General features: G+C 39.2%; 2 protein-coding genes across 2 annotated transcripts; one reads left to right on the forward strand and one right to left on the reverse strand.

Moving 5' to 3' along the window:
• Positions 1-75633: 75633 nt before the first annotated feature.
• Positions 75634-198312, reverse strand: LOC140243389 (uncharacterized). The gene is made up of 65 exons (XM_072323070.1): positions 198181-198312; positions 194705-194828; positions 192140-192232; positions 191176-191360; positions 188057-188221; positions 183767-184095; positions 165284-165370; positions 163351-164626; positions 161996-162133; positions 160767-160879; positions 144460-144725; positions 143841-143979; positions 142805-143364; positions 140395-140551; positions 139310-139511; positions 137393-137620; positions 136622-136741; positions 135856-136027; positions 135169-135414; positions 133772-133904; positions 131953-132159; positions 130294-130472; positions 129530-129772; positions 128919-129073; positions 127731-128156; positions 125745-126719; positions 122121-122345; positions 121431-121576; positions 120273-120402; positions 119485-119599; positions 111962-112115; positions 108720-108848; positions 107289-107525; positions 105376-105651; positions 104704-104829; positions 103666-103814; positions 102766-102866; positions 102174-102308; positions 101472-101619; positions 100259-100411; positions 98737-98898; positions 97407-97623; positions 96192-96365; positions 95339-95455; positions 94706-94775; positions 94082-94158; positions 93496-93602; positions 92521-92727; positions 91675-91759; positions 90888-91031; positions 89231-89349; positions 88459-88569; positions 87525-87648; positions 86685-86962; positions 86108-86221; positions 85115-85235; positions 84389-84490; positions 83366-83506; positions 82739-82873; positions 81812-82036; positions 79958-80119; positions 79122-79286; positions 78235-78374; positions 77295-77587; positions 75634-76668 (listed from the first exon to the last, which is right to left on the reverse strand). The coding sequence occupies exons 1-65, from the start codon at positions 198257-198259 to the stop codon at positions 75638-75640; spliced, it is 13842 nt and encodes a 4613-aa protein (XP_072179171.1). The 5' UTR covers positions 198260-198312; the 3' UTR covers positions 75634-75637.
• Positions 198313-225690: 27378 nt separating this feature from the next.
• LOC140244121 (cullin-2-like) lies at positions 225691-254633 on the forward strand. Its single transcript, XM_072323766.1, has 22 exons — positions 225691-225824; positions 227959-228123; positions 229352-229454; positions 229866-229960; positions 230904-231009; positions 231782-231864; positions 232852-232948; positions 233553-233663; positions 235505-235667; positions 237736-237825; positions 238739-238773; positions 240187-240294; positions 241864-241929; positions 243083-243211; positions 244492-244578; positions 245120-245266; positions 246440-246517; positions 247173-247239; positions 247734-247933; positions 249062-249163; positions 251660-251779; positions 253782-254633. The coding sequence occupies exons 2-22, from the start codon at positions 228005-228007 to the stop codon at positions 253908-253910; spliced, it is 2235 nt and encodes a 744-aa protein (XP_072179867.1). The 5' UTR covers positions 225691-225824; positions 227959-228004; the 3' UTR covers positions 253911-254633.
• The last annotated feature ends 688 nt before the right edge of the window (positions 254634-255321 follow it).

Here is a 255321-nt window from a genome sequence, read left to right on the forward strand (position 1 = left end):
CACTATGATTTATGATTCAAACAATTATTTAAAACAGAATCATGTGATGGAGTGGCTGGGATAAATTTACTCTGGTTTAGAAATGGAGTTCCTTTATTGGATGATTTACAGAATATATCACTAGTAATATCCTTTATTTTGTTTTTCTGTTTTCAGGTTTTGTGTATTCAATATACAGCTTGTTTTGTCAAAAATTATCTTTTCAATAGTTAATATGTGGTGATTTGTGTTTTTATATCTACCTTTTCATAATAGTTTACATTATTATATTCACACAAGGTGCCACAGCAGAACTTCTCTATTGCTGTATACAATAAGACAAGTTGGGCTTCTTGATACATCCCCTGTAAGGACCATACTAAACGGCAATGTACTTGAGAGAGTTAAGCTCATTGGGAAATTTGATATCGTTTTTATTCAGATGTATCCAAAAATCAGTCGAAGAAGTTAAGACGTACAGTATATATCCTTTTTTTTTCTTTTTCTTTTTTTGATAACTGATGATCATTGATTAGCCCACATATTTATCATACATATGAGATAGGTGAAACAGTTAAGGTGTACAATTTTAGATATTTGTCCTATTCTCGATTATAGCGAGTGAAACCATTTTCTGGGGAATTTGAATTTGAAAGAGGTGAAGCGTGCACTTCTCGAAGTGGAAAGTCGAGTCTGAAGAGTATTGATTAATGAACTTGATGGGATGGCAGGTGTTTCTGTTATTGTAGTTTTATCATACACCAAAGATACTCTCAGCCAAATTGATGTCATATCCTCCAACTTCTCACATTCTGATATAGTTGTGGTCCTTTCTGTTTTTTATTTGGAAGTACAAAATTATCAGACAGAGAGAGCTGGTGAAAAAAAATGTAGCATGCTCACCGATCGTCCTCGTTTTGTATACTCGGTGACCGCGGGAACCTGGTCGGTCTTGTAAAAATTCTCTTTGGAGATTTTTTTTTAACTGGTAGGGAACAGGCTCAGTATGGTGAAGAGATCTGAGAATTTTTTTAGAGTGTGCATGATTTCCTAGTTTCTGTTCCCCACTCTTCTTACAATTTGTGAGTAAAGAAAGTTACTTTCTCCATTGCATATTTTCATCGTCTTCGTCCTTCATCTTCTCTTCCACCCCCTCCTCTTCCTCCTCTTCTTCTTTTGACTTCTGATAGACAGAAGAGTCTTCGTTCTCTTCTCTTCCCGCTTGATATTACACAGACAAATATGCAAAATACTAGTAGAGAAGAGTCAGGATGTTGTTGGACTTTTAGATATTGCTTGAAGTGACTGAAGAATCTCATTCAAAATAAGTAATTCTTGCGTCAATTTGCTGTCATTGCAACTGATTGACAAATTGCCCTTTATCAACGTAAATAAGCTTCTATTGTCCAGCATTTAGGGTAATAGCCATGGTGTAAAAATAATGATAATAATTGACATACATCCCGTAGTATATATGCCCATGATTTTTATCATTTTTTTAATCATGGCTATGCCTAACACTGAATAATTGGTACTCATTTACATTGATGAAAGACAAGTTGTCAATCAGTTGCAAGAGTATCACTGTTGGCAATTGTTGCTATGGCGATGGCACAAATGAACTAAGCAAAGAGGCACATGTTTCCCTGTATCCAGTCCCCTCTCTCTGTTCACTTTCCCTGTGTTGCACATGGTACAGCTAAGTTCTCATTATGACAGTGTTTAGTCTCCTTCTCAGTCTCTAGCAAAAAACTGTGTAAGTATTTGAAATGTACATCAGTGATGATTACAATGTACTGTGTTTTGATGTTGATTGTTGAATGTCTTGTGTTTAATCCATTTGGTGCTGAAGTTTTATTTGTATTCACAAAGACTCATTTATGTCATATTTATGTATGTAAACAATATATTGGAAGAATGTGGCCATCCGGAGAGCAGAACTGTTATGATAGATTTTCTAGATGGTACAGAAAGATAAATTATCTTTATTATTATATTTTGCATCCTCAGTTGATAGAAAGACTGAAAGTACACAGTATTCTTATGGATCATTTAGCCCTTGGTAACATATTTTGTCCAATAAAGTACCTTCAACCACGTGTGGTTGTTGTTATTGACATTGTGCATTTTATTTGCGGTGTATTGCATCACCGCAGCACCAGTTGAACAGTACTTTCTGATAAATTCTTCTTGTATTTTAATACATATATATTGAGTTTATCGATGCAAATGGCATGTATTATGCTGTATGTAGACACAAGCCCTTTTTCTATCATCACTCAGATGTCACAAACTTTATAATGTCTGGAGTACGTAAGACGTGACTGTGCTGATGTTTATCTACAGTGACGGTTTCTTTTTATGTGTATGATTTTTCCTTCTTTTTCCTGCATATCTATATGCTGCATAATGTATTTTCGTGACGTCCTAGAGACTGAACAATAAGTATGTTTTGCGTGTCTCTATTAAAATGGAGATTGAAATGTTGAAAAAGACATTTAATAGGTAAACCAAACTAATAGGAGAGTACTTTGTTGGGGGGGGGGGGGAGGGGGGCAAAATGCTCTATGTGATCAGCACACTGAACTGTTAAAGTCCTTGACATACACTTCTCATGCTCCTAAATTTGTTTTCCTCCTCCAAATAATAGGCAAATAAAGATATATATATTATGTATTTTTTAATGGTGCAAATCCAATTAATGATGAAGGTGGAATAATGTGTTTGTACCAATTCCTTTATAACACTTTTCCCTCTTAACCACTTCAGTAGATTCTGTTTCATGTGAGTATTATTTGCACTACTCTTTTCACAATATAAAGAACATGCGGTATACATGTATACTTCATTGTCATTATAGCTAGACATAGTTGGCCTATTTATTTCCTTTTGGTAGACATGACCCATCGTGCAAAGATGATGACTCGTTACATGCCAAGTGACAAATTATTTGCCGGTCTGGAGCTCTTCCAACGAGGCAAAGATGAAACCTTCTGAGGCATGATTGATGGAGGAGAGTGATTATGTCGAAAGAGTCTGGCAGGTTTTGAAACTCATGAGTTGCCCGAATAACATAGTGATACCTGTCATGGAGAAAGATTCTTGGAAACGAACATGTACAATGTGATTACGCGGGAGATATGGGCGTGAGAAATTATGGCTTTGTTATAGTAGTCCTTGATGAAAAAGTCAACCATCTCTCGTACGACAGAGTCAGCGTCAAGTATGAGCACGCTTCAATCATTTTTTTTTTAAATGTTGCAATATATATCGTGCGGAACATGCAAGACGGTGGTGTCGGTAGGGTGTTTGAAAACTTTCCCCATTTCCATGGTAACGTATGTTTACTGAAGTGCACTTGTTTTTTGAGAGATGCGTTGGTGTTATGTTGTGTTGTCGTTTTGTTTTTGATGCAGGAAATGCACACAGGTTGTGTATTAGAGCTGGAGGTCTCTACTGTTCTTTTTCTGTATGTCTCTGTGTATTTTTTTTTCTCCAAGACTAAGTGTAGTGTGTTCCTGGAGTAATTCGTCTTCAACATCTTCCCCCTCTATATAATCACACAATACAATGTATTATGTTCTGTTGTTTACTGCATAACAAGTTTTTACGATTGATGACTGATGCTAATATTCCAATTGAATTCTGTCTTGCATTCTGGCTGTATTGAATTCCAACCAAAGTCTCAATACAGTGAATGAGAGGGTCGTACCTTTCTCATTTTGAGAATTGTAATGTGAATTCATATGTTGAAGCAATTTATAAACAATTATGTTTTGAAATCTGATTTCTAGCTCTTTGTATAAAAAAAAAAGACATAAAGATATATTTATCGTCTACTTTTCCATGCTATTCTGTTTATTCCGTATTTCATTTTAGATTCCTTGTTTTATATTATGTGTATAATTGCCACAGCATAGTTGGTCGGGAAAAAGAACGGTGTATGTCTACGAAAACAATTGTGTATTCAATTGGCCATCCATGTACCCTGTATTATATATGACGTACTCATGAAATAAAACTATTAATTGATGTATAACTGAATATCACTCTGGTGTGCGGTGTTTTCAGAATGTTGCTGTACTTATTATAATTAATCTATAATAGTAGCTTCATCGTAAAATCTTGCCAAAGTTTAGCAGCTACTTGTATTTATTTTGACTGATGGGGGGAGGGGAGGGCTGCGTGTATATAGTGAGGAATAATTATATTAGTCAACCTTCGTGTGTTTGTGTGCATGTGTGTTTGTGCGTGTGTGTGTGTGTGTATTTATGTAATTAGTGCCTGTGCAAGTTATCCGTAATATCTCACCAAGTCTAAAAAAAACTACTAGAAATTCCCGAGCATCAAACACAATCTCATGCAAAAGGCAAAAACATGTAGTTTATCATGTTACAACTTGAGTCGATGTTTCGTACGTGTGATGTTCGTTATTCCAAAAATGAAATAAGGTTCGTTTTTTCAAAGGTACGCTATTCCAAAACACAAAAATTCCCTATGCCTATAACGTTCGTTAATCCGAAAGTGAAATAGGGCTCTTTAATCCGAACAATATAGTGCGTGACAATCACGGTATTCTGAAGGTTTCTTTGTCCGAAAATGAACCGAGGCTTGTCATTCCAGAGGTTCATGATAGTCCGAAAATGAAATATGGTTTGTTTTTCCAAAGGTAAATCAAAAGAATGTGCGTGCTGACGAAGCTTCAAAATTACGAATCTTACTTCGTTTTCCGATTAGCGAACCTTCGGAATAACGACTATAGGGAGAAACATATCAGACATGGCTATCTTACATCAATTAATTCCCTCATTTTATCAAATTAAAAATCAAATACGTTATTTTTTAAACTAAAAACAACAATAAAATAAACAAAAAATGCAACCAAAAAAAAAACAAAACAAAAAAAGAACCCAAAAGACATGAAATATGGGGTACGTGTGAATATCTCTAAAATACCCAGAACATTCTTGCTGACAAAAACGACGTGGGTTGGGAATTGCTTGCTGCCAAGACATAAGACAATTCTGACGGAACTCCAGACTATGCTAAGGATTAGTGATGTCTATGCAGACTGATCTCTTTAACCCATTTGATTGTAACTGAACTGCCCGAAACTTTTTTTTTTTTTGGAATAGTTTTATGCTTTAGGCGCTACTACTGTGTAGTCATTTCTTTTCATATAGAATAATTGCGTAATTTAAGACGTCAAAGGTTAACGAAAGTATGTAAGAATAATTTCTGTGACACACAGGTCTCTTGATATGGTCTTAATAGGCTTTTAAATAAACATAACTTATAGACAAAACTGAACAGCCCGAAAACGCCCTTCGTTTTTTTGTTTTTTTTTAAATAGTTTTATGCTTTACTGTCTTGTCATGTAGAATATATAATTACGTAAATTGAAAGAGGTCAAAGGTCAGCAAAAGTATGTCATAATTATTCCTGTGACACACAAGTCTCTTGATAAAGTCTTAATAGGCTTTTAGTTAAACATAACTTTATCATACAAAAATAAGCATGTAGTGATCTATTTTACATAATTCAGAAAGTTGTCGAAATGAGTGTGATATTAAAATTAAAGAGGGCGCTATTCCATGGCGTGATGATCGCCACCAACTTCAGTACGAAAACTACCGATGATTATACGGCTAGTTTACCGCAAATGAAATTAAATCGAGGGCTCATACATCGTGCGCTCAAGTAGTATACTAGTACACTGTACTTGCATATTAGACTAGACCGATCATGTCGACCTCACTGGATCGACATCTACTCTTACCCTTATGCGGCAAGCCGTAAAGTACATGTACCTGTAACGCGTATTTTGCCCGGACGTTTCCCCGGCCATTAACTACCAGTCAATCGTTGTTGAATCCATATTTGGTAGGCGGAACCAGCAAGGAATAAAGACCAAAACAAGAGACGAGCTGCCATGATTTCGACCATTTTCGACATAAACGTATCGATTCTGATTCGGACTTTCGGAACATGTCAGATGCGTGAGCGTGGGTCCATGCAATAGTTCCCTTTTTAATCCTGGCTTTGTTTCTCTTTAATCTACTCCTTCAATTAGCTATTATTACAAATTTTGGATTGCCGAGAATGCGCGTGACAGATCACACACGGCAAAGATAAGAATAATAATGATAATAGAAGACAGAAGAAAATACTGTATAACCTTCTGTTAATGACCTTGTAAGAATAAGGCAATACCTTCGATTTTATTTGTTTTTTTATTTTTTTATTTTTTATTTTTATTATTATTATTTGTTTGTTTGTTTTGTTTTTTTTTGTTTTTTTTTGTTTGTTTGTTTTTTTTTTTGGGGGGGGGGCTTGGCAGGGGTGCAGAAATTTAAGTTCCAACAACAGCTAAGAAAATGCAATGAGGTGTGTAACTCGTGAATGCACAAGGAAATAGGCATTCCACAGGCCTAACTTGACCGTAAATGGTACATGTATTTTGTCAGCAGGCTAGGGGTCTTTGACAAGCTGATGTTTACGACACGGAACCCTGATGATCAACCTAGATGCTCATGAAACAACAAAATCTTTATGATGATTATGGCACATGATGTAAGATTTACAACTAATAGAAACCTGTCTGAGCCATCTGTTATTCGAAACTTGGTGATTTATGAGGTAATGATTAGCTATACATCAATGACCAAAAAGGAATTGTGTCTTGCTGACACTCATTTCAGGTGAAAGGAACCTGTAAGTCCAGTAACGATGCTACCAATGATATAAGGTATGCTGATTCCCATGTTTCCTTTCTGCGTATCTCAGAGAAAGTTATTTGGATTGTATACATAGCTAATCAACGTGAATCACCAGAGACTGATATGACGGGGGGGGGGGGGGGGGGGTAGGTTGAGAACTGACAGAAACCAAAAACCCCTGAAGATATATATATATATATATATATATATATATATATATATATATGTATATATATATATATATATATATATATATATATATATATAAATGTATATATATATATATATATATATAGCGAAAACTTTGAGCAAAGAAAATGGGTTTTCATCGGGATTCGAACCCGAGACCTCCGGATTACTAGACCGGTGCTCTACCGACTGAGCTATTGAAAGCCCTAGATCGGTGTTCGTCCCAAACCCTTAATTCTCTTTGCTCGTGTGGTCAGAAGCTATAGTGTGTGCATGTGTGCCACACACACACACATTAACCTGACATAAACCCAAATGATGTAACTCAACTTTGGAATAAATGTGAGGGATCGCCGAAGCGATGCAGCTTTTTGTAATATATTTTGAAACAAGGAAGGAAAAACTGACCAGAAACAATTGTAATAATAAATAGCGAAAACTTTGAGCAAAGAAAATGGGTTTTCATCAGAATTCGAACCCGAGACCTCCGGATTACTAGACCGGTGCTCTACCGACTGAGCTATTGAAAGCCCTAGATCGGTGTTCGTCCCAAACCCTTAATTCTCTTTGCTCGTGTGGTCAGAAGCTATAGTGTGTGCATGTGTGCCACACACACACACATTAACCTGACATAAACCCAAATGATGTAAATCAACTTTGGAATAAATATATATACATATATATATATTAATTTGTCGACAGATTTTTTTTCCTCCTTTTCCTTGTTGGTATGACATAGCATCATTTGTTGTTGTTGTTCTTTTTTTCAATGATATTGAGTACAATTTTTTGGGCCGCCTGTAGCACAATCCCATTTTCACAATGGTCACACTGGCTAGGCAGTTTGTAAATGTTTGTTGTGGGGTGTGGTCCTATCGCCGCTTTGAAGTGAAGACTAAAAAAAAGTCATTAGATGTCATGTATGTGACGATCATTGGTAACACAATGGACTCCCGTTATAACGAAGTCCTCGAGACCTGCATTTTTTTTTTCGTTATATCGATTTTTTTAAAACCAAACAAATAAACAGCAAAAAAATATAAAATGGTTTATGCTGCGGCCTGAATATTTAATCCCTTGTAACCGGAAATTTCGTTTTAACCGTGTTCGTTATAACGGGAATGCACTGGTACAGTATTCGTTTCCGTCGTGAGCGCTTTGGAGATGAGAACAATCAAGGTAAATCACGAATTACTAACGCCGAGGTGCGACTACGTGATGTGACCATTTCGGTATACCTAATCCTAAATTTGGTTACTTTCGAAAAAGGCGTTCATATCCTTGTTATCGAGGCTAGCAATAACGTTTTTCGTTATATCGATTTTTTTAAAACCAAACAAATAAACAGTAAAAAATATAAAATGGTTTATGCTGCGGCCTGAATATTTACTCCCTTGTAACCGGAAATTTCGTTTTAACCGTGTTCGTTATAACGGGAATGCACTGAAATAGAAAGAGGTATCCTAAAACATACTGAATGCATTTATACATTCATTGGCTACATTAGTGATGTTGATAGTGGCATGGATCAACACAAGCCACCCTATATCTGCGTTATATAATCCCTTTAAGTGTTCCCACCCTATATCTGCGTTATATAATCCCTTTAAGTTTTCCGTATCAGTATTGGCCGGCAGAGTATCGATCAGTGACTAAGGACTAAATAGCCGTCATCTCTGTCGAGAGACACCGATTTTGCCCGATGAAAAATAGCTTGATAGAGACCGCAGGGTAATATCTAAACACACCGAAACCTAATTTACTTCGAAGATATATCATCAGCGGCGTAACCAGCCGAAGATGGAGTGTCAATCTTCCCTCAACTCCTCAAACCCAGAGACTCCTTCTCAAACCCCGCACCATGTTCGCCGCCCACGAAATGACGCATCGACAGATCCGCCGGGCATTATCGTTATATAAGAGATGTTGCGCGCATTACGCCTCGCATTTGCCGTGACTAGATATTGCTCCGGAAGTATTAACAACAACGCACTCGAGTGTATCCTCCTAGCCCCTTCCATAATATTCCCGACACCCCTCTCTGCATGATGGCAATGATGCTGTCATTATAATATTTTGCATACCATTATACTTGTCGCGTGTTGAGTCAGCCGCTTGTACATATTGTTGGTAAAAACCGACCAAGAGATTACTTGTCAGAAGAAATTTAGTTTCCTCACCTTATCTGACTGTTGAATGTGCCCAAAGATCTGTGTCACTATTTATCTCTTGTACAACATTCTTTGAGATAAAGTTATGTGGTGCAATTGATGTCGTGTTGACCACTCTTGGAGAAAGAAACATTCTTCCGGAATAAGAGGGTACCAGCAAAACGTGTGTCGGCATTGCTGTTCCTGAAGAACTTGATATCTTTCTGTTCCTGGGATGCCTGCATTGTACATCAAGACAGAATTGAATAAATACAACTGAAATTACACCAACGCAAGTATTAATTATCAAACTGTTTCGGAAATAGGGTGAACGGCTAGCATTAGCACAGAAAGAATAAATACTTTGCAATTAGCTCCAGAACATTCGACGATGCAGACAACATTTGCAATGACTAGTATAGGCCTACCCTCGACACGCCCAATTGTCGATCCGTCATCGCCTGGTGCCGAAACTTCTACGGTATTGTTTATCGTCACAATTCTAATGATAGTTATCTTTGGCATCGGCGTCCTTTTGTATATGTGGCGAAATCGCAGAGGCAACGACAACGGTAGCCGACGATCGTCGATGAGAATCGAACTCACCCACCGCGTGGACGATGTGGACGCCGTGTTGTCGTTTCTCGAGCGGAATTCTCTCCATCGAGGCGATGGTGCGGAGACAGCCGAGTTCGACTCGTCGATTCGCTCTCCGTTGGCTAGGGCGATGACCAGGCTGTCGCGCCGTTCGATGTCCGAGAGAAATCTACGCGCGTCATGCCAGGAAGATGACGACCTGACAGATCGACATCCACAATGCGACAGAATCAGGCGCTCGGCGGGTTGGCAGATGAAGATCGATCGACGAATGTCGAGGTCGCTGGACGACATATTCACGCAGGTAGGCTCCACCGACGACAGGCGCCTTAATCGATTTTATTTCCATGACGGACTCAGAGCCAACACCGTGCAACAGGTCCAGAACCCGCTTCGGGTGATTCGGACGAGCTGTGTGGAAGTCGGACGGAGTTCCTCACAGATGAGTCAGTTCCGTCGCCACAGATGGAGCGAGGTGATAGAAGCACACTACGAGGATATGACAAGCCCTCTACTCGCAGCAGCGGCGCAGCCTGCGGTGTCTATTACTGAAGAACCTCCGCTGACGACAAGACCACATTCTACAATGCCCCATGGACAAGAAATGCTCAGCATCGTACACGAGGACTGTGAAATGGCGGAAACATCTTGCTCCGGCACAGGTCTAGACGCGGTAGTAGAGCAGGAGATTTCTCGTGGTGTGGCCCGGAGTTCAAGTCTGAACATGGACAACAGACCCCTGCCTCCCATTCCTCGGAGCTGTGAGGCAACGTATAGCTTAGTCACCGAACGGCGACGGGACAGAAGGAGCATTCTAGAAACTGACGGCTCGAAAACTTTCCCGCCGCGCCTATCGCAGCGGCGTGTCACCTTTGATGATGATTTTTAACGCAGCTTTTCGACCGCTGCTCTTGTTCCCGGAGCTCAGGTGCTAAGATGTGTTACGAGAACAGACAGCCGAGTGGATAGGGATTTTCTATTTACTCCGTCTCTCCCTTTCTCCACTTTTTAAGGATATCTATATACCTGGGAATCTACCAATAAGATCATTAATTTTGTCTCTTTTTATAAATTATGTGCATCTAACTTCTCTATCTCTGCGATTTCTTTATTCATCTCTCATTTATTTGCTTTTGTCACAGGCTGTCAATTGACTTCGCCATTTGTGTAGTAAACATGAAGGTGACGAAGTTGTGGGATGTTTCAATGCTGCAAAGTGTTACAAAGTAGTACCTGGAGGTAGTTGAATAGTCGTTTTAATTTACGTACTGTATGATACAAATTCAAACCTCCTAACCATTCTGAATTTGGAAGAAAGAATCTGAATGTTAACCATTCCCGGCTCTTGTTTATGTAGGGATTTCTTACTCTTTTTTTTTTAAAAGTATTTCACTACACACTCCTATAGGTAATGCTCTTTCTTTCATACTTTCGAGCCAAGAAATCCCCATTTCAATCAGAAAGGTTGGGAAGTCTGCAAGTTGCAGGGCCGGCGCACTGTTTTCAAAAGCGTGGGGGCCCACTTCCGGGCTTCCGGGTTTCATGAGCTAACAAGCAAAAAAAAAAAAAAAAAAAAAAAAGGTCCTCAGCTCATTCTCTCCCCTCCCATTGTACTTCCGGGTTGAAAAAAGTGTGGGGGCCCAAAGTGACGACCCCCACGGCCCCCACGGCTGCGTCGCCCCTGAGTTGTACCAACGAATTTCCATGTTTAATGATATTCGTTGTTGTTAGGTCCGAATGTGAAATTAAATGTTTTACGACCCACACACAGCCATATTTCTCATATTCATCAATATTGCAAAGAGGAATATGAATCCGTGCATAACATCAAAACATGAAGACAGATACAAACAGACAGAGAAAAAAACAAAGCACGAAGACACTGTACGTATATCAGAGTCATTGTCAAAATGAAGAAACCATAATTTGACAATACAAGTGAAAGTGTGGATATTTTTAGAAGTGTTTATCTCACGTCTAATTTTCACGAGAAGTGTATCTTCGAAGTAAAATGTTATGCATACTGCATTTTTATGATCTATCTAATGTTAACAATATCTGAAAGGGAAATAATTTTATGAGTGTCTTCGGAGTATGGGTTTTATTTCTGCATACTTTTCTTCATTTAATGGCATTTTCAGGCACCTGTGCAGAAAGTCTTACGGTCATACATGACCAGGATTAGGTGGTGAAACACTGTCTAATCTTTGCAATAAAACTTAATCAGTAATGGATGTGGTTCGAAATCATCGTCATGCATAAACTCAGTCTACTTTTCCACGTTGGTTGTCTTCGTAGTACCTACGCGTTTAGATTACCCATACTTTTCTACAATCAGAGATGAAGGTATCATAAAGACGTGTATCGTGCACACGTCTTTTTAATCTCATGAATAGATACTCATTCGATATTTTCTTGGGGAAAAAAAAAACAAACCTCACGCAATATCTACTTATAAAGGCAGGTCCCTCCGGTAAAGTAATGGTAACACTTAAGAGGTTCACATGGATAAATAAGATTATAGAATATTATTATCATTATAATTGTCATTACATAATTAAAGTAGTCATATCCAAATCAGAACCGTTTCTTCTAACGCTTTTAGTGATAAGAAGCCTGATGCTGATGAGTGGGGGGAAACGTTTAAATAGCCTACATGTACCTCTTACCTCGTGCCCACACAAACAATAATGAAGTCTAGCAGTCCTGAGTGTTGATAGTAAGATTCATCTTCCTTATACGTAAAGAAGTTCACGTTACATGACACATATTCAAAGATGTCTACCAATAAAGAAATCGTATTACTTGCCTTTATGCTGTTTTCCATTGTACGGTATGAACTTCGAGGACTAGTAATCCGTATAGGGACAACAAGTGTCCAAGGAATTTGTTGTTACGATGACACTGAAGATCTTAATGTCCACTAGTTTTGTTTAATGAATCAGCTTTGATAAAATCTCTACAAATGAATATGACCATTATCTTCAAACGAATTCATGATTACTCTTTTTCTTTCTCTCACTTCGTTGCTCTCTCTCCGCCACCGTTCATCTTTGTCTACACATTGATGCTTTGCCGTCATTTTTTACCTGTGAATTTTGCAAGATTTGCATCAACAGAATATTTTGTCCGCTGCCTTCTACTGCTTGACAAGTTAGTTACACTATTGGTTAGTTGTACTATCTCACGTTTGCGTTTCTACTGGAAGCCTGTCCCTTCCCATATCTTCCCGACCGTTCTCCATCTCACTACGTCCTATCTCTCTCTCTCTTTATTAATTAATTAATTAATTTATTTATTTCTTCATCTATGTATCTATCTACCTATCTACATGTACCTATCTACCTATTTATCTATTTATCTATCTATATATCCACCTATCTATCTACATGTACCTATCTATCTATCTATCTATTTACCTATCTATCTACCTATTATCTATCTATCTATCTATCTACCTATCTATTTATATATTTATCTATATATCTATCTATCTACCTATTTATCTCTCTATGTATTTATTCACCCATTCATCTATCTATCTATCTATCTCCCCTCTCTTCCGATTGCCACACATTCCCCTTTTACCCACTTTCACGCACTTGTCTGCGCCGCGCAAGGCAAAAAAAAAAAAAAAAAAAAGAAAGAAAGAAATGTGTACACTTAGGACATTGTCTTAATTTAACATCGTGGTTTTATAGGGTTCACATCTTATCTATCATGTGGCATACTTAAACATTGCTCAAACACGCTTCAACAACACAAATTCTCAGCAATAATTAGAACATTCAAAAAGAAATCAGGAACACTGAGAAATTTCTTTTTCAATACATTTTATTCACAAAATAGGTATTTATAAACAACATGATAAAAAAGTAAAATCATTAATTATATTACGGACTTTTGTCTTCATTATGGACACCCACACCGTTATCTAAATATCTTATTATACATTATGTCAAGTCATTAGGTTGTTTCAAATCACGTTTCGTTGCAGTACATCTGACATTACCATCTTTATAACAAAGTGATGACAATTAAAAAAAAAAATGCACGTACATAGATAAATACATTCAGGATGATGAAAACACCATAATATTCCCCGCATTTACTTATGATTGACCGAAAGGTTAATCGTCCTAATTTGTTCAAGAGTAACGTCATTTCTGGAGATAATCATCATTCCTGTTTTTTTCCTTAATTTTTGCTTCTTTCAGATCTTTTTTTTTTCTTATTCTATATAGTCCGTCTTATCTTTTATCTGTGTGTGTGGCAAATATCATTTCAAATTGTATGGGAGTAGATTCAAAAACATGTTTTGATTAAAACTGACATTGTGTTACAGGAAGGTGTCTTTTTGTCGATGTAGTTTTTTTCTTCTGTTTGTTTTTCTTACTTTCTTTTTGGGTGGGGGATAACTCCTGAAATACTAACGTATTGCGTGCTTGATTTTGGGGCACAAGAAAGCTTCTCTGTTGACTTAGTGGTGTATACTGTCCGTCCATGCCTGTGCGAGTCGAAGACACAGAGATTGTTCCCACAAAGTTGACAGGGGGGCTCTTCTCTGAATTTTGTAAAACTTTTGTCATGCTTACTGTCTTTGCGCCTGTTGTGTTGGCACTGCAGTTTGAGTATATAAACATGCCTTGTAGTACTAGTCACAGCAGGAAGTTATTGCGATAGGCCACAATTTGGTCACTGCTGGTTTCTGCCAGAACAGATTAGTTATTGTTATTGTTGTTGTCCCATGGTATTCGGCAATGCCTTCTTCTTCTTTGTAAGTTCTTAATATCTGCATTTATGATAGATTTCTTTTTTCCTTTTTTTTTTTTTTGCAGAAGTCTTTAGTCTGCAGTACACCATGCACTTATCGAGAGTTTCCGCTGGTCGTTGGTTGTTAGCTCATTTTCGCTCGCTCTCACTTCTTGTTGCGAGTCGAATCTTTATGGCACGGTAGTTATTTCTGCTTCCATTTAGTGTTTGCAGGTTTTTGCACCCACCGTGTCCAGAACTTTTACCTGCAATTTGTTGTAGGTGATGGCGTGCTCATTATTCTCCAAGATTTTATTGCTAAATTCATCCATTCTTTCTTCAATTGTTTATGTTCAGTTTGTTGCTTGCGCGAGCACGCTGATTTCTTCTCACACCATAAACTTAGTCCTGTACTGATGACTTCTGCTGATTTTCGTTCCTGCATAACGTGTACACAATTTTTGTCTATATTGCACTTGGCGTCACAATTTCATGATAGCGTCGTGTTCTCGTTTTCTTTGCAGCTTTGTTGTTGTTGTTGTTTGCTTCTATCGCGTACTTATAGTTCTACCTCCTTCTGATATACGTGCAATGATGTTCCTTTTCGCAAGACCGCTGTTTCTGCTGATCTAATTTCTTGTTGATCTCGTTTTTATGGCTTATCTTTTTATTGTGCAACCACCTATAAGTAACGTTGCTGGGTTCGCCAATTCATAGGCTTGTTACTTTTGCATCAGTATGACGCTCTCGTTGCTTCTGCCGTCACGCCCATTACGTGCCGCCAGTTGGTGTTGGCTAGTTTCTGCTGCTGGCTTTATCATTGTTTGAGCTGGTTTTGGCGCTGCATTTCGTTTTCGGCATTTACATTCTTCATTTCTTCGATCAAGCAGTCGTAGGTGGAAGCAACTATTGTGGCATGGTAAGTATTTCTGCCCAGATATTTATGGCCGCCGCTGCTAGCTTCTTCTCTCCGCTGCACGGCCTCTTTCCATTCGTTGCTGGTATTTTGTTTCGTTTGCTGTTTGTTTCTCACTCCGTGTAGACTCTTCTGATTTTGCCCATTCCGTAATGCATCAGTGTTAACGCTTTTAAATATACCTTTCAGGACTGTTCTTCCAGGAACTTCACAATGATTTGGCTCCGATTTTCGATGTCCTTTACTTTCCGTTCAACATCACGTGATTGTTGAGGGTTCCTGATTGTGGCTTGCTGGTTACTTCTGACCCCGGCCTCCATTTTCGTATTGGATCTGCTTTCGGCATGCTTCATATTTCAGTAGTTACTGCTAACAGCATGCATGTACATGCTTTGTTAATTTTGTTTATTTCCGGAGCTGATTTTCCGAGTTTTTTTTTTTTTAGGGAATCTCTGCTGGTTTGTGCTTGTTGTAAGATAGTCCCACTTTTTTGCCTCCATTTGATGAATGCCGGTTGCTGCATTATTTTCCCTTGGTTTTGGCTTCCATTCATTATTCTCATGTACATTATTCTCTAGGTTGTCGTTGTTGGCACGTCGTGATCATTCCTGTAGTCATTGTGTCCTTGCCGGTGCCAGCTTCTGGTATTCATGATCATTGTTGAAAAGCTTATTTGGTATATAGTGGATTTCATTTTCATCATGTCCCGTATTTCTGCAGTCATCTAGTCCTTCATGCCTGCTTCTTGTGTCAGTTGTGCTGATTTCGGCGCTGAATTTCGTTTTCGGCATATTCTTTGTTTCTTCGATCACACAGTCGTGGCTGGAAGAAATTATTGCGGCATGGTAGATTTTTCTACCCCTACTTTCGAACTCCGCTGCTGTAACTTCTTATCCCCGCTGGCCTCTTGTCATTATTTCGCTGGTATTTTGCATCGTTGTTTGAGTCCACGTTGTTTGTTTCTTTCTCAGTGAAGACGCTTCTGATTTTGCCCACTCCATATCTGCATCCGTTTTCAAACGCCTTTAAAACGGCTATCAGGATTTCTCTTGCAGCAACCTCAGAATGATTTGCCTACGATTTCCAATTTTACTTATGAAATTTTCGTCAACGGCCTCTAATCATATCTGCGTGGTTTCCACATACTATATTATTTGAGTCTTCGCTATTGTCAACATGTCCAAATGTTTATTATTTCTCATGATTTCGTGGCTGAGTATCCGGGATTTTCTTTCAGCATGCCCACTGCCTTCAATATTGTCTCCACTGAATTGTTGCTGGTTGCCGCATGTGGCACGCTGAACATTTCTGCCTCTGGCTCTGCGTCTGCTCATGGCGTGTCCATTTTCTCCAGACTGTTCTTTGACACGTCGTAATTATTCCTGCAGTCATTAGGTCCTTGAATTGCAGGTGCCAGTTTCTGGTATGATCGATTTAAAGCTTATCATCAGCATAGCGGATATCATTTACATCATGGCCAATATTTCTGCAGTAATTATTTTAGTCCTTCATGCCTGCCTCTTGTGTGTGGACGGATGTTAATTCTGCTTCTTCTTTTTTTTTTTCTTTTGCTTACGGCATGTCCTCCTAATTTTGTCCAATTTCGTAGTAGAATTCCGTTTTCAACAGGTGCAACATTGCTACAATCGGTAATTTGTTGCTTGCTCCTACTTTTGGCATGTTGTTTTGTTACCAATGACTTGTTAATGACTATCGCTTGTGGTACACGTACGTTCATGATAATCTTGCCTCAAGTATGTCTCTTCTGGTTTCTATGGGCATGTTCGTTACGCCTGCCCCAGCTTTGTTCTGCGTTTGGCAGATTTCAGTTTGCAACTCGCTCATTTCTTTCGCCTCCTTTGCTTTGTTTGGGGCAGGCTCAGCATTTCTGCTCCAATTCAGTGTTGCTGGTTTGTATTCATGGGATTTCCCTCGTCAATGCCACGATGAATTCTTTGTCATCTATGGAGGTGACATGCTCATCGTTCATGTTGTGTAGTTTCTGCTGGGTTTCTTTGTGTGACAGTTCACTTCTCCTCCCTCAATAAGTTCAGATGGCTGCTGTTTAGGGCCAATGGCTTCTTGATTATATTTCATCTGTTTTTGCTTCTGTCCGAGGCATGCCCCTTTTAGTTCTGGATCTGTTTAGTCTCTATACTGTTTTGTTGTTGTCTTGTTTTGCACATGGTAGGCCTATGCCAAATGTTGTCTTGCCTCCATTACGTCATTTCTGTGGTTTGTAGGTTGCATACTCATTATTTCTGCTTCCAGTTGTTCCGGTTCTTATATCTGTTTTCTTGTGTGAGCTTGTGCCAAGTTTACGACACCTGTGTTTCCATGTTTCGTTGAAACCAAATCTCTCAATTCAGTCCCAGACAGTGTACAGTAGACGTATAGCCTCGGATTTGTATTCTCTGGACTGAAAGACGGTCCTCCCTTATTTGCGGCCATAGAATTCCAATTATTGTCTAATGTTGGTCTCATTAGATCTGCTGAAGACTGGCCGAACCATCCGGCTGTTGTTGGATTGATAGTCTAGACCAAGTCAGATCACAGTGATAATGGGGGACGGTGAATTCCGATAGCTTTCCTCCAGATCTGCATTGCATTCCTCACCTCGGCTCATTATTTCAGGATGGCAACCATCACTGTCCGATTTAATTGGTTTTCCCGCCAGAGGAATATCACTGATGAAGTCGATGAAATAATAGTGCCTGCACTCTCCTCATAATAAAAGTTTGATGTTATAGACTTTGGTCATCGGCTCAGGGAGGGGGAGGAGAATTATATGCATGCTGCTGACACGTTGATTTCAATGGCACCTGTAATACCTAGCAGCATGCTTTACCCCTCCCAAGCCGGCGCCGATCAGATCGAAGACCGGACGTTTTCGATCTTCGTTATCACCTCATCCATGGTGTGTGGTCTCTTCAGCGGGTCTTCCTCCATGCACGCCCGGGCAACCTCCATGAGGTCCTGAGGACCCCTCCTTTCTGCGATGGTCTCGAACAGGATGCCCAGTGAGAAGATGTCGGAGAGGACGGAGTAACGCTTGCCGTCGAGCACGACCTCGGGGGCGAGGAAGAAAAGGCCGCGTCCTGCCTTGTACTCGCTCTTGGTGCGAGACTTGAAGTCTTTCTGACGCGAGTAGGACGTGGTGCTGCAAAGACCGAAGTCGATGAGGACACCGTGCCAGCGCTGGGCGCGCTTCTCCAGCAGAACGTTGTTGCACTTGATGTCGTTGTGCAGCAGTCCGTGTTGGTGGAGTTCCATGAGTCCCCTGGTGATGTCCTCACACACATGAAGCATGGTCTTCGAGGTTAGCTTGGGTTTCGGTCTTTTCCTGGAGAGGGCCGAGTAAAGGGGAAACGCCTTTCCGGTCCGCTTGTTGCCAACGAACTCGGACACAGTGCAGGGGATGCCTTCCAAGGTGACAACTCCAATCATCTTAGGGAAGAAAGGTGAACCTGACACCAACTGCTGCACCAAAGACTCCTTAAGAGCCACGCCCTTAATCCAGCGCTTCTCTGCGATTCCGTTGCACTTCACAGTGGGGAGTTCGAGCTGGAGCTGTTTGATGGCGACGGGCTCATCAGTCGGTTTGTAGCGGCCGAGGAACACCTTTCCGTAGCTTCCCTTGCCGAGTAAGCTCATTTTGCGGAGCTCGCCAGCCCGCCCGCGGCCCTTGAAAGGAAGGATGTCCTTGGCCGAGATCTTCTGGCACTTAACGTTGGGCATAGAGGCGATGGTCACGTGATCCACGATGTTTGTGACGGGGAACGAGGCGATGGCCTTTTGGTCCACGCAGTTGGTCTGCAGGCTGAACAAGTATAAGCCAAAAATACAAACAATGTTATTTCACCTTTTCCGGAGGAAATACTCATCGTCAATACATTAGGATTTATTATTGTTGCTAATCATTTGTATTAAGTTGATTTCATATTCATGTATTCTGGTTATTTTTAAATGAATGGCTAAACCAAATCACCAACGTTCGACTCTTACGCTCTACGTAACCAATCATGATTCATTACAATAACTATCTCTCTCCTGAAGAGCATTTAATACCATTATAAACGTTAAACACAATCTATGGTTCTACATTGTTGGCACATACACACATAATTTGTTATATATATATGTATATATATATATAAATATATACATATATATATATATGTATATATATATATAAATAAATACATATATATATATACATATATATATATATATATAAATATATACATATATATAGATATATATATATATATTTCGAATATATTCTGTATATTACATGATAATGATATTTGAAAAGTCCGGGAATTAATGTGTGCGTGCTAACAATGTAACATAGACATAATGACATAGATTATGTTTGATATACACAAATATAGATTTACATACATCCATACACCCACAAACCGAAATAATTTCTAATAGATCGTGCACACTTTTTTTTTTTTTTTTTTTTGCGTATTAGTATAAATCCCTTACACATTGACGAGGTTCCTAAGGTCATGGATCAGGTGCTCCTTCCTCGAGTTGTCGAACCCAAGGAGCGTGACCTCCTCCCGAAGTTCAGTCCTGGATTTCTGAACTCTCTCCAGCCGCTCCTGGACTTTCTTTCCTGCCTTCTCCATCACCCTGATGTCATCGGCCAGACCGGTCATCTGTCCCTCGAGAAGACTGGGATGCGACATTGACAATGATCACGATGATGATTCATGGTGATTAATGTAAGTGAGGATAGATAGTGGTCGTTGTGTTGGTGACAAAGATGTGATGATGTTATAGTAATAGTGGTAATGGTGGTGGTGGAGTGGTAAACAATGATGTTAATAATGCTGAAAAGTGTGATGATGATTATCATGATGTCATGTGATGGGGATGTAAGTGTGTCCATGAATTTTGATGTCGACAGTAAAGGTTGATAATCTGTCATGACTGCCATTAATTTTTGCAGCTGGTTCTTTAACTAAGTTCCTGAATGGATTTGACAGCTATTTAAACGCAAACGGTTATAAGCACCAGAAGAAGCATCATGTACTATCTTATCGTGCAATTTCCATCATCAAATCCCCTATACCCTAGAGTATAGAACCAAAACAAACTGGTCATCAAAATGATCACATTCTATGAAATAAACATGTGAATCAACGTACATCTTACTCAAAATTAGATAGATAGTTGTGTAAGTGGCAAGGTTATCATATTACTAGAAACTGTAATAATGGCATGAAAAGACATGAAAATCAATTACAATCACCTGATCTTGGCGTTCTTCTCGATGATTTCATCCTGGAGCTTACAGAGATCAAGGGGCTGAATTGAGACGAAAAGGAATAGAAACAACTTTACTTTTTTGGCCGTCTAGGGATCATTGATATAATGTTGTCTGCACTAATTAATCTAAACAAGTTAAAGCACAGCAATAGCAATGTGATAACGCAAGTGGTTCTCTTCCGTTGATAAGATGATAAACGTGCCCCCTAAAGAAACCTGCTAAAGATTCTCTCACAGTCGGTTTTAGCGGTCAGAGTTCTTCCATCATCAACTTTAAAAAGTGAATTCTACACACACACAAAAAAAATAATAATCACAAGTAATAAAAAAACAGTGATTTTATAACTACACTTTCTTCTATTCAAGCTTCATATCAGAGTGAATGTGTAGTTTTGAGATAAAATCAGTCGTACTTTCTTGGAGTCGGAGGTCTTCCGTCGCCACCGGAAGCGCATCCTTCGACCCTTCTTGGCCCGATTCTTCTCTGAAAGGGCATGCATCTCTTCCAAAGAGTTTGTCAGGTCTTGGACCTTCCTCTTGAGGTCCTGGATAGTGGTAAAGAAACAACGAAAAGTTATTTCCATTGTTAAGTTACAGGAGTTGACTGTTACACTAAGGACGCATGCAGTTTTTTTTTTTTTTTTTTTGTTTCAGATTCAAAGAGTGCAGTATACTGATACCGAAATTTTGTGGAAATTCATAGATAATAAAGAAACGTGAGAATTTAAAGTTATCATTAATGCCGATAATTCCAGTTATTTTGATTGTGTGTGTGTGTGTGTGTGTGTGCATTTCAAACTACTATGATTTATTTTTATGTAGGTCTGATGTGTGCAAGCAATGAATTAAATGAAATAAACTTTCGGAAGGATTCGCTTTGATTTTAGTTTGTTAAATACATAACATGGTTCAAAGTGTTCACTATTTGTGAAGCGTGCGTAAATTTTCATTTCGTTAGGCCCTATAAAGACTAGTTGCCAGTTTTTAAATGCAATTGAAATTCAGGCATGATGGAGGCCCTACAGTGCACTCCCGTTATAATGAACATGGTTATAACAAAGTTCCGGTTACAGCGAAGTAAAAATTCATACCGCAACATTATCCGCCATATTGTTTATTCATTCGGTTTATAACAAAATTTCGATACAACGAAAGAAAACTGCCGCTCCCGAAGATTTATTGCAAATGAATATGTATGAATGTGTCTATGCTATACCTGGATTTCTGCCTCATTCGACGCGACCATGTCGAAAGCCTCAATCCGCTGTTGTTCACGGGTATCGGCGACTTTCCGAAGGTCGTCGAAGGAGGTGTTGAGCACGCCGACTATGGCTGAAGGCGTGATGTCGGGAGCGAGGCTGACGCCGATATCAGTAGCCAGAGTCTAGAACATTGCAATTGAGAAAGAGAGATTTACAACGTTCAGATTCATTTGCATGACAACATTGGTAATACTATACTGGGTACTACTGACAATGACTGATGGCAATGGCAGTACTAATAACGATAAGAATTACTTAATACACAGCAGGGTAGGTGCATGATAGGTTAGTGCACCTATTTCCAGTCCGAATCCCTCCTTTGGTATTACGTTCAATACTTGAAATCATAATAATATCAAGCCAATAAGTATAGGGTCAGCGAAACATCTTTCACGCTTTTCGTAGCCCATGGAGGGCGCTTAAAGTAAAACGTCCAGTGAATTCTTGAAACCTCGAATCTTTATTAAAGCCTATATGGACCATTCCTTCTATGTACCTCTATATAGATGCAGAATGATTAATTTGAATAACATCGAGGGTAATGATATAAATTTGAAACTTTGTTTTTGTGCATTCCTGCTTGGCACTGACAATACAATGTACTTAATCAATGGTAACATCCTACTTTTGGCTTGTCAGTTTAAGTGCAGTAGACCTATATACCATGATCTACGTTAGATGTGGACATGGACCTCAGAGAGATATACGAAGCTTTGTATAATATTATCTCCATGACCCAAACTCATTAGAGGCCCGATCAGCTGAATTTTTATCTAAGATGATAAATGATGGTCTGTCACTGAAAATCTGCATTGAATATACCTTCAGCTCCCGGGTGTGTGCGTCAAAGTCCAGCTGCAGGCGAGCCGTTTTCTCACGAGCTCCCTACAAACGGTAGGCGGGAAAATTAGATATTACTCGGTTGATGACATCAATTCAGTGTATGAAAAGGTCAAAAAGAAATGTATAGATGACTAGAATAGGATAATAAATGATGTGATTGAATGGATGACTCAATCGCTGAAGGCATGGAAATGTGTGAGGGAATAGGAACTAAAAAGATGTGATAACAAATAATTGAAGGAATGAATTACTCAATGAGTGGAAAGATTAAATTATTCATTTCGTTGATAGATAGACGTATTGTAATGGAAGGGAAGAACGAATTGATAGGTTTTCACCATCACGCTCAAAATAACACTGATATGTTAAAAACTACTCCGAGGGGCAATGGCTGAAGAAAATTTATAGCGGTTTAGACATTGGTTGGCCAAGTTCAAAACGTCATGAAATGATGACAAATGTCTTTTACTATGCTCCACAAAATAAACAGGCATTCTCCCCTCCTCCCCTTCTCTTTCTAGACTCCAAATTAGATCGATGCTAGTGTAAAAGCAAGGTCTGATTATAGTACCTGCACGGCCAGTTCCAGGTCGTCATTCTGGTTCTGAACTTTGTCCCAGGCCTGCTTGAGGTCATCACCAAGCTCACACCACTTTCGGTCCTCCCCGCCCCCGGTTATCAGCCTGATGGGATCAGCCAGGGTCTGGCCACCACGCAAGGTGAAGAAAGAAAGAGAGGGAGAGAGGGATATTAGTAGATGATTACTAATTAATTCATATAGGAACGAAAAGGGTCTACTCATTAAGAATAGATTTAGAGTAGACATGAATATAGATGGATAAACTGGTATTTAGGTGTGTAGATAAATGTACAGATAGACACACACAGACAAAAACAACAGCAACAATACAGAAAGATGGATAAGTGGGTGGGAATACTCAGTAATCATATTTAAGGTGAATAGAATTACTGAATTATCATTGATATAATTTATGCATCACTACAATAACTTATTATGTCATGCTACTGCCACTGCTGCAGATACTTCTACAATCACTACAGCACTTTTCAAAGTAGTAGTAGTAGAAGTGCTTTTGTGGTGGTGGTGGTAGTAGCAGTAGTAATATAGTAGTAGTAGTAGTAGTAGTAGTAGTAGTATAGAAGTAGTAGCAGTAGTAGTTCTAGGGCAATTACCTGGAAAATTGCCACAGACCCTTCCTCTGACCCCTCCTCTTATCCTGATCATGAACCTAATCCTAATCCTAATCAGGAACCTAATCCTAATCCTATTAATCCTAATCGTAACACTAATCTTAACTCTAACCTTATCAGTAACATGTATTTAGCTTTGGGTGATTGTCCTCGGGGGGTAATTACCCTGATACGGTAGCAGTAGTAGTCCTATAAAGGAACAGATAATCATAACATTTCGGTCCGTCTCACCTTCAACCTTCCTTGGAGCTCGGTCTTCAGCCCCCGAAACCTTGCGCGCCACGTGTCCCTACACTTGGTGCGCCAGGTGTCGATCTCGGAGCGAGCCTCCCGCAGTTTCTCCGCCGCCTCCTCCGGGGTAGACTCCTCCGTCGCACCGCTGATGGTGCTAGCTGCGCTGATCATGGCCTGGAGACATAGTGAATAGTAATAAGACAAAGATAGTTTTGAAAATAGCAAGAGCAATCCTCTAATCATAGATATACTAACATTAGTTTTACTGACGGTAAAATAAAATAGTGTTTAAAAAAAATGAAAAACTTATATCTTGTAGCAATCACAAAAAAAAAGAGTAGCCCAGGTGCTGATGGTTATGACAACAGTATAATGATAGTAATAGGTAAGATAAAGATATGTTGTTGTTGTTGTTGTTGTTAAAGGTGGTGGTGTTTTTTTTTTTTTAAACGACCTTGCGTGAAAACAGCTTACAGTTGGTAGCAAGCTGTTTTACCCTGGTTAAAAAAAAAATGAATTTCACTCAATCCAATATCTGTTACAAACTCAAAAGAAAATACACAAGATGAGGAGATTATAAAAAAAATAACGTGTAAACAAATATATATATATATGAAAAAAACAGAAACACTTGTGGTTTAAAGGGATGGTATAGTAATGGTGGAGGCGAGGATTTCGTTTTAAAATTTTTGTGAGATATCGAGAAACCACTTATGAAATAGTATAAAACATATAATTCTTAGAGGACTTCAAAATTCATTTGATGGAAGATGGTTCTAAAATGGCTGAAACATCCAAAAACAAAGTTAAAAAAGCGAACATAATAAAAGGCGGATCGCTCTTTTTGGATATCTCAGCCATTTCAAAACTGATTTTCATCAAACAAACGCTGAATTCCTCTTAAAATTACATGCTCTTTCATATTTCTGTAAGAGGTTTCTCATCATCGCACCGAAAAATGACAAAAACCTGAAATTAGATTTCAACCAAAACTGTGCGATCTTTTCTTTCTTTCTTTTTTTAAAATCCACACGAGATCTGGACGGCTCGTTACATGAATACATCCCCAGGCAATAAATTCAAACCAAACGATGTTGCCATGGTTACCTTGATCTGCGCCTCGCTGTTGTTCTTCTCCTCGGAGAGTCGGCTGATCTCAGCACGGAGTTTTTCCATCTCCTCCTCCTTCGCCTGCCAGGAGTCGCTGAGCGCCTTCGCCAGATCCTCGGGGGAGCTGTTATCCGACGCCCCGGTAATAGATCTAGCTGTCTCGACGAGGATTTTAGAGGGCTGCAGGTCGATACATGTTGGTGGAGCAGTGAAACATTTAGACAAACACATAATCAATTTTGTTTCAAATCTCTTAACTTAACTCTTCAACTTAACCAGCATGTAGGCCCCTAATCAATTATTTCTGAAAACTGTTTGACCATTATTATTGAAAAGTTTGATCCCAAAATGAGTGAACTCCATTCTTGTTAAGTTGTGAATTTACTATGAAAGCTGCTAAAAAAAACAAAAAAAAAACCCGATGAAATGATGAGGAAAAATTATTAAGAACGGCACTTTCTACCATATCTTCCAAAGTGTTCCTTGTAATGCTACAAGTCAGAATTCACTAGAAAAGGTTTTATTTTGCTCTCTCTGATGATGGAATTACTTTTAATGTTGAAAATGGCGCTTAGCCTATTTTACAAGCAAACTTATTTTTGTACACTCAGACTCGTTTTATATTAAGCTTAGTTGTTTCCTCCTACATTTACAATTAAAATTATTTTGTAATTAAAGTGGACTATTCTATAATCAAATTTATTTCATCCATCGAACAACTGCGGCTGATCAGTCATGTTAACATGCGTTCATTCAATTACTTATTCTTCCGTTATCTTATTCACTTATTCCTCCATTCATTTACCTCATCATTCATCAAATTATTCGTATAGACGCCATCAAATTACTCAACCATCTATTCATCCATTCATTCGTTCAGTCATTCACTCATAAACTCATGCATTTATTAGTCTCTTTGTCTATCAATCCGGTGACAAGACATATATTTGCTCCTGCGATAATTATTGCTCCGGTCTTATTTTTCCAAGTACTTAGAGTTATAGGGTAAAGGCTGTGATAGGCTTTTAGATTTAGTTTGATGTAAGGATTAGAATTTGGGTTAGGGTTATATGTTTTTGGGTAGAATTCATGTTTGGCTTGGCATGCGGATATTTCATGGGAGCAAATTATTTTCACAGGAGTAAAATGTCATGAAACCATCAATCCATCCATTTCTCTTTTCACCATCCTCCGTCCTACCTCCTGGTGGTCGGTGCCCTGGGGTCACCGTCAAATCACTCATCCATTTATTCATCCATTCATTCGTTCAGTCACTCACTCATTTAACTCATGCATGTATCAATCACTCTATCTATCAGTTCATCCTCTATTCCTCTATTCACCATCCTATGTCTTACCTCCTGGTGGTCGGTGCCCTGGGGTCCGGCTGGATGTTCGATCTCCGCATCGCCGGATTGCCTCGGAACCTCTGTCGCCTCTTGGTCGGCAGAGGCCGGTGTCACTGTCTCAGCATCACTTTCTAGTCTGTGTATGATCAGATGAATAGATAGATAAAATGATTAATGAATAAATGAATAAACAAATAAAAAGAATAGAAAAATAACTCAAAGGGAAGGGGAGAATTTGCTACTCCTAACGAGTCTTTTGGTAATAAATTAACTTCTTTTTCTTTTGATGAAAACATGATCAAACTATTTCCACACAAAAATTGTATTTATTTTCAGGTTTCAGAGGCACGTGGTTTTATTGTCATGTATTCTGTTAAAGGCTTATTTTTTTTATGCGTAACATGTAGTCGTTTCTCCCTGTCTGCAACAGAAATAAAAACAACTTTTAAGGATGTCTGTGGTTGTAGTCAGAGTAGATGTAAGATGCACTTGTTTGTTTCAAAACCCAGGTGTTTAAAAACCTATCAACAGATTTCATGAAGGCTGATTATCACTGTTTAACACTGCTATAATGATGTCCTAAATTGTTTGAATCATGTTCGCATTTTTGGCTTAAATCTGAACGAAAGAGTGTAAACCGTCGGGGGGGGGGGGTGGTAAATCATAATGGCAGGACAGCGCGAGCTAGTATATTCACGCACATACATTGATACCACATCTCTTCAGGCGCCACATAATGAAGTTCTAACAGAATTCACCAAAACTCAAAATAACAAAGCTCCTTTTTTTTTCAGTTCCTTTTTTTTTATAACTATTAATGCGTAAGAGCAAACAATACGCTTGAATTTGTATCTACAACTATACGCTCACACACATTGTCTGTTGTTGATACTGCGTTTCTAGTGTTAGTCCAAGGCACGAATGCGTACTGATTTTTTGTTATCATACACGTAACTCTGATAAAATATTTGTTCAAACATTGATGGATTTTTCGCCACTTACCGAGCCAAAGATGACATGATTAGATCTACTTCAAGTCAATGGTACAAGAAAAGTGATGCCAGCTGTAAACACTTGGATTTCAATCCGAAAGCTTCCAAAATAGCGAAAATAGCCAGAGACTATTCGTAGCAAGTTACCCTGCCAAACGCTAAGATAAAAGTGAGTTTGTTTACGTAACTCATGTGTGTACGTCTACCTATGTATAAGAAGTACACGTATCCACCTGTGCGTGACGTCATACTGGAACTTTTGGCCAATCGCGCATCTTCATTCGTGACGTATTCAATAGGTACTTTACACTCGCGCTTCGTAGTAAGGCATGACAATGACAATGACAATGACAATGACAATGACAATGGTTTGACAATGACAATGGTTTTTTTATTTTCTCATGTCACCCAACGTCAGGGTATTGAAGAAAATCAAAAATAAACACCGTAACAGATAAAATCAGTTAATTAACACATTAATACATTGTAAATTATATATATATACAGAAAATTGCATATTTACAAAATATACAAAATATACAGAATGGTGCAGGACCCAGAAGAGAGAAAGAGAGTGAGAGAGAGAGAGAGAGAGAGAAGGAAAGAGAGAAGGAAGACAAACAAAACAGTTAAAAAAAGCAGGGCAACAATAACGCAGATAAAAGCAATTTCAATAATATAAAACTAAACATTGTAAAAAGCTATATTTACATGAAAAAAAAATACAAATAATGATATTAATAATTATTATTTCTTATGGAGCTTCATTATTTCCTTACAAAATTTAGCTAAATTTATCAACTCACTACGATTTTGAGAATTAAATAACTGAGACATCTTTAAAGTGTTTGGTCTTATTTTATAATAGGATTTAATGAATTTATTCCTGGCATTATTCAATGTATGACACTCAAATAAATAGTGAAATTCATCCCCTAGTCTATTAGAATTACATAAATTACACAATCGATCACAATGTTCAATACCAGCATACCTACCCGTTACAATTGGCAATCTGTGGTTGGCGCAGCGAAATTTGGAAAGAAGTTGTCTGAAAATGTAAGGGATTTTTAACAAATATGGATCTAAACATAAATTCGTTTTATAGATTCTGTAATTCGTACAACATGAACTGTTACTTATCTTAGACTGCCAATCCTGTACAAATTCGTCTCTTAATCTAAGTTTTATCAAACACCTAAACCACGAAGAACTTACGTTTTCAAAGTTATTCCTAACAAAAGACATTCCTAACTCATTTAGTGTATCATAAACTTTCAACAACCATGGTGATGAATATATCTTATGATTATGCAAAAGTGATATGATATTACATACAATAGATGAATATTTTCTTTCTTTTCCTGTAATAATCTTTAACCAAAAATTAAGCATTCTTTCTTTAACAGTACAGGCTATTTCAAGCATGTACCGGTATTCAGACTTCTAGCGACGTCATGTTGGAACTTTTGCCAATCGCGCAGTTTCATTCGTGACGTATTCAATAGGTACTCTAAAAATTAACACACTTGATTGCGCATTGCGTTTCCCACCGTTACTGTACTCAGTCATCAGGCACGCAGACTAGTTCAACGAACTCTGCGTGACGTCATATTGGAACTTTTGCCCAATCGCGCAGTTTCATCCGCACCGTATTTGATAGACACTCTACACACTCTAATCTTCCAAAAACATTTGCGTCTCGATTTCATAATGTACGGAAGAATGCAAGATCTGTGCGCGCGCTCAATGTCGGGCATATCCATTTTCACTACGACTAAATAAATACTCCCACATCGTGCCTTAGATTACAAAAAACAACAAACAAACAAACAAACAAACAATTAACTGCGCGTAATACGATACCAGTCACTAATGTCACTTTTTTCTTCTTCAATCTCACTTAAGTCATAGCTAAAAAGTTTTAAAAATTACGAAGCTGGTGTATAAACACTATTCCAACTCGTGTCATTGTCAGTGTTGGATGTGCCATTCACTCTTTTAACAAACAGAGCAAACGAAACAAGGCATCACATTTCGACACAATTGCCTTAAAGCTAGTCATGTAAACGACTTCGATGATTACGATGACTTTTGCTGACAAAACTCTTTTCAATCCACTCTTTCATACTTGTCTTGCTATAGTATAGTCTACGTACCTGTAACGTCTCTATTAATACTATGCAATTATTCTTCAAATTGATGATATTCTTTGATGATAGTTGAGTCACTTTTATTGCAACCGATTGGAATACTAGCATATTATCGATGTTGACGCGAGGCAATTTGCCAATGAGTTCCAATATGCGATTCCTTTTTCTATCTCTCAGTCATTATCTGTCTTTGTTACAGCTCTAAATTGACTTGGACGTTTGTTTATCTATAACAACAATTTCGACTAATGCTATAACACACGCACTGAAAGAATTCTTTGAAAAATATTGAGAAAAATAAGGATGCACAATATGATATAGCCTTCAAAAGATACACATCAACACCTGAAGGTAACGAATTCTATGGTTATGGTGATATATCTACGAATTTCCACATTATTCATTACTGCTAACGCACAGTTGTGTCTTACATTCAGCATTTGGTAAAGAGCAATGTGATTTTTCTATGACATCAAAACAGAAAGACAAGACATTGAAAGAGATTTCAGAGAGAGGGAAGAGGAAAATGACATAATGTAAAATGACACAGTTGCCTTCTTGATTTCATGATATAATCATGATGATAGAAAAAACATGGATATTTTGCGTATGTGTTCACCTCACTTGTTGTTCGAACGGGAAATGTGTCTTCGAAGTAAAAATGTAACGCACACCACATTTTGGGTTCTGTTTATGGTTGATTTCATCTGCAGCAGGTGGAAGAATTTGCCGGAATTTCTGAGGATAGCATGAATTTCCTACCCTTCACATTAAGGGGCACATAATTATTCGAAGATGTCCACCAATAAAGAAATCAATTACATAGCGTATACTGTTCGCCTACTTGTATTGTAGTATGAAATCATAAGATTAGTGATTCTTATCAATGTTTATGTAGATGAGGTAAGTCATGCTTTATGGAGAACAAGAAAGTAAGGAATGTGCATCAGTCGAATAAAAATGGCCACTAGTTGTTTTGTGTGATGAATAAGCATTGATTTTGTTTGTTTGTTTGTTTGTTTTTTGTTCATTTCCATCTGAGAAGATGGCGGGATAGCCCATATTCAGCTACGCTAAGCTGGTCTTCCATGAGGTCCAGTTGGATGTGAGGTGGGACCACTTCACCGGGTTAAACACCCTGCTCTTTGCGATTAATGAATGAAGCGGGATTTTTTATGTGCACGAGTTGTGACTCTTTTATTCATACACGGGACCTCCATTTTATGTCCTATCCGAGGGACAGAGTGTTTTGCCTCTAGCTAGAGGACACGCTATGATTACACATAGCATTGTTCAGTCCAGACTCGGGTTCGAACCCGGGTCCTTAGGATCGTGAGGCAGACGTGCTACCGACTGAGCCAATTCACCGCCCTCAAAACGCTACAAATGAATATCTTTATCACCTAAGACAGATTTACAGTCTCTTCCTCTCCCCCCCCCCTCTCTCTCTCTCTCTTTGTCAGCCGCCCTCTCCCCATCCTTTATTTTGTCTGTAGAATCTATACTGTATGCTTCGCCATCTACGTAGGATTTTGTGTGTTACATAATTCACACCACAAATAAAATATAATTCTGTCCACTAGTACCGACTTATTCTCAACTGTTGTCTTCTCTCTTTCCGTGCGCCAGTTCATGTATGCCATTGGTGTGTACTAGGACATAATATTCTTTCATTCACTCATTCATCCATTCATTCATTCATTCATTCATTCATTCATTCATTCATTCATTCATTCATTCATTCAATTTTCCCTTTTCCAGCAGAAACATATAATATTTTACAGACGTTGAATGCATAAACTACGTCACAATATGAAATAAAGGGAAAGTATAAGTTTGCAAATATTGCATTCTGTCAGCATTTAGACTGAAATTCTGTCCCTTTCCCATTCTTTTCATCAATTATCCCTGTCTTTCTTCTTCATCATATCCTTTGTCAGTCTGTATGTTTGTCCGTCTCTCTTTCTCTCTCTCTATCTATAATATTGTATCTTCTCATGCATTCCCGTTTACCTGCTGTCACCCGCTATACGCCAGGCAGTGTCTTGTCTGCGCCGAGGGCATGATTTAGAAACTTACAGCAATTATCCTGGTGTAACATCGTGGTGTTATTACGACTACATTATCTGTGAAGTGGTGTATCCAGACATTACTCAAACATACTCTCAACAACCCAGATTCGCATTCACTATATGTAAAAGAAAAATCTCCGAAATAAGAAATACGGATGAACATCTGTATAATTTCAGTACATTTTATTCACAAAATAGGCATAATCGACAAAATGAAATTTACAAGCATTGATTATATACAGACTTTTGTCATCACGATAAACAGTTTTCTAAATATCTTATCAAACATTATGTCAAATGATTAGGTTACTTAAATTCACGCTTTATCGCTCTACGCCTCAAATTTACATTTTTCAATTTAACATACAATGATAACGAATATTGCAGGCATAAATAAATACATTCGAAATGATGAAACAAAAAAAAAATTTCTCGCAATGACATTAAAAATATAATAATAATTCCTTAAGGTGTTAGATATTTCTAAAGACAGTCATCATTCCTGTCAACATTTTTTGTCCTTTCAGATTTTTTTTTTCTTCTGGCCCTCCTGACTGTATAAGCCTGCGGCAAATAAAGCAAGACAGCGTTGACAGTGATATAACGTCTTTTCCATGATTTCCGCGTCCATTTTGGGGACAGTTTTTCTTATAGTTTGTTTGCTTGTATGTTTTTCGGGGCATTTCTTCTTTGTTGTTGTTACATTATAGTCAACGTTTCTGCCATACTCAATACTAAATTCTCATGCTCCATACAATCGTTGCTGGTTTCAACTCGTTGTTCGTTGCTCGTTGTTCTGCTCACTCTCACTTGTAGTTGCGAGTTCTTTCTTAGGGCACGTTCACTGCTTCCATTTAGCATTGCAGGTTGCTGCTCCAATCGTAACTTTGACCTGCATTTCGCTGTCATTGAAGGCACACTGATTCTTACCACTGACTTTCTTGCTGAATTTCTCTTTTCTTTCTTCAATATCTCATGTTCAGTTTGTTGCTGGTGGTAGTATGTTGGTTACCTCTGCCACCGGTAGTCATTTTCTGAAGTCTGCAGCTGATTTTCGTTCCTGACGTGTACACAATTTTTGTCTCCACTTGGCGTAAGTATCACGTAATAGCAACATGCTTATGTTTTCTATCCCGTCTGTGTTTGTTTTAAGTTTGTAGCGTACTTATAGTTCTGTCTCAACCTTTGACGATTGCCATAATATTGCTTTCCGCAAGTCAACTTTGTGGCTTGTGCTTTTATCGAGCAACTACCTATAAGTTGCCAGGTTCGTCATATTATAAGCGCGTTAATTTTTAGTCGTCAGTAGGCCTAATAACGTCCTCGCCGTTTCTGCTGACATGTTTCATCATTAATATGCCGCTTCATTGACTGGGGGCTGATTTTTGTTTTTAGCATATACTTCGAATCTTCGATCTTGCAGTCGTGGCTGGAAGCAACTATTTTTGGCACTGAAAGTTTTTCTGCCCCCATTTTCTGTCCCCACTGCTGGTTTTTACTTTTGATCCGCTATCCTTTTTCTATTCGTTGCTGTTTTGTTTAGTTATACTTTGTTTTTCTCTTCGTTTTTGTGTCCACGTTGGACTTGCTGTGTTTTCTGTCTGCTTGTAAACTCTTCTGACTATGCCCGTTCCATAATGCATCTGTGTCTAAATGAAAATGCCTATCAGGCCTTTCTTCCAGCAACCTCACAATGATTTGGTTCCGATTTTCGATATCCTTTACTTTCCGTTTGACATCACATGATTGCTGAGGATTCCTGATTGTGGCTTGCTGGTTACTTCTGACCCCGGCCTCCATTTTCGTATTGCATCTGCTTTCGTCATGCTCCATATTTCAGTCGTTACTGCTAACAGTATGGGCACATAGTATGTTAATTTCACTTAATGCCGCTGATTCTCAGAGGGGCTTTTTTTTTTCAAGCAGTCTCTGCTAGTTTGTGCTTGTTGTAAGATACTCCCACGATACTACTGCCGCCATATGACGTTTATTGGTTGCTGCATTACTCTGCCTCTGTTTCTACTTCTATTATTATTCTCATTAATGCCCATTAGTCTATAGTTCTCATTGTTGCACGTCGTGATCATTCCTGCAGTCATTGTGTCCTTTGTAGGTGCCAGCTTCTGGTATGATCATTGTTCAAAAGCTTATTTGGTATCAAATGGATTTCACTTCCATCATGATCCGTATTTCTGCAGTCATTTAGTCATTCATGACTGCCTCCCGTGCCGCCGTTGTGCTGATTTCGACGGTGAATTTCGTTGTCGACATATCCCTTGTTTCATCGATCACGAAGTCGTGGCTGGAAGAAACTATTGTGGCATGGTACATTTTTCTACCCCTACTTTCGAACTCCGCTTTTCATTCGCCTCTTTTCATTCCTTTGCTGGCATTTTGCATCGTTGTTTGAGTCCTCGTAAAGGACGCTGAGTTCGTTTCTTGCCGATCTCGTTTTTATTTTTTTTTTGTCTTTTTATTGTGCAACCACCTACGTATAGTTGATGGATTCGGCACTCTGCAGGCCCGTTACTTTTGCTTCAGGACGACGTTCTCGTTGCTTCTGCTCTCACCAGGTCATGTCCTTTATGTGCCGCCACTTGGTGTATGATAGTTTCTGCTGCTGGCTTTCTAATATTGTTTGAGCTGATTTCGGCACTGTGGCTGGAATCAACTATTGAGGCAAGGTAAGCTTTTCTGCCTCAACTTTCTGCCTCCGTTGCCGCTGCCTCCGTCTCTTTCCATTTGTTGCTCTTTTTTTTCTCGGGTGCCTCGTTTTCGAGACCACGTTGGGCTTGCTGTTTATTTCTATCTCCGTGAATACTCTTCTGGTTTTTTTCCAGCAATCTCGCATTGATTTGGCTCCGATTTTCGATGTCCTTTACTTTCCGTTCGACACCACATGATTGTTGAGGATTCCTGATTGTGGCTTGCCGGTTACTTCTGACCCCGGCCTCCATTTTCGTATTGGATCTGCTTTCGGCATGCTTCATATTTCAGTCGTGACTGCTGACAGCCTGTGCACATTTTAATAGTTTTCCTTATTTTCGGAGCTAATTTTCCGAGGTGTTTTTGCAGGCAATTTCTGCTGATTTGTGCTTGTTGTAAGTTACTCCCACTTCCTTTGCCTCCATTTGATGAATGCTGGTTGCTGCATTATTCTGCCTCGGTTTTTGCTTCTATTCATTATTCTCATGCACATTATTCTCTAGGTTGTCATCGTTGGCACGTCGTGATCATTCCTGCAGTCATCGTGTTCTTGCAGGTGCCATCTTCTGGTAAGATTATTGTTCAAAAACTTATTCAGTATTTTAATGGATTTCATTTTCATCATGATCCGTATTTCTGCAGGCATTAAGCCTTTCATGCCTGCTTCTTGTGCCATTGTGCTGATTTCGACGATGAATTTCGTTTTCGGCATACATGTATTCCTCGTTTCTTCGATCACGCAGTCGTGGCTGGAAGAAACTATTTTCTACCCCTACATTCGAACTCCGCTGATAGCTTCTTATCCCCGCTGGCCTCTTTTCATTCTTTTGCTGGTATTTTTCATAGTTGTTTGAGTCCTCGTAAAGGACGCTGAGTTAGTTTCTTGCCGATCTCGTTTTTATTTTTTTTTTTGTCTTTTTATTGTGCAACCACCTACGTATAGTTGATGGATTCGGCACTCTGCAGGCCCGTTACTTTTGCTTCAGGACGACGTTCTCGTTGCTTCTGCTCTCACCAGGTCATGTCCTTTATGTGCCGCCACTTGGTGTATGATAGTTTCTGCTGCTGGCTTTCTAATATTGTTTGAGCTGATTTCGGCACTGTGGCTGGAATCAACTATTGAGGCAAGGTAAGCTTTTCTGCCTCAACTTTCTGCCTCCGTTGCCGCTGCCTCCGTCTCTTTCCATTTGTTGCTCTTTTTTTTCTCGGGTGCCTCGTTTTCGAGACCACGTTGGGCTTGCTGTTTATTTCTATCTCCGTGAATACTCTTCTGGTTTTTTTCCAGCAATCTCGCATTGATTTGGCTCCGATTTTCGATGTCCTTTACTTTCCGTTCGACACCACATGATTGTTGAGGATTCCTGATTGTGGCTTGCCGGTTACTTCTGACCCCGGCCTCCATTTTCGTATTGGATCTGCTTTCGGCATGCTTCATATTTCAGTCGTGACTGCTGACAGCCTGTGCACATTTTAATAGTTTTCCTTATTTTCGGAGCTAATTTTCCGAGGTGTTTTTGCAGGCAATTTCTGCTGATTTGTGCTTGTTGTAAGTTACTCCCACTTCCTTTGCCTCCATTTGATGAATGCTGGTTGCTGCATTATTCTGCCTCGGTTTTTGCTTCTATTCATTATTCTCATGCACATTATTCTCTAGGTTGTCATCGTTGGCACGTCGTGATCATTCCTGCAGTCATCGTGTTCTTGCAGGTGCCATCTTCTGGTAAGATTATTGTTCAAAAACTTATTCAGTATTTTAATGGATTTCATTTTCATCATGATCCGTATTTCTGCAGGCATTAAGCCTTTCATGCCTGCTTCTTGTGCCATTGTGCTGATTTCGACGATGAATTTCGTTTTCGGCATACATGTATTCCTCGTTTCTTCGATCACGCAGTCGTGGCTGGAAGAAACTATTTTCTACCCCTACATTCGAACTCCGCTGCTAGCTTCTTATCCCCGCTGGCCTCTTTTCATTCTTTTGCTGGTATTTTTCATAGTTGTTTGAGTCCTCGTAAAGGACGCTGAGTTAGTTTCTTGCCGATGTCGTTTTTGTTGTGCAACCACATACGTATAGTTACGGATTCGGCACTCTGCAGGCTCGTTACTTTTGCTTCAGCATGACGTTCTCGTTGCTTCTGCTGTCGCCCGGTCATGTCCTTTATGTGCCGCCACTTGGTGTTTGATACTTTCTGCTTCTGGCTTTGTAATATTGTTTGAGCTGATTTCGGCACTGAATTTCGTTTTCGGAATTCATGGATTGTCCATCGTTTCTTTGATCACGTATTAGTGGCTGGAATTAACTATTGAGGTATGGTAAGCTTTTCAAATCTCCGCTGGCCTCTTTTCACCTGTTGCTTTTTCTTATTTTTTTTTCGGAGGGGTGGGGGAGAGACTTCGTTTTCGTGTCCACGTTGGGTTTTCTGTTTATTCCTATCTCCGTGTAGACTCTTCTGGTTTAGCCAGTTCCGTAATCATGGTAATGTATCCGTGTAAAAAGCTCTGTCAAAATGCATAAAGGACTTCTCTTGCAGCAAAATCTATCCCAGAGTTTCGATATCCTATATTTCACTTTCGATACCACGTAATTTGGGGGGATTCCTGGTTGTGGCTTCGTCGTTGCTTATGACCCGCCCTCCATTTTCCTATCTGGCTTCATAATTAAAGTCGTCGCTACTCACCATGTGCACATGTTTATCAATTTTGCTTATTTCCGCGGCTTTACTCCCGGAGTTTAAATTTCATGCTATGTTATTTCAAACAGTCTCTGCTGGTTTGTACTTGTATGATACTCTCACTTTACTGCTGCCTCTATTTATTGTTGCCGGTTGCTGCATGTTGCTGCATGTTGCTGCATGTTGCACATTATTCTGTCTCTGTTTGTGCTTAAGGCATGTCCATTATCCTCCATGCGTAATATGTCGTCATTGAATCCTCACAGGTGCTTGTTTCTAATATGATCATTGTTCAAAAGCTTATTCAGTATTTTAGTGGATTTCATTTTCATCATGACCCGTATTTCTGCAGTCATTTAGTTCTTCATGCCTGCTTCTTGTGTCTCTGTGCTGATTTCGGCGCTGAGTTTCGTTTTCGGTACATTCCTCGTTTCTTCGATCACGCAGTCGTGGCTGGAAGAAACTATTGGGGCATGGTAAATTTTTCTACCTCTACTGCTAGCTTCTAATCCCCGCCGGCCTCTTTTCATTTTCCCGTTATATTGCTTCGTTGTTTTTTAGTCCACGTTGCCTTGCTGTTTGCTTCTATCTCCGTGTAGACTCTTCGGGTTTGCCGATTTCACTTCTGCATCCGTTTTCAAACACCTTTAAAATGGCTATCAGCGCTTCCTCAAAATGATTTGCCTACGATTGCCAATTTGACTTTTGAAATTTTCACCAACGCCTCCATTCATATCTGCATGGGTTTCGCACTCTTCATTATATGAGTTGTCGCTACTGTCTCCAATCTCCCCATGTTTACTGTTTTGCATGATTTCGAGGCTGATTCTCTGGGATTTTCTATTTTCATCATGCCAATACATTTCAGTCACATGCTGTCTCTGCTGGTTTGTGCTTGTATCGTTTGATACGGCCGTTAATATTGTATATACCGAATTGTTGCTGGTTGCTGCCTGTGGCACCCTGAACATTGCTGCCTCTGTCTGTGCTTCTGCTTATGGTGTGTCATTTTGATATTCTCTGTATAGGTTGTCATTTTTGGCAGGTCGTACTGATTCCTGCCGTCACTGAGTCCTTGCAGGTGCTTGCTTCTGGTTTGATCATTTTTCAAAGTCTCATTCAGCAGGGGATTTAATTTTCATCGTAACCCGTATTTCTGTAGTCATTCAGTCTTTCCTGTCTGCCTTTTTCGTCTAGATGGCTGTTGATTCTGCCTCAGTCTATTTTTCTTTTCCTTGAGGCATTTGCTCATTTTTTTTTCAAATTTTGTTGCACAATTCCGCTGTCGACAAGTGCAACATTTTTGTAGTCAATAAGTTGTTGCTTGCTCCTGCTTTTGACATTTTTTTTTCTTGCCACCGTGACTTGTTGATAACTTTTGCTTGTAGTACGCTCATGATAACCTTGTCTCGGTTCTGTGTTTTTTGTCTCTGCTAGCATGATCATTATGTCTAGCCCATTAGTCCTTAGTTTTGTTCCGCTTTTGGCAGATTTTGGCTTGTGGCTCGCTCATTACTTCTGTTTCTTTTGTTTTCTTGGGGCATGGTCACTAGTTGTACTGTAATTCAGTGTTGCTGGCTTGTATTCGTGGCATTTCCCTCATCAATGTCACGATGAATTCGTTGTCATCGATGGAGGTGACATGATTATCATTCCTGTTGTGTAGTTTCTGCTGCGGGTTCCATAGTGTGACAGTTCACTTCTTCTCCCTCAATATCATTAGTCCAGCTGGTTGGTGTGTAGGTCCACTGGCATGTTTATTGCGCTCTCATCTGTCGTTTGTTTCTGGTCGGATCGTGTCCATTAGTTCTAGGACTGTATTAGTCTCTGCTCTTTTGTTCTTTATTTGTTTACACATGGTAGACATGTGCTAAATTTTGTCTTGCCTCCATTTCGTTTGCATACTGATCATTTTCGTTTTCAGTTGTTCCCTTCTTAAATCTGCTTTTTTTGTGTGAGCTTGTGCCATGTTTATGAGAACTGGCAATCCATGTTTCGTTGCAACGAAATTTCCCAATTCAGTCCCTAGCAGTGTACATAAAACGTGTAGCCTCGGATTCGTAGTCTCTGGCGTACATGATGGCCTCTCCTTTCTACGGTCACATTATTCAAATACTGTCTAATGTTGGTCTGTCATTACATCTGCTGAAGACTGGCCGAAACATCCGGTTGTTGTTGAATTGGTTGTCCAGACCAAGTCATATCACAGGATTAATTGAGGATAATGAAGTCTGATAGCTCTCCTCGAAATTTTTACATTGCATTACTCGCTGTATGAACGTTGACTCTATTTCAGGATGGCAACCACCACTGTCCGATTAAATTGGGTTTCCCACCAGAGGAATATCACTGATGAATTCGATGAACTGATGGTGCCTGGACTCCTCATATAAAAAGTCTGATGTTAAAGACTTTGGTGATCGGCTCAGGGAGGGGGAGGAGAAATGTATCAATGCTGCGATGTTGATTTCAATGGCACCTATAATACCGCAGCATGCTTTACCCCTCCTAAGCCGGCGCCGATCAGATCGAAGACCGGACGTTTTCGATCTTCGTTAAAACCTCATCCATAGTGTGTGGCCTCTTCAGCGGGTCTTCCTCCATGCACGCCCGGGCGACCTCCATGAGGTCCTGAGGACCTCTGCTTTCCACGATGGTCTCGAACAGGATGCCCAGTGAGAAGATGTCGGAGAGGACAGAGTAACGCTTGCCGTCGAGCACGACCTCGGGGGCGAGGAAGAAAAGGCCGCGTCCAGCTTTGTACTCGCTCTTGGCCCGAGACTTGAAGTCTTTCTGACGCGAGTAGGACGTGGTGCTGCAAAGACCGAAGTCGATGAGGACACCGTGCCAGCGTTGGGCGCGCTTCTCCAGCAGAACGTTGTTGCACTTGATGTCGTTGTGTAGCAGTCCATGCTGGTGGAGTTCCATGAGTCCCCTGGTGATGTCCTCACACACATGAAGCATGGTCTTCGAGGTCAGCTTGGGTTTCGGTCTTCTCCTCGAGAGAGCCGAGTAAAGGGGAAACGCCTTTCCAGTCCGCTTGTTGCCAACGAACTCGGACACGGTGCAGGGGATGCCTTCCAAGGTGACAACTCCAATCATCTTAGGGAAGAAAGGTGAACCTGACACCAGCTGCTGCACCAAAGACTCCTTAAGAGCCACGCCCTTAATCCAGCGCTTCTCTGCGATTCGGTTGCACTTCACAGTGGGGAGTTCGAGCTGGAGCTGTTTGATGGCGACAGGCTCGTCAGTCGGTTTGTAGCGGCCGAGGAACACCTTTCCGTAGCTTCCCTTTCCGATTAGCTTCATCTCGCGGAGCTCGCCAGCCCGCCTGCGTCCCTTGAAAGGCAGGATGTCCTTAGCCGAGATCTTCTGGCACTGAACGTTGGGCATGGAGGCGATGGTCACGTGATCCACGACGTTTGTGACGGGAAACGAGGCGATGGCCTTTTGGTCCACGCAGTTGGTCTGCAGTCTGAATACGTGAAAGCAACAGCAAAGACAATACATGATAGCGTGAGGCCCTTAGTGGTCTAGCATTGATATAACATACCATTATTATGATATACTGCATATCTATTAGGGTAATCATACAGCTTAGTAGGTGGATGGTCTGTACATAGAATCCATATTATGTCCATACATTAACAAGACACACTTTGAAAACAGCTACCAATCGTCGTCTTATTGAATGATGGCACTGACTCGTTCATATTAATGTGAAACTTCGGTCAGAGGCTCATGGTCAATGATTATCGGTGTTAATTTCATGGGAGATAAATTTTCTTTCTGACTATATAAAATCTGTCACTACTGCACATCAAATCTCTTCGTACCCCCCCCCCCCCTAAAAAAGAGAAAGATTCAGGTTTATCAACAGTCTCTTTTAAACTTTCAAAAGAGATGATTAATATTATTGTAAACGTGAAAGTCACTCTACTTTTCATTGTTGACATCTATACAAATTTATTTATCGAATTGGGAAAAGTTTGCAAATGCACACACACACACACACACACACACACACACACACACACCATGTTTTATGGATGTACCCACTTTCCTTTTTCTTCCTTTTTTTTTTTTTGCTGTATACATGAATACAAAATAAATGCAAATCCCTTACACATTGACGAGGTTCCTGAGGTCTTGAATTAGCTGCTCCTTCCTCGAGTTGTCGAACTCAAGGAGCGTGACCTCCTCCCGAAGTTCAGTCCTGGATTTCTGAACTCTCTCCAGCCGCTCCTGGACTTTCTTTCCTGCCTTCTCCATCACCCTGAGGTCCTCGGCCATACCGGTCATCTGTCCCTCGAGAAGACTGGAACGCGACATCGACAATGATCACGGTGATGATTAATTTAAGTGAGGATGGATAATGGTCGTAATACATATTGTTGGTGACAAAGATGTGATGATGTTATTACAGTAGTGATAATGGTGGTGGTGTGGTTACAATGATGCTAATAATGCTGATAATGCTGACAAGTGTGATGATGATTATAATGATCTAATGTGGTGATGGTGGTGGCAGTGTGTTAATGAATTTTGATGATAGTAAGAGTTGACAATCTGTCATACCTGCCATATAGGTTTTGCAGCAGGTTCTTTAAGTTCTTCAACTACTTCGATATCCATTGTACACACTAACGGTCATAAGCACCATACGAGGCACTGAGTACTATGATATCGTATCATATCGTCCCATTTCCATCATTATATCGTCTGATACCTTGCAGTAAAGAGTCAAAACGAGCTGGTCATGAAATGATCACACTCTATGAAATAAATAGGTGAATTAACGTACAGTATATATCATTAATAAAAACTAGATAGATGATAGTGTAAGTGGGAAGTTTATCATGTTAATAGAAATTGTAATAATTACACAAATAAACATGAAAGTCAATTACAATCACCTGATCTTGGCGTTCTTCTCGATGATATCATCCTGGAGCTTGCAGAGATCAAGGGGCTGAATTGAGACGAAAAGGAATAGAAATAACATTACTTTTTGTGCTCGTTTTGAGATCATTATCATTGATGTTATCTGCACTAATCTTCCTCATGTAGATTATGAACAACAATTCATACAGCGATCTATATAACCAAAGATAGAGCCATTTGTCATGTAACAAACAGGCGCAGCATTATCTGCGCTGTAGACAAGAGCAATGCTAAACAACAATGTTCTCCAGGAGCGGACCCAGGAATTCCGTAAAGAGGAGGCGCCTTTACAAAATAGTATTGGGGGGGGGGGGGCGCACGTTCCCATTTTTTTATTTCTTTTGTTTTAACATAAATTAAAGGGGACACATATTTCTTTTGTTTTAACATAAAGGGGGCGCGTGCCCGGTGCGCCCCCGCCTGGATCCGCCACTGTTCTGTCTACAGGGGATGATGTACTTTGTATCCAATACTTGCATCTCAGTGACTTTACTCAGTGACGAGTTTATATACAGCTTAGCGTACGACAACAGCCAGCAATATGATAACACCTCTGGTTCTCTTGCGTTTTTGATGATAAAGATGTCTCCTTAAGCTGAACCCATAGTTGTTGTTTTTTTGTTCAGTCAGAGTTCTTCCATCATAAATTAAAGTGCACACAAATGCTTAACAAGCAGCAAGGAATTGATTTTTTTTTTTTATAGTTTATCTACTTCTGTTGTACCAAGTTTTATACTAAAGTAAAATTGTATTATATTAGATAAAATCAGTCGTACTTTCTTGGAGTCGGAGATCTTCCGTCGCCACAGGAAGCGCATCCTTCGACTCTTCTTGGCCCGATTCTTCTCTGAAAGGGCATGCAACTCTTCCAAAGAGTTTGTCAGGTCCTGTACTTTCCTCTTGAGGTCCTAGATAATGGCAAAGAAACAAGGGAATATTATTTTTGGAATAATAGGAGCTGACTATTATACTATCTGAAGGAAGCATGCGTTTTTGTTTTAGATTAAAGAGTAAAGGGTACTGATACCAAAATTTTGTGGAAATTTAAGAATAAAAAAGAAAAATAATAATCACTGATGTCCATAGTTCCAGTTATCGTATTTATGTGTGTGTGTGTGTGTGTTTGTTTGTGACTTTCAAACTATTGTAATTTATTTTTATGCAGGTGCGATATAAATATGCACGCGTGAAGGCATGAAAAAATGAAATAACTTTTGAAAGGAATCGCTAGAATCTTAATCAGGTAAATTCATAGCATGGTTCAAAGTGTTCACCATTCGTGATGCGTGCGTAAATTTTCATTTCGTTAGGTCCTATAAAGACTAATTGTCAGTTTTTAAATGCATTTTAAAATCAGGCATGATGTACATGGATACCACTCTTTTTTTTCTGTGTGTGTGTGCGTGTGTGTGTGTGTACGTGTGCATGTGTCTGTGCTATACCTGAATTTCCGCCTCATTCGACATGATCATGTCGAAAGCCTCGATCCGCTGTTGTTCACGGGTATCAGCGACTTTCCGAAGGTCGTCGAAGGCGGTGTTGAGCACGCCGACTATGGCTGAAGGCGTGATGTCGGGTGCGAGGCTGACGCCGATATCAGTAGCCAGAGTCTAGAACATTGCAATTGAGAAAGAGAGATTAACAACGCTCATATTCATTTGCATGACAACATTGGTAATACTACTGGGTACTACTGACAATGACTGATGGTAATGGCAGTACTAATAACGATAAGAATTACTTAATACACAGCAGGGTAGGTGCATGATAGGTTAGGGCACCTATTTCCAGTCCGAATCCCTCCTTTGGTATTACGTTCAATACTTGAAATCATAATAATATCAAGCCAATAAGTATAGGGTCAGCGAAACATCTTTCATGCTTTTCGTAGCCCATGGAGGGCGCTAAAAGTCATACGTCCAGTGAATTCTCGAAACATTATTAAAGATTATATGGACCATTCCTTCTATGTACCTCTATATAGATGCAGAATGATTAATTTGAATAACATCGAGGGTAATGATATAAATTTCAAACTTTGTTTTCATGCATTCCTGCTTGGCAATGACAATACAATATACTTAATCAATGGTAACATGCTGCTTTTGGCTTTTCACTTTAAGTGTAGTAGACCTATATACCATGATCTACGTTAGATGTGGACATAGACCTCAGAGAGATATACGAAGTTATAGTATAATATTACATGTATCTACATGACCCAAACTCATTAGAGGCCTGACCAGCTGAGTTTTTATCTAAGATGATAAATGATGGTCTGTCACTGAAAATCTGCATTGAATATACCTTCAGCTCCCGGGTGTGTGCGTCAAAGTCCAGCTGCAGGCGAGCCGTTTTCTCACGAGCTCCCTACAATCGGTAGGCGGGGAAAATGAGATATTACTCGGTTAATGACATCAATTTAGTGTATGAAAAGGTCAAAAATGTATAGATGACTAGAATAGGATAATAGATGATGTGATTGAATGGATGACTCAATCGCTGAAGGCATGGAAATGTGTGAGGGAATAGGAACTAAAAAATGTCATAACAAATAATTGAAGGAATGAACTATTACTCAATGAGTGGAAAGATTAAATTATTCATTTCGTTGATAGATAGACGTATTATAATGGAAGAGAAGAACGAATTGATAGGTTTTCACCATCACGCTCAAAATAACACTGATATGTTAAAAACTACTCAGAGGGACAATGGCTGAAGAAAATTTATAGCGGTTTAGACATTGGTTGGCCAAGTTCAAAACGTCATGAAATGATGACAAATGTCTATGCTCCACAAAATAAACAGGCATTCTCCCCTCCTCCCCAACTCTTTCTAGTCTCCAAATTAGATCGATGCTAGTGTAAAAGCAAGGTCCGATTGTAGTACCTGCACGGCCAGTTCCAGGTCGTCGTTCTGGTTCTGAACTTTGTCCCAGGCCTGCTTGAGGTCATCACCAAGCTCACACCACTTTCGGTCCTCCCCGCCCCCGGTTATCAGCCTGATGGGATCAGCTAGGGTCTGGTCACCACGCAAGGTGAAGAAAGAAAGAAAGAAAGAGAGAAAGAGAGAGAGAGAGAGAGAGAGGTTACTCAGTAGATGATTATTAATGAATATATATAATTACGAACGAATACTAATATTGTAGATAGATAAATAGATAGATAAAATAGATAAATAGTATAGATGGATTAGACAGGAAAGTAGAAGGATAAGACTGGTATATACACTAGCTGAATATACGGATAGACAAACAAACACGGATAGATGGATAAGTAATACATGTAAGAATGATTATATTTAAGTAAATAGAATTACCGGATTATTATTGATATAATGATTCATCCACCACTACAATAAGTAGAAATAGTAGTTGTGGTATATAGTGGTGGTAGTAGTATTAGTATTAGGGCCTCGTAGTAGTAGTAGTAGTAGTAGTAGTAGTAGTAGTAGTAGTAGTCGTTGTTGTTGTGGTGGTGGTGGTGGTGGTAGTCGTACAAGGAGTAGTAGCAGCAGAAGTCCTATAAAGAAGAGATTTTTATAACATTCCGGTCTATCTCACCTTCAACCTTCCTTGGAGCTCGGTCTTTAGCCCCCGAAACCTTGAGCGCCACGTGTCCCTACACTTGGTGCGCCAGGTGTCGATCTTGGAGCGAGCCTCCCGCAGTTTCTCCGCCGCCTCCTCTGGGGTAGACTCCTCCGTCGCACCGCTGATGGTGCTAGCTGCGCCGATCATGGCCTGGAGCCATAGCGAATTAAAACAAAGATAGTTTTGAAAACAGCGAGAGCAATCCTCTCATGTTAGTTATATTAACTTTAATATTACTGATAGTAAAATATGACAGTGTTAAAAAACACTCTGATATCTTGTAGCAATCACACACACACACACACACACACACACACACACACACACACACAAAGAGTAACCCACTTGCTGATGCTCATGACAACAGTATAAAGATACTAGCAGTGAAGGTAAGATAAAGATATGCTGTTATTGTCAGTTGGTGGTGGTGGGTTTTTTTTTCAAGAAACACGGCTTTGCTTGAAAACAGCTTACAGCTGGTTGCAAATTGTTTTACCGTGGTTAAACAAATAAACTCCACTCAACCCACTATCTGTTACAAACTCATAAGAAATAGTTAAGATGAGGAGATTCCAAAAAATAAGGTGTAGACACACACACACACAAGGCCAAACAAGAAACATGTATGCTTTACTTTTTTCTTAATCCACCACGAAATCTGACTGCTCATTACATGAATGCATCCCCTAACAAATTCAAACCAACCGATGTTGCCATTGTTTACCTTGATCTGCGCCTGGTTGTTGTTCTTCTCCTCGGAGAGTCGGCTGATCTCAGCGCGGAGTTTTTCCATCTCCTCCTCCTTCGCCTGCCAGGAGTCGCTGAGCGCCTTCGCCAGATCCTCGGGGGAGCTGTCAGCCGACGCTCCGGTAATGGATCTGGCTGTCTCGACGAGGGTTTTAGAGGGCTGCAGGTCGATTAAATGTTGGTTGAGGTAATAAAACATTTACATACACACATGACGAATTTTGTTTCAAATCTCCTTAATTCATTTATTCACCAATCACTATTTCAAGAAACAGTCTATCCATTCGTTAAAAGTTTGATCCCAAAACGAGTAAACTCCATTCTTATTAAGACGAGAATTTGCGACTGAAGCTGCTAAACAAAGCTGAAATAATAAGAAAATAATTAAAACATTATTTTCAATCATAACTTCAAGAATGTTCCGTGCTATGTTAGAAGTGAGGATTTATTGGAAAAGTTTTATTTTGCTCTATCTGATGATGGACTTGCTTTGAAATTTTTAAAATGGCGCTTGGCATATTTTGCGATCAAAATCTACAATTTCATCCATCAAACAATTGCAGCCGATCAGTCATGTTTACATGAGTTCATTTAATTACTCATTTTTCCGATATCTTATCTACTTATTCCTCTATTCATTTACCTCATCATTCATCATTTCATTCATCAAATTATTCATATAGACGCCATCAAATCACTCATCCATCTATTCATCCATTCATTCGTTCAGTCATTCACTGATAAACTCATGCATTTATCGTCTCTTTATCTATCAATCCGGTGACATGACATCTGCTCCTGCCACAATTGCTCTGGTCTTATTTTCTCCAAGTACTAGAAGTTATAGGGTAAGGGTTGTGATAGGTTTTTCGGTTTAGTTAGATGTAAGGATTAGGATTAAGTGTTAGGGTCATGTTTGTGGGTAGAATTTATATTTGGCTTAGCGTGCAGATATTACATGGGAGCAATTTTCACAGGAGTAAAATGTCATGGAACCACCAATCCATCCACTCCTCTATTCACCATCCTCCGTCCTACCTCCTGGTGGTCGGTGCCCTGGGGTCCGGCTGGATGCTCGATCTCCGCATCGCCGGATTGCCTCGGCACCTCTGTCGCCTCTTGGTCGGCAGAGGGCAGTGTCACTGTCTCAGCATCACTTTCTAGTCTGTGACAAGATGAATAAATATATAAAATGATTAGTAAATAAATGAATAAACAAAAGAAGAGAGAAATATAACTCAAAGGGAAAAGGAGAATTCCCTGCTCGTAACGAGTCTTCTGGTAACAGACGGACTACATTTTCTTTTAATGAAAACATGGTCAAACTATTTCCACACAAAATCGCATTTATTTTCAGGTTGCTGAGTCACGTGGTTTTATTGTCATGTATTTTATCATAGACCTATTACTCCGTATGTAATGCGTAACATGTAGTTCTCTCTCCCTGTCTGCAACAGAAAAAAAAATCCTGTACAGATGTCTGTGGTGGTAGCCAGAGTAGATGTAACATGTTCCTGTTTAATTCAAAACCCAGGGGTTTAAAAACCTATCAACAGATTTCATGAAGGGTTATTTTCACTGTTTAACTCTGCTGCAATGATATCCCGAATGGTTTGAATCATGTTCGCATTTTTGGCTTAAATCTGAACGAAAGCATGTAAACCGTCGTGGGGGGAGGGGGGGGGGGTAAATTAGAATGGCAGGAGAGCGGTAGCTAGTATATTCACGCACATACATGTACATTGAAAGTACATCTCAGACGCCACATAATAAAGTTCTCACTGAATTCACCAAAACTCAAAAGAACAAAGCTCCTTTTCAGAAGGATTAGCAATAACTATCAATGAGTACGAGTAAATAATACACATGAGTTTGTATCTACAACTATACCCTCACACACATTGTCTGCTGTTGATATTGCGTTTCATGTAGTGCCAGTACAAGGCGCGAATGCGTACTGAGTTTTTGTTATCATACACGTAACTCTGATAAAATATTTGTTCAAACATTGCTAGATTTTTCGCCACTTACCGCACCAAAGATGGCATGATTAGATCTACTTCAAGTCAATGGTACAAGAAAAGTGATGCCAGCTGTAAACACTTGGATTTCAATCCGAAAACTTCCAAAATAGCGAAAATAGCCAGAGACTATTCGTAGCAAGTTACCCTGCCAAACGCTAAGATAAAAGTGAGTTTGTTTACGTAACTCATGTGTGTACGTCTACCTATGTATAAGAAGTACACGTATCCACCTGTGCGTGACGTCATACTGGAACTTTTGGCCAATCGCGCATCTTCATTCGTGACGTATTCAATAGGTACTTTACACTCGCGCTTCGTAGTAAGACTATGTACCGGTATTCAAAGACTTCTAGTTCTTCTCTAGTGTCGCTACATTTTTCCCAGCCACTGCAGAACACAGGCTCTGGCACATGGGGTGTAATCGTGGAGATCATGTGATGTACAGGGTTGTGGTAGCAGGGTGCAGTTTAGTAGGTGTTCCATTGTCTGGGGAGCCTCCCCGCAGTCGCATTCTGTGGATCCATCATCTAGTGAGGTCATGTTGGAACTTTTGCCATTCGTGACGTATTCAATAGGTACTCTAAAATCAACACACTTGCGCATTACGTTTCCCACCGTTACTGTACTCAGTCATCAGGCACGCAGACTAGTTCAACGAACTCTGCGTGACGTCATATTGGAACTTTTGCCCAATCGCGCAGTTTCATCCGCAACGTATTTGATAGACTCTCTACGCACTCTAATCTTCCAAAAACATTTGCGTCTCGATTTCATAATGTACGGAAAAATGCAAGATCTGTGCGCGCGCTCAATGTCGGGCATATCCATTTTCACTACGACTGAATATATACTCCCACATCGTACCTTAGATTACAAAAAACAACAAACAAACAAACAAACAAACAAACAATTAACTGCGCGTAATACGATACCAGTCACTAATGTCACTTTTTTTTTCTTCTTCAATCTCACTTAAGTCATAGCTAAAAAGTTTTAAAAATTACGAAGCTGGTGTAAAAACACTATTCCAACTCGTGTCATTGTCAGTGTTGGATGAGCCATTCACTCTTTTAACAAACAGAGCAAACGAAACAAGGCATCACATTTCGACACAATTGCCTTAAAGCTAGTCATGCAAACGACTTCGATGATTACGATGACTTTTGCTGACAAAACTCTTTTCAATCCACTCTTTTATACTTGTCTTGCTATAGTAGTCTACGTACCTGTAACGTCTCTATTAATACTATGCGATTATTCTTCAAATTGGTGATATTCTTTGATGATAGTTGAGTCACTTTTATTGCAACCGATTGGAATATTGGCCTATATCGATGTCGACGCGAGGCAATTTGCCAGTGAGTTCCAATATGCGATTGCTTTTTTTTTTTTATCTCTCAATCATTATCTGTCTTTGTCACAGGCTCTAAATTGACTTTGACGTTTGTTTATCTATAACAACAATTTCGACTAATGCTGTTACACACGTGCGGAAAGAATTCTTTGTAAATATTGAGGAAAAAGAAAGTAGGTGATACATGTACAATATAATATAACCTTCACAAGATACAAATTAACACCTGACTACACACAACTGGGTTCTTATATTCAGCATTTGGTAAAGAGCAATGTGATTTCTTTTTTTTTTGTATGACAGCTAAACAAAAGAGAAGTCAGTGAGAGAGATCGAGAGAGGGGAAGAGGAAAATGACAAAATGTTTGATGACACAGTTGCTTTAATTTCACGATATGACCATGATGATAGAGAAAGTATGGATATTTTGCGTATGTGTTCACCTCACTACTTGTTGTTCCAACGGGAAATGTGTCTTTGAAGTAAAAATGTAACGCACACCACATTTTGGGTTCTATTTATGGTTGATTTCATCTACAGGTTGAAGAATTTACCGGAATTTCTGAGGATAGCATGAATTTCCTTCCCTTCACATTAAGCGGCACATATTCAGAGATGTTTACCACTAAAGAAATCAATTACGTAACGTATACTGTTCGCCTACTTGTATTGTAGTATGAAATCATAAGATTAGTGATTCTTATCAATGCTTATGTACAGATGAGATAAGTCATGCTTTATGGAGAACACGAAAGTGAGGAACGTGCATCAGTCGAATAAAAATGGCCACTAGTTATTTTGTGTGATGAATAAGCTTTGATTTTGTTTGTTTGTTTGTTTGTTTGTTTGTTTGTTTGTTCATTTCCATCTGAGAAGATGGCGGGATAGCCCATAATATTCAGCTACGCTAAGCTGGTCTTCCATGGGGTCCAGTTGGATGTGAGGTGGGACCACTTCACCGGGTTAAACACTCTGCTCTTTGCGATGAATGAATGAAGCGGGATCCTTTATGTGCACGAGCTGTGACTCTCTCATATTCGGGACCTCCATTTTATGTCCTATCCGAGGGACAGAGTGTTTTGCCTCTTGCTAGAGGGGACGGTATGATTACACACAACATTATTCAGTCCAGACTCGGGTTCGAACCCGGGTCCTTAGGATCGTGAGGCAGACGTGCTACCGACTGAGCTAACTCACCGCTTTCAAAACACTACAAATGAATATCTGTATCACCTAAGACAGATTTACAGTCTCTTCCTCCCCCCCCCCCCTCTTTCTTTTTTCCGTCGCCCTCTCCCCATCCTTTATTTTGTCTCTAGAATCTTTACTGTATGCTTCGCCATCTACCTGGGATTTTGTGTGTTACATAATTCACACCGCAAATAAAATATAGTTCTGTCCACTAGTACCGACTTATTCTCAAATGCTGTTTTCTCTCTTTCCGTGCGCCAGTTCATGTATGCCATTGGTGTGTAATAGCACAAAATATTCATTCATTCATTCATTCATTCATTCATTTATTCATTTAATTTTTAATTTTTCCATTTCCAGCAGAAACATATGATATCTTGCAGAAGTTGAATGCATAAACTACATCATAATATGAAATAAAGGAAAAGTATAAGTTTGCAAATATTTGCATTCTGTCAGCCTTTAGATTGAAATTCTGTCCCTTTCCCATTCTTCTCATCAATTATCCCTGTCTTTCTTCATTATCATATCCTTTGTCAGTCTGTCTGTTTGTCTGTCTCTCTTTCTCTGTCTGTCTCTATCTATCTAAAATATTTATATCTCTCTCTCTTCTCATGCATCATGAAACTTACAGTAATTATCTTTGTGTAACCCCGTGGTGTAACTCCGTGGTGTTATAAGGACTACATTATCTGTGAAATGGCGTATTCAGACATTACTCAAATATACTTTCTACAACCCAGATTCTCATACACTATATAAAGGAAAAATCTCCAAAATAAGCAATACGGGTGAACATCTGTATAATTTCAGTATGTTTTATTCACAAAATAGGCATAATCAACAAAATGAAATAGTAAAAGCATTAATTATATACGGACTTTTGTCACCACGATAAACACAGTTTTATAAAACACTATGTCATTAGGTTACTACAAATCATGTTTCATTGCGCTCTTAAATCTATATATATCTTTTTAAACATAAAGTGGTGACAATGATAATTGCAGGCATAGATAAATACATTCAAAATGATGAAACAAAAAATAAAATAATAATAATAATGATAATAATAATATAATAATAATAGCAATAATGATAATTTGTTATAACAAATAGAAATATCAAATAACAAATAGAAATAACAAATAGAAATAACAAATAGAAATATCTAACACCCCATAGGGTGTTAGATATTTCTACAGACACTTGTCATTCCTGTATACTTTTTTTCTATCAAATACTTCTTAGTTTTTCTTCTGCCCCTTATGACTGTCTAAGCCTGCGGCAAATAATGCGAGACAGTGGTGTCAGTTTTATAATGCCTTGTTCATTATTTCCGCCTCCATTTTGGGGTAGTTTTTCTTACGGGTGTCTTATGATTTGTTTATTTCTTTGTTTTTCGGGTTATTTCTTCTGTGCTGTTGTTGCAAAGTCAACGTTTTTGACATAGCACTCAACACTTATGTTGCTGGTGTCTGCGCATTCTTTGCTCATGTTTGCTCGGTATCACTTGTTGTTGCGAATTCATCATTATCATAGCAGGTTACTGTGCCTATCGTAACTTTGCCTGCATTTCGATGGCACACTGATTCTTTCTAGTGATTTTCTTGCTGAATTTCTCTTTTCTTTCTTCAATATCTCATGTTCAGTTTGTTGCTGGTGGTAGTATGTTGGTTACCTCTGCCACCGGTAGTCATTTTCTGAAGTCTGCAGCTGATTTTCGTTCCTGACGTGTACACAATTTTTGTCTCCACTTGGCGTAAGTATCACGTAAAAGCAACATGCTTATGTTTTCTATCCCATCTGTGTTTGTTTTAAGTTTGTAGCATACTTCTAGTTCTGTCTCATCCTTTGACGATTGCCATAATACTGTTTTCCGCAAGTCCACTGTTTCTGCTGATTCTGTCGATCTCACCTTTGTGGCTTGTGCTTTTATCGAGCAACTACCCATAAGTAAAGTTGCCAGGTTCGTCATGTTTTGGGCGCGTTAATTTTGAGTCGTCAGTAGGCCTAATAACGTCCTCGCCGCTTCTGCTGACATGGGTCATCATTTGTGCCGCCACTTTGTGTCTGCTGAATTCTGCATGCTGTGCTGGCTTCATCGCTTGGGGGATGATTTTTGTTTTGGCATATCATTCGATTCTTCGATCTCGCAGTCGTGGCTGGAAGCAACTATTTTTGCACTGAAGGTTTTTCTGCTCCCATTTTTCTGTCCCCACAGCTGGTTTTTACTTTTGATCCACTATCCTTTTTCTATTCGTTGCTGTTTTGTTTAGTTTTACTTTGTTTTTCTCTTCGTTTTGTGTCCACGTTGGGCTTGTTTTCTGTCTGCTTGTAAACTCTTCTGACTTTGCCCGTTCCATAATGCATCTGTGTCTAAATGAAAATGACTATCAGGCCTTTCTTCCAGCAACCTCACAATGATTTGGCTCCGATTTTCGATATCCTTTACTTTCCGTTTGACATCACATGATTGCTGAGGATTCCTGATTGTGGCTTGCTGGTTACTTCTGACCCCGGCCTCCATTTTCGTATTGCATCTGCTTTCGGGGTGCTCCATATTTCAGTCGTTACTGCTAACAGTATGGGCACATGGTATGTTAATTTCACTTATTTATGCCGCTGATTCTCAGAGGGGCTTTTTTTTTTTTTCAAGTAGTCTCTGCTAGTTTGTGCTTGTTGTAAGATCCTCCCAAGATACTACTGAATCCATTTGGCGTTTACTGGTTGCTGCATTACTCCGCCAGGTGCCAGCTTCTGGTATGATCATTGTTCAAAAGCTTAGTTGCTAATCAGTGGATTCATTTTCATCATGATCCGTATTTCTACAGTCATTAAGTCATTCATGACTGCCTCCCGTGCCGTTGTGCTGATTTCGACGGTGAATTTCGTTGTCGACACATTCCTTGTTTCATCGATCAGGAAGTCGTGGCTGGAAGAAACTATTGTGGCATGGTTAATTTTTCTATTCCTACTTTCGAACGCTGCTGCTAGCTTCTTATCCCCGCTGGCCTCTTTTCATTCTTTCGCTGGTATTTTGCATCGTCGTTTGAGTCCTCGTAAAGGACGTTGAGTTAGTTTCTTGCCGATGTCGTTTTTGTTGTGCAACCACCTACGTATAGTTGATGGATTCGGCACTCATGCAGGCTCGTTACTTTTGCTTCAGGATGACGTTTTCGTTGCTTCTGCTGTCGCCCGGTCATGTCCTTTATGTCCCGTGACTTGGTGTTTGATACTTTCTGCTGCTGGCTTTGTAATATTGTTTGAGCTGATTTCGGCACTAAATTTCGTTTTCGGAATTCATAGATTCTCCCTCGTTTCTTCGATCACGCATTTGTGACAGGAATCAACTATTGAGGCATGGTAAGCTTTTTTACCTCAACTTCCCGCCTCCTTTGCTATAGCTTATACGTTTCCGCTGGTCTCTTTCCACTTGTTGCCATTATCCCCCTTTTTTCGGGGGAGGGGGAGGGGGCTTCGTTTTCGAGTCCATGTTGGGCTTGCTTATTTCTAGCTCCGTGTATACTCTTCTGGTTTAGCCAATTCCATGATGCATCCTTGTGCAAATGGTTTTGAAATGCCTTTCAAGACTTCTTCCCCAGCAATCTCGCAATGATTTGGCTCCGATTGTGGCTTGCCGGTTACTTCTGATCCCTGCCTCCATTTTCTTATCCGCTTTGGGCATGCTTCATATTTCAGTCGTTGGGCCTATTGCTAACAGCCTGTGCACATTATAATAGTTTTGATTATTTCTGGAGCTTATTTTCCACGGTGTTTTTGCAAGCAATTTCTGCTGGTTTGTGCGTGTTGTAAGATACTTCCACTTCCTTTGCCTCCATTTGATGATTGTTGCTTCATTATTCTGCCTCGGTTTCTGCTTCAGTGTTCATTATCCTCGTGCCCATTATTCTCTAGGTTGTAATTATTGGCACGTCGCAATTAGCCCAGCCGCCATTGAGTCCTCAGTCCTTGCAGGTGCCTGCTTCTAGTATGATCATTGTTTAAAAGCTTATTTGGTAGATAGTGGATTTCATTTTTATTTTGACTCGTATTTCTGCACTCATTTAGTCTTTCATGTCTGCATCTTGTGTCAATTGTGCCGATTTCGGCGCTGAATTTGGTTTTCGGCACATTCCTCGTTTCTTTGATCACGCAGTCGTGGCTGGAAGAAACTATTATGGCATGGTAAATATTTGTAACTCCGCTGCTACCTTCTAATCCCCGCCGGCCTCTTTTCATTTTCCCGTTACTAGTATATTGCTTCGTTGTTTTTTAGTGCACGTTGCCTTGCTGTTTGCTTCTATTTCCGTGTAGACTCTTCGGGCTTGCCGATTTCATTTCTGCATCCATTTTCAAACACCTTTAAAATGGCTATCAGGGCTTCCTTTGCAGCAACCTCAAAATGATTTGCCTGCGATTTCCAATTTGACTTTTGAAATTTTCACCAACGGCCTCCATTCATATCTGCATGGGTTTCGCACTCTTCATTATATGAGTTGTCGCTACTGTCTCCCATCTCCCCATGTTTATTGTTTTGCATGATTTCGTGGCTGATTTTCTGGGGTTTCTATTTTCATCATGCCAATACATTTCGGTCACATGCTGTCTCTGCTGGTTTGTGCTTGTATCGTTTGATACGGCCGTTAATATGGCATATACCGAATTGTTGTTGGTTGCTGCCTGTGGCACTCTGAACATTGCTGCCTCTGTCTCTGCTTCTGTTTATGGTGTGTCATTTTGATATTCTCTGTGTAAGTTGTCATTGTTGACAGGTCGTACTGATTCCTGCCGTCACTGAGTCCTTGCAGGTGCTTGCTTCTGGTTTGATCATTTTTCAAAGTCTCATTCAGCAGGAGATTTAATTTTCATCGTAACCCGTATTTCTGTAGTCATCAGTCTTTCCTGTCTGCCTTTTTCGTCTAGATGGCTGTTGATTCTTCCTCAGTCTATTTTTCTTTTCCTTGAGGCATTTGCTCATTTTTTTTTCAAATTTCGTTGCAGAATTCCGCTTTCAACAAGTGCAACATTTTTGTAGTCAATAAGTTGTTGCTTGCTCCTGCTTTTGACATTTTTTTTTTCTTGCCACCGTGACTTGTTGATGACTCTTGCTTGTAGTTCGCTCATGATAATCTTGTCTCGGTTCTGTTTTTTTTTTTTGTTTTTTTTTTTTGTCTCTGCTAGCACGATCATTATGTCTGGCCCATTAGTCCTTAGTTTTGTTCCGCTTTTGGCAGATTTTGGCTTGTGGCTCGCTCATTACTTCTGCCTCCTTTGTTTTGCTTGGGACATGCTCACTAGTTGTACTGTAATTCAGTGTTGCTGGCTTGTACTCGTGGCATTTCCCTCATCAATGTCACGATGAATTCGTTGTCATCGATGGAGGTGACATGATTATCATTCATGTTGTGTAGTTTCTGCTGCGGGTTCCTTAGTGTGACAGTTCACTTCTTCTCCCTCAATATCATTAGTCCAGCTGGTTGATGTCTAGGTCCACTGGCATGTTTATTGCGCTCTCATCTGTCGTTTATTTCTGCTTGAATCGTGTCCATTAGTTCTAGGACTGTATTAGTCTCTGCTCTTTTGTTCTTTATTTGTTTTCCACATGGTAAACATGTGCTAAATTTTGTCTTGCATCCATTTCGTTTTCCTGTTGTTTGTAGGATGCATACTGATCATTTTTCGTTTTCATTTGTTCCCTTTATCTGCTTTTTTTTTTTTTGTGTGAGCTTGTGCCATGTTTATGAGAACTGCCAATCCATGTTTCGTTGCAACGAAATTTCCCAATTCAGTCCCTAGCAGTGTACATTAGACATGTAGCCTTGGATTCGTAGTCTCTGGTGGGCATGATGGTCCTCTCCTTTCTACGGTCACATTATTCAAATACTGTCTAATGTTGGTGTGCCATTACATCTGCTGAAGACTGGCCGAAACATCCGGTTGTTGTTGAATTGGTTGTCCAGACCAAGTCATATCACAGGATTGATTGAGGATAATGAAGTCCGATAGCTCTCCTCGAAATTTTTACATTGCATTACTCGGTGTATGAACGTTGACTCTATTTCAGCATGGCAACCACCACTGTCCGATTATATTGGGTTTCCCACCAGAGGAATATCACTGATGAAGTCGATGAACTGATGGTGCCTGGACTCCTCATATAAAAAGTCTGATGTTAAAGACTTTGGTGATCGGCTCAGGGAGGAGGAGGAGAACTGTATGCATGCTTCGATGTTGATTTCAATGGCACCTGTAATACCTAGCAGCATGCTTTACCCCTCCCAAGCCGGCGCCGATCAGATCGAAGACCGGACGTTTTCGATCTTCGTTAAAACCTCATCCATGGTGTGTGGCCTCTTTAGCGGGTCTTCCTCCATGCACGCCAGGGCGACCTCCATGAGGTCCTGAGGACCTCTGCTTTCCACGATGATCTCGAACAGGATGCCCAGTGAGAAGATGTCGGAGAGAACGGAGTAACGCTTGCCGTCGAGCACGACCTCGGGGGCGAGGAAGAAAAGGCCGCGTCCAGCTTTGTACTCGCTCTTGGCCCGAGACTTGAAGTCTTTCTGACGCGAGTAGGACGTGGTGCTGCAAAGACCGAAGTCGATGAGGACACCGTGCCAGCGCTGGGCGCGCTTCTCCAGCAGCACGTTGTTGCACTTGATGTCGTTGTGCAGCAGTCCATGCTGGTGGAGTTCCATGAGTCCCCTGGTGATGTCCTCACACACATGAAGCATGGTCTTCGAGGTCAGCTTGGGTTTCGGTCTTCTCCTCGAGAGAGCCGAGTAAAGGGGAAACGCCTTTCCGGTCCGCTTGTTGCCAACGAACTCGGACACGGTGCAGGGGATGCCTTCCAAGGTGACAACTCCAATCATCTTAGGGAAGAAAGGTGAACCTGACACCAACTGCTGCACCAAAGACTCCTTAAGAGCCACGCCCTTAATCCAGCGCTTCTCTGCGATTCGGTTGCACTTGACAGTGGGGAGTTCGAGCTGGAGCTGTTTGATGGCGACAGGCTCGTCAGTCGGTTTGTAGCGGCCGAGGAACACCTTTCCGTAACTTCCCTTTCCGATTAGCTTCATCTTGCGGAGCTCGCCAGCCCCCTTGCGTCCCTTGAAAGGCAGAATGTCCTTGGCAGAGATCTTCTGGCACTGAACGTTGGGCATGGAGGCGATGGTCACGTGATCCACGACGTTTGTGACGGGGAACGAGGCGATGGCCTTTTGGTCCACGCAGTTGGTCTGCAGTCTGAATACGTGAAAGCAACAGCAAAGACAATACATGATAGCGTGAGGCCCTTCGTGGTCTAGCATTGATATAACATACCATTACTATGATATACTGCATATTTATTAGGGTAATCATACAGCTTAGTAGGTGGATGGTCTGTACATAGAATCTTTATTATGTCTATACATTAACAAGACACACTTTGAAAACAGTTGACCAATCGTCGTCTTATTGAATGATGGCATTGACTCGTTCATATTTTCAATGTGAAACTTCAGTCAGAGGCTAATGGACAATGATTGTCGGTGTTAATTTCATGGGAGATAATTTTTCACTCCGACTGTCTAAAACCTGTCACTACTACACATCAAATCTCTTCGTAACCCCCCCCCCCCTAAAAAAAAAAGAGAAAGATTCAGGTTTATCAACAGTCTCTTTTAAATGTTCAAAAGAGATGATTGATATTATTGTAAACGTGAAAGTCACTCCACTTTTCATTGCTGACATCTTTACAAATGTATTTATCGAATTGGGAGAAGTTTGCAAATGCACACACACACACACACACACACACACACCATGTTTTATGGATGTACCCACTTTTCTTTTTTTTTTTCTTTCTTTTTTTCCGGTATACATGAATACAAAATAAATGCAAATCCCTTACACATTGACGAGGTTCCTCAGGTCTTTAATTAGCTGCTCCTTCCTCGAGTTGTCGAACTCAAGGAGAGTGACCTCCTCCCGAAGTTCAGTCCTGGATTTCTGTACTCTCTCCAGCCGCTCCTGGACTTTCTTTCCTGCCTTCTCCATCACCCTGAGGTCATCGGCCATACCGGTCATCTGTCCCTCGAGAAGACTGGAAGGCGACATCGGCAATGATCACGGTGATGATTAATTCAAGTGAGGATGGATAATGGTCGTAATACATATTGTTGGTGACAAAGATGTGATGATGTTATTACAGTAGTGATAATGGTGGTGGTGTGGTTACAATGATGTTAATAATGCTGACAATGCTGACAAGTGTGATGATGATTATAATGATCTAATGTGGTGATGGTGATGGCAGTGTGTTCGTGAATTTTGATGATAGTAAGAGTTGACAATCTGTCATACCTGCCATATTGGTTTTGCAGCCGGTTCTTTAAGTTCTTCAACTGCTTCGATATTCATTGTAAACACAAACGGTCATAAGCACCATACGACGTGTTGTACGAGGCACCGAGTACTATGATATCATATCTTATCGTCCCATTTCCATCATTATATCGTCTGATATCATGCAGTACAGAGTCAAAACGAACTGGTCATGAAATGATCTCATTCTATGAAATAAATAGGTGAATTAACATACAGTATAATGATATTATTAATAAAAAAAACTAGATAGGTGATAGTGTAAGTGGGAAGTTTATCATGTTAATAGAAACTGTAATAATGACATGAATAAACACGAAAATCAATGATATTCACCTGATCTTGGCGTTCTTTTCGACAATATCATCCTGGAGCTTACAGAGATCAAGGGGCTGAATTGAAACGAAAAGAAATAGAAATAACATTGATTTTTTTTACTAGTTTCGATATCATTGTCATCGATGTTATCTGCACTAATCTTCATCATAAATGTAGATTATGAACAACAATTCATACAGCGATCTATATAACCAAAGATAGAGCCATTTGTCATGTAATAAACAGGCGCATACAAGAGTATATTATCTTCCATTGCATCATTATCTGCGCTGTAGACAAAAGCAATATTAAACAACAATGTTCTCCAGGAGCGGATCCAGGAATTCCGTAAAGAGGAGGCGCCTTTACAAAGTAGTATCGGGGGGGGGGGGGGAGGGTGCACGCTCTAATTTTTTTCTTTCGTTTTAACATAAATTAAAGGGGACACATATTTCTTTTGTTTTAACATAAAGGGGCGGGGTACCCGGTGCGTCCCCGCCTGGATCTGCCACTGTTCTCTCAACAGAGGATAATGTACTTTGTATCCAATACTTGCATCTCGGTGACTTTACTCAGTGACGAGTTTATATACAGCTAAGAGTACGACAACAGCAATATGATAACACCTCTGGTTCTCTTGCGTTGATAATTGATGATAAAGGTGTTCCCTTAAGCTGAACCCATAGTTGTTGGTTGTTGTTGTTTTTTTTTTTTTGTTCAGTCGGAGTTCTTCCATCATAAATTACAGTGCACACAAAAACTTAACAAGCAGCAAGGAATCAATATTTTTATGGTTTATCTGCTTCTATTGTACCAAGTTTTATATTAAAGCAAAATTGTATTATATTAGATAAAATCAGTCGTACTTTCTTGGAGTCGGAGATCTTCCGTCGCCACCGGAAGCGCATCCTTCGACTCTTCTTGGCCCGATTCTTCTCTGAAAGGGCATGCAACTCTTCCAAAGAGTTTGTCAGGTCCTGTACTTTCCTCTTGAGGTCCTAGATAATGGCAAAGAAACAATGGAATGTTATTTTTGGAATAAAAGGAGCTGACTATTATACTATCTGAAGGAAGCATGCGTTTTTGTTTAAGATTAAAGAGTAAAGGGTACTGATACCAAAATGTTGTGGAAATTTAAGAATAACAAAGAAACACGATAATCATTGATGTCCATAGTTCCAGTTATCGTAATCATGTGTATGTGTGTGTGTGTTTGTGACTTTTAAACTATTGTAATTTATTTTTATGCAGGTCCGATATAAGTATGCACGCGTGAAGGCATGAAAAAATGAAATAACTTTCGAAAGGAATCGCTAGAATCTTAATCAGGTAAATTCATAGCATGGTTCAAAGTGTTCACCATTTGTGATGCGTGCGTAAATTTTCATTTCGTTAGGTCCTATAAAGACTAATATTCAGTTGTTTCTAGATAATAATGTCAGTTTTTAAATGCATTTTATAATCAGGCATGATGTACATGGATACCACTCTTTTTTTTTTCTGTGTGTGTATGTGTGTGTGTGTGTACGTGTGCATGTGTCTGTGCTATACCTGAATTTCCGCCTCATTCGACGTGACCATGTCGCAAGCTTCGATCCGCTGTTGTTCTCGGGTATCGGCGACTTTCCGAAGGTCGTCGAAGGCGGTGTTAAGCTCGTCGACTATGGCTGACGGTGTGATGTCGGGAGCGAGGCCGACGCCGATGTTGGAAGCCAGAGTCTAGAACATTCCAATTAAGAAAGAGAGATTAACAACACAGAAATTCATAGCATGACAACAATGAATAATACTACTAGTACTACTGACAAATGGTTGATAGTAGGAATACTATGGTAACGATGAATATAATGACTTTTATCATGATAACAGCCGATAGGCGCATGATTGGTTAGTGCATCTTATTCCAGTCTGAATCTCTCCTTTGGTAATACGTTCAATACACCAAATTATGATTATTTCAAGCCAATAAGTATAGCGTCAGAGAAACATTTTTCAAGTTTTTCGGAGCCTATGGAGGCACTAAAAGTTATAAGTCCAGTGAATTCTTGAAAACCCCAAATCATTATTAAAGATATATGGGTCATTCCTTCCATTTACCTCTATAGATGCACGTGAGTCAATTAAGTAACATCGAGATTAATGTCAACCATTTGCAAATATACGTTATTTTGTTTCTATGCTTGACAATGATAACACAAATTACAATGACCACTTACTGCTGTGTTGCCCTGTCTGTTCATGTGTTGTATACCATGATCTACGTTAGATGTGGACCTACACCGTTGAGATTATTATATACTAAGATATGATATATATTTGATGTTATATAATACAATATGACCTAAACTCATTAGAGGCCCATACTAGATGGGTCTTTATCTACATTGTAAGATGGTAAAATGATGATCTGTCACTGAAAATTGACGTTATAATACCAATGTACCTTCAGCTCCCGGGTGTGAGCGTCAAAGTCCAGCTGTAGGCGCGCCGTTTTCTCACGAGCGTCCTGCAATATAAGCGGGGAAAATTAAATAACCGATTGGTTGATGACATAAATAGAGTGAATGAAAAGGTCAATATGACTGTACAGATGAATCGAGTGGAATAACAAATGATGTGATTGAATGGATGACTGAGTAGCAGCTTTAGGCAAGGAATGTGGGTGGTGGAATAGGAACTGAAATGATATTATACCGAATTACTGACCGAATCAATAATATTACTCAGTGAATGGAAAGACTGAATAATTAAATTAGTTGATAGATAAATGTATAGATAATGGAGGGAGGAACGAATTGATTGTGCACCATCACGCTCAAAATTAGACTGATATTAAATTAAAAAGATAATGGCTGAAGAAAATGGCGGAAAAAAAAGTAACAAACACTCTACATGTTGTCAATTGAATATACAGAGGGGTGTGTAAGATTATAATGTTGATCAAACGAAGTAGAGTCTCTTTTTTTTTCTTTTGCAATCAACATAATAAACATTTTATAATAGCTTAGAAATGTGGACGAACATAAAAAGTCATAAGATATAAATGACGAATGTCTTCTACTCCACGAAATAAATACGCACGCATTCTCCCCTCTACTCCCTATCCGTTTGTGGAGGCCAAACTTAGATCGATGCTAGTATAAAATCAAGGTGTGGTCATATACCCGCAGGGCCAGATCTAGGTCGTCGTTCTGGCTCTGCACTCTGTCCCAGGCCTGCTTAAGGTCATCAGGAAGTTCACACCACTTTCGGTCCTCCCCGCCCCCGGTTATCAGCCTGATGGGATCAGCTAGGGTCTGGCCACCACACAAGGTGAAGGGAGAAAAAGAGAAAGAGAGGTATAATAGATTGATTAATGAATTTACACATGAACGAATTGTAAAACATTTACGTACAGGGATACATAGATAGAGATAAGCCTATAGATAGATATAGAGATACATAGATAGACAAATAGATACATAGATAGAAAGATAGATGAATAGGTAGATGGATAGATAGATATATAGATAGATAAGAAAGACAGGAAAATGTAACAGATGGATAGACTGGTATGTAAGTGTTATACATGCAGCTATACGGTGTACGAATAGGTAAACAAATACTGATAGATGGATAAGTAGGTAGGAAGTTTAGGTGAATATATAGGTGAAATATCATTAATATGATAACAATCCACCACTGCAATAACCCAAACCTGCTATTACTATACTGGCTGTGTTGCAGCTACGCGTACTATCTCTGCAACTACTCTAAGTAGGCCTAGTTGTAAAAGCAGTCGTAGCTGTAGAAGTAGTAGTAGTAGTAGTAGTAGTAGTAGGAGTAGTAGAAGTAGCAGTTTGGGGTAGCAGTAGTAGAAGTACTGGTAGTAGTAGACGTAGTAAGCCTAGTAGTAGTAGTAGTAGTAGTAGTAGTAGTAGTAGTAGTAATATTAGTAGTAGTAGTTCTATAAAGGAATAGAATGCTTATAACATTCCGGTCTGTCTCACCTTCAACTTTCCTTGGAGCTCGGTCTTGAGCCCCCGGAACCTTGCGCGCCACGTGTCTCTACACTTGGCGCGCCAGGTGTCGATCTCGGAGCGAGCCTCCCGCAGTTTCTCCGCCGCCTCCTCCGGGGTAGACTCCTCCGTCGCACCGCTGATGGTGCTAGCTGCGCTGATCATGGCCTGGGGACACAGCGAATAGTATAATAAGACAATGAGAGTTTGGAAAACAGCAAGAGCAATATAGTTATACTAACTTTAATTCTAACTATACTGATGGTAAAATACTAGTATGACAGTGTTAAAAAAAAACACTTTTATATCTTGTAGCAATCAAAAAAAAAAAAAAAAAAAGAAAAAGAGTAACCCACGTGCTGATTGATACTAGTAGTGAAGGTTAGATAAAAATATGTTGTTGTTGTTGTTGTTTTTTTTTTTTAAAGAAACACGGCCTTGCTTGAAAAACAGCTTACAGCTGGTAGCAATCTGTTTTACACTGGTTGAATAAATAAACTTCATTCAACCAAATATGTGTTACAAACTCATAAGAAAATGGTTACGATGAGGAGATTACCAAAAAAAAAAAAAAAATAACGTGTACATACACAAAAAAAAAATGAACAAACCAGAAGCACGTATGCTTTTATTCTTTTTAACCGCACGAATATGACTGCTCGTTACATGAATGCATCCCATATCCTAGCATATTTAAACCAACCGATGTTGCCATGGTTACCTTGATCTGCGCCTGGTTGTTGTTCTTCTCCTCGGAGAGTCGGCTGATCTCAGCACGGAGTTTTTCCATCTCCTCCTCCTTCGCCTGCCAGGAGTCGCTGAGCGCCTTCGCCAGATCCTCGGGGGAGCTGTCAGCCGACGCTCCGCTAATGGATCTGGCTGTCTCGACGAGGGTTTTGAAGGGCTAGAGGGTGAGAAATGTAAGTTCAGCAAATGAACAGTTTACTGAAACATATGCCGAACTTTGTTTCGAATCCCAGTCATTCATTTACTGTATATTCCAATATTTCATTTCATAACACTGTCTATCCATTCATTTTTGAAATATTTGATGATAATGATAAGAAATTAATAAAAAAAAAATATGATAAAAAGTTAATTTTTAATCATAACTCAGAGACTCCAACTTTCCCGTTTTCGACGGGAGATCTCCCGCCGAAAACCCATTTTTGCAAAATCTCCCGTTCTCCCGTTGGAGATTTGATTTCTCCCGCCCTGGCTCTGTGTCTCCCGGTGGAAAGGATTTCTTACTTATTGCTATCGTATATTGATAAATAAGCCTTAGATAGCACCAGAGAACATATAGAACCCTAGGAATTTCGCGCTTCGCACACATCAACTTGGAGTCTCCCGTTTGCTAGGGGTTTCGGGCGGGAGAATCTCCAGATCAGAAGGTGATTGGGGTTGGAGTCTCTGATAACTTGAAGAATGATCCTTGTACAAGTCCGGGTTCAGTGGAAATGTTTTATTTTGCTCCCTGTGATGACGGAATTGCTCAGAAATGTTTGAAAATGGCCCTTGGTCTATTTTACAATCAAACTCTTTATTTCATCCATCAAACAATCGCAGCTGATCAGTTATGTTACATCCGTTCATCCTTTCATTCAGTTATTGTTTCTTCCATTATCTTATTTATTAATCCCTCCATTCATTCATCCCATCCTTCTTCACTCATCATATCATTCATATAGACACCGTCAATAGAGGATTATATTATTAATCAGTGCATCTGTCCTTCTCTTTCAACCTGCAGATACCGTGTTCATTGTTGGCTATAGCACCTGAAGGTACGCAGCTTTGAAACAAAGAGACAGAGTTCTTATTTAGTCAAATCACTCATCCATTTATTCATCCATTTATTCGTTCAGTCACTCACTCATATTAACTCATGCATTTATCAATCACTCTATCTATCAGTTCATCCGCTATTCCTCTATTCACCATCTTATGTCTTACCTCCTGATGGTCGGTGCCCTGGGGTCCGGCTGGATGCTCGATCTCCGCATCGCCGGATTGCCTTGGCACCTCTGTCGCCTCTTGGTCGGCAGAGGGCAGTGTCACTGTCTCAGCATCACTTTCTAGTCTGTGACCAGATAAATGAATAGATAAAATGATTAATGAATAAACAAATAAAAGGAATAGAAACATAACTCAAAGGGAAGGGGAGGATTCACTACTCCTAAAGTGTCTTCTGGTATAGAAATTGACTTTTCTTTCTTTTAAAGGGATCTTATAGTTTCGGTCGAGACCTAACGACAGGTTTATAACATTTTTTTTTTTTTTTGTGAGATAATGAGAAGCCTCTTATGAAATGTGAAAGAGAATGTAATTTCAAAAAGCTTTCAATGTTTTTCTGATGAAAATTGGTCTTGAAATGGCTGAGATATCCAAAAAGCGATCCTAATAGAGTTGACAGGCCATGACTTTTATTAGAATTTCTTTGTTTTACCTTGATTTTAGATATCTCAGTCGTTTCAAAACCGATTTACATCAAATAAACTTTTGATTCTCCTTAGAATTGTATGCTCTTTAACATTCATAGGGTGGTTTCTAAATATCTCGCAAAACGTTACAAACTCAGTCTTCACCTCAACCAGTACTGTACAGTCCCCTTTGATAAAAACATGATCCCCTTCTACACAAAAATTGCATTTGTTTTCAGGTTGCTGAATCACGTGGTTTTATTGTCATGTATTATGTTATAGGCCTATTTTTATGCGTAATATTAGAAGTCGTTTGTCCATGTCTGCAACAGAACAAACCCTTTAAGGATGTCTCTCGTGGTAGTCAGAGTACATGTAAGATGCACTTGTTTGTTTCAAAACCCAGGGGTTTAAAAACCTATCAACAGATTTTATGAAGTCTTATTTTCACTGTTTACCACTGCTGCTGTAATGATGTCCCTAATGATTTGAATCATGTTCTCATTTCTGGCTTAAATCTGAAAGAAAGCGTGAAAATTGTCGGGGGGGGGGATGGGGTTGTAAATCATAATGGCAGGATAGCGGGAGCTAGTATATTCAAACATATACACTCAAAACATATCTCTTCAGGCGCCACATAATGAAGTTCTCAGAGAGTACACCAAAAACCCAAAAGAACAAAGCTCTTTTTTTTTCTTTTTTAGTAGGAATAGCTTTAACTATCAATGGTACGAGCAACCAATGCACATGAGTTAGTATCTACAACTTAATCCTCACACACATTGTCTGCTGTTGATATTGCGTTTCATGTAGTGTTAGTCCAAGGCTCGGATGCGTACGGAGTTTTTGTTATCAGACACGTAACTCTGATAAAGTATTTGTTCAAAAATTGCCAGATTTTTTCGCCACTTACCGAACCAAAGATGACATGATTAGATCTACTTCAAGTCAATGGTACCAGAATGGTGATGTCAACTGTAAACACTTGGATTTCAATCCGAATACTCCCAAATTAGCGATAATAGCCAAAGACTATTCGTATCAAGTTACCCTGCCAAATGCTAAGATAAAAGTGAGTTTGTTTACACAACTCATGATTGTATGTAGACCTATACACGTACGTGCAGGTATCAAACTCTGCGTGACGTCATATTGAAACTTTTGGCCAATCGCGCAGCTTTATTCATGACGTATGCACTCTACACACTCCCGCTCCCCACAATGTCAGGCATACTGGTTCAACGACCTCTGCGTGACGTCATATTGGAACTTTTGGCAAATCGCGCAATTTCATTCGTGACTTATTCAATAGGCATTCTATACACTCGCGCATCTCAAAACACTAGTACATGTACATATCTACATATTTATTTCACTCTCAATGCAAGATCCTTGCGCTCGCACAATGTCCGCCATGACTCATGCATGTTCATATCACTGCGACAAAAGAAATGCACCCCCAACACACACAATGCCCAGAAATAAAACTACTTGTACCATGGTGCGACCATTAATATTATTATTTTTGCAATATTTCTCGTTCCCCTTTTTAAAAGTGAATTTATCCCACGTAAGGAGTATTTTCGCCCTCTTTAACTCTTGCATTCTCTCGTCCCAACTATAGTTTTGAGCTTGTATATTCACAGAATTCACAAAGTCTCAAATCAAAAGAACAAAGCTCTCATTAGGAATTGAATACCATAACTATCTATATAGTACGAGCAACTAATACACACGAGTGCGTATCTATACAATAGTATACTCTCACACACTGAGACATTTATCATAATTATTGTCTAGCTGTTGTTGATATTGTGCGTTTCCTGTAGTGTTACTGTCAGTGTCAGTCCAAAGCGCGGATGCGCACTGAATTTCCGTCATCAGACACGTAACTCTGATAAAATGTTTGTTCAAACATTGCTAGATTTTTCGCCACTTACCGAACCAAAGATGACATGATTGGATCTACTTCAAGTCAATGTTCCCAGAAAAGTAATGCCAACTGTAAACACTTGGATTTCACTCCGAATGCTTCCAAAATAGCCAAAATAGCCAGAGACTATTCGTAGCAAGTTATCCTGCCAAACGGTAAGATAACAGTGAGTTTGTTTACACAACTCATGATTGTATGCATATCATACACGTACAGGTATCCACCTCTGCGTGACGTCATATTGGAACTTTTGACCAATCGCGCGCTTTCATTTATGACGTATTCAATAGGCACCGTCCACACTCGCGCATCTCAAAAACGCTTAGTACACGTTGTACATTATTCACATTCAATGCAAAATACTTGCGCGCGCACAATGTCCGCCATGAATCATGCATATTCATATCACTGCGACGAATGAAATGCCCCCCCCCCCCCCCACACCTACACAATGTATCCCAAATTAGAAGTAGAACCACGACGGAACTCTTCTAGTAGAGGTCAGTGTTTTCGTCGTTTCCACTAATGTTAAAATTTATCTGAAAACCAAAACAAAAGCAAACAAAACAAATAATAGCTGGCGTGCAAACAGATTTTCAATGCGTATCATCGTTAAAATGTTAGATATGCCTCCAAATTCCGTAAACACACAAAACACACATAACAAGACATCACATTACATCGTTGCCTTAGTCAGTCACGTTGAAAGACTACGATATTGACAATGACAGTTGAAAAAAACGAATCCGTCCACTCTTTGTACTTACATTTTAAAGTGCAACTCGCTACACCTTCCACGAAGACTTCAATTCCACTATGCCGCTTTGAGGCCATTTTCGCAAAATTTCTTGTTCTCCTGCCATGAGTTTGAATTTCTCTCGCGTAAGCTGTATTTATTTCCCGGCTTTAAATCTTGCGCTATCCCGCCAAACCTTAGTTTTATCATATGCATATATGTAAAAAAAAAAAAACCAAAAAAAAAAAACCAAAAAAAAAACAAAAAACAAACAAACAAAAACAAAGCAAGAAGGCTATGGGAGCCTCATATATCATAGAGCAAGTATAACCTAGAACAAAATTTCATGAAACTTGTATGCATTTATGCCAGTGTTTAGATATTCAATAACCTCCCGGAAAATGTAAGAATAATAAGTAATTTGAAAGTTTTTCAAAGAATGTTAGAGTGATACTAAAAACTTTCATCGGTTGGGGATGACAGTAAATTTAAAAGTTTTAGCTTCTTCCAACCTCAGGAGTAGGACGAAAGCAATTAAAGGTTGGTGGAAGCTAAAACTTTAAAATTTAGTGTTAGAGTGCGTGTGTTAGTGTGGATTTTATAACTATGTTTGAGCTGATTTGTCTGAATTTACGTGAACCGGTTTGTGTCACCCTCTTTCGAAGCGTTTGTGTTCAGTGGTAATGTCTATATTCCTTTTTTTTCTCCTTGGTACAATGTATCTAGTTTCTGCTATGTTGTAATGTATTTTATTATGTTATGCTTGTTTTTACTGTAAATTTGCTTTGACTGATTTGTTAACTGATGTGTTGTTTTTGTTGTTGTTGCAACACTGTATTCACGGCGTCTCTGAAAAAAAAACAGCCTTACGTGGTTGATCGAGGGCATTTTATCCCGTGATTAAGTAAAATAAAACAAACAAACAAACAAACAGACAAACAAACAAACAAACAAACAAACAAACAAACCGCAAGGCTTCCAGGGCCATAAAAGTACCCGGAACACGACAGCAAGGGATGTCGCGCTTTGCGCGCGTGATGCGCACTGCCATGGTGCGCATCGTCACCGTACTTTCTTCCCCCCCCCCTCCCACCATCTATCTCTTTACTCTCTCTCTATCTCACGTGATTTTAATCTCCTGCGGAGGATTCAACGGTTCAGCATATGTTGATTACGTGTATTCATGACGTAACATTAACCACCAACTTCAAATTTTCACAAGGATCGGTTGAGACACGGCAAAGAGCAGCAGCAGCAGCAGCAGCAGCAGCAGCTGCAGCAGCAACAACAACAACAACAACAACAACCCCACCCATACAGATATGCACAACATGACCATGAATTAAAGAAAAGAAATGTCCCAAACATACTCTTGAATCTAGATATTCTCAACATGTTGTGAAACCGGATTTTTATAAGTTTTAGGACAAGAAAGAGGCAGAAAACAACAACAACAACAACAACAACAACAACAACAGCAACAACAACCCCACTCATACAGATATGCACAACATGACCATGAATTAAAGAAAAGAAATGTCCCAAACATACTCTTGAATCTAGATATTCTCAAGATGTTGTGAAACCGGATTTTTATAAGTTTTATAAGTTTTAGGACAAGAAAGAGGCAGAAGTAGCTGCAGATATAATTCTAAACTCTTTCTTCAATAACAAAAATGCTACTATACAAACACTGACTTAGGCCTTCTAGAAATGATAAATACTGTAGTCTACACTAATAGCAGTACCGCAGACGTTCAGCACTGAGGAATCGAATAACTTGAAATGTTGCTGCATTTGCTATAGTGCTCAAATCCTATTTTCTCTTTTTAGTAATTACATGCTTCCGTCATGAAAGAATGATTCTTCTTAACGTAGATGTTGACTACGTAACACAGTTCAGTCCAAAGACAAGATGGCTTGCACGAGATCACAATGATGGGTTTGGGTTCACTAGGTATAAACGAAATCGACGAAATGACGAAAAAAAATGTTGAAACTTCTCAAAACATAAAACACTCAGAACAAATTATTCTTGGGTCAGAATGAACAAGCAAGCATGAGGACGCATGTTCTTCTTTGTTCATGTGTTGTGTAGGGTACATAAATGCTGGCACCAATCAAACATGAGTCTGGTTTCCTCCAAAGTACTTAAAGGTGCATAGTTCCGGTAGTGCAGAGGGCGCTGTTGATGATACTGCCGATCACCATTCGCATTGATACGAAGATTACCGAAGTTGAGCTGTCATTAAGAGTAAAGTGCGTAGGTGTTGCTAAGTAACGTTGCCTTCATTGTCTTCTTTGCGCATCGCGCAGTCTGTAGTAATGCCAGGGTGCGTGCATGTGCTTGTTATTTATGACATCACAAAAGAAGTTTGCTGAAGCTGTCATCCCCCTCAGCCAAATCATGAGCTGAACTGTGATTGGACCACTGACTACAGTGAATCGGACTTCTTCGGATTCGGGGAAGTGGGCCACAGCGTAAGCGCTAAAGAGGAGTCCATAGCGTAGGTTTCTATGGGAAACTTGCGCCGTGCGCCCGCGTACGCATTTGACTGAAACACCAGGACCATGCACCTTTAAGTGAATTCAGAGTCTAATTCCTCAGAAACAATTTATCTTGCTCAAAGATTCTCTCACTACTCATTTTCCACAGAAATGAGGACTAATGGCACAATCTTTATGTCAGCAATTTTGATAAATTTATTTATCAATTTGTCGAGGACACAATGATTGTACATGCTACAATACGACAGTAACGAGTACATATATAAAAGCGTATCAAATAGATTTTAAAAAAATATAAATATTAGGGTATCAAAAATATCCACTGGCAGTGTGTATTGCCAGTTGTCTCAACCATAGCACAGAAGGTACATTGTAACTTGCACAAACTACACATATTTCTGCAAATGTACAAATCTATACAAACATTTACACAGTATCAATTCTGCATAACAAACATTCCTTATCAATGACTGAACAGATACTGTACAAAATGTACATGTAATATCACTTTAAAAATCATAAAACAGTACGTGAACTAAACGAGACAGAAGAACATCTCTGAACTTTATACTGCAAGAGTGACAACACATCGACCATGTGAGTTCTACAAATGTGATTTATAAACAAGATGAACTGTATACTGCAAAAGTGACAATACATTGACCATGTGAGTTCTACATACATGATTCATAAACTAGACGAACTGTACTCTGGAAAAGTTGCAATACACTGACCATGTGAGTCCTACAAATGTGATTTTATAAACTAGATGAACTGTATTCTGCCAAAAGTGACGACACATTAGCGATGCCAGTTCTACAAATGTGCATTACAATGTATAAACTAGTTGAGGGTTTACTGTCAGTTGTTATGTATGCAATATTCAACTTGCAATAGATAATACTGTTCTGCATTTTCTTTATAACAAACACAATTCATTTGAATCTGCACCAAAAAGTTCTTAAGAGGAAACATTCCTCCCAAACCATCTTTAAAATCTTCCTGAGCTAACACTTTCTCAATTTCTGATCAGCCTCATGCTGATTTTTCATGTACATGTCATGCATATCTGCTGCACTGTGTAATGATTCCAATACACTCATTCCTTAAAAAGAAAAACCAACAACAAAAAAGGCACTAATTTCAATTAAAATCTTTGGTATCAAACTGTACAACACGATAGCAGAGGATAAAAAAATATCCATAAACATCATTCACTATTGTTATTAACCTTGACCAAATGAACACATGGTACACAATACAAACTATACTTACAAAATTTACAAGGTGCATAACTACACACACACAAACAGATGCCTTTTCTTCACGATTTGCTAAAATCTGTTCATTCTTGAAGTGCTATGAGCACTAAAAGGTGGACCTGTGCGCTATACAAGTAGCCACTATTATTATTATTATCATTATTATTAAAATCTGAATTCTCGATGGAAAAAAAAAAAAAAAATGATTTCAAACAACAAACTGGGAAGAGTTCTCACCTATCAGCCCAGTCTTAAAACATTTTATACAATGCTGAAGAGCCTTGGGAAATGACTCTTTCTCGTCAGATTTTGTATGCCTGGCAAAACTGGGATACATTCTTAAAGGACAAGTTCACCTTCATTAACATAAGGATTGAGAGAATGCAGCAATATTAGTAGAACACATCAGTGAAAGTTTGAGGAAAATTGGACAATCGATGCAAAAGTTATGAATTTTTAAAATTTTTGTGTCGGAACTGCTGGATGAGGAGATTACTAAGGCTCGTGATGTCATATGAGTACAAGAGTATAAAGAAAATGTAAAGAAAATTCAACATATTTTCACTTTTTCGCAATTAAAGACCACTTGACTTGTCTCTTTCTATAGGCAATGGAAATAATATTACCCATAACATATGTCAGTAACGAGTCAAGGGAAAGTGTACTTTTTTCAAAAGATGAAATTTTGTGAAATTCTCTTTATATTTTCGTTATATTGTTGTACGCATGTGACATCATACACTGCAGTAGTCTTCTCATCCAGTGGTGACTGCACAAAAACTTCAAAAATTCATAACTTTTGAACTGATTGTCCGATTTTCCTCAAACTTTCAATGATGTGTTCTACTAAAATTGCTACATTCTCTCAATCCTTATGTTAATGAAGGTGAACTTGTCCTTTAAAACCACTACACACATATTAGCACATGCCATGTAACAAAATGTAAGAACAAAACGAAACGGAGCGAAGAATACTGGCCATGCTAGCAACATAACAGTAACCACCTGAAAAAGCATGTTGACACAATCTCACAAATAAAGTTACTTTTTTTTTGTCTAAATATGCTTTTTAAAGAGACATGGTAAATCATGTAGTGTGGAAGAATCGACAACTAATTTTCTAGCTCGAGACTACAGTAATCTACAAACATGATAACACGTGTACATAAAACTGGCCCTGTTGTATAGAGATCATTACACCGTAAACACGTGTATGCATACCATTGTATACAATATAGCACAGCAGCGTTAAAACTGAAAAAAAAAAATGTACATGAGAGACATTTCATGACAGGCAGTGGTTGCTATGTTCAACATACACTGTAATTCCATACCCAAAATCAATCAACAGAATACAGTTATGGAAAAATTCCAGTATCAAGCTTTTTTTTTCCTTTCTTTTAATTCAAGCACAGGAAGGCAATACAAAGTTTCTGAATTACCTTGGAAAACGTATGCACTCATTCCAACAAAAAGGACAAATAACATGAATATTTGTCATCTATACACACTAAAAACATGTGCAAACATTGGTTTTCTCTTCACTTGAATTTTGCTCATGTACCACATACTTAAGATATAAAGAATCATAAAATGTTTCAATTACCTTTGAAAAAATTGAAATTTGTTTACATGCAGAGTCATACATCTAGCATACTTAACAAAACGCACAGCACAGTATCATATACAGAGTACTTTTGACGTTGAGGGTCCATCAACAAATTTTGGGGCGTTTAATTTGGTTTCCGCTGATAACGATATGAAAATTATTTTTAAAGAGCACATACATAATAATACTGCAATGATACATGAATTGGCAAGCTATCCTTAGAGATAGGATAAAACATTCAAATCTAAAATATCCTCTCTTTCTTGGTACTTTGGTATATCATATTTCAAAAGAAGAACCAAAAACAGTCTATACTTTCAGTGGGAAGGATGAATAGAAAAACATTGCAATGTAAAAGGAAACTGAAACCCAAAGAGCAATGTGGATTGAGTGAACATTATTGAAACACATCAGTGGAAGTTTGAGGAAAAATCGGACAATCGATGCAAAAGTTATGAATTTGTACATTTTTTGGTGTTGTAATGACTTGGTAAGGAGACTACTTCAGTTTATGACATCATGCGTGGACAGGAAATATAACGAAAATTCAAAATACTTTCACTTTTCTACCTTGATGAAAGAGCACTTGACTAAATGCTTTCAGAAAGCAGGGGAATAATTGTTACCCTAAACATATGTCAGCACCAAGTTGATGGAATATGCAATTTTCAGGAAAAATGAACTTTTGTGGAATTCTTCTTTTATTTTCTTTATATTGTTGTCCACAAATGACGTCATAAACTCTGGTAGTCTCCTCATCCAGTCATTACAACACCAAAATTGTAAAAATTCATAACTTTTGCATTGATTGTCCGATTTTCCTCAAACTTTCACTGATGTTTTCCACTAATGTTGCTGCTTTCACTCAATCCACACTGCTCATTAGGTTTTGGTTTCCTTTAATAACTGGAAGACCCAATGAATACCATAATAGGAAAAAGCACAAGTCAGTTTGATATCATGTTGAATCAAACACCACTGCCTAAAGAGAACGGAGTTTCAAACAAGAAACTTCTTCTTCATTCCTCCCTACACATGTAATGCAAATGGTAGCGTATCAAAGAAATATATATTCCTCGAAACATTGCTTCTAAAAGCAAAACACACACTGTCAATACTGTATAAATCAAGGTGGCATACATGTATAAACATATTCAGCTTAAACTGTAAAACATTGATTACATTCAAAATATAACCAATGGCTATTTATTTCTTTTCTTCTTTGGAGGGGGTAAATTTCCAAAGACAACATGATTGGTCATTGGTATGGAGCACAATAGTCATATTTGGTAAATGCACAACTAAAATTAGGCCAAAATTGATTTGATGTTAAAAAAAAAATGATACGTCTGAGTTTTTTTCTGTCCCTTCATGCACACATGCATATATCCACGTGAATTTTAATATTGTAGTTCTATCATTGTGTTCTCAAGACTGATCAGTAACGATCCGGGAAGAAAGGCCGGCTCATCTGAATGACGGGAATGTTCTCTTCCTCAGGACTATCTGAGGTGTAGCCTTCGTTGCTGTGACCGAGGCCTTGGAGTCGACTCCGCCCCTTCCCTTTACCCCGAGACTTGGTCTTCCGCAGCCGGTGAGTCCGGGCCGTTGTGCCCTCCCTGCCCTTCTTCCTCCTCTGCGATCGGCTGGTGCCGTCGGCCGGCTGCTGCCTGGACTTCCCATCAGCTGCCGTAGCTGCTTCAGAGCTGTCGCTGTCCAACTGCTCCAGGGCGTTGGGCAAGGGAAAGCTCTCCATGCTCACGGTGAGATCCGGAGTGAATCCCAGCGGCCGATCGCGGATAACTTCTTCTGGGCTTGGTCGGCGATCCTCAGTTGTAGTTCCTCTCCTCCTGGAAACGGTGGGCACTGATGTGACCGGTCTCACAGGCAATGGTCCAGGACTTTGAGGGGATAGTCTCGCATGAGTCTCTGTGGTAACCTTTGGTTTGCTCTCTACAGGATTGGTTGGCGGTGCCTCACCACCGCTCCTGACACTTGTTTGACTAGAGGAGTCCTCCTCATTCCAGCCATACCTCGTAAGAGGACTAGTCTTCAGGTTCCTGTGTCTTCTCTTCCACCCCTCGGTGTCCCCCAACCCGGAGCTTCCCTGAGACCTATTATCACCACTGCTGCCGCTGTGCCAGCTTCCCACTCCGACGCTACTGCTGGAGTAGCGGGAATTCCCCGACGACGACGACACGGTCGACACGTTGGAGTCCTTGTGCTGGATTCGCTCGGGAGCTCTGCCGACGTCCTCAGGCGTGCCATCGTCAGCGGAGAGGCTGGGGCTCTCCCTGATGGGGAAGACGGCAGCAGTGTGGGGTCGGGGCAGCTTTGCCAACAGCTTCTTCTTCCGCCGCTGCCTCTGGTGCTCTTCTGATTTGATGGGGGCATCCTCGCCCCCATTGGACCACGCCTGCCTGGCTTTGGTGTTCTTTGGTTGCATATCTGTCCTCATTTGCAGTGTTCCTACCAAAACAAATCACACAAAGAATGTAGTTAGATGCTGTCACTTCATGGTAAATTAAAAAAAACAGAGCATGTAGAAAGATGTAGATAGAGTAAACAGAAGACCTCCATGGATGTTATGTGTTAGCAGTGAAATGCCTTGTTGCTGGGTAAGCCATTGCATTATTAATCATATTAAATGCCTAGTGTTTGATACCCTGTTTGTGAATACCCCCATGTCCCTGTCTGAGGGAATGACGCTGCGTTTACACCAAATCCGGCGCGGGTCACAGAACAGGGTTTTTGCTATGGTGCGCCAAAAAGAACCATGTCTGGTTCTGTTCCAAGACCACTTCCCCGCTAATAATGTTGTTACAAAATTAATCATCTACTGTTGATTTCATTGCTCTTTATTGTGACATAAGAATAACATTTTGGGTGATTTTGTACTGAATTACCAATTCTTTTAAACAGAACCAGACATGGTTCCTTTTGGCGTACCATAGCAAAAACCCAGCCCGTTGCCCATACCGTGCTCGGTGTAAACGCGCCATTAGTCCACACTGGGTCTTGGCAGAGTTGAATAAAGTGCCATTTTGCAAATGTATGTCTACTTCCTTGTGAACATGTTAAGCTGACAAGAATACCTAGATTTTCCATCGGCTGGGGGAAAGCCACAAAGCCGTCTTCTGTTCTCGTGGCCGTTGACTGGCGTCTGTGCAGCCCCGGCCTTCCCATGTCCGAGCTGGAGAGGGCGCTACTCGCCTCCACGCCTTCCTCCAGACCGTACGATGCCAGGGATGCCGAGGCAGACATCCGACCGCTGTTTGTCTGGCTGCCGTCGTAGATGACGCTGGCATCGTCGTCATTGCTATCGCCAATCTGGTCTCGTTGCCGCGACAACTGAAGCTGCCGGAAGATTTCAAGCTCCAGCCTCGCCCTAAAAAAGTGATGCAAAATATAGACACTGGTGACAGGAATTCCATTTACAGCATCTACAACGTATGTCCTGTACTTTTCTTTCTCCTTTGTGTGTATGGAAAGGTGTTAGCATTGAAGTTATAACTCAAACAGCCCATGGGTTCAAAAGACAAACAAGAAGACACTCCTTGAAGGGAACTCTGCCTAAATGTCTTTGCACTGTATGCAATAATCATACAGTTTAGTAATGCTATTTTGGAAATGACAGAGATTTAATGACTGCCAACACAGAGATAATTATATAACACACACCCAATTATTTTCTGATAATGTGACGTATCCTTTACTTTGGAATCATTTAATCAAGCATTTTTCTGATGATCTAGTATCTAAACTTGAAAGAGAGAAAAAAAAAAAGCAAACGAACAGTCCAACATGGTGTTAAGTACGTCATTAAAAAAAGGAGACTATTTGTCATTTTACTAATTTCCAGTGACTTGTCTTCTTGCATTGAATGATTATATCAGAGGATTTGTATCATGAGAATCAAGAAGAAGAATGTGAACAGAAAAACATCTGATTCATCTCATAAAATGTTGAATATTCGCCTAAATCCCTTGGAGGTATTTATCTAATGACAATCACCCTTGTGTCCCCATCTCTTACCTCAGTTCTTTGTGCCTGTCCGGGTCAGCTTCATCCTCGGGTGAGGTCATCAGCTCCCGAAGCTCTGGGTTGTTGTGGTACAGCTGCTCCTCCAGCCGCTGCACCCGCTCTTCAAACTTGGCGCCGTCAAACTCCTGCTCCTGTCGCAAAAAAACAAAAGTTGTGACTTAGAAATGATTGAATTTCACTTCATTCCTAGAAACTTGAACCCTTTGAGGACGGGCTAATTTTGCTACAACATGCATTTCCCATAGACCTCTGCCCGAGCATACTTGGGACTCATCCTCAACGGATTAAAAGTATTAATTTACTCATCTTACGTTAAAGATCTTTTAATATTTTCACAGAGAGAAAAAAAAAATTGTCCATTCACAGTATGAAAGACTTGACACAAAATCTCTTGGCAAAGGAAGTTTCAAATTGGAAATGAGCTAGAATTAAATAGCTAGTCACTTTTATTCATTAAAAAATGATGCGAATTGGATCATCCTTTGCACGTGGAAAACAAAAAGGATAAAAAGCTGTCAGTGAGCTGCTACACTGAACACTAGATGAATCATTTCTTGTGTTCACACATCTTTCAGTGTATTAGAATCAGTTGGGTGTGGAACATTCACTCATTTTCTGCTCTCCTTCAAAAGTAAAAAGGCACAGCAAAAAGGATCATTGAGGTTTTGACCCAGTTTTATCCATACTATCTCTTTCCGATATATCAAAGCTTTTTCTGAAAAGAAAAAAACCAGCCAGCTGTATATGAAACAATGGAAATATGACATCTTTTATCCTTCTGCGATAAAATCTCTTCATTATTGTGGAAATACACCTACACATATTATACATTGGTACTGAAAGGGTTATCAGGATTTGATAGTGAGAAACCAATGTACCTCTGAAGGATAGCTGGAGATGCCGTCGTCATGGTAATTCTGGGTGGCGTCCGAGTCATCCAGGTAATCAATGGGTTTGTCTGGAAGACCGTTCTGGTGCAGGATGGCATTCATGCGGAAGGCGAGCTCGTCCACCTGGTACTGGATCTCGGCCATTGTGAACTCCTGCAAGTTTGGCGGACAATGGCAGAACAACAACTTTTTATGATCCTGTGCGCATAACTGAAGCTTGTGATGGCATTTAGATTATTCTCATTACGAAACTTCACTACAAATGTGATTCAGACGCAGGAAGTTAGGTGTTAAAATGATCAGACAGCTTTTGTTACATTTTTCCTTTTCTTTCACCAATATTAGGGGCAGATTCAGGAATTCCCTTTACAAAATTAAAGGGGGAGGGGGTGCATGTGCCTCCCTTCATTTGTTCTTTTTATCTCTTTTGTTTTAACAAAAAAAATGGAGGGGGGTGTGCACCCGGTGTGCCCATGCATGGATCCGCCACTGAATATGCATCAAAACATGTATGTGTGGAGCTTCTACAAAAAATGCAATAATGAAACAAGAAACAAAGAAACAAACAAATCAAGAATGCATAAGACTTTTCCTTGAATTGAAGGTTTCATTATTTCATCAGACAGACAAGAATCAGTTGTGCCTCTTTCTTTCTATCTACTGCACATATTGTGTCTTAATTTCCTAATTATTTTATATTATGTCTTTGAATCTGCCAAAATAAAATTATGTTAATGACAATCATCTCTGGCAGCTTGGACTAAAACTGCCATTCACACCAGGCTTCCTCATCCAATGTGAACGATAAGAGAGAGCACCCTCACCATCGGCAGCTTGTCCCGGTCGCTGTCGTCCACCTGCTCAGTCCTGATCCCCAGCCAGCAAAGGAAGCGGTGCCAGAAGAACAGGACCACCTCCTGGCTCTGGACCGTCTCCAGAGGGCAGTGTTTGACCTTACGGTAGCTGTGGCACAGGATGGCCTTGATCTGGGTGGGGTGGGTTGGGGTTTGGAGGAGTGGGGTGTGGAAGGGTGGGGTTTGGTGCAGAGTGGTTGGGTGTGGAAAAGGGTGTGGTATGGAAGGGTGGGGGTGTGGTGTGCAGTGGTGTGAAAGAGTGGGGTGTGGAAGGGTGGAGTGTGGTGTGGAGGGAAGGGGTGTGAAGAGGTTGGGAGGGGTGGGGTGTGGAGGGGTAGGGAAGGGAAGAACTTGGTTAGCATTTTCACTGGCAACAGTTTCAAGGGCATGAACAAGCACAGTGCCTGTGTCATATGTACATGTGTGCCCCTTATAAGGCATTAGGTTCACCATCTTCCATGTTGGGGAGAGAAGTCCCATTACCTATTCTTTACTCTGGAAGCCCCTTATCTCATAATAATATTAGGACAAAATCTATTTCATGACAAGTATTATTTGTACATTGTCCCCTAACAAATCATGTTTGTATATTTTGTTGAAAAATGACATTTAACCCGTTGAAGATGAGTCTCACGAATACTCTGGCAGGTGTCCATGGGAAATGCGTGTTATATCAAAATCAGTCCGTCCTCAACGGGTTAAGAACTAGCTTGTTTGTTTGTTTTTTTCTTTACCCCAGCATGTGAATGCTCGAACATACTCCTGCTAATTGAATGTAACCAGGAATCAAAATAAATCCTTACATATTTACCTGTTCAATGAACACTTAGATACTGATGCATTTGGTATTTGACTTGATAATGTTTCGCAGAAGGAGACATTTTAGATATGAAAATATCCTTTCACACCATCAGTGTAAAGTACATGTATACTTGTGATCAGAAATGAAGAGATAAGGAAATGTATTCCTACTAACTTCAACAATGCTGAATGAGAGACATGCATACTTCTTGATGAAAACACAAGCAGTTTCTTGACAATCTCTAAAAAAAAAAAAAATAAAAAAAAATAAAAAAAAAACGGCTTCAAGGTCAACATTACATTAATTTACCTAGAATTACCTGAAAACAATGAGGAAGAAGTTGGGGGTGGGGGTGGGGTCTTTTAACCAAGCTAGAGGCCAAACCAGCTCAAAAGAATTTGCTTGTTCTTTCACATATTGTTTTCTCTTTATTTCACTCTGCTATAAGTTTGTGTCAGCCATTAGCATGAAGTACCAGCTTAAATTACTGACATCTAGTCATGTGCATTATAATACAGACGTGTTCTGGCACCTCAAGAAAGTTGAACTTCCTATTTTCCTGATACAAGAATTATAAAATTAAAGGGTGTGTACAGTTCTGGTTGAGGTTAGGATTTAGCTTTTAATGTTTTGTGAGATATTCAGAAACCACTCTATGAGATGTCAAAGAGCATGCAATTCTAAGGGGTAACAAAAGTTTATTTGATGAAAATTGGTTTGGAAATGGCTGAGATATCCAAAAACGAGGTAAAACAAAGGGATCCTAATAAAAGGCGTGGCCTGTCGCCTTTTATTATTATCACTTTTGGGGATATCTCGGCCATTTGAAAACGAATTTTCATCAAATAAACGTTGAATCCTTCTTAAAATTACATGCTCCTTCATATTTCACGAGAGGTTTCTCATTATCTCACTTAGGAATGTTATAAACATGAATCCCCACCTCAGCCAGTACTGTACAGTCACTTTAAGAATGTGAGGAATGATTTCTGTCTGATTGGCCAAACCAAAAGTTCTCCTACCAGTCCAGCCATGATGATTATCATACAGATGATGTAGAAGATGTAAAACATGGGCCAGAGGATGGGGTAGAGGAGGCGGAGGTCGGAGTGGTCCGGCACCGAGCCCACGATGAGGGTGCTCATAACCTCGTATCCCAGGTAGGCATCCTTGAGGGGGAAGTAGTGCCTGCCAAACAGCTGGGATCCCAGGCATGAGAAGGCTGTCTCCAGGATCATATAGTACAGCTGGAAATTAAAGTAGATGAGGATATATATAATGGATAAAGATATTTAAGAATGACAACAGATTTTGTGTTTTTGAAACACAAAAATTGTACAAGACGTTTTGCAGTGGAGCACTTAAAAAAAAAAAAAAAAAACTGACGATAAATTCATACCATTGGCAGATCATAACAAGTCTGAAACATTGTGACAAATGCACTGTACTGTAAAAACATATTTTCGTGGCATGACATTTTTGCGAGTTGCCTCTAACACTCAATGCGTTATAGTGTAGACAAGAACTTTCACATGCATTGTACTTTCACGAATCTTGGCTCTTGCAAAATTCGCAAAATTAAAATGCACATGAACATTCCTTGTTTTACAGTATACCGTTGTCTAGTGTGGTTTTCTGGAGGGTATCTTACATACGCGTTGTAGCATAGCTCTGTTATTATATGTGGCATGATTTTTTATGAATTGCCACTGGCCTTCAATGTATTATGTAGACAAGAACTTTTGTGTGCACTTTGCTTTTGCTAATGTTGGCCCTTTGCAGAATTCGTGGAAGTTTCATGCAAACATAAAAAATTGTGGCTTTACAGTACCACTACCTTACAGTATGGACACAACAACAGCGAAAGAATCAATTGTTGGTAGTATGGACAAGCTGTAAATACTCATCTACAATGATATTGAAAGTATTAAAGTAAGGGATGGTTGTACCATGTGGAGCATGATGTGACCGAGGGCAGCCTCTACAAAAGCGCCGAACATGGCAAACATGTGGTTGAATCGCATCAGGTAAAGAAACTTGAGGGTCAGGATGAACACCACCAGTCCGATCAGGTCTCTCAGACGCTGCCAAGTACAGACAAACAGTGATTGACAAATGAGATGAAAAAGAGAAAATTCATGGCAAACGTGAGCATGACATGTGACTGATTACATCATAAGAGTTAAACTATGAATGCAGACATACTATGTTGTACACGTATGTAAGCACAAAGAGACAAAACAACAGCAGCAAAAGCATAACCTCCTTGATGGAGCTAATTACGTCCATAAATGGTCTAGCTTGGTAACATTTTGATTCATGTTTCTGCCTTGCAAAATTACAAAATAAAAGCATTAAAAAAAAGAAACAAAAAGGAGTTAGAATGAATTGTGACAATACAAATTGTATTTCAGTGTCCAACCAATTGTCACTGATACCATTTGTACAATACAGTCTGCATCTTCCACCTGTATGAACACCAATAGTGCACTCATTCATTAAATCTTGAGAGACAGAGACAAAGACAGAATGCAGAGGAAAAGACGTGCGCGGAATAATACTGACTTATGAATTACCTGATCCCACCAAGCAAGGAAAGAGAGGTCAACAAACTCTTCCAGGTACGTCTCCTTGAGTAGGCTACCCGCCTCGCTGACGTAGGCGAAGCGGTATACGTACATCGCAAAGTAGATCAGTGAGACAAAGATTAACATCACCTGTGGGTAGAGATCATAAAAAAAATGTCAGTGAAATACAAATTCTAGATCTATTTAATTCTAAGAGTTATATGTTTACTTAATTGTGTAATATTCTTTTCACTGCCTGTGATCATTATGCTTCTCATAATTGCGATAAATGTAAAAAAAAAAAGAAAGAAAACAAATGTGTAAAAGAAAGCAGACTACTCAAACAGACCGTTTAGTTAAAACATTGTATGAATATGAGGTCAAATCTCTCATAAAAAAAGAAACGTATGAATACTGTATACGCCGTTATTTTCGTGTACAGATATTTTCGCGAATGACGAGGTATAGACATTTTTCGCGAGATGTTGTTTTCATGAATTGACACCGACGCTTCCGTTAATGCTCTATCAACAAAACGCATGGAGACAATTTTGCGTGTTGTTAAATTCGCGATCCAACTGCAATTCGCGAAATTCGCGAAAATTAAACCCTCGTGAAAATAACAGTTTATACAGTACTTCAAGCACTTGAGTAGAGGGCCTGGTAGCAACCAGTATTCATTTGATAATGCAATGCTAGGGGCTGGCCTGGAACAGTGCATGTGGGGCAAAATTTTGCTTTCATTTTTGTTAATATTTCCATGCATTGTTTTCTTTGCGATTGAGATCCTACTTGCAAAACTAAATCCGCCATGAAAATTCCAGTCTTACACCGGTGTACACAACACAAGTATAGTACATGCTACTTTCAATATGTCCATATTCTGTGTTTGTGAGCCAAATCAGTAATAGGGATACTTGCTATTTGACCGCATGACACCATGCATATCTCAGAAAGCTTCAGTCAATACTAGAAATAGTTGTAGGTCGTCAACCCCCCCCCAAAAAAAAAAAAAGAAATGTGTGGTCTTACCTCAACCCAGGACCAGGTGCTGCGGAAGTACGCCGTCTTCTGCTTGACCGCCTTGACCACTTCCTGCTTGCCCACTACGGCCACCAGGAGGACGAACAGAAGCTGATGCATGATGGGAAGAAAGCAGACATCTTTAAATATCTAAGCTGCGCGCTTGGGTCAGAGCAGGCATAATGCTGAATCAATCCCTATTAAAACAAACTCTTATAACATTCATACACCTATTCTAGGTCTGGACAACATTCTACGTGTGCCAGTAAAGGGCTCTCCTGTTATAATGAACAATGTTATCGTGGGAGTCACCTGTATTGTCTGAAAGGGTAGCACTAACTTCAAGTTATCTACATACAAGTTACAACTGCAAAATTCCCAATGCCACAAACACTCCAGTTAGGAACCCTTGAAACTCCACAATAATCCTTGTTGACTTCAAGTTAACATGAATTTAGGACAGCTCTTTGTAAACATATCCACTGATCAAGAAAGTTTCATTTAAATACAGAATATTTCACTTCGTCCAACACAGCTCTGTGGTGATAGTCTGCAAGGACAATTATTTGATGAGCATTTTGGCATGGAATTGTTGATAGGTTGTGGTCATGCAATAGTTCCCACTTTAAGTCCACAAAACACTTATGCTTACAGCTGATTCAGCCTTGAATTGTGATAAAACCCTTCAAACATGAGGAACAAAGCCACATAAAAACCTTGTAGATGCATACATACCTCACACGACATGATGAAGTAATCGTAGGCCTGCTCGTATCGGTACAGCTGCACGGCCTCGATGCTGGTGAGGGGGTACACTGCCCCCGTGCCTGGGAGCTCAGCTATAAAGGATATGGCACTGGAGGGGGTAGAAGTGCATCACGAAAAATATGAAAAGCCTTTTTACATTCGAACAATTGTACACCTCCTATTTTCCTCTAACAAGCAGGCCAACAGAAAACAACAAGAAAAACATACATATTCTCCCAACTCTAACGATATGGAATTCATTCAAACATATGGTACAATATGCCAGGTTAATACCTTTTGCTGACTATCGCTAGTCACCTGGAGAGAACCTCCAGTGTTGGCATCTTTTGCCATTTTTTCTTAAAAAGGTAGGTAGGTTTTACCACTTCATTGGGGTTAGCACCCTGCTCTTTGCAATAAATGAATGAAGAGAGAGTTTCAGAAGTGTGAGTCCTGGCTAACTCACGGACCTTCATTTAAGAGTGCTTCGCCTCTTACTTGCAGGGGATAGAATGCTTACACACAACACTGCTCAATGAGACTTGGGAATGGAACCCGAGTCCTATGGATCGAGAGGCAGACGTGCTACCGACTGAGCCAAATCACTGCCCTACGATATGGAATGAAGACATGAAGACATTTGACCCTTCCTGTGATTTGTTTGCTGATTGGCATGCATGCTGGAGTGTTTCCTTCACTAATTTAAATAGCGGAAGCATCTAAAATAGAAACTAATTGTCAAAGAATAGACATTATCTAATCCTCTTAATCCCTAATATGTTACCATGTAACCTTCCTGGCAAGCATCGGCACATTGCTACACTGAGCCTGCTTGCTAACTTTACATCTACAGTAGATCACGTTTGAATGGATTACTGAATGCTGATGGACAAGCTCGGCAAATTGAGTTAATTATCTGGCCCATAAAGGGTTATGCTACAAGAATATTTTTTGCACTCTTCTCCCCTAATCCATACCCACCTGAACAGGTTGTACGGAGCGTTGTAGAGCGTGAACTCCAGAATGACGGCCCGCGTCTGGGAGTCGATCCAGGAGTTGTTCCTCAGATGCTGTAACAGGGCCTCTGCTCCGACCCTGGGGATGAGATTGATAGGGGTAGCAATGGACAGGTGATAAGGCATGATAGATACACATTCTTTAACTCCTTGCATGCCATACACAGAGCCAACCCTCCCCCATTGCCACATGACTTTCAAAAAAAAAGGAAAGAAAGAATTACTCCATAATAAAACCACTCCAGAAATTGGAAATAAGTTCCAGAATCGCAACATTCAAAATCCTGCATAAATATGCATCTCTGTCTCATAAAAAACCTGTCATCAATTTTGAACAATATCCTATGTTTATGTCATGGAAAGCATCAAAGAAAGTAGACAACTGTCTATGTGGATTTCCATCAATCAGAGGATTAAAATCAGTTTACATGTTGTAAATGGGGATGCTACAAGATTTCAAACAATAAAAAAAAAAAGATAAGCGAAGAAACAAGAGACAATATTGAGTTGGATTATAAGCACTGCATGAATCCAGCAGTCACCTCGTATTGTTGAAGCTGACTGCGTAGCCATCCCCTTTATAAGAACCAAACATCCCCCACTTGCAGTAGCGCCCCAGCTCCTGGGCCGTCCGGTAGACCCACTGACCGCCGGGGCCGTAGGCCGCCTTGCTCTTGGTCTGTTCGGTGTAGCCCGCCTGGCAGTCCTGGATGACCGACCGGGCCTCGGAGGGGACCGGGCAGGAGTGGTCCCTCACCCTGGATTGGCGAAGGGATGGCTTTCCCAGCAGGATGCTCTCCCCCATCATCGTCATGGAAACCTGGAAGAGTTGATGTGGACAATGATGAAGGAAATATCAGTTGTTGTTGTTATTGTTTATTTGATGTTCTTGATACAGAGTTACAAAGGAGGTGCTGATTGGATTTATTCAATTTTTTTTCTTTGTACAAATTTAGGTATACATCTTGCATGGCAAAATATTCTGCTACAAATCACATGAAAGCGTAATCGGTTGGGGAGCTAAAGGACATCAACTCTACTGACTTTGACAATACTAACATCTATTTAGTTTTCAACAAATGAAGATAGCTTCCTGCAACACACTAATTTCATTTCCAATGTATCAGACCAATTTCCATTAATTCATGACACACACAATATGATTACAGATTTCTCTATTTAGAACATTCACAATATAACACATTGCCATTATCATTCAAAATATTTTAAGCAACAAATCAAGTACAATAATGTAAGCATCTGAAATTTAAATGAAATCTTCTAAATAGCAGCATAGCAAGAAGTTTCGCACTGGAAATGCAGTCAATAAAGCTAGATTCTACATCAAATCATTCATGTATGTTTGAGGATGGTTCAATTACCGAGTTGTCGAGGGCGGGGTCCTGGCAGGACCACCTCTGCTGGTAGAGGGTGTCCATCATGTCCTCCTGTAGCCATGCCCACAGATCATCCACAGTTCTCACATCAGTGAATGGGTGAGGTGTTCTGTAGAGGTATTTGGAGGTAAGGGGTGTGATCATAGAGAGACAGAGAGAGATATGAGAGAGGAGGAGGAGGAGGGAGATAATATATGAATGACAGAAAAGAGAGTGAAAGAGAGAAAGATGGAGAGATGGTCAGACATATTATGTCTTTGATGCCCACATAAATCATATACTTGTTATACCTAATGAGGACTGACAGATTTTCCTTTATCACACACTTCAAATAGATACCTGCCCAGGTATGCTCTGGACTAGTCTTCCATGAATTAATAAGTCTCACCTTTTATACTCTTTGCTGTGCTAAATGTTCATATTTAGCTCTGAGTTTACACATAAATGCTGCAAAACGATTTCACAATCTTCAGGCTAATAAAAGTGTAGCATACAAGTGATGTCAGATGAAAGTGTGAAAATATGAATTTCAACATTTTCAAGAGGGATATTCCAAAATGCGATATGGCAAATTGACTCTTATACAGAATACATGTAAGTTGTCCAGAATGATTAATATTTCAACATTTTCACCTGACAACACTTCTATGTTACCCTGATATGATGAATATCAACATCAGGAAAGGCATTTAATGCTCTATCTTCCCCCATTTTCTTCTTTGCAGTGCTATCCTTTATGACAGGACCTCTCACTGCATCATTATCGTAAGTGCGGTTTGATTAATAATCATTAAAGTGTCCTCATCATCATCCTCATCATCATCATCATCATCATCATCATCATCCTCATCATCCTCATCATCCTCATCATCCTCATCATCATCATCATCATCCAATGAGTAAATCTATCTCTACATACTCCAGATAGGCCTGCTTGACTGAGTTGTTGAATGGGTGGTGCTGGGCTGTTGCCGTGCCATATGCCATCCACACCAGACACCAAGACAGCATCACAAACAGGAGCAAGTCCCTGCAGAAGAAAAAAGCACAAACTATCAAAACACTCCTCGAATAAAAACCCAGATCTGCAAGATAAGAGGGCAGTTACCATGCAAATAGTGAATGGTCATGAGTGCAAAGGTACACGATTTTGCATGAGGTGAAAGATGAGGTGTTCTATTACATGAATAAAGGCCATGCTGTCGTTGGCGCGACAAGACCTCGTCTCTGAAATTTTGGTGAAAACAACTTTTTTTTGGATTAATAGTCAGATAATCAGTTGAGTGATGTCCTGTCCAAATCCTAGATGTCTTACCGAAAAAATGAAGCCACCATGGCATGTCAAAGGAAAGGCTCTCCCATTTGATACAGTGCTTTGGCTGCCATGTTTTTTTGCTCTCCTGAACATTTCGCATTTCGTAGATACGAGGTCTTGTCACCCAAGTGACGAAATATCATTTATTTTAGGCAATACCTCAGACATTCATGAGTGCGGTCCAAGCCAAGACTTGAATGTAAGTAAGAAATGGCAACCATTTTGTTGCACTAAGAAGCAATTTGTAGTAACTCACTGAATGCATGCTGCAAGTAAAAATACATATTGTGACAGCATAAGAGTGCAATGGTGCAAAACTTGAATTTGAATACATCACGGGAGTATTTAAATGTTAATGAGTATCAACTGGACTTACGTCAGGATGGCATACATGTGTTTTTCCTTCAGCATCTTTTCCTTGGCTTTCTGCAGCTCCTTGGGTTGTGGTGGCCGGGCAAAGCGAAGATACCGTGACCTCTGCCTCGCTGCTATGGCCTACGAGCACATCAAAGATGCCAAGATAGAGAGAACTGATTGTATTGAGGTACTGTATCATAATTATACAAAGCCAGGATTTTAAAAGCAAAGAAATAAAACGTGGTCCCTTCCATTTAACATAATTGACCGTGCATCACAAAACCAACAAAAAGTTGCACCCCTTGATTTATAAGTTTGGGATCATAAAAGGAAGGATAAGTGTGTTTTCAGCAGTTTTTCTTCAACTTTTTTTTTTTTTTTTTAGAATCAATAGTGAGATCAGGTATGTCATACAATGTAGAAGCCCTTTTTCATTAATTTCTTGAAAATCCTCTGCACACTCTTCACTTCCAATATCAAATCATTTTTGAAACTTATGAAAGGATGATGCTACTGCTTTGTAAGTTGAAAGTTGGCATAAACCATGGACAGAATGTGTTAATAGAGCATGCTCAATTTCAGCTTAATCTGATTAATCCCTTCATTATTGTTGCTCCAGTGGGTTACATCCTGTTTTTTTTTTTTCCATTCATCGCACAGCTAGCACGATATGGTAAAGATTAAGCTCTTGAATAGACCATGTACTTCAGAGCCTTTTTTCTCAGTGCACATTTTTCCTGTGTGTGCTTTATTTCCAATATTTAGATAGGTTAGGAGAGTCCATTTGAATTGAATTATACATCATTTTAAAGCTTAGAGTCTGCTCTTTCAGAATCTGCTCTCAACTAAAATCCATGTCTGGCAACTTTTTGTTGGTTTTGTGATGCAGGGTCACATATTATGTAGCATGATTTTATCATTAACTAATAATGGTGTATCATGAGTAGATGATGCATAAACTGCTAACATAGACATTCCGGTTTCTTGTTTCAAAGTAGACAACAACTTACATCTCCATTGAGAAAACATGGTACTATTTTGGAAATTATTAAAGCCAGAAAGGCACCAGCCGAGTCCATTTTCATTTTTGCTTAATTTAATCACTCATTGTTTCATATTACATATTGACACAGGGTCTGTAGATTATGAGCAATACTATGTCATGCACACAATGTCTCTACAGCACTCATACACATCCTTTTCTACCATTATCTATTGCACATTTTATGACAGGCATCTTACGCATTTTGAAGTTCACATGCTTATTCACCTTTCGCATATAAGGCAAAATTGGAGGTCTCATGTGTGAGAGCATTACAAACAACACACACACACACACACACTAACACACACATGTGAAAGATCCTGTTTTTACTTCTCACCAAGAGCACAATGCAAACCTAGTATAAATGGTGTGCCTTGCATACACACAAAAAAGTCAGGTACAACATGCTGCCCCCTCATGGCTCAACCCAAGTGATGAGTGGTAGTCAGCAAATTGTATCAACCAGGGCACTTGGTGCCATGGGAGGAAAAGTTCATTCATGTTACAGCGCTGTTCTGCTTTAAATTTTGAGTTTGAAATGACTGTCACAGACCTGGACAATTCTCCTAATCTGAACGTATCTCATCAACTGGACAATTTCTCTGATCTGAACATATCTCATCATACAAACCTTGGACAGGTCTTGTTCGTACAGCTGCAGACGAGAGCGGCGCAGCATCCGCTTGTCGATGAGGTCTGTGTTGTCGTCATAGTGATCAAAGATCTTAATGTTGCAGCTGTGCTTCCAGGCCTTGGCTATGGTGAACATTGCCATCTGGTCATTACATGGGATGGAAACAGGGAAATATTCCTTGAAGTATAGTAGTCATTCAAATAACGACAATGAGGACACTACTACTACTACTACTACTACTACTACTATTTCTACTACTGATAATGAGAGGATTAGCGATATTAACGATAATGTTTAACAGTTATAATCATGACAACAACAGCTCATACAGAGCACTTACAGAATGTACATGTAACACTGCAGGAGTGGTCCATACACTGTTATGGAAATATACAATTGAAAAGATATAGCTACACCTTGCATGGTTATTCTTCAGCTTGATGGTCCTAACAATAGGGATACCTAAAAGGTGAATTATAATGACAAAACAGAATTGCCTCTTTCAAATGAAATGGAACAGATTTCCACAGAAAACCCCAACTTTATGCTTTCACGGCCCTTGGATAGATGAACATATCAACTATACAAGATACACACACACACACAAATTATATTAACTGTTTGTGATGAAAATTAACACCTTCAATGAGAGGAGATTACAAATTGCTTCACAGACACTTCCACACACACAAACACTCAAACACACAAACAAACCCATGTACATATGATACATTACAAACAAGAAGTCAGAGGTAATCAATGAGTAGAGAGCAACAGGACTCACCACACTGGGCTGGGTGACAAAGATACATTGGAGGAAAGAGAAGTAGAGAGACTGCATCCAGTAGATAGCTTGGGAGTAGCTGAACCTGGATTAAAAGAGAGAAAAAAAAAACCCAACAAATAACATTAAATGGTGCTCATAAATCAAAAAGTGCCATCTCACACCATCAGCAGGTAAATAATGACTTTACACATGGTGCATTTCTGGCAATAACTCCAACCACGGCCAGAAACCACCAGGCAGTTCAAAACTTCAGTGCAAGTCTTCTGAAGGTAAAACAGGGCATATAATAAATCTCGCTCTCGCTAAACAAATTAGCAAAGACAGATGATAAGTTCTTCTTCTTTACGATAATTTGCCTCCTTCAATGAATCCTGAAGACAATTTGTAACTTGGTCATGTGCATCCTGAAGGGAGAATCGTACAAGTGAAGAGTTTGTTTGCAAAAACCGATAAGTCCATATTTGCCAAATGGAGATATTTGCGATTAAAGGTCAAGAAAAATAAAGAGAATAATAAGAACATTTTTGCTTCTTTTGACCATAACTTCAAAAATATACTTTTATATGTAGTGACCAATATATCATTTAAAAGGTATTATTTTCTACTTTATGACAGAGATCGTACTTCAAAATCTTCAAAAATGGACTTATCGGTTTTTGCAAACAAACCCTTCAAGTGCTGATAGGTACTTGGCCTTTATTTACAGTGGTGCAAATAAATCAAAGTCCAAACAATTTGCATCATGTCTTCAGAATGAGAAGGTGCAGTGCAAGTTTGGTAAAAACTAAAGGTACAACGATCATCTGTCTGTTGAAGCCAAAGAAAAGGGAAGACTGGACTCACTTGAGGCCGAGGACGATGGTGACCACCGCCGAGACACTGATGATGGTGATGGAGAGGGTCCAGGCCAGGTAGAGGAAGCAGTGGGGGAGCCAGATCTTGGGGCTGCGCAGCTTCTTGTGGTGCATGGAGGGCACCGGCTCGCCCCCCAGCGACTCCAGGCTCTCGGAGATGTCTGGAGAACTCAGCCCGCTGTCAGTGAAGATGGCTCTGATGGAATTGGGAGCAGCCAGATGAGACACAGAATATGGATGAGAATCACTTTTTATTATTATTTTTACTTCATAGCAAAGAGCTTGACATCTCTGTCTACACAGTTTAATCTTTACTGTACACTGTTCATTATACCACAAACATGCCAGTTTGTGATCTTCAATGGCATCCTAAAACTCATAAAAGAATGCTTCAATAATTTTGAAGTATGTATCTTTGCAAAATGTATTGACTGTGTATGGATAGCTGTAATTTTGTTTTTATCACAATGGACGTATGTAATGCCTTAACATAAATTAACAAACACACCCCATTATGATATATAACAGGCAAGTGAAGAGTACAATGTACATAAATGTACAGAAATCTTTCTCCTCCCTGTAGCACAGTGGCTATCATGTGGGACTGTTGCATGTTCCACTTGATTTTTTGTGTATCTTACATGTGTATTTCGATCACTTTCTTTCTTTTTTAGTTTAAAGCAGATGGGGGAAATAAACTCATTGAAAATGAAATACCATCACTAGTTACGGCTAAAAAATTGGATGAACATCTATGGTTTAAATCAAACTTCTATTAAAAACTTGATAGCTACCTCAAAGTGAGTTTACGCTTTAGACATATCAAACATGGGAAAATTTTCTATAAGCCTACAAACTATAATAACAAAACATATACAAGTATCCCATACAGAAAAATTTTTCCACTTTTTACAGAATGTGAATGATGGGTATTCAAAGCTTAGCAGACTTCGGTTGTTTGTACCTGAATTTGTCCATGGTGTTGAAATCTCCAAAACCGCTGGAGAGGCTGTTGGCGTCGATGCTAGAACGGCCGCTCTCACTCTCTGTCAGGTGTTTGAAGATAGAGCTCTGTGGCATAGGAAAGGGGGCGTAGAGTGGGGGAAGGATATAATCAGTCAAAAAGACGAAGTTTTGTTTAAAAAAAAAATCAAAATGAGCCAGTTTGTATTTGAACCAAGCTATCTCAGCACAACTTATAACTCGATATATTGACACTGTTACAGTTTGCTACTACACACTTCTTGCCATGTTAACCCGACTCTGCTTGCTTTGCCAATCAGATTGAAGGCTGGAACACTTTCTTTGCTGATTGGCAAAGACGTCTGTAAATCACCTCTTTACATTCAGTCCTCTCACTTTCAATGAAAGGTGAAAAAAACAAAAAACAAAAACAAAAAACAAAACCTGAAGCTACCATAGAAGACATATCCAGTCCCTTGTTGCAACTAGACATGCCATGCATTGTCTCTATGGTGAACTGCCATATCTTGGAGGAGATATGTCACACAGAGCACAAGGTAAGCGAGTTTTCCAGCCTCGGAATATACCTTGTGTCTATGTTTCCACTTCTCCTTGGCCCATCTCTGCAGGTTGTACAGCTGGGCTGCCGTCTGCTCCTCTGGGTCTACAGAAAACAACAACAACAAATATCAAGTTGAATTTTCACAAAGTGTTCTACTTCTCATCAGCGGTATGTGTATCAAACTACAGCACATGCAATTTTGAATTCAGCTGTCCAATTACATTTGTGTAATCATCAAGACATTCAGTGAGAAATATCACACACACTTTCTCTCAAACAGGAACATCCAGCTTCTGACCAATGAAGAGAAAAGCTGTGGCAAAGAGGTAGTTACTTGGAGAAAAAAAAAAGTAGACTGGGCAAATTCAGTATCAGGACTTTATATCCAAAGGCATCCTGCTAATTTTAGTAGCCATACAACATGTGACAAAACATGGACAACAATGAAATTAAGGGGTAGAAATTACAATATTACAACATGCATGTAAAGGTCACCCATTGAGGACGGACTGATTTTGCTACAACACGTATTTCCCACAAACCCCTGCCCAAGTATACTCGGGACTCATCCTCAACAGGTTTAATGGGTGACAAGGCTGGATGCATAATATTATCTACACAGTCATGTAAAAGCTTAAAACTGAAATACCTGGTTGTGGTTTGCTGTGTGATTCAATATGCTTGTAGAGTTCACCTATTTCTCCTGGCATTGCTGCTGGCTGTATAGTGAAAGAACAAACACACAAATAAGCAGACAAAGTTAGACAAATCACAGCACATCAGAACACATCAGATCTCATGAACATTATGCCTGCATGGGGTCCTTGGGGATGACAGCACATTAGACAGACGCCTCCATCTGCTACTACTTCTATTCATACAACTATATTGTAAGGGTACATTCGAGCACTCAGAAGTGAACAAAAGTAAGCTGTGAAGACATTTTTGAAGGTTTTAAAATCCGTGCCAGCCAAAAGTAGCGCAAAATGCGCAGAGATTGATGGTCTGCAAATATTTCTGTGTTTACAGTACTACCATTCCAAGATCACGGGGAGTTTCACATTCTGTTGTCAGGACATTGATACACTGTAGATATTTGATTTTTCAGGCAGCCCCACGCAGATGTAAAAGGACTTATTATCCCTGTTTTTTGTAAAAGTGACACTGGGTCAAATTTTGTGTCCTAAAGTGTTAAACTTGGCATACATGGGAAGAAAAACAAAACAGAAAGGAAAGGAAAAGAGAGAGAGAGAGAGAGAAAAAAAAAAAAGGTGCTACTGACCTTACTCCTCCTGAAAAGCATGATGAGGGGGAAGTTGATGGGAATGGCCAAGAGAGCTGTTACTATGCCAACAAGGACCGCCTCACCAGACAAATCGTAGACTCCCAGCTCAGCATCCTTTGAAACAAAAGTTGAACATGGCAAATGATATCGTGAACTGGTTATTACACAGTGGAATGATTGTCACTAACCTCCTACAATGTCACAATCCTCTCACGTCCTCTTCTTCCCAAACTCTTCTATAAAGTTTCATTTCACAAAATATACAGAACAATGAAGTGAGCGATTGTTTTTAAGTTTTGCAACTTGCATTGCTTTCGCCCTTGAAATAAAGAAGAGAGTAAATGAAGTTTAGAAAAGGACACAGTTTGTTCAGATTAAAATACTGATACTACACTTATATCCATCACTAGGCTCACAGAATAAATCTTCAAGACTCAAAGACTGATACAGCTGTATATGTCAATCTCCCCTAATATCTTGTTCTTATAAACCTCAAGGAGACCAAAAAAGGAAAAATGACTGTGATTGCATCCCCCTCCCAAATCATCTGCAAGGCTTTTTCCTGGTTTGTGGGACATAATGTACTGCTACTATGGCAACACACTTTCCAGTACTCTTCAAAAAAAAAAAAATGTGTCTTGCACAACTTTACATCACATTCACTTTTAGTAGTGTGAGCCAATCTTCTTGTGAATCACTCAAAAACTGAAGAAGTAGTTTAATCCACAACATTTGCAACAGACAGACCGCCCAATTATTCCATCATTTCTATTTACATGAACCCCTTCAAACTTTTGGCAGGGGTATGATAAGACAAGATAGGGGATGACTGATGGGGAACCCCACCCACCTGGTTGTCAAGCTTTTGGTACCACAACGTGTTGATGCACATGAATCCCATGGAGATACAGAGGCAACATGTGAGCCGCTGAACACGGGTGAAGACGCTGTACGGCGGCCGCGTGAAGATGGAGCTCCAGATGTAGTAGTCAGCAAAGTACTGGGCCCCCTTGGCAAAGAAAGCCTGGGGGGAGAGGTGGGAGGATGCATGCTATCATAGAGGGTACACTTTAGCAGGTGGATTTTGACTAAACTGTCATATATACTGTAATACCAGAAAGATTTGTGGCATGATACTTACAAACTACGTGAATTGGAGCCATTGGCCTTTTTCGCGGCATTAACTTTTTGAAAATTGTTACCGGCATTCAATGCATTGTGTAGACAAACACTTTTATGTGCATGTACTTTTGCGAATCTTGGCTCCTCGGAAAATTTATGAAAGTTTCATGCATGCAAAAGTTTCTGGTTTACAGTACACCAGCGTCATCCCATTGACATAATTTAGGTACTGCATTTTCATGTCCATGGCATTCTGTTGGCATCTTGCACTAGCAGAGTTGGTATTAAAGAAAACAAAAGTGATTCCTGAAAACGTCAGCTATAAAGTCTAAATGTATGCTTTAATGACTGGTATCACTATATTTAGCACCTTTATAATTATTTCTCTAACAGAGGCACAGGTATTGAATGAAATAAAACAAGGAATGCACACCAAGAGTGCATGCTGAAAATATTGCTGGAATCAATTAAACAGTGAATTCCTTCAACACTGCTTAAAGATACAGTATGTGTGGTATATTTTGCCATGCTTTTTGCAAATTTCACTGTGTGAACTGATCTTTAAATAATCAACAACTCACAGAAATCTCGTGCCCCATACTGCAAATGTGCTGTACATTATTTCCAAGGCAGAGAATAGCTAATTTTTTTTCTTTCTTTTTGAATTGGAAAATACATTTTCATGGAGACTTCGGCAGAGTCAGCAATCCTAAACTTTGAAATCGTTTTTCTCCTTTTTTCTTTTTAAGAATCTGCACCTCCACCTCCTCTCTCTTATATCAATCACCTTTTAAATCATTTTAAAAAGCTTTCCAAAGAGCTGAGAGCTTATATAACTATGTAAAGAAGTGGAAATTCATTATGGCCTATGTACTTTTAATGGGTTTTTAGTTGTGTGGTCACATATTACATGTTTTGAGAATGTATCTGCCGCATGATTTACCTTCTGAAAGCCGACCCCGTCCTCCACCACCTTCAGCTCTCGCTCAATCTTCCCGTCGTCCTCCTCGACGGCAAACCAGCGCTCGCAGATGAAGAACCACTTGTTGCCGGTCAGCAGGTCCCTGACCGAGATGCGGCTGAGGTACCAGCTGGGAGACAGGCCGGCGTTGTTGTGCCACAGCTGCAGCCGCTGGATGTTGCCCAGACTCTCTGGAGTACTGTACGGATGGGAGATGGAAGAAAGAATTAAGAAGAAGAGATTCAGAGGCATATTACTCTTTCTGTACCACAGACTTTAGACAGAGGCATAATTAAAGGGGCATAGTCCCGGTAGTGTAGAGGGCGCTGTTGATGATACTGCCGATCACCGTTAGCGTTGATACGAAGATTACCGAAGTTGAGCTGTCATCAAGAGTAAAGTGCGTAGGTGTTGCTAAGTAACGTTGCCTTCATTGTCTTCTCTGCGCATCGCGCAGTCTGTAGTAATGCCAGGGTGCGTGCATATGTGCTTGTTATTATGGCATCACAAAAGAAGTTTGCTAAAGCTGTCATCCCCCTCAGCCGAATCATGAGCCCAACTGTGATCGGACCACTGATTACAGTGGATCGGACTTCTTCGGACTTGCGGAAGTGGGCCAAAGCGTAAGCGCTAAAGAGGAGTCGATAGCGTAGGTCTCTATAGGAAACTTGCGCCGTGCGCCCCCGTACGTATTTGACTAAAACACCGGGACCATGCACCTTTAATCCTCCATGCCAGGTGCATACAAAACCCCATGGTGTACAACACTAACACACTTATGACACTTTTGGGAAAAAAAAAATAGAAAAAAAATTAAACACACCAGAAATCCCATAACTTTTGAGGGTTCCACTCCGAATTCTTTGCACTGCAGGGTTGGGGAGGGGAATATTAATTTTTGACTCAGGGTTGATGGAGGATCAACCATAAGCACCTACTGTGTTTCATTGTTTGTCCCACATAGAATATGAAGAGCTTTTGCTTTCTTGAACTTGCACTACAATTGCATGATCTCTCTAAAAACATGGCTGTAGAAGTCATGACCATCAGTTGTACAAACATACATGTACAAGAAGAAGATAAATGTGGAAAACACTCAAACCTTAAGAACTTTTATAAGAGATCAGAGGCAACATACAAAGAATACTCAAGAAGCAACAGGTCAGAATCACTCGATATGGGGGATAAGAAATCCCATAAGATGAATAAAAGCTGAAAGAAAAATTCATTTATATGAAAAAAGCTGAAACATTGGACAATTCAAGGCTTGCAAACATTATAGAAGAAATGCTTAGTATCCATGTAGCAGTACCTGATTACAAATCTATCTCTGGAGTTTCTCTCAAAGATGGGTCTGTCGTCGCATGTGAGTTCCTTCGTCTCCGAGTGTCCCTCGTCGCCATGGAGAACGATGCTGACGCGGGCCGTGGTGCCTGCCCCGGTCCTGAATCCTGTCTCCACGGTTACGTCATAGCTGTTTGCAGATGAAGGTTTACAAGAGAAGTGGGGCAGAATTTACCAAAATGTATCTGTCCATGGCTTACATGAAATGACAGTCACCTGCTATGATGAGTAGCAGTCAGTTTAACCCTTTGAATCTCATCCTGCAGAATCCTGCTCCAGAAAAATCAGTCAATGCTATTGCTATAAAGCTTTTAACCCGTTGAGGACGAGTCCCGAGTATACTCAGGCAGGTGTCCCTGAGAAATGCGTGATGTAGCAAAATCAAACCGTCTTCAATGGGTTAAATACAAAACACTTGGTGGTCATTCCAGGCAAAATTACACATTTATCTTTTGAGAGCTGGCTTCAATGCTCTCTCAATGTCATAGGAAATTGAAATTTTGTGACACTCTTTTTATTTTCTTAGTATCACTACCATTGTGACATCACAGATCTTTTTTTTTTCTAGGATTCCTGCCCTGAGAGTAAAGAACATGGAACTACTCAAAATCTTAAATATTCATAACATTTTTTTGAATCGATTATCTTATTGTCTTCAAACTTTCAGAGACTCTTTCATTCATCTTTCTACATTCACTGAATCCATACATCTAATCAAGAGGGGGGAGCGGCCTTGAGATGGCAAAACAATGTATCTAAATCCAACCTCATTTCCAGATAATTGAGCTTGAAGTTTCGCAAACCTACAGCTCTTTTTCTGTTATAGTTCAACACTTCATACTTTACCCTAGAAGGACAAACAGTATCAGTAAGACAATGCATGCAAATTGATTTCACTAGACCATTTATTTTCAAAATAATTTGCATTTGTTTTGCTGTCTCAACATAACCACACTATTGCCATTGATACAGCAAAACAATGTAAGTCTCAATCACTGGAATGTATAACAATGTCAATATGTGCGCACTCCTGCAACCGCGCATGGCGCACAGCCAATTACTGCGTAAACATGTAGATGGCAAAACAATGTATCGCATGTAGATACATTGTTTTGCCAAGTCCATGTCCGACGTGTGTTGAGCAGGGGCAATCGTATCACCGCTTACATTGTTCTGTCAACAAAATTTGAACAATTCCCACTGGGAGCGAGCGTCATATCTCAGTAACGGAATGGGTTCTGATTTCAAGATTTGGTCAAGAGTTAGATTATACTGAAATAAGCTGAAATATGTGACTAAGTCAGTTTTCATTAATTTTCACATACACTGTTTTGCCATCTCAAGGCCGGGAGGGGGACTCTCTGCTTCACTCACACATTGCTAAAGTTATCTAAACACTCGCTCCAGTATGCTCGCACTCCCTTCTCATCCAAGATGGCTTCCCAGCTGTGAAAAAGATGCAACAAAACAAAAATGGAGGGGTCACTCACTACTGTTGGTCTCCAGGCTGGTTGTCTTTCAGGAAGATGAGTCCCTTCTTCTTCTCATCGTGACAGTCAGCATAGTAACAGTAGACGAAGAGAAGGGCGTAGGCACCCAGGAGGACAGCCACAAACATGTAGGTCACTGGATTCTCGTTTGAGCTGTGCGGAAACCAAGGAGGGGACAAATTCTTACATGACGTTTTTATTCACTGTATGCCACAGCAATGCTCTCAGCTATTTAACTATTGTTAATTGTTATCACCTCTGCCAAGGAAGGAGGAGGTCATCATCGGCATTGGTTTGGCTGTTTGCAAAATAACTCAAAATGGTGAGAATGGATTTGAATGAAACTTGCAGGAAAAGTTGATCATGACACAAGGAACAGATGATTAAGTTTTGGTAGAGATCCTGGAATTTTTACAGATTTTTGAAGGATCTTTTTATCTTTTTGCAGATGGGGTTGATAAACTTGGGAGTTCAAGCTGGGCATACATGTATTTGAGGGTTTGCATACGCGCTAAAGCGTGTGCTCTGCTTGGGCGTGGCGCCTCGAAACTGAAAGCTGATGACGTAAACAAAAGGCTTCTATATTGGGAAATTGGGCGATTTTCAGCATGCGTGTACTCTGCTTGGCGGAGGTCTGCATTCTGCAGGTGCTTTTCTAGTTACTGAAGCATCACTTTTGCTATGCTTGTCAAATCAGTATTGTGTCACAAATGCAAAATTTTGTCACATTTCCACGAACATGTCACTGGATTCTCATTTGAGCTGTACGATATCAAGAAGTGGGCCAAATTCTGGCATGCTCTTTTTTTAAATGCCCACCACAGCAATGCTCTCAGCTATTTAGTTATTGTTATTACTGAAGCACCATCTTTGCTATGATGGTCAAATCAGCATTTTGTCACATAAAGTATGCACAATCAGATTTTCATATCGTAGTATGTTTTTAAAGTTTCTTGAATTACAATATAATATCTACAAGGTCACACTTATGCTTCAAAGGGGGAAAAAAAAAGCAAATGAGGAGTAGAGAAAATGAAGAGGTATGAAACACATCCAGTTAGGAGAAAGTGGAAGAGGAAAGTTGTGAAGATGTTTGGAAAGAGGAGGATGAGCAAGTGAGGAAGCCAAATTTACAAAACTGTACAATGACAAACAGCTCATAGGTAGAACGATAAAGGCTTGAAAGAAATTGTCAGACCACGTCCCGCCTTACTCGACAAATAGCTGCATGTCAATGAAACCAAGGGTGCTGAAGATGGGGAGGAAGCTGACGCCAAATGAGCTGAGGTGGTTGCAGCGGCACTGTGTCGTCAAGAAGGTGGATGATGACGAAGTGGAGCAGCCTTCTGGAGACCACATGACTACAAATCAGGGCAAACAGAGTTGGACAAAATAAAATGTTTGTATCACAAGTAGAAGTTACACTGGCTGAATTTTAGGTAGGCTTTAAAAAAATGTATTTTTGGTTCAGCATGGTCTGTTTTGAGTTTTGGGTATAAACAAACAGGTCATTTTTCATCTTCATACATCTGAAATTTGGAATAATACACATAGAATAAAGTAAAAGAAGCAAATTTTCTTTCCACACTTTTGTGAAAAGAAATTTAAAAAATGACTATGTTTTTAAAGTGGAATGTTACATTTGTTACTATTTCGGGCAACTTCACTTTTTTTCTTTTTTTGGCTACCAAAGTTTCAAATTTAAAGATTTTAATGGCCCCAACAGGCCAAAAGAGAGAAGAAAAAGTTAGTGTCAAACATTGTTTTAGGCGTTTAAATAAATCTAGTTTTGATCAGTAATATAACATTTTAAAGCCAAGAATCTGACCAAACCAGGCCTAAAGAACTTATTTTGCAAACTTCTTATTGGTTTCAAGATGTAAGGTCAAACATAGAAGAATGCATGTGAGCTCACCATTTTCCACATTCCAATAGAGGCATTCTCCCCACCACATCTTCAGCATATACCGTCTGGAGAGGTCCCCATTCTGCCGGTAAACCATCTGACCAAACTCGCCATCCATTAGGGCCAGGTAGTAACGGCCAGAGTCTGACAGAAAAAAAAAAAAGGAGAGCAGTGAACAACATATTAGCATCATCTATTGCAGAGAACAAGATAGGTTTTACTGCTGTACAAAGTCCGGGGACTTACAGGGAAATTTCATCCCAATATCACATTGCTTTGTACAAAAACAGAAAAATCAGGAGTAAAACAGTGAAAATTTGGGGCAGAAATCAGACACATAAAACAAGTTATGAATTGACAAATTTTAGAGATTAAGACAAATTGGCAACTCTGCGTAATTTATGACTTGAGCAGCTCTCCATTTATTTTTATTATTATCTATTTATAACAAAATTTCACAAAATTAATGTTCATTTTCTTCATAATATCTGGACAAAGAGAGAACTTATATGCAGAGGAAGACATGCAAAAAATGTATTACTCTATCAGACTTGTATCAAGAATAGGGTCTGACGAAACTGTCTGTTTGTTTGAGACTTACTGTTGAAGGTATCAGGGACGAGGAAGATGTGGACGTTGTTGACATTTTCATCGTGATCCCAGCGCAGATCATACTGAGTGGGCGTCGGCTCCCTGTCATACCTACAGAGGCACAGATTGTGAGACGGGGAAGATAGGACAGATGAAGATGCAATGATAGAGACACATACAACATGTATGTCAAACTTGTGAAGAGTTCCTTTCCACCTTTCCATAAGGTATTAAACCGAATTTTCATCAAATTGGACTTTTTGACAGAAATATATTCATTTTTAGTAGTCCCATACAGTACACTCTTCAGAGTACTGGAATTCTTGTGAGAAAATGGAGCAATTATGCAGTAAAAAAATTAGCTTTGTTCCAAAGATGCTAAATCCTGCAGGATCCAATCAGAAACGTGGATGCATGCTTGACCACTGACACTTTGCACCCACAGTAATGCCAGTCGAGCTAACTTTCCTGCCTGAATAGCTTTCCAGATGACCCTTATGTAACATTTTACTTGATCATTGGCAATAAAATGTTTTATTTCTATGCATATAGATTCTTTGGAGAGATGTAGGAAACAGGTGGAATATCTGTAGAGACTACAAAATCATCCCAGAAAAATACACAAGTCACAGATATTAAAACTTGTCACTCAAACATTTGCATGTTGTACATTTTTGTTCCAAAAAGGTGCTTAACCTACAAAAGAATTACAATTCTTTAGAAATCAGTGTGGACAGGTGATTTTTCCAAGGCACACTTTCCTTATGTCATTATGGGATGCTATTATGGGGACAGAAAATCATTGGATAAAAACACATAGAAGCATGTGAAGCATGTAAAGCGTAAGGGAGGAGCACCAATGCTAGTAAAAGAAGACAGCTTCCATTGCACACACCCAGCTGAGTCTCACCTGAGCAGGACGGATACGGGTACTGGATGATCGATGGGGGTCAACTCGATGGAGAGGTGCATACTCTGCTGGATGTTGGCTGTTGTCACGTTGAACTCGTGCACGCTCATGTAGGCGGGGTCAAAGGTGAAGTTGAAAGTGGATGGAAACTTTGGAAGAAAGGAATTTACGTTCATGTATATGAGTATATAGACATGAAAGTTAATATAATTTCATAAGAGCTCCTTGTTTCATCAAAACAATACAGAGAATTACCAATGGTGATCAGTCATTGATATGAACATCAGGCATGACATCACACAAAAATGAACACAAAATCAAAAGTATTGCCTAACTATAATACAACTCAAAAATTGTGATGGCATATTATCCCCTCTGTAGCCGTTTGAAATTCTAAAATACCTGGGAAATAGTTAAACTATTTTGCCAACAAGGAAAGCAGTTCATTTGTCAGTAAATGGATAGTTACATGAACAAAACTTAAAGGGACTGTACAGTACTGGTTGAGGTGGGGATTCATGTTTTGAACATTTCTAAGTGAGATAATGAAAAGCCTCTTATGAAATATGAAAGAGCATGAAATTTTAAGAAGGATTCAAGGTTTATTTGATGAAAATTGGTTTTCAAATGGCTGAGATATCCCCAAAAGTGCTAATAGTAAAAGGCGACATGCCACAACTTTATTAGGATCTCTTTGTTTCACCTTGAGTTTGGATATCTCGGCCATTTCTAAACCGATTTTCATCGAATAAACTTTTGATACCCCTTAGAACTGCATGCTCCTTGACATCTCATAGAGTGGTTTCTGAATATCTCGCAAAACGTTAAAAGCTAAATCCTCACCTCGACCAGAACTGTACACACCCTTTAAAAACATTGAAACACACATTATCATGCATGTAATATACAAACACATTCCTCATTTCAATGCCGGTTCACTCATATTGTGATGCATTGTGATGTAATGTGATCACAGTTTGCAAAGACGGGAAAGAATTTCAGCTGAAATGTGGACGCATAAAATGCTAGCGGGCTCACCTCTTCAACCATATTGTCGATGTCAATGACAACCTCTTGTCCAGATGGCAGATTGCTCACCACAATGGGGCTCACCGTCTCATCATGACAGGTATACAGCTCCAGAGAAGTGACTGGGGTCGTGACCTGGAAGTACAATCATATGGACAGTAGTACATGTTACTATGTCAACTCATTCATTCATGACAGGGCTGCTGACTCTTCCATGACACAACTGGGCCCGTAATACTCATTTGCATGGAAAAGGATTGTAAATGCATGATTAGATCATGATATGGTCCATTAAATTCATGTGCCAACAAAACAATATGAAAGTCTGTCACATGGAAATTATTGGAAATCATTTGGAAATTCTCAGAATTATTTGACCCTATTGAAATGCACATAAAACACAAGTATCTCACACTCTGATTGCTCTTTAGAACATGCTACTTATCTGAAAACAGGAAACAAACCAGCAAATAAACAAACATAACAACTACAATTGTAGGTGGCAACTTTGAAGTGGAATAAAGATATGATTGCATGTCATCTGCAGCTTGACATACATGTATAGACAAACTTTATGAAATGAACATGAGGATGAGCATTTCAACGACTGTGTACTCTGTACATCTGATTGCATGGCCCCTACAGGTTTCTTGATGTATTCCATCACATCACAGCACATACCCTTTGGAAGCCATTCCCCCAGACGTAGGGGTTGTCAGCGTAGGTAGCCATGTGGGCGCTGTAGCAGGGGTAGTTCCACTGGTAGCTGGAGGAGGACCTGTGGGCCTGGGCGGAGGAGGGCAGGAGCCCATCCATGTCCTCGGGGAGGGTGAAGGAGGCCCCGCCTGCCACAAGCCTTGCCCCGCCCAAAGCGTCGACCCTTGAACCCTGGAGGGTCAGCATAGGGCTGTCCAGGGTCACTGGGGCACTCTGGGTAGTCATGTGACCCAGATATACCTGCAGAATGGTCAACAGATAAAGAGAAGAAGATATGTCATCCACTGATTATGGTACCAGATGGTAGCGTCATCAGGCTATTCATTTTAAATTTCTGTTTCTTTCTGATGTAGAATATCAATAAGCCTCATAATGGCTCAATTCAAAACTTTTTCTTACACTGGCAACAAAGTCTAGAAGATTAAAATGCCTGTTTCTCTCTCCATTAGGAAGATATTTGTAAATTTCTTTTTGACTTCATCCAGATTTGATGAATTTCACACATTTCCCTTACTCTATGCAGTGAAATTTAGAGATAATAAATTATTATAAGGGGACTTATGTAGCAAACTAGTCCTTTAACTTCATGGACTAAAACTGCCTCCACATGGAAATATCAAGTACACATTTATAGAGACTTTGTCACACCTATGCTTTCGCAATGATTTGAGAGTTTACTAATAAACTATGTGCCAGCTTTACAGCTTGGAAATGTTTCCCGAAAGAACCCAAAAGTTGCATGGGCAGGATCAAATTTCCAAGGTGCCTGCAACAGGATCTGTAGAGTCTTCCCGGGTCTAATGGAGGCTCCTTAGAAACTTTAAATATCTCTTCAAGTGTTGAGGAGAGAATATATAAAAGCCTCAGTCCCTGCTTTGGGAATGATATATCCCTCTATTAAGATGTATATAACACACACAATTATATCTCTTAGTGATCATGAACTCTGTCATCTCATTAGGCAATAATCCACTGAATATTTCCCTTACTTTATTATTTCTTATTCCACTATTTCACGAATGAAATGAATTTCATGTTTTGCATTGTTGTTATGTTGCGCCTATGCGCTGATTGATCGTGCAGACAGCAAACATGGCTCACAGCAGGGCATTTCAATATACATGTAGGGCCCACTCGTGGAAAGAAATTAGGAAGAATTCATGGTAACTATTCAAAGAGATAACATTGTTACCTCCTGCTTGCCTTCACAAAATATGAGCAAATATCTACAGTTCGTATGGTGCCATAATCCATTTGACACCAGACTGTAGATATTCACCCGTAGTTTGTGAACAAGCAGGGGGATAACTATAAGTGTTCCCCCCCCCCCCCAGTTTTGCTTATTGGAATGTCCCTGACCTTGATGTGTTAATGGTCTTATTTACCCACCTCACTATGTCCCTCTTGATGCAAGTGTGTATCATAGGTACCTAGCAATGCTTGGGTATCAATTGATAATGGCAGAGCCTTCTGGGTGAGGAAAATATCTTGGCCAAGGATGAAAATACCAGGCAGGATTTGAACCCAAACCTTGTGAACACAAACCTCTGATCTTATCCACTTCTGTAAAAGCTGTTATTGTCATGAAGGTTTGATTTTTGTGAATTCCATAAATCACTTTTGGGCCGCGAATTTTATAGATACGGGAAAATAATGCTAATGGAAAGACATCAGTGCACTTACAATAGCCTTGGTGTCAAATCTCGAAAATAACATCTCGGGGAAAATGTCTGTGACCTCCTACAGTTTAATCTGCGGAAAATCTGTACACAAAAATCACAGCTTTTACTGTAACAGGGTATACCACGGTGCTCTTGTGCTAATGTTGGCAGCCCAGTACCAATGCATGATAGAGTGTTTCTGAGCTCTGATCTCACCTGAAGCATGTCGGAGAGCGATGCGATCATCCTCTCTGTGATGGTCCTCTTATTGTTCAGGTCCAAGGGCGCCTCCGTGTGGTTGTGGTGGTACGACTCAAACATGTTGGAGACGACTGTCAGCATTTCTGCGAGGGCGTCCCGCGCCGAGCTGGGCTCCGCCCACATGCAGGCAGCGCTGGAGGCGGCCAGAGCTGCGAGAAGATTCGACGTCTTTTTCTGACACTCTGCACTCATCTGGTGGTTGGAAATGGATACAAATCATTCATGTAATTTATGGCAATGTCAAGTATTTTTGAATCACTGTTTTTTACTTAATTTATGGTTCAAAGCACAACATGATACTTACACAGAGTAGAGAAATGGTCAATGTAAGGCTCCCCCCCCCCCAAAAAAAAAGGAAACTAGAGCACTTGGCTGGGGTTTCCTTGAGCCCATCCCCCCATACCCTATTTGGATGACTTTTAGACCAAAATGTTGTATAATATGGCAACTGTTGCAAGATATAATAAAATCCAAGAAGAAATGAGGCTGGTATACACACTGTAGCATATAGTACAAGAAATATGACATGGCATCCTATAAAAGGGGGCTTCAATGAAAATTTTTTGTTTCCAAAGATAACCTCCCCATTAAAGCCTCCATAGCAAATTTGAATAAAATCTGACAAGCTGATACAGCACGTACATTGTACAAAACACCGGGGGCGCAGTCACCAAAAATAATGATAAAACAAAAGAGGTTATATTCTTGCTGAAACCACTTGAAGCACATTTTTTATGGCATGAAAACAGCTATTCTTTCCACAACAGTTCTGGGTTTTCTGCATAGCAAATTCAGTTGCAAAGGGGGATATTGTTGGGTTGGGCAGGTTACGGGCCAATACAACTTTTTTTTTTTTTTTTGGGGGGGGGGGGGGAGTGGGAAAAATGCTGCTTCACATACAAATTCCTTACTTCAAATGCCAGAGACAACTCAGTTTTCAAAACAAGACTTTTGTGAGCTTTAACCTTTCACTACATTCCCTGAAACCGTTCACCCGAGTATAAAATTGTTTATAAAATCACCAAAACATTTCCGACTTGGACCCCACACTATCCAAATTTTTCAGCTGCAGTGGAATGCTTTACTCTAAACATAATCCACTACATGCCTTCCTTTGCAACACACCGGAGAAAACACTCAAGTTCACTGATGTGTTGGTTTTTTGTTTGTGGCTTGTTGGGCCCTACATATTCAGTACCAGCTTAATAGTTTATGAGTGAGTGAACTGTTTTTTTGTTTTTTGTTTTTTGAATTGAGGAGGGGGTGGGGTTAAGTGCAGCCTCAAAGTTAATTTCCTTGGCTAAGAACTTTGGTGCCTTACGTTTGGATTTACACCTCTCCCACTTCAACCCTCCTTTCCAAAATCCAGGAAACTCGCACACAAACCTCTTCTGGTACTGCAGTGGCCTCCACCGTGGCGCCGACTGCCTGCAGGATCTCGTACTCGTTGCTGATGGAGAGGGCCTGTATCCCGTCTAAGAGGGCGCTGCGGATGTCGCACCGCTCGGCGATGTTCTGAGCAGAGCAAACAACAGTGACAATGTTATGCTTAGGGCACACTTTAATAGCTGTTTGCGAGGCCATGCACTATACAGCCCACCCAAATGTTCTTTTTCAAATGACTCTGGGAATCAGATTTTTATGAATTTTTTTTCAAAAATTCTTTTGAGATCTAGCACTAAAATCTAAGATATTTCTCACACTTTTTTTTCCTTCGTTTTTGTTCAAAGCATCTTTTAGTTTCCTTAAATATGTACAGGTTATTATTTATTTCACAAGGTAATATCTTATGATAGTAAATGGGCTGATTTGGAACATTAACCAGAGTTCAAATTGTTGCCTATGTCCATCTACAAAAAGTTCAAAAGCTTAGGCCTCATTACATAATGACAAATAAAATTCCAAGGCTCACAGAACGACACATATTTCCTTTCATTCTTCTTAGGAAACTGGTATTCCAAAACTTTCTTCCTCTTTTTGACCCAGGTGCATTTCCTGTTTAATCATCTATGAATGTAATGACTTTGATTTGATTTGACAAATCAGTCTAATTCTTCTCAGCTTATACTTCAACAAATAATATTCAAACTTTTTTTTTTTTGACCCAATGGCCCGAATTCACGAAGGTGGTACACATGAAACCATGATTTAAACCATGGACAAAAACCATGGAGCGCCAAGTGTCGCATGGAATATTTTGCTACGAAATCAGTCATTTCGTCGATGAAATTATTATTTTGTAACGAAATGACAACATTTTGTAACTAAATGAACATTTCGTCCACGAAATGATAATTTCGTTAACGAGACGGTCATTTTGTCGACGAAATGACCAATGTCGTAACGAAATGTTCCATGCGACACTTGGCGCTCCATGGTTTTTGTCCATGGTTTAAACCATGGTTTCATTTGTACCACCTTCGTGAATTCGGGCCATTATGTGTAAACAGTATAAACCACACACTGACTGGTATGCAATAAAAAAGGCATAAATTACGAAAATAGATTTAAAAGTACAAAAAAAAAAGAAGGAAGAAGAAATACAGTAACTGGTTAAGGACAAGCTGATTTTTCTATAATACACATTTCATGCAGACACCTACCTGAGTATACACCAGTACTTGAGACTAGTCTTCAATAGGTTCAAGAGGAAGGAATTAAAGGACAAGTTCACCATCAGAGGCATGAGGGTTGAGTGAATGCAGCAATATTTAGTAGACGACATCAGCAAAGGTTTGAGGAAAATTGGACAATCCGTTCACAAGTTGAATTTGTGAAGTTTCTGCTCACTCAAGGCTGGATGAGAAGACTACTATAGCTTGTGATGTCACATGTGTACAACGATATAAAGAAAGAATAAAGAAAATTCAACATATTTTCACTTTTCTCGCATAACAAAAGAACACTTGACTTCTCTCTTTCAGAAAAGGCAGGGGGAATAATATCACCCTTAACATGTCAGTAACAAGTCGAAGTAATGTGCACTTTATTCAAAAAGTGAAGTTTTGTGAAATTCTCTTTTTATTTTCTGTATTATCATTGTACGCATATGACATAATACACTGAAGTCGTCTTCTCATCCAGCTGTGACTGCACAGATACTCTAAAAATTCATAACTTTGAACGGATTGTCTAATTTTCCCCGAACTTTCACTGATGTGTTTTACTAATATTGTTGCATTCACTCAATCCACAAGTATATGAAGGTGGATTTGTCCTTTAACCCTATTCTAACTGGGCTATTTGAGATCAAGTTTTTACTGGGGGGGGGGGGGTCAATTTGACCCCCCCTTCAGATCTCGGCCGCCGATCGCACGATCGCCGCAAAATTTTGCCTGAACATAGAGCCGGATGTCAACTACAAGATTACATGGTCATACAATAGAAAAATTTTGATTTCATATTTTTTAATAAATTAATTATGCAAATTAACGCATGAAATCATATTTTCACCTATAACTCCATCAAAAAGACTGAAAGATTATTAAATTTTTGTGTCAGAGTTCCTCAAGACACATCAAACAATATTCTAGTAAAAAAATAGCGCAATCAAAATCATTTTCTTTTGTTTTTTATTGTTTTGTTAATTTCTTATGTATTTTATTGTTTTTTCGATCTTTTGTTTTCTATTGTTTTTTTGCCAAAATTTGTTGGAGGCACTTTTTCAAGCTTATCTACATTAGAATTGATTTATTTCAATGGTTAAAAGTTGAAATAATCTAATTTATATCAATTAAACAAAAAAACACAGTTTGCATTGGATTTGCACACGAAATCATGAATTCGAGCATTTTTCGGGTTGACATGCATATGCAAAACATTGCATAACTTCAGAACGGTGTACCCGGACGTCGCAAATTTGGTCTCAAAATATGCGGGAGACTCGAATGAAAAAAGTCATGAAACGACGCGGCAAAATCTTTGCGCGTTGCGGAATCATAGCGCGAAACGTCGAGGGGGGGGTCAATTTGACCCCCCCCCCCCAGTTAGAATAGGGTTAACTCTTTATGTGCCACGTTCGCACGTCTGACTCAGTCGACGGCGTGCCAACTTCGCATATTCTGCTCAACAAACAAAGCCGCCAAAACCGATCGATAAATCACTAATCACTGCTAATCCGGCGGCACAATGAAAGCGTTTGTCGTGGTTTTGTTCCTCTCATATACGGCTTGCATTCTATGTGGTGATTGACTATCAAGCGGTGTTCCCAACTAGATTTGCTCGAACATTCGAAGTTTTTGTCACGGTTTTATGTGCAAAAGTCATGCCTTTACAGCAACGTAGACACTGGTCATTCAAAAGAAAAATTTAAAATAGATTCGTCATACAATTTATATCGAAACAAAGCTTGGCATTCCTCTTTAACTTTGCCTACTATTATGCCCATCTTGGCAGAAATTTGTAGAAGTTATACAAATTTGAAGAACAGAATTCTTTCTCAAAGCATGACTACCTTCCTGTCTCAAAATAACGTGGCACACAGGGGGTTTCCATCATGGCACATAAAGAGTTAATGAAAGAGACAAATGGATTGAACTGACTTAATTGAAATGATACGAAATTAAACAAAATGAAATAAGTTAAAACAGAACAAAATGAAACAAAATGAAATAGATTAATCTACTCACATGGCAATGCTCCATATCTTCGTCCTCTTCGTCGTGGTGCGAGAGGTCGTTGAGGAGGTGTGCCACGAGACGCACGTGGGAATGGATGTTGAGCTGGTCGCCGCGGGCAACGTAGGTACCCAGATCACTGCTACTGCCCAGCGTAACCTCACTCCTACATTGTATTTTATTCATTCATTTGGCAACATTAGATACAAAACATTTTGACAGGGGTGACATTGTACATAGGTGTATATAAAATGATACAGAAGAAATAAAACAAATGAAATAAATATGAGCATAGAATGATAAAATACTCTGGCAGCTTTGAAGATAATCCTTGCAGTTCATTCCAACACATGATATCTAATAAATCAAGTCACTCATCTGACTTATTTCTCAGACCTCGGTATCCGCAGTGAAAATTAAGCTCCCGGGGCCTCTTCATTGTAAACATATTTACCTACAACATTCAATTGCATTTTCACATTCTGATGTTTTGTTGTTGTTGTTTTTTTGTCGGGTGGGTGAAAGGGTGAAAAAGGTGTTATTTATTTTTTTGATTTAATAGCTATGGCTGAAGTGTATGCAGTAGAACAATGCATTCTTTTTGACCCTAAATATTCTTGTTTTTAAACCAAATCATGACTATGTTTCTTAACCTATGAGAATGTTTAAAGCTTTAAAATAGTTCAAAATGTACTTCCATGCAAGAATTATCTCCAAATCAAGATGTGAAAAAAAAAGTTCAGATGATAGCTCATCTCTTTTTTCTATTCTTTATCGTTGGATTTAATACATGAACACATTCGTGTTTATGATCTCTAATATTATGTATAATGCACACAAGAATAACTCTATATCATATCTGACACCCTTTGGGTTGTTACCTGTGCTTTCTACCCTAAAGTGCAGCTGAAATCATAAAATAAATAACACACAAATACTTTCACATACATGTTAGCAGTAGAAGACAACAGCAACCTGTACAAAATGAACATACATTCCAATGCACAATTTGCCCTTTAAGGACAGATCAGATATAAAAACAAGACATAGGTAACACAGACATACACATAATTGAAAACAACACACCTACAAATATATATGATATGACAAACTTTAAAATACATAACAAACTGAGCTTGTCTCTATTTTGTACATGTACATACCAGGTAAAAACTTGTCATCAAACTTTACTTGAAAACTTTAAAAAGATTAAACCTTTGTGAGATTTATCTATTTTGTTCAATGGACCATTTGCAAGGAACTTTGCTCACTCATATAATTTTGACAATAAGAGCATTTTTCCTTGAATATATTTGCCGATCAGTTGCATTTTAGTATGAGATCTGATAGATCAGTGCTCATTCTGATACATGCAAAATTAGCAAGTATTCTCACACTGCATGAAATTTTACAGTAGATCGGAACTGTAAATAACTGATATGATGAGATCAAACAAAAAAGAATACATTATTTCTATCTAAGGGTAACATTTTGATGTTCTGTGCCAATACAAGCAACCAAATGCATCCAGCAAAACAGAATCCAGCTGCTTTCATCCTGAGAGAATTGGTATCACATTCACTCACAGAAAATGTTCCGTTGTGCAAACATTTTTTTGCTGTTTGCGTTTTGCTGCAATCTTATACCCTGAAACGTTGATCTGGTTTAATCGCTTCCACTGAGTATTTCCTGATTTAAACAGTAGCTGCAGTATTTCATAAACGTGGATATCATGCCGAGTCAAACTTCCCTGAAGCGCACTGGCATTTCTGAATATATATATGAATAAAAAAATCTATAGAAATGGCAATTGTTTTGTACAAAGAGCATGCGAAACAAAATACCCTGAAATGTGCTGTACTTCAACTTAAATTTTGATTTGTGCTTTGCAACTAAATGACAATGAATTCAAATCCTGATGCTCGATAGTGACCCTATTGTGGATTCCTGAATGACTTGAGATGTGATACATATCTGTTTTTGTGTTGGGCATTATGCAAATTATCCCATATCATGCATACCCGTATCGGTACCGTACTGTATATGCCATTGGATATATTTTGCATGATTTTTTATTTTTGCATATACTGGTCTGGTGTTATTTGTGAATTTCACAACACATTTAATCTGATCCAAAAATGTGTAATACATAGCAGTACAGGTACAACATATGCATACAATAGTACGCAAATATTGTTTTCCATGCAGAATCGCTAATTTTGCTTCCTGAAAATGAGCGAATGACACCAATCACAATTTACCCATTTGCAAAAACTGTCCGGAAGTCTCAACATGCGAAAAAATTAAACTCACTTTAAAATATGACAAGACCTTGTGTCTAAAATTTTGGTGAAAATGACTATTTTTGGATTGATGGTCAAATAATTGAAATCACAAAGCAGGTCATCAACAATGAAGAGGTGAAGGGAATGGGGTAGGGAATGGTGCCATTGCTGTCATTAGCAATATACAGTGTACAATATTTATGAACAATAAAAGCAATAAAATTAAGTGGTAGATCCATTTTCCTTCTTCTATTCCTATCTGTCAAGAGGTATGCTTTTATGAAAGCTGTGTTTCTTTGGGACCTTGTGTTGCAAAACATGCTCCAGAAAATGTTGACCCAGTCCTCAACACAATGCTTGCTCTTTTTTTTTTTTTTCTTCTCATTGTTGAAAGAGAGATGCATGCATTGTATTTCACACTAGTTAGGTTCACATGCTGTTCCTAGACTTAAAGTTTATGTTGAAAACTTCTAACTCTCGATGATTAGCTTGCAGTTTTGCACCATGTGGACGCACTTGAAAGTTAGAATAGCAATCTTAGGCCCGAATTCACAAAGGTGGTACAAATGAAACCATGGTTTAAACCATGGACAAAAACCATGGAGCGCCAAGTGTCGCATGGAATATGAATTAAGAAATTGGTCACTTTGTCGATGAAATTATTATTTTGTAACGAAATGACATTTTGTAAATAAATGAACATTTCGTCCACGAAATGATAATTTCGTTAACGAAACGGTCATTTTGTCGACGAAATGACCTATTTCGTAACGGAATATTCCGTGCGACACTTGGCACTCCATGACTTTTGTCCATAGTTTAAACCATGGTTTCATTTGCACCACCTTCGTGAATTCCGGCCTTAAAGTTTAGTTGATGATTAGAACCACGAGGCATCTTTGCATAGGGTTACGCTCTCTCCATGAGCCACAGGGGGTCCCCACTCGTAGTTTCGCTCCGTGTGGACACAATAATCAACGAGCTTATGAAAGTGAAGTCCTGTCCAAATCCTAACTGTCTTACCCCAAAAATGAAGCCAACACAGCATGTCAAAGAAACGGCTCTCCCATTCGCTATAGTGCTTTGGCCGCCATGTTTTTTTTTTTTTTTTTTTGGCTCTCCTGAACATTTGACATTTTGTAGAGGTCTTGTCACACCAGCGATAATATGGCATATGCAGTATTACTTGTGGAACATTGATTCATCCTTGAGAGTGGTAAGTTCCAAGGATATCGCCCTCCAAGTGTGTATAAAGTATTCACCATGATTTTTTTTTTCGTTCTCATTTAAACACAATATGATCATAATCATTCAGAATTAAACTATTATTTTCCTGGCAGTTATCTGTCCTTCACAACACATTTGAGAATCCTGAAAAGAAGGGTTCAGCAAGAACAAAGATTTTCTTTGAATGTAAAAGCTTCTCTCAAATATCACTCTCTCTGTTTCATTCTCTAATAAATTTCTAAATTATGGCTGCTGAATGTTAAACATGAAAGCAGTCTAACGTGGAAAGGATGAATGGTGCATGTGCTGGGCATTAAAATGAAGGCATAGTTTTGGTTGAGATGGGGTTTCAGCTTTCCGACTTTTTTGGGGAGAGATAATGAGAAACCTCTTATGAAATATGAAGGAGGAATGCAAACCTACTAATTTGATGAACACTGGTTTTGAATGGGCAAAGATATCCAAACGCAAAGTGATCCTAAAAAAGTATTTTTTTTTTTATTTTTTTTTATTTCGTATTTGGATATCTCAGCCATTTCCATACCGATTTTCATCAAATGAATGTTGAATTCCTCCTACAATTGCATGCTCTTTCATATTTCATAAGTGGTTTCTAATCATCTTGTGAAAAGTTAAAATCAGAATCTCTCATCTCAACCAAAGCTATACCATCCCTTTAATATGGAACATCAAGGCTACAACATTTCAACTTTTGTTTGTTTCTGTGGTGTTTTCTGGAAGAGATAGGTAAATTTGGCGAGACACGATGAAGAGGAGTCATCAAAATCGTTATCTTGCAGCCTTCCCCAAGACAGTTTCACAAAGAGATGCTTTCTTGCTTAAATATTCAGAGGATGATAAACTGGTTAATGAATGAATTGGTAATTTGTATCAATTTTATCTGACTCGACACTTTTACTGATTTTGTTTTTTGTTTTTTTGGAGGGGGCTTAAGCATTTTATTGCAAAAGAAAATTAGCTTCTTCTTTTTTTGTGAGTACATGTACCTTCTCTCTGTGAACCAAGAGATCAATCATTTCAATGCAGACTCAAACTCAAAATGGCTCGAAAGTTATATGAAATGGCACTGACACAGTGTAGAGAAATGGAAGATGTGCATAACATAGTTGCCTCAAGACAAACGTTCATCATCATTATAAAAGGTTAGCCACCATGACAGCATCACGTGATGAACGTCCAATATTTTGGCGGCACGACAAGGTTGCGCCGCAGTATCATCTTTCTCAGTGTCGCACTGATCGGGAGTGCACAGGTAGACACGACGACAGAGAGATTGGGAGAAGAACAGAGTTTCATAACAATTTCAATCGCGTCTACCCCACAAGATATATGCCGATTGCTTGCATTCTCTATAACCACACTTACCAAACCATAGAAGGGATGAAAATGACATTACAACTCTCTCTCTCTCTCTCTCTCTGTCACACACACACACACACACACACAAACATACATGTATACCCACAACCAGGCATCCACTGGTAGTGATCGAGTTCAATCTCATTCCTATCAGTACGGACAAGAAACAATCAAATTGACTCACGAAATAAAGAAGATGATAAAATAGGTACACAAAGGATACATACTGGAAGGGGAGTGTGCACAACATATACAATAGTGCCTTTTGTTTCCTTCTTTTTTCTTTTAAATTAATCAACATTTCTTGACATTAATGCAGGCTGATCTTACACTTTTTTTTTGGGGGGGGGGGGGGAGGGGTTAAGGGACTTTGGTGTAATATGGAACAGCAGGTACAGAGCATTGGATATTTACAATTCTAACTTCACAGCACAGGATGCAAAGGCAAATGCAAATTGAGCAAGCATCTTTTGTCAACTTGTGTAATTTCTTGTGGTATGTGGTTGTACATTGTTGTAGCAGTAAATTGTATGATTTTAAATGGTTTCTGCCTCCCATAACAAGGTGTTTATATCTGTTGTGGTCACAATCATGAAGACAATGACAATATCAGATAATTTTGTATCATATCACTTTTTTCACTGAGTAGAGGCAGAGTCTAACATAAATGTTTCCCTTTAATGATGTGCTATCTGTTTTATCATTCTATTTGGCTGTATTCACACATCTTGTCTCATTCCCTATTACACTACACAGGAAACTCACATTCTTCTTTCTCCCTGCACACCATCCCACAATGCACTGACAGATTGCACACACCAAGGAAGCTCGCAACCGTGGAAAATTGCTGGATCCAGAAGACAGACGAAACCATTCCAACACCTAGTCGGATCTCCGTTGTCATGGAAACATCAAGACTGCCAATTTGGCAAAATGGGATGTAGTCTCTGAAAACAGTTGAACAGCTCAAACCAAAAATTGGCAATGCCATGCCATCAGCTCACCAAAGGCGATGCAAGAAATGAGACTCCAGTTTCCTCACATTTGACATAACTTAAATACACAAACACAGAGGCTAGCACAAAGCCCACATACACAAGCACACTTCTCTTCTCATGTTCATTCTTTTGACCTTCTTCTTTCTCTTGTAATGTCAAATCAGTTGAGAAAACAACTGACTGCAATTAATAATATGCTTTGACACTCATTCTTTGCAAGAAGTATGTATCTGTGCTAATAACTATTGAATCTTTATTCTGCATTAGCATGGCTATAGAATGTCCTATCAAGTGAAGGTTCTTGAAAGTCTATTGATGTTTTGAAGACAGATGAATGTGACACCATTGAAAGATTTTCTTGTTTGTGCTGTTCATATTTTCTTTGTAACTTTCAGCAGGTAGATGCATAAAAGCTTGAGAAGGCCGGACTGCAAGGGAGATTATAGGTTACAATTTAGGCATAAAATTGTGGCTGAACTGTTGTATGTACATACACGCATTCAGTGAGTAAAACAAGACATTCACAACACAATCAGGGACAAAACGCACATGAAGGGCCCTTCATATATGTACAAGTAACAAAGCAAAACAAAAATATTACAAATATGTATAACCACAGCATTTCCATCATGCATGAAGGAGGATGAGAACAAAAGGAGCAAATGAGAACAAAACAAAACAAATGTCATTTCATATCCCATATTTTGGGATACATATAAACAAGGAGGTTATTCATACTACCATCAGGATGGGGGAGGGACTGAGCATGCATTCACGATGGACAGGGGAGGGCAGGCACATCGTAAATTTGTTTGCATCAAAACGACAATGTTGACGAACACAGTGCAGGGTAACTCCGCACTGTGCATAGCCATGTCCTCAGTAGGTGAGGCCAGAAGGGTGTCATCTCCCTCCATGTTACAGGGAGTATTGTAAAACGAGGAATGTTTGCGTGCATTTTAATTTCGCAAATTTCTCGACAGCCACGTTTCACGAAATTAAAATGCATGTGAAAGTTCTTGTCTACACTATATGCACTAAATGTTAGAGGCAACTCGCGAAAATTTCATGCCGCAAAAATATCGTGTTTTACAGTGTCGCACCCTTCCCATCTATACTCATGAATGACGCAGATTTCGACACTTGGGACTACAAAGAAGGCAGAATGTACTCAGCATGTGGCCACCCAAACAATCCCAACGGAAAGTAATTTTGCACATTAAGAGACCTTTCCTATCTCTTCATACACAAATTTGGTGCCTCAATGGCACACACGTTCTTCTTCTGATAGTTACGAGACATCAGACACTCATGATACTGCACCCTGCGTGCTTGGCTATATACAGTCAACCTCGCACAAGTCATGCTATTGCATAAGTCGAACATTGTTCATTTTATTGTGTAAGTCCAAATTCATGTCAGTCAAAGGATATTCTCCCATCCCTTTTGGGATTTGACTTAGGCAAGGTTGACTGAATATCCTAATTCAGATTTTGTCATGCACCCTTCTCTATAACATCACAAGAGAGAGAGGAACACCAGTCTCCTTGTTGAACTGCACAGGGTGGCCACATTACTGTAGTGATTAAGAGTGTGTAAAGAGTATTCATTCCAATAGCAAAAACTAGGCCTGGGTGGTACTCACAAATAATTCAGTTTTTCTTCCAAGCTGCCAAATTCCTTTGGGGTTACCGGTATCGCTATGTCGCAGACTGATGTCTTGGCTCCCTGGCTGTCCACAATAGCAAGCTTCAGGTACACTGTAAAAAGACAATAAATGAAAATAAAGAATAAAAGATATCAATGAAACCAGGTGGCATGAACAGCACAGAGAGAGCTTGATGAAGAGACACAGAGGCAGAGATAATAGATGGACAGGATGAAGAGAGAGAGACAAGATGGTTAACCCATTGAGGACGGGCTGATTTTGCTACAACACACATCTCCCATAAACACCTGTGCAAGTATACGGAGGACTCGTCTTCAACGGGTTAAAGAGCATGCCAAAGATGGTCAACTGCCCCCCCCCCCAAAAAAAAAGAGACGAAATATATGAGAGAACTACAATTGTTTAACTTCGAAGGATTTGTCAAAATTGTGTAGGGAACTGGTTACTGTAGTATCATTAGATACATCCATGTGTGTAACAATTTGCGATTACAGAGTATCATATCCATGACTGCTATTCATTTATACTTGTAACACTTAACCCGTTGAGGACGAGTCCTGAGTATACTCGGGCAGGTGTCTATGGGAAATGCGTGTTGTAGCAAAATCAGTCCGTCCTCAACGGGTTAAAAGACACCATACAATATACACAACAGACTACATGTAGGAACAAACATGCCATCGAACCTATAACCAAATGGTCTCCATCATACATTATTAATAACATCAAAACATTACAGTTTCTTGCACTCTTGGCAAACTCACCGTTGTGGTTGTTCTCTGCATGTCCAGCAGGCAGCAGGAAGCGAATGGATGAATCCATGCCATAGTAGAGAATTGTCTCTGGGTCCGACTGGTTCAGACTATATCGGATCTCGTACAGCAGCGGCAAGTCCTATTCCGACACATTCATACAACAATATGGAGTCAGATGTTGCTAGCCTAAAAGTATCCCTTTTTCCCCAGAAAAGGGCTTCACAAAATTGGTTCTAGAACAAAGTCTTTTTGCAAACATGGTTTTATACCTCAGAATGCAATTGAAATGAAATAGAAACCTTTTCTTGTTAATAATGATGCATGTTTTATGTTAAAAGAACTCATTTTTGCACCTAAACTGAAGATCTTCACTGTTTAGCAAATACATGGGGATAGTGAATATTTTTCACAGTTCAGTGAGAAAGATAACCTAATAATCACCCGGAACATTATTCTGAAAATCTTCCTAAGTTTCTTCCTAAGTTTCTTCCTAAGTCAGAAACTTAGGAAGTGCCTAGGAAAGACAAAATTGGTATTCTGAAATTTCTTCCTAGGCACTTCTTAATGCAAATTAGGCCATCCTTATCCCTGCCCACGTCCTTTCCTAAGCCAATACGAAATGGCGTATCATAAGGAACTAACCAACGACAATCGCATATTACTATGACGTAGGGTCAAATACACGAGTGCGCGGCATGTCCCCTTTCTCACGCTCATTTCGCGCATCAAAGTACATGTGCGCGTAATGACTGACAAGCGCGCCTATCACGATGCTTGCAGTTTGCTATTCTTAACAACGTACTTAGGACAGGGGTGGGGCTTTCCTAAATATTTTCCTAAAATTCTTTCCTAAGTGCATTCTAGAATACCAACTTCTTCCTAAGTCAGAAATTTGCATATTCCCGCCCCCTTCCTAAGTTTCTTCCTAAGTATACTTAGGAAGAAACTTAGGAAGATTTTCAGAATACCACTTAGGAAAAAATCCTGACTTAGGAAGAAATTTCTTCCTAGGAAGGATTTCAGAATATAATGTTTGACATTTCACTATGCGATTGCATTCATTCACTCAGAACATGCTGTTTGAGATTATGTTTGTGATGCTATTCCCTTTACTGCCCCTTGGGCCATCCCCCTACCCCCTATGAGGAAATGAAGATGTAGACTCACATCATCTTGCCAAGAGTGGCAGTCGACGGAGAAGGTCGTTTCCAGCTCCGTGCCCTGGTCCGGGAGCCTGGTGCACGCTCCCCACTTGGGGGCCTCGTTCACTGTCACGTACTGGAAGGCTTCGCCGATCTGTCCTGCACCACCATCTGTGACCACACGGAGAGAAAAGATGTGAAAACTGAAGCAAATGCAGCGCGTCATTGGTGAAACCAGGGAAAGGGCAGATATTTTCAACATAATGTTAATAATGCTCAAGTATGTGTGTGCATACATACACATAGAGTATATGTACAATGTACATGTGTATGTACATGTACATATGTTTCTGTGTATTTACATGTATCTACAGTGTACAACACCACTCTAATGACTGATAAAACACACAACGCACACTGTGGGTAAGACACTGCATGCCTATTGTGTATGGATTACACCACATGAACACAAAACCTCACATTCAATTACTGAAACTAATTTGAAATAATAATAAGATTGGCAGCAGCTTTGCTCTTGACACCAAACACCTCACACCAAAACCCACGACAATTCGAGTATGAGTCTGGGTGTGACAGTTAATGTACAATTGTACATTGTGGCACCAACTGATCATAGAATGATGTGTATACTTGACACCACATTAGACCTGGTGCCTGAATTTAGGCAAAGGGATGACAGCCAGCAATCCTGTACCTTCTTCGTATATCTTGACTGCCACGGCGTAGGTGCGGCCCTCTTCCAAGAGTCCGTCCCTGAGGGTGAGTTGGCCACCCTTGAGCCCCGTGGTGGTGGAGTCCTCGCTGATGACCACCGGCTGCCGTCGCTTGGCGACGATGTGCTCCTCGTATGTGTCTTCCAGATTTGCGACGGGATCCCCATTGTCGTCGCTGCTCTGGTTGTTGTCACTGTCTTCCGTATCTGAGTGGACATAATTCGCAGATAAAGACTTCACTATGACACATCCAAGATTCTTGTGATTTTTTTTTTTTTTTCAAGGAGATCCTCTTTCTTTTCTCTTCTCAGAGATTTTCCTTTGAAGATTTTTTTTTTTCTAACTTCCTTTTTATTTTTTGGCTGTTGCTGTTTGGTCATATGAAAGTTGTAAACAATAGCCACCAATGGATACTTATCATTAAAGCAAGAGTGGTAGCTTTGCAGTACTGACTTTAATGGCAGATTATTGTGAAAGTTATTTGTCATATACAGTCAGGAACTGAAATAGGCACGGGTGTGCTGTTGATCTGCGATTCTAATTTTTCATGGAATAACCATCAAAGTAGCATTGAGACAGTTTTTCAAAAACATCACACTATCCAGTGGTTCTGGCATGAGGAAAGAAAAGTGCTTTTCTTCAATTTCCGGTCAGTTTCCTTAAAGAGTTGCAGCGCCTTTATCAAGTCAGATGATTAATAATGATAATTGTTTTAAAATATACAAATTGAAAATTACAATGAAATCTCTCACTGCTTATGAGAGGAACAGGATGGGATAAATTGCACAAACAGAAGAAGGAGTCTTATGTGCACCCAAGTACAGCAATAAGACAGAGTGTAAGTGAAGAGAATGAATGTTGGATTTCTTTTGATGTTTCCATTGTGCAGTTTATTTGGCAAATTGTTAGTAAAATGAAATTGACCATTTGGTCTGTGTTAAACTGTTTTTGAATGATTTATTATTATTACTTTTCCTTTTTTTCTGTCACTTATTCTGATTTTAAGAACATGTTCTAGGTAGTTTGAATTTATCATATCACTGAATGATCTTACTTCTTAAAGTATCTTATCATTACATTTTTGGACCATGAAATGCTCCTATTTGATGCTGATCTCCACACTTGAGTTGTATGTACCCTTGGCATTATTGTGGAAGTATGTTTTAAAAATACAAGTATACACTGGCTTTATGGGATGTGTTCATTTGCAAGTCAACACTTAATGGTTAAAGAAGGTCTTCCTAACTCTTAAGTCCTTCCACTCCCTCAGATTAAAAATCACACTGTAAATAGAAACAAGATGTAAATAAGTACCACTCCTATTATCACATTAAAAGAACAAAACAGATGTTACTTGGTATATGTTAACTGAAAGTATAGTGTACGTAGATGTAGGCTAAACTGTAGCATGTGTATGATGTATGAACATACAAGTGTACACGTAAATCCAATGTGATTAAAAGAACAGATTTTTGCAGAGTTATTGTTGAAAGTTTCCCTCTCATAAAGTTTTAAGTACATGACTATTTGCGGATAGGATCTGAAATATCAGAAGTTTTGACAGGAACCTGAAAGAAGTACAGAAGTACATAAAGTTATACATTATTCTATAAGAACATACGCTTAGCCTCATGTTACACTAATTAATGGAAAATTAGTTTAGGTCAGTTCGCCAGATAATGTCGCCATGTTATCATCCATAACACATTCATACTCACTCTCTGAGGAACTGGATACTGTGTTAAAAAACAAATAATGGTCAATTATTTCTTTAACAGGCAATAATAGTAGCAAAGGATAGCTGGATAATGTTCAACAGATGCAAACAGTATGCCCATTTCCAAACAGCTATAAAAAAAAAAGATATAAAAAAAAAATAGGCTGTAGCAAAATCATTGCACGTTCTACAATCTCAACATTGATGGCATTGTCTATTCTAGTGCATTCAACACACAAAGATTCATTTATTCTGTACACAAACAATATTTTTTTGAAAGATCTCTTTAATACTTGATAAATGTCCTGCAAGCTGTAACACAGAATTTCCGTAAATTGTCTTTGTTATCAATTTGATCAACATAGGAATACCTATATGTGAAATATGACGGTTATGCAAACATCCCTTCATCAAAACTTTGTGGTACTTCATTTGAAAGCCATTTTTTTCCAGCTTTTTCCATGGAAACCTGATTGGTCATGTGTGAAGTCAAAATTGAAATTGCTTATTATTATTATTATTATTATCATTATTTTTTTTTATTTTTTATTTTTATTTTTTTTTTTGGGGGGGGGGGGGGGAGGAGTCGGAGCAGATTAACATGACGTTCCAGGAATAATTTGCATACAACAGCAGACTAGCAGTCACCTCCTCTAAGAAAACAGTACAATACATGTACATCTTAATAGAGAATATCACAAAGACAGGGTATACCTTTGAAGAGTTAATGATTTCAAAACAAGTTATGTCCATTCTTGCTCATGGCTTGGTCACAAATACCATTAAGAACTGCTACGAACGCCGTACGAACGATTTTTAGACAATTTCGTAAGATCTTCTTAAAGGTAGGGGATACCTTTTACAGACCTCCCAAAATGCATCAAAACATTAAATATGAATCTCCGGGGACTTGTTTAGGCCACTGCTGAGAAATTTGGAAGTCAACAGTTATCTACAATTCGAATAATGCACAAAACTCAACTGCTCAGTAGTTCTGTGTGTCAGCCACACTTAAGCCTTTTTGTTGCAGTCTTCTGTATTTTTTTATCTATAAACACAAATCTAAAAGTATAAGAGCTGATGTAATAACATATAGAGTGTGTGGCAAGAATGTATATAGAAATGTTTGTAAGTTTTGGTGAACTTTCTTCACAAAATATACATGATGGACACACATGCAGTGCATGGGTCTGCAAAGGTAGCCTAGTAATGTACTGGAATTTACGGTGAGCCCCGAAAAAAATTCAATTCAAAATCTAACGGTCAATAAAAATGTACTAAATGTTACCTTCCACTTTCAATACTTTATGGGAGTTTCTAAAATGATACTCTCTTCAACATACCACTGTATTTATACAACTCTTCATTTAAGGCATGCAAATGGGATTCCCTACCTTTAAGAAGGCCGTACGAAATCAGCCGCAGGTTCGCAGACCATTTGTAAGTTCATAGCCTGGTCGATGGTCTTGTCCAAGATTTTAACTTCGTACAAAACCCTCTCTTCGTAAGGTGGCCGTACGAACTCCAGAATTCGTACAAACAGTGACATTCTTATGAATGCATCATTCCCACAAACCTTTGTGACTGTATCACGCTTTAGTTGAGATATTTGCGATAAAAGCTGCTACAAAAACACAAGCAAATAGTCCAAAAATACAGAATATTTTTAGTCATAACTTCAAAAGCTGGTTTTAATCATAACTTCAAGAATATTCCTTGTCATGTTGCAAGTGTGGTATCACTGGAATTGTTTTATTTTGCTCTTTTTGATGATAAACTTACTTTAAAATGTTTAAAAATGGTGCTCAGTCCTTTTTGCAATTAAACTCTTCATTGTGAGATGCCCCTGATGTAAACACTTGCTCTAGATAGATGACTGCTGACTTACCTCCACTTTCAAGAGGATTTTCTTCTTGGAAAGAATCTTCATTGATAGACTCCTCCAGGAGAGAGCTGTAGTCCTCCACCACTTGTTGCGGTGCTGTGGTGGACCTTGGTGTGGTGGTACCACTGGTGGTACCACTGGTGGTACCACTGGTGGCTCCTGTGGTGGAGAGGTGAATGGTAGACAGCTGGGCAGTGGTAAGGGAAGTGTGCGTGGTGGAGGCCGTAGAGGGGTTGATGGGGACGGACGAGTAGTCTTCGTACAGGTCTTCCGAGAAGTCTTCGGCGTAGTCCTCGGAATAATCCTCCACTACGCTGCTGCTCAGGGAATCAACATTTGTTGCTGGGGTTGTGGAGCTAGACTCGACTCCTCTGGCAGTGGAAGAAGGCGGCGGGGTTGAACCTTCAGATGTTGCTTGTGTGGTGGCCAGCGGTGCTGGTGGTGTGGTGGTTCCAGCAGCACTCGTTGACGCTTGCTGACGAGAAGATGTTGGAAATATCTCCGCCACCGATGACGACCCCTGCGGGGAAAGGTCCTGCTCAGCAAACGATGACACTGCCTCAGCAAAGGAATCTTCCTCGACCGGTGAGGAGCCTGCGGCAGATATGCTGGTACCGGCAGACGGAGCATTAAATGCAGCTGACGAGGAAAACACTTCCGCTACCGAAGAACTGAATCCTGCATCTGCAAAACTCTTGGAAGTGCTCACGTTCCGCTGCGTCCGACTTCCGCTCGAGAACTCTGATGCGCTGCGACTCTTGCCGTCTTCGTCAGGTTTCTCCTTTGTGCCATTGTTTGTTTCAGCAGACCTGCCCAGACCGATGGAACTGTAGAAACTCTCAGCGAAGGAGCTGCTCGTCTCCGAAGAAGAAAAGGTCTCGCTGAAGCTCTGTCCCGGAGGGAAACCTCCCTGGCTGGTATGCGTCGTCGAGACAGCTGTTGCCGTAGTGATATTTGCTGACGATCCTGCAGAGTTAGCTGTGGGTAGCATGTACAAAATGGTTCCATGATGACACTAATTGAGATTGCTGCATGGGAAAATTACTATGGTTGCATTGCATTACGGTATTAAGAGGAACAGAGAGAATTGACTTCTCTATTTTTGAGGAGGCTTGGATACAGGGAAGACTGTGATGCGTAAATTAAGGTGAAATATCCAATTCGTCAACAGATGCCTGATGAATCCTGTATAAAGTTTATGTGAGATGTGAGACCCCTAAAGGTTCTCTGAAATACAAATGCATGTTGATTTGGGTTGATTTATGATACCCTCAACATCACTTTTGCGGTGAAACAAATATCTAGAAACATTCCATTTATTTTTAACTAATTTTTCTTCTATTTTTCTTCAGATTACGGATATGCCCACAAAAAAATCCTTCCAAACCAATATTCCTGTTGTGACCTCATCTGTCAATCATTGCTTAAGCACTGATATGTTTAACAAAAGACATTGGAATGCACCTTCCCCTCAACTCAGCATAACTTGCATGTTCCCTTGCCATGTTTTTTGTTGTTTTGCACATTTCTCAAGCATATATGTATGTATACACTTTAGAGCCAACATTTACAGTTCTGCAGGCAAATCAAAACTATGTTTGCATTGTAACAACTAAATCTTGATTGAAATCATCACAACACTTTCATAATATAATTTGTTGTACAAAGTTCACATCTAACTCTGATAAACATTCATGCAGGCAAAAACTGTTTGGTTTTCTTAAATGGAGAACTTGTGGTGGTTGGTCAGTTTGATGCAGGAGAAAATGTGCATCTACTTCATCTTGAGAAAAGCATAAATGGGTTATGCAACATCCGTAAAAAAAATTCTGCTGACTGTAGTCCAAAAAGTTACAGTCATCTTCAAACAATAAGGGCAATTCTTCATACAAAAAACAAACAAACAAATAAATAATGCTGTTCATTGTTATCAAATGTGTCAAATATAGGTTTCATTGATGGAGCAAATTTATATCCTGATTTTCTTACTCGATCCTTTTGTAGACACTGTCTGTGTAGATGAAGGCGAGCTGCTTGGCTGGTCAGAAGACGTGGGCGTCGGTGTACTGCTTGCTTCTGTAGACACTGTCCCACTTGATGGTGGGGTGGAAGTGGACACTTGTGGCGTAGTAGAAGGCCCTACTTCACTCGCATCTGTGGAACCTGTTCCATCGGCTGCAGTGCTGGAGATGGCACTGGACAAGTGTGTAGAGGTGGATGCTTTCGAACTCTGTCGTGCATTTGTTGGCGCCTGGCTGGTGGTGGAACCGGAGTCAGAGGGTGGAGTTGACGGACTTGATTGGCCACTGGTGATGGTGTGCGCACTGTGGGAGGTGGGTGGAGCTACTGCGGTTGTCGTGGAGACGACACCACTACTTACAGGCCCTGACCCATCAGCACGCCAACATCTGGAGGCTGATGAAGACAAGTTGGGGGAAAACAAATTTCTCTGTAAATCATAAGGATTAGGTGTAGTATTCCCTCTTTAACCCTTTATGTGCCAGGATCTTAGCTTAACTGGCCAAGTTTTTTCATCATCACTCAGTAATCCATCCAAACTTGACCTAGTTGCAAAGTTAGCAAGCCCATTCAAGTGTAGCAATGTGCCTCAGTTCAAAGGGAAGGCCATGATGACGCACAAGAAATTACATGTAGGAAATCTTGCATGGACGATTATTTTTTATAGCAAGTGGTTGACAAATTGCCCTTCATCAACATTTACGTCGATGTAGGGCAATTTGTCAATCAGTTGCAATCAAAACACCTCCACATAAGAATTTCATGAATTTGGACAATTAGTTTCCAGACATCCACGCCAATCAGCATAGAAAGCACTCCTCTCTCTCCCATGTACCGATCTATCTATCTACAATCTATCTATCTATCTATCTATCTATCTATCTATCTATCTATCTATCTAGTATCTATCTGTCCATCCATCAATCCATCCATCAATCCATCTTTCTATCTGCTGTAAAACCAAAAATTTGCATAAACTTTTCTGAATTTTGCGAGAAGCCAAGATTCAGGAAAGTAAAATGGATGTGACGGCTTTTTTGTCTACGCAATACATTGATGCGAGTGGCAATTCGCGAAAATTTCACACAGTGCAAAAGGATGTCATGCTTTGAATGTTTCTGGTTTTCGAGTATATCTATCTGTGCGAATGTGCCACACCTGTGTTGGTATCAACGGTGGTGCCGTCAAAGACGACAAACAGCTCCCACACCATGGTCACATTGTCCCCACACGTCGGGCACAGCGCCTCCAGAGTCAGCTCCGTGTTGGAGTTCACGAAACCCTCGTCACACGATGGGCAGTCAACGAGAACCCTGCAAGATGAACGGTTAAGAGAAGTATGTTACATTCCCCAGTCTCATATTAAAAACATTTTCTTTCTTTGTAATCTTTGCAATATTAAAATGGAAGTCTGTAGAGGCAAAACCCACAACTGGCAAACCTGCTTCTTTTTTTTTTTTTCTTTTTTTAATTTCAAATAAAGTTAGGTTAGTCTAACAAGAAAAAACAACAACAAATAGACAAGATGAAACAAAAGTGCACAGGACAGTGTTACTTCAAAATGTTACATCTGGAGTCATTTTTTGAAAAAAAAAGGATGCTATTTGAAGTCACTTGCCATCTGCAGATAAGTAAATCAACAGAGGAATACTATTCACAGAGGAGACAACAATGCTTCCATAATGTGAGTTTCTGGATTGGACAGGGCTGGGAGGGAGGGGGCGGGGGGAAGAGATAATAGTATGGCCTAATTATGATGTCCAACTTACTCGTACATATTCTCGGTAGTGGTGACCACTTTGATAACCTGGGACACTGTGACCGGCGCTCGGTCCCCCTTGCTGACCGTCAGGTAGAAGACAAACCAGTACGTGAGGTCGATCCGCAGCAGCGAGGAGGGAAAGACCACTGACTCATTAGCGGCCGGGAGAGGGGCGGAGTGGTTGCCAAGGGAGGCGGAGTCAAAGCAGAGTTCAGCTGGGTTGTCCATCAGACGACACGTCCAGTTGTACCTTTCAAAAGGAAGACATGACCAATCCCATGTGAAATTCAATGCCTCGTTTTTATAAACAATTGTAATTGATCTATACACCCAACTTTAGTGTGTGGAAAGTCTATCTCATGAATGGATTCACTAGTCATGGAGCAAAGAGCTTCACCAAATAAAGCAAAATAATCCAGAACTGAAAGCTCCTATTTGCTCTAAAGCAGTGTGCTCCATCACAGGACACTGTAACAAAAAGCTTTTTCCAGTCAGACTGAAGACAAAACAACTTGAGCATGCAACAAGAAGAAAAAAATGTACAATAATCATTTTGGAGAGCTGTGCTGATAGTCATGTGTCACACGCTGTTAGTCCTATAGTGCTGAAGGAACGTCTCTGATAGGCTCCCACTGAGTAAACAGTTTAGATTTTAAAGGGAATTGGGCATATTTTGTCAGCTCAGATTTCTGTAAAGCTGTAAAGCTATGCAATCCCATCCCTTGGTATGATTCCTTTCCATGCCAGAAGCAGAGGGGGACGAAAGCTTACCGTAGGTCGGCATCGTTCGGATGATCTGGATCAAAAGAGAAACCGCCATTGAGGTAGACCGGCATCTTGCTGTCTATCGTCCTAGTTGTGCCGCCCTCTATGACGGCGATCAGCCGGCTCTCCACAATGGTGAGAGTGAGGGAGACCTGAGCGTAGACTATGGTTTTGTTCATTCGAACCTGCGGCAGTAAGAAAAGCACAATTTGCTCAATTACCAGTGCTTCCCAGTAGCTTGTTACAGACAGGGTTATCACAGATTACACAACACCTACAAAGACTCTTGCTATCTGGCTGGTCGACTGCTAATCATGTGACATGCAGTAAAAAGTACCATTGCACTCTGTCATTGTTGGACTTCATATTGACTTAACACCACTTCATCCCTGAGAGAAAAACCGTCATGAATGACGCTTACTAATACAGAATAAAACAAACACGAAAAAGGAACAACACATGCATGCGCTATAAATTCCTGCACAAACAGACCTCTGCATATGAGACATTTTATCCTGTATCAATTATCATTTCCTGATAATATAGTTTCATCTCCAGACTTACTGGTTACAAACTTAAGAAAACAGAGGACAGCATAGAGTGTAATGCATGTGCATGGTATGTTTGCAGTTGTCTTTTCAAACAGAAGAAGTCAGAACAGCAACAAAACCCAGTAGACATTAGCATTCAAAAGAGCAACATGCAGTTTCTGAGGTACTTGAGAGATTGCATGCAGAATTGTGAAGAATAACAGGACAAGAGAAAGAAAGGAAATAGAAATCGAACAGAGATCTAAGAAAGATAGACAGATAGAGAGACAGATGGATGATATATAGACAGATGACATATAGACAGATAGATAGGTAGATAAAGAAATAGATAGATACAGAGATAGATAGATTGATTGGTAGATACAGGAGATAGATAGGTACATACAGAGATAGATGAACAGATAGGTAGATACATAGACAGATAGATAGATAGATAGATACATAGATAGATAGGTAGATACAGAAATAGATACAGAGATAGATAGATTGATTGGTAGATACACAGACAGATAGGTACATACGGTGATAGATGAACAGATAGGTAGATACATAGACAGATAGATAGATACATAGCTACATAGCTAGATAGGTAGATACAGAAATAGATAGATACAGAGATAGATAGATTGATTGGTAGATATAGAGATAGATAGGTACATATAGATGGATAGATAGATAGGTAGATAGATAGAAAGATAGATAGATAGATAGATACAGAAATAGATAGGAACAGAGATAGATAAGTACATACAGTGATAAATGAACAGATAGGTAGATACATACATGTAGATAGATAGATAGATGATAGATAGATACATAGATAGATAGGTAGATACAGAAATAGATAGATATAGAGATAGATAGATTGATTGGTAGATATAGAGATAGATTATAGGTACATACAGAGATAGTTGAACAGATAGGTAGATACTTAGATAAATAGATAGATAGGTAGATACAGAGATACACATGTAGATAGACAACAGAAAGATAGATATATAGACAAAGAGAGAGGTGGGGTGGAAGGAGGACAGAAAGGTAGCTAAAGGCACCTTGCTCTGTTTTTGAATCTTGAGGTGCTCTTCAAAACCGGCTCTCTACAATCGAGTCTTACCTCCAACGTGACCTGATACTGCCCGAGAGGCACCACGTGACTTGCTATGTAGAGGGTGCGCTTCTGGAGCGAGGCGTGCCGCGGATCCAGCATCAGGCGGCTGCCGTTGTCAGCATGGAAGAGCATCCATCGGTAGACGGTCTCGTCGGTGATGTCGCAATCGATGGAGATCTCAATCTCCACTCGCACTGGCTCCGAGAAGTTGACCTGACACAAGAGGTGGACATTGAAAATACATGTTTGTATTCGGTGTGGATTAAAGCATCCAGCCTCAACATGGTTTGGTTATAGCACCACGTGGAAAGGGCTTTGCCTAATTATCAGTCAGGTAACGAGCACACAGTTTATATACTGTACTTGTCTCTGTATTTACAATACCTGTTTGAAGGCAAACACGTCTCACATTCAAATGAAGCAGAGTTTCAGAATCTATAGTGATTGGAATGAGGAATAAGAATGTTTTCAAAATTCATATCAAATTGCAATGAACAAGGATGATGACATAGCAGCCTCACCATAAGAATGTATGAGTTGGGGCTCAAGGAAGCAGAACAAAAGGAGAAAGCATGCATAGATTCTACACAGGCGAACTCGTTAATCTAGTGGTACTGTAATGGAATTACACTGCTACATTACTGAAATATGCAAGCCATCTATGTCATCAGCATTGTTCAGTGTAATTCAAGGTTTTACAGAGTATTGGTTTCTCTGCTTAAGGACCACAGTAAATTCCACAGCTCTACAAATGGAACTGTCGATTTGGGAACTATTATGATGTGAAATTATGAAAATCATCTGGAATGCCCCTTTAATCGTAAGTGTTGGACGATTGCCCAATAGGCAGAGATGTAAACAAAATTGGTAATATCAGATATCACAAACCTGACAGAAGATGGCAGACAGTACAGACATATGTGATCCACTACAACAAACGGATCCTAAAGTCTCTGACGGGAGAGCCGAGAAAATCAAATTTGAAGTCGGATCATCAAAATCCATCAGAACGTTCAGATTTCTGTTTTTGACATAATTTTATAGTCTAATGCATCTTCTATCATCTACTGAAATTCTGAAGCTTAATGATGAAAGGAAAGGCAAGAAAATAGCGTTTTTTTTTGGCCATGATTTTCCGACTTTCAACGGAACAGAAACGTGTACGAAGATTTGGATTTAGCGCCGCAGCTAGACTCCGCCCCTAGCAACGAGGGTGTGATCTCATTGGTCAGTGTGTGGCATCCTGGTTATTGATTGGTCATGCGTAGACCGCTGGCGCTAAGCTTGAATGAGCATCGCAGAGGTTGCTAGGAGCGTACTTTCTATTGTCAAACGGTGAAAACTTTCTTGTTTCCCTTTGATCCTGATAGTGGAAAACTTTGAAGGTGGTTTTCTCGAAATGCTGATTTCCTAAACCACTCGACATGCACTAATGAAATCATCGATATCTCTGCAACTGAGCACTTTTATGAGTCATGCTATATATGACATTAAAGTGGAAGAGCAAGGGAATAATGGCATGTCATTTTCATAAAAATTTCCTTCCCAGACTTTCGGATCCTTTTATTGCAGCGGGTCACATACGGGTCTGTATGAAAGAGGAAATGTAACCCTTCACTCTCTTACCCTCTGATAAAGTCACAGCACTCTATTTTCGTGGTACATTTCTGGAAACATGTGAGACAAGTTGTATAATCAAAGAAAGCTAGAGAGTCTGGATAATACCAAATTACAAGTAATCTATGTTTAGACAAATTTGCTGATAGCAATAGGTCACAACAGCAAAGGAAACAAAAGAATAGAGGAGAAAAAAAAATGCACTTACAGTTCTACTTGAACCCCCGACAAGACCCAAGCTTGGTGCGCTGCATGGCTCACTCAAAACAAAGATGTTTCTGGTCGTGGTGGCATTACTGATGCCGTTTGAAGCTGTCAGAGTTACGAAGTATTCCGCAGTCCTGAATATGAGACAGAAAAATAAAATGAAATTCATCACAACACATGCTAATCAGTTCAGGAACATTATGTACATTGTTGTAAATCATGAAGTGCAAAGAAAATTGACTTTTTGTTCTATTCATTAGGTACATATATGTGTACCATGTGCACTTGAAATTAAATGCACGAATGCTGCTAAGAAATAGGCAAGTTTACGGCTGCTTATTTTATATTCTACATAATTAAAGATCTGGTAGCGTGAGGGTATTCTGACTGAATCAATATTCATTTAATTCTCACTGGGTACACTTGAAAATCATAAATAAGTGCCCATCAGCAACGTGTCAGTGAATATGTGTATTGAACCTTATGCTCATCGTTAACGCTCAACTCCAGGGAAGATTCTTTGGCTGTGTGTGTAATCACATAAATGTCAGTGATACAGCGGTACACAATTTGTTATGGGGATTCTCAAATATATCTGAGCCAGACCAGCCTTCCCACTCTATGGTATCCCCACGCTACTGGGTCTTTAAAGGACAAATTCAACTTCATAAACATAAGGATTGAGAGAATGCAGCAATATTAGCAGAACACATCAATGAAAGTTTGAGGAAAATTGGACAATTGATGCAAAAGTTATGAATTTTTAAAATTTTTGTGTTCGAACCGCCGGATGAGGAGACTACTACAGCTTGTGATGTCATATGCATACAACAGTATAAAGAAAATGTAAAGAAAATTCAACACATTTTCACTTTTTTCGCATAATAAAAGAGCACTTGACTTGCCTCTTTCTAAAGACAGTGGGAATAATATTGCCCATAAAATATGTTGGTAACGAGTCAAGGGAAATGTGTACTTTTTTCAAAAGATGAAATTTTGTGAAATTCTCTTTATATTTTCTTTATATTGTTGTACGCGTGTGACATCATACACTGCAGTAGTCTTCTCATCCAGCAGTTACTGCACAAAAACTTCAAAAATTCATAACTTTTGAACGGATTGTCCGATTTTCCTCAACCTTTCAATGATGCGTTCTACTAATATTACTACATTCTCTCAATCCTTATGTTTATGAAGGTGAACTTGTCCTTTAAGTACATTAACCCGTTGAGGACGTGTCTCCAGTACACTTGGGCAGGTATCAATGGGAAATGCGTGTTGTAGCAAAATCAGTCCGTCCTCAACGGGTTAAATGAAGCTGGATGCAACTGTGGTTACACATGTTCGAGCAAACTGAGAAAGAGGAAACTGGAAGTTCGGAAGTGTTAGGGCAAAAACCTGTTGAATGTGTGGATGGCCGCAGCCTGGTCGGTGACCAGGTTGCTGGAGCCGTCGCCGAAGTCCCACTCGAACTCCACATTGCTGCCAGCAGCGAGCTGCGCCTGGAAGACGGTAGCCTCTCCGACCAGGATCGATGAGGATGTCTTGATGACCAGGGTAGCGATCTCTGCCTGGAGGGTCATTTCCACCGGTTGGGACGTGGCGTTTCCAAAGATGTTGATGGCAACGACAGTCACGTAGTACCTATTTGGTTGCAGAGATGCAGGTGACATGGTAAAGGAAAGACTAGAAATATCTTGAAGGTGATTAATACCTCCACCTAACACTTATACTGGTAGACTGCCGAGAATGAAAAGCAGCATCTTTTATCCTGTCCTTGGGGACCATAATGCCCTTTCCAGTGCCCTTGATGAATGTGTCTTTCACAACTTTACATCAAGTTTAAGAGAGTTAACCTAAAAGAGAACATGATGTCAAGCTAAGAGGACATGCATCATAATGTAAAGATGATGAGAACTGGCAAAGAGCTATGACTTTAGTTCCATCTGCATTTAATCAAATGTGTTGGCTTGATTCCTAACCTACTGCACAGTCCTCAATCAAGACGTAAATCAAAGTGCACCATCGTGCGTGCACGCATTCGCCTGTCTAAATTCGACATGCATAATCCACACTCAAACTCACGTGCCGGGCGTGCGATAGATGTGGCTCAAAGAGCTGACAGAGGTGGTTTTCGGCGCCTGATTGTTGCCCAGGTCCCAGACGAAGCTGTTGGCACTGTTTGCGGGCGTGTCCGCCGTGAAGGTGATTCTGGTCTGGGTGGGCACCAGCTGGCTTGTCACCTTGAGCTCCACAACTGAGAAAGTGGAAGAAAGGAAGGCAGAGAAAGAGGGAGAGATCTTTCATCAGTGATGGAAAAAAAATCATCTACTGCTCCTGCTTCTCCTTCTTCAGCATCTTTGATAGTAATTGTTTTGCTAAATATACCATACTTCTGTTTTTGTATTTGTTGCTTTTACTCACTTGTACATGAATGCAATGCACAAAATATCATCAAATAAAATCAGCACCGGAGACTGCCGTTAAAATAAAGTCCTCAGGACTACAAATCATCTTTCATTACAGTGAAATTTTATTCTGGCTGGATAAAAACGAAGTACTTAATGATATACATGGTGTAATGACAAAAATGTTGGGACCTGAATCTTAACTTTGTTGCAACGCAATTTTGTCATAACTGTGTTGATAATATTAATAGGTAAGTATACGAATAGGATGCATTCTGCAGCTTGTGGCATTCTGAACAAACAGAGAAAGAAGGTCTACCATCTCAGAGACTTGCTTGCAATAGGAAAGCATCAACATATTGGTAGTGTTGATATCACTATGCAATGAACTCAGTAGCTCCTGGCCCTTTACTGCATCAGTGACCGGCACACAGTCTACTCACATGAGACATAGTTGAGAATGCGGATGTCACACGACGTCTGGAGGCTCTGGACCTTGTTGAAGGCCACGACGATCACTTGGTACACTCCCGCTGTCCGGTAAACATGTGATACTGTGGGACCTGTGGTTTTTGTGCACATACACAAAAGAAAAGGAAAGAAAATATCACTGTCATGAGGTAAATTTGGCCACCCCCATTATCGGGGACAAACCTGGATCAAAACTGGAAGATGATGACAATGATGAAAGAAAATAAATAAATGATGCGAGACAAAACAGAGTCAGTCATGGAAGGTTTGCTCACAACATGATATATTTTACCATTTTTCACTTGGCATACATAATGCATGGGTAATTAATGACCATACACAATGAAAAAGAACTTGCTGGGGACCTCATAGAATGAGTGGTAGTGGCTGTACAGAGTATGCAACATATAACTCCCTGACTGACTCCCTGTGATAGTTTTCACAACAAATAGCACTCACATCATAAGAACTTGCATAGAATCCAGCAAAGTTATCTAAATCTCAGCCCGCAGAAGACTAGTCCCGAGTATACTCGGGCAGGTGTCTATTAGATATTAGTGTTACAGCAAAATTAGCTCAACCTCAACAGGTTTAAAAAATAAAAAAATAAAAAATCACAAGAGCATCTCCTAAAACATCTGATCATTGTGAGACTATGTATGTACTACTCTTGTGGAGCACTGGCATTCTTCAATCCACACCCAATATTGGCAACTGCTGTCTTCAGGCGACTAAAAACCCACCTTCAAATATGTAGTTGGTCTGATCACCCATGGACCAGTTGTAGTAGAGATTGCTACCGGCTGCCACGTCCACGGTCAGGACCGATCTGTTGCCGAACGGGAAGCTGTAGCTGTCGTGGGAGAAGTGCAGGTTGGTGGGCGGGATCTCCACATAGAAGGGCTCCCTCAGTGTCTGGCTGATGTTGGTCAGCTGGTTGCCGGCGGTGACCGTCACCGTGTATGCACCCTCTGCAAAGACAGATATGCATCACATTCACAGGTCCTCACACTGACAGAAACCATAAGAAATCAGCACTGGGCCTGGGACACACTCCTCAAAAAATACTTGATTGTCAAGACTCACATAAACTTGATCGAATATTGCTCTGTGCAAGGAATTGTTAGGACATCTCAGCACAATTAATGACGCGCTATATTGTCTGTCGCCTACAAATTATTCATCCAGTTCCCGTAGGTATTGAGATAATTGAAGGGTGGAAGGTCACAACGCTTTCAGGACTGACAATGTCTCTCCCAAAGCATGTTCCAGTGGGTTAAACTGATGAATGCACCCAGCTTAAAAGATAAATTCTTGCCCACACAGTAGGTAGTGAAAGTGATAGATGTTTGCATCAACTCATTGTTACATATCAACTGACTTACATTTGGCACTTTAACCCGTTTTTACTGAGAGGTCGACCCCCCCCCCCCCCCCCCCCCCCCCCCCCCCCTTCAGATATCCAGATATCGGCCTAAACTTTGCCTGAACATAGAGCCGGATGTCATCTACAAGATTACATGATCAAACATTGGAAAAATATTGACTTTCTATTTTTAGTAAAAAAATTATGCAAATTTTGCATGAAATCACAGTTTCACCTGTAACTCCATTAAAAAGGCCGAAGGATTGCTTAAGTTTTGTGTCAGAATTCCTCAAGACACATCAAGCAATTCTCTTGTGAAAAATAGAATAATCAAAATAATTTTTTTGTTTATTATTTTATTTTCTTATTTATTTTGTTTTTTGACCTTTTGTTTTCTATTGTTTTTGGGTCAAAATTTGTTGCAGGGACTTTTTCGAGCTTATCTACATTAGAATTGATTAATTTCTATGATTAAAAGTTGAAATAATCTAATTTGTATCAATTAAAAAAAAAAAACACACACACACTTTGCATTGGATTTTGAGCCTTTTTCGGGTTGACATGCATATGCAAAACATTACGTAACTTCAGAATGGTGTACCAGGATGTCGCAAATTTGGTCTCAAAATATGCGAAAGACTTCCATGAAAAAAGTCATGAAACAACGCGGCAAAATCTTTGCGTGTTGCGGAATCGTGGAGTAAAATGTCGAGGGAGGTCAATTTGGCCCCCCCCCCCCCAGTTAATATAGTGACTTCTTAATACAACTTTGTGTTTGACGTCTGTGCATCATGCAAACACATGGTGAAACAAGAACAGTGTGTTTCTAATCCACTGTGCATTTTCAAAATGAAAGACAGGTGGCTGTTTGTTTTTTCTCTCAATTTTATTCAGACAGTTGGGTCTTAGAGATATGTATTGTTTAAAATTGTAATGAACTCTTTACATCAATCTTAAATCAAGAGTTTGTAAAATGGGGGACAGGGATGTTTATGAGTATTGTCTCATGCTGCTACAGGGATCTACACTGTAATTCACATTGCTGTTTGTGTTTTTTGAAGCACCACATCTACAGAATACCATGGAGAGTGCATATCCATAGATTCATGTTCCTGGTTGTCCAAACTTCATCACATTTACCTAGACTTGATGGGGAAAATAAATCTGATCTTTATTTTCTAGCAAAATATGCCAGGAGGTCTCAAAAAAAGAAAAAAAAAGAGAAAAAAAGGAGAAAGTCCTGAATGGACTAAACATGGCATGTGAGCCAACCAAGTGTTCCATTGGTGCTTACCCGATGTGTAGACATGCTGACCATCGGCGGAGAAGCTACCATACTCGTCTTTTACTCCCTCCACTACCTCGATGGTTCCATCTCCGTAGTCGAAGAAGAAATCGATGTGGGAGCCCCAGCAGAAGGCCCGGAACTCCACGGTGCTGGTGGCCCAGCTTGCCCCATTGCTCAAGAGGGAAGCAGCGGTGGCCCCACCAATGACCTGGTGGTTGGAGGGGGGGGGGGGAGAGAAGGGCAACAAAATTCTTTGTTTGGAAGATGTCAACTGACTCATTTATTCACTGACAGGGATGCCAATCCTGTCGATAGCATTACAGTATTCTGAAGGCTGAAAATGCATTTTTTTTTTTTTGGGGGGGGGGGGTTTACCTTTCCTGTTTCTACCTTTCCTGAAATAGATGTGTAGTAATGTAATTTTGGAAAAACAGTATTTTGTATGAAACTTGTAGTATTTTGGCAATAGTACAAAATACTACAAAAGAGTAACAGTTGCCATCTCTGCACTGATATTCCAACATGACAAACATAGACAATTTTAACAGATGCCCATCATTCTGTCAAGGCAAACAAATTGACAAAGGAGGAATTCAGCAAGAATATAACACAACAATAAATCCCAATTTTTGCTCAATGTTTTTTGATGGACGCTATTTCTGGTTCACAATCATTAATGACGTATTTTGTGATTTAGCTGTAAATCTCAGACACAAAGCAAGTTGACAACCTCTTCTTGCTCTACATTTTGGATAGATAAACATTCTTTCTTTACGACAAGGCAAATCTGTCCCTTACATGGGATTATGTAACACAATAATTTTCAAGATTCTTGTTTGATGTTTTGACCAGAGCAAGAGAATACATCACTGCTAAAAGTCAACACATATGAATATCTGGAAGGGGGCAAAGAAATATGAGAGGAGTAAAGGTGCAGATGGAAAGTTTTCACTATCTAAATAGATTTGCCCAGGACTTCTTGGTCGATTTCCAAAACTAATTCTTTCTCTGCAGACTTCAGTGTACTCAATAATATCTAATTCGCAATGAGAACAGGCAAAGTTCGGTATGAATACAGATATATAACTCACGCTCAGTTCCAACGCTTCTGGCACCTGCTGGACGATGAACGTTGAAGGGTAATTGTAAATGACCGGATCCGACTGCAAAGCATTGTGGGCACTGACGCCAATGATGTATTCACCGGGGAAGGCAAAGGTGTGGACAGCTGCACTGTAGCTGCCATTACTAGAAGAAGAGTGCAATGAATGAAAACCAAATTTATTATGAACCCAGGAGCTTTCGCAAGCCCAGGGATGCCAACACTGGTAAAGCAACATCAAGAAGGTTTGAAGGAACAATCAACAAGTTGCTGGTGTGTTGGTACATGCATCTACATGGGCAAAATAAGTCCCAAATCGGGGAGGCTCTTATATATTTTGTTTTTAGGATTCTTCTAGCCAAGAAACTGGGAGACTGTGATGGACATCTTTGACATACAGGCCTGCACTGAAAACACCACCATTATGTAATTTAGAAATCGGCCAGCAAGTTCTTTCATGGTGTTTTCTTGGCAGTCTACAGGAATATAATCTGTATGAATGTGGGTACTGGTTAAATACACCTATGAACAATACTTGCTGGGGATCGCCAGTATGACATACTAATACAGGCATGAGACAGAGAAAAGTTGAAAAAAGAGGAGAGAGTTTGCGAGGGAGCGTAGCGACCGAGCGGGGGGAGTGTGTGGGAGGGGGGTGTCCCCCCTGCCACGGTGAGGACTTTTTGAAATTCAAGGTATGAAAAAACTCATTTTAATGCATTTTGCAACTGAAATTTACTATTGTTATGAGGTACATTTTACAGAGAAACATTGTGATAATTGAACTCATGAATGACACTTGCAAAATCTAAAGGAAGGAAAAGTATGCTTAACTGTTATACCTAGGACCTACTCAAATGTGAGGCCATAATAAATCACAGTAATGTACACCCAGGTGACGTCTTGCTGGATTCAGTTCATACGGGTACAAAAAATAAATAGATAAATAAATCACAGCTTAGCATTGCCATTGTTGGCTATCTTTACCTTACTTAGTCCATTAACAGTTTACAGTGCGCAGACCAGGCAAAGTTCTAGTATTGCTGATCTTGGTCCATGTAGTCTAGTAGAGAATCATGTATATTATTATATAAGACAGCTGAAAATAAATCATACATGCAGCTCAGCATTGTTGACCGTCTCTACGTCTATGCAACAGCTAAATCTGACCGAAAGATCAGTCTGTATCTGTCCGTCGGGGAATGTTCCGCGGAGACTGCGTCTGGCTTCACGGATCCCCTCCGTAGGACAGCGTTAATGGCAAAATATAAAAGAGTCCTCCAGACAGACGGATCTTTCTGTCTACAGCTAACTTAGACTGCCTATAATACCTTACAGGAGGTACAACAATTTGTAGACCCGGTTAAGTCCATAAACAGCTAATGTAGACCAAGCAAATAAAGTATTGTTGGATGAAGTCCAGAATGTAAAGCGAATCCTTGCGGCGGATGATGTATCACAAGTTCCAGGTGCCGAGGAAGTCGATTGAATCGCTGGCCTAACGTGGTTAGAAGACGAAACTGGTTCTGGGAGATCAACTTCATATTCCAACCACTGCCACTTGAACTCACTGTATTGGAGACATCTATGTAAATATCCGCTACACGAGGGTCATCCTTATCGAAGGTCTTCATTTTCTCGTTGAAGAAAGAAATATTCTCACCGGTCCACAAAATCACGATGACAAAGACGTAGGTCACGCCAACGTAATCAGCGGGATACAAAAGCAGCGCATTGCGTAGACAGAAAGATCCGTCTGTCCGGAGGACTCTTTTATATTTTGCCATAAGTTATAATTATAACGCTGTCCTCCGTATACAGAGGAGATCCGTGAAGCGAGACGCAGTCTCCGCGGAACATTCCCCGCGCGACGGACAGATACAGACCGATCTTTCGGTCAACGCATCGCGCTGAATGCTGCGGCAGCGCATGCATGCCGAAGCTCCTTGATAGTAATGATACACGTAATACGCAGTTACAGCCTCACACACGTGTGCATCATATCACACCCAAAGAGGTTCTATGGTAGAACCTCTTTGATCACACCACACTAGTACCGTAGCTACAAGTTGATCGACATGCACGTATCACATCCATTTCACGCATGAAACATGCAACATCCGCTGCCCGCTGACATGACAAATGCACTCGAATCACCATTCACACACGGCGAGATATGGTGGCTGAAAAAAAAGAAAAAAAAAAGAGGAAAATCACGGAAATTTTCCCGACTGTGTATTTTCTCCCCAGAATTTCAAAATCGCGGAAATCCGCGGATCCACGGAGAAATCTCATGCCTGTAATAGCACACTGTCTACTGCACATCCAAATCACACTTCTGTGAAAGTACACTTTCTTCTGTTTTCTGGTTGTGTTGTGCAGAGCAAATGCAAACTTACCTGTACGTGACAGTGGTGGGTCCAAAAGCATCATTAAAGTTCCAGGTGAAGATGACGTCATTGCCCGTGGCAACTGAGGCCATCATCGTTATGTTGGAGAGTAAGTTGATAAGCCACGAGTCCGATGTTGAGATGGTGAGGCCAGTTATTCTCTCTTCCACCCTCGCCACCGTCGAAGCTCTTTGCTCAGAGACGCCATTGGAAACCACCACCACAACTTTGTAGTCACCAAGAGAGGTGTAATTCTTGCTGATGGTGTACACGAAAGTGGGCGGACTCGTTGAGTAGTCAGCATACTCGATGGACACCTCAGAGGAGTCAGATGTCAGCGTCGCATTCAAACCGTTCGAAAAGCTGACGTGGAAGTCAAACTCTGGTCCACCTTGAACGGTGACGAGGATCTGGGACTCCAGGCCGTGTAGCACCGGGGCGCAGGATACAACGACTTCCGTGATTGGCTCCCGCAGAGTGGTGAGGACAGAGCTAGCAGTAGAAGAAATCTGATTGGCCGCCGTGAGGGACAGGTTGAACAGCCCGGGACTGATGAATGGCAGGTAGGCCTATAATCAAAGGGGAATTGACTTGTAAACTGAATTGAATTCAACTGGTGCAAACGTGAAGCTTACAGTGTATGTAAATTTTAATACTGGACAGTTCAGTACCACAGAAGGGGATTTTTTTTTTTTTCTCATTTATGTTGCACTCAATGCATCCTGTATGCATACATTCTGGTGGAATACACTTGATGAATGCTAATAAAACACTGATAAAACACTCAAATTGGCATGATGTACCTCTGGAATCATAATTTTGCATAAAATGGACATGAATGCTCGAAAAGCTCAATAAAGTTACCATCTGTTAAGCTCCGCTAAGGAAAAATTTTGACAGTATCCGTAGGAGGCTCTTACAGAAAGGGTTGATGCTCACTATCAAAAAACCTTCTCTTTGAAGGGATATACTAAAGAAGATTTGTCTAGCTTTATTACACTTCGATAAGACCCTGAAATTCACAGCATCTTTAAAATTCTATTACCAAAGTGTGTGCCCCGCCCATCACGACAAAGTAGTCCCCGCCAGATGAAGATGAGCCATTGACCGGTTTGATGTGCCATGTGTAGAGGATGTCTGTCCCTAGCGATGGCATCATCTCCCATGTCTGGGTGGTTGAGGGCCTTGATATGGAAAAGAAGACAACAAAATGACAATTTTACAGGGATTTTAGCTGCAACACCACATGCTTTTGGCTGAAGTTAGCCACTTATGTGCCCATTTGATTTATTGGTGAACTTTAAAACTAAGATATGTCAGGGCCTCAGGTCACATTCCCTCCCCCTTTCCAATATCCATCCCTTCACCAAAACCTGGAAGTGATATGCTACACAAGCATGCTGCTATGACAGCATTTAACAGACCCACAAGAATACAATTGTAATACTATAGTGATGAGGGAGAATTTTTTGTATCTCTATCAATTAATGGTTAGTTTTGAGATGCCTTAAGGTGGTAATCACAAACAAAGCATGCCGAGATGAGATGCTCCTACTAACTGGGCGCAGCAAAGGGTTGTTGCAAAAGAGGACAAACAGGCACACACGTAAAGTCGTATGTTGATCGTGTACTTTTATCCACAGTGACAAGATTTCATGATTTACCAGAGGAACTTGGTGAGATCTGGACCGGTGATGCTGACGCTTTCGATCTGCTCCTGGACGCTGACTGCCGAGCTGTGCGTGAATGTCTCGTCGTCCACCGTAGTGACCGCAACAGAGAGCACGTAAACTCCAACGTCTGGAAAGCTGTGGAGCCAGGAGACCAAAGAGGCTGGGTCGTCCACCGTCACGGACATTGTATGGTTGCTCTTGTCGTGCTGGTTTTCGCATGTGACTTCCACAGACTGAATCGATGCACCAGAAAACATCTGTGAAGAGAAAATATGAAGTTTCTCAAATATATAAATCATTATAATTAAAACAGTGAAAATTGCATGTACATACTTGACAGGGCCGAGTAAGTTTGCACTAATGATGTAGAATTTCTGTTATATGAGTACTTCTACATGAATTGCAAACACACCTCGAAAGCACACCATTACTCTCACACACACAGACACACACTCACACTCACACACACAGACACTCACAAATATTATGATACAAAATCTAGGGTAATGTTTTGAAAAAATCTCTATGGCCTATTTCAAAGACTGATTTGCTTTCAGAGTAAGCTGTGTGAATTGCTGAAACTATGGCAGCAGTCAAGAAAAAAAGAACAACAGTCAATCTGTCTTTAGCGAGCAACAGAGTCTAAAAGAAGTTGATATTTACGTAATCCATTTTGTGCATTCAATACAACTGTGGAGACTTCTCTTAAGGAATGAGTACGAAGAAAAGTCTTGTGACATACAAACTCCATATCTATCTCATTTCGCTTTGGTCGCTGAGACTGGCTTAATGGTCAGTTAACTTTGGGTGTTATAAGAATTGTAGAGGTCGGTACATTTGCCATCCAGATAAGGACAAACAATCCTCCCATTGGCTCTGGTAAGGCTTCTAAGGATTTCACAAATGTCACATCCTGCGAAAAAAAAAAAATATTTCAGTAGATTTCAGATCAGGACACCTCATTAAAACTTCTCTCTGTGCCCAAAAAAAAAAAGAAAGTGCATGGGGGGAAAAAAATCCCTTGATATCCCAAACAATAAGAAACTTCTACTTCCTTTCCTGCAACAAGACTGTTCCTTCAGTTCCATAAACTTTCCCTTCAGCTGGCGGGTATCAGATACTGAATGTACAACGTCATTCGCTGCATGCTTCCACCAATCCTGACGCTCGAAAAGTCTCATGACCCGTCTCTTTATGCAAAGGCAGCATACTGACAATATTCCAGGTTTGGGTCCCTAGATTTCGAGAAGATTCTCCACTGCTATATCTCTGGTCACTGTATTTCTGTGACGCACGAAGACAACCATTCCACTCGTCAAACTCGGACACGCCCTCCCTCCATCCCACGCCAAGTTCACGTGCTCCCGCTGTTCAGCGATTGGCGGGAAGTTTTAGGCCCGATGCCAACATTCCTGGCGTAGGACTTTGGTGGGCTTCCCCATAGCACTGGCTGTTTTTTAAGTTCTCCCAACATCGATGTAACAGGGCTAATTCTATCATCTTATGGTCACATGTTCCATTTCATAAAGACATGAATTATTTGCTGTCTTTTCTCAACATGCAGGGGGCAATTCCTTCTGGCTAATTTAAGACAGCTGACAATATCGAAGGAATGTTTGCTATATGTGACACCCTCATTCTCTTCTACCTTCCCATGGAGGTCAAGGAACTACTAGTATGTGATGCCGATGCATGCTGACTTGTACTGATTAGTAATACCCTGATCATCAATTTTGGGGCCAAATTAATATCTAAATGTGTGCCAAAGATTTTATAATAATTTTTCAGCTATTTCTCTTCAGATTATTGTACTTGGATATGCCCACAAAAAAAAACACCTTCCAATCAAAGATTCTGCCAGTGACATCATCTCTCATTCATTGATAATGTATGATTAGCAAAAGACACTGGAATGTACCTTCCCCTAAACCTAGCATTTACATGCATGTTGCCCTGCAGTGTCTTTTTGTTACTAATATTATTAGTAAGATGGAAACATGCAAGTTATACTCAGTATACGGAAAGGGGAATTCCGATATATTTTGTTAATCAGTACTTAAGCAGTGATTGGTAGATAATATCACTGGAAGAATCTGGGTTTGGAAGAAGGTTCCTGTGGGTCTATACAAGTAATTTGAAAAAAAAAACAATAGTAGAAAAACTATTACAGAATATATGTCACTTATATCTAGACATTCATTGGGCCACACAAGTGATGTCGAGGTTATCATGTATTAACACTAGTCAACATTCATTTGCACTGCATAATTCCTTAACCCACTGAGGACGGGCTGATTTTTCTATTCGGGACTCGTCCTCAACGGGTTAAAGTTATCACATTCTATAGTGCAGGATGTAAAACAATGCGTCCTTTACATTTGAGTTGTTAAAACCTACCAGATAAACATTGAACATCAGTTCTATTCTCAACTCAAATGAACAGAAGTTCTCCATGCAAGCAAGGACTTCAGCCAATATGATGATCTAACATGATAACTGGGAAGTGATAGACTGTCAGATAATAATAGCCAGCTTACATGATACATTTGTTCGTCTTGTTCACAAAAATTGGCAACAAAACTTGCCCTATTACGTTCACAAAATACGGGACAATGACTTCACAATGTATGTAAATTCATGAATAACATAAAAAAGGCAGAATTTCAAACAAGGATATTAAAAGACAGTAATGACGTACTACAATTTGCGTTATTATGTAGATAAATTATGGTTCAATGAATTTACAATGCGATTCGATCGGTAAAATGAAGCAGTTAGCCAGAATTTAGAATTAAGAAAAGCCACTAACATTCTGTTTTAACAATGAGCAAACCAAACTTGCCCTGTTATGTTCACAAAATACAGGTCAATGACTTCACAATGTATGAAATTCATCAATGAATTCTTAAAAAGGCAGAATTTCAAACCAGCATGAGTCAATAATGACCTATTAAAAATTGTGTTAGATATTATGTTGAGAAATTATGGCTGAACGACTTTACAATTGTAATTCATCAAAAAATGGAACAGGTAGATAAAATTTCAAACTACAATAAGCCAGAAATGACCTATTATACAGCAAGCGAAAAAGTTTTATTGTACTGATAAATTATGGGTCAATAATGTTATAACTCATCAATAAATAAAACAGTAGCGTAGAATCTTAAACTAGAGCAAGCCAGAAATGACCAAGCAAAAATCTGTGTTGTTACTGTATGCAGACAAAATATGGGTCAATGGCTTTAAAATGTATGTAATTCCTCAATAAATAAAACAAAAAGACAGATTTTCAAACTTGCACAATCCAGTATAATGGCCTCTTAAAAAAAAGATCAATCAAAGCCTGTGTTATTATCTGGACAAAATATGGGGTCAATGACTTTGTTTGTTTGTTTGTTTATTTATTCCCGTCACAATCAATCAAACATATACAAATATAAAAAAATGATACAATGTTGAAAGCGGCTGGATAAGCCTCACTCAGTAAATATTGCCATCATGGCTTACTGTTTTTTTCAGGAGGGTCCAGTTACATTTACAAATCATATACTACATAAAACTACTTATTACACAATTACACACGAACAAATCAACAACGTCCTCCCCCCCTCCATCCTAACAAAAAAAAAAAACCAACATAATCAACTTTGATTAAGCTCAAGCCCTGCATAGAGCATTATACCTGTCTATAATCTGTCACCTTTTGTAAACGTGTACTTTAAACTCTATTACCGTTTTACTCTGTAATATATATTATATAATCTAATAATTATAAAACACAAATCAAATCTATTAGCCGGAAAGACCCATTAACAAATGAATATGCTCTTTAATATACCTTTGAAATATATTAAAAGTTGTTGCCTTTTTTACATTAAAAGGAATCACATTAAAGTGAGAGCTCCCTCTATAAGAAATCATTCTCTTACAATAATTAGTCCTTGGTGTTGAAATCTTTATGTTATAATCAGATCGCAATAAATATCTATTCTCTTTAACTTGAAAAAATTCACTCAAATAAGGCGGTGCCAATCCATTCAATGATTTATAAACTAATTGAAGAAGATGCTTTCTTCTTCTCGAGGCAAGGGAATCCCACTTAAGAATTTCATGCAACCTAGAATTAGAAATATGAGAAAAAGGATCAATTTTCAAAATGATTCTCCCTGCTCTATTCTGAAGTTTTTGAATCATATCCATTTGTTTCTTTTTGCCAGAATCCCAAACAATATCAGCATAATCTAACTGGGGCAATATGAAAGACTTATATAACATCTTTAAACTTCGTTCATCAATAATACGACTAAGTCTTCCCATAAAGCTTATCATTTTACTCACTCTCCTACAAACATTATCAACTTGCATATTCCAATTTAACTCTTCGTCAACTGTAATACCCCAATACTTAACACACTTCACCTGTTCAAAGCTTTTAGAATTCATACTCAAATTTAACTCATTATACTTATTCAACAGTTTTCTATTACCAATTAACATACAAACTGTTTTGTCACTATTTAAACTGAGTCTATTTGTACACATCCAATCAAAAATATTATTCAAATCTTTTTGCAACATCATTTAAACTTTTTGAGGATTTGTGTCAGCAAAATACAATACTGTATCGTCGGCATACAGGTGAATGTTACACGCATCAACTTTATTTACCATGTCATTTATATAAATGACAAACAATAGTGGTCCCAAAATCGATCCTTGAGGGACCCCGTAAGAAATATACTGTTCATTTGATAATGTGTTGTTTAATTGCGTTACAATTCGCCGATCACTTAGATATTCTCTAAACCACTGAATGCTTGTATTACTAACACCTAACTTTACCAATTTATCTAACAATATGTCGTGCACCACCGTATCAAAGGCTTTTCGTAAATCGACGAAAACTGCACCAATATAACAATGTTTATCCATTGCATCAAGCCAATCATCCGTGACCTTGATGAGAGCCGTTAACGTTGAAGGTAGTCTTCTAAAACCAGACTGTTCTAATGCTATTAAAGCTCTGTGTTTTAAATAATCAGACAACTGCTTATGAATAACTCGTTCCAATAATTTTGAGACTACTGGTAGCAAAGAAATAGGTCGAAAATCATCTGGCTGACTCCTATCACCCTTTTTAAACAATGGAATTATTTTAGCTACTTTCCATCGGGCGGGTACTACTTTCTCAATAATAGACCTGTTGATTAAATAAGTAAGAGTTGGTGCAATCTCTTCTGCTGCCAATCTAAGTATACTAGAAGATATTCCATCAATACCCGTTGACCGTTTATCTTTAAGTTTCCTAACTTCCAACAAAACTTCATTTTGAGACACACATTTCAATTCAAATTCATTTTCAAATAATTTTTCTTCATTTACAAATAATCTACCTTGCTTTTTATATGGAATTGATTCAGACAGCGTCTGGCCTACTTTAGCAAAGAATGAATTAAATTCGTCAGCTAATTTTTCATTTTCTTCATAAACTGTTACATTTGGAGATTTTTTACCTGGGAACAACGTTTTCATTGTTTTCCACGCTTGAGCAGAATTACTTTGATCACTCGTTAACTTCTTAACATAATAATTTCTCTTTACTTTAAAGTGTATGTAATTCACCAATAATTAAGATGAACAATTTTTTTTTTTTAACTAGCACAATCAAGTATTAAATGACATATTAAAAAACAATCAAGCAAAGCCTGTGTTATTATGTGGACAAAATATGGGGTCAATGACTTTAAAGTGTATGTACACTTTGTAATTCATCTATAAATAAAATGAAAAAACAGATTTTAAAACTAGCTCTTTAACCCAGTAATGACCTATTAAAAAACAATCAAGCAAAACCTGTGTTTTTATGATGACAAAATACTGGGTAAATGACTTTTTAAAAGTGAATGTAATTCACCGATGTATAAAACGAAAAGAAAGAATTTCAAACTAGCACAAGCGAGTAATGACCTATCAAACATCAAGCAAGCAAACCGCACGAGATGAATCGCTCCCAGCAGCAAAACTGATGCGAAGAGATAGATGAAAGAATCCCCCGCCCGTGGTACCTTCTCTCCCTGGGAGTATTAAATCGCTGCAATTTTGGCAGCGAGAGAGGAAAGGGCCACGCCAGGGGGTCAAAGGAGGTGGGCTTTAATAAACTTGCGAAGAAGAACAAAAGGGGCTCTGAAACAATGGGGGAAAGAGTTCATTGCCCCTTGCTGAAAGAAGCTGATCCCTCGAAAGACAATCGCATGATTTGCTGGGGGGAAAACCAAAAAAAAAAAAAGAAAAAAAAAAGAAATAAATGTGCATGTGTCATATGTCCACTCTGGGGATTGGCTGGTGATTTAGTAGGCTAGGGTGAAAAGCACTTCCATCGTTTTCTCGTTCCATCCGCGGGGGGCAAATATGATTCATTGTATTTACGAACAAAACACATTGTTCCAGTAGTTAAGAGAACTTTGCAAATAGCATCGGATGATATTCCACTTAACACCCTCCCCCCCCCCCCCCAAACAAACACACAAAATCACAATTTCTTGGCAGGTTCTCAAAGATGTGAAGTGTAGTGGGACCATCGATCCATTCACCTACGTATACCAATCATCTCCTTCCTGTCTACGATATTATCACCTCTTCCATCTCATGCCCACTCTCCCTCCTTTCTTGCTCTTATTCTGTTCCCTGTTCCTTCTCCCACCATACTGCATTTTCTTCTTCCATCTCTCTTTCTCCCCTTCATTGCCATCTTCCACATTGCTCTTGTCTAACTTGCACTCTCCTGAAGTTCTGCCCTGGCATTTCTTCCTATATTTTCTATTCCTTTTTCCGATATTCCCACCTCCCCTTCACCGCCTTCCTTCCCAAACAAATTCTTAATCTTCAAACTCTAGTCAAACTCTCCTTCCTCCTCAATCTCAACCTTCATCTCCACTACCATTTCTTCCAGTACATCTTCCTCTGTTTCCTCCACTTTCTCTCCCCCCTCCTCCTCCTTGACCACCTCTTCTTCTGCTTCTCCTTAATGTTCTTCTTATTCCATTTCCTCTTCATCATTGTCCACCATCCTTTCTTCCTCCTCCACTTCTTTTGCCTCCTCCTCCTTCTCTGTCATATCTTCATCTATTCCATTTCTTTTTATCTCACTTGTTTTTCTTTCTTCTACTTCCCTGCCCTACTCCTCATCTACCACCTCTTCTTCATGTTTTTGTTTTTGCTTCCCCTTTCTTTTTCTCCTCTGCCATTCCCTCTTCTCCTTCCTCTTCCTCCCAATCCCTCACCTTCTTCCTCCTCTTCCTTTTTTGTCTCCTTTTCTGCCTTCTCCTACTCATCCTCTGCTACCCTGTCCTCTTATCATACCACCATCCATTCTTCTTCATCTTCCTCCTCCTCCTGCCTCTTTCGCATTTTCATCCTCTTCCTCCTTTCCATCCTCTCCTCTTTTCCCTCCTCCATTCCTTCTTTTCTGTCTCCTCCATCTGTCATTACTTCTTCTTTCCCATCCTCCTCCATCCCCATCTCTTCTTCCTCTTCCTTATCCTTCATTTCTCCTTCTTTGGTCTCGCGCATTCCCCTTCTATCCTCCGCCCTCTTCCTCCTGTTCTATCACCTATTCTTCCTCCTCCTCCATCATCCTCCATCCCGTTTTCTGCCCCATTTTTCCTTCCTCTCTCATCTCTTCTTCTCCCTCCTCCTCCTCCATTATCCTCCATCTCATCTTCTGCCCCATCTTTCCTTCCTCTTTCATCTCTTCTTCTCCTTCCTCCTCCGCCTCCATCCTATCTCTTCCTAATCTTCCTCTTCTATTTCTCCATCTGCCTTTTCTGCCACCCCTCTTCCTCCTCCTTCATCACAATCTCTTATTCCTCCTCCATTTCTTCTTCATCCCTATTTTTCTCATCCTCTGATATTTCTTCTCCTTCCTCCTCCTCCATTATCCTCCATCTCATCTTCTGCCCCATCTTTCCTTCCTCTCTCATCTCTTCTTCTCCTTCCTCCTTCACCTCCATCCCATCTCTTCCTAATCTTCCTCTTCTATTTCTCCATCTGCCTTTTCTGCCACCCTCTTCCTCCTCTTCCTCCTCTATCATAATCTTTTTTTCCTCTTCCATCTCTTTTTCTTGCCTTCATTTTTTCCTCATCCTCTCACATTTCTTCTCCTTCCTCCTCCTCCATTATCCTCCATCTCATCTTCTGCCCCATCTTTCCTTCCTCTCTCATCTCTTCTTCTCCTTCCTCCTTCACCTCCATCCCATCTCTTCCTAATCTTCCTCTTCTATTTCTCCATCTGCCTTTTCTGCCACCCTCTTCCTCCTCCTCCTCCTCTATCATAATCTTTTTTTCCTCTTCCATCTCTTTTTCTTGCCTTCATTTTTTCCTCATCCTCTCACATTTCTTCTCCCTCCTCCTCCTCCATTATCCTCCATCTCGTCTTCTGCCCCATCTTTCCTTCCTCTTTCATCTCTTCTTCTCCCTCCTCCTCCTCCATTATCCTCCATCTCATCTTCTGCCCCATCTTTCCTTCCTCTTTCATCTCTTCTTCTCCCTCCTCCTCCTCCATTATCCTCCATCCCGTTTTCTGCCCCATCTTTCCTTCCTCTCTCATCTCTTCTTCTCCCTCCTCCTCCTCCATTATCCTCCATCTCATCTTCTGCCCCATCTTTCCTTCCTCTTTCATCTCTTCTTCTCCTTCCTCCTCCGCCTCCATCCTATCTCTTCCTAATCTTCCTCTTCTATTTCTCCATCTGCCTTTTCTGCCACCCCTCTTCCTCCTCCTTCATCACAATCTCTTATTCCTCCTCCATTTCTTCTTCATCCCTATTTTTCTCATCCTCTGATATTTCTTCTCCTTCCTCCTCCTCCATTATCCTCCATCTCATCTTCTGCCCCATCTTTCCTTCCTCTCTCATCTCTTCTTCTCCTTCCTCCTTCACCTCCATCCCATCTCTTCCTAATCTTCCTCTTCTATTTCTCCATCTGCCTTTTCTGCCACCCTCTTCCTCCTCTTCCTCCTCTATCATAATCTTTTTTTCCTCTTCCATCTCTTTTTCTTGCCTTCATTTTTTCCTCATCCTCTCACATTTCTTCTCCTTCCTCCTCCTCCATTATCCTCCATCTCATCTTCTGCCCCATCTTTCCTTCCTCTCTCATCTCTTCTTCTCCTTCCTCCTTCACCTCCATCCCATCTCTTCCTAATCTTCCTCTTCTATTTCTCCATCTGCCTTTTCTGCCACCCTCTTCCTCCTCCTCCTCCTCTATCATAATCTTTTTTTCCTCTTCCATCTCTTTTTCTTGCCTTCATTTTTTCCTCATCCTCTCACATTTCTTCTCCCTCCTCCTCCTCCATTATCCTCCATCTCGTCTTCTGCCCCATCTTTCCTTCCTCTTTCATCTCTTCTTCTCCCTCCTCCTCCTCCATTATCCTCCATCTCATCTTCTGCCCCATCTTTCCTTCCTCTTTCATCTCTTCTTCTCCCTCCTCCTCCTCCATTATCCTCCATCCCGTTTTCTGCCCCATCTTTCCTTCCTCTCTCATCTCTTCTTCTCCTTCCTCCTCCTCCATTATCCTCCATCTCATCTTCTGCCCCATCTTTCCTTCCTCTTTCATCTCTTCTTCTCCTACCTCCTCCGCCTCCATCCCATCTCTTCCTAATCTTCCTCTTCTATTTCTCCATCTGCCTTTTCTGCCACCCCTCTTCCTCCTCCTTCATCACAATCTCTTATTCCTCCTCCATTTCTTCTTCATCCCTATTTTTCTCATCCTCTGACATTTCTTCTCCTTCCTCCTCCTCCATTATCCTCCATTTCATCTTCTGCCCCATCTTTCCTTCCTCTTTCATCTCTTCTTCTCCTTCCTCCTCCGCCTCCATCCCATCTCTTCCTAATCTTCCTCTTCTATTTCTCCATCTGCCTTTTCTGCCACCCCTCTTCCTCCTCCTTCATCACAATCTCTTATTCCTCCTCCATTTCTTCTTCATCCCTATTTTTCTCATCCTCTGACATTTCTTCTCCTTCCTCCTCCTCCATTATCCTCCATCTCATCTTCTGCCCCATCTTTCCTTCCTCTTTCATCTCTTCTTCTCCTTCCTCCTCCGCCTCCATCCCATCTCTTCCTAATCTTCCTCTTCTATTTCTCCATCTGCCTTTTCTGCCACCCCTCTTCCTCCTCCTTCATCACAATCTCTTATTCCTCCTCCATTTCTTCTTCATCCCTATTTTTCTCATCCTCTGACATTTCTTCTCCTTCCTCCTCCTCCATTATCCTCCATCTCATCTTCTGCCCCATCTTTCCTTCCTCTTTCATCTCTTCTTCTCCTTCCTCCTCCGCCTCCATCCCATCTCTTCCTAATCTTCCTCTTCTATTTCTCCATCTGCCTTTTCTGCCACCCCTCTTCCTCCTCCTTCATCACAATCTCTTATTCCTCCTCCATTTCTTCTTCATCCCTATTTTTCTCATCCTCTGACATTTCTTCTCCTTCCTCCTCCTCCATTATCCTCCATCTCATCTTCTGCCCCATCTTTCCTTCCTCTTTCATCTCTTCTTCTCCTTCCTCCTCCGCCTCCATCCCATCTCTTCCTAATCTTCCTCTTCTATTTCTCCATCTGCCTTTTCTGCCACCCCTCTTCCTCCTCCTTCATCACAATCTCTTATTCCTCCTCCATTTCTTCTTCATCCCTATTTTTCTCATCCTCTGACATTTCTTCTCCTTCCTCCTCCTCCATCATCCTCCATCCCGTTTTCTGCCCCATCTTTCCTTCCTCTTTCATCTCTTCTTCTCCTTCCTCCTCCTCCTCCATCACAATCTCTTATTCCTCCTCCATTTCTTCTTCATCCCTATTTTTCTCATCCTCTGACATTTCTTCTCCTTCCTCCTCCTCCATTATCCTCCATCTCATCTTCTGCCCCATCTTTCCTTCCTCTCTCATCTCTTCTTCTCCTTCCTCCTCCGCCTCCATCCCATCTCTTCCTAATCTTCCTCTTCTATTTCTCCATCTGCCTTTTCTGCCACCCCTCTTCCTCCTCCTCCATCACAATCTCTTATTCTTCCTCCATTTCTTCTTCATCCTTATTTTTCTCATCCTCTGACATTTCTTCTCCTTCCTCCTCCTCCATCATCCTCCATCCCGTTTTCTGCCCCATCTTTCCTTCCTCTTTCATCTCTTCTTCTCCTTCCTCCTCCTCCTCCATCACAATCTCTTATTCCTCCTCCATTTCTTCTTCATCCCTATTTTTCTCATCCTCTGACATTTCTTCTCCTTCCTCCTCCTCCATTATCCTCCATCTCATCTTCTGCCCCATCTTTCCTTCCTCTCTCATCTCTTCTTCTCCTTCTTCCTCCGCCTCCATCCCATCTCTTCCTAATCTTCCTCTTCTATTTCTCCATCTGCCTTTTCTGCCACCCCTCTTCCTCCTCCTCCATCACAATCTCTTATTCCTCCTCCATTTCTTCTTCATCCCTATTTTTCTCATCCTCTGACATTTTTTCTCCTTCCTCCTCCTCTATTATCCTCCATCCCATCTTCTGCCTCATCTTTCCTTCCTCTTTCATCTCTTCTTCTCCTTCCTCCTCCTCCATTATCCTCCATCTCGTCTTCTGCCCCATCTTTCCTTCCTCTTTCATCTCTTCTTCTCCTTCCTCCTTCCTCCTTCACCTCCATCCCATCTCTTCCTAATCTTCCTCTTCTATTTCTTCTTTTGCCTCTTCTGCCACCCCTCTTCCTCCTCCTCCATCACAATCTCTTTTTCCTCCTCCATCTCTTTTTCTTGCCTTCTTTTTTTCCTCATCCTCTCACATTTCTTCTTCTTCATCCTCCTCCATACCAGCACTGCCCCTTTCTTCTTCCTTTTTCCTCATATTTTCTCTTACATGTCCCATTAGTAGAATATGACTGACATTCTTTTATCAAATTAAGGTGTTTCAGTGACTTTTGTTCTTTTGACAAAGAGTTTGTTAGTTTGATTGATGGTATAGAATCTGCCCTCGTCGTTCCACACTAAGGCATACTAGCACATCCACATTTCTTCCCATGACTTTTGCATTTTAAGCTTTGCCCTACCGGAAACAAGAGGTCTTTAACATAATGACTGCAATTGTTCTTCCAACGGTATGACGACAATGCTTGCGTCAGCTGCTGATTTATTGGACCTTCGCGTAATTGCTCCATTCTCTGCAGATCCTTTCTGCTGCATCATGCTACACCAGGGTAAATTCTCCCCTGCCGGCCCTGAAAACACAATGAGCATCTCTCCAGCACAGTCTTCCTATGGAATTTGACTCAAGGTCAAGGTGAAGTCCCAGTGTGTGTGCATTACACTATTAAAGAGCATCATTACATTAACCCTCTCAGTACCATCAGCCTAGAATTCCATTGACATTGTACATAAATATGTCACCAACGAGACTGAAAGAGTTAAAAGGAACAAGAAAGGACAAAAAAAAAGTAGAAAGAAAAAAGAGGGCGGGGCTTAATAGATGCTTGTGAGATACTGCTAGATAGTCTTAAATTTCCTTTTTACCTCCGCTATCATAAGGAAGGAGGTTATGTTTTCATTGGCGTGTTTGTTTGTTTGTTGGTTGGTTGGGTAGTTTCTCTGTGTGCAAAATAACTCAAAATGTTCTGAAGGGATTAAGATGAAACTTATAGGAAAAGTTGAGAATGACTCAGGGAACAGATGTTTAAGTTTTAGTAGTGATCCAGGAATTTTTATGGATTTCATGAAGGATTTTCGATAGTTTGCAGGTAGGGTCAATGAACTTGAGAGTTCAAGTTGCGCACTTTTGAGGTTTGCATACGTGCACTAAAGTGCGTACATGTACTTTGCTCACACGAGGCGCCTCACAGCTGGAAGCTGATGACATAACAAAAGGCTTTATATTGGGAAATCCAGTGATTTTCAGCATGCATACATACATAATGTATGAGTGGATCTCATTTGGAGAACAAGATCAGCAGTGGAAATGAGCTGCTTGGCAGACATCTGCGCTCTCACGGTGCTTCTCTAGTTTTAACATGGTATCATCAAGAAAACCTTTCGTCCTTCCCGTTAGATTTTGTTGTTGTCATGATTTGAAGGGGAAGAGGCTGCAGCTGCTAAATTGTTGACTATGTAATTACATGATTTTATTGCGATGACTTATTTCAGGAGATGTCAGCACAAAGTTGCATTCTGTATGGTTGCAACCAATATCACTCTTTTCTGAAAAGATATGAAACTTTATAATTTACCTATCTAATGTCCTTTATTATTTTTTTAAACTAAAGTTCTACCATCCATATTTAGTACGATTTTATATTTGATAAAGTCAACTTTCAAAGATGGTACTGATTATTCCTTACCATGGTGTATGGTCTCGTGTGTCATGTAAAATAATTCTCTACTGCTGTGTGTGATATTTCATGTCAAGTGGACCCAACTGAAAACCAAGTGTACAGATATAGATATATTAGATAAATAAATGAATATGTTATAAACAGACAAATAGATGGGATTTGATTTGGAATAGTTGCTAAACATACTTCTGTAAATTTCATTTGATTTGGTGCAGATCTCTATGAGCAAAACCATGCCTTAGAAAGTATCCTTGACGTGGAATACTATCGATTGCCACTTTTCAGGAATAATGCAATTTTGCTCCGGGAACTAATCACCACTCAGATCTTTTTCCAAAGTAAATATCAATATTGAATTGGAGTCTGAATTCAAAAGTGCTGAATGTACAAGTCCATGCAAAAGGCTCGCTACAAATCTAGATTCAAGGATGAGACTTGCCTCAACAGACAATGCAAAAATTGCTGACAACTAAAACAACAATGAGAGAAAAAAAAAACTTTCAAAATCTACTAACTTGCAAACCCTCATATTGTGATGAAACAGATTGAAGCTTGGTAGTTGTTTATAAATAAACATGCTGACTGATGAAATATTCTTTTCGCCAAGATATTCCAAAGCAAATGACAACAAACTTATACAATTCAATCTTTGTTTTCAATTCAATCTATAAATCCTTTCCAATGCCAGACAGGTACGGGTTATTTCCGGCTTTTTTGTGGTTTGGGCCTTGCGTGATCCTAATTGCTCTCCCCCTGTGATACCTGCCGATAGGAATTTGCCATTAATATTGGCCTCTTGTTTCTTGCTTACGTCCTTTGTTATTTCAATCTCGGATAGGAACACACACAAGAAATGGAGAATATAAGCAGTTGAAAACATGTGGGGGGGGAATATGAGGAAAATTTGAAAAGATCAGAAAAAAAAAATCAGAAAAAGACAAACTCAAACAAGAGATGAACATATCTTTAATTTAAAGAGAACATAAAAGAGTCAGCCATTCATTTGAGAGACATGGCATTTATGGCAGAAAGAAACAGTTAGACAAATAGACAAACAGAGAGGGAAAATATACCTAAAACAAACAAATTTTTATGTAGCATTACAAGATGGAAGATTCTGCCTATTGAAGTTCAAACCACAAAGGTAGAAACAAATGAGAAAAACAAAAACAAAGTTGATGATGACTAATAACAGTTGATAATATGCACTTTTACTCATAGACAATTTCCCTGGAAATGGCGGTATTAGTACAGATGTACAACTCATCAGTGAAGATTTGAGGAAAATCGGACAATCATTTCCAAATTTATAAATTTTTAAATTTCAGCGCTGTCATCTTTGGATATTAAAGGAGATTACTACACTTCATGGCATCATTACGGACAACTAAAAAACTATATAATAGAGAAAATACATGTATATCAATGGAGAATTCAACAAAACTTCATTTTTCATGAAAAGCACTCATTCCATCTAATAGTAATGATTATTCCTCCTGCTTTCTAAAAGATGCAATCCAAGTGCTCTTTCAATGCTAAAGAAGTGAAAACACAATGCATGTTGAATTTTCTTCATATTTTCTTTACATTGTTGTCCATTATGACATCACAATGTGTAGTAGTCTCCTTATCCGGCAATGACAGCACCAAAGCTTCAAAAGCTCATGACTTTGGAATCCATTGTCCAATTTTCCTCAGACTTTCACTGATGTGTTCTACAAATACTTGTGATACTTTCACCCAATCCACATTCATATGTGGGATGTGGTTCCATTTCTACCGAGTCCATGAAAGAGATTCGTAAGATATATAAGTCTAAACTGAAATCGTCATGTCTTGCTACATCACTTCTACATTCTAATTTGCCTTCAGTAAAGAACACAAACATAAATGAGATTTTAAATAAAAAAGGGCTGTGGGTCACTGTAATGGACGTGATCCGGATCTTGCATCATGAAATTTATGATGCATAACTTTTTGTACGCATATTGCTATATTGATCACTTGTGACCAAAACCATGACCAAAGTTTATCCTCTATATGACAAAACTTCAAATCAAGGGAGAATTAAAGGCTCATGAAATGGCAAAGCACGTGAATACATACATGTACATCATAGAGCTACTGGCACCATTCTGGGGCAGAAACAACTACAATTTGGACAACTTGTAAACAAGAATTCTATGGACTGTCATCATCACTGCAAATGCATGGCAGTCTCTTGTCACATCAAGTCCAAGTTATCAATGTCCCAATTCCCTCATGTACAAATACCCCCATGCATACACTTGAAGTTTCCCTGGTAGCAGCAGTCGGTCACTTTTGAATTTCCGACTTCAAATATCTATCGACACCATCATTCATTGTCTTGCAAATAGTCATTGTGCAGCACTTTTCTTCTTTCCTTAGCAGAAATTTCACAGACAATCACCTCCTGTTGACTTCAGGAAATGGAAAATAATAAAGCCTCTAGGGCCATTTTGGGGCAGAGGCAATAAAAATCAGAACTTGTAATCCAAGCAGATACTTCAAGCCTAAAGAAAAGAACCTGTGATGAAGATAATGCCACTAAAAACAGAGATGATATTATGATAACAGTCGTAATCCTGATCATCTTTTTTACCTATTGTCATCATCATTTCATCTTCATCATCACAACTGTCATCATCATAATCACTTTATCATCATCTTTAACATAATTGCCATCACTGTCATCATCATTTTAATCATCATCATGATCACTTTAATCATTATCATTAATATCACTATCATCATCACTATTACAATCATCCTATCTGTTATTGTTGTCATCATCATCATCCTTGCAATACTGATGAATATAGACATGATGCTGATGATGCATTTCTTGAAATAGCACCCAGTCATTTATTCCTGAATCCAATGTTTTCACATCTGGAAAAGATAGAAAAGAATCCTCTATTAAAACTGAAAAAGTCTATACTCACCGACAAGCTAAAACTTGTGGCGGTCCGTACGTCCACGTGGTGGGAGTGGTCGAAGAGAATGGGCACTGCTTGGAATGCATCCATGATGGGAACATCCAGTGATTGGTTGCCAACTACAAGACCACAAGAGAGAACATGACTTGAAAGAAATGCTTTCTAAGTACAACATTTTTCGTCCTCACAAAATGATGCCTTTAGCTGAATGCACAAGTTATACATACCATGTACAATGTACCTCAAGGTATTTCGTGAAAATTGATTTTGAAATGGTTGAGATATACAAAAACAAAGAGGTCCTTAAGGTGGGACTCACCTTTTACTAGGACTAGTTTGTTTTACTGTGTTTTTTGTTATCTCAGCCATTTCCAATGTGATTTTGGTCAAATAAACCTTGAATTCCTCTTAGAATTGTATGCTCTTTAATATTTCATTGTGTTGTTTCTAATTATCTTGCAAAAAGTTTAAATCTGAATCCCCCATATCAACCTAAACTATATCATCCCTTTCAGGCCAAAAGATGTACATTTTGTGAGACCCATCTCGACTTTCTACCATTCAAGAAAGCTGTCTATTGATATTCACCTGAAGAAAAAAATACTCTTAAACCTCTTGCCATTCCACATGGTGACTGCTTCCCCCTTCCAGGTGCAGCATGGATTCAACTTTAAAATACAATTATAGAATCTTGTGGATACGGGTTGGAACAAAAACTTTTCAATAAATTACACATCACCTACTTGACTCACCAGATGGCAATGACACATTATTTGGCTTTCACAGAAGAAAGTGTGTCGATGCTATGACCCCTTTGTCATGGCGACCGGCTCACAAATCATATCCAATGTTTAAATTCTATTTAAAGCAGCATCACTTGCAGATCTGTAACATGAAGTGGTACCCAAGCACATGACGGTCAAATGTCATTTGGAATGGTTCTGTTCAAGAACATGTCCACTGAGATCTGGGCCCCCATTTCATAAAAAAAGCTGGCACTACAATAGCAACTCTTGCGACAATGACTACTACCATAGCAATGAAGATAAATCCTGCTTCTTAATTGGCGGTAGCTTTGGAAAGTTGCCATACAAACTGTACTAACACCTTTTTTTCTTTTTTCTTTTTCTTTTTAAATGGGACCTTGATGGCATTTGGCATAAAACCAAAACTGCTCTAACTGACTAAAAATCACTCATTTAATAAAATGCTGTATATGTTGATATTCTCCTTACCTTGGTTAGTGACTGTCAGCAGCAAGCTCTCCGATGACAACTCAGATTTCTCTACGACTAGCAGACTGCTGCCGGTACTGATGTTCTTCTCTCCCAGGTTCCAATGGAACACAGCTTCCACCTGACCTGGATGTGTGCCTGATGTACAACATTACCCCCATTGAGGACAAGCTGATCTTGCTATTTAACATGCATTTGATAATTTCCCATAGACACCTACCCCAGGACACCTGGGACTCATCTTCAAGGGGATTGAGATGGTTTTAGGGATTCCAAGGTACAATTGTAGCCTTCCGCAATTTGCTGCATTATACATCATACAATCCAACTTCGTCTATATTTGACTGGTGTATAACAATAAAAAAATGCAAATATGCACTCATATACACAAAAACACACCTCTATCAGAGGTGGTCACCGCCAACATTCAAACATTGTAATCAAGGGGGGGGGGGGTGGAGGATCCCGCAGAAATGGGGAGACTCAGCGACTGGAGACTATGATAGGATATTTGTGCAAATTATTCACATTAATGGGGGCATGAGTAAGATAAGATATGTATTCAAGGCACAGATTTAGAATAGTCTATTCACCTGATACCATAGTCGAGGGCATCAGGACTGTTTCAAAGGTACTATTAAAGTGTGGGTAATTACACTATTAATGCCCCAACAAGGTGACGTGTATCATTTGCTTTATAAAATGATGAAACAGATCACTGATGTTCGATAAATCACCCTTGTCACGAGTAAAAAGAAAAAAAAAATGCGATCTCCCTCAGTTACCCCTACAAAGTGAAAATGCTTTAATAGACCAGCAATTTTACATTTTAATGATCAGTCATACGCAGAGTTACTGTATGTGATAGTAAAACAAATGCTTGGTCACGTTCTCTCTGGTCATGTACGCTCTCAACAAATCATCTGATTAGGATCTGCTCCACAATTTTCGAAAACGTATCCATTTTACCCTCGCCACAGTAGGGATGAACTTACATGTATAATATAACTGATTTCATTCATTCCATTTTATTATAATCAAATTCACAACTTCATTCTTAACACAAGGCTAGCAAGTTTACATATTTTAATGCAAATTGAATTTAAAACAACAAAAAAGCATTAAATGTATTGGAGAAAAGTAACCCAAATGCTAGAGCACCTTGACATCTCACACATTTCTTTAAACTTTGCTTCATTATTTAAGTGTCGTCCATAAACTGATTACTGGTATTTCATTCAAAAATAGCAAAATTAATTCAAGAGATAATTTTCACGCATTGCAGAGTAAAGGAGAAATAGGAGCGACATTAAACCTGAGATGTAGGATTGGAACCAAGTCAAAGTGAAACTTACCATTGATGTCCACCAGTAGTGCAATTTCATTTGAAGAAATGGGAAAGCAAGACACAGACAAGTTTCCTAGATATGGCAGAACCAGGTGTTTGACTGGTGTCGAGAGTTGAGAGACATTATTTGAGGCCGAGATGTTAATGTGATGAAGTCCTGTCGGCTCCAGCTGCAGCTCTACGACATATGATTGATTTCCAGCCATCACGGCCTCTAAAACTTGCTCCTCTTCCTCAGACACTCGGTGAAACTGGACGTGCGAGCCGCGCCTGAGCTCGACGGCAATCTCCGCCGGGGAACCCACCAAGCTGGGTCTCGTAGACTGTGCAGTGATGCCGGAAACGGGCTCTTGGATGACCAGAGGTTTGCCCAGCCTCCTGGTCACCGTACTGACCAGGTTCTGAACCGTGACACTGATATTGTACTCGCCCGATTTCGCAAAGGTGTGGTTGACGCTACTCACGATTACGGGGTCTGCATTGCTCTGCAGACCAAAGTCCTCAAAGGAATTCCCATCGTCAAAGTCCCACAGAAATGTTGGCCCAGTTCCGTCCTCCGTAGTGGCCTGACAAAGCACGCTCTCTTCCACTGTCATGATCGAATTCTCAGACTCGCTCCAGACACTCACATCCTGGATCTCTTTCTGCACTGTGATGACCTTGGTGTCCGAGGCGGTGCTCACCAGGTTTCGCACGGTGACCCTGACCAGGTATCGACCTTCCGCCGCAAAGTTGTGCACATAGCTTTTGCTGGTCGTTACAACGTTGGCGATCGTGATATTTTCGAGACTCACTGTCCACTGGTACGACATGTTACCGGTTGTGACGGGCACAACTGAACCGATTGTTCCATTCGAGTGCAGAGGAAATGAATCCTGTGAGTCAAGTTTAACAGTCGGAATCTCTTCCTGCACAACGATTGTCTGCCGGAGACCGCCAGCATACAGTGTGCCATTACTCAGCACATGCACCGCAGGATCAAAGTGTCCTGTGCTGGAGTACTCGTGGCTGAAGGAAACGAGGAGGTGGCATCCGTCACCATAGCTCGCCGTCAGGTACAGGTTGGCTGGATTGGCCGAGCCGCCGCTAATGAAGGTCTCGTTCACGTCCCTCAGGGACTGGTTGTAGACCACGCCATCGCCGAAGTCCAGGAGGAGCGTGGCATGCTCGCGGTCAGCTGTCTCCATGCTGAGTAGGAAGACATGGCTGACATTCGGTCTGGTGTGAAGGGAGCCCTCTAGCAGAGACACACTCAGATTGCTAACACCTCGATCCATGACAATCTACAGAGGAGAAGGACAGCAATATAGTAAAGGGACAGTCATACACTCCAGATAACCAATGGCCTTCTTGCGGCATGAAACTTTTGTGAATTGGCACTGGTATGCATTGTGTAGACAAACACGTTAACGTGCAGTTTACTCACCCGAATCTTGGCTCCTTGCAAAATTTCCATGGATGAGAAAGCATCTGGTTTTACAGTTTATACAAATTTTAATCCATAAAGCTGAAATAAAGACATATTGCCATGACATGATGCACGCCAGCCACTAATCAGCAACAAAATTAACAACACATGACAGCAAAAACAGTATTAGTTCCCATAAATTGATTATCACTCTCAAACTAGATTTATCCATTCATCAAAACTTGCATTTTACTCTAGACTATCAGTGATGAAATCTGCTCTACAGAGGAAGTGGACATTGGTACAGTGTAGCTGTTGTGGTTCTGCGGATAAGGCCAGGGACTTCCAATCACTGGGTACCGGGTTCAAATCCCCCTACTGCAGCAAACCAAGGCAAGGCACTTTATCCTCATTGCTTTTATAGCCCTTTATACAGTAGCCATCAGTCGCATGATTCCTTGCTTTAATACAAGCATTCATTGATTTTTCAGTGGCCAATTAAAAGGAATCTTAACACTATCTTGATACTTACCACGTGTAAAACTTTGAGTGCACTTCCCAGCGAGTTGGAGGCATTGACAGTCACCGTAAAGAGCCCCTTTTCTCTGAAAACATGTTCCTGACAAGGGGGGAAAGACAGAAAACAAAGAAGAAAGTTAGACAGCAGTATCAAAGGAGTAATATGCTACACTGAATATGTACACAACCATTTGAAGGTAAATGTAGTTATACAACTGTACACTGTACTTGTCGTAGCAGCCTCCAACTGGGTAGTGCTCCCACTACTAATTCCCAAAGAGAGCTTGTTGTGCATGGCGATCGTCTGTCTATAACAGCTATTCTGTTGTAATTTCCCTTCAGTGGTGGCTATGAACAGGTTTGACTATGTTGTATATTTGTATTGAAATTTGGTTTGTCTTTTTTTTATATCACTCATTAAAAAAAAAAAAAAAAAGCCAGCAGAAGAAACAAACAGGGGTTTCTCACAGCTGAGATGTGAGAGGAGGTGGAAGGGAGTAAAGACAAAAAGAATCATGCAACTCCTGCAATGGTACAAAACTCCAATCACGTTCACACATTGTCTAGGTCAATATTGTATGTCTACACCACCAACAGAAGACATTCACTGAAAATCACTGTAAACTGAGGCTCTTAACCCATTTATACTATCAAAGCATGTAAAAAAGGAGGTTCTGAAGCATCTTTAATACAGCAGCACTTATATGGCTTTAGCAAAACTGCATTTTTAACACAAAATACACACTCAACAACACAGAGTATTTCTTCTTTCATGGTTTTGAGATTTTATGAACTAAAATTGTAATTCACACATTTTAATGGTAGCTGGTCACCTCTGTATATCTGTACAATGACAAGTATATAAAAAGCATATCATTTTATCTCTTAATACAGCAAATATATCAAATTACAAACAGATGATATCTTGCTCACAGAAGTGCGCAAAAAAAAAAGGCTGTAATGAGAGTATGGGATATTCACATTACGTTTCACTCAAAAATATCCTATCTATCAAACAGAGACATAATCTCAGGTTTCGCTGGATAACATTATTTGAGTATACTTTAAAAAAGTATCCCAGTCATAATGAAGTCACTCTGCAATCTAAGATGCAATGTTTCTATTTGACAGGCCATATGTTAAATAAAGCAAAGATATGACTTGCTTCTCATGATAGAGCTTTTTAAAGAATGGAAAATCCATATTTCTATCAATTTTCGGGTGGATCCTCGCCAAATGAGCAAAGGTCAAATGCAAAAACTGGCAAAGAATATTAAAAATCAGCTTGCTCCTACGAGTAATGAGATAACAACATTCATCACTTTAATAGTGCCAGGAAACATATAAACTCTGCCCATCAGTTACATTTTATATTGTCATACTTGTCATTCAACGATGTATTATCACTGTGATATTCAATCTCCAGTGCCAACTGCATCTCCAAACAATTTCTTGAACTTTGACCTCTGATGAGTGAATTACTCAGCTATAGATATCTCCTCTTTCATCAGGCAGTTAACTGGATAGACAATATCACTTAATATTTTTATAGGGACAAAAATAAATTACATGCTTTGTATGTTCAGTGGTTTTTTTTTTTTTTTTTTTGGCTTGCAAAGCACTGTAGAGTTGTTTTTTTTTTCTTCCTTCTCATCCACAACCACCTCTTCCTTCATTTTGCCTCTTCTCAAATGTTTTGTTTTATTCTTTATCATGTTCTTTTTTCTACTCCTTCTTTTATCATATTCCATTAACTTGTATTCTACTTTTCTTTGCTTCTTTTGCCGCTTTTTTTTCCCTTCTCCCTTCATCATTTTCATATTTTTCTCTTCTTTTTTTTTTTTTTTCGACCATAATACATACTTATGGAGTTTGTTTATTAGTTCATTGTCTGAGCACAAATGCTTGCATCTCAGCTTTGGTCTTTCAAAACAGACCAGAGAAAAAGCTGCACAAATTTTCTGTGGGAGAAATCCCCCCCCCCCCCCTAAGAAAAAAAAAAAAGGTTGATAAAAAACTGTAAATCAAAGTAGGTGAAATCACAGAGCTTGCTCTGTAGACACAGTGCCTACAATGTATATGTGACCCGCGACAACGGTTTCAGGCAAAAGTCGCAAGAGCAATTCCCTCCTAGGCGGGGTACAAAGATTTTGACCATTATTTTTGTCGATTTTAGGTTTTTGCAGAATCTGAATCTTTGATGTTTTCTACATCTACACTAAATTTCACAGCATAACACTAAGTTTTTCCTACCGAAAATGAAATTTTAAACACCCTATGTTGGATCGCACTCGTCAGTTTCGATCTTCTTTCGAACGCCGTGCCACTATGCCCAGTGTTGCTACGGCGCGGCATCTCGCGTGCGATTGGATAGTGCGTCGCACACATTTACATAGTTTGGCTTTCGGATATACGCCTAGCAGCGTGTCGGAAATGTTTTGTCCACGCATGCATGCTCCATTGTTGTTGCTACAATAGATAACCAGTACGCTCGGTCTTCGTTTGGCTTTCTAGCCGAGCTTTTCTACCGCAATGTTTGACAACGGAAGTGAAACAAAAGTAACTAACTTAACGTGAAAATAGATACGATAGGGAACATGATTTAAGCGTATCAGAGTGGCAAATTGCCACACAAATCGTGCAGCATACGATCGGAAACTGACTTGTTAATTGTGCGTGTAGCAAATATGACAGCAGGTTGACTCAAAAAGACAGCAGAAGAAAGGAAAGGAGTGGTCATATATCACCAGTATTCAGATAATACACTGTCGCAAACGTCAAAATTGCACCAAACTAAGTAAAGTCATGTTTGTTTGTTTGTTTGCTTGCTTGCTGTTTACCGCACAATGCAACACATGCACAGCTTTAAAAAAAAAAAAAAAACCAACAACTACAGGAAGCATGACTCTTTTCATCTTTCTGGCTTCGAAAGGGTCCCAATGATGAAACTTACAAGACAAATCAACCGCTATGAAAACGTGATATGTAAAGATGTGGATACGAATGCGCTACTCGCTCCCGTGACGTATACACACAGGCATAGCGTGTGGATGCCATTTAGTAATACGTGCACCATACACACGTAACCAGCAGCTTGTAATTATCGTATCCGCCATCTTGAAAGACGTACGTACTGGCAAACAAACCCAAGCGAAACGCATTGTGCATTTGGCTCCATACGCGGAGTTCCGAGGAACCGGGAAATTTGACTCTCTCAGTGAGCCAATCAGAAGCCGTTGTGGTTGCTAGAGGCGGAGCTTAATCTCGATTGGCACCATTGTACGGATGGGTGATTCTCACCTCGCATCGCCGCTGGGCATTGTCTTCGAGCATGAGGAGAATCTTCAAAGCCCGTTTTCTCGCAATTTTGTCAGGCTAACAAATCAAAAAGTGCATTATATTTCGCTTTATATGACCACTTACAGTACCGAAGAATACAAGTGTTTTATACCAATGTAAAGATTAGGAAATGGGCAATGTGATTCAATGAAAAAATGAATTTTCAAAATTCCCGACTTTTGCCTGAAACCGTTGTCGCCGGTCACATATGCAGAAAACACAAGACACTTATTTATACTGTATGATAAAGACAGTTCAGGTGAAGTGGAGTATTATGTAGAGTTTCCTAACATGAGAATTCAAAATATGTGACCTTGCATAGTTACTCTAAAGAAAAAAAAAAGTTACCACATAATCTAATTTTATAGTACAGTCACACTCTAAAAAGAGAATAATTCCAGCTTTTAAAATCCTTTATATGACTCATCAAAAAAAATTGGATGCCCCATAAACATACAGAAGTATTAAAGTGAAAGGAAACCAATCTCCATCAACTGCAGCATTTCTGAGAAAAAGATATCAAAGTTACGGGTCTATACTGGCGTGCACTATACGGTTGTGCATTAAAAAAGAAACTTGATAGTAGATATGTTGAAAGAATAATAAGATTGTCCTAAATCAAGGCATAATTCTCATTAAAACAATCTCAATCCATGCTATACACTGTACATTGTATGTTTACAGTTAAACAATACCATTGCAGAAATAATGTTGAAAAAGGGGGTTTCCCCCTTAAATTTTTTCACTATTCGAAAACATTTTCATGTTCCTTTCAAAGGCGGACAAAGGAGAACTTTGAACAAAGGGAAGTCCAAAATCCAGTTTAATGAAAAACAAACAAACAAACAAACAAACTTCCTCTTCATTCTCGGCTTTCAAATTTTAGATAGGTTAAACTTTTTCAGTTAATACTAAAAACAACAACAACAACAACAAACATTGTCAAGCTACAATGTAGGTCAATCAATTATTAGATCTACCTATAAAAGAAAACTGACCTGAGCAACGTTTTATAGTGAGCTTCGGCTATCCAAGGTCCATGCAAAGATGTTGCCTGACTAAACCAAAACACGAGTTTGTTTGTTTGTTTTTGTTTTTTAACCCGTTGTGGACGAGTCCCGAGAATACTCGGGCAGGGATCTATGAAATGCATGATGTTGAGGCATCATCAGCCTGTCCTCGATGTACACGTACATTGTACATCTCGTAGCAATTCCCATGAGCTTAAAGTGTGTGTGCGTGTGAGACAGCATGTATGTGCATCTACAGGTACTAACCTTTTCAGCTGAGAAGCACAAATGTATTAACCCGTTGAGGACGGGCTGATTTTGCTTACAACACGCATTTCCCATCTAGGCACTTGCCCAAGTATACTCGGGGCTCGTCCCCAACAGGTTAAAAGTAGCATACAGAGCCTTTGGATTTCACACCCTCTTGTTGGCCCAACAGGGACAATGTCTCACTCATTCTTGAAGTGGTAGCATTCCATGCTGTCAATTCATTACTCACCAAGTGCTACACAGATAATTGAAGGGGTTCCATGACATTTGGTCCTGTGACAATCGCTCCCATGAAATAACTGCATGCTAGACCAAGCATAAATTCTACACATTTAAAGCATTTATAACCCTAACCCTAATCATAATCCTCACATCAAACTAAACATAAAACCCTACCACAACTCAAATCCTAACCGTAATTAAAAGTCCAAGGAGAAAATAAGAGCAGAGCTATTGTCGCAGGAGCAAATGTCGTGTCACTGACCGAACAAACTTCTAAGTGATCACAAGGGCTACATCAACTAGAACAGTGAACACCCAGTGGGAGGAGTTCAAATCCCTACTATATAGCTTACAAAGACAGAGCCTGTATTGTCTCTTTATTTAAAGAGAAACAAGAAAAGGATGCATCAAATACACCCACCACTTCAAAAACCACCCACCTGCTCTAATGCTACTTCTCCCATCATCAACTTATCTCCCTATCTTTGTGCATCTCTCAATCTCGTCTCTTCTCCATCTCATTTTTTTTTTCTTTTTTATCCTTCTTTTGTTTCAGATCTTATCTCTTCTGGCGGAGAGGGCTTGTGACCAAACAGCCGGCCAGCCGGCCGGCCATCAAAGGGAGTGTTGACAGGACTGAAATAGGTTGTATTCTCTGGACAATTCTAGGACTCATCATCCTGGATCATCTTCCCATCTTCATTATCATGTTGGACCATCTTTTATCATTTCTGTGCCATCCAGCCACACCCACATGTCATGTTATAAAGGAGAGAAGAAACAACGAAGGAAAAAAGGAAGAATGAAAAGGAACCCAAAAATTCCATTTCGATCCACCATGCTTGCAGCACTGGTCTGCGACCACCAACAGGCTCAATACTAGTGATTGATTTGGCTTGTTGATACCAACAAATACTGCCTGGCATTTATCAACATTTTTAAGTACAGATTGGAGGGTACACTGCAAGTTGAGCTGGATTTTCTTTTCTTCCCTACAACAATCTGAAACATCACCGCTGGACAAACTCAAACTGGATTTTGACAAAATAAAAGTCAAGCGTACATGTGTACAGTTCTCATAGTAAATCATATTAAGTGAGAAGTATGAGATCTCAATTATGTATTCCACAGAGAGCTGAAACTGTTGAAAGTTAGCCAAAATCTAGCATTATTTCTGCTGAATGCTGGAATGTGGTGACTGTGAGGGGTACTGTACCTCCATCCAAAGATTCCTCCTATTGAAACTTTGTTGCATAATTCCCATACCTCATAACGTTGCAAGAACTTTTCAATGAACCACCATCCGATTTCGCATCAAACCACAGAAGTTAAAGATTTCTTCCAAGAATGAAAATGGCCCCACATTTTCTCTCCGAGAGGGACATAAAATTTCTCAAGCAGCACCTGTCTTTTTCCCAGTGCTTCCACTGAGAAAAGAAATCTCTGCTTCTCACACCATGCGAGGGAGCACGCGAGCCTGTTGGCGCCCACTCGTGGCAGGATGCCCGTTGGCGCCGTGCCCAATATGAACGCATGTAAACTACAATAATGTCCTCTATTTCTTTATTACGTCTTTGCGACAGCAAAGTAGTTTCAAACTACTGGAGTAGTGCTCAACAATGCCATGTGGCATGGGACCTATAATGAATGTCATGTATACACCAAACCATTGAGTTATTACCAAAGAATCCCATGGAGACACATAGAGTACTTGTCACATGAGCGACGTTTTTTGTTATTCATTCTGCTATGTTGACTCATAAACATTCAAATTGAAACAGATCAAGTAAAGTTAAATCAACGTTTTTAATAATCCGAGTTTTGGTTGTTGCTATACAACGTTGGAGTTTTGATATGAAAATATCAAATATATATGCCAGACAAATGCAAATAATGTATGTAAAATTCTCTTTATTTTCTTTAAATATTCTTCCTCTCTTGTACTATCATGAACTATTGTAGCCTTTTTCTACACCAGTGATTGAGGCACCAAAACTGTAGAATTTAATGATTTTTGAATGGATTGTTTGATTTTCCTGAAACTGCACTGATGTGTTCTACTATTACATTGCTGCAATCACTGAAATTCATATTTAATGGGTAATTTTCGCTTGAATTTCAAGAATATCAGTTGACAAATGACACTTGTTCAAAAAAAAAAAGAGAAAACATTGAATTTTATATCTAATCAATGATACATACAGAATTTCACATTTTTCTGCATGCTGTATGCATCAGAGTTTGAATTACGTCCAGCTTTTCAATGTTCATGATTCTTTTCAAATTTACAACCTATAATGAAGAATCAATTTTTAATTCAAACTGGGAGATACAACAATTACACCTCTGGGAATACACATCTTATGCATACATGGAACACACATTAAAGGGACTGTACAGTACTGGTTGAGGTGGGGATTCATGTTTTGAACATTCCTAAGTGAGATAATGAAAAGCCTCTTATGAAATATGAAAGAGCATGTAATTTTAAGAAGGATTCAACATTTGATGAAAATTGGTTCTCAAATGGCTGAGATATCCAAGAAAGTGCTAATAATAAAATGCGACATGCCACAACCTTATTAGGATCTCTTTGTTTCACCTTGTTTTTGGATATCTCGGCCATTTCAAAACCAATTTTCATCGAATAAACTTTTGATACCCCTTAGAACTGCATGCTCTTTGACATCTCATAGAGTGGTTTCTGAATATCTCGCAAAACGTTAAAAGCTAAATCCCCACCTCGACCAGAACTGTACACATCCTTTAATACATGTAACAGACAAGCAAGAATATCTACAGAATAAATAAAGGAAATTACATGTATGCAACACAATAATTAAATAAACAATATCACATTTAGGAAAAAAAATACAAGTTCAAAAGACTGTGAACACAATGTCGTAAAAAGAATGAGAGAGCAAAATAGGAAGTGGCGAAGACCATACACTGAGATGGAAAGAACATTAAAGATTTCATCAATTTGAATAAAGAATATACATGTAATTGAGTAGAAAAATCTGATAAGTTGCATACAACAATAAAAACTCTGTATTTTCATTTTGTGGAGCATGCAAAAATCACTCCAGTTCTGGACATAATTGACTCTTCCAGCTACCCTTATCCCCTGGAGAAATCATATGCTCAGCCGGTAAATACGAGAGGAAGTTTGAGCCGGTGACAGTCAAAGAAAGAACAGAAAAAGGGGATGTCTGGTTTCTTGTGCGAAACAGGCCACTCTTTCACCACGAATTTGGTCTGAACAAAGAAAAGTTTGTATTTTACCAAATCACAATATTGGTGTGGCAATTTGCGCATGATGACAGTTGATATTCGACCACAATCTCTGATCTCTGTTCTATTATTTTTTTTTTTTTTGAGTGTGTGTGCATGCATTTGTGTGTGCAATACACGCATGTGTGTGGCTAGGTTGTTATGTGTGTGTCTGCAAAATACAAAGTTTGCTCTGCAAAAATAACTCTTGACCAGTCCAGCATGGTCTACCCTTGTAAATGCATTAAAATACATCCCAAAGATGTTGATGTCAATGTTGTTGTTGTTGTTAACTTTGTTGTTATTGTTGTTGTCGTTGTTTTTGCACTTAGCCACATTGCAGGATATTATTGGACATCACAACTTAAATGTAACTCCATGATGTCATGCAGACAATCATTTGTAATATTAAATGTCTTTAAAGATAGTAAACAGTGTGATGCTAGCCAGAATCTACAAGCAGATCTGAGATTAAAAGACTATAGTCAGTTCAAGACAGTCTCAGACTACTAAAATGCAGAGGAAGCTGAGGTTCCAAACTTTACAAAGTAAATCTAGACAGAGTAATCAAATTGATTGAAATCATTAACCTCATGATACAACCGTTGTTTATGGTGTAGTTGCTGATTCTGCTAGAAATCTGGGTGCCAAACTTGAACATTCACATCTAACTACCGTACCAGTATGAATGTCTACTGTGTGTTATCAATTGAAACATGTTAAAGTGCTTCATTTGCAATCAATAAAGTGGGATGTATTCATTCCTACGTGTACAATCAACAGACAGACTTGAAAATGTGCATATAAAATTATTTTTATGATAGCATTTTAATATACACAATGGACCTTTTGGTACAACTTGATACACTTCAACGAATCCAAGAGAGCTGCAAGATTTTAGTTACCCATGCCTGTAAATGTGACCACATCACCTCAAATTGATTTTATATGCTGGCTGCTATTATGTTTTTGAGGTAAAAACAAATTGAAAGAATAAATAAATAATAAATGCATCAAAATAAATTTAGGCAAAACCTACTTGTACAACAAAAGTAAGCAACTTTATATGCCAAATCCTCCCACTGATAAGGACAAATCTAGTTGACTTTAAAAACAAAAAGAAGAAAAGGAGAGGGGCAAAGAGAGAGAGAGAGAGAAAACAGGAGGAAGGAGAGAGAGAGGAGACGCCAATAGAGAGAGAAAGGTCAGAGAAAAGAAAATACAAGAGCTGAAAAACCACAGATCTGTAAAATACCCCAAAATGAATGCAAAAGGAGACTTTTTAGGGATTCACTGCCAAGTTGTGTTTTTTTTCAGAGTGGCCTTGTCAAAATGACCAGTTTGACGAGCTTCTGTGCAGCTTTTGACATGGGTCAGTTGAAGCTGTCATCAGTGACGGCAGTTCCAAGCTTGATATTCTTGGAAATGCCCAGTTTGTGAAAATGGCATACATTGGGAACAGCCACAAATTACTCCCCCCCCCCCAAAAAAAAAAAAAAAGAGGGGGGGGGGGGGAAACTCTGCTAGCTCTTCTGCTGAGCACAATACTTGCCTCATGGTTGCCAAAAATGAATGGCACAGTGAAACGATAATAGGGAGATCAGTTGCACCAAATTCATCTGAATTGAAAAAAAAAAAAAATACAGTGAGATGGATCCCTGAATCTCAAATACACTGTAGAGCCGTAAAAAGTTGATTTTTGCTAAGTATGAGCATACTGCTGTACAAGTTGTACGTTGTATGTCCAACCTGCCAAAACAAAGTGACTCCAGAACATAACACGCATACGAGAAAAAAAAAATAACATGTCAATCATTCACAATTTCAACAAAATTCTTTATAAATAATACATTTTAGAAATCAGCGCTGTCATAATATCTTTTATTAATCAATGCCATTAGGATTTGACTATCAAGGTCAGAAAGATAGAATACTACTCGGTACAAATAGGTGCTGTTTGACAAAAATCATATCAATGATAGGGATGTTGTAACTGTTTGGACTAAAAATCTGCACAAAAATAGAACTACAATCATGGGAGAATATGACATGCACAAATGTCTGGGAATCACTGTTCCACTCAGGGGTACCTATGTAGGTCTACGTGTATGTTGTCTATTAAAGCTAGGAGCTGAAAGGAGCATGCTTTAACTCTTTATGTGCCACGTTTGCACGTGCGACTCAGTCAACAGCATGCCAAATTCACATATTCTGATCAAACCCACAAAGCCGCCCAAACCAATCGATAAATCGCCAAATGCCGCAGTACAATGAAAGCTTTTCTCGCGCTTCCGTTCGTCTCACATATAGCTTGCATTTTATGAGGTGATTAACTACATGTATCAAGTGGTGTTCCCTAATGGATTTGCGTGTAAATTCTAAGTTTCTGTCATTGTTATGCGTGCAAAAGACATGCCTTTACAGTGATATACAACAGCTACTGGTCATTTGAAAGAAAAAGAATCATCAATTTTTGTCATACAATTTATATCACAGCAAACCTTGGCATTTTCTCTACAACTTTGCTCACTACATGTCCAGCTTTCAACAGAAATCTATAGAAGTTGCTGCTTAACAGATTTGAAAAACAGAATGTTTTCTCAAAGCATGACTTCGTTGGTGTCTCAGAATAACGTAGCACACAGGGGGTTTCCACCATGGCACATAAAGAGTTTAAAAAACCTTTTGTTCCTCCTACAGCCTTGTAAAAATCTAGTAGCTAAAGCCTCTTTTCATCATCCGTTTGCAAGAACAGACAGTCAAGCCCCCTTCTAAAGCTCTTTTTAAACTGAGTGTTGGTTTAATCCTCAAAGTTGTGTGCACTCCACGTCAAGACTATGCAATAGGCAAAAATTGTGTGGCTGGGGTTATTGTATGAAGAGCACTTGTACTGTGTAAAATGTAAAAAGCCCAACAATGCCCCCCCCCCCCCCCCAGGAAATAGACTGGAATCTCAAGTCCAGTGTCATGTAATTTGCAAAAATCTTTTAATCTTCTTTGCTGTAAAAAGCTATGCACGGTCAACATGTTAAGATCTTATCGGTGACTCTTCATACAGGCCTTAACATTACCAATAGGCAGTACTGCATTTCTGTTGTTGCTATCAAAGACTTGGAAAAGGGGACATCTAAAGCCGAGTAAAAAAAAATAATGATAATAATAATCAGTTTCTCAACCTATTCGTATTTACTATTCTTTCATGGTTAGATGGGAACACACGATTTCATGATCTATCGCCCACTTGAGGGTGGTTTTGAAATTTACGCACTTCACTCACAATACTCAAGGCTTATTTCTTCATTACTGGGACCAGTTACTCAAACATCTCCAGGCACTATTGGGTTACAGTCAGTCTTAAAACTCACCGCTTAATTCACATCAAGTACAGTGCACATATGGTTTGTTTGTCATCAACATAATTGCACACATCCTAGAGCTAGAAAGATCTTTGAGAAAAAGCTTAGAACAATATGAAAATATTAGAGAGTCAAGACCAACATTTGAAATGTAAACCTCTCACACAAAAACTTTACATGATGCTCTACTTTATAGCATTTTGCTTTGATACTTTCATTTAGAAGCTGTATCTCTTCCTGCTTCAAACGTTTTCCAACATCCCAGGGTGTCATCTCATGCAGTACTGAGTATTTAATGCTGTATCCTTTTGTAAAATGTCAAATGTTTAATGAATTGGTTAAATAAAACTTGAAACTTGAAACTTGATGATGATATATGGAGTATAATCCGTATCATATCCAATTACGTTTACCATTCAATGTATTGTATCATGTCATATCGCATCATATCATTAATCAGCACTCTGTTTATCTTCATATTGCAGTGAATGCACAATAACCCATACCTTGATGTGGTACATGTATATTGGGTGCAAAATATACCTTCCCTATAAAAATAAAACAAAAACCATGGACTATCATTCTTTAAAAAAACAAACAACAAAACAAAAACAGTGAGTGACAAGAAGAATGGAAGACTGGGTTTTGCTTCATTTGTAATACATGTAGTACATGTAGAACTTTACGTTCACATGCTGTTCCTAAACTTTAAGTTTAGATCAAAAACTTAAACTCTCGATGATTAGCTCCACTCGTGAATTCACGACACAGGTTCACACATGCACTTAAACTTTAAATTACAACTTACAAAGTGTACGAGCAAATCCGACTCAATGATTACACCGGAAGTGCAGAGTCTTTGCTAGATGACCATATACATGTACCCAAACAAAATAGCGCAGCTGGGGGTTGATCCAGATGCGATCGAGAAGCGAGATTCACGCTAACTCACAAGCTCATTGATTATTGTGTCCACACGGAGCGAAACTACAAGTTGGGACCCCCTGACGCTCATGGAGAGAGCGTAAACCCTATGCAAAGATGCCTCCTGGTTCTAATCATCAACTAAACTTTAAGATTGCTAACTTTCGAGTGTGTCCACATGGTGCTAAACTGCAAGCTAATCATCCAGAGTTAGAAGTTTCAACATAAACTTAAAGTCTAGGAACAGCATGTGAACCTAACTAGTGTGAAATACAATGCATGCATAGATCTCTCTTTCAACAATGAAAAAAAGAAGAAAAAAGAGCAAGCATTGTGTTGAGGACTGGGTCAACATTTTCTGGAGCATGTTTTGCAACACAAGGTCCCAAAGAAACACAGCTGTCATAAAAGCATTGTACCTCTTGACAGATAGGAACAGAAGAAGGAAAATGGATCTACCACTTTATTTTATTGTTTTTACTGTTCATAAATATTGTATATTGCTAATGACAGCAATGGCACCATTCCCTACCCAATCCCCTTCACCTCTTCATTGTTGATGACCTGCTTTATGATTTATGAGATAATTCTATATTTATTGGTTCATAAAAGGAACCATTTACACTCATCTATTAGTTTTATTTAAAGCAACATTTTGGTTCATCCCAATCACTGCAAAGACTACACAACAGCACGTTTCTCATATCTATGAAAGAAAAATGACTCCAAATATGTCTGCATGTCATTACTGCTTTCATATCCACTTAGAAAATTCTTCTTTGAAACTTGATCAAATAATTGGTGATATTTCAACAAAAGTACATTTCGTCGGTTGAGAATGATAAGGGCGTTAAGTTGCCACTAAACCCATAGTGTTCGAGACAACTTAACGCCCTTCTCATTCTCAACAGACAATTTTATGAGCTAGTGTGTACAGAGCGACCGACTTGCACATGGTACAAACATGGCTTTAATATGGCACATGAATTCCAGTGCAAGAAATATAATACTTGAATTCAAATGAAAATGCAAATATAGTTTAATAGAATGTGCACATACTTTTGGAAAAGGTATGGGAGACATAAACACTACGCAGACGTCATCTACATACAGTACATGTTCAAATTCATGAAATTCTTCCGTCAAGATGTTTTCATTGCAACTGAATACAGTACATGTGTTTTCACATATCGTCGCTGGGGTGACAAGACCTCGTATCTCAAAAATGTCAAAATTTTTTTTTTTTAGCTTAATGGTCAAATAATGGGTCAAGTGATGTCTTGGCCAAATCCTAACTCTCTTACTCCAAAAATGAAGCCACCATGACATGTCAAAGAGAAGGCTTTCCCATTCACTATAGTGCTTTGGCCGCCATGTTTTTTCGCTCTCCTGAACATTTGACAATTTTGAGATACGAGGTTTTGTCACCCCAGCGACAATATGTTTAAAGCTTCAAGCATATCTCATGTTTGGATTTTATGCATGCAAGGTGCAAACATGATTATGATCATATACTACATGTAGTTATGTACACATAATCTTGCTCAGTAAAACCATTCAACCCATTGAAGCAGCGTGAGGATCGGATGGGCTGATTTTGCTACAACACGCATTTCTCATAGTCTCCTGCCCGAGTATACATGTACTCGGGACTTGTCTTCAACGGGTTATTAAGACCCAGTAGCATGGGGAAACTAGGGTGGCCTGACTGAATCGGTCTTCATTTGTTGCCCACTGGGTAACATTCAAAAATCACACATAGTGCTCGTCAGCAAATGTGCATGGATGCAACACTCATTGGCAACCTTCTGTTAAAGTCAACATTTTTCAGCTATGTATGTACTTACAGGAATCAGTGATAAAAACTACTCGCAGTATGTTATAGAGATTCTCAAATATATCCGAGCCAGGCCAGCCTTCCCACTTTAAAAACGGATCTCAATGCTACCAGGTCTTTAAAAAGGAAAGCTACCCCAACAACAAATAGATTCTAAAGGCGAGAAAAAAAAATCCTTACAAAATGTTGCAAAAATGACAAAAATCACAAAAAGACATCAGGAAGATATGACAATTTGAAATTTCACATTTTCTTCAGAAAACATTTCTCTGACCAGTCCTTACAACAGTATGTCATGCCCTCACAATTTTTCTTGTATGTTAATTAAATATGAAATTCTGAAAAAATTTTATATTTTCAATAGCTTATAACGGTAAAAGCATAGTTCCATACAAAGTACAGTGAACATTCGTTCTTACTTACATGTATTACCTCCGCCAAGGGAGGAGGTTAGGTTTTCATTACCGTTGGTTTGTCCATGTGCAAAATAACTCAAAAAGTTGTGAACAGGTTTGGATGAAACTTGCAGGAAAGGTTGAAAATGACACAAGGAACAGATGATTAAATTTTGGTAGTGATCCGGAAAATTTGATGGATTTTATGAAGGATTTTCAATATTTTGGCAGGTACAATCGTAGGGTCAATGAAATTGGCAGTTCAAGCTCCGCATTTTGAGGTTTTCATATGTGCAATAAAGCGCGTTCTGTAGTTTCTGCTAGGGCAAGGCGCACCGCGCAGCTCGAAGTTGATGACATAATAAAAGGTTTCTATATTTGGAAATCGGGTGATTTTCAGCATGCATATGTACGAGTGGAAATTACCGATCTCTACGAAAGAACATGATTATTGTGGAAATTAGCCCCTTAGTGCAGGTCTGCGCTCTTGGAGTTCTTCTTTAGTGTTGGATGGTTTTAAGGCAAGTTACAGCTGAAACATGAGATTTTTGTCATTTTTGTAACATGACATCATCAACTTGTTGATCTAATATTCACAATGACTGGTTAAGAAGTTTTTTTTTAATGAAAAATGTTGAAATTTCAGAATGTCATAACTTCCTTTAATATTTCTTTTAATATCCAATTTAGATCATTTTTGCATCATTCTGTAGGGAATATTTTTCACTTTCTTATGAAATTGATAAAATTCTGGAGTGGATTTCTTCTCTATTATGATGTTTGCTCAGCCAAGTTTGAAATTGATATGTATGCATTCATGTAATAAAATTCGGCATTAAAATGCATTCAGAAGTAAATTTTCCCATTACAGATGAAAAGCACACTCGGTATTAATTTTCACACAGGCTACATCGAGAGGCCTAACTGACTGTGTACTACACCGCCCTCAATACCAATGCCAAAGTGTTGTAGTCAGCACTAAACAGTTTCAAGGAGGAGGGGGGGGGGGGCATTATTGGTTGTGTTTTGCTTTTTAAAAGTTTCATATTGTTTGTAGGACTTGAAAGAAGAAGCAAGTCTATCAAATGCTTTTTTTCCCCCTCAGATTGAGTCTCTTCTACCCTGAATGCACCCATATTTCCAGGGATTCCCATTGAGATCCAAAAGAGACAGCATTCTAAGATAGCGATGATACCTCTCCTTTCCCACTGGAGCTGACCTGCCTGCTGCTTCTGCACAAACAGGCAATAAATTATACACCCACCCTTCCTCCCAGATCAAACTTGTCTCCTTTGTTTCACCTTGTTCTGGCTTTTCTTTGTGATTTTCCTGTGTTGCTATTGTTGTTTTCGGCAACAACTTGTACCACTGCTTGTCTATCTATACTTTTTTCTCTGATGACCCCCCCTCCCCCCCCCCCAAAAAAAAAAAAAAAAAAAAAAAAAAAAAAATCTGTTAATAACAATATAAAAATTCTGGCATTGGACGGTGGGCATCGTTTGAATTCCCATGAATGAACATGTGCAATCTCTGTCTCCCGACCTTTATACAGACATTTGCAGCATTGGAAAGTTGATGGCATTTGAAATTCCCACGGATTTAAGTCGGTACAACTTGTCTCACAGCTTTAAGGGGAAAAAAAGTATTTTTGGATAGCAATTTTAACATGTAAAATCTGTAGTCATAAGCATTCTCATTTGAGATAACCTTTTGTTGTCCATGCATGACTTCACAAAATGTTAAAGTGTTCTCTAACAGTCCAGCAATGGCGCACCAAAATTAATCATTAAAAAAAAAAATGCAACTGTTCAATTGACTGCCTGACTTTCCTAAACCTCACTGAATTGTTCTACTAATATTGCTGCATTCCCTCAAAGCACACACTATTGGGTTTCATTCTCCTTTTAAAGATAATAAAAAGTTTTGGTACCTCAAAAGTTTCCCTGAATTTCCTTGTTTCAGGTTAAAGTATCTATCATATAACTAACACTGTGAGACTTACTCGCCCCAAAGTGCTCTCATTTCTTAGTAATCATGCAATTAACTGCGACCAGCAGCCCCATACGCATAGCGTAATGGTGCTTCGCATTGTAGCATTCAGGATCATGACAGATTTAGTATCGCGGTAAATATCAACTTAAAATCCACAAAATTCTTCAATTTGAAGACTTACCAATTAAGTTGAAGTCTTGAAAACAGGCTTCGGGCAACGTTTGGTTCTGCCAATAGTTCCTTTCTGTTCGAATTGATGACTGAATGTGACTCTGTCGAGAGGACCTTTGGAGAGCTACATACACTGATTACTATGACCAGCGCATACGCACACATCACATGCGAACAAATTTCAAATCCATGAACGGGTAAGATATGCTTGTGTGCGCATGCGCTGGCCGTCAATTCAGTGAAGCTCTCCCAAGGTCCTCTCGACCGAGTCACATTCAGTCATCAATTCGAACAGAAAGGGACTATTGGCAAAACCAAACGTTGCCCAATGCCTGTTTTCAATACTTCAACTTAACTGGTAAGTCTTCAAATTAAAGAAATTTTTGGATTTTAAGTTGATATTTACCCGCGATACTAAATCTGTCATGATCCTGTAAGCTACAATGCGAAGCCCCATTTAGCTATGCATATGGGGCTGCTGGTGGCAGTTAGCTACTCAGTATGCGTATGGGGCTGCACGCTGCTGGTCGCAGTTATCTCGCACAATACGTGTACTACCTCGCCGCCGTCGTACGGCGGCGGCTCTGGTACGAAACCATTATTGAATGATTACTAAGACATGAGAGCACTTTGGGGCGAGTAAGTCTCACAGTGTTAGTTATATGAAAGGTACTTTAACCTGAAACACAAACTAAGACAAGGAAATTCAGGGAAACTTTTGAGGTAATACCAAAACTTTATATTATCTTTAAGGACAACAAAAAGACTATGACAACAAAAACAATGTGTACAGACTCTAAGACACACTTTAACACACAGACATATTTGTTGACATGCACAAGCATCATATGCATCCAGGATATCATCACAGTTCTCCCTGGGCATCATGTAATGTTTCACCATCAGATTTTGAAGTGTTAATTTTCAAAAGGCAACCAGCTGCCTACAATAATGTTTGGGGGTTTTTCTACCTTCATCACAAATTGTACATTTTTCAATGTTTACATTTTTTCAAATCTCACAAGTTGACTGAATTGTCATGAAATATAATGGTAAAAGGGCATTGTATAGCATCAAAGATGGGAAAGTGTGTTATACTTTCTCTTGAAAACTGAGAAACAAACATTTTATTCAGTCAATGTGGTTCTTGATCACAAATTCACCTACACACAAGTTGTCCTACATGACTTAATTAGCAAAATATATGGCGTATACAAGTACTGTAAATGCCATATATTTCGCAAGTCTAAATTTTCGCGAATCGGGAACACCCGACGATTTCATGAGTGGTTAAATTCGCGATCGGCGAGTCCTGTACTGCACGGAGAAGTGTATACGCGTACGTCACATTCACATCGGGGATCAGAGTCAATATTTTTGTGTTTCTTTAATTTCGCGAATAGCACCTGACTCACAAAATTCGAGAATACAAAAACCCCGCGAAATATTCGGCGTATACAGTACTTTTGCACTGCTCTTGAGGTATCATTGGTACAAGTATGCCATGATAAAAGTGTGGTGTCATTGTGCATCAAGTTGTTCACAAATATTTTTGGAAAATACCCGTACCCTTTTGTGTCTCCTAGTGTTAGAAGCACAAATACCTCAACCATTCCACGTATCTGCGTTCATGCAGCACATTTTGCTTGTAAACTGATTCAATTTTAAACTGAATCACACACGCCTGCATCAAAACTGAATTCTTACCTGGTGTGAATGGAGACACATGTTCCCGTCACAAGATTCTTCGTTTTCCAAATAGGGAGTGGAGGTCACATGACTCCCGTCGTCCGAGAACCACCAATCAAACGTCAAGTTGACGCCAATGGACAGGTAGGCCTGAAATTCGGACTCCTCGTTGACGAAGACCGCCACCACGGGCAGGTTGGAGGAGAGGCTGTCGTGCTCGGGCACACATGACGGGATGTTGCCCTGACCGGGTCGGAGGACGACTTGGAGGTCAGAGGGTATGGGTTGCACCACGTGCAGCGTTGTGGCTCTATGAACCTGTGACACTGCATTGGTGACTGTAACCTCTGCAGATACAAACAAAATGCAAGGTGTTCCAAGCATGGTGCAGCCATAAACAAGGCAAGAATATGTTTGAACAACATCTTTCTACCATTTGAAGAGGAAAGGGAAGCATTTCGATCTAAAATAAAATCATTAGCAATCACGGAGTCCAATATAATTACGCTACATGTATCTATTATTCAATAAAAAACATGACATTACAGAACTTTGCATATGTAGGCTATCCTATTATAGTCCCTTTCTTTGTCATTTTCTCGTGTTAACATTAAAATAAATCATGTTTGTGTCATTTCTCAAACACCAACTGTTAGTATAGAAAACAACATTGAAAATTGTATAAAGACATGTAGAAACTGGAGTGAAAGCTCTGCCATTTGTTCTCATTCAGCAGATATTTGTTTAAAAAAAAGAGAGAGAAGAAAATAAGAAAATGAATAAAAAGTACAAAGCATGAGCCTAACTTTAAAATTCCTGAATACATGCCAGTATGATAATAATTCCTTTCTAAAGTTTCTCAAAGCAGTCATTACATTCCAATCACAACAACAATGCTATCACAAAATCTGTTCAGTATTCAAGTACAGCAGTATGAAAATATTGATAAGAAAATATCACAATGGCGATAAAACCACTACAAAGCATCGTATTGCCCTACAGCAAGTGTGTGGAGAGACTATTAGAGGGACTGTAAGGCACTGAAGTGTACAGACTCTGAACACGGTGAAATGATATTCAACACTTCCCTCATTCATTATAGTTTTATGATAGTCATGTGGTCAACTTTACTTTAACCAGTTGAGGATGGGCTTTAATACTTTGCATACAACACGCATTTCCCATAGACAACTGCTCGAGTATACTCAGGACTCGTCCACAACGGGTTAAAATTTGAAGTCTTCCACTGCCTTAAAGGGGAAATCCAGTCCAAATATAAGTTAGTCTGATAAGAAAGAGTAAAATATTACGAGTTCAACAGTAAAATTTTGATCGAAATCGGGTGAAAAATAGGGAAGTTATGACATTTTGAAGTTTCACTAATTTTTGAAGAAACAGTTCTTGAACGGTCAATATATGCAAATGGCAAAGGGAGCATGTCATACCCTCACAACTTGCCATATAGTTTGTACATAAAATTTTGAAATTTCCAGTTTTTCATTCAAACGCAATTATGCCAGAGGCTCAAATCCTGATATCTAACTGATCACTATTCTGAAGTTATTAAACCAGGAATAATATCATGTTTCAAACTTCAATGACAAAAACCTTGAATTTTCGTCATTTTTTGTACACGATCAATGGAAAATTGTGAGGTTATGACATGGTCAGCTCACTCATTTGCATATTCATATCCACTGTACAAGAACTGTTTTGTAGAAATTAGCAAAATTTCAAAATTTTATAACTTCCTTATTTTTAATCCGATTTCAGTCAAATTTTTATCATTGAACTCGCAAGATTTTACTCTTTTTCATCAGACTAACTTGTTTTTGGACTGGATTTCCCCTTTAACTACGGTCACCTACAATTGTACATTGTACCAACACACTGCAGATTTGAGCCTGAAGTGTGCTGTCAAATTCACACTCCCTTCAAATTGTTTGAGGAGGGTTTACTGTGATAAATGATGATTACACTTTACATAATTGTAGATATGGACACAACTTGAAATGTTTCTGTTCTTAGGGTTGTACATTGTACAGTGTACAATTGTATGTGTAAGTGAAAACGCACAAATTGATTAAAGATGCCTGAGCCATACATGTACATTTCTGAAGTTAAAAACGAATATCTTATTTAAAGAATGTTAAAAAAATACACATTTAATATCTCCATGAAAATTCAATTTAAACACTAAAACACAATTAACACAATGTCAGTCATGAAAACAATGGATTTGTTTCAGGAATATTGCATCCACATCCACGGAGCATCACTTTCAAGATAAAATCAAATTTTTATGATAAGAAGGGATGACATTTTTGTAGCTACTTGTATCAAATGCAGGGGAACACTGCTAAAAAGACAAAACCTCGGGTTCACGACTTCTTAAACAATCCTACTGTCTTCCATGTTAAACTAACATACTACGACCATGTACTTTCCAATATGCTCTCTTCCCTCTGGAAACGGATGACATACTTTATAAAATTGATTGCCAAGATACATGTACCTTTTTTCTTTGTATTCATTTTTATTTTTAGCACAACCTGTGATGAAACACCGACAAATTTCTACCTGCATGTGTCTAATCCTATTTTGAGCTGGCATCCCGACAAATAATCTGCTACTGATCATCCATTGTGTATGGCAGTCTTCCCTACAATTTGTTCAGTCTCTTTTTCCCATTGCTCTGGGTACATAACTGTCCATTGTACCCACGCAAAACCCCCCAGACAAACTTTGCATAAGAAACAACTCCCCCTCCTCAACCCCCCACCCCACAACCACTTTTCCTCTGCCCCATTTTTCCATTCTCAATCTCTTCTCAAAACTCTTACATAACCCAAACCCCTTTCATCTCAAATCCCTACACTGTCACTGTATACGCAAAGAGTGAATTGGGCGGTTGCCACTGGCTGTGCAGCGAAATCCCTGCGGTGGAGTTTAGAGGAAACCCTTGAAATGTTTGCGCAGGCAGACACGAGTTGGCTACAGAGAGGGGTGGTGGAATGGGGAATGAATGTTTGAACCGGTGGAAATCCTTCTTTTGAGCCACATTTGGATGATGGTATTGTCACCAGTATTCACACACCTCTGGGGACACACTATACCTGTTCTATGGGTACAGTGTACCTATGCATAACATCACCTAGAGTGTAGGAGTCCGAGCGTTAACAACATATTATTGACAAGACCCTGATCAGCAGTTAGCGCACAACAGAGTGTACAGGAAAGCAACCTACAAAATGTACAACACTTTTCTTACTCTCCATCTTCAAGTCTCTGTTTAATCTTGCTCATACTCTCTCTATTTTTTTTTTTCATCTCTCTGACAAACCCAGTCTTTTGCTGTTGTTGTTTGGCCTGTCTTACTATCTTCTCTCTCTCTGTATTTCATGTTCACTACTACATTATGTATCTTACACTTTCTTTTTGGTTGAAACTTGAAATCATTTCTGACAAATATTCAAAGATCTCTCTCCCTCTCTCTCCCCATACATCTGTAGTTCTATTATTCCATCTATTTTAATACAAATGTTCTATCAATCTTCTTTTTTCTTTTTCTATTCTTCTGGGTTTTTTTTTTTTGTTATTTTTTTTTTTTTGCTGTTTTCCTTTGCATCATTCTATTCCTCTTTTTCTCTTTCTGCCAAATCTTTTCAACACCAGCTGTGGTGGTGAAGCAAGTTTTCTATAGTAAATGACATTTACTGTTACCCTCATGTAGCTACACATCTATCTATACACACATGTATATCTATCATCTATCTATCTATCTATCTATCTATCTATCTATCTATCTATCTATCTATCTACATGTATCTATCTATCTATCTATGATGCATCTCTCAACCAACCTATATAGTATCAATTGTTAATCCTACATTTTTATAAATCTCTCTTCCTATACACCATCTGCTTGATTTTTTGCTTCTTTTCATGTCATTCTTTTTCCATTTTCCTGTGGCTGTCAAATTGTTTATCATGCATATCTACAGAGTCAGAGCACATCTATCCTATGTACACGTACAAGTGTGTGCACTGAATTTATAAATCATATCTCAGATACTTTAAAGCTCTTTACTTACAGCCAGATGACTTTTTTATTGGGGGGGTGTGATGTGTGAACAACAGCAAATAAAACATTTTTTGTTGTTGCATTTTAACAAATAAAAAAAAAAAACAAAACCTGTAATTCTCATGTGTCTCACATGTCATGAGATTATGTGGACACAAACACACACACACACACACACACACACACACACACACACACACACACACACACACACACAGACTCACCTACAGACCAGGATCCAACCTGGTTGAACGTGTGGAGGAAGTTGGCAGCTGCTGAAGTGTTGGTGACAGCCGCCACTGCGCGTTTGACCACTACCCCATTGATGGACCATGTCACATTGACAGCATCTTGGAGTTCCTCATTCTCATTTTGTCCAAGAGTAAACCCTGAAATGGGTGAATGGAATCACTGAGATTAAACCATTCTGATACATTGTGTATGAATGCTATTAAAAGAGAAAGCAGATTCATTTTTATTTGACAAAGTTTTTTTAATAAAGCATTATGTTGCAGGCCATACATTTCAAACTAAACATTTGGAGTTGGATACATCTGGGAATGATTTTCCTTGTCAAATTTTATCACCAACATCACACTTCAACAGAAATTCTACATGTATGTATGCTCTTCTATGAAACTACATTGCTATGAAAGAAGTATCCTGCTTTTACAAACATGTACATGAAATGGCAACTGTCAAACATGTGACATCAGCAAAAATAATTTCCTGTTTATATTTAAAAATCAATGCATATCATCTAACAATGTTTTTGGAAGAATAGTCCACATTTGCAAAGTAAATTAAAAAACAGTCTGAAACAAATGGGTCTTCCATGAGTGTAAAAGAACTCTTTATCCCTAATCTCGGTCAAACATGTGCTCAGCAAACACACACAATAGCCAGATCTTGAAGCTTCCTTCCTTTTGAAAAGCCAGTGACAATGTTTGAAACATGAACCCAATGTGTAAAACCTGAAGCAAAAAATATGAGTGTTACACACTGTTTAATCAAGATACGTTGTATGTCCCTAAACATTGATGCAGAAAGAAAACAGAGCCCAATCCCAATCTGTAAAATTTGATATTCATACACAAAATGACAACATACAGCACATGTGTCAATCAAAACCAGCAACACACAAATATGATAGTTGCATTATCCTTGCCATGATACACCCATGAGACAAGGAAACATGTTCTTGAATTTGATGGGATGAAAAAAATATACATGTAATAAAAATACTAAACGACATTTGTGATGTTGCAGTTTGTATGTCATATGAGAGCCAGTGACATCCAGCATTTACTCAAATTATTAAGCAGGTACATCCAGTTTTCGGATCTCTTTGCAAACTATACGACAAAGCTTGGAGTGTGAATTCAATGGCATATTAAAAGACACAGTCTTTTTTGCACTCCCCAAAAACAACAACAAATGAACAAACAAACAAAAAAATTAAACAAGCACACCCAAAACAAACAACAACAACAAAATATCATTTCAAACAGAATCATTCAAACAATGAATTTCTGGTGAAGTCAAGGTGTTTGAAAGCATGAATGCAAAGTACAAATGAGGACAACTGCGGGATTCTTGCTGGGAAGTGCGGACCACCAACACCCCCTTCATCTTGGGGTCGAGGGGGCGAGAGGCGAGGCTTACCAGCTGAGCCCAGCTCTGAAACCAGTGATCACACTCCCCTTAAAGTCACAGAATTTGAGTACTCAAAGCAGATGTTTCACTCACTCATAACAGAGACAGACAGTCTAAAACACATTAGTTCTAGGGAAGCCAGTTAAGCTTGTCACTATACAAAAACTGAAAAATTCATCAGATTCCCAAAACCATCCCGATACCAAAGACAGCTGCTCAAGTCCCCCAAAATCACAAGATGAACAGATACAGACTTAAAAACGGACAGAAAGACAGAGAGAGCGCATCAGTGTCAGGTGCCAGTTAAGCCTGGCTGAACATGAAACAAAGCAGCCATTGTCAAGTTTATCTTCTCCAAGTAAAACGGAAAAGCAACATATTCCTCTGAGGAAAATGGGGGAAAAAAAAAAGCTCAGACAAAGTTAAGAACAGCTAAATGCTAGATGATCTTTTTCATCCTTTTCTATCCCGCTTCCGATATGTACCTCCCTCTCTCTTTTTCCCTCTCTTTCTCTCTCAAAACACAAAACAAAACAAAACAAAACAAAGCAACTTTTTATCCTCTTATCAAAATGTATTTCATCGCGACACCTGGAGCACATTTATTTACTCCAATGGATTCCATCAGCAGAGATGTCTTACAAGTATTCTTTTGCAACACCGTTAGACTTTGTAGGCTTAGAAGGCTAAATGGTACAATTGCACTTTCTCACAGAGTTGCTGTGGCAACATGTGGAATTGTAGCTGATGGTAAACAAGGTGCTGACAGATACTACGGCTAGAATCCCAATTTTATGGTTAAATTTCAGGTCAAAGAAAAGGAAAAGGGGATGTTACCACCCAACACCCAGTCCAGAAAGAGCATACAGTATAAAGGGCTAAAAAAAAAAACTTGCCCTCAAATTTCTGTGGAAGCATCAGAACCTCAAAATTCAAAATACTGAAAAATTTACCTTAATGCATTAAAATCAAGGATTTAGAAACATGGAAAAATAAGCAACAAAACTCCCTCTATTTCAAATCCCACTGACGGGAAAAACAAAAAAATAAACTTTGTAACACCACATCTGAATATTATCAGAATGCACGCAAGAGTGTACTCAATAAACATCAGATTAGATTAAATCGGCATGTGATCAGTAGAATGCTGACAATAAACTCTTGATCGCATGAAGGAAGAAATTCAGGAAACACTCTGGGAGACTAGGAAGTAATTCAAAATTCCATTAGATACCCCAAAGCATGACATTCACTCTGAACTGAACTTCTTGTTTTCGATAATTCAAGCATATATGTCACTACACCCATCAGGATTTGAATTTCAACTTTTCTGGTGCTGAAAAAGCTGTTATATTTGCATTTTTCGCGAATGACAGGGTCACTGACAATTTCGCAAGATGTCGCTTTCGTGATTTGACGTGGACGCTATAAGTGCACACCACTCTACTGTACATGGCAACATTTTTGCATGTTGTTAATTTCACAGCCCAACAGTGACTTGTGAAATTTGTGAAAGCTTTAGTATTAGCATACCAACATATTCAAAACATTTTTGTGTCCTTACACAAATCAAATAACACTGTCTGTTGTAAGCATTGTTTCAAATACACTGTGAAGAAAGAGAACACAACCATAAATACATTGAATACAAGTAAAATATGAAAGTGTAAACAAGATTGTTTCTTACCTGTGGAAGTGTTCACACTGCTCGCTAGTTCTATTCTGGCATCGAAGAGCGATGTAGTGCCAGTCTGAACAGTGGTGGAGCCTTTACTGAGACTGACAGTCAGAATGTATGGTCCAAGGGTGGAGTACACACTCATGGCCTCCATGCCACCTCCACATGGCAAATGAGAACTTTCTACAAAACACCTGAAAAAACACACAACAAACAGAGGGGGAAATTATTTTGAATGTCAGCAAATCACAACGGAGCATCCAGTGACAACCTTGACATTGCCATTGCAATAATGAATGGACTTTGTGACTTTTTTTTTTCTTCTTGACAAATCTTTATTTCAATGATTCACTGGACATGAGGAATGTGACTTTTTCAGAACAAATATCCAAAAGAATCAGTATACAAGTACCATTTTGGAAAACACTGACATATTATTGAGAAACCTGCCATTCAAGAAATTGCAGTATTTTCAACCATACTACAAGTGAACCACAACCAGTATCTCAACAGAAAACAAATGTTTCGTTAAATGTGAGCAATGAGACAGTACTTCAGGAACACTTACTGTACCACTGAACCAGAGAAGATATTCTTTTAATCAGCTTCAATTCCATTTCAAATACTTTAAAAAAAAATTCATTACTGAGATGGAAAAATTGAATAATTTGAAGATTATAATGTTTTCACTAAATTATTTACATCTTTGCAAACTGCTTCTCCCTTTTATTTTTATTATTATACTTTCTGTCTATCCCTCGTTCCATTCTTTATTTTCTGAATCTCTGTCTCTCCTTTCTCTCACTACAAGGAGAAAACACAAGTAACATGACAAAATGGAGAAACAATCATATTCATGGAAAGAATCTTCTTCACTATATCCTTCTTTTTTTTTTTTGTACAAAGCAAAGATTGCACAACAGAGAATCATGCGAATCATGAAATTGGTGCTGAAAGGAAACAAATTGCTCACGTTGTATTGCATGCTGATTCCGGCGCCTCGAGGCCGGGGCTGGTGGAGGTCCCACACCAGCAGCTGCCGTTTCCCAAGGCAGCATAGTCAAAGCTACAGAAGAACAACAAAAGTGTACTTAGGGTTTATATTGTTACAGAGGAAACTCCTTTATAATAAACAATGTACAAGGTACATTGTATTGATGTATTTACATGTGGTACAAAATGTATCTATCCAAATATGAAAATGAATTAAACTAAGAGAATCAAAGACCTACAAATAACCCAACAATGCAGTTAATGATTTGAATTTAATAAAAAGATATGAATTTTAACACAACTGTCATGGTGCTGCACTACTGGTATACAGTATCCATATGCCTGCTTGCATTGAGGCAACTACAAGTTGTTGTTTTTTATTATTATTGTAAAGCTACACTAGGCAAGAAATGTGAATGGGAATTTGCCTGTCAGTCAAAAGTAAAGGGCCCTTGCAAACTGGATTTTTTTTTTTTTACGCTCTACATAACATTTTTTTTTTTTTTAAGGAAAAAGAAATGTACACGTATCATTCATATCTAGTGAAAAATGCAGGAAATGACTAGCAATTGAGGAATGGATAGTTTACAAACAAAATTTTGTGCATAACTTTTCAACTTTTCAATGTCTGCATACAATTGAAGAGTTTGTTCGCAAAAACCAATAAGTCCAAAATTGTCAAATGGAGATATTTGCAGTTAAAGGTCAAGAAAAATAAAGAGAAAAATAAGAAAAATTTTGCTTCTTTTGACCATAACTTCAAAAATGTACCTTCCTATGTAGTGACCAACATATCATTTAAAAGGTATTATTTTGTACTTAATGACAGAGACCGAACTTCAAAATCTTCAAAAATGGACTTATCGGTTTTTTGCAAACAAACTCTTCAATTGAAGTTGTCCCTATGTACACTGTATACACTTGACTGGGTTAGTGGCATAAAGATATAATTGCCTCAATCAGCAACTGACAACAATACCAACACCAACAACAACAACAACAAATCAAATTAAAATGTTCTGCCAAAAAGTTCTGCATATATGTATTTTTTTTTTTTGCATCTTTTTTTTTTTTTCCCTGAAGAAGAATGAGACAGAACAGTGAATTTGCATAGCATTTTTTTTTTCCGGTTCCAGGAATCAAAACTGGAGACTTTGCTTTGTAAAGAAGAAAAGAATCTTGAATTTGATAATTTAGATAAATTGCAATGTTACAGTATGTATATTTACAGGAAGAAATTTAAACAGCATCTGAATTAGTATGAAAAATCAAGAATAAATGATTAAATGCCAACGATATAAAATTTGAAACCACACCAAAAGTATGTATACTGCATCTACAGTGTACAGGTGTACATTGTATCTTGAAGAACCTTTCCATTTCAAGTTTTCATAGGTTTATTGTATTGTAGAACTCAGCTAACAATGTAGAGTATACAATGTACATTGTATGTGTCATTGTACAGCAAATTTGGCAGGAATGATGAGGCAAGGATGACAATTCTAAAACTCATGACTCACACTATTACACGCTTGCTCTGATTCTTATAAAGTACTGTACAGATAAAGAGTAGACTCCAAAATTTTCTAATGAATAACTTCAAAATATGCATGAACAGTCAGTATGTTATGATTGCACCTGAATATAAAGGTCTTTTTGTTTGCCTCTTCAAACCATGTACAACTTACATTGTATACAAATGAATTTCTATGAACATAGAGATTGGTGTGACACATCTATTAATTTAATTTTATTAATTTTATTTAATAGCTTTTTTTAACTAGGTTTATAACCTACTGAAAATCCATTCATGGGGGGAAAAAGTGACACTTTCAACAGATTTTCTGGACCAGTATAAAAATAATGCATTGAAATATGTGTACAGTAAGATTAAAGAATTAAAGAAAACAAAAATTGAAATTTGTGTGCCAAATGCCAGACGAGGCTTTCTAAAAAGTTGACATATAACGTCAATTGATCTTCCACACACACACAATCAGCACTTAATTTGTACTGTAACTTTTTTGGCCAATGTCATTAAGATTCGATAGTGCATTCAACATGATCAAGAATCAATGGATGTCACTTTAATAGTCCTATATTCATCCAGTCCATTGCAAGATTAAATATCAAAACAAAAAGTATAGGCCTAGAGCAAAGAATGTTATGCTGTCTGTTTCTCTCTCCTTTCTTCCTTCTTTTCTTAATGTCTCTCTCTCCCTCTCCATTTTCCTCAAAAGATTTTTAAAAATCCAAATAACTTTTTTTTTTTTTTTTTTTTTTTTGGGGGGGGAATATCATGGTATTGTTGCAAAACCATGCAACTGCAATGCAACAAAGTAATATTCTATACACAGAACCTTATTTCAGAGTGAGAGCATGTCACTATACCACTACTGTATACACACTTCCCCAAAAGAACTCATCTTTAACTGTAATGTTGTGCCTTTGGTCATTCAAAATGGCTTTGGTAAACAGCGAGTGTATTCAAATTTTATCATAATAGGCACTACTTTTGTTGTCATTTTTTGTTTTGAACACTTACCCATCATAATAGCAGTAAGCGCAGCAACTGGCGGGAGTTGCTGTTACATCTTCATTCACAATATACTGACCAAGAGAGGGTGATGTAATGCTTGACCAATAACATCCTTCATACCACTGAGTACCTGAACAGATTCACAGAAAGAAAAAAAAATAATATAATTTTTTCTGCTTAAATACAACATGATGTGTCCTCTTTTCACTTTCTTCTTAATTCTAGTGATTCATGAATAAAGGATCTTAAAGTGCAACATATCAAATAAAAAAACAACAACAACAAAATCCTTAAGTAAAAAGAGAATTAGTACAGGAACTTTACAGAAAGATACAATCTACAGTAATTGTTTCAAGGGAAGAAATCATGTACAAAGTTTCATTGTTTGCTTGCCTAAAATGGATTCAGTGCTAAATCAAATTTTTGTTTGTTTGTTTTTTGTTTGTTTGTTGTTGTTGTTGTTTTTTTTTTTGCTTACACCTCACATTCTACAGAGTACAGATTGCTGCATTTTAAACTCTTAAACAACAGTACTTTCAAACATACATATCGTATAAGTGTAAACTCTACAGCTAAAAAAGGAAAAAATAGAAAGGCCTTAGTTTGAACAAGGATGCTTAAGATGGGAGAACTGGCTGTAGTTATTTTTAAAAACAAGCTGTTAGTTTTCTGATGGATGCATAAAACTTTTGTAATTTAAGAATTTCACAGGGTTGTGCATTTGTACCTTTGATGATCAAGGTTCATTGCTGTCATCTGTCTGAGAGATATGTATGAAGATTAATTTTGAACATTAACATTATGCTGGCTATACTTTGCTTGTTTATTTACTAAATGAAATGAAATTTTAACTGATGAAAAAGCATTATAACCTATCAAGAAAGGTACAGCATGCACAATTTTGTAAATCCTGTCGAGAAAAAATGTGTGCAAAAGTGTAGATGAGTTGTACAATGTGTACATTGTGAAAGTATACTGTAAATCTAAAACTGAACCCGCACTGGAAAGCCCAATGTTGTATAATTTTTCTGATCACTTTCGTCAAATAATGGTTACAAACTTGAACTAAACTGTTCTTTAATCATTTTACCAGATTAGTTTACATTTGTAAGACATGTAAAGTTGAGTTTTGTTTATTTTTTTCATTTCATCAGTCTTTGTGCAATATTCTATTCCCACATCCCTGTATCTGTACTAGAATATGTACTGCTCATCTTTTATAAAGAAGGGATGGCAAAAAGTAATTACCATCAGAAAGACACTACACACATATTGTATGCTGGTATATCTTCCTTCAGAGATTGACTAATCATTATGCATTGTCTTCCCATCTTTGGGGCAACACCAGCAGGGCTGCCAACTCTCACTCATTGAGAGTGAGACTCACTCATTTTGGTCCTTTCTCACTTTAAAACTTTATTTCATTTGCATGCACTTCTATTGATCTCACTCATTTTGACTCCTAAATTATAGCATTGGCCTATGGGAGTCTCACTTTCAGCTAGTTTCCAATGTTGGCAGCCCTGCACCAGTTTGGCACACAAATAGAATGTACTTCCGCACATTCCATATTACATTTGAATGGTGGCATCATTACCCACAAGGCTGCTGTGCCTCAGTCTCCTGAACATCCTTGGTTTGAAATACATACTATGTAGAAATGTTTACAACATAATGATAGCAGCAATGCATAACTTGAAAGGACACTTTAAACAGCCCTTAGTGCTTCTTCAACTAACTCAAAACAAAATTAATTCAAATCATGAAATCTATACACTGTTAAGCTTCAAGAATTGATTACATTTTTCCAGTGCAATAGATAATTTAATATGCATCATATCTACAATTCTATTTTGAATCACATTTATTTACATTTCTTGTTGGCCCACTTCTGATAAAAGGGCTTTATATTGTATGTTAAATTAAAAAATAGTACACCTTTTGAATCCTATTTAAACGTGACTACTGCACCGATATAACTGACCAGGTTTCTTTAAAATTTTCTAACTATTCAAATATTCACCTGAATGAATAAGGATTGTACCGTACATCATCACTGACTTTTTTTAAAGATATAACATCAGCAAAATTCCACTTACACTGTATTTTCCTACAAATGTAGCTACACTATAAAGGTTTCTCAAAAGGATCTAGGTCTTACAATGTAAATAGATGTACAGGTGTACATGTACCATATTTGAGATTCTGCTTGAGCTACATTTAAAATGTTATGACATTGATAGTGTTCTGTACACTGTAAGCAATAATGTAATGCAAGAAATCAAGGGAAGTTATTTTATACATATTTCCTACAGTATACACTATACATATCATAGACTGTCATTATTAATTGCCATTTGCTCAGTCAATGTAGTATTAAACATCGATTTATCAGAATCCAAACAACCGACATGATTGATGATCTTTTTTTTCATTTCAAATTCAAAAAGTTTATATCACACACTCTACAATTGTACTTACATCTTTGCTGATTTGATTACATTTGTACATGATTGATAGAGGTCTAGGTAAAATATTTTTTATTTTCAATCAGTGAGTGAATGCAAAGACTTCAGCCTAGATGGCTAACGGATTGTGAAAGTGGTCATTATTATCAGGAGTAAAAGATAGATATCCAGATCGTAGTCCCCTTTGTTGTAAAATTAACATTAACATATCAAGTTGGTTTTGTCATTTTCAATATTATTGGGAGACAATATCTGTATTAATAAATGTCGGCTAGGGCATAATACTGTTTACAGATAAAGTATCTACTGTGTATGTATTTTGTTACAATTCAGATTTCTTTGTTTCAATACCACTAATATGGAAAATTCACACAGCAAGTAGACTTTTTAAAAACTAAACTTGACAAAGGAAATATCACCACTGAAGAATCAGACACAGAAATTTCCAGAAATTACATAAATTTTGTCGACCAACATTAAGGAGCTTCAAATCTATTTAATACTAGATGTTCTACAAAGAGAACTACCCGGTATTTTATTAATTAATTCAGATTATTTAATCTTAATTAAGATAATAAAGAAGGAGCATCGCAATATATCCACGGTCCGCGGTCCGCCGTGCAGTATGATGCGCTCTGGACGAGCGTAGGCGAAATTAGTTTGGGGACTTGCAAAGATTCTCAACAATATATCTTAAATCTTTGTGATACACCGTGGAAATTATATGTTGGGAAAAATTGTAAACTGCTATGGAGGACATCACATATTACCTGGCGTTAAATTCTGTGATGTGAACTCAGCTCCACTACTCACAGACATGGCAGGGAGATAGAAAATCAACTCAATAACCACTGTGGTCTAACTACGTGAAGATCGGTAAGAGCTTACGACACTCTCTAGTCTCAAGCCAGTGAGTTCCCGTGTGCCAAAACTCCGAACACCCAACCTATTATGAAAACTTCGTCAAACTCCTCTGACAAAGTCGTGTTCCAAAATCACCGCTACATCACTCACCTGACGCGAAAGAAATCGATAGAATCACAAGAAGGCATAATCTCAGCGAAAAGGCTAGAGAAGAGCCACTCGTCGCCATTCCCGCCGTCTTTTAAGTTCCATTATCTTCCAAGAATTGAGATGTCTTCGAAAGTTCGGCAGTGGTGTTGCAGTCTTCACAAAAATCCACCATCACTGTAGGGCAAGTGTACTACGTGTAGGTGAACGTACGTACGAAAGTACCAGCTAGTAGTATTGGTTAAAATGTGCGTTGCTCGTTCTCATGGTAGCTGGCGAAACGCTGCGGCGGCGCGGTGCGACTCTGGCTCTCTACGGAGCGACAGCTGACGAACGGCGCGTCGTCTGTGAGCAGCGCCGGTGGCGGTGTGTACGGTGTGAGTACGATCGGAGAAGATGGTTCGTGAACAATGATGCTTTTTTTTTTTCGCATCACTTCCAGTCACTTTTGATGGGTGCGGTACTTGAACACCGTGGAGCGAAATAATGGGTCTGCGGTATAACTTCAAAATAGTCGGTATGCACGCAGAGGCGGGAGAACTCCGCGGTGAGTCGCATCCTTGCGGATGACTCGATTGCTTTGCTATTGAAACACTGGGGATAAGAAGTTATTGTGTTCTATCCGAATTAATCCCCGTTATCTTCGCTCACCGGATTTTCTCTCGATGATATCTGTTCACGTAAGTGTTTGGATTAGGAAAGACGTTAAATCATCACTTCTTACAAGACCGACTGAATACAAGTAGGTGGATGATGTGAATTCTGGTGGTGTAACAAGAATGCTGTGATAATAATGATGATAACCAGTATTCAAGCCTTATTCATATCAGAACCTTTTCAAAATACAGCCAGTGCTTAAAGATTACAACAAAATACAAGAAATCAGCAATGTAATGATCTCGACAAAAGATCGAGAAAATACAGAACACTACTCATTTTGTGTTTCGTTCTTAAATGTGTTTTTGATTTGTTTTCCGTTCTGATTTCATTTTATCTATTTTCGGGGGAGGCAGATTTGAGGTCGGGAGTCTGATTATATTAGCCGTGATGTAAGTAATTTCTTGATGCGTTATATATTTTTGTGATCATTAGCTTCAAATAATGAAAAGTGTATTATATCGGCCACGCTGTTTTGACAGACTGTTAATAAATCGAAATGATGATATTCACAAAATTCACACACAATGAATGAATCCAGAAGCAATCATATACCATCGAAAACCTCCAATCTTAAAATTCCCTTGTTATTATATAAATGATTTAATTCTACCATACATTTTAACATACTGCAATAGAGAGTGCATGTGTAGGGAAGCATGGCTCAAGTAGAATAAAGTACAGATTTGAAGGAGTTCTATAGAAACACATTTAATATGCTGTTAATCGCCTATTCCCCTTATTTAACCTCCCTTCAAATCTCTTTCATTGAAAAGAATGAAAGTTAATGATATACTTAATACTTTTCAGACTGCAATAACTTGTTATGTAAAAATACGCACGTGACCGTCTTCCTATATACATAACATTTTTTTTTCACGGCAATTATCTGTTGTTCATTCATATCCAACTCGTCAATCAATAATTCTGATTATCATCTCGAAAACCCTAGAATCATCGCGGCCCCCAAATCGTTATAATCATGGACCAGAATGAAACTCTCTGCCTCTGAATCCAAAACAGTGTAGGCCTATTAAGGCCTTTTAAAGAGAATTAGGCTAAAAGACATTCTTATATCCCAATATTCTCCCGATATATAGGCCCACGTAAATTCATAATTCATTCTAAACAATGAGTTAAATGTATTTATACTAATATTATGTTTTCCACACAACATAAACATACATGATATAACAGGGGCGGATCCAGGGAGGACCGCAACCGGCGCACGCCCCCCCCCCCCCCTTTATCTTTTGTTGAAACAAAAGAAATAAAAAGAAAAAATGGGGGAGGGGTGCGTACGCCCCCCTTTAATTTTGTAAACACGCCCCTCTTTACGGAATTCCTGGATCCGCCCCTGTATAAATGTATTACTGAATACAATTTTATAGCTATCGACGTCATCACAGCACAACGCACACCTCACAGTGCACTGCACTTCACTCAGTCGTGGTAAAGAGTGATTGGCTACATCATAACATGTACTTTATCGTTTATTTTTTTGTCGTTAAGTTTATCAGGGGTCATCTTCCTAGTCAAGCTCTGCTTGTGAATTAGATGGTCCCCTGCATTTCCAATTACACACACACACACACACACACACACACACACACACACACACACACATACACACGTAATATACATATTATTCTCTCTTTAAACTTAATTCTCATTGCTCCCTTTCGTACCTTCAATTTGACATTGTTTTATATTTTTATCCTTGTTATGCCTTCTTTATACGATCGTATATACTCCATAATGTGTATTGATGCGATGGAACAATTTCATTCATTACAAATGACATCATTCTTTATTCTCAATTGTTGTTATTTGTCATATTGCAAACGGAAGGAAGAAATAAACCGAACTGAACTGAAGTTATAATGAATGCACTCAGGAATGTGTGTTTTTTTTATCATTCTTATCATAATTAGATAGGCCTACTGCATACTCTCGGTCACTCCCCTTGATCTTGCCCCCCCCCCCCCCTCCCTCTCCCCCCCCCCCCCCCTCTCTCTCTCTCCCTCTCGCCCCCCCCCCCCTCTCTCTCTCACTCTCACTCTCACTCTCTTATGTCATGAAGGGTCTTTCAAAAATTTCAAAGTTTGATGACTGACGATGATGATTATGATGTAAGACGAGATCAGTTCATTGGGGATCATAGACCAGCTGGACAGTGGTTACCATGGAAACCTCTGGGATGTGGTCAATCAAGACACAAACTTTTACTGGTTGTCGGGAACCATAACGTTAGTTTTTGTTGTGCAAACTCAATGAGCATACAATGCATAACTAAACCGCTGCCTATAATCGGACCAATAAAGGAGGTACCGCTATAGACGAGGGATATAGGCCTCCTCGAAGAAGATGCGGAGGGGACATTTCGACAATCGGATTATGTCGATGTCCAGTAGGCCCATTGCAGAAAAAGAAATAGTCTGTCTGTATTCGAGTGAATGTGACGTCACACGCAATGGAGTGATTCTTTCTATGTGATTTATATTGGACGCTACAAGAAAACAATATTTTTCGAGATTTGTAATAATAATGAGTTTTCACTGCACGCACCAGCAGTGTCGTTTAGCATCCTCCAGCAAAATACTGATTTGTCGAAATTTGTCGAAATAATCATAATCCAATGATCTCTATTATATTATCAAGGAGTAAATTTTCCTATTTTTGGAGATCAATGGTAGACCCGAACAATGAATTATTATTATGATAACATCATTTTAGCCTTTTCAAGAGTTACGATGGTGGATTCTCATGATACTTTAAACAAAACACTTCTCGACTTCAGGGTCAGATGATAATAACCTAAGACTTAATATTAGCGATATTAACTCTTGTTAACATTTAGTACAATGATGCGTATCAGTATGGGCACATAAAATGTACAAGACTCAATTGATAGATAGATAAAGATAGATAGATAGATAGATAGATAGATAGATAGATAGATAGATAGATAGAGATAAAGATAGATAGATAGATAGATAGATAGATAGATAGAGATGGTAATAAATAGACACATGCTACATACACATAAAGTAAGAAAAAGGGTATGAACAAAAGAATGATAAAACTGTATAAGCAAATATACACGTATATAAAGTAGATACCACAAAGTTATTTTGTGTGTGTGTGTGTCTGTTTGAAGCATAATGTCTGTGTCCATTATTTCTTTCTCTCGGAAAATGGATGATTTGACTAAAAGTAGGGGTGTGTTCTTTTTCACCTGGGAAGTTGCTTTAGTCAGTATAAAACTAAGATGTCTGCTGCAATAAACTCTGTAATCATATTGCGCATAAGTGCCTTTTGAAGACAGACTTTCATGTCTTTTTTTTTTCTTCTGCTTCTTCATCTTCTTCTATTACGATGATGTACTTGTATCTTCAGTCTGTTTGCTCTGATGTACAATTGTAAAGCGCCTTGAGCATTTAATCAAAGTGGAGAACGGCGCTATAGAAATTGTATGTATATATTATTATTATTATTATTATTATTATTATTATTATTATTATTATTATTATTATTATTATTGTTATTATAAACAGAATGAATACAAAAACAACATAATCATTAAACTGGTCAAATTCATGCCTAAGATCTCTTTCTGTGCATGTTCAGAAAAAGTGCGACATGGGTTTTACACCGAATATGGCTTGTATAATTATGTAAAAAAAGCACTGGGCACGATTGTATTGATGTTCTTTTGAAAACTATCATGAATTTCATTGTTGATCCTCTGGCATGAATTCATGTATGTTTAATAATAGTCTTGTTCCTGAGGTTATGCAAGTTTCTAAAGTAATCAATACAATCCATAAAAAAGGGAAAAAGGGAAGATGCTTACTTAGGATTATTAAAGTTTCTATAGTCATAAAATCATTTTTGATTATCAATTTGTTTGTTTGTTCGTTTTTGTTTTTGTTTTGTTTTGTTTTTGTTTTTTGTTTTTTTGCAAAACGCAATATATCTTAGGTAATCCTTCACCTTCCTTATTGATAAAGTCACAAAAGCTGTTGAAGAAAAAAAAAAAGATATCGTATACTATTGTTTCTTCCTGGACCTCTTCAAGGTCTTTGATGCCATCGTCCATATACCTCTTCTTAAACCCTGTTAGAGGAAGAGCCTTAAAGTTAATCTGAAGTTATACCTATAGTCACAATATTAATGTTCTTATCGATAGTCATGCTGAATTCATCAAGTATTCTTAGTTCCTTTTAATTATTTGCTGATTATTGTAATGTGCTTATCTATGATACCGATTCTGATAATTATGTTGACTGATACTTTGAATATTGAGTTAATATAATTACTTCAATTGATAAGAACTATAAATTATCAATAAATCTTTAAAAAAAGATAGATATAATGTTATGGGTTTCAGTAATTTTCTGAACACTTTACCAAGGAAAATTCTCTTGGACAACGCAGTCATAATAAGAAAAAGTCCTATCAGTCAAATTGTTACGTTTGATTCTTGATTGAAATCAGTCACTGATAGAATCTACATATTGATTCTATAAATGTCGCTCAAAATAAAGGTGTCATGAACAAAGTCAAATTCTGTCTCCTTAACAAAAGGCCTTTTAATGTTATACTTAACATTGTTATTACTTTATAATGCTTAAACTCTGTATGCATAAATGAAATTATATTCGCCTTGGGAGACACATATCCCTTGTATCTAAATAGAATATCATCATTGCTGAAAAAGGCTATTCGTATTATTTGTTAATAATTATGGAGAAGCCAATGTTTTATTCAATTAAATCAACATTATAAGCATCTCTGTGAGCCCTTGTATCTTGTTCCTGGCTTGCGTTGGTTTATAATTATATTGACTTCAACTCCTCTTCCTTTGCCCCTTTTGCCTACATCCTTTCAATAGTCTCTTCCTGTTATATTCTTTCAACGCTAATCCTCCTCCTCCTCCTCCTCCTCCTCTCTCTCTCTCTCTTTTTTTTTTTTTTGATAAGAGAGCTGCCTCGTGCCTGTTTGTATATGTGTGTCTGTATGTTTTCTGTAACAGAAAATGCTCAATTTTTGACAGCAACGCAAGTTTGCATTTTTGCCGAGAATCACAGCAGCATGTGAGGTATATAGTTCCCGGGTTAGCTCACTGAAATTAAAACAGTTCTCTCCGTTTTATACATGTGCGCATGCAGAACCGGCATGATGGTGGTGATTTTTTAGCAATTTCATTCAAGTGAGACATCATCGACACGTGCACATGCACACAAATGCACAGACAAACAAATTCTCAAAACGAATCAAACGAATTGTTGAGACACCCCTGTTGTGAGGACACTGTCCCATACTCAATTCACGGGAAAACATGCAAACTATCTAGTGATTCAAAACAAGCTGGATCCTAATCTGTCCAGTGTCCAGTAACCAGATCACCCTTTACTATATATTTCATACACTCCGATCGGCAAATCCGCTGCACTGATGTTTTCTTCTCCAATTGTTGAAAATCTATATAGCTGAAGAATAAAGATTGTCTAATCCCCCAGGGCCCCGTTTTATCAAAAGATAAAATCGATTTTAAATTTCCTTACCACACATCCATCCGCAGTCTGCCATAGACTTACAGTACTGTTGAAATCAACTTTATAATCGATTTTAACTCTTCATAAAACAGGGCCCTGATCACTCATGTGTCATCGTGTCCTTTATACGCTGGATGAGGCACATTGATCAACACCTTTGAGTGTGCTAGATGTCAAGTTATTAGGGATTAACGGAGTGTTGATGGAAAAGCTTGGCAATTTGGGCAAACAAAAGGTTATGAGCATTAGTCTTCGAGCGCCACTGGAAACAGTGGCGTATCTAGGGAGGGGGGGGGGGGCAAGGGGGGCACGTGCCCCGGGCGCCACTCCTTGGGGGCGCAAAAAAAAACGAAAAAAAAAACGAAGAAGAAGAAGAAAAAAAAAAGGAAGAAGAAGAAGAAAAAAAAAAAAAGAAAAGAAGAAGAAGAAGGGGGAAAAAATCGTCCGGAAGGGGGGAGGGAGAATGGTGGGGGGGGGGGGGCAGAAAACCAAATCAAACAAGATAAAAACTAAACACGAGATATGAAACTCGTCAGACTGACGAGTTAGGTGATACGCTTGGGGTTATCAGATGTCGGTCATCTGTGATCGACAAAGAAAAGAATGTGATATAGGCACCTTGAAGTTATAATTGAGTTTGCATGCAAAACCGTTTCCCTAACCTCTCGGCCGCGGGACATCCACGGAAATGGTAAGGCAAAAAAGAAATGTATAGATATTACAGGGAGAAAAGTCAATGCCCACTCAACCAACGTGGCCGCGTGAACATGTATTGCATTGCTAGACGGAAATGCGGCCTTGTAACTACTGATGTCGCTATGCCATTTCTGGCAACTTGGGAAAAATACGTGCCGTAAACATAAAACCTATAATCGGCTGGTTTTGATACCTTGCCTTTAATCACAATTTTCAGTGTGATGACGTCATCAAAGTACAAAACAATGATGTGGTCTTGAAAGACAATTGTTCAAAGTACAACACCTTCGTCGTCGTCATTACATATTATGATCAGTTTGACAAAGTCAACCTGCAAAATTTTGCAGCAGTCGAAGCAATATGGTCTCCAACACAAAAAAGAGGGATATGGTGTGTGTGTGTGTCTGTGTGTGTGTATAGGTGCGTTTATACACGAATGTGATTTCTACATGGACGAATATGTAATACAAAATTGAAGAAAAAAAAGTGAAATAGCTAAGTATTTTGTTTCGTGATCTTGTGGGGTTCGAACCCGCACGTGTGCAACCTCACGTCTCTGAGACGTCGCCTTTAACCACTCGGCCATACGTCTCGACGAGAAAAAAAGAGGAACGTAAACTTTTGTATGTGAAAGATGAATCAGGAATCGTTTTGTCCACATTCCATTCTCATTTTCAGTTTTAAACTGCAAATTTGTCAAACTAATGAGGAGATTTCAAAGAATAACATGCATGATTACTGCAGCTTATTGTCTCAGTTACCACATACTTAAGTTACAGAGGAAATGGAGCAAAATCATCTGAGATAAAGGTGCTTAAACGTTGTCAAGTCAATGCACATTAAAAAAAAAAAATCATCTCCCATAGAGATAACACGTAAACTTGTCTGATTTTGAGTCTTTACCTTTAATAACAATTTGAAGTATGATGGTAAGTCTTCTCGAACCAAGAGTGTGGAACGGAAGCTTCTACGTGAAAGATGAATCATGACGATCACCCGTGACCGACACATCTTCAAAGGGATCAGTTATTAGAAGTGGAAGCCCTCGTGCCAAGCATATTGTCTCAGCAATTCCAAAGCAATGATACCCTTACATTTATGCATACCATAATTTCCCTCTGAAATCAATGGTAGGTATATTCATGTACAATTGCTTGCCTTGTCCATAAACTTTGCTTTACAAACTTTCAGTGAAACGTGTCATAACATAATTCTGTAACTCCATTAGCAGGGATTGACTTCATAAAAAAAGATATATCAAATTGAACGCTTAGCGCGTATAACTAAGGGGGATTTTAGCCTGATGCTCTGTTCTTCACTGCTCAGATATCAACAACACTCATTACCTGCGGCTACGTATAGAGAAACAGCCATGACGAAAATAAGTTATTCCTTTTCTTTGGCAGATAGACACACAACCCCTTTAAACCACACTATAATTGACATGGAGGGACATGAAAAAGTTCATTACTACTACTAAACAGTGATGCCTTCTACTCATGTGGCACAAGATACCTCTATAGCAACATAAAACCTGTCTACAACTCCGTTATTGCGTCAAACAATAACATCCTGGAATTTCAAAGAGATGAGCGAGACGCCATACACCTGGCCTAGAGTTAATTCATTCAGTTGCCATTCCTGCTCCAGTTGAGTTATGCAAATTATTTTCCGACCTGTCTTGTGACAATATAACAGGAACAAACGTAGAGAAAAGGAAAGGGAAAAGGAAAGGTGGCAAGCGGGGCACTGTACCAAGGGCAATTTAAACAATACGTATGATAAATGAAGCAAATCCAACCTCCAGCTTCCGACAAAAAAAAAAAAAAAAAGAACTTGAGCGACTGTGTGTCGTGGGGTAGTATAATTGATAAGATAATACTTTTTTTTTTTCCATAATCTTTTATTGATTCCATATTCAATACAATTTCATGATAAATCGAATCATATATATTACAAAATTCACGATTTAACAAAACACAATTATAATGAAATCAAAACCAAGCTGTACTTTCAGCAGAAACAGTGCATTAGCAAAGGAAATACAATTCACCGAGAAAAAAACAAAAACAACATACACTGCTTACTTGCTTTCATTAAAATCAAGTGGATCTGTCCTTTTAACATGACAGCGCATTCAAAAAAAAAATATATATATATATTTATATCAAATGGAGCTGTACTTTCAGCGTAACGGTGCTTCATACAAAGAAATATTTAACACATCAATATGCACCCAAATAAAATCGATATACAACCAAATGGAATCGATATTCCCATTAATCACCCCCCTCCCCCTCCCCCCTCCCTCTCCCCTCTACCCTTCCCCTCCCTTCCCCCCTTCCCCGTGGACATCTGGCTCCGGGTCCTTCTATACTTATTTTCAAATTTTCCCATTTACTAAAATGAATGGTTAAAGTTCCCTTCATTGATGCTAATTTCTTTTCCTCAAATCTATCCTCTAAAATATTATTTTTTTATTTCACGATATGTAGGCGGCTTTCCATATTCTCTACTTTTAAAAATCAAGTATTTAACCAAAATTAAAATGTGATTTAACAACTGATGTTTTCCCCTATTATCCTCCTTCCACCCAAACAAAATTTCTTCCCAAGTACAATTTTTAAATTCAACATTCTCTATCATCTCTTCACATGATTCCCAGAGTAATTTCACATGCTCACAAATATAAAATAAGTGTTTGTATGTTTCTTCTTCTTTTTCACAAAAAGAGCATAAATTACTTGCAGTAAAACCAAACCTGTAAAGATGGTGATTTGTATAAACAATACCATGCATCAGTTTAAACTGAAACTCTCTTAATCGGCTATTTAATGTACATTGTCTTGGCCTTAAAAATATATTTTGTATCTCCTTGACAGAAAACCCATAATTTTGATTAATTCTATCAAAAATCAATACTGCACTTTCTTTTTCCTTAAGAAATTGCAAATACATTTGTTTTGATCTTAAATTGCTAATGGCGATTGTTTTCCCTCCTATAATAAAATCAGTTTCCAAAATATCTTTTGGACATCGATCGGAATAAAGCTGAACTGCCAAAAGAAACACAAAGAAAGAGAGAGAAAAAAAATGATAGCGTCCTGCGGGTCTCGAACATCTCGTCCTAAGGTAGTGCATAATGACCATGCAGCGCGCTAAGTGACTATAAAGCCACATGGCTGTACCGAAGATTGGATGTGAAATTTATCTTTAATCTTCATATATACATATATATATATATATATATATATATATATATTTATTTATTTATTTATCTTAAATATTTATACCATATACAACATGAAAAAGTTCATTACTACTACTAAACAGTGATGCTTTCCATTCATGTGGCACAAGATACCTCTATAGCAACAACCTGTCTACAGCTCCGTTATTGGGTCAAACAATAACAACCTGGAATTTCAAAGAGATGAGCGAGACGCCATACACCTGGACTAGAGTTAATCAATTCAGCTCCCATTCCTGCAAGTTATTTAAACGTACATGTTCCTACCTATCCTGTTACAGTATAACAATAACCAATGAAGAGAAAAGGAAAGAGCAAACGAAAGGTGGCAAGCGGGACACTGTAACAAGGGGCAATTTACAACATTAAGTGTGACAAAATTAATGAAGCAAACCCAATCTCCAAACTCCAATACAAAAGAAGGGAAATAGAGCAGCCGTGTTCACGGGTTACGTACACTTGATAAAATAATACGATAAATGACATCGGAGTAAAGCTGAACTGCCGAAAAAAAAGAGAAAAAAAAGAAAGAACGGATAAAAGTCCTGCGGGAGTCGAACCTCTCGCCTTCCGGTATGGCGTTATGAACAACCAGCGCGCTAACCGATTATGCCACATGGCTGTCCTGAAGATCGAGTGCGAAACTTAAATCTAAATACTATCGTGACAGTGTTGACTTGTGATGGCGCTATTCAACTTCCCACAAGTGGCAGCGTGGATTCGATCAATATACAGCTGCAAAGAAAAATTGGGAATCGTTCCGTACAGATTGCATTCTCATTTTCAGTTTTAAATTGCAAAATTGTCAACCTGATGAGGAGATTTGAAAACATAAAATGCATGATTACTAAAGCTTATTGTCTCAGCTACAACATATTTATGTTTCAGAGGAAATGGAGTAAAATCAGATGAGGTAAAGGTGCTTAAACGTTGTCAAGTCAGTGCATGGTTTAAAAAAAAATCACCTCCCATAGACATAACACGTAAACTTGTCTGATTTTGAGTCTTTACCTTTAATCACAATTTCTAGTACGATGACGTCATCATATTTCAAAACCATCACATGGACTTGAAAGGCAAACATTCAAAGTGCAACATATCTGAATTTGGGGTAATATTGAGCTTAAACAACAGAGATACGAGCAAATGAATGTCAGAAACAGTACCTCAAAAAAATCAATTCCACTTTTTTGATTTAAAATGACGATATGATGACGTCATCGCGTTTTCCTGGCAATACTGATACTTGGAATGTTATTTACAATTCATATACTTTTGTAATATGCAATAGAAATATAGGGTCAACGGACGATTTAAAGAGCTATGGCGAAATAAAGAAAGACATGTTTTTTCACTATATTTGCAGAAAGACGCGCACGCGGAATTTCAACTTTGACGCCAGTGCATTCCTTTGTTATAGGTCGAAATCGATCGGAAATCAATGGATGTTATTACTCAAAGTATCAGGAATCCAAATCAGTCAAAAAAATTGCATTTTCATTTTGCTTACGGGCTCTGCGCGCGAAATTGCGCGGACGGACGCGCACGCGAGAAAATGTTTGAAACGCTTAAAATTGTCCGAAACTTCGAGATTTCCCATTGGGAAGTCGTTTTGAGCCTTTTAAAATTTTGACGCGCGCTTACGCGCGCGTAATGATGACTTGTGTAACTAGCGTTAAAAAGTAAGATAGAGCGTGACCTGAACTTCATGTCCACCGAAAATGATACAGAAATGACATCTAGTTATGAAGTTATGATCGATCATGTGACAAGGTCCGAAAATCACAAAATGGCGCCTAGATGACGTCATAGATATGTTACTGTCATGAAAACCTTATTGTGGCTAGATTTTGTCATGAGACATGTTGACTGAAGATGTCATGTTATTTCGTAATGTCATTCTTGAGATATTGACGACACAAAATTGTCCAGAAAGAAAGAAGAATAAAAAAAAACGAGATATGAAACTCGTCACACTGAAGACGAGTTAGGTGATACGCTGGGGGTCATCAGATGTCGGTCATCCGTGATCGACAAAGAAAAGAATGTAATATAGCACCTTGAAGTTATAATGAGATACTTAGTTGAACTTTTTTGGGTCTACATTATTCAGATCACTTTTGCCGCGGCCAAGGCCAACCTCAATTGCGTGGCCGAGCCCCGCAAGTTAGTCCGTTTACACTGCCGGGCTCGGCCGCGCTTTCGATTCAAACCTTTCAATATTTTGTCGTAGTGGCGCTCTACTTGTAAACAAACGCAATTTGGTATTGTCTGGTTTTCAGATCCTTTGCCAACTGAATTCCGTGACGACAAAATCGCCGTTTGGGCAAAGGCCTTTCCCGAAGGAGAAAATCCTTTGCAGGACAAAACCACCTTAAACTATACTAGTTTTCGACGTTGAAGTGGTTAATATCCTGAATAGCGAAATAGTACAGGCTAGGGTTTGGAAACCAGACTAAAATTGGCCGCGCATTTAGCCCAATTTGCGTTTACACTGAGAAAAAGGCCGGGCGCGACCGCGGCTCGGCCGCGGCCGAGACCACCTCCAGAGCGTGGCCTAATGCGAGGCCAATTTTGGCCCCTCATTGGGCCTTTTGCGCGTTTACACCGAAATGAAGGTGGGCTCCGCGCTGCCGAGCCTCGCACTGTAAACGGGGTCCAAGTGATCCTCGGCACGTACAAATAAAACATGACAATTAAATGTTTATAACCATCTTGGCTTTAACAGTGGCCTTTTAAAACATGACCTTTGACCATTATTTACATAACCAATATGACTCCCTCTAATCTTGCTATCATAATGATCAGTTCAGAGAGCTCTTACAGCTATATACAAGCCTGTGAGATTTACCAGCAGTAAAACCAATGAAGCCTCCGATACAAAACAAGGGATATCGAGCAAGTGAGTCTGTTTACATGAGAATGTGATTTATCCTGGACGAAAGTGATGCCTCAATTAAAGAGAAAAGGGCAAAAGAAAAACGGGCCAAACGTACGGCTCCAGCGAAAGAGACATCGCCTTTAACCATATAACTATAGGTCTCCTCCAACTAAGAGTACACTTTGAACGTAAGCTTATACGTGAATGATAATTTATGACGATCTCACGTGATCGACACACATTCAAAGGGGACAGTTAGAAGTGGAAGGAGTGCTTAATCGTGTCATTAATTCCTAATCAATGACACCCCTACTATAGGCATATCATAATTTCTCATCTAAAATCAATGGTCTATAGGACTCATGCACCATTACTTGTATCGTGCATAAACTTTGTTTTTTAAGCTTTGAGTGAAACGTGTCATAACATAATTCTGTAATTCCATCAGCAGTGATTGACATAATAAAGAAGAGAGATATATCACCGTATTGAACGCTTAGAACCTAACGGGGGGGGGGGTATTACAGCATGATACTCGGTTCTTTTCTGCCCAGATGCCAACAACACCCATCACCCACGGCCACGCATAGAGAAACAGCCATGGCGAAAATAAAACTTTGCTGTCTCATAGGCAGAATGACACAGAACCCCGTCAAACACACTTCACTTTTATTGGCAGGGATGGACATGAAAAAATTCATTACTAATACTAAACAGCGTATGCATTCCATTCATGTGGCGCGAGATACCTCGTTAGCAACATAAAGCCTGTCTTCAACTCCGTTGATCGAACAATGACAACCTGAAGAGATGAGCGAGACGCTATATGCACCTGGCCTAGAGTTAATTTATTCAGTTCTCATTCCTACTTCAAGTTGGGTTATGTTATTGTAATCATTCCCATCTGCAGTATAGCAAAACCAAAGTGAGGGAAAAGGGGAGAGAAAAACGAAAGGTGGTGGAAGTAAAACTGCATGCACAACTGCAATCCACATCATTGCGTGTGACAAGTGAAGCAAATGTATTAGTTGTTATAGCAGTGTTTTATGAGCATAAACAGGCAAATAGACAGACAATGTCAAATATAAAAACCATCAATTTAATGTCAGAGAAGATGGTAAACAAGATGCATTGAAACTGTAACTAAATCGCTGCTCTTCTACTCGGTCACGGAACGTCCAACTTTATATTCAACCAAAAAAAAAAAAATGTTAGGGGAAAGAAACAAATTTAGATATAACATTCTTAAATTAAAAACAAGAAAAAGAAAATGTCCACGTCAGGATTTAAAAAAAAAAACGCCGCACGAACATGCATTATATTCTAGATGGGAATACGGTCTTGATGCAAAGGTCCAATGATTGTCTCATTACTTTAAAAGCAATCTATGGTTCCCTTACCATCACCAGTACCACACCACAATGACGTCTCTAAAATCAATGGTAGCACATTTATCATTGCATCGTGCATTAACTCCCTTTTCCTAAACTACCAATGGAACGTGTCATATTATATTGTGTATTTCGATCAGTAGTGATTGACTTTAAAGAAGAAAGATAATGCAAAAAAATTGAACGCTTACCACATTGCTTATAGGGCTATTCCAGTTTGGTACTGATCTGTTCTATTCTCCCAGATGCCAACAACATATTATCACCTATGGCTAAACTACTGTAGTGAAACAGCCATGACGAAAATAAACGACAGAGAACCCCGTCATAATCACTACACTTGGAAAGGTGTTGCCCGAAATTCCTCATTATGAAGCAATATCAAGTCACTTCCTTCCCTGCCTGTCTTTAACTCCGTTATTTGGTCAAACAATAACAACCTGGAATTCCAAAGAGATAAGCGAGACGCCATGCACCTGGACTAGAGTTAATTAATTCAGTTCCCATTCCTGTTAGTTATGTAAACGTACACGTTCCTAAATATCCTGCTACAGTATAACAAGAACAAATGAAGAGAAAAGGAAAGAGAAAACGAATGGTGGCAAGCGGGGTACTGTTTCAAGGGGCAATTTGCAACATAACGTGTGACAAAATTAAAGAAGCAAACCCAACCTCCAAACTCCAATACAAAACAAGGGAAATAGTGTAGCTGTGTTCATGACATCAGAGTGAAGCTGAACTGCAGAAAAAAAAAAGAAAAAAGAAATAAAAGGAAAAAGTCCTGCGGGACTCGATTAACTTCTCTCCTTCCGGTCGGGCATTATAAACACGCAGCGTGCTAAGCGATTCTGCCTCACGGAAGATCCGAAGATCTTCTGCGAAACTTAAATCTATCTATGTATGCTATACACAACACAAACTTACATTGATATTCAGTTTTTTGGCGATATACGTCAAGTGACTGATAGCGCTATTCAACTTCCCACGAGTGGCCGCGTGGATTAGATCAATGTACAGTTGCAAAGATAAATCGGGAATCGTTTCGTCCAGATTCCGTTCTCATTTTCAGTGATCGACAACGAAAATAATGTTAAGTAGCGACTTGAAGTAATATTGAGAAATATTCGTGAAGTCCAATTCTTTATACAGTCCTACATAATTCAGATGAAATTGTTTCTGTCATGCAACCAATTGAAAATTTCGTGTGGTGTCGGCGTGTCCAAGTAAGTTGATTGGAAAGGATATGTGAATGAGTATTTACCAATAGGACTTTATATTGTAAAAGAAAATCAAACATGGCCATGCGGTCTTTTAAGAGTCATCTTCACTTTAACATTTGTAATTTCAAGTCCAAGTTGACAGTCAAAGCAATGTGGTCTCCTACACAAAACAAAGGGATATTGTATGTGTGTGTGTGTGTCTGTACCTGTGTGTGTGTGTACGTTTACATGAAAACGTGATTTCTACATGGACGAAGGTGAATACTTCATAAAAGAAAAAAAGCAAAAGATGGAAGTATTTTGTTTCGTGCTCTTATGGGGTTCGAACCCGTACGTATGCAACCTCACGTCTCTTGTGACGTCGCCTTTATCCTCTCGGCCATGTACGTCTTGACGAGAAAATATGAGGAACGTAAGCTTATATGTGAAAGATGATTCAGGAATCGTTTGGTCCACATTCCATTCTCATTTTCAGTTTTTAGCTGCAAAATTATCAACCTGATGAAGAGATTTGAAAAAAATAAAATGCATGACTACTGCAGCTTATTGTCTGAGTTACCACATACTTAAGTTTCAGAGGAAATGGAGCAAAATCAGCTGAAATAAAGGTGCTTAAACGTTGTCAAGTCAATGCATGGTTAAAAAAAAAAAAAAAATCAACTCCCATAGACATAACACGTCAACTTGTCTGATTTTGAGTCCTTACCTTTAATCACAATAAAAAGTATGATGGTAAGTCTTCTCGAACTAAGAGTGTGGAAGCTTCTACGTGAAAGATGAATCCTGACGATCACCCGTGACCGACACATCTTCAAAGGGATCAGTTATTAGAGGTGGAAGCCCTCGTGCCAAGATATTTTCTCAGCAATTCCAAAGCAATGATACCCTTACATTTAGGTATACCATAATTTCCCTCTGAAATCATTGGTATTATTCCTGTACAATTGCTTGCCTTGTCCATAAACTTTGCTTTACAAACTCTCAGTGAAAGGTGTCATAACATAATTCTGTAACTCCATTAGCAGTGATTGACTACATAAATAAAGATATATCAAATTGAACGCTTAGCGCGTAAAAGGGGGATTTTAGCCTGATGCTGTGTTTTTCACTGCTCAGATACCAACAACACTCATCACCTACGGTTACGTATAGAGAAATAGCCATGACGAAAATAAGGTTTTCCTTTTCTTTGGCAGATAGACACACAACCCCTTTGAACACACTATAATTGACATGGAGGGACATGAAAAAGTTCATTACTACTACTAAACAGTGATGCCTTCTACTCATGTGGCACAAGATACCTCTATAGCAACATAAAACCTGTCTACAATTCCTTTATTGGGTCAAACAATAACAACCTGGAATTTCAAAGAGACGAGCGAGACGCCATACACCTGGCCTAGAGTTAATTTATTCAGCTGCTCCAGTTGAGTTATGTAAATTATTTTCCGACCTGTCTTGTGCAGTGTATAACAGGAACAAACGTAGAGAAAAGGAAAGAGAAAACGAAAGGTGGCAAGCGGGCCACTGTATACCAAGGGCAATTTACAACATTACGTATGATAAATGAAGCAAATCCAACCTCCAGCCTCCGACAAAAAAAAAAAGGAACTTGAGTGACTGTGTGTCGTGGGGTAATGACATCGGAATGAAGCTGAACTGCCAAAAGAAAAACAAAGAAAGAGAGAGAGAGAAAAAAAAATAATAGCGTCCTGCGGGTCCCGAACATCTCGTCCTAAGGTAGTGCATAATGACCATGCAGCGCGCTAAGCGACTATAAAGCCACACGGCTGTCCCGAAGATTGGATGTGAAATTCATATCTTTATATCATTTACAACATGAAAAAGTTCATTACTACTACTAAACAGTGATGCCTTCCATTCATGTGGCACAAGATACCTCTATAGCAACATAAAACCTGTCTACAACTCCGTTATTGGGTCAAACAATAACAACCTGGAATTTCAAAGAGATGAGCGAGACGCCATACACCTGGACTAGAGCTAATCATATCAGCTCCCATTCCTGCCAGTTATCTAAACGTACATGTTCCTACCTATCCTGTTACAATATAACAAGAACCAATGAAGAGAAAAGGAACGAGGAAACGAAAGGTGGCAAGCGGGACACTGCACTCTAAGAAAAAAAGGTTCTCAAATGGTTCTCGTCGGCTCCAAAATGGTTCTCATCAGATGGTTCTCGCAAAATGGTTCCGATGAGCACCTATAAATGGTTCCCAATCGAAATGGTTCCGTTCGTCACCATTTGCTAGTATGCGACCCAGTCCCCGAGTGTTATTTGTGGTACTCCTGCAGGTCAAACAATATCTTTAGGTCCACTTTCATTTTTCCCCTTGCTGTGTATTCGAATGTCAGATGTAAGAATCACCAAAACTGTGGTATTGTTACAAAAATATTGTATGTGTTTCTGCTGCTGTGATAATAAAAAGTACAAATTGTTTTTATCGTAGACTAATGACTTCTCTTGGCTGCGTGCCAACTGACAGCTGCCACCATCCAATTTTAGCGCTCGATCAGAATGCGTACGCGTAAACGTATACATACTAGTAGGACTACTAGTATGTAACCGCGGCGGCACGCGCCGCGGCTATTCCAATGTAGCCCTGTGCTGCCTGCATGCCTGCGCCTATGCAAACCTACCACCACATAGCGGCAGAGTGCCAATGCAATACCATACATGCAGCGGCAGACGGCTATAGTGTAGACACTTTACACATCACACCCATAACGAACGGCACCCGGTAACGTTAGACATTACTTTTGACAAAGTGGACTGGAAACGTGTCACTGTCAATTCCATTTTCGCCATGGCAGTCATCACAATTTAGGAGAAGAGGTAAGATTTTTACTTTTAATGTGGTTTTATCTCATTTTTAGATGACATTCGTTCGACGTTGGTACAAAATCAAGTTAGAATGTTACGTGTTAGATTCATCACTCAGTTTTCGTTTTCAGTCAGTGATTAACCTTTAACAGTTAACGGTTAGCTAGATCCTAATGTTATAGATCTAATTTGATCGAAGCTGCTATCTTGTGTAATATTTACCAGGTACAGTAGATCCAGATCTATCAATAACATGTTAGGCTGAGCTGACACTTTACAATTAGAAATTTGGCATAGCAATGGCTCATGGGCTAGCCCGAACAGACGCCGTGCGGGGCCGGAGCATGGCTGTCACGTTTTTACAGCGACTGGGCCGGGCTAAGTTACTTAGCTAGGTATGCATGTAACGTTTTATGACATTTCTATGCCTACATGTATTAAAAATAGAGTCTACTAACTCCGAAACATAGCCCAAACGCCGAACGCAAAGATAACTGTGTACAAGGAGCGCCCCGGGGTAAGGTCTATACCGTCTACATGCAATAAGGAAATTTGTTCTAATGTTAGAAGCTTATAAGTTACAATGTATAACTGTCAGTGTTAATGTTAGAGCCAATACTCTGTCTACAGCCCAGTAGGCCTAACTGTTAGGTCAATATCTCTTCAGTATTTTTTCAGGCTTGTTCTTAGTGAGGAGTCACGCCGTGTAGGCCCTAATGCCGTGTTCTGTTTATCGAATTATAGCAATGACATTGTTTTATTAACGCGGTGTGGGTCTATTGTATCTTTCAATTCATATATCAGGGAAGTGGACACACCAACATGCACAGAAACCAGGGAACAAGTAACTCCGGCCGGGACGATGAAGCAGTACGTACGTGTTTGGGTCGCTGGTGCGGTTAGGGAAAAAGGTAGACTCTACATTGATCAGAGAGACAGCCCGTGACAGACCGTTGACAACATCGGCCAGAACCGTAGGCTTAACACTAGCCAAGAATGAGCTGGGCGGCCACAAGAATTCATCGATCAGAATAAGAGCCCGGGATAGCCCATTTGCAGCATCAGCCAGAACCCTGGGCTAGTCGAGAATGAGCTGTGTGGCTAAGACGATACATCGACCAGAATGACAGCCTGTGATAGCCCGTTGACAGCATCAAACAGAACCGATGGGCTAGTCAAGAATGAGCTTGGTGACCAAAAGAATACATCGATCAGAATGACAGTTTTAGCCCGATAGCCCGTTGACAGCATCGACCAGAAACCTACGCTAGCCAAGAATGAGCTGAGTCAAAGAAAACACACTAATGCTGCCAGAGAAAACCTTTGAGAAATATGTAGATAGGGTAGGTAAGTTCGTTTGCATTGACTTATAGTGTATTTTATAGCTGCTCTTTCAGAATCTGCCGTCAACCAAATATTCATGTCAGGCGACTTTTTGTTGGTTTGTGTGATGGAGGGTCACATGTTTTGTTATGATCCCAATACAGTATTTGCAACTTTAATGTACCAGTGATAATGTTTCACTATAATTTGCATTTAACAGCTTTGAATCAACTGTATTGGGGGGGGGGGGGTAGACGTAATGGGATCAGACCAGATGCCAATCTGAGAAGTGGAGTCATTCATAGTTCTAAACTTTAAAAGCACAAGAGGAAAATGCTCTGTATAATTCTCCAGTCATTGTGTGGTCGATTTCTGCACACTTTTAAAGTTTGCACCTAGACTGGTAAAACTTATTGCATTTATACCCACGCAGAAATTACGTATTGTGTAGACAATTGAAGATTATGTAATTTATTTCAAAGCACTGATGCAACTCTTGTCACCAGTTTATATTGCTTATGCAGAAATACAAAATGTACATGTGTGGTGTTTAAAAGACTGTTGGCAAATTTGGTGAACAAAATGACAAATGCTAACAACATATTATTGTCATAGGCAGGTTATAGGACAGCAAATTCAAACCTCAGCTTTAGGCCTGCATATAGTTTACTCTAATGAATTTGTTGCTCTGCTTTTAAAAAAAGTGTAAATGAAGAGTTTGTTCGCAAAAACCGATAAGTCCATATTTGCCAAATGGAGATATTTGCGATTAAAGGTCAAGAAAAATAAAGAGAACAATAAGAAAATTTTTGCTTCTTTTGACCATAACTTCAAAAATGTACCTTTATATGTAGTAACCAATATGTAATTTAAAAGGTATTATTTTGTACTTTATGACAGAGACCGTACTTCAAAATCTTCAAAAATGGACTTATCGGTTTTTGCTATCAAACTCTTCAAATTTTTATCGATTCCCAATGTTATATATTTTAAATCATGGTTGAGGAATTTTGTTCATTCATGCTTGTGAAACTGTGTGGGTGTATTATCCTAGCTCTTTTCCCCTTGGGATTCTTATCCTTCTCATTATAAAACAATGTGTTCTTTTCTTTTCTTTTCTTTTCTTTTTTGTGTGTGTTTTCGTAGGACATGCTGTAAATTGTCAGAAGTCATGATTAACCTGAATTGATACTCTTCTTGTATTTGGAGTTATGTGTCTATGGTGCTTTCAAATTGCAGAACAACAACAACAACAAAAAGGTCACTCGTATACAAAGATAAGTTAATTCAAGTACTCGACGTTATGAATGTGAAGTGAAGTGAAGTGAAGAAGTGTAAAGCTTATCCTATCCGAAGTATCATACAGTACCAGCAATATAATTTATGTTTTCTGTGACAATACCAAAGGTCCTGTTTAATGGAATTGTTTTCCTGCCCTTTGTAGTTGCTTTTAGGACAAATATGCGTTAAAAGGAAAAAAAAACAACAACACCGAACAAACTAGCAAATATGTGGAAAAAGTTCCTCATACTACTTAAGCAGGTAATGTACTTGCTTTCTGCCTATCTTATGACTTACACAATTACTGTATCTCATCCATGCAGGAATTATTTCACAGAGAATTAGAAATTTTGTTATGTAAGCCTGATGCACCCCTTGCTATTTCATATCATCTGTACAGAGATGTGTGATGGTGTTTCAAGAACTGCTCGGTACACAAACGACAAATATTGTGGAAAAAAAATTAGTGAACAAATGAAAATATTTTGTTAAGAATATTTGACAGATTATAACATGACAAATGCAAACCTCACCTTTAGATTGTAAAAGTGAAGGTGAATAAATACATTTCTGCACATTTGTGAAAGAGCAAATTTCTATGGTTTTCAGTTATTGAGTAATGTTTCATGAAAAAAATATTGGTGAATGTCATGTACATGTATTCATGCTTGTGAAACTGTGTGTGCATGGGTGTGTTATCCTTGCTCTTTTTTTTTTCCAGTGTCAATGTATTGCTAATACATATGTATACATGTTTTGAACGTATGTTTGACTGATGAGATGAAATTCAGATGAATTCATTTCATTTCAAATGAGTTTGTGATGCACATTTTCAATGCAGATAGGTAACGTACCTTTAAGAATGGTGCCAGTGAAGCACCTTACCAGCACTGCATGTGAAACACAACAAAAATACACAGACATCAATTCACATACTACATTCTAAGAAAAAAAAAGAAGGTTCTTTTGAGCACCATTAAATGGTTCTCAGCACTGTCACAATAGCGACACCTTTTTTGGAGCCTGTGAGAACCTTTTTTAAATGGTGCCTGTCAGCACCTTTTGACAATGGTGCCCATTAGAACCTTTTCCAATGAAATGGTTCTCATGAGCACCTTTTGAAAAGAGTCAAAAAGGTGCCCATCTTTAGTCAAAAAGGTGCCCATGGGCACCTTTTAAATGGTACTCACGAGCACCATTTCATTGGGAAAAGGTTCCAATGGGCACCTTTTGCAAAAGGTGCCGACAAGCACCATTTAGAAAAGGTTCTCACGAGCACCTAAAAGGGTGTCGCTATTGTGACAGTGCTGAGAACCATTTAATGGTGCTCAAAAGAACCTTTTTTTCTTAGAGTGTGTAACAAGGGGCAATTTACAACATTAAGTGTGACAAAATTAATGAAGTAAACCCAATCTCCAAATCTCCAATACAAAACAAGGGAAATAGAGCAGCCGTGTTCACGAGTTACGTATACTTGATAAAATAATACGGTAAATGACATCGGAGTAAAGCTGAACTGCCGAAAAAAAAAAAGAAAAAGAAAAAAAGAGAAAACTCCTGCGGGAGTCGAACTTCTCGCCGTCCGGGTGTGGCGTTATTAACACCCAGCGCGCTAAGCGATTTCGCCACACGGCTATCCTGAAGATCCCATGCGAAACTTAGATATATGATAATACTATCGTGACACTGCTGATTGAGATGGCGCTATTCAACTTCCCACAAGTGGCCGCGTGGATTCGACCAATATACAGTTGCAAAGAACAATCGGGAATCGTTCCGTACAGATTGCGTTCTCATTTTCAGTCTTTAACTACAAAATTGTCGACCTGATGAGGAGATTTGAAAACATAAAATGCATGATGACTGCAGCTTATTGTCTGAGCTACAACATACTTAACTTTCAGAGGAAATGGAGCTAAATCAGCTGAGATAAAGGTGCTTAAACGTTGTCAAGTGAATGCATGGTTCTAAAAAAAATCACCTCCCATAGACATAACACGTAAACTTGTCCAATTTTGAGTCTTTACCTTTAATCACAATTTCTAGTATGATGACGTTATCATATTTCAAAACCATCACATGGACTTGAGAGGCAAACGTTCAAAGTACAACATATCTGAATTTGGGATAATATTGAGCTTAAACAACAGAGATACGAGCAAATGAATGTCAGAAACAGTAGCTCAAAAAAATCAATTCCACTTTTTTGATTTAAAATGACAATATGATGACGTCATCGCGTTTTCATGGCAATATTGATACTTGGAATGTTATTTACAATTCATATACTTTTGTAATATGCAGTAGAAATATAGGGTCGACGGACGATTTAAAGAGCTATGGCGAAATAAACAAAGACATGTTTTTTCACTATATTTGCAGAAAGACGCGCACGCGGAATTTCAACTTTGACGCCAGTGCATTCCTTTGTTATAGGTCGAAATCGATCGGAAATCAATGGATATTGTTACTCAAAGTATCAGGAATCCAAATCAGTCAAAAAAATTGCATTTTCATGTTGCTTACGGGCTCTGCGCGCGAAATTGCGCGGACGGACGCGCACGCGAGAAAATGTTTGAAACGCTTAAAATTGTCTGAAACTTCGAGATTTCCCATTGGGAAGTCGTTTTGAGCCTTTTAAAATTTTGACGCGCGCTTACGCGCGCGTAATGATGACCTGTGTAACTAGCGTTAAAAAGTAAGATAGAGTGTGACCTGAACTTCGTGTCCACCGAAAATGATACAGAAATGACATCTAGTTATGAAGTTATGATCGATCATGTGACAAGGTCCGAAAATCACAAAATGGCGCCTAGATGACGTCATAGATATGTTGCTGTCATGAAAACCTTATTGTGGCTAGATTTTGTCATGAGACATGTTGACTGAAAATGTCATGTTATTTCGTAATGTCATTCTTGAGATATTGACGACACAAAATTGTCCAGAAAGAAAGAAGAATAAAAAAAAATAAAGAGAGATTTTGACAATCACAATAGGTGATACGCTGATAGCGTATCACCTAATAAAGAGAGATTTTGACAATCACAATAGGTGATACGCTGATAGCGTATCACCTAATGATGATGACGCGGACAAAATGACAATGTTTATTGTGTTCACACAAAAATTCCATGTTCTGTGAGCTGAAATACAAAAATTTTCGGCAAAATGTTTCACGGAGCAGCGGCTGCAATTTCTTTCGTTCTGAAACGATCGCCAATTGGATCAAAAGAAGGCGCCAACGGTTTCGAACATACGGGGGGGGGGGGGGGGGCGCAATAAAAACCCCGAATCAAACAAGATAATAACAAAACGTAATGATGACGCGGAAATATACAAATTTCGGCTCACTCGCTCGTACTAATTTAGATTATTTTTTCAAGTCCTCGGTTTGTTGGTATTTATAAATCGTTATCTATAAGGCCGTCACTATTATCTTGATTAGAATTGTAAGATTTAATAAGCAAAAAATGACAAGAGTTTCATGATTTGTAAGCTGAAATACACAAATTTTCGGCTCGCTCGCTACGCTCGCTCGCCAAAATTTGTATAAAAAAAGAGAAGAAGATAAGAACAAAACGTGACGATGACGCGGACAAAATGACAATGTCTATTGTGTTCACTCATGTCATTTTATATTTAGCAGGAAAACTGTTACACGGAGCAGCGTCTGCAATTTCATTCGTTCTGAAGCGATCGCCGATTTTATCAAAAGAGGACGCCAACGGTTTCGAACATATATATATGAAGAGTTTGTTTGCAAAAACCGATAAGTCCATTTTTGAAGATTTTGAAGTATGGTGTTTGTCATAAAGTACAAAATAATACCTTTTAAATGATACATTGGTCACTACATATAAAGGTACATTTTTTAAAGTTATGGTTAAAAGAAGCAAAAATTTTCTTACTATTCTCTTTATTTTTCTTGACCTTTAATCGCAAATATCTCCATTTGGCAAAAATGGACTTATCGGTTTTTGCAAACAAACTCTTCATATATACACGGGGGAGGGGGGCGCAAAAAAAATCAAAAAAGATAAGAAAAAAAAAAACGTAATGATGACGCAGAAATATAAAAATTTCGGCTCACTCGCTCGTACTAATTTAGAGTATTTTTTCAAGTCCTCACTTTGTTGATATAAATCGTTATCTATAAGGTCGTCACTATAATTGTGAGATTTAATAAGCAAAAAATGACAAGAATTCCATGTTTTGTAAGCTGAAATACAAAAATTTTCGGCTCGCTCGCTGCGCTCGCTGGCCAAAATTTATACTAAAAAAGATAAGAACAATACGTGATGATGACGAGGATATTATACAAATTTCAGCTCACTCGCGCGTGTACTAATGTAGAGTATGGTCCTCAGTTTTTTGGTATAATTCGTTATCTATAAGGCCGTCACTATATCTTGTTTAGAATTGTAAGATTTGGTAAGCAAAAACTGACAAGAATTCCATGTTTTGTAAGCTGAAATACAATAATTTTCGGCTCGCTCGCTGCGCTCGCTCGCCAAAATTTATACTAAAAAAGATAAGAACAATACGTGATAATGACGAGGATATTATACAAATTTCAGCTCACTCGCGCGTACTAATGTAGAGTATGGTCCTCAGTTTTTTGGTATAAATCGTTATCTATAAGGCCGTCACTATATCTTGTTTAGAATTGTAAGATTTGGTAAGCAAAATATGACAAGAATTCCATGTTTTGTAAGCTGAAATACAAAAATTTTCGGCTCGCTCGCTGCGCTCGCTCTCCAAAATCTATCAAAATTCGTTACATTTAAATCACCCTCAAAAGATCCCTTTTAAGTGCTTGAAAAAGCATCATGTGGACCTTGTTTTGACCGGGATGGGGTTGGGGTTGAACACTTTTTCAGAAATTAGGGGCGCAATTTTCGTGCTTGCCCCGGGCGCCGTTTTCCCTAGATACGCCACTGGAAAGGTAGGGTACGTAGGGCCTGCGATATGTCAATCACGTTTTGCACCGCCTGGGGGTGGGGTGGACGGGGACACCAAAAGACAGAACCCAGAAGATTCATTGTTTACAACAATACCCGATGGAATGACATACTGTATGAATAAAGGTCATCCTACATTATGTATTACTTTAATGGTGGAAAGGGGGGGGGGGGGGTCCCCAAGTGGATATGAGTTCATTTCGTGTAACCTTACAATGACATCGAATCAGATTGTATGTGGAAATCTTTAATGCCAGAAGTGGTTCATGTTTTCACTCGAAAATCTGCTTCGAAGAGAAAAATGTGACAAAACAAACATTTCAAGATATTAGTCTTCAGGAACGTATAATTGTATTTGTACTCAAATCTGGCTCGAGCAAGGGTATGAAATAGGCTGTTTTCGATCTACAGAACACTTTTGAAGCGCAAAATGTGAACTTATACATGTCGATAGATTATAGGAATATTAAAAGCTTGTGAAAGAAGGCGTCCTCCTGTGAAGGTAATGAACAAACAATAATTCTAGATAAAGAAAGCTGATTTTGCAGCGACAAAAAGTTGAGATCTTCATTTCCACCACCAGTATCAATACCAGATCCACCACCACCACCACCACCACCACCACCACAAAACCCGGTTTTAATTTCGTTATTCTGAAGGTCCGTTAATCCGAAAATGGGTAATGTTCCTTTAATAATACGAAGTCGAAGATTCGTCATTCCTAAAGAGGTCCGTTACGACGAAGAAAGGTGCGTTATTCCGCAAGTTTGTTCATCCGAAAACAGAACACAAGGGTATGAATCCGAAAGTTCGTTTGTTGGCATCTTCTTTTAGGTTTCGGATTAACGAACCTTCGGAATAACGAATCTTTTTTTTTGTCCATTTTTCGGATTTATGAACGTTTGGAATAACGCCACATTATTTTCAGATTAACGATTAATAGAGATTACAGAACATCTAGGTAGATGGAATCTGTGTGTTTTTGTAATAACGAACCTTATTTTATTTTTGGTAAGTAACGAACCTTATTTTATTTTTGTGTTATTTTAACGAACCTTCGGAATAATCAACATCACCCACCATCATCACCTGTGTCCACCACCACCATTGCCACCTCACCATCGAGACCACCGTGACCACCTGTACCGCATCAATGACAGCAGCCGAGCGGCACCAACATCATCATCTTTGATAACCATCGATAACCATCAAGAACAATTTTTTTCTCAAAGAACAACAGTAACATCAAGAAAATGACAGCTAGCGTTTATTTCTCTCATGTCTGTAGGATCCATCAAGTTATTCTGCCTGAATTTTAAGCAAGACTTTGTAGCGTTCAGTGGAGAGTACCATGACTGAAATCCATGGGAAAAAATTGACAGCGCCATCTACAGTTTTACCGGTGGTCAGCTTTGTAGAAAGTTGCCAAAGTTGCACCACAGGTTTGGTGTAAGAGTAGAAATCAGACGAGAAGCCGGATTATATAATCATCTTACTTCGGTTGTGGCAATATATTTCAACTTTGCGAGAAACTTGAAATTACTGGCAAAAGACAGGAGTGTGCAGTTGTGACAGGTAATGCTGTTATATGTACATGTACAATATTCCAAGACGGGCTTATTCAATGAAGGCGTCGACCGGCCTTTCGTGTGTAGTCCCATCTACTACTATCTGAGTAGGGTAGTCAAACTGTGTAAGGTATTTAATCACAAGGATAGTTAGCAAGGCAATGGAGCCAAGGCTGCCATGTTAGCTCCGTGTTAACTCTGTGTAATTCTGTTGTCTTTTTTTTTTTTAATGACTAGACCTAGGTCCAACTTAGTTGAGTGTATGACTGATATGGCGTTGTTGTGAATGCATACCATTTCCTTTTTATTTGTTTACTTGCTGTCAGCGATAGTGTCAACTGTCATGTCACTCTCTGTCTCTAGCTGCATGTATTACTCAGCTCCAGAGTCTAGGCCCCTGGCCCTACTGCCTGATGGCGTGATGCCATGATGGCTGTCTCCCATCATCACTTCTCTGTATACCGGTACCCTTAATAATCCCCTGTATTACAAGTTTGTTTGGTCCCATGTTCCTATTATTAGATTCTTATATTGTAACTTGCTTGAACAAAGTTAAATGTCCCTGTCAATTCTTTAGTGTAATCTCAGTGTTCGTATAGACCAGTAGACTAGTTACGTTAGTAATTGTTCCTGTCTTTGCTTCTGTTTTTGTCAGTCTATGTCTCTGAGAGACTGTCTCTGTCTTTGTCCTTGTCCTTTTAACCTTGGTTTTATATTTCTATTTAGATCTACTAAAAATAATATATATTTTGGAATATCATACTGATTTATGTTGCTTTTCTAAGGGCACACTCGTCACAAGTTTTTGTAAAGCAAGTTACCCACTTTTTGACCGCGTAAATTGTGGAAGCAAAATAGCGTACATGATTTGAACGCCTGCGCTGCGATCATCGTTCGAACGCCTGTGCTCATTGTTCGACCCCATATGTCCGTGCTTCGACATTCGCGACGTACTGTGCTGTGCGCTCGCCCTGCCTATGAATGGATTAGTGCGTGCGTCACGCGCTGGCGAAACTGTATACATCGCACTATGAGAGCGTGGTACTCAATGTACTCCACGCTGTGCAAGAGATTCAACCAGGGAGGTGGGACATGATTCAACGCATTCATAACACGTTGCGATCGAATCATGGTGATACCGCAAATTCTGGCGCGGGTGGCATGCAAAATATCAATATCGCGTAAACGCTCAAGTTATCTCAGAAACTGCTGCCATCGTGGCTGTAGGTGTACACGCTGTACAGATTCAATGCAGATAAATGGACTAGTAATTTCACTGTTCGAAACTTGGAATGAAGCAAGTCTATACATGTATGTGTTGCTGTGCAACCTTACTTACCCATTACTTACCTGTTGAACTGCTTATGCGAGCTGACCCGCGAGGGTCGCGACAATGATTTCGGGGGTCCGGCGACGTGGCCCACTATTTTGCTCTTCGGAACACGTGTGGAGGTACTGTAGTTGCATAGTTTGAATTTTGCACTTGATTTGCGCCATTTTTTATTCATGAATTTCAGGGAATTTTTATTGGTAAGAGTGGTCTATTCATGGAAATGGTCGAATCAAGGGTAACTTGCTTTACTTCTTGAGATGTGTCCCCAGCATCTTCCAATTTATTGCATGTTACTTGTACTAATACAATGTCTATTTATATTTGCTGAAAATAAATGGCTTTGAACCTGAACCTGAACTGGTAGTATAAAGTTTGTGTCAGTTACAAACAGAAATAATGTTACTTATTGGCGGTTTCATGCCGAGATCCATTGTGTATGAGATAATAATGCTTGTGGAAATAAAGGCAATAGCCTAGCAGATCTTGTGAAACAGCATCAAAACATTTTCATCTCATTACAATAGTGAGCAATCTTGATTAATTCTTGAAAAATGTTTGATGGTAGTAAGTAAGGGTGTTGTTGATAGTCACACCAAAATTTATCAGAATTTGATACCACTTCATGACAATCATGTGTATTGATGTATTGATAGCCCAAGGGTTGGCTTTTACAGTGTAAGGGTCGGCCCAAAGTAAATGCAAGTTAGAACACACTCTGATCTTTGCTTAAATATTCATACGTACCTACATGTATTTCACCCCCAATCCACATCCTTGATTTGTCAACTTCATCTCTCTGATAATTCAGACCCATCCTCATCAGCTGCCTTTACCATCTGGTTAGGCCAGACAGCATGTCACTGAAGCCACGAATAGTCAACTTTGAGGAGACATGGGAACGCCTTCTCAAGACTGTCCAGGCTGTCATTCAGCTGGCTGACATCAAGCGGTGTACATGGAACGACCGATTCTCGTATCCTTCCCATGACCTTGTTCACACTTTTTCCCCCATCTACAATGTACTTCAAGGGGAAGTCCACTATAAAATGAAGATTGTGTGAAAAGAAGCAAAAAAATGAGAGGAATGTGACAGCGAATGTTTGAGCAAATGTTGATGACAAGTAGGGAAGTAATGATTTTTTTAAAGTTATGATCAATGAAGCATAACTTGGCAACTCTGTGATATACACTGTACTCATGGCATGTGAGCTCACCTTCCATTTGCCCTGTGCATAAAGAATCTGTATACTTTTCCTCATCATTGACAGAATATATATTTTTAGCATGCAGAGGTTGTATACAAAAAAGTATGTACAATGACTGTATTAAGTGGCAGTTGTACAAATGGAAACTTGCTTTGTAGAAAAATTAAAGTTCTGATTTTATAGTACAGAGCGAATGTGAGTGAGCTTGTGCGTGGCATCACAGTTTTTGCCAATTTGTATTTGATTGATCGCAGCTTTAAAAAAAGATTGTAATGGAAAAAAATCACCCCTTTCTCAGCTTTCATGAGAACTTGCTCAAACTTTACTGTCATGTTCTTGTCATTTTTCTTTTTCTGTTTACACAAACTTATTTTCAGGATGGGGTTTACCTACAAGACCTCACCCAGGCATTTCCTCATAAATTTCCAAGTATATTTAGAACATATTTCTCTGAATACACAGATATGCTCCGAGGGTCTTCCAACTACCAAGCAGATCCCCATTTCTAAATCCCAGCTTGTCATTTCTAAATCTCTGTTTTATTTTAATTATCAGGTTGATTTGAGTATACACATTACATGTGTAGATTGCAGTGCCCATACTTGGTTGGCATGTGACTTCAATATTACATTGATATCTATTTTATGTACAAGGGATTGGTGCAATTTTCAAACTAAATGAACTCTGTTGAATACTTGCTGTTGAAATGATATCCTTTTCCATAAGATTAAGCAGTCCCTACAAGCAATTTCTGTCTCATGTTTTCTGATATATATTATCACAATGAAGATGCTTTAGTTCTTTTTTTTTCTTTTTTTTTTGACTGAAATTGTATCATATCACATGTACATGTATGGGTGTCATGCAGAACATTTTTTACAATTATTTTGCTGGGGAATGTACAAATCTGAAATGATTTTTGATCTATAGCGACTGTGTACTAGTAATTTAGACTTAGGGGAACTTTTGTCTTCCTTAACATTGACATCACCACAGGGATGTTTATGCCTTATGTGTGGCATTTCCAGAGCCTCACAGCGAGAGGCTGTACAGCGAGACTAAGTGTTTCCTGGAAAACCATGTCGACAGTCTCAGAATTGTGAGTGAAATTTGAGATTCCTACAGTGTATGACCCGTATGGTTAATTGGAATACAGTACACTTGTAAGTGCACTCATTTAGCAATGAATAAAATAGAAGACATTGTCATTTATTTTTGTCAGCAGTACAATATTGGAAATTTCAAATCTCAAACTTCTTAAATGATTTGTTGCAAAATGTTGAAGCCGTTTTTAGATAAAGATCCTTCTGCAATGTCATCTTAGCTTATGAATATTACTAATTATATTTGGGTACCGGTTAGTGGAATGTTGCGTTTGGAATCGATGTGCAAATTTCTGTCTCTGAATGAGGAAAGGTCTCGTCATTTTACAATAAGCTTGTTGAATCAATGAGCACACGGAGAAGAGAGTGTGTTGATGTCTGTCCCTGCCTCCCCTCAAAATTTCCAGAAAGTTGCCGGTGCTGAGGAGAATCTCCTGTCCTTGTACCACAAATTCTGGCAGCAGTTCAGCAAAGGAGCCAGCTACATGGACCAGCTCTACTCGTAAGTGTGCTACGCTCTGTCCATTTCATTCCAGTTTAACCCTCTCCGAGCCAGGGACTTCAGACAGCATGCACGATGGTATGGGGTTTTCTGTGCCAATCGGCACTCAAAGCACTCAAAGGATTACAATGTTTTGATGAGCATGCTCTACTTTATCCCAACAATACAAAAAAAGACAACAACAACAAACAAACAAACAAACCCTCAACAACTTTTGTCTCAAAGTTGACCTGAAGGAGTCATCAGGAACAAACCCTCAACAACTTTTGTCTCAAAGTCGACCTGAAGGAGTCATCAGGGAATAAGTGCTTTTGGAGGAAAGTGTAAAGACCTAGTTGTGTGGCAAGAGAAGATTGCCCGTATTGAATTGGTTTTCATTGTGTTGGCTTGTTTAAACAGAATTACCCATCAGCTAATATGTGCATTAAAGCATGCACTCATCTTTGGAAAAAATATGTATATGTGATTGTACTCAAATGTTGTTTTCTTCTTTTTTTCTTCTTCTTCTTCTTTTTTCTTCTTCTTCTTCTTCCTTCTTCTTCTTCTTCTTCTTCTTCTTCTTCTTCTTCTTCTTCTTCTTCTTCTTCCTCTTCTTCCTTCTTCTTCTTCTTCTTTCTTCTTCTTCCTCTTCTTCTTCTTCTTCTTCTTCTTCTTCTTCTTCTTCTTCTTCTTCTTCTTCTTCCTCCTCTTCTTCTTCTTCTTTTTTCTTCTCTTCTTCTTCTTCACTCTTCTTCTTCTTCCTCTTCTTCTTCTTCTTCTTCTTCTTCTTCCTCTTCTTTCTTCTTTCCTCTTCTTCTTCTTCTTCCTCTTCTTCTTCTTCTTCTCTTCATCTTCATCTTTATAGTCTTCTTTTTTATATTCTTGTTCATACTGAAGGAACATAATATATTGCACATTTGAAAGAGATGATTTTTATTGTTTTGATTTTCTATTCAAATTCAAGGTACTTAAACCAGCACAGTAGGAAACAGAAGACAAGTGATCCAGATAGATTTAGGACTGGAACCTATGCAGATACCGCTGAGGAAGACTTGATGGACATTGGAGAGGTCAGTCCAGTTTCTTGTCCTCTTTTTTTTTTGTGCATTTTTTTTTTAATCAAAACACCTCTTTTTTATATTCCAATCAGGACACTTGACATTACCCACACTGGTTGCACCATTTTATGTAACACACCAACCCATCTGAGTTCAAATATTGTTTTAGTTTTGCTATGTGTGTATGTAAAAGACTGGATTGGAAACATTTAGGCACGGAGGAGGGCAGTGGGAAGTTCTATGTATGTTGGGTTGGGGGTGGGGGGGGGGACAGCAACAGGACAGGGACAGCTGCCCCTTCCCCTCCTTCACCTTCTTCGACCCCCCCCCCCCAAAAAAAAAAAAAAAAAACCCAAAAACCCCCAAAAAACAAAAAAAAAAACCAAAAAAAAAAAACAACAACAACAAAAAAGAAAAACAACAACAACACACACACAAAAAAAAAAACAACAACCAGGATATGCCTTTTTAAATTTTAAACACTTGATACGCTTTTAGAGATAAGATATTGTAGTTTTAAATTGTTATTTAATAAAATGATTACAAACCCACTGTAAATACCGCTATGTAATACTATAAGTTTGAAGCATAAGGGAAAAATTCGCTGTGCATAGCCTGCATGGATGAAGGAACTCGTCTTGCTCTCTGGTCTTCTTATACAGGAAGTCTTAACAGGTGTGATTCATACCCATTTTGTACATCCCTATACAGTTAGATGTTAGACAGATAGCCATTGCTCAATTTTCTGTCTTTGTTTTGTCTTTGTTTTTCATATTGAATACAGCTTGCCCTTGACATCTGGAAGAGGCTCATGATCATGCCACTAAACACTCAACTGCAGGGGCTCTTACTGAGAGATATGCACAGGTGAGGGCAGCAAAGAACGGTGTCACTCTCCCACTTTGTTCCCATTGACCCAAAACGTGCTTCATTCATGTTCACCCATCAAATTCCAGAATTCATATTTCTATGTTTTGGTGCTCTATCTATTTATTTCAATTCTCTCTGTGCAATGGTTGTGTTTCACAGGTGTAGTAGACAAACCACAAAACAACAGCAAAACTTTCCTTTGAGCGTTCAAGTAACATTTTTTACAGGGCGTTTTGAACTTTTGAACTTTTACACAATTGTACACTCTCTGATTTGGCTGCTCCTTGGTTGCTCTTCTGGTAGCGTGTTAGCATGAGGGGTGACCCTACCGCCTCACGTCTTCCCATGCAATCACAGAGCAATTATTCAGGGGTGTATGGCCAGTGAGCACTCTAGTACCTACTCATCATAAACTCATTGGGGGAAATTTGGTATAAAGTGCAGTCCACTTCTAATATAGGAAGAAGTGAATGTCACTGTATTTCATGTGATGCTTCCTGCAAAAGTCCTCCAATAAAATGTTGAATAACAAAATAATAATAATGATTTTATTAATGTAATAATAATAATAATAATAATAATAATAATAATAATAATAATAATAATAATAATAATAATAATAATAATGATAATGATAATGATAATGATAAAGATAAAGATAATAGTAATAATAATAATAATAATAATAATAATAATAATAATAATAATAATAATAATAATAATAATAATAATAATAATAATAATAATAACATCCATCTTGTGGTATCATCTTAAACATACATGTGATAACTCCAACAGGAGTTAAATGCCAATATCCTTGTTTGCAAGATTTATCTTGAGTCAATGAAAATGGACATCTCTGAATAATGTACAGCTCTTTTCTGTATAGCTGCTGTCACAAGTGTTTGGATTTAAAGGGCCCTGGCAAAGTGTCAGGTATTGTTTTGGTCGTGATGAAAGATATGTTTTCACATTTGCGTGCAGGGATCGAGCCGGGGAGGATACTCAGCAGTCCGTGTTGCATAGTGTCATCAACTCACTGGTAGAAGTGGAACAGTACAGGAAAAAAGAACAACTGAAGGTAACAGGAGTCTTCCTTTGTGTTTCTATTTCTAAGAAATCAAAGTATCAGAGTATGCAGCATTTTTTGTTCTACTTTGTGTGTGTGTGTGTGTGTGTTTGTGTGTGTATTTGAGGCCTAGAACTGTTGTCTGCAAGTGTGGAGTGTCTTGTTATTTTCAAATTTAGGAATACGTTGTATCTTACCCTGGAAATTACATTGTGTAAAGATAAGATATGCAAGAGTGAAACTGACCTTCAACAAATATAGGTTGTTTTAGCAGCTGTCACATTGAAATCAGAATTTATTTCCTAAAAGAAATTAAATATTCACGTTCTTGGTAAGCTGCTGATATATAGATGTACACATGCATATGTAAATCAAACTTTCTGTGGATAGTCCTGGAGATTCAAAACATATTTTTGAGGTGTATACCCAAATAAGACAACCAGCAAAGATTGCATCTCAATGGTTAGGTCAGAACTCGTTTACCAGGCCTTGTTTACGGTGGAAGTACATTGTATTAGGGTAAAGTTTTGATGACATAATAGCCACATGGTTTTCAGAAAAGAGGTGACCTCGCTCAGCAAACTATCTTGATTTCCTTCCTTTTCGACCACTGCAGCTTTATCAAGACCTCTTTGAAACAAAGTGCTTGGAGCAGACAGGAGCTTTCTACAGGAAGGAATCAGCCAGGTTATTACAGAACCACAATTGTTCGCAGTACATGGAAAAGGTAAGAACTTGCCACACTGTGAACCAGTCTGTGACCTTTCACCTTTGTGACATTCAAATACCAGGAACCGAAGCAGTAGAGATTTTATGATAAGCCGTACGAAAGTCTTTGGGGTCTTTACTGTACGTTTGTTCTCTTCAGTTTCTTGGCTCGTAGTATGAAACCAATTTCTCTCATTGACAATAATTGTACAAAAATGGAAGATTTTCAGAGTTTACATAATTGACGGAAAACTACACAGCAAATATGCTGTGGGAACTACAGGCAGTAATCATCAATATTTCTGAGAAATACTGTCAGAGTCATGAGTGCATTTAGACAAAAAGAAAAAAACAAAACAAAAGGAAAGAGAGAGGGGGGGGGGGGAATAAGAAATCATCTCTGCATTCTTGCTCAAGCAATACTAGTAGTGTAGTCAAGGTTGATGTACGTAGTAGCCAACTTGCTGCTTGCCTGTCTATAATGGTCATCTGCCTATGAAGGCCGCCATGTATGTTTACCAGGAGTGGCTTCTGTACAGAGGTTTGGCTGAAGGTTGGTTTAAGACCCAGAAGCGTGGGGATTTTTGGGTGATCCGATTCATTTGCTGCCATCGGGATACATTAAAAAACCACAAATAGCACAGATCAGCAAATATGTGCATCGGTAATGGTTGACTAGAGTCAAGATTCTTCAGCTGTGTGCATACTTACATAGAGATTAGTGATAAAGCTGAATACAATTCTTTACAAGGATCCTCAAATACAGTTGAACCTCTCGTATCCGGACAAGTCGGGACCGGGGCTCATCCGGATAAGGGATTTGGCCGGATACGGGAGACTCAATGCTTTATACATGTACATAACATACACATGTACTGATGTAGCCCATTGTACATGTAGTACCACATTGTAGTAATGTGTATATACTGCAACCTTTTCATTGTTACACTCAGTAACAGACAGCTACATTACCTAATACCGTACCGGGCCCAAGGTAAAAAGTGATAGCGCATTGCGATTGGGTTGCTCTCTTCCCCACACTTTCTCTCCCTCTCTCTCTTTGTGTGTGTACTGTGTGTGAACAATTTTTGAGTGTTCAATATCATTCGTTGCTCAGCCAATGACTCGAAACAATGCATGTCTATCTAGTCATATCGACGGCTGTGTATGGACCTATATGTGGCAATGTGATATGAGAGGACTCGAGCGCATAATCTCTCCATGTTCTTGCGATGATTTGGGGATGTTTGGGGATGTTAAAATGTCTGAAGGTAAGCAATTTGGAAGGAAATTTGATGTAATGTATGTTAATCATGTTGGAAGTAATATGTAATTCATGTGTGTTTGTGTAGGAGTTCTCAAGGATTTGGGAATCCCCCTTTCCTCCCGTAATTATTAAAAAAAAAAAAAAATCACGGCGAGATTGCGTCCGTATAATAGAGAGATCCGGATAAAGGGAGGCCGGATAAGAGAGGTTCAACTGTACAGTGTATATCCAAGTCAGACTAACCTTCCCACTCCATAGTCTCCCCATGCTACTGGGTCTTTAAAACATGTGCTGTAAAAGCTGTTATTTCGTAAAGTTTAATCTTTACAAATTTGGAAACTCACTTTGGGCTGGGAATTTAACAACATGCAAAATTATCACCACCTGATCTTAATCACATTAGATTTATGGACAATCATTAGTGCACATACGATAGCCTCGGTCTAATTGCAAAACAGCATCTCGCGAAAATGTCTGTGACCTCCTCATCCGGGAAAATATCCATACGCGAAAATAACAGCTTATACAGTAATATGAAGTCCCCTCCATCGCCCCACCTCACACACCTGTCTCCCCCCCCCCCCCCCCACCAGGTCTTACAGAGATTACAAGAGGAGCAGCTGAGAAGCCACAAGTTCCTCCATCCCAGCTCCTACCATCGGATGCTGGAAGAGTGCCAGAAGAGAATGGTGGCCGACCACATGGCGCTGCTGCACTCAGAGTGCCGGACGATGGTCCGGAATGAGCAGAGGCAAGGTGAGTTGTGGTTGCTCACCAGTCTCCACTGTAGACCAAAGTCACTTCAAGAGTCAGTCCAATGGACAAGTTTCCATTTCAATAGAATGCTAGTCTGCACACCATCACATCAGACCAATCACACATTGCAACATTTGAAACAAGTCGATTATGCTTTGCTGCCTTAGGAGATCAATGTAGCAGCCTATATTGGCTTTTAGTCACAAAGAATGCATGACCAGAGCTCAAGATACTCAATCAAGTCCATGTCTTTTGTTATTTCCCCACCCACATACTGTAACTTATTGATTGATCCCTGAGAAAGGTGAAAGCACTAAAATTGCTATCAGCACATTTGTCAATATTCTCTCTCACACAGAATACCTACACACTGCATGATTTTCATTATGTTGTCTTAAAGACCTAATAAAATGGTTTAGGCATTTTTTTCTCAATGATGTAATAATATTAAATGTTAAATTCTAAGTAATTCTATGGTTGTGCGGGGTTTTTTACTGTTCTGAATTTTGTTCTATATTTGTTAACATAATGGATGCAATTTCCTCGGTTTTGGAAAACTTGCTATACTTTCACCGCATGCGGCGCACTATCACTTCTAAATTGTGATGACGTCTAAGAACGGAGTCGTTCACGACCAGTCTAGCCGTAGCCAGCGAGCTGGCAAGGCTATGCTAGCGCAGCGCAGCGACAGCCGGCGCGCGGCCGGCGGCTGCACTGGCTAGCGCTGGCGGGGGAGCGAGCTAGCGAGCGCATAGCAGGTGCTGCGCTGCACTATTGTCATTGATAGACTACTTATAACTACTAGTAGACTGCTACTAGATCTACTACTAGACTACTACTGGTACCCAGTGGTAGTTTAACTTGTAAGCGCCGGCCGACGGGCCAGGCCACGGCCGGGACGCTCCCGCTTGCTTGCTGCGGCCGGAGTAGCCGCTCACTTTGTGAGCGAGCTGGGCCTGTTCTTCTAATCTACTTACTAGACAGTTACAACTTACAATGTCAGTCATGTAGAATACAGTGTATCCTTTCTAACGTTAAACTATATGGGGGCATACCAGACATACCACTCTGTATTTCCCAGGCGATCGTTTCCGTGAGGTCTATTCTCGGGCTTGGTGCCATGTTCATACGCTCTTGCACTGGCAGCGGGGGAGATGCAGCTGGTTCATATCGGTAAGGTGCAGCCCCACGATAATGTTCTGGTTCATCGGCTGCCTCTCCCTCCCCATCTTCCCCTTCAACTTCATGTGCCTGCTCTGACGATAGCGGAAAAGAAGAGGTCGAAAAGACCCGCTATCGTCAGAGCTGCAGTCTCCATCATCATCATCAATGTCGTATTGTCGAAGTTTACCCATATAGGGGAAGACATTATGCTCGAGGTACCAGGTATCTGTGCAAGCTATTAAACTTAGTGATAATGTACGTGGTAATGCGTACATGTCGACAGTCAGTGTGTCGACCGGGAGCGCACATCCCGCGGGGCCCGGGCCTGGCCGGGCTAGCTATCGTGTACGCGCGTGTACCAAGCTAGTAATCTGAGTGCTTGTGCTGAGCGGCGTCTGCTAACTGAGCACAACTCCGTGCTTATACGTCATCAATCGGTTCAGGGGTGTTGGTCACGTGACTAACTTTTTCGCAAAAGCTGCAACAGGGTCCTCCAAAAATGTGATATTTGGGGGAGTTTCTAGAAGCAATGAAAACCGGAACGACACTGACAACATATTAACATTGATAATCATGACATATATTTTACATTTCTTTTGCATATTAAAAAATTTTGCAAGCATTTTATTAGGTCTTTAAATCCATTTTGCTGAAATGATGTATCTTTGGCTTAATGCCAGTCATTGTCTTGAGTTAAGACTAGCTGGACAGCTCCATGCTTAAACATTGATGCATTTGACAAAGTACAGGCTTATTCTCAGAGACATGGACATGATTATTTGCCAAACCAAGCTGTGTGAAACGGCAGAAGATGAGTTGAAATGACACAGACTCTTGTCTGTCTGTCAGCATTTTGTAGATAAATGACTACAAAATTATTTTCTTATCCCCCTGGAATCTGCAGATTTGTCGCGGATGTACGAGCTGCTGAAACCTATCCCCAACGGCCTCAGCATTATGGTGCAGGAGCTGGAGGCACACATAGTAGATTCAGGTGAGTCCTCTAGTGGCTATAGAATACCTTCCAGCAACTTCAGATTTAGACTACCCAGGGGGGTTCCATGACATTTGTTTCTGCAACAATTGCTCTCATTAAATATCTGCACACTAAGCCAAACATAAATTCTACTCACAGGCGTAATCTTCACCCTAATCTTAATCCTCACATCAAACTAAACCTAAAACCCCATCACAACCTTCACCCTAACTGTACGTCCTTGGAGAAAATATGACCGGAGCAATTGTTGCAGGAGCAACTGTTGTGTCACCACCCAGGGAGATGGGTGGGGTGGTTGGAATGTTTAGTTTGCTCTTCTAACTTGCAGGTATCAAAAATAGAAACCTGTGGATGAGTACTAAAGGTTAGTGTCCGTTGGAAAGATTATGATGCTTCACTCATGTATATCTAAAATTTAAACAAAAATGTGAGATTACTCTCTGCTTGAAATTTCTTTTTTTTTTTTTTTATACATAGGCCTACTGATGCTCTTCCAATTCCAAATTTCAAGAATGAATTAATTTATGAATGAAAACAATGAAAGAAATGAGATATTGTTATTTACAAAACAGAGTCAGTGGTAGAAATGAAACATTGGTAAGTTGAATATACATTAATTTTGTAATATGTATTTCATCTTGTTTTATTGTTGTTGTTTAGCTTATAATGCCAAATCTTGTCCAGAGTTTTGAAGCATGATTCGTCGTGTGTGTTGATTCCAACATTTTGTGACTGTTCAAATCTTGTCCCTGATTTTAGGAGAGAACCTTTACTCTGGACTTAATGTTTTGTACTACTTAATGTTTGTACTGTCAAAATGGCGATTTTGAGGCTCTTGTGAAGATTTTGTTTAGAAAAATGCAGCCTTAAATCTTGACATTTTTCCCTCACCTAAATCTGTTACATTCAGGTCGACAAGCCATAGCCGGACTGCATGGAGATAATGTGAGACAGTTTTTGTATGTTTTCAGTATTTGCATGTGCCACTGTAATAATCTTGGGGTTCATTTGGAAATGGAGGATGTCATTGAAGAAAATGAAGCATTTTCTTACGAGAATTGACCCATCCCATCCATGCGATGATGAATTCAGATACACATATATTTACAATGTACCTCAGAAACAGAATGATGCTAGCATTAGGAGCAGATATGCTGTGTAGTGGATACTTTGTTTCTTGTAAAGCTCATGTTTTATTTAGGGGGTTTTATGTAAAGGGATATCAGTTGTTTTTAGAAGCTTGAGTTCAAAAGAGACAGTGAGAGTGCTAAGAATGTGATATTTGTGTTGTTGTGTGTTCTGCTTCTTGCATAATGTAATGTGAACAATAGATTAAGGAAGTCATTACACAGAGTAAATATTGATAAACTCACTCCGACTCCAGAAGGCCAAATAGGTGGTTATGTGCCCAGATATACCATTGTCTTTTGGTAAATCTTGCGTGTACCCAGTAGTGTTGGCTTCACACGATATGACACACAAGTTATCTTGAATATGTGAAGGTACAAGTAACCGATCAGCATTACAGACAAATAATGTCGTTCTGTAATCTGAAGCACCAAAGTACAAAGATATATCTCATGGTGGACAAGATATTACACTGGGAATTACAAAGAGTGAAAAAACAACAACAACAAAGCAGTATGAACAATACCATACATGTACCTTAAAGGACAAGTTCACCTTCATTAACATAAGGATTGAGAGAATGTAGCAATATTAGTAGAACACATCAGTGAAAGTTTAAGGAAAATCGGACAATCCGTTCAAAAGTTATGAATTTTTGAAGTTTTTGTGCAGTCACTGCTGGATGAGAAGACTACTGCAGTGTATGATGTCACATGCGTACAACAATATAAGGAAAATATAAAGAGAATTTCACAAAATTTCATCTTTTGAAAAAAGTACACATTCTCTTGACTCTTTAGTGACATATGTTATGGGTAATATTATTCCCATTGCCTTTAGAAAGAGGCAAGTCAAGTGCTCTTTTATTATGCGAAAAAAGTGAAAATATGTTGAATTTTCTTTACATTTTCTTTATACTGTTGTACTCATATGACATCATGAGCCTAAGTAGTCTCCTCATCCAACGGTTCCAACACAAACATTTTAAAAATTCATAACATTTGCATCGACTGTCCAATTTTCCTCAAACTTTCACTGATGTGTTCTACCAGTATTGCTGCATTCTCTCAATCCTTATGTTTATGAAGGTGAACTTGTCCTTTAAGATCGCACATATACCTTTTGATTTGCATCGGTGTGAAAAAGAGACTTAGCAAGACAACAATATTTATGTTATTAGAAGAGAGGTGGATGTGACTTGGGGTCTCTTTTCATCTTTTGGTCCTCCAGATACCAGTTCAGTTTGTTGATGCCATGCTGGCCCTGCACACAAAGTTCTCTGAAATGATTGCTACTGTCTTCAACAAGGATCAGCTTTTCACCAAGTCACTTGATATGGTAATGTGCTGATGCCATGAATTTTTATTCCCCCTCCCTATTTCCAGTTGTGATTATGGTGGTAACAATAGTATTTGCATTACCTGGTGATGATCCGTAAAGTGCAGAGTGCGAGAATTGTGGTACAGACTGGCTGTACTAAATGTATATGTAATTCGAATGTGTGGGTTTGCAGGATGATTGTAGGTACTAGGTGTGTGTGTGTGTGTGTGTGTGTGTGTGTGTGTGTGTGCGTGTGTGTGTGTGCGTGGGTGTATTTGTGAAGAGTTTGCGGTGTCATTGTGAACGTCGTAGCTGTGGTAATTGAAGTAATGATCTGTGCCATGTAATTAATCTCTTTCTCTATCACTTTCAATGCTTCTATTAAAGCAATGAAGTCAATTATTTTCAAAAATATCTCAGAAGTTATCTCTCATCCAGGACCCTTGCATGTTGACATTGCAGACTCTTCTCACATGCATTTAAAGTATGTGTGTGTGTGTGTGTGTGTGTGTGTGTGTGTGTGTGCTTCCTGTAAGAAACTATGCTCTGTCGAAATATTATTTTGGTTGCATAAACCTCGTTCTTACATTTCATACTCAAGTTGCCAACAAGTTGATAAATGTATAGACAGATGGACTGATTGGTAGAAAAACAGATGAATATATAGAAATGTATTTATATGTTTATGAAGAGAAAGATACACCTCATTTTGGTACTGTATATACCTAGAAATGTAACGAGCTGCTGTATATGCCATTTCAATTGTGAGTCTGTATTTTCATGAATCAGGGCTTTCTAACAATTTTGTGAATGGTTATTAGGTGCATGGTCCCGGTGTTTTAGTCAAATGCATACGCGTGCGCACGGTCCAAGTTTCCTATAGAGACCTATGCTATCGACTCCTCTTTGGCGCTTACGCTGTGGCCCACTTCCCCGAGTCCGAAGAAGACCGATCCACTGTACGCAGTGGTCCGATCACAGCTCGGCACATGATTCGGCTGAGGGGGATGACAGCTTTAGCAAACTTCTTTTGTGATGTCATAATAAGAAGCACATATGCATGCATCCTGGCATTACTACAGACTGCGTGATTCACGGAGAAGACAACGAAGGCAACATTACTTAGCAACACCTACGTGCTTTACTCTTGATGACACAGTTCAACTTTGGCAATCTTCGTATCAATGCTAACGGTGATCGGCAGTGTCATCAACAGCGCCCTCTACACTACCGGGACTATGCACCTTTAAATTTGCGGTTTCTGAGTACAGTGATGAACAGTGAAATGCACATAGGCACATTATATTCATGTGGGGATCAGAGTTAATATTTCCGTGTATTGTTTGATATACTCATGAAAAGCAACCGACTTTGGAAACTTCATGAGTATAGAAACCCTGCGAAATAAATGGCATATACAGCAGATGGACACGTAAATCAAAACATACAATGTAGATTGGAATGTGGATAGGGAGGAGAGGAAGAGAGTGAGAGAGCTTGCAAAAGAGATAAATTAAATAGGGTTGTAGAGCCAGGAAAACTTACAATGTATGTGTACTTTGACTTTACAATCGATTTACACTGCAGGCGTGTTCATCTGTAGTCAACCACAAGATTTCTTCAAAACAAGTCACCAGCAGATCGCCAGAACTGGTAAGATCCTAGCGGCCACAACTGCTTTTTTCTACTGACAGTGTATCATTGTGTGAGATCACTCTAGACCCCTTGTGACTACAGGGGACTCCTGTTATAATGAAGTCCTTGGGACCGGCAGTTTTCTTTCGTTATATCAATATTTCGTTATAACTGGACAAATAAACAATAAAAACATTAGGCCAGTAATTCTGCGACCTGGATTTTTATTTTGTTGTAACCGAAATTTTGTTATAACCGTGTTCGTTATAATGGGAGTGCACTGTATACGCTACAGTTGTATGTGTGTTGTGTAGCTACTTCATAATCATTTAGGAATCCCCCCAAAAAACAAAACAAACAAACAAACAAACAAAAACAAAGGAAACCCCCCAAAATAGCTGTAATGAGAAAGAGACAACTCACTCAGAAGGAAAAATTCTGAAGTCTCACAGGAGGACATTGTCATATAATGAAGACAAGTAAAATTCCCATAATCCATGTTCAGTGGCAGTCAATTGCAGACTTTCTGTGCCATTTAGCAATTAAAGCAAAGCCAGCAGATGTGCTGATTTGTGAACAAAAGTAAGTGTCCCAAGGATGAAATATTAATAGATCTTTTGGAGGAAAATGATGGTTTCAGATCTTGCAATGTGTGCAAAGACTCTAAAGATTATGTTTCGGAAAATTATGGAAAAACTGTTTTCTGAATCGCAGGCCAAATCTCATCCTTCTCTAAATTCTCCATTTTGCTGCAGTTTGCCAGCTCCTTGCCATTAACATTTTTGTGATAGAAATTTTCTTTAATATTTCATTGGAGAATGTGTTTATCTTGTATCCTGAATTGACTTTGCTTTTCTGATGTAAGATTATAAATTTAGATGAGGCACACATGCGACCCTATATCGACAACTCCTTGTACACTCACACAAAAAACACCCCCTCTCAAAACAAAACAAAGTAGCCAGACTCAGGCTTCTACTCTGCCATGGCAGTCTCTTGCATTTCACTGAGGGTTCCTATGTTGTGCTGACTGAAAGCATCGCTTGGAGTAGTGGATGAACTGAATATTATATATTGTTTGGTTGTTGTTGTTGCTTTTTTCAACAGAGCTGCTATTCTTATCCAGTTTTGTGCCACTTTGCTCATGTGTTTTGCTGTTTCCATCATGCAGCTGGCCAGGCATTGTGACGCACTACTCAAGAAGAGTTCCAAGGGGAGCAGCGAATCGGAGCTGGATGACAGGTTGGGCCAGTGCATTCTGGTCTTCCGGTACATCGACGACAAAGACATCTTCCAGAGGGTGAGATGCGTGCATGGGGATGGGACTTTATTCACAGGGGCTCTCGAAATGTTGAAATAAAGAATGCATTCAAGAAAAAGAAATTCACTTGTAAAGGATGATTACATGTTTTTCTTCCTGGATATCTTTTATTTTTAAATTTGAGTTTCCAAAATGTGCTGTCATCCAGCAATGAAGATGATTTTATATACTGTTATATGTGTAGCTAAACCTCTGGATATGTGAGTGTTTTGTAGCTTTTATCTTCTTCTATTAGGTTACAGAAACAAAGAAATATGTGACCCGCTACAACAAAAGGATCCGAAAGTCGGGGAGGACAATTTTTTGAAAATGGCGTGACATTATTCCCTTACCCTTCTACTTTCATTTCATATATAGCACAACTCATAAAAGTCCTCGGTTGCGGAGATATCAATGATTTTATCAGCGCATGTCAAGTGGTCGAGGAAAGCAGAGTTTTGAGAAAAACGCCTTCAAAGTTTTCCTTGCGACGCTATCATGATCAAGGGGAGGCAAGACAGTTTTCACCGCTTGACAATAGAAGGCATGCTCCTAGCGACCTCCACGATGTTCATTCAAGCTTAGCGCCAGCGGTCTATGCACGACCAATCAGTAATCAGGATGCCACACACTGACCAATAAGATCACTCCCTCATTGCTGGGGGCGGAGTCTAGCTGCGGCGCTAAATCCAAATCTTCGGACACATTTCTATTACGTTGAAAGTCAGAAAAACATGGTCCGGAAGAACACTGATTTCTTGCCTTTCCATTGATTACTTAGCTTCGAAATTTCGGCAGACAATAGACAAAACATTAGACTACAGAATTATGTCAAAAATAGATATCCGATTGTTTCGACCAATTTTGATGATGTGACTTCAAACTCGATTTTCTCGGCTCAGCCGTCAGCGACTTTAAGATCCTTTTGTTGCAGCGGGTCACATATATATCATGGGGACCTGCCATATCCCCTTGTTATATGAGGATATTGTAATATAGCAGATGTCCTTGACACAAGGTTCCATTGTACAGTGTATATGAAATATCATTATGTTTTGAAAGTTACTTGTTGCCATTATACTGTAAAGCACAATACTTTCACGGCATGACATTTTCGGGAATGGGAGCCGACGGCCTTATTCGCAGCATGAAATTTTTGCGAGTTGCCTCTGACATTCAGTACATATAGTGTAGACAAGATCTAAATTTGCAAAATGAAAATGCACGTGAACATTCCATGTTTTACAGTATTGTTTTTGGATGTTTCTTGCCCTGAGCAGTTCTACGCACGGATGCTGGCCAAGAGGCTGATACACGGTCTGTCCACATCCATGGATGCAGAAGAGGCAATGATCAACAAACTCAAGGTGAGTACTGAAATATGGACTGTAATAAGTTCTCAGGGAACTTTGCCTGCAGAAATTTATTATCTTGCCATCGTCACATTGCCACCTCTGAATGTCACTGTGTACATTACATTGGAGGAAAATCAAATAACAGTGGTTAGATTTGTCAAATGCAATGGGTTACATTTGTTCAATGTTCACACCCCCAATCAATGGATGAACTGAGGTTGCCACTATTTTGTCCCCTTTCGACATACTGTATGAATCAGATTTTTTGGATCTTTGGAACATTGCAGATGCATAGCTAAGTTATAGCATATATGTCGGTTTTAACCCATTGAGGACGATTCCCGAGTATACTCGGGCAGGGGTCTATGGGAAATTCGTGTTGTAGCAAGATCAGGCCGTCCTCAACAGGTTAACTGGATGAAACTGCTGTGTGTGTATGCAATAGCACCCTCTTGAATCCTGGGTCTGTTTTCCTTTAACTTGCATGAACCTCAATTGGCTACTTTGTATATTTTTTCCGTCTGGTCTGCTCCTCCCCTCTTGACCGTGGCAGCAAGCGTGTGGGTACGAGTTCACCAACAAGCTGCATCGGATGTTCACCGACATGGGGGTCAGCGAGGACCTCAACGCCAAGTTCAGCAACTTCTGCCAGGAGAAGGAGACCTACCTCGGCATCAACTTCTCCATCTATGTTCTAACCGTGAGTGGTCAAGCATTTCACTATTATGAATGAGGCCAGTTCAGACGGGGGATGGCATATTAATCATACATTTTGTTTCTCATATATTGGAAGTGCGATTTTATGAGGGCTTTTTATTATGTAATTTGTAAAGTGCTTGCCTGCATCTCTCTATGAACATTACATTGTATGTCTACGTTCTAACTGTGAGTGGTTGTGTATTTGACTAAATTAGCAAGATGGATTAAGATGTGGAAGGACATAACTCATATGAATGTTTCTCTTTTAGTATGATTTAGAAGGCATTATGTACCTTCTGAAAAATACATACATTAGCGTACCTGTATCTGTATATAAACATTTCATTCACATTCTAAATATGAGCGGTTATGTATTTGACTACATGAGCAAGGTGAATGAAGATGTTGAAGGGAATGATTGCTTGAACATTTCTCTTGCAGTGTGATGTAGTCCTTTACACGTATATAACCTCTGAAAAGTGCTTGCCTCCTGTATATGAACATGAACCTTAAAAGCATTGTGTCAACAGGTAATCCCATCCCCTTTCTGATGTGGCACAGTGCTCAATCAAAGTCCCCAAAATACCTCACTATTCATGGGAACATGAAGGTATCAAAAAAACAAACTCTTCAGGCAGAATCTTGTGAAAGTAAGAAAGTGTCAGACTATAGAAAGACACATGAATGCAGAAATATAGGCCCGAATTCATGTAGGTGGTACAATTGAAACTATGGACAAATTTTATGCAGCGCCAAGTGTCGCATGGCTTATTTCGTTACGAAATCAGTCATTTCGTCAATGAAATGATTGATTTTGTAACGAAATAAGCCATGCAACACTTTGCGCGCCATACAAATTGTCCATGGTTTAAACCAGGGTTTCAATTGTACCACCTTTGTGAATTTGGGTCATAGAATATAGAATGTAGAATATGGAAAGGTCAAGGTTCAAACATGAATGGCAGACATCAGAATACTGTACATGCAATGCAAGTGAAAAAAGTATAGAACTTTTTTTCAAATCTAGCTTTATGAGTATTTTGCCAGCTGTTTCTTTATTTTGTCTGAAATGGGGCGAAGGATTGTCTGGACAATCATCCCTATACATCTTGGCAGCCTCATTTCTGTATGTACATAAGTTGTCACCCCATTTGTTGTTTGTTTTCTATTTCAGACTGGTTCGTGGCCTCTCGGCCAGTCAGCTCTCACACACTTTGCAATATCACAGGAACTGGAGAAGAGCGTCAGAATGGTGAGTGTCGTCAAGGCAACCAGCTTCCATAAACCAGTGTGTGGAGTTGTGTTGTATGTGTGTGTGTGTGTGTGTGTGTGTGTGTGTGTGGGTGTGCATGTTTGTTGCAGTTCTTGTAGTCATTCATATGCCTATTTGTTGTGGTGGTCTATGAGGAGTCTCGCTGTAAATTATTTATTGTATCAGTGACACATATTTAGGTATGTTACGTATGTTGACACTATTCTTAACACGTTGAGGACGAGTCCGAGAATACTTGGGCAGTTGTCCATGGGAAATGTGTGTTGAAGCAAAGTCAGTCCGTCCTCAATGGGTTAACTTAGGAGCTAGTCTTTGTTTCCACTGGATCACCATGTAGTGATAACATTTGAAGATGCTTTGGGTAGTCGCATGATACAAATTGATAGTAAAATAATAATAATAAAAGAAAAGAAATTACTTTTTGATATCTCATCCCTGATTAGGAAAGGAGTATGATTAATATGTGAAAATGAACTGTCATCTTCTGATAGAGGGCTACTAAATTTCAGCCACAGTTATGAAAAGTAAATGTTTGGAGTATTGATGTATATTAAGTGTTGTGTATTTTTCATGTTTTATCTGTGCTTATGGAACAATGTATCAGCACTTATATTTTCTTTTATTTTTATCACAGTTTGAACTTTTCTACAGTGAAAAGTTTCCTGGTAGAAAGTTAACTTGGCTACATCATTTATGTACAGGTAAGTGTGATAATAGATTATTTGTGGCGTACATACATGTATATGTGGCAGATATACAATGTATGTGTTTGGAGCATGATCAGTTGACAGTGAAAGATATCGAGGCATTGTTATGGCTCTGCAAATAAAACCACAGACTATCAAACACAATTTTCCTGAACAAGAACAATTACTTGTACGAAATTTATATATTTTGCAGTAAGTTATATTATCCCATTCAGATGTAGCAAGTGGCAGTCCTTTGCATTCAAGATATCATGGTATGATAAGGATGAGGAGGGTTTCATATTTTCAGGTCCCTCGACATACATTTTTAGAATGCTCTGTAGCAACCAGTACTATCACTGATATGATTCGTCTCATGAATGAAGCGCAGTAGGGATTAAACATATTTTCACTGTGTCTTCCTCTTGCCTTTGCAAATTGTGTCTTTGCGTTCGCCTGACATGGTGGCGCCCTTCATGTACTCGTCTCCGCATCGTGCCGCCCGACAGCTGAGCTGAAGTTGAACTTTCTGAAGAAGCCTTACATCGTCACCACGACGACCTTCCAGATGGCCGTCTTGCTCATCTTCAACGGCCAGGACAGTGTCCAGTATTCAGAGCTGGTCAACAGCGCGTTGATCAACGAGAAAGAGCTGGCGAAGACGGTCCAGTCCCTCGTGGACGTCAAGTTCCTGGAACAGACGCCCGCAGTAAGTTCCTCTGGGGGACGTGCAATGAGATTTCCTCCTGTTAATTTCTGTCTAAATGGAAAACAACTGAAAGTTACAAAAAGTTATTTTCAGCAATCAAAGACCTAACCCCCCCCCCCAAAAAAAAAAAAAAATAATAATAATAATAAATAAATTAAAAAAATGAAATAGACATCAGTGGCAATTTTATTTGCACAGATTTTTTAACATCCAAGTTAAATAGAAAAAAAAAAACTGTTTCTGGAATGGGTTTGTGATGATAATCCAGAGAAGTTTATGGGCTTTTTAGATGTTCTTACAAAGAAACAGATACAGTACTTGCAAGCTGCAGTGCAGGTAAACAAATTTTTGGATTGTTGAACACAGATGCTGCAGCAGTTTTTGACAGCATTAATTTGGTGGACACAAAACCTTGAATATAGCTGAGTGGAATTGTGTGTTGTATACACATTTCTGGAGAAGATTAAGTTTTAAAAAAACACATGAACTGAAGCAGAAGGGTTAATGTAAAGAAAAACTCAATGTTTTAGATTGTACGTTTTCAGTCTTTGAAGAACATTTCTCTCTCCTTGTAATCTCACAAGTTTTAGCATAAGGCCCAGAATTTTACACTCCAGCTTGGCTTGTTGATTTCATAGCTTAGCACTCTAAAATACCCTTGACTTATTTGATATCTGTTCATATGTCTCCTTGTTCTTTGTTATGAAAAAAAATGTTCTCCAGATATACATGTTTATGTTTAAATTTATTCATAACATCATACATTGCTGTGAAAAAAAAAAGAAAGAAAGATAGGATAGAACAAAAAGTATTTGTCAAATGAACATACAAGTATATCTGAATTTGTTCATAACACCATACATTGCTTTGATATTTAAAAAAACTGAAAGTGAAGTCAGATCAGATTGGTACTGATAGATACAAATATTTTAATACCTGTTGTACAATGATGGAAATGTTCAAAATTTTCATCCGTGTTGCGGCCCGATGTGTAATGAGAAAGTTGGCAGCCAAGTAGGAAACATGATAACAAACCAGGATGTGATGAGCGGTTAGAAACACTGTGAACGGCAAAACGAGAGAAACTGATTCCAGCTAAATTTCGTTTTGTTTTTGTTTTGCTGCCAGGGTGCTTTCACCGACACCACGTGCTTCACGCTAAACCACGCATACTCCAACAAGAGGACAAAGTTCAAAATCACGATGGCCGTACAGAGGGAGCCACCACAGGTGCTGTATATTTGATGAGCACAGTTGGCACAGTCGCCGCTTCACTAATTGCCACATATAGGCAACGTTCAGCCAGTAATCAGTCAAGAGCTGAAAAACATCAATCTTTCTATCTACAGATGTATCTGTCTATCTACAGGGGTCTATCTATGTATAGTATCATAATATCTATCATATCTATCTATCTACAAATGTATGTATCCACCTAACTACCAGTTAATCTGTATATCAGTTTATTTTATCTATCTGTATCTATCTATCTACTGTCTGTAAAAGTTGAAATTTTCGCGGTGTTGAAATTTTCGCGCATTTCGCGCAACCAGAAACTAGCGTGAAAATAAAAGCACGCGAATATATTTGCTTGCCATATGTTCCTGTGCGTGATGTCATGATTCCGCAGAATTAAAAACATGTGAAACTCTTTTTGCCCGGCCAAGGGCGAAAAATTAGACGCGCGAAAATATCCACTTTTACAGTATCTATCTATCTACCTATCTATCTATCTATCTATCTATCTATCTATCTATCTATCTATCTATCTATCTATCTATCTATCTATCTATCTATCTATTTTTGTATCTATCTGTCTGTCTGTCTATTTATCTATCTATTCTATTTATCTATCTGTCTATCTATTCATCTATGCATCCATTTATTGAGATATTATTATATATTGCTTGCTTGTTTGTGCTGTTGATCTACAATATTTCATCCTATTTAATAGTGATTTGTATTCAGGCTTTTCTGTGGAATCTTAAGTAAACAACAACAACAACAATAACAACAACATCAACACACAATTGTAACGGAAATTTAAGGGACTGTACAGTACTGGTTGAGGTGGGGATTCAGGTTTATAACATTCCTAAGTGAGATAATGAGAAACCTCTTATGAAATATGAAAGAACATGTAATTTTAAAGAAGGATTCAACATTTATTTGATGAAAATTGGTTTTCAAATGGCTGAGATATCCAAAAAAGTGATAATAATAAAAGGCAACAGGCCACGCCATTTATTAGGATCTCTTTGTTTCACCTTGTTTTTGGATATGTCAGCCATTTCAAAACCGATTTTCATCAAATAAACTTTTGATACCCCTTAGAACTGCATGCTCTTTGACATCTCATAGAGTGGTTTCTGAATATCTCGCAAAACGTTAAAAGCTAAATCCTCACCTCAACCAGAACTGCTCACACCCTTTAATGTAGGGAAACAGCTTGCGGCGACACTGATATATGTCTGCACACAGGGAAACCCCCATATAACAAGCTCACTCACAACAAGGTGCTGCTTATAATGAGATGAATGCCCTGATTTTCCATTACTGTATTCAGTTGTTGTCTTTATAGTATGTTTACAACAAGGTACTGACTGTAATGCGGTAAAATGGTGGTCCTGACCTTGCTTTAATGGGGTTTCCCTGTATGTGTATATGTTTGTCTTATATATTTTTCTCCAGTTCAACATCTGTGTGAAATTACAAAGACAACATTCAAATTCATGAAATTCTTCCGTCTCGATGTTTTCATTGCAACTGATTGACAAATTGCCCTACATCGACGTAAATAAGCACATGCATGCATGCTATAAGGATTAGAACCAACACTTGCTGTCGGGCGAAAGCTTGGTGGTCTAGTGGAGATGACGCCTGTCCGGTGATCAGGAGGTCCTGGGTTCGAATCCTGCTTGAGTATGTACGCCCATGATATTTTATCATGGCTACTACTAAAACACTGATCAAATCAGTGCTTATTTACGTCAATGTAGGGGAATTTGTCAATCAGTTGCAAAGATGAAATTCTCCCTATCGCATATAGCTCTCCGAATCTGAACGCCTGTGGCGCTCTAATTTTTTTACCCTTAATTCTTGGAACAGTGACTTCCGGTTTCATGCGTGCGAGCTAGCTCGATGCGCTACCGGCGAACATTTTTTTCCGTACATGGAAACGCTATGGGACATTATTCATCGTGCGTCGTGATTGTCAGCCAAGGCAGCCGGCGCTGCGGCATGGCGAACATGGTTCGAAAAAATGCAGTCGACTGTGGAGAGCATGTACACGCGCAGAGAGTAGGCCCATAGCGTTTCCATGTACAGAAAAAATATTCGCGGCCTGTGCATGTGATGCACCTCTACTGCCCGGAGCACGGATATTTGTCCAGTTTTTTTCCTTTTAGCATCATCAGAAGTACACTCTGCTGCCTCACAGAAAAACCCCATGGTGTAATGGATAGTTATATTCGGGAAATAAACAAACTAAAGTTAAAACAAATATATTTCTTTGGATCCAAAACAAAGCTTGTAAGTTTGCCTATAGAAAAGCACACACGCAAATCAATAACCGGAAGTTACTGTCCCAGCCTGAGAGGTTCGATATCGGAGGTATCGAACGATATCGGAGGTATCGAACGATATCAGCTATATGCGATATGGAGAATCATTGTCATTGTTTGTGCATGTATGATCACTTGCATCTTTTGTGGTTTGCCTGTGCAGCAAGAGGTGGAGCATACCCACAATGCAGTGGACGAGGACAGGAAGCTGTACCTGCAGGCGGCCATCGTGCGGATCATGAAGGCGCGCAAGAAGCTGAAGCACAATATACTCATTCAGGAGGTTAGTGTGGGCATTTTTTTTTTTTTTTTGCCTCCAAGAGATCAGAGTCTGATGAACCACTTGATTCTTTGTGAGCCATGTTCGCATGCCCAACTCAGTCGACGGCTTGCCGACTTCACATATTTTGCGCAAACACACGGCTGCACACAAACTGATCGATAAACTGCAATACCAGGTATGCAAAGTGCACTGAAGGCATTACACGCGATTCTATTCCTCACACATGTAGCTTGGGGTGTGGGATGACTAAATAGCAGTGTTCCATTGGGATTTTTGCTCGTAAATTCTGGTTTTCTGTTGAGGCTGTGTCTTCAAAAAAGTCACGCCTCTCAGAATAATTCTTGAAAGCATGTGTAATCATGACTAAGAATGCAATTTTGTGTTCCGTTTTGCTTGTTAAGTTTTGAATTCTGGCCATTTGCAGGAAAAATAGCCATAGCTTTGTCATAAAATGTACATCACAGGAAACTAAGCATGTAATGTTCTCTACAACTTTGCTAAACTGCATTTTATAGCATGGATGCTTTTTAGAGAAATATGTGGCTTTGAAAAACAAAATGTTTTCCAAAAGTACTCATGCTTTGCAGTCTGAAAACATTGAGGCACATGGGGGCTTTGGAGGGTGGCACACAAGGAGTTATGTTTTCATTATGATTATGTTATAGGAATAGTTAGATTAGCAGTTGCTTTGTACCATTGTTCATAGATAGAGGAATACACTTGTAGACTAACACCTAGTAAGCGTAAGCTGATATGTTTCAAAGTGAACCATGAAATCATTGGTGAATCTGTGCACTTCTCTGTATATGACTGAAGTCAGGACTGCCATTGCAAAAAAAAAAAAAATAAAAAGGTGAATCAGCCGGTTTATTTTCAAATACACTCTGCCAGTGAGGGCTGAAGGACTGCTTCTTTTTGTCCCCGCCGAACGAGTTCGAGCAGGGGACTATGAAACGGGCTCCGTACGTGTGTGTGTCTGTGCGTCCGTCTGTCTGTCCGTCCGTCCGTGCGTCTGTCCGTGCGTCCGTCCGTGTGTGCGTCCGTGTGTGATCAAAATGTTCAATTTGCTACTTCTCTGTCATTTATGAGCCAATTTTGATTCTGTTTGCTTTATATGATAGCACTACATGGGAGCTTTAAAACTTCTACACAGAATTTCAGTTGTGACCTTTGACCTTGACCTTTGACCTATATTGTACATTTTGCTACAAAATGCTACTCCTTCGCCATTTCTAACCCGATTTCGATTCCGTTTGCTTTATGTGATGGCACTAGGTGAGGGCTTCAAAACTTGTACACAGAATTTTGACCTTTGACTTCTTTGACCTTTGACCTTGATTTTTGACCTATATTGTACATTTTGCTACAAAATGCTACTCCTTCGCCATTTCTAACCCGATTTCGATTCTGTTTGCTTTATATGATGGCACTAGTTGAGGGCTTCAAAACTTCTACACAGAATTTTGACCTTTGACTTCTTTGACCTTTGACCTTGATTTTTTACCTATATTGTGCATTTTGCTACAAAATGCTACTCCTTCGCCATTTCTAACCCAATTTCGATTCCGTTTGCTTTATGTGATAGCACTAGGTGAGGGCTTCAAAACTTCTACACAGAATTTTGACCTTTGTCTTCTTTGACCTTTGACCTTGATTTTTGACCTATATTGTACATTGGCTACAAAATGCTACTCCTTCGCCATTTCTAACCCAATTTCGATTCCATTTGTTTTATGTGATGGCACTAGGTGAGGGCTTCAAAACTTCTACACAGAATTTTGACCTTTGACTTCTTTGACCTTTGACCTTGATTTTTTACCTATATTGCACATTTTGTTACAAAATGCTACTTCCGGCGGGGACATATATATATTACGCACCGCGTAATTTCTACTTTTCCTTGTTTGTTTCATAATTTTATAACTTTGAGTGGCTCTGCACTCTGAGCTAATAATGCACTAAGTTGAGGAATTTCTTATGGCTTTCATCTCACCCCATTCAGGTCATCGGCCAAGCGAGGTCACGTTTTTCCCCGAGCATCAGCATGATTAAGAAGTGCATCGAGGCGCTCATTGACAAGCAGTACTTGGAGCGCACCCAGGCGACGGACGAATATGCCTACGTGGCGTAGGCGCGATGGCGTTGTATCTCACCAAGGGCCTATCAGCGTGCCACACTTTGTAGATCCCCTGGGGTGTCTTGTGAAGGTCGTGGCAGCAGCACTGCTCGCTTCTACCAACTCTTATTCCAAGGCTAGCCCCGGCATCTTTACCGTGCCCTCATCCAGTCTCTGTGAACGGGGGAGGACACTTAACAGCTCACCTGACCCGTCGGCTCAGATGAACAATTGTGATTGCTCTTCATCCATAGTGCGTCGGGTGTCATGCATTTTAGCGATGTGCGTCATGTGCTTTAGTCACTGTCAGTACACTTTTCACATTCTCTTCATGGTAGAAATCATTATTTTTGGACAAGAGATGCAGTTCTCCTGTATAGTTCTGCTGGCCCCTATGAGGCCACTTTGATGGGTCCTTTATTGGCTGCAGGGCAGTGCCCAAAAGGGCCCAAATGTGAGCGAATTTGAAAGATCTTGATTTTCATGTCCTGATGTAGTAAAGCAAGTCATATCGCATTTAGATTCTCTGAGATGTAACAGTATAAATTGTTCATGACAGTGACAGTGATGGACTGATTGGGCACCCAGGGCAGAGTAACAAGATTGGATTGGGCCCAATGGATAAAATAAGCATTTTCTTCTTCTACTTTGAAATACTTGCTACACTTTTCACCAAGCTTGGTAAAATCAGTCTAAATCTGTTTGAATTCAAACATTACATTTGTTTCTGGATCCAAAACGTAGTACAGTCAGGGCACACTGTATTCAGGTAGGGTCAGAAATATATAATTTGTTTTTTGACAGCGGTGGTCCAGTTGGGTCCGTTGGGAGTAACATGTTTGTTAGATCACACCCCCTTCCCCATGACTCTTGTTTTCCAAATGGTGATAATTTCATGCAAAAAATGCAAAATGTGGGAGTGCTGTAGATTTATTTTTTTTTTTGTGTCTTCCCCTGTAAATTTAGCAGAAAGTACAAATTGGTAAGATTTTATTGAATTTGGATGACAAATTTGTGAAAATAATATTGCACTACTTATTATTGCTCGCCTGAAGCAATTGCCTGTAGCATTTATTTTTTCAAGCCCTGGTGGGATACAATGGCAACTCAGGAATGAGACAGAACTTGAAAATGGCCAGTGTGTATGAGTCGATGCAAAACATCTGTACGCTCGAGCTACTTGAGTAAGTACAACAACCCCAGGGGTGTTGTCGAAAGTTTGTAGTGCATGATTATTTATTCATATTTGATTCGGGGGGGGGGGGGGGGGGAGGAAACAACAACTGGAGGGCATAGTCTCTGGCCTCATTGCAACCCGCAAATTAGGTTTGCAAAAAACAAAACAAAACAAAAGAAAATAAGAAAGAAGCTAGTGTATCCAGAGATGGGAAATTGTGAATAGAAAAGGTGGAAAACTGATATTGTG

Source organism: Diadema setosum, chromosome 20, assembly GCF_964275005.1.
Source record: "Diadema setosum chromosome 20, eeDiaSeto1, whole genome shotgun sequence".
Lineage (NCBI taxonomy): Eukaryota > Metazoa > Echinodermata > Echinoidea > Diadematoida > Diadematidae > Diadema > Diadema setosum.

Coding starts and splice junctions, on each gene's coding strand:
- LOC140243389 (XM_072323070.1), bottom strand. CDS start 198,259: ATGGCGACGAGTGGCTCTTCTCTAGCCTTTTCGCTGAGATTATGCCTT. Junction 136,028..136,621: donor CATTCTCAACTATGTCTCAT/GTGAGTAGACTG, acceptor CCACTTTCTCAG/TTGTGGAGCTCAAGGTGACA. Junction 76,669..77,294: donor CCAGCCGATGGAAAATCTAG/GTATTCTTGTCA, acceptor TTGTTTTGGTAG/GAACACTGCAAATGAGGACA.
- LOC140244121 (XM_072323766.1), top strand. CDS start 228,005: ATGTCACTGAAGCCACGAATAGTCAACTTTGAGGAGACATGGGAACGC. Junction 243,212..244,491: donor ACAAAGACATCTTCCAGAGG/GTGAGATGCGTG, acceptor TGCCCTGAGCAG/TTCTACGCACGGATGCTGGC. Junction 246,518..247,172: donor TGGAGAAGAGCGTCAGAATG/GTGAGTGTCGTC, acceptor TTTTTATCACAG/TTTGAACTTTTCTACAGTGA.